General features: G+C 47.7%; 2 protein-coding genes and 1 non-coding gene across 4 annotated transcripts; all 3 read right to left on the bottom strand.

The window, feature by feature from the left end:
* Positions 1–78,594: 78,594 nt before the first annotated feature.
* LRRK1 (leucine rich repeat kinase 1) lies at positions 78,595–211,806 on the bottom strand. Of its 2 annotated transcripts, XM_043554805.1 has the most exons (34): positions 211,638–211,806; positions 206,097–206,312; positions 164,926–165,089; positions 156,689–156,860; positions 153,539–153,718; positions 152,967–153,115; positions 131,821–132,047; positions 130,492–130,619; positions 130,199–130,362; positions 129,239–129,376; positions 126,523–126,635; positions 124,910–124,986; positions 119,978–120,107; positions 119,198–119,310; positions 118,550–118,764; positions 116,341–116,505; positions 115,448–115,620; positions 114,292–114,412; positions 113,604–113,763; positions 112,935–113,211; positions 109,558–109,729; positions 106,631–106,794; positions 105,496–105,635; positions 103,467–103,716; positions 100,004–100,170; positions 97,495–97,692; positions 95,373–95,650; positions 93,553–93,747; positions 92,438–92,589; positions 86,879–86,996; positions 85,710–85,826; positions 82,268–83,115; positions 81,786–81,887; positions 78,595–79,984 (listed from the first exon to the last, which is right to left on the bottom strand). In XM_043554805.1, exons 2-34 carry the CDS (start codon positions 206,191–206,193, stop codon positions 79,807–79,809), a joined length of 6,042 nt encoding a protein of 2,013 aa, XP_043410740.1. In that variant the 5' UTR covers positions 206,194–206,312; positions 211,638–211,806; the 3' UTR covers positions 78,595–79,806. The 2 variants fall into 2 exon arrangements, with proteins under 2 accessions (XP_043410740.1, XP_043410741.1); XM_043554806.1 differs by lacking the exons at positions 206,097–206,312; positions 211,638–211,806 and adding an exon at positions 171,699–172,178.
* Positions 164,106–164,269, bottom strand: LOC122469860. Its single transcript, XR_006293740.1, has one exon. It is a non-coding gene; the product is annotated as a U1 spliceosomal RNA (small nuclear RNA).
* Positions 211,807–215,148: 3,342 nt separating the features above from the next.
* ALDH1A3 (aldehyde dehydrogenase 1 family member A3) lies at positions 215,149–254,438 on the bottom strand. Its single transcript, XM_043554804.1, has 13 exons — positions 254,198–254,438; positions 249,026–249,130; positions 246,919–247,059; positions 242,400–242,529; positions 241,576–241,637; positions 239,215–239,343; positions 237,559–237,672; positions 235,265–235,367; positions 232,435–232,619; positions 226,164–226,328; positions 224,800–224,957; positions 223,418–223,492; positions 215,149–217,049 (listed from the first exon to the last, which is right to left on the bottom strand). Exons 1-13 carry the CDS (start codon positions 254,294–254,296, stop codon positions 216,977–216,979), a joined length of 1,539 nt encoding a protein of 512 aa, XP_043410739.1. The 5' UTR covers positions 254,297–254,438; the 3' UTR covers positions 215,149–216,976.
* Between the last annotated feature and the right edge of the window lie 33,920 nt (positions 254,439–288,358).

Below are 288,358 nucleotides of genomic sequence, written 5' to 3'. Positions count from 1 at the left end.
CCCTATTTCTGGCACCACGTGTTGGCCTTTGCTGCCTCCACATAGTCCCAAATTAAGAGGAGAATGTCCACAAACTGCAAGATTGGGGAGAAAATATGGCATGTACAGACTGGCATAGGTTTGGCACTAAAATGCTGCAGATAGGGGCACCTGGGTGGCTCAGTCGGTTAAGTGTCTGACTCTTGATTTCAGCTCAGGTCATGATCTCATGGTTCATGAGTTCGAGCCCTGCATCCAGCTCTGTGCCGATAGTGTGGAGCCTACTTGGGATTCTGTCTCTCACTCTCTCTCTGCCCTCCCGTACTTGTCCTCTCTCGTCTCTATCAAAAATAAAAAAGTAAACATTTTTTTAATGTTTATTTTTGAGAGAGAGGCAGAGAGCGGGAGGGGAAGGGGTGGAGAGAGAGGGGGAGACACAGAATCCGAAGCAGGCTCCAGGCTCCCAGCCGTCAGCACAGAGCCCGTCGCGGGGCTGGAACCCACAAAGCGTGAGATCATGACCTGAGCTGAAAGTGGCCACCGAGGCGCCCCGTAAGTTAAAAGACAACATATTTTAAAAATGCTACAGATCATCTTAAAAGGAATCGTTTGAGAGAACGTGGAGTTGCCAACTTTGACAACAGATGCTGTGCAAACTGAGCCTGTCTGCAGACGGTGACGCCATAAACACACTTGGGACGAGAACCTGCTGCGATGGGGCTCTGAACGGTGAACGGTGAGCGGCTCCCAGCCCTGCTGATGTGGGAGTGCTGCCAGGCGGGTGTGAAAACCAGCTCGCTTCGGCTGCAGCTATTTCCCATGTCCTCTCAGCAAAGAGTGTCTCTGTGGGAGATTCGCTGCTTGAATATGGCTCCAGCAGAATTCACCAAACCACGCATCCTGAAATAGCAAGGCCTGGAGGGTGGGGACAGATAGGGGACAGTGAGTCCACCCTGCTGTTCCCTGTGGCCCATTTGATGCACCAATCTGTGGTTCTAGAAACCCCAGGGAGTTTGGGGGGAAGGGCAGGGAATAAACATACAAAGAATTGGGTTAATAGTGAGGTGTTTGGTTTGGCATGCTGGTGGGAGAAGCCGCCCAGAAGCAGGCAGTTTGGGTCAGTGGTGGGCTGGAATGGGCTGGTGCTGGCTAGCGCAGGCTAGTACCAGTGAGTACTGGCTGGTACTGGCTCACGACAGTCAACTGTGGGCAGCACCCCCAGCCCCCATTCGGTGACCTCACACCAAGTAGCCTGCAATTGGCCGGGGTGGGAGTGTGGTGAATGAATGCTTCAGGTCAGGATTTCTCTTCTTTCCTTGTGTGTTTGTGGAGTTGGCTTTAGCACAGCACTGGTTTGCACCGGTTGGGATCAGGCGCACAGGCGATGGCCCAGGCCCTGTGTGACTGTGCCAGCCACTGGGGGACCTGGGACAGGTTACCTGCGCCAGAGCTCCGCTTCCTCCTCTGAAATGGCCAGCTATTGATGAAAGAATTCACAGAACCTGGTTCAGCTCCTGTCGCTTGGTTTCTGTCAACGCGTCACCTCCACACTGTGTCCCCACCTAGAACTTGCAGTTGCTCAAAACTCCTTCCAGACCCGTATCCGGTGACTCGTCAAGTCCCTCAATCCTCCTGGATATAAAGGCACCAGGGTGGCCCCTCCTCCCACCCCATCATCTCCCCACAAAGCGGCCCCACATTGGGCAGGTCCTGCCCATTTCCTGCTCCAGTCCAGTTGCTTCTTGGCCACTGGACTCTTCTTTAAAAACACAAAACTTAATCCATATTCTCCCGCTTAGACACGACCCTGGTTCAAGTCCAGACATAAGCCCTGACTGGCCCAAGGCTCTGCTTGGCTGGCCTCCAGAGGGCCTCATCTGAGCCCAGCAACCCCTGCCCCCATTACCACACCTCCCTGCCCAAGAGGAGACAGGAAATCCCTCTTGAAACTGCAAGCTTTGGCCCAGATGGCATCCTGTGCTTGGAATGCTGGCCTCCTCTGTCTGGAGCAGATTTGCAGATTCGGTGGCAGTGTTACCCTCTCATCACTCAGGCCCGTCTGGGTATCTTAGATGGGATTTCATCATGCTGCCTCACCCCATCCTAGGCCCCCTTTCCACTCACCCTTGCAGGTCCTAGCTCCTAGCTGGGGCTTCTTGTCTCCAACTGCTGGGAGCCCAGCTGCCACACCAGACTGGCCCAGACTAAGGCTCATTCACCTTTGTGACTTACCAGGGGCCAGTGTTAGTTTCCCTTCTATTCTAGGCTCTTGGCTGGGTTATTTGCCAAGGGGAAATAACTAAGATGAAATATTTCTATACGGACAGCCTGGGACATCCAGTTTTTTGGTGAAAACAATCAAATAGCTTTCAGTACGAACTGTAGGAACAAGAACCTTACTTACTTCAGAGATGTGGAATGCTCTCCCTCTTGAGTCATGAAACTAACATTTATGGAACAGTTACTAAGTGCCAGGCATTTTATATGTTACTTCATTTACTGTTCCCTTAATCCCTGTGAGATCAGTATTCTGACCTCAATTTATAGGGGAGGAATGGAAGCTCAGAGAGTTTTGGTGACATGCTCAAGGTCACAGAGCTAGTAAATGGCAGATCCAAAATTCACACCAGATCAGGCTTCCACGCCCCCACCAAATCCATGTCTTGGGGGTGGAAAAGGCAGTGTATCTACTTGTCAGGGAAATTTAAGGTCCTCTATTTAGAGCACTCACAGAGTACCAGGATGTGAGAACCCACTGAATGGGATGTTTTCAGAACCATAAAAAAAGACAATGCATAAATACTTTATCTTTTAATTTTTGTCTACCTTTTTAAATGCTGAATTTCTTTGAGATTCCCAAAGCATGCAATTCAATATAGGTAGAGTAAAAAATTTTATTTTCAATATACACAGTATTCAGAAGAATTAAAGTTCCTGTAATGGTGGAGTACCTTGTATCAGACTCATTTTTCCATTGATAGTGATGATAAACTATGGACAAAGCAGCACATGCATACACACAGAAAAAAATATTTGAAGGTTTGAAGGCCCTGGAGAGTGACAAAAATCAGGCAGCTACCAGAGGAGATATGACCCTCGAAGATGGGAACTGCATATTGTTATTATTACACATATTATTTATTTTGCTCTTTCCTGGAGAGCACTCTCCTGGCCACAGAGCACGGGCGGATAGGGACTCAGAAAGTTCTACTATTTATTAAAGATGGAGTTTAGAGTTGACAGAGAAGCTGAAGGTGGAAGTAGGAAATCCCAGGAAGCAGGGAGACATGAAGGAGGCAAACCCCAAATCTTCACATCAACTCTGTTCCTGGAATCAGTTACTCCTGAGCTGTGCTTGCAATGGGGAGACTCCAAGGAACACAGTGGAAAGTAATAAGCAGGAAAAGCTAATCAAAAATTTCAGCTGCTTCCCATTGCAGTGGAGTCAGAGTTGGGAGTTAGAATCCCACTAAGTTGAAGGACAATTCCATTAAAACCCCAAAGGGGCTGCATATTAGGAGCAAAGACTTTGTCTCAGATTTATCCTAAGACCAATAGCAAAATCAAAACAGACTGCCCCTAATAAGTATTAAAAACGAGGCTCCACAAAATCAAGATGATCAGCTAGGAATTTAACAGGTATTCACAAAAATCAACACTCTTCAGAGGAAGATAACAGAATCCAGAGTTTGTACAACCTCACTGATGAGGTCTAAGATTTCCCTCTCAGTCATAGGTTTATTATTGCCTTTGGCCGAATTTCAGTCATGGCTCCCTATTCCCATCCTGGACCCCCTTTGAGGTTAAGTTCTAATACTTACATGGGGGCTTCTTGTCAAGATCTGCTGCTTGGCTGGCTGCCACACCAGACTGATAACTTTTGATTAGTAGACATGTGTGAAAAAACAGAGAAATGTGACCTGCAGTCAAGAGAAAATCCAGGCCATAGAAACAGACCTGACATAAGCCAGGTATTCAAATGACCATACAAGTGTTTAAATTTTTTTTAATGTTTATTTTTGAGAGAGAGACAGTGTGAGTCAGGGAGGGGCAGAGAGAGGGACACACAGAATCTGAAGCAGGCTCCAGGTTCTGAGCTGTCAGCACAGAGCCCGATGCAAGACTGAAACTCATGAACTGTGAGATCATGACCTGAGCAAAAGTTGAACATATAACTGACTGAGCCACCCAGGTGCCCCAAATGATCAGACAAGTCTTTAATGCAGAAAGTATAAAATATTCAAGGAGTGACTATATGGAGAATCTTAACTGAGACATAGAAAATAGAAAAAAGAATTTCATAGATATTCTGAAAAATATAATATCTGAAATGAAGGATTCACTGAATGGACTTAATCACACAATGGAAATTGAAAAAAAGTTTGTTTGTTTTTTTAAGACTAAAGAAATTAGCAGGGTGCCCGGGTGGTTCAGTCAGTTAAGCATCTGACTCTTGATTTCGGCTCAGGTGATGATCTCATGGTTTGTGAGTTTCAGCCCCACATCAGGCTCTGTGCTGACAGTGCAGAGCCTGCTTGGGATTTTCTGCCTTCCTCTCTCTGTCTCTCCTCTGCTTGCATGCTCTCTCTCTCTCAAAATAAATTCACAAAAGGATTTTTAAAAATATTAAAGAAATTAGCAAACCACTACAAAACTGATCAAGAAAAAAATAGGACAAAACACAATTTACTAAAATCAGAAATGAAACAGAGGATATCACTACAGATCCTGCAGTGATAATTACTTACTAGAGTGATTAATTACTGTATTAAATGAGTAATATTAACTTTATGTTAATGAATTCAATAACAAAAATGAAATGGAAGCATTTAAAAACAAAACTTACCAAAATTGACACAAGATGAAATAGATAATCTGAATAGCCTTTCATATAATAAAAAATTTAATTTGTAATTAAAAACCTGGCCAGAGAAAAGCAATAACAGGCCAGATGGCTTCAGGGGTGAATTATATCAATATTTTATGAATAAATGATAAGCAATCCCACAGAAATTGTTAGGAAGTGGAAGAGGAGGGAACATGTCCCCATCTCATATTTCAGACCAGCATAACCCAATACCAAAACCTGACAAAGATACTGGAGGCCTTGTAGAGTGGAGTGTCTGCTGAGGTGTCCTAGACTCTGGCTATGGGTTGCCCTATCATGTCCTCCATTGCAAGGCCTCTCTTCATGGGACATCCTTCCTCACTTCCAGAAGTGCCACTAGCCATATTCAGGAAACATTTGTTACCTTCTGCATTTCTTCTGCTTCACTGTCCCAACACTGCCAGGCACAAGGATAAATCAATCTGGGGTCTTGCTAATATCCCCAGTCCTCCTGAGGATGGGAGCATCAGTTCTCACTGATCTTAGATTCCCAAGAAACTAAGGATTCAAGAGAGATGGTCCAGAGACAGGAAGCCCACCCCAACCTGTGCTCTGCCCCTTGCTTCTCCTCCTCCTCACCTAAGGGATTTTTATGTCCTCTCAGGGGCATCTCATCTCTGACTTATCTGTATCCTTTTGAAATTCAAAAGTCAAGGGGCACCTGGGTGGCTCAGTCAGTTAAGCGTCCGACTTCGTCTCAGGTCATAATTTCACAGTTCGTGAGTTCAAGCCCCACATCGGGCTCCATGCTGATAGCTTGGAGCCTAGAACCTGCTTCAGATTCTGTGTCTCCCTCTCTCTCTGTTCCTCCCCTGCTTTCACTCTTTCTCTCTCCCTCTCAAAAATAAACACTAAAAAAATTTTTTTTGAAATTCAGAAGTCAAGAACCTTGACTATTTATCATCTACGTTCTGCTGCAACAACAATCCCTTGAGGAAATGGGTGTCTCATAGGCCAGCTGTTTGAGTGAGGGAACAACATGGGGCAACAGGAAATGGTGGTGTAGAGGAAACACTTGTCTTCACAACATGATTCTGCCCACACTTTTCTGTAATAATGACTGTGTAAATAAAGCCTGGGCAGAGGGAGAGAGAGAGAGAGAGAGATCAATGGAACAGACTAAACAGCTCAAAAGCAGGTCTGTGCATATGCAGACATGAAATGTTACAGGGTGGCCTGCGGATTTGTGGGAGAGGATTGACTTCTCAATAAATGGTGCTGACACTCAAAGTTGAGTAGAATATGACCCCAACCTTATGCCGTGCGCAGAAAACTCACAGGTGGCTTAAACACTTGAATGTAAAAAAACAAGACCATCATCCTTTTAGAAATTAACATGGGAGAATATCTTTTTGATCTGGGGGTTAGGGAAGGTTTCCTAAACAAGATCCCCAAAATGTACTAACCAAAAAGGCAAAGACTAATAAATTTGTGCACATCAAAAGGCATCATAAAAGGAACAAAAAGACAAGCCAACACATATAACTGACAAAATACTTACATTTGGAATACGTAAAGCACTCCTACAAGCCAATAAGAACAAGACAGATGACCCACAGCAAATGCGCAAAAGTTCTCAACAAGAATTCCACAATGAAGGAAATTTAAATGTCCATTAAACATGAAAAGACATTCAATTTTATTAGTACTCAGGAGCATGTGAACTAAAACCATACTGAGAAACTCTCACACACCAGTAGAGGAGTAAGACATTTTCAAGTCTAAAGAATGATCCCTAGTGTTGGTGAACACAGGGAGGAATGAGGGCCCATCTCTTGTTGACAGGAATGTATATTGGGATAGACACATTGGAAACAAGTTTGGCATTATCTAATCAAGTTGATGACACATCTATTGTCTTAGGAACAATTCTCATAAGTAGAAATGGATGTATGCTAGGATTCATATGCAAGAATGTTCATAATAGCATTGCTCATGATAGCCAAATATTGGAAACAACTCAATGGTTCTCAACAGTAAAAGTGGATGAATAAATGGAGTAAGCACATACTGATAAAAAGAATACCATATATAGCGATGAAAATTAATAATCTATTGTTAAACGTGACACTAGATGAACCTACAAATGAATGAAAAAAGTCAGCAGGAAGACATTATGTTTCTATGCACATCAAATTAAAAAAAAAACAGCCAAATTAAACAACACTTAATTGTCTAAAGATGAATCCAGAGATGGTAAAACTACTAAGAAAAAAAAGGAGAGAATTATCATAAAGACAGTATAGTGGTTGAATCTGTCAAGAAAAGGCTTTCTGGGGTGCAGTAAATATTGTTACTTTACCTGAGCCTTCCTATTATAATTACAACTTAAACTGTACATATGCTAATGACCTCCTTTATATCTATTATCCATTTCACAAAATAAATGAATTAAGAGAAAAAATGAACTATGGCACTGTATGCTGTATTTACTAAAGATCATCTTACTGAAGACAATTCTACAACATGGGACACCGTTCAAGTATTGATAAGAATAGGAAGCAAGTCACAAAACCATATACACAGCATGAGTGCAGCTTAGAAGGGGATGTATATATTCACAGAGAAAAGATCTAATAGGAAAACCTCAAAAATGTTAAGTGATTCTTTTTTTTTTGTATACTCTAAAGTGATAACCCAAATTTGCACAATGAATAAATGTTAACTTTCTTGTTTTAATAGGAAACCAATACATATTATGTAAATTCTCTGCAGAAAGGTCTGAAATAAAACTTACCAAGTTATTTCTATCAATCAGGATCTAGTGTAGGAAATGGAAACCCCTCAAAGTATTTCCAGAAAAAGTATTGAATAGAGGGGCTTGGGTGCCTGCTGTACTGGAAGACTAGAGAAGCCAGACACTATGCCTGGACTGATCTGTAAGAGGGTACACCACTGTGGCTTTGATTCAAAAGTCATCACTGTCCAGGCCACCACTGCCACAGACACATCTCACACCCAGGAAGAGATTTAGCAATTGGTCGTGGTGGGTCACAGCTACACATAGCTGCCAGCAGCAGGAGCAGCCACAGCTGGCCTCTACCTCAGTCCCACCTTGTAGATTACACGAATGTCTCTCATCAGTGAACCTAATATGTATGCAGAGCCCAGGTGGATGAGTCTAGTGAATGGAGGTTAGAGCATTGTGCACCCTGCACGTCCATGGGGATTATCCTCAAGGGGGTTAGAGAGGATGTGGCTGAGGGGGACATCCTTCCTTGAGCTATTATGTATGTATGTATGTATATATGTATGTATGTATTTTTAAAGTTTATTTATTTATTTTGAGAGAGAAAATGAGAGCAAGGGAGGAGCAGAATGAGAGGGGGAGAGAGAGAGAGAGAGAGAGAGAGGAAAAGAAAGAGAGAATGAATCTCAAGCAGTCTCCACGCCCAGCATGGAGCCTAACAAAAGGCTTGATCCCACGACCCTGGGATCATGGCCTGAGCTGAAATCCAGAGTTGGACACTCAACCGACTGAGCCACCCAGGTGCCCTTTATGCCCTTTTGGATTTAATGCTAGGGCTACCATAAAAAATAATGCCATAGACTGTGCAGCTCAAACAATAGAAATGTGCTTTCTCCCTGTGCTGGAGGCCAGAAGTCCAAAATCAAGGCATTGGTAGCACCGATTATTTCTGAGAGCTGTAGGAACACTGTTCCAGGCCTTTTTTGTTAGATTATAGATGGCTATGTCTTCACATGGTCTTCTCTCTATCCATATATCTGTATCCAAATGTTCTCTCTCTTTTTTTTAGGTTTATTTATTTAGAGAAAAAGAGAGAGAGAGAGAGAGAGAGAGAGAGCATACGTGCACACATGAGCAGGGTAGGGGCAGAGAGAGAGAATTCCAGGCACTGTCTGTGTGGAGCCCGACCCAGGGCTCAAACCCATGAACCGCGAGATCATGACCTGAACTGAAGTCAGTCACTTAACTCATGAGCCACCCAGGTGCCCCCCAATTTTCTCTTTTATAAGGACATCAGTCACATTGGATCAGGGGCCACTTCACTGCAGCATGACCTCATCTTAACTAATTACACCTACAGTGACCCTGTTTCCAAACAAGGTCACTTTCTGAGAAACTGGGGGTTAGGGCATATGAATCTGAGAGGGGGACACAATTCAACCCATAACAATACATTCAAGCTTCTTCTTTTTTTTTTTTTAATGTTTATTTATTTTTGAGACAGAGAGAGACAGAGCATGAATGGGGGAGGGTCAGAGAGAGAGGGAGACACAGAATCGGAAGCAGGCTCCAGGCTCTGAGCTGTCAGCATAGACAGCTTAACCGACTGTCGCTTAACTGACTGAGCCACCCAGGCGCCCCAATACGTTCAAGCTTTACAAAAAGCATGTATAATGGAGGGAAAAAGGAAACCCAAGATTCTCTGCAGATTAACCATGGAGTCTTTGACAATGTGATGTGCTGGGAAGGGCCCTGTGGAGGCTGGGACCCTGGGGCAATTTTCAAGGCCAAAGGTCAGCACCAAGGACACAGATGTCAGCCTTCCGAGAATATTCTTCCAGGTGATCGCTTTGTTGGCAGCAGGGTCCAAGAACTAACATAAAACTCCATCTGCCTTCTGCACCACCTGGGGGGTTTATTTTGTGTGGGACGACGCCCTGTCTGAACCCCCCCAGCTGCCATCTGGCTGGACGCACCTTGGAGGGGGAGGAGGGAGCCAGTCCCTGGGGCTTGGGGCCCCCACACCTCTTTATTATTCTGGGTCTGGCTCTGGGCCTAGGAAAGCTTTGGGAGAACAGGCAGAGGCCCTGGAAGAAGGCCCTGTCTTGATCTGATCTGGCAGAGACCCGGCCTCAGAGCGGGGACACATGCCTGCCTTCCTCCCTGAGCTGCTGCAGTGTCTCTGCACAGAAACGGTCTTGCTTCTCCAGTGGCCATGGGAGTAGCTCCCGAGACACCAGAGAGGCCTGGGCTCCCCTCCCCACTGCTGGGACCGTCCGCTTGAATGATAAGCGGTCATCTGTGGCCAGAGGGTCAGAGCAGAGCCCTGTGGCTCCCAGCGAGAGTTTCACGTTTCCCTTCCAGAGGCTGTTGGCCGGGACTGCACGGATGCCTTTGTCCCCGTGGGTCGCTCCGAAGCTTGGATTCCATCCCTGGCCAGGCCCCAGAGATGCCGGCTGGTTTTCTCCGGCGGAAGAAGCTGTTCTTTTTGTGTCTGCAGATGGTCCTGTGACAAGTGCCTCGGTCCGGGTCTTTCTGGAAGAGCATGCCAAGATGAGCTGACGTTCCCCTTCCTTTGAGAGGGTGCTGCCGGCTGGGGTGGAAATGGCCTTGGGGTTAGCAGGGTTCTGTTCAGTACTTCTCTGGGGATCAGTCACCCTGCCCCTCCATGCTTTGCTTCTGTCTCTTCCTCTCCCTTCCACCTCTTAGCCACATGGACAGGACGACTCTGCAGCCATCCTGCACACCACTCCAAAGCCTTCCTCTGGCCTCCTGCACAGCCCTGCTCCAAAACCTTTTATGGCTCCCTATTGCCTAAAGTGGCTTTTCTCAGACTGAGTGCCTCAGACCTGCAGACTTGTTTGTAGGTCATAAAAGATCATCCCCTTCCAGCTCCCATCCCAGACCCAGCAATCAGACCTCCAGTGGTGGAGCCCAAGGACTTTAACTTACTTCTTAGGTGACCTTTTGTTCACTCGTATATATACATTTTTTAAATATTGTAGTAAAATACACAAAATATGAAATTCACCATTTTATCCATTTTTACATATACACTTCAGGGGAATTAAGTACTAGCATGGACTGAATGTTTGTCCATATGTTGAAGACCCAATCTCTGTTGTGATGGTATTTGGAGGTGGGGCCCTTGGGAAGTGCTTAGGTTTAGATGAGATCAGGAGGGTGGGGGTCCTATGATATTAGTGTCCTTCTAAGAAGAGAAAGAGAGATCTCTCTCTGTGAGCATCCACTGGAAGAAAGGCCATGTGAATGTGGCCTCCAGAACTGAGAAAGTAAGTGACGTTTAAGCGACCCGGTCTGCTGTTCTAGAATAGCAGCCTGAGCTGCCTGGGACAAGTACGTTCACACTGTTGTGTAACCATCATTACCAGCTACCCCTGGAGCTTTTCTTCTCCCCCATCTGAAACCCTGTGTCTATTAACACTAGCTCCCCATTCCTCCCTCTGCCCCTTCTACTTTCTATCTTTATGAATTTGATGAATATAAGCAGAACCATATAGTATTTGTCCTCTGTGACTGGTTGATTTCACTTATCGTAATGTCTGCCATTTTGTAGCATGCGCCCAAATTATCTTTCTTTTTTTTATTTTAATTTTTTTTCTTTTTAAAGCTGAATAACATTCCATTGTTTGCAGAGACTACATTTTTGTTCATCCAGGCATCAGTCGATGACACTTGGGTTGCCTACGTGTTTTGGCTCTTCTGAATAATGTGGCCATAAACACGGGTGTATAAACGGCTCTTCCAGACCCTGTCTTCAATTCTTTTGTGTTCATATCTGGAAGTAGAATTGCTGGATCATACGGTAATTCTATTTTTTTTTTAAGTTTTTAAAATTTTACTTATTTTGAGAGAGATAGAGAGAGAGAGGCAGAGAGGAGAGAGAGAGGGAGGGAGAGAACCCCAAGCAGGCTCCAAGCTGTCAGCACACAGCTGGAAGCAGGACTTGATCTCATGAAACTTGAGATCATGACCTGAGCTGATATCAAAAGCTGATGCTTAACCAATCGAGTCACCCAGGAGCCCCGGCAATCTTCTTTTTAATGCTTCTGAGGAACCGTCATACTACAGTGGCTGCACCATTTTCCTTTCCCACCAAAGGCACACAAGTGTTCCAATTTCCCCACATCCTCACTGACACTTGTTATTTTCTGTTTTGTTCATTCATTTATTTTGTTGGTTTTTGGGGTTTTGTTTTGTTTTTTGGTAGTAGCCATCCTAGTGGATATGAGGTGATATCTCATGGTAGTTTTGATTTACATTTCCCTGACACTCAGGGATGCTGAGAATCTTTCCATGGACTTATTGTTCATTTGTATATCTTATTTGGAGAAATATCTGTTCAAGTCCTTAGCCCATTTTTTTAAATTGGATTTGGTTGTTGTTGTTGAGTTGTATCTATATGTGATTTTGATGGGAGGCAAGGTGAGAGATCATTGGGTGAGAAAACGAGCCCTTTTTAGGGCATCCAGGGCCCTCTGCCCTGCTTTCCATCTCATTTCCTGCCATTCCCAGCAAGAATGCTTTCTTTGCTCTAGCTGGGCGTTTCCATCTTCTGGCCTTCATTATACCATTCCAACAACATGGACTTTTGCAGCAGACTTTTTCTTGCCTGCACAAGAAACACCTTCTTGCATCTCCTCTTGAGATAGTTCTGCTGGGACTGTGGGTCATGGTGTCCCTCCCCCTCCTGGCTGCATCAATGGCACATGACCCAGTCTTGCCTGATCCTAGTGCTCCCAGCACCTTGGTTTAAGGGCTGGCCTACAGGGTGGCCATTCAATCCATGCCAGTCAGGCCACAATGTGGCTATTAGAGAAGTGTCTCTTTCTGCTTGGCATACCAAACTGGGATGATATGAGCCTGGGAAGCTTGTGGATTCTCTGCAGGCAGAAAGAAAAGGAGGACACACAGTATAAGAGGAGTCAAGACAAGGAGAGTGAAGGGAGAATGTGAGTAAGAGAGAATGATGTTGAGTCCCTGGAGCCAGCCGTACCTGAAACCAGCCCTCCCTGGATAGTTTGAGTACACAAGCCAGTCGATTCCCAGCCTAAGCTGGCCCGGGTGCAGTTTCTGCCACTGGCAACAAAAAGTTCTGATGACTGCAGAGCCCCCTTCCCAGTTCTTTCATCTGTTACACGTCTGGCCACCTCCGTGCACCCCCATCCAGCTTAGATCCACCCTCTTTTCTGTCGGGTGAAGGGCTGCACCCTCTAGGGATCTCCAGCAGTCCAGAGGTAAGGAGATGGCTTTCTAGGTGTTCTCATTTTCAACTCTCTGCCTGCCCAGTCCCTCGAGAACTTCTGTGTCAGACACTTGCTGTCTGTACCTTGGGTAACAGGGTAAGTGCAAGGAAAATCCTTGTGGCGGCTGGTGTGAACTTGGGAGAGAGACATCCAGCATCTCCACATTCCCCACCCACACCTTGGGGGCAGCCTCAGGCAGAGGCCCAGCCCCAGCGGAGGAATGAGGACGAGGAATGAGGAACGTCCTCCTCCACAGGGACTTACTGAGGGAGGGTGTGAAAAGGTGAGTAAGTGCGGAAAACATGAGCTGGTGTCTCCTTCTTGTGGGTTTCAAGTGTGTGGCTTTTCTTCTTGCAGCTGTGCTCTCCCTAGAGGGTTTCCCACCTCCAGCCCAGGAAGGGGAAGCCACCCCCGGGTGTCGGAAGGGGCCGGGCCACTCCCATGGGGGCACTGGTCTTTATGGTTCAGTCCCTTGGAGGGGGGCTGCTGCATCCTCGGAACAGGATGGAGGGTGGAGCCTCTGGCCAGAGGTTTTGGGGGCCGGCCTGGCCACCCTGAGCGAGAGGAAGGAGATGGGTGTTGGAGTCCTGCTCAGTGGTGAGCCCAGCACCCTGAACAACCCACCCCCAGACAGCATTTCCTCTGGGCGGTAGGAGTGCGGGGAGACCTCCTCCCCACACTTAGGTAGTTTGGGGCTTGTACCGTGCAAATGTGTTCCGGTATGACTTGCTCAAAGACCATTTTTTTTTAAGTGTAAAACTTTATTTAGAAAACAGATGTTTCTTGCACGCAGGTGTCATGGAGCAAGTTGTTAGGTGCAGCATGTTCATATGTCAGTGGATCACGTGGTACCTTTCACGTTTCTTTCTTTCTTTTTTTGCCAGTGCTGTGTTGACCACTGGCTGTGTACTTGGGCCATTAATTTAGGGATGTTCCTGTCCCAATTTCCCCAGTCGTTTTGTTGAGTCCTGCTTCAACTGCTCTCAATTGCCCGCGGCATCGAGAGCCTGGCCTGGGAGAAATGCTCAAAGGGCGTGAAGTTGGCAATAATAATAATAGCTAATAACATCTATGGGGGGCTTTGTATGAGTCAGGGACTAGTTTAAGTTCTTTACAAGTATCATTTCATCAAGAGTTGATACTGAGAGAGATCCTAATTTTGTAATCTACATAGATGTGCATGGGCTGTTACTGACCCCTCCCACCCCCGCTAAGGAGCCAGGGCTCGCCGTTCCTTCTGGAAAGCACGCTGAGAATCTGGTGGGTTTATTCCCAATGTCATTCATGCCAATTACACTTGTTACATTAAGGAAGCAATCTAAATATGATGCAAACTAATGAGCTACAGGGTAATAAGACTGAATTGTTGTCTTTATGATATGTAGATGAGATGCTTTGGAAACACTTGATAAAGGTGAGTCACCTTATAAAAATCTCTGTCAAGCTAGATGTGGGCAACACAGCTATGAAAGATCAGGAAAGCCCAGTCGCAGTGACCCTGCCCACGAGCCGCTCGCTTCACACGGGTTTGCAAGTTCTGGCTCCGCTTTGAGGCAAACCAAGTGGAAAATCATAGATGCATATTATAGACACAAGTGATGCAAAAAAAAAATAAAAGCGGACGTGGAATTCTATCAAGTGGCTCCTTGTTGCGGGCTTGAACCTGAATCAAAGTGTAATTACTAAGTGTGCTTTCAGTTAGAAGCTTCAACTTGTAAGAGTGGTTTTATGATTCCCCACTTTAACTGTCTTTTTAAATTAGCCCACCTACTGTTTGGGGGAGGGTTTGGCCACAGGTATGTATGGGTGTGGAAGAGGGGTCCTGTGCCTACCACTGTCTTTCGGAGGAAGGTTCCTGAGACATTCCCTGGTTTGGTTCCTATCCCCTTGTCGGGGCAGGATTTTTCCTTCACACCATCCCCACCCCTCCTGGTATCCAGGTCACCTGCAGGCCCAGGTCACAGGAGAGTCCCTGTGATGACTCCAGCTAACCTTGACCCCTCCCTTCTCCCTGGTCTCCAGGACACGCCCCTCATCTGGCCCTATAAGCACATATCCAGATCTTTCTGTTTCTTACTCTGGCACCTTCTCTGAGACTTCATCATGAGCTGGGAGAGGGAAATGGCCCTCGGGACACCAGTAAATCAGAGGGGAGAAAAGTCCACAGAAAACAGCGTTTGGACAAATGGATGAACAAAATATGGTCCCTCCATATAGTGGACTAGTACTCTGCCTTAACAAGGAAAGAAATCCTAACACCTGCTACAGCATGAAAGAGCCCTGAGGACATTGTGCTGAGTGACATACGCCAGTCACAAAAGCACAAATCCTGCATGACCCCACTCAAATGTGGTACCCAGAGTAGGCACATTCACAGAGACAGAGGGTGGAATGCTGGTGCCAGGCCTGGACTGTAAGAACGAAGGAACTGGGAGTCGGTGTCTAATGGTGCAGAGTTTCAGTCTGGGAAGATGAAAAATGTCATGGAGACGGACAGTGGTAATGGCTGCACGACAGTGTGAATGTCTTTCATTCCGCTGAACCATGCACTCAAAAATGGGTAAAATGGTAAATTTTGTGTTGTGCATAGTTTCACACACACACACACACACACACAAACACACATACACAGGAACCATGCCCTGCTCTTCAGTGCTTCACCTCAGCGGGAAGCACCGAGGTTGTTTCTGGTGGATGGGATTGTTTTCTTTCTTTCTTTCTTTCTTTCTTTCTTTCTTTCTTTCTTTCTTTCCTTCTTTTCTTTTCTTTCTTTCTTTCTTTCTTTCTTTCTTTCCTTCTTTTCTTTTCTTTCTTCTTTCTTTCTTTCCTTCTTTCTTTCTTTCTTTCTTTCTTTCCTTCTTTCTCTCTTTCTTTCTTTCTTTCTTTCTTTCCTTCTTTCTTTCTTTTTCTTTCTTTCTTTCTTTCCTTTCTTTTCTTTTTTCTTTTCTCTCTTTCTTTCTGTGTTTCTTTCCTTCTTTCTTTCTTTTCTTTTTCTTTTCTCTTGTTTCTTTCTGTCTTTCTTCCCTTCTTTTCTTTTTTCTTTTCTCTTTCTTTCTTTCTTTCTGTCTTTCCTTTCTTTCTTTTTCCTTTTCTTTTCTTTCTTTCTTTTATTTCTTTCCTTTTCTTTTTTCTTTTCTCTTCTTTCTTTCTTTCCTTTCTTTTTCCTTTTCTCTTCTTTTCTTTCTTTCTTTCTTTCTTTCTTTCTTTCTTTCTTTCTTTTCTTTCTCTCTCTCTCTCTCGCACAGGAGGGGCAGGGAGAAAGGGAGAGAGGATCCCAAGCAGGCTCTGTGCTATTAATGCCGAGCCCAATGCTGGGCTCAAACCCATGAACTGCAAGATCGTGACTTGAGCTGAAATCAAGAGTCAGAAGCTCAACCGACTGAGCCACCCAGGCGCCCCTGGTGGATGGGATTCTGGACATCTTAATATTTTCCTTTGAGCCATAATATATTTCCCTAACTCCCTGCAAAGAGCACTTATTACTTTAATAATTGAGGGGAGGGCGAAGGGCACTTTAAGAATTTAAAAGGCAATGAGAAGTAAGGGAGTGAATTGTCTGGATCTCATCCCCAGCCCCCACTGCCCAGGGCCTGAGTCTTGTGCCTGCGGGCAAGGTGGCTGGATATGCCCTGAGGGTGGACTAGAGTGTCAGGTGGGCCAGGAAACCAGGGTGAAGGGCAGTTGTTCAGTTATCAGCCCTGACAACAGCCCTTGATTTAACCATTAGATAAGTAGGTGCTACAAATTTTAGGGCACCAACACTGGTCCGGTCACCAAGGAGGGCTTTATAGGCATTATTTTTAAAATTCTCACAGAAATCCTGTGGTGAAGGATCTTTATTTAAAAAAAATTTTTTTAATGTTTATTCGTTTTTGACAGAGCACAAGTGGGAAAGGGGCAGAGAGAGAGGGAGACATAGAATCCAAAGCAGGCTCCAGGCTCTGAGCTGTCAGCACAGAGCCCAGTGTGGGGCTCAAACCTGTGAACCATGAGATCATGACCTGAGCTGAAGTCGGATGCTTAACTGACTGAGCCACCCAGGCACCCCAGCATCTTTATTTTAAATAATTTTCCTTGTAAAATATATGCTACAGATACAGAAGCAGGTATAATATATTTGTACATTTATTTTTGAGTTTTTAATAGGAAATTAATTGCATTCATCAGGGTGACTACTATAACAAATAGGCCCCCATATGTCTAATGGCTAAAACACAAAGACCTTTGATTTCTACTCACCAAAGCAGGCCAAAGCAGGCCAGGGCAGTGGAGGCAGGCAGAGGAGGGGTGGGGGGCTGTTGTCCACACTGTCACTCAGGGATCCAGGCTGCCAGGGGCTCTGCTATTTCCAGCTCAGGGTGTATGAGGCTGCCCTTGGCATGGACAGGCAGCCGCTTGGAAAGGAACTCACAGGGCAGAGTTTTACAGCCAGTCCTGAGAGTCATGACGTAACTTCCACTTATGTTTTACTGGCTGGAACTCACTCTCATGGCCAAACCTAACTGCACGAGAGACTGAGAAACACAGTCCAGCTGTGCACTCAGGACAAAAGAGAAATGGGTTTGGATTTGGAATAGGGTGACCCTTGTAATTTATCATTCAAACTAAGGCCCTACCACCGACAGGGAAGAGTGTGATTAAATTATGCCAGGAGAGCAAGCCCAAACCAGAATGGGGACAGACAATCATTCTGCTTTGGGGGAGCAAGAGCAGGCGAAGAATATGTTTTCATATTTTTCTTATTTTCTACAAAAGGGGAAGGCACGGCACGTAGCCTCTTCTATACTTTGGCTTAATTTCTCCGACTTTGCAGTGTATCCCGGAGATCTTTCACGCGGAGATCGTGCATTGGGTGGTTGCTTGCAAGCTTTGGTACGGTGACGCTTGGTGAACCTCAGTCCCTACCGAGGGACAGGGCTTGTTTTGATCTTTTGCTATTACAAACCATGGCACAACAAGTCATGCTGTACAAACATCACTTTAGATACATCTTAAATAGGAGTAAAATGAGCACAGGCTGTTAGCACCCTTGTATGTGTGCATCTCAGATTAATGCACTGGATGGTTTTCTCTAGTTTTGTACCTTATAGAAACAAGAATAGATTAAATATATTCTTTTTAAATTCTGTGACTCTCCCCCCGTTTTTGCACAAAATGGCTTTGTTTGTTTATTTGTTTTTTGTTTTTGAGAGAGGAAGAGAGAGAGAGAGAGAGCTCACATGTACAAGAGCAGGAGAGGGACAGAGGGAGAGAGAGGGAGAGAGAATCTTAAGCAGAGCTCGATCCCATGACCTTGAGACCATGACCCGAGCCGAAATCAAGAGTCAGATGCTCAACTGACTGAACTACCCAGGCACCCCTCAAAATATTTTTGAGATTTATGCATGTAATGAATGTTGGATTCCATTAAGTGAATGTACTGCTATTAAAAAATAATTTAGTCTACATTTGAGGATGGTTTGCATCATTGCTGGTGTTCTGAGCTTTGGACGATGGGGAGTGAATTCCCTGGCCTTGAGTGCACTGTGCATGTTTTCTGTAGGGCTTACACTATCATAGGGTGGGAATGTATAGCCTCATTAGATGCTGCTAGACCGTCCTCCAGGCTGGATGTGCTGAATCGCACTGACATTTAACAGACCTCCACCACTCCACATTCCTATCTTAGCTTTCTTTTGCATTTAGAGTTAAGCAAATTTTCCTTTCTTTGTGATTTGAGTCTCTGCATTTGCAGATGCCTCTGTGACCTTTGCCCATTTTTTCCACCAGACCGATATCATCTCCCTGTTGGATTGGAGGAGCTCTTTCTATACGTAGTGAATACTAACTCTTTGTTGGTTATAATCGCTGCAGATACTGTCAGTTTGTGACTTGTGTTTACCCTCTTCATGATGTCTTCTGATAACAGAAGTTCCTAATGCAGTGTGGTCAAATACATCTTTCCCTTAGGGTTGGTGTTCTGTTGTTTCTTTGAGAAGCCTTCCTAGTCTGGGTCTCAGTCCCCAGTTCACATGGGAGCAGACAGTGGTTCAGATGTTTGGGTAATGTGTTCAAGGCCAAGATTTGGTGCCCAGGTTCTGATCTAGCCTGCTCCTCTTGAGGAGTTTCTAGCACAAACCTGGCCACCCCACGTCGAGAGTGAGGCTGGGAGAGACCTGCCCCTTCCCAAACCTGCCAGGGGCATGTTGGAATCTCCTGCTACACAGGAACCCTCTGGCCCACTCTGCTGACCACCCCAGGCCGGTCTCCCCACCTTCACACACCATCATCGGCTCTTCCTTTGGGCCTGGAATTTTATTTTTCTGTGTAACACGCTTCCCCATGGTGGGACCAGCCTGTATTCTTTGGGATACAATGCAGGATACAGTCCGGGATGCATCTAGGTGACCGCCACATGGTGCCTTCCTGGGCAGCCGCTCTGGGGCTGGAGTCTCCGAAAATGTGGTTTTATCAGGGGAAATGGGGTTTAGCATGGTTCTGGCTTTAATGACAACAGCAGTGGACATGATGATGCTTTTTGTTGTTTGGATTGCACACGGGCTGAGAGGTAGAGCAAGGATTTCGACACAAAGAAGAAAGCTGGGAAACAGTTTGAGGGCATTTCTCCCTCTCTCTACCGGCCTGGAGGAACCATCATGGGGGCTCTGGTCTCTGCCTGTTGAAGACAGACAGAAAACCCAATGGCCTCCTTTACAGGCAGGAAGAGAGAGTGAAAGAAAAAAAAAAAAGAGGGAAGCAAGGAAGGAGGGAGGGAGGGTCCCCTGCAATCTCCAAATCCCAACACACAACCTCCTTCCAGGTCATGGGCAGACCTGTTTCATGTCAGTTACCGCACAGACCATTTTGTGTTGCTCTGTTTGTCCTTGTGAAACAGACATCATTTTCCACAGCCATACAGGAAGTCATTGAGTTGATAGTCACACACTAATAACAGCCATCTTTCTGGTGTTTGGACAGACATGAGGCCATTTCCAGAGTCATCTTAGATGATTTAGTCAAAACCTGCAGCGGGTGGCTTTAACTGTTACTCTTTTTTTCTTCTTTTTAATTATTACCTTAAGCTACATTCTCAGAAAATGAGGTTTCTGGGTAAAAGGGGATGGATTGTTTTTATGGCCTTTTAAAGATAGTGGCAAATTTCTTTTCAAAGATGCTGTGCTAATTTGCAAAACCCAAAATAAGTTTCATACAGTTTTCTAAAGCTAGAGCGAGGCAGGAAGAGCTCACGAGAATGTCTCTCCAGTACCTCCCGGAGGGGCTGTGGCCTTAGTGCTGTTGGAAGATTCTAATCAGTGGTGCTATTTTTGTGTGACCAGGCTGTAGCAGACGGCAAGGCTTTGTGGCTATCTGGACTGATAAGATTATTGGAGGGCTGTTTCTGGGCAGCCAAAGTGCCTGCTCTGCAGGGCTCCAGTCTGGGGGCCCAGTAAGCGGTGATGGGGCCCTGTCTCCCAGATCTTCCATTTTAGGTGAGAGGTGAAGCAACCAAGAGGATTGCCAAGTAGGGTCAGGGAGCCTCGCTTACTCAGCACTCTTGTTTGGTCTCAGAGGTGCAGGCCTGGGTGGTTATGGCCAGGCCCAAGGGTACGCTGAGAGGGTCTCAGCCCTCAGGCCGGTGGCCCAGCCAGGGTGGCCGGGTCCTGGGGGTTAGAGATGAGCCGGACCCTTAGGGAAACAAAAGGAAGGTCCAGGCAGACCATCAGTGTGTGGTACCAGCCAGAACATTTCCCTTTGGTGGCTGGGCCTTCCCAGGACAGACAGGGAACCACAGCTCAGGGATGAAGGACAGGTGTCTCCACCCTGGCTGGGCCACAGACCCACACGCATCCTCCATCAGAGGCGGCTGATCTTTTTGCAGGTGCCTGGCGTGAACCCAAGCCCACTCTATGGCCACCCCAGAGGCAGGCCAAAACCTCAGCAGAGGCCTGCCCAGGACAGGATTATGGCATCAGTTCACTTCCCCTTGGGGAGCAGTGTGGGAGGCCATGTGGGGTTGGGAACCCTAAGAGGTCTGAACACTCAGAGCAAATGTCACACAAAACTAAACCGCTTCCTGGGTGAGGGTGGGAGGGCGTGCAGCACCTGGGGTGTCGGGGCCCAGCTCACTGCCCTCCACCTTTGCCCTGCCAAAGTGGGCTTTTGGGGCTCCTAGCACCCGCGGAGTTCAAGACACCCTCCCCTGTTACTGCCTCTGCCACACGGTTTCACAAGCTTCTCCGCCCACTCTGGCATTATCAGCCACAATAAAAATAATAAGATAGCAATCACTGATACGTCCCCCGCCTGCCAGAGCCACAGCACTAAGTGCCCTATGTCGCCTAGCTGGATGCTAGATGCTGCTCTCATTATTCCCATTCTACAGACGAGGAAACTGAAGCCAGAGAGGTTAAGAAAGTTGCCCCAGGTCACTCAGCCGGGGGGTAGCAGAACTGGGAACCAAACCGAGGCTGCCTGTCTCCCGAGCCTGGGAGTTACCTCACCTTCGGTACTGTAAGGCAACAAATGCCCACACATGTTCTCTAAAGAAATTTGTAGGTGCCCGTGACTGGGTCTAGTGGGCACAGCCCTGACCCAGGACGGCATCCCAGCACGGCTGCTACCAGCCAGGTGGCTGTGCCTAATTACTGTGTTTCTGTTAACCTGTTACTTGAGGTGAAATTCGGTATAATCCCCACGTCACAGGACGCTGGGAGGATTAAATGAGATCACATCCGTGACCATGAACAGCCCTATAGCCCCCGGCCCTGGTGGACGTCTACGAAGCGTGGGCTCCGGGCTCCAGTCCTCTTCTTTCTCGTATGTCCTCTGAGGGTCCTCTCACTGTCCTAGGTGCAAGGGAGCATCCACAAAACAGTGACAATTCTGTGCATCTTGCCACACGAGGCTGTTGGAAGAGGCAAATGCACTCAGCATCGTAAGACTCCATGCACGAGGCTGGTGCCCTCTGGAATTCTCTACGAAGCTGGGAACTGTGGGGTTCGGATAATGTTTTTCTGACAGTTCCCTGCCCGTGTGGAGATCTGTGGTTCAGCTGCCTGATGTCCTGCTCTTGGTTTTATAGTTTCATCAGATGGCCCCCGGGGACTAGCCAGCCTGCAAGCCCAGGGCACAGGATTACGTTCGGTAATCATTTTCTTCTTCCAAATTCACCTCTTGAATTCCAAAAAGGGCCATTGGGGAATTTTACTCATCTTCCTGACCTCCCCATTCTACAGCAAAGTCAGCTTGCCTGGCCAAGGCGAGAGTGAAATATTTATTAATACCATAAAAATTTAATGCTAATTCAGATTTCAGTTTGAGTTTTCGATCCCACTTAAAAAGATTGGAGGGTTGCAAGTGTGTATAGCTTGCTGTGCCGTGAATATCACTGATGACATCATTCCTGTTTCAGATAATTGATGGTATTAGAAGATGCTTGGCCAGGTCACTTACTTGCCTGGGCTGCACTCTCTTTCCCTCTGTGTGTCCTTCTTCCTTCTATGTCCCCACAGTGCCGTGTGCTCCTCTCTGAGCTTTGGTTCCTTGACAGCGGTGTCGTATCTGACTTTATTGGCCAGTTTGCTCTTCCACTCACCACCATTTCATGTCTCTCCTCTCTCTCCTAACCTCCCACATCTCTCTGGCTCCCTCGCACTGGCTGATGGCCTTCCTTCACACCACATCGTCGCAAGATGGCTGCTGCATCATCAGGCATCACATCTCCTTTCTACGCAGGAAGAGGAGGAAGGGGGGAGAGTCAAAGGAACACAGGCAGTCTTTCTTCTAGCAAGGCTTCAACTTTTTATCTAAACAGGGTTCTTCTCCCCAGAAACTTTCACCTACATTTTGTTGGCCAGACCTGTGTCAGTGGCCACCTCCCAGAAGATGAGTGTTTTTAAAGTTTATTTATTTATTTATTTATTTATTTTGAGAGAGAGAAAGTGAGGGAGCAGGGGAGGGGCAGAGAGAGAGGGAGAATTCCAAGCAGGCTCTGCACTGTCAGTGCAGGGCCTGATGTGGGGCTCAAACTCATGAACTGCAAGATCATGACCTGAGCTGAGATCAAGAATCGGATGCTTAACCCTCTGAGCCACCCAGGCGCCCAGGGCACACTTACAATCCCTTCCAAACCAGGACTCTGTTAGTGAGAAAGAAGGGGCGGCTGGGGGGCGGGGGTGGGTGGGGGGATGGATGCTGGATAGGCAGTAGCAGTGGCCGCCTCACAGCCTACCCCCTTGCTAGCTGACACCTGTCACTCCCTTCCCTCACACACAGAAAACATGTCTGTCTCCCAGGGCAGACAGCCAAGGTCTCAGCCTGCTCCACCCAGGACAGGCTTCTCCATAACGTTCCCGTGGTCCTGCGACCTTTCAACTATGAGATAAGTTATCTGCTCCAACGTTCTCCAATTAGCATTGGTGAGAAATGGCAGAATGCAGAAGCAGCTTGCCTTCAGGAAAGGGGAGCACAGGCAGCAGTAAAATCCTCCTCTGCAAGGACGCCCGGCTCTTCGGGCGGCCACAAGTTGCCTGCTCTGCTCCTGAGAGACTCTGCCCGTAGCCCCTGTGGACTCGGTTCTGCCCTTCAGAGGGGTCCTCCTTGTCCGTTATTCTCCATGGCCACACCAGAGGCATGCCATCTCTGGGGGCCACGTGGCTTCCTGTTGGTGTGAGTTTGGGGACCTGGGGGTAGCTTCAGGGATTGGCCTTGGGTTATTTGGGGCAATACATTTCTCTCAAAAACTTGGTTGGCTTCTGGTCTTTTGGTGGCAGGGGGAGGAGGGGTCAGTTCCATTTGAGAGTAACTCCAGCCAAAGAGCTGTCTGGCCAAGCCTTACATGTGACATCTCCAATTATGTGCCCACTGACCCCTGCGGTGCCTTCACCCTAACTGAATGGTTACTGTTCTGAGGCAATTCAAAACAGTGACCTCGGTGGGAGACTGTCCCTTTATATGCTCTTTTCCAGGGGCCTCTGTTAGTTGGAATTCTTAAGAGAAAGTTCTGGAAAAAGACTTTGTGTCTTAATTTCCTCTCCCACTATGGCTGTCACTTAAAAAAAATTTTTTAATGCTTATTCATTTTTGAGAGAGAGAGGAAGAGAGACAGAAAGAGAGAGTGGGAACAGGGGAGAGGCAGAGAGAGAGGGAGAAACAGAATCCAAAACAGGCTCCAGGCTCCAGGTTCTGAGCTGTCAGCACAGAGCCTGACACGGGGCTTCAACCCACGAACCATGAAACCATGACCTGAGCCAAAGTCAGACACTCAACCAACTGAGCCACCCAGATGCCCCCATGGCTGTCATTTGCAGGCAAGAACTTGCTGTAGTCTGGGATAAAGAAACTGTGTGTGTGTGTGTGTGTGTGTGTGTGTGTATGTGCGCACATGTGCAAGACTGCAAGACTCTAAACTCTGGAACATTCCATCCATTCAGATGGCAGGCCACTGGCAATGGGTGCCTCTCTCAATGCTGTCACGTTCCTTTCTGTCACTGCTTCACATCCATTACTGGTCTCAATCCTTCCTCTCTTGTAAGACATTGCCCAAAGTAGCCAACAGCAACCCCATTCTGGGTTTTCCCTCACATTTCCCCAATTCTACAGACCCAGTTTGCATATAGTCTGTGTCCCACCATGCAGTAGGCAACCGGTTGGCCAAATGTCTTGCAGAGGTTGCCAGCTTTCCATCTTGCAGCGCTGGGGTTCTCAATGCCTGCCCCTTCCTCCCCCCGCAGCCCATCCCTGCAGCCCTCCACTGCCAGCTACCAGAGTTTGGCTTAGTTAGAAGTGCACTTGGCTGTAAGAAAACATGAAAACTGGGGAGAGATTTATTGGTCTCATGCAACAGGAAGTCTGGGGCAGTCCAGGGCTGGCCCAGCATCTGAGAGTGACAGGCACTCAGTCTCTTTCTTGCTTTCTGTTCTGCCCTTTCTGTTCTTTCTAGCCTTTGAAATCAGGCATAATTCTTAGTTTGGGCAACAGAAGCCAAGTTAAGAACATTGAACAAAACATGAGTTTATTAAGAGGAGTTTTGAGGAAGGCTGGAGGAGCAGGCTGGAAACCAAACCCCAAGGATCAGCAACCCTCCTCCCCCCCAGCCCCCAACGCCATGGAGTAGCTAGAGAGGAAACCACTACTGCTGCTCCACGGACCACCAGATGCTACAGTGGGTCCACTACCTGGAACTTGACCTTACTGAAGTTGCCATTGGTGACACCACCAGTGCCCTTTGGTGCTTGGAGCTCAACCACGGCTGCCCAGTGGAGCTTCCTTCTGGACTGATGCCATATGCGCTTGAATCTGATTGGTGGAGCCAGGTCACATGCCTGTGCCTGGCTGCAAAGGAAGCTGGAGAGAGAGAAATTTCATGAGGTTGCATCTGCTTGGTTTGAGCCCTGGGTGCAAAGGAGACCAGGAGGAGAATTTTCTCCAGTCTGCCTCAGGGGCACGGGACTCTCACAAACATAGCCTGAGTGTTCTCAAAGTATAGGGCAGCCAGAACACATGACGGGTGTCACCCCATGCACCATTTCCTGTTCGTCACCTCTCGGTCACTATTCTCTCCACCCCCGTTCACCTCCTGTCCCACAGCTACAATGGAGCTGCTCTGGCCCGGCACCAGTGGCCCCCTGTGACCATCCCCAGGCAGGTCTCTGTGCCCGTCTAACTTCTCAGCAGAAGGGGACATGTTGACCTCCTCCTTAGAACACTTGTCTCCCGCCTTCCTCAGCACCCTATCTCCCAGGTTCCCCTTACTCCTGTGGCCACTCCTCTGGCTCCTCAGCTGCCTCCTCCCTTTCCTCCCCCTCCTCCTCCTGGCTTCTATGTCTGAGGGGTCCTGCACCACCTAGATGATTCCACCCGTGAGCCATGGCCTTACATTTCCATCTCTAGGCCAGACCTCTCCCTTAAGACCCTAACACTCCCTGTGTGTACTTGTTCCACAGACACCCCTAACTTCCTCTGTCCACCGCACAGCTCCCGATTTCCCTCTTTGATTTCTCAGTCGGCGTACCCTGTCCAGTCACTGACACTGCCATGTTAAAGCCAGCAGCGTAAGGGGTTCTCCTTTCCTTCCAATCTCAGATCCACCCCCAGCAGCAAGTTGCATTGGGCTCTATATTCAAAACTATCCCAGTTCTCCCTACTTCACTGCTATCCAGGTAAGCCTCGGTTTTCCCCCTGGAGTGCTCTGAAGGCCTCTCCGCTCCACTTGTGTCTCTTCCAGCCCATTCTCCACACGGCAGCAGAAGACTGGCAGTGGGAAGATGTGGGTCCTCTGCCTCAAACCTCCCAACAGCTTCCCATCTAACTAAGGAGGAAACCTACACTCTTTATAGCTTGTGTGGCCCCGATCATCTGTTCCTGTGTCTCTTTTTGCCTGCGCCAGCCGCCTTAGTCTCTCTCAGGGAGTTGAGCGTGGCAACTTCTTCCCTGCCTCAGGACATTTGCAAATGCTAGTCTCAGTCTGCAATGTTTTTTCCTTGCATTCTTCCATGACTGGCTCATTCTCCATTCTTCCTATCTCAGTTTAAATGTCCTGCTGTCAAAGAGGACTCTGATCGCCTAGTGTTATAATTGTCTCAGTCTGTTTATCTTCTTGACAATACTTGAGCATTTATGGATTCACAGTCATTTTATTTATTCAACCGCCTCCTTATCTGCTCCTCAACTTGAATTGCAGGCCCATGAGGGTGAGACCAACCCTGTCTCACTCACTGACTAGCAGAATACTGGGAAGAGTAGGCTCTCCACAGATTCAAATTGCTTGAATATTATCTGTCTGTCCCTCAAACATAGGCCGGCACCTGGTGCTCCAGAAATCTTTATCGACTCCTCTGGCTCGAACGCTTGGGCAAATGTTGCCTGTAAGATATGTTCTTGTGGGGGAGAAGTGGTTTGGCAAACCCTGTGGCCCACTCAGCTCTCAAACTGCATTTACAACGAATGGATTTGATCTTGAACCTTTTAATAACCAGCAGTGAAATGCAGCCAACCAGCTCGCCCTCAGGTGTGCGCAGGCCCAGTCTTCCGCCCACCAAGAATCCAGGCTCTGTGGCTGTTCACACGCTTGTAAAAGGCGGCTCCCCGGAGGCCTCGGACCTCCTGGTTGTTTGGCACGTTGACATGTGTGATGAAAATTCTCCAAAGACTCAGGTGAAGTGTGTGGGGGAGCAGATCTCCCAGGCAGGTCAAAGGTGTTTTGATTTATGATGTGTTGCCCTTTCCTGTTGAGTACAGGCTGGAGACCATGTACAGCGTGGTTTTGTTCAGGCTTTGCGAAGTTACAGGAGCAATCCCGCGTGCCTCAAATCTCCAGTTTATAGCATTAGAATTATGTGAGAGTGGAAAGGGAGCCCTTTGCGCATGGTAACCATGTGTAGCATTTGCTAGGCGCCAGCTGTATACCAGTCCCCAGATAGGCCTTTATTCACACCATCTGCAATCCTCTTGCGATTCTGAAAGGTCTCTACATTCTACAGAAGGAGGCTCTGAAGCTCTGAGCAGCCCCTCCCCTCACCCCCCGTCCCCCCGCCAGCTTGAGAGTGGAAGAACTGGGACTGTGGTCAGGTCCACCTTTTCCAACCGCCCTGAAGGGAAGCTGAAGCCGAAAAGGCAGCCTAGGCCAGGCTCCTCTTGCAGGTGAGGTCACCCCTTGGGGGTTCTTGGGTTTGTTCCCCTTGTGGGGGCGGAGACTTGGCAGCCTGGGAATGGGACCACAGGCGGGCAGGTGGGGGCTGACCTGGGTCCCACCTTGGCTGAGTGGCCTGACCACACCAGGTCCTGGGAGGTCACACACTCTCCCACAACACCCTTAGGGTGTCTGGGCCAGTCCCAGCATGTGGATTGACAGCCTCGCTTGAGAAGCGCCCTCTTGCAGAGGAGGAGGGACCTGGGCGGGCTCCTTAGCACTCATCAGTCTTTATCATTTGCTGTGTCTCCATGGGGCATTCATTCCACACTATCAGAGCTCTTATGACACCACCCAGACACTTGCTGTTGTTCATTTGTTTTTGTACCCACAATACTTGGAAGGTAAGAATATGGAACAGGTGGATAAATGGATGGATGAATGGAGTGATGGATGGCTAGGTGGGTAGATGTATGGGTAGATAGGTGGTTGGATGGGTGCAGGGGCGGGTGGATGGATAAATGGTTGAATGAGTGGGTGGGTGGATGGGTTAGTAGATGGTTACATGGGTGGATGGATGGGTGGGTAGATGGAAGGGTGGTGGCTGTATGTTTCAGTGAATGGATGGGTGGGTGGGTGGGTAGATGAGGAAGTTGAGATCAGGGAGGGGATTTGCTTCCACTTGCCCAGCCAGCCATCACAGAGGTACTCCAATCCTCAATTGTTTTCCTCCTGTCCCTGTTGGTCTCTCCTCCCTTTGGGCCCCAGCATCAGGCCGACTGTCCATTCCATTGGTGGGTGTGACAGGGCCAGGGTGTGGTTCTGGTCACCAGAAGTGGGGATTGTGGTGAGAGAAGAAGCAGGTGTACTGAATGGGGCCCACAGCTGTAGTTCCCCAGGTGGAAACTTGAGGATTCTGGACCCTCACCCTCTGGGGCAGAACTGCCAATAGAACTTTCTTCAATAATGGACTGCTCTATGTCCGTGCTGTCCAATATGGTAGCCACTAGCCCATGTGGCTATTAAACACTTAAAATGTCGAAATGTTAGTGTGATAGAGGAGCTGATGTTTTAAATTTATTTAATTTTCTTGTTTATTTTTTATTGAGATATAATTACACATAACATTATATTAATATACATGCAATTAACATCCATCACCGCACATACTTACATTGTTTTCTCATGATGAAAAGTTTTAATATTGGCTGTCATAGAAACTTCCAAATATGCAATATAGAATTATTAATTATAGCCACCATGCTGTACATTACATCCTCAGGACTTTTTTTTTTTAATAACTGGAAGCGTGTATCTTTTGACCACCTTCTCCCCTTTCACCCACCCCATCCCCTACCCCTGGCAACCACTAATCTATTCTCTGTATCTATGAGTTTGGTTTTGTTTTGATTTCACATGTGAGATCATATGGCATTTGTCTTTCTCTGTCTGACTCATTTCACTTAGAAGAATGCTCTCAAGGTCTATCCATGTTGTCAAAAATGGCAAGATTTCCTTCTTTTTTATGGTTGAGTAATATTCTTGTGTGTGTGTGTGTGTGTGTGTGTGCACGTGTGCCACATTTTCTTTATCCATTCATCTCTTGATGGACACTTACATTGCTTCCATGTCTTGGCTATTGTAAATAATGCTCAAATAAACATGGGGGTGCAGATACATTTTCGAGTGAGTGTTTTCCCTTCCTTTGGATAAATACCCAGAAGTGGAATCGCGGGAATCATATGGTAGTTGTATTTAATTTTCAAGGAACCTCCACACTGCTTTCCACAGTGGCTACACCAATTCACATTCCCACCAAGAGTGCACAAGGATTTTTCTCCACATCCTTGTCAGCACTGGTTATCTCTTGTCATCCTCATACCTGAGAGCTGATGTCTCATTGTGGTCTTGTTTGCATTTTCGTGATGATTAGTGATGTTGGGCACCAAAATCTATTTAAGTTTAATTTAAATTTATATTTCAACAGCCACAGATGAGTAGTGGCAGTGAACCATTTGAGGAGGCACAGCTCTGGTGGGCTGGGTCAGCTCTAATTTGTAAGACAGCCTCATTCAAGGAAGAGTCCCAGGACAGGGACGCCCCTGACTCCTGAGCCTGAGAACCCAGAATGAAGCAGGGGGAGAGATGTCACTGTAGCATAGACATGAGCAGGCACAGCCTTGGGGGACTCAGGAGTCCTTCCCTGTTTTGCAGAGGCTGGAGCCTATCAGGGCCGGCTGAGCCTGAAGGTCACCTCCCCCACATCCCTTCACCCCCTCCAGAACTCCTGGCTGAGCTGGCTCGTGGCCTCCTGAGCTAAGACCACGTGTGTTAGCCTCCGTGGCACTTGGGTGGGTGTCTTTGTTCTGGTGGAAAGGATGAGAGCAGAAGTGCTGTCAGGCAGCGAATGTGGAACATCCTGAAGACAGGTCTGCGGGGTGGCCTTTGCTGCGCGCAACTGTGCTGAGGTCCATCTCTTGTCATGAGGATCAGCAAACACCCCCACCCCCAGGGATGATGGAGGGGAAAGCCAGAGGTGGCCTGGGCCCCATATTTAAGCACAACTAGCTCACCTGCTGTGGTGGGAAATCCTGGCGGGATGAGGCTTACCAGGCCCGACTCTCTTCTGTCGTCTCCTGACTCCACAGGGGTTCCGTCCATTCACCTCCAGCCCGTGCACCATCGTGACCTGGGCTGAGGGGCTCAGCGCAGCCGCTGCTCCTGCTGCCTGCCACCCCCTCCTCCTGGACAGATTTCTTCCAAGTGGCTTTGCATGCATCCTTTCTTTTGTATGGTCTAACGCCTGTCCTCTGGCCAAAACCCGAAACCAAAACTTTCTCTCTCAAGCTGGGCTCTTGCAACGTGAAGCTTTGGCTCCTACTGTCTTTCCTCTTCCCCGAGTCTCAGCAGCCGGTAGTGGACATCAAAAGTCTACCCGTGTGTGTTCTGTGGTCCCCCTTCTGAGGACCACCATTCTGAAATAACCCCCTTCTGAACGGGCTAATTGATGGAGTAAACATAGTGTACAGAACACCCCTGAACAGAAAACAAAGCCCTTTGATTAATATGTCAAGGTAGTATCCTGTCACAAACAGAAATAGCTCCCTGTGGATTGAAAACAACCCTTTCCCTCTTTCTGTTAATGACGAAGAACCTTTTGGCCTAAAAGGTATTTGGATCCCCTGGGGAACAGTTGGGAAGGGCAGAGTGGAGGGGTGGGGTGAGCCCATCTCAAAGGTTGTAGCCCCTCTAAGGTCTTCTGGGGCCTACTCCTCAAAGCAGATGCAGCCCGAGTGAGGCCCCCCAACACCTCCCCACCACACACACACACATACACACACAGACACGGACAACGCCCACACACCCGCTCCGCCTACCACTTCTCTTGGCTTGATGTTTTCACTTCCTGCCTCTCAGTTCTGTCAAAGAATAACATTTCCATTTGTTGGTACTTTGTTAGGCCCTGGAGACTAAGGCGTTGTGGTGGAAAAGGAAATAAATGAGATTTCTTCACTGACCATCATGAGTTTAATGCATTGTAACCATAAAGGGCGTCTGTGCCCAGCAGAAGCTGGGTGTTCTACATCTAGCCCCAGGAGCCCCAGGGGGGTCTTGGAGGTTATGAGGGGTGATGCATTTTTTTCCTAGAGCAGTGGGTGGGCAGGGGTTTGAGGCTGCCAGATTGTGACACATGTCTATGCAGTGGTGCCCCAGATCTAGATGGTCCCCAAGGTGTGTGTAAGTCCCCAGGCCCCTCCCTAATGTAGGGTGGCCCCTCTTGCCAACCTTGGGGCCCAGGCATCTCAGGGTCATCTGTCCCATCGGTGACGTCTGCTCTTAGGAACACTTGAACCCTTAAAGTGAACTCCTCAAGGAGGTTGTACTTGAACAAGGATCTACTCCACATTTAGCAATGAATGGTGGAATTTGAGGCGTCAGCTAGTGGGTGGGCAGCTCTGTTTCTGTGACTGGCCTTTTCCAGTGCTCTTGAAATTACTCATCATCTGGGTTTAAGGCCCTGATTGCAGGGTTAAGACCAAGGATATGAAAAGGACTCTCACAAGGCCTCCCTTGGGAGAACCATGAGCTGCAGGTTGTATGCCTGGAACTGACCAACTCAGCAACGCCTCCCCACCCCAGAGAATCTGTGGAGAGTCAAGGGGCTGGAAGCTTAGTCCCCACTCTTTCCCAGCTGCCTGTGGGAACTGGGGGCCCCCAGACTCTCTCTGCCATCAGATCTTTCCTCTGTAAAGGGAAGTGGGCCACCTCTGTAGCAGTGAGCACACCGAGAGCCAAATCTTAGGTTCTAAATCCTGCTCCCATGCTGGGGACCCGCGGCTCTTTGGGAGACCAGCTGGTCCTAGATCTGGGGCAGGAACAGCACGAGGCAGGTCTGGGACATCTTGTGCCAGAAAGTAAGCAAGTGCTCAAAGATTTCTGGGGCAATTGGAGCACTGAAAAGCATAATGACCATAAGTAAGTGGAAAAAACCATACATACAAATCATGGGCCCACTGTGATTATCAAGGAAAGAAAAGAAAGAAAGAAAGAAAGAAAGAAAAGAAGGAAGGAAAAAAGGAAGGAAGGGAGGAGAGAAGGAAGGAGAGAAGGAAGGAAGGAAGGGAAAGGAAGGAAGGAAGGAGGGAAGGAAGGAAGGACAGAAGGAAGGAAGGAAAGAAGGAAGGAAGGAGGGAAGGGAAGGGAAGGGAGGAAGGGAGGAAGGAAGGAAAGAAGGAAGGAAGGAAGGGAAGGGAAGAAGGAAGGAAGGGAAGGGAAGAAGGAAGGAAGGAAGGAAGGGAAGGAGAAAGCAAAGCCCATTTCCCACCATTGGAGGTGAGCATGACACATTTTTAGAAGAAGCACTTGTTGCCCCGGGGGGTAAGGGAAGCTCTTCTTCACAGAAGAATGTCGGATAATGTAGAAAGGAGAGAATCAGAAAGTCACGGATCTGCAGCCCTCAGTGTGTAACTGATTCAGGCCAAGACCATCGGTGGAGGCTAAAACCATTTAGTGAGATGTTCCTGGGGATTGGGGTATCCACGGGACATGGAAGTATCACCCTGTGGATAACTTGACAATCACAAAAGCAAAAAAAAAAAAAAGCCCTTTGTGAAAGAGATCTAGCCGTCTCTGAGCTGACAAAGGGCTGCCCTGGGCAAGGGTCCCCGCCCCAGCTTCCCAGACCCCTCTGTTAGTCCTCTGGAATGGAGGGCAGTGAGTCTGGTCACATGTGTGGCTCCAGGTACAAGGACAATCCATGGTGTTGGGGACTGGGTTCCTCAGAGATGCCTTCCTCTGAGCAGAGAGGCTTCCTTTGAGGGTGGCAGGCAGGGCCCTGGGGGTCTGACTCTGCTCTCCTGATGGGTGGTCTTGGAGCAGGCTCCAGACTTCTTGGCCTCCTAACCTGGAAAAACATCGCTGCCGACTCTGGACAGAGTTTCTCGGTCTTTCTTTGCCTCGAGTGAGGTCTGAGATAACCCTGCAGTGAACTGGCCCTGTGAAATTTGGCGCTTCCCACAGAGGATGTCCTGGTGACCAGGAGGAGCAGGGTCGTCCCTAAGTCCTGGTGTTAAGTGACAAAAGCAGGTTGGATCAACACATATGCTAAGAGCCAATCACATGCATACACACACACACTCCTCACTTGGGGTGCTGAGCATGTGTACTAAGTATAGAAGAACAGGACCCAGCCCACTCTGTTACTGATGGTGGGGAGGGATCAAGGGTTTGGTGTGTGTGTGTGTGTGTGTGTGTGTGCACACACATGCATGTGCCTGGCTTGGTGTCTTGTATGTTATCCGTGGAATCAGAAAACTAAAAAGGGAGGCCCCGAGATCTGGCATGTGTGTGGAGCAGGGAATCATAAGAAGGCGCTGTATGTGCCTGTATGTTCGATGTCTGTCCAGATCAGTCTCCATCACATCCCTGCTCAGGAAGCCATGCAGCCACCTCAGTGACACCGCCTTCTCTTCCACCTTCACTAGCGCAAATGTGGCGACTTGTGGCGTCACGTTCCCTCTTGGCTTACACAGCACATCATACCTTGACTCCCCACCTCTTCTCAGAGGCAGGCTGGCTTGTTAGGCCCACTCCACAGAGGAGAAAAGTGAGGCTCAGAGTCTTGGGGACTTGTTCAAGGTCCCACAGCTGGGAGCGGCTTCTCCCGAACCCACGTTCTTTCCACACCCCACGCCAGGCCCCAGGCGGCCCCTCCGCTCAGCTCCTGCACGGCTGCCCAGCCCCCTGCTCCCATCCTCTGCTTAGCGGCTCAGCCCTGCCCTCTCTGTGTCCTCTCTCCCAAGTGCCATCCACACTGCCTGGTGCCAGCTAAGACTGCTGCTCCCTGTGGACCAAGTGCCCAGGCCTTGGTCTCTGCCCTGCATTCACTGCCCACAGGCACTACCCAGGAGATGTTAGATCTAGGAGTTCAGAGGCATGACAGTGACTTCTTTCTGGAAGATGCATCTGGTGCATCTGGGACGAGGTGTTCCTCTCAGAGGCACAGAGGCATGAGGTGTGTGTGTGTGTGTGTGTGTGTGTGTGAGATGGAAGACTGCTTGAGGCCGCTGGAAGAGGGCAGGTGACACCGAATGACACCAACAGAGGCCCTCGGACTCCTGCTGCAGGAGTGGCAATAGTACCCTGTGGGCAATGCATGGGAGCTGAGCTTGGCTTTGCAGAGATGGACAGGTCTGGGGGGCCCATGGCGCCTGCAAGACCTCCTCCTAGCCTTGGTCCCTAACTTGGGGGCCTGGATTTCAGGCTCAGCAAAATACTGAATTACTAGATTATGGTAAGGATGAACGCTGACACTTAGCACTTGTGATTTGCATGGCACTGACTAAATGCTTTCCCTGTATGTAATTCATCTTTGTAGGTACTATTTTTTACTTTTTCAGGGAACTGGGCATTACTACCCCTCTGGGTCCCCTGGGGGTGTTGCCCACAAGAAGGACAGGGCACAGCAGGGCAAGGCAGGGCAGGGCCATGTCCTGGCTGTAGCCCAAGGCAATGCCTCCCCTTGGCCGGCCTGTGGCTGGCTCTCACTTCGGTGCAGCCTGCGAAGTGAGTCTGGCGGTGGAGAGACAGCATGACCCTGAGCTGAGAGCCCAATGCTGAATAAACGGGCCCTTCCCCGACCTGTGTTCCTGATGAGAGTTTGCTAATTTCCCCAAATGCTAGGGAGCCCTTTTGACAGTTTTCTAAGCCTTTTAAAAAAGTGGGGTGCGGGAGCTGGGGGAGAAGATCTGAACAGATACTTCATCAAAGAAGATGCACAACTGGCCAATCAGCACATGACAAGATGGACCGTCATCAGTTGTTAGGGGAAATGCAAAATAAATTCATGATAAGATGCCACTGTACACCCGTTCGAACAGCGGAAATGAGAGGCACTGAGAACACTGAGTACTGGCGAGGATGCGGAGCTACTGGAACCCCCTTACGCCGCTGCTGGGAACACAAAGCAGAAAAAACACTCTAGCAAACAGTATGGTTGCTTCCTACAGAAGGAAACATATACCTACCATATGACCAGTAATCCCACCCCTAGGTTCACCCACGCGTTGAAAACGTACGTCCTCACAAAAACGTGTGCGTGATGGTTCCCAGCGGCACATTTCACCGTAGCTAAGAGGTTAAACAGCCCAATGTCCCTCAAGCGGTGCATGGAGAGACAAAGCATAGTGTAGCCACCACACAGGGGAATACTACCCAGCAGTAAGAGAAGGAAGTTCCAAAGCAGGCACTGATGTGCAGGAAGCTCAAAAACATTGTGAGAAAACGAGGCCCGCTTGTTTTATGGTTCCAGTTATATGACAGTCTGGCAAAGGTAAAACTCTAGGGATGGAAAAGAGATCAGCGGTCGCCGGGTTTGGAGAGGCGGAAGGATACTTACCACAAAGTCACAGGAAACGTTTTGAGGCGGTGATGTTGCTTCCCTAGATTGTGGTGGTGGTTACATGACCATGCGCTTGTCCCGAAGCATCAAGTTGTACACCGACAAAGGCTGAATTTTACTATATATAAAGGACACGTCAATAAATTTGATTTAAAAATAGTTCTGCCTGGGAGGCGCCTGGGGGCTCAGTCGGTTAAGCATTGGACATGATCTCATGGTTTGTGAGTTCGAGCCCTGCATCCAGCTCTCTGCTATCAGCACAGCCCACTTCAGATCCTCTGCCCATTCGGCGCCCCCCCCCCGCCCCCCCGCCTCTCCCCTGCTCGTTGAACATTAAAACATTAAGCATTAAAAAAAACTAGTTCAACCTGAAGGGCCAAACCTCACCATATGATCAGCTGTCAGGCCATGCCGGTGAGCGACCATCTCCCGTATAGACACCCGGGATGGAGGAGGCCACAGGGCAGAGCTGGGAAGGAGAGAATCATACTCACAAAGGAGTCGGGGTTCTATCTCCCAGGCTCTGGGGAAATGGCTTTGTCGTCTGCTTCCTTTACGGGAACACTGGGCAGGCCCATCTCTGGGGAGGGATTCTGTCAGGACTTTTCCAGGCTAGATTCTAGAAACATCCAGCCTGGGAAAGGCCCGTTTCAGCCCGGCCCTGCTGGCTACTCGCTGCTCCCCCGCTGGCTCTGGGCAGGGGACAGGAGCTCCCTGGGGGTAGGCCAGGCCTGCGTGGGCAGCCCCCGCCCTGCCACTCCTCCTTCCCCAGCCCCGGGGCTGCCTGGCAGCCTGCAGTTTCCTGCCAGGCGCTGCCCCCTCCCACCTCAGGCCCAGTGTCAGGGAATTAGAAACATGTGACTGAAGGGCTTGACAGGGGAGATGTCAAGAGGTGCCGGCAGCTGTGGCCCCTGCCAGACCCAGACCCTGGGACACTGGGGCCCTGTCAAGCGGGAGCATGAAGCTGTGGTAGAGGAGGGTCAGAGGAGAAAGGTCAGTGAGCACAGGGACTTTGAAAAGAGCAAGTGGAGAATACTGCATAAGTCAGGGAAGAGCTGCTAGTCGTGCAGGGCCCCTGTGGTGCTGGTGGCCATCGGGCCGGGCCAGCGTGGCTGCTGTCTTGTGGGGCTGACCAGAGCCTTTTTCTAGCACATTGTGACCAGGTTTGGGCTGCTGGACTGTGGAGAGTCACCCCCTAGTCAGCCCCAGGTGCGGGGGTGCATAGACCCTGTGCCACTTGGACCCATGGCCCTTAGCTTTAGTGTCTTTATCCTTGACCTCAGGGCTGCTGTGAGGACCGGCAAGGCAAGGTGGTGTGACCTGTCACTTCACTCCTGTCTCAGCGGTGGGGGTGGGGGTGGGGGCGGTGCTCAGGTGAGAGGGGTTTGGGGGCCTGGGTTCCATTCTCCTTCCAGGGGACTTGGCCTAGCCTCTCCGGCCTTTCTTTGATGGACAAAGGCAGTCACAACACCCATCCTCCATGAGCGGCTCTTGTGAAATGCCATGGTCCGATGGGGGGGAAGGGTCGGAGCTGGCGAGCCTCCTGGAACAGGCCAGGGGAGAACAATGCACCTGCTCCCTCTCTGCCTGCTCCCGGCACTCACTTCCCTTCACTCTCCAGGCAGCTACAGGAGGTCAGGGCCAAGGGGAGCTTCTGCCTGGGTGTGGAGGAGAGACGGCAAGGGGAGGAGGAGAGGCTCCTTGTGGGGAAGGATGGAAGGAAGGGGAGAGGGGCCATGGTGGGCGCTGCAGCCGAGCCAGGCCCCCCTAACCTGGCCCAGCAAGGCCAGCTGAGGACATCTACATGCGTGCTTCAGCGAGACCTGCCCGCTCCCGATTGCTAAGCCATCTGTTCCTTCGAGCAAGCCTTTGAGTTTGTATGATGTTTTAGTCACTGGGATGCCATGAAGCAGCTGTGGTGGCCTCTCCTGGCCAGAGCCGAAGCCAAGGAAATAGCAGTGGCCAGCATTTATGAGCTGTGCAGCCCCATGCCATCATCCACACCATGGGCCGTGTCCCCTGCAGTCCCCACAGCACTGTTTAGAATGGACCAGGCTTGTCCCTCAGGCCAAGGTGAGACGCAGGCAAGGGTAGTGACGCCGGGCCAGGACGTAAGCCAAGCAGGGACTCCAGCGCCCACACTTGCCACTGCTCTTACTGACCGCTAGCACCACTGGCCTGCTTGTCCTCCCCGCGGAGATCAGAAGTGGACTTCCTGTGGATGCCTGGGGTGGGGGTTTTATAGAAGTGTCTGGTTTGGGGTCCATTCTGGGCCTGAACCCCTGCCTCGCTTAGGATGAGAGCCCCCCTCACACCTAGGTTTGTGCGGTCGTGCATAGGTTATGGCCGCCCCCGAGCTGGGTGGTCGCCCGTGAAGACACTGAAGCCACGGGGATGAATGACTCTCTCAAGATCAGAACAGGCCCAGGCCCCCGTGTGCCCCGAAGTCCAGCATTGATTCCTGCAGAAAAGCAGGCATGTAAGGTGGTGCTGACTCTTCCAGCCCAAGCTCTGCTCTTCCCTGGCCAAACACCACATTCCCATGGCCGATGTATTATATTTCTGCAACCATTAAAACAAATATTTTTGAACTGGCAATAGTTGTTCGTTGGTACAAAATTCAAAATGTATCAAAAGGCATATGGTAAAAATCTCCTTTCCCATCCCTGCTTCCCTCTACTCTCCCCTGGAGGCAAACCTTTTGCTTGGACTCATTTTCTTGGGTATCTTTCTAGAGACTGTTCTACTTAGCTAAGTAAATACATTTATAGATTCCTTTGACCGCTTTCAACTGAGTGACAGTATACTATATACATAATGATTTGGAAAAAAAATCCATTTTTTCATTTAACATATTATGGAGGGTCTTCCTTATGCTTATAGAATTGCCTCTTCCATTTTCATGGTTGCATAGTATTTCAGTGCAGGAGTCAGTATTGCTGTTCGTGCAACTCTGGGGAGGTGTCTTTCGCGTGGTATTCAATGTGGCCCTGGACAGATGCACTATAACTTATTTGACCAGTTCCCTGTTAATTGAAATTTTCTTGGGTATTCATCTGCTTGGGCTGCCATAACAAAATACCACAGACTGGGAGGCTTCACTCATTTATTTCCTCACAGTTTTGGCACCTGGGAGTCCAAGAACAAGGTGCTGTCATGGTGGGTTCCTGGTGAGTGTTCTCTTCCTGGCTTGCAGGCAGCCACCTCCTTACGGTGTCCTCATATGGCAGAGAGAGTGAGTGAGCTCTGAGTCCCTTCGTCTCCTAATAAGGACACTAATCCTACTGGATGAGGACCTCACCCTAAGATCTCATGTAACTCTGCCTCTTTAAAGGTCCCATCTCTAAATACAGTCACACTTGGGGTTAAGGCTTTAATATATGAATTTGGGGGGAATGCAGTTCAGTCCATATAGCTTATTTCTGTATTTGGCTATTATTATTATTATTTACATGTTTATTTGTTTTTCAGAGAGACCGAGAGAGAGAGAGAGAGCATGTACATGTGTGCATGTGCATGTGCAGGGAAGGGGCAGAGAGAGTGAGAGAGACAGAAGATCTGAAGCAGGCTCCGTGCTATCAGTCCAGAGTCCCATGTGACGCTTGAGCTCACAAACCATGAGATCATGACCTGAGCCAAAGTCGGACACTTAACCACCTGAGCAACTCAGGTGCTCCCATATTTGCCTGTTATTAAATAAAAACCAAAAACAATGATTAGGCAGCCAGAAGGTCATGTTGGCTAAGGAGACAAAGCAGGGCCTGGTTGTTTGGCCCTCTGGTCTTACCTCTTCTCGACAAACTTGCCAGCTCCTAGGGGCTGACAGGCCCCCCCATCTGGCTCCTCTGGGCCACGAAACTGGGTAACTTTGTCTAATTAATAGCCACAGATGTACGGTGTCTTGGATTTGTTTCTTTTCTTGTTTTTTCTTTTTTTTATTGTTGTTTCTTGTTATTTCTGAAGAACAGTTGGCCTCTCTAAAAATTGTCTCTAGGATTATTGTGCCTGGAATTTCATTGGCTGCAGCTGATACGGAAGTAACATGTCAATGATCATGGCAACTGAAGCCGTAATCTTGACCCTAATAGCTGCCTCTTTTCCTAATGAGCTGCTTATGCAAGCCTTCTTTCTCTGCTGTGGACACACATCAGCAATTTCCAAACCCTGTTTTGAACCAACACATTATTTTGTCACATTGCCAGTTCCCTTGCTGGGGGGTTAATACATTTCGACATATGGTCAGGAGCAATTTGTGCTAAGAAATGTAGCTTCAGCACAATTACTAACAACCCCATGACATAATCAGTTGTAGGTCATTTCGCACACATGTGCGTTTCCTTCAAGATGCAGTCCTGAAGTGCGGGGGATGGGTGGTGGCTTGGCAGCGGGCATCCTTACCACCTTCTTCTTTCTTCAAAGGTTGGTAAGTGAACAGCTGCATTTCCTGCTTCCCTTGCAGCTAGAGTTCTAGTTGTGAATCGGGCTCTGCCCAGTGGTGTGTTCAACCAGCTCTCAAAAAAAAAAAAAAAAATTAAAAAGTACACTCTGGCCGTGTACACTCCGACCGTGGTCGGTTTCAGTCAAGCTATTCATATGATGTCACTGACTGTGAAGCTGGATTGCTGTGTGCCATCGACCCTTGCTGGGTGAGCCGGCTCCAGCACATGCCCAGCTCTGCCAATTAGTTGCATGGGACTATACGTAGTTCAAGGCCAAGAGCATCCCCCCTGCTGCTTTTGGCTGTTCCTGCTGGCAAGCAGGGTTGTGGTGGTTGTTTCTGCTCCAGTGGAATCCAGGGTCCATTGAGTCCATCTGTGGGGTCAAGAGGCAGCAGGGGTGACCTCCTCATCCCCACCTGGCTGCTGGGGCTGAGGCAGCAGCACCCGGCCGCCTGGTCCCCAGGCATTGTTCTGGGCATCTCTCCAATCGTCCTGGCCCACGCCTGCTCCTCCAGCCCTTTCAATAAAATTGTAAGCCCATAATTTCCTGTCTAAACCCCCTTTTGCTTAAAATTGTTTGAGTGGTTTCTATTTCCTGTAAGTAAACCCTGGATGATATAAAGTTGAATCTGAAATCATTTTTTTCCTCCTTAAAACAGATAGACATTTTTCTAATCTGTTCCCTAGTCTGTCTGTGCAGAAGCATGTTAATGAGTCATGAGGTCTGGGAAGACAATAATAAAGACATCGGCACTTGATGAGCTCGGTAAATCTGGCAACTCTGGAGGGAAGATCTGAGTGCACTGAGAAGGAAAGGCCCCCCTTCCAGAGCATTCTCTTTTCTCTCACAGCCTCTTCTCCTGGGCCCTGCTCAGCCTGCCTGCATTCACGGGCAGAGGCTAAGCTGTTGGATGCTAGCTCCAGTTGGGGAAGAAGCTAGATTTTCTTGGCCCCACATAACCAGACACATGAGAATGTGTCATGCAATTGTTACTCTAAATGCACTTTGAAGCTGAGTTGTCTTTGGGGTCTCTCTCTTTATCCTCAGGCAGAACTCATGTCTGGGGAGCAAAATACTCCTGAGGTGATATGGAGGAGGAGGGAATGTGTTATACGGATGATTCTGGCAGCCTAGTAGAGGCATTCTTTTGGCTACTTACGAAGTATTCCCTTTGTTAAAGGCAAATATCTCTTGAGAAAAGAGGCTGTTATCAGCTCTGGGCACCTTAGTGTGAAGGAATTCCCAGGTTCTATCCAGGCTTATAACAGTCACTGAGCTGAGGACAGTTTCCTAGGAACATGACCCACCTGGGGTGAGTCTGACAGCAGAAATGTGGTGAGTAGACCAATCAGTGGCAGCAGTGAGAGAGGCCAGTCTGGGTGGGGTCCCACAGGTGGGAAGCTAGGCCCTGAACCAAAATGGCAGACCTGGCTTCAGGCTCTGATCCCTCCTCCTAGCTCCTGCACAAACCACTCACTCTCTGGGCCTCATTTGTAAAACGGGGACTATAATAGCTAACCTCTTAAGTTTCTCCAGAAGGTTGGCTAAAATAAGAACTATAAGGCATTGGGGAACAGAAAGTGTAGGTGGTGAAGCAAGGGCAGAGTGATGGAGCCTTCGGCTTGGGTTTAGGCAATAAAGAGGGGGCCATCTGTAGAAAACTGGACAATAATGACACTGACACCAAGTCAGACTGCTATCTTTTTTAAAAAGTTTTTTTTTTTAATGTTTATTTTCGAGAGAGAAAAAGAGAGAGAGAGACAGAGCATGAGTGGGAGAGGGGTAGAGAGAGTGGAGACACAGAATCTGAAGCAGGCTCCAGGCTCTGAGCCATCAGCACAGAGCCCAATATGGGGCTCGAACTCACTGTGAGATCACGACTTGAGCCAAAGTCAGACGCCCAACCGACTCAGCCACCCGGCGCCCCAATTTTTTTTTAATTAAAAAAATGTTTATTTAATTTTGGGGAAGAGAGAGACAGGGTGTGAGCTGGGGAGGGGCAAAGGGGGGGTACACAGAATCCGATGCAGGCCTTTAAATTTATGGATATACCATAGTTTCTTCATCCATTCATTAGTTGATGGACATCTGAGTTGTTCGTACTTTTTGACTATTATGAGTAATGCTGCTGTGATGATTCATGTAAGATTTTGGGGAGACATATGCTTTCATTTCTCTTGGGTATATGCCCAAAAGTGGAACTGCTGGCTCATATAGTAACTCTACGTTTACATTTTAAAGGACCCACCACACTGTTTTCCAAGGTGGCTTCGTGATTTTGCATTCCCATTAGCAGTGTTTAAGTGTCCTAATTTCTCTACATTCTTGTAAATACTTATTATCTGCCTTTTTAAAATTAGAGTAATCCTAATGTATTTGGAGTAGAATCTCATTGTGGTTTTGATTTGCATTTCCCTAATAACTAATCATGTTAAATATCTTTTTGTACGTGTTTTTTTACAAACACTCATTGTAAATCTTCTTTGGAGAACTGTCTATTCAAATCCTTTGCCATTTTAAAGCCAAATTATTTGTCTTATTCTCAGTTTTTAGAATTCTTTACATATTCCAGAAATAAATCCCTTATCAGATGTATGATTCATAAATATTTTCTCCCATTCTCTGGGTTGTCTTTTCACTTTTTTGATGGTGTGCTTTAAGACACAAAAGTGTTTAGTTTTGATGATGTCCAATTGATTTATTTTTTTCCTTTTTTGCTTATGGTATCATATCTAAGAAACTATTGCCTGATACGAGATCAAGATTTATGTCTATGTTTGCTTCCAAGAGTATTTCAGCCTTAGCTCTCACTTTTGGACATTTAAAAAAAATTTTTTTAATGTTTATTTATTTTTGAGACAGAGAGAGACAGAGCATGAACAGGGGAGGGTCAGAGAGAGAGGGAGACACAGAATCTGAAACAGGCTCCAGGCTCCAAGCTGTCGGCACAGAGCCCGATGCGGGGCTCGAACCCACGGACCGCGAGATCATGACCTGGGCCGAAGTCGGACGCTCAACCGACTGAGCCACCCAGGTGCCCCTTGGACATTTTTTAAAAATCTATTTTGAGTTAATTTTTTTATATGGTATGAGTTGGGGGGTCCAATTTCACTTCTTTGCTGGTGCATATCCAATTGTCCCCAAATCATTTTTTGAAAAAGCTTTTCTTTCACGCATTGTCTTGGCACCCTTAGTGAAAATCTATAGACCATAGATGTAGCTATTTGAAGTTTTATTTATGTTTGTCCCCTCCATCTTATTTTGAAAGATGTAAATTGATTTGGAGTGCTGGGTGGCTCAGTTGGTTGGGCTTCTGACTTCAGCTCAGCTCATGATCTCGTGGTTTAAGGGTTCGAGCCCTGCATTGGACTCTGTGCTGACAGCTTGGAGCCTGAAGCCTGCTTGGATTCTGTGTCTCCCTCTCTCTCTCTCTCTCTGTCCCTCCCCCTCTCGCGCTTTCTCTCTCTCAAAATAAATAAATAAACATTTAAAAAAATTTAAAAAAGAAAAATATAAGTTGACTTGACCTTGACTCTTCTGTGTTGTTTTGGTGAGATATTCTTTCCAAACAGGTCAACAGGTGGCCCCACTCACAACCCTGGTAGTTGGTTGGGCAGTCAGCTTGCTGCCCGGGTTCTCCTGCAGGTGCCTCTCCAGCAGGCTGGCTCAGGCCTCCTCCCAGGGAGTTCCAAAGGAATGAGAACGGAAGCTGCAAGTGTCTTGAGTTTTTGCTTGGAGTCACACGGCATCATCTGTGCCACACTCTGCAGCTCAAAGCAAATTTACAAGTCGGCACATCTTAGAAGGGTGTGGACACAGACTGTGCCTTTTGATGGAAGAAGCTGCAAAGAATCTCCAAAGTATCTGTGACCATTTTGAATTCACAACAATCTCTAAACACACCAGTTTGTATCTTCTAAGGACAAGGAAATTCTGGATTATACATAGATTACACGAGGCTGTTCAGGGGGTGTCCCCCTTTTCAGGGGAGGGGCCATTTGATAGAAACCTGAATGAAGGGAATGCAGCATGAGGAAGAGTATTTAAGCCAGGAGGAAGAGCATGTGCAAGGGTCCTGGGGCAAGAAACCATGTGGTGTGTTCAAGGAACAGCATAGAGATCAGTGTGACAGGAAAGAAGTGATGCTGTTGTGAACATCAAATGGGAAAAAATATGTAAGCAAGTTATATTATGGGATGAGAAAGGTGGGCTATTTCCTATCACTGAGATTCTCCCAAGATATTTCCAGAGGGTGAGAGAAGACAAAAGAAGATACCCTTGGTAATAACATCCAGCTAGATCAGGGCCAGGGACGAGCATCAGGCATGCCACATTCCCCTTAGTGTCCAATGCCTGCTACCCAAAGTGGGCACTGCGTTGGGAACCTGGGCCAGTCCTCCCAGGTAGGCTGAGTACCTGCTTTGGATCCCCTTTCTTCCTGGTTTCTCAGCCCCAGCTAGGGGCCCTCTCATGTGCCACAGCCAGGTGGCTGCCCAGGCTACCCTGGCTTTCAGGGTCCCTGATTCCAGTGACTTCTAAGGGGCAAAAGGATTCAAAGGTCTTAGCATTTTGGGGTACAAGTCTTTCCCTGGGACTGCTGTAGGTCCTGGGGCCTGTGATGGGGTCCATGGGAAGACTGTCATGCTCTCAGTGAGGGCACTTACAGAGCCACACCAGCCTTCTAGGTGACCTCAGGTTGGAGGCAAGTCCTGGCCACACTTGTGCTCTTGGAGCATTTCAATATATTAAAAAAAGAAAGAAAGAAAGAGAAAAGAAAAGAAAAAAGAAAAGAGGGAAAGAAAGGGAGGGGAAGGAAGGGAAGAAGGAAGGAAGGAAGGAAGGAAGGAAGGAAGGAAGGAGGGAAGGAGGGAGGGAGGGAAAGAAGGAAGGAGGGAGGGAGGGAGGGAGGGAAAGAAGGAAGGAGGGAGGGAGGGAAGGAAGGAAGGATGGAGGGAGGGAAAGAAGGAAAGAAGGGAGGATGGAGGGAGGGAAGGAATGAGGGAGAGAAGGAAGGAAAAAAGGAAGGAGGGAAGAAAGAAACAGGAGAGGGAGGAAGGAAGAAGAAATAGATTCAGAAAAAAACAAGCCGGCAAGCATGGGGTGTGCTCAGCATATGAACAAACCTGACAGTGTTTAAATCCACAAGATACAGCTGAACAAACTAGCACGGTGCGCTATTCACAACACAGTCACGGGCTTCCCAAAAACCTTACTTCATAGCGCAGCCCAAGGCTCTTGTACCAGGTGAGCTGTAGCTTCTGTCCATGCCCTGTGTGACTCCAGGTCCAGCTTCATTTGGGGAGAGGTGGCCCGGGATGCCCTCCAGGGCAGGGTCAGCGAGTGGGAGCCGGGCCTCGGCAGCGGGGAGCTCTGTTCCGGCACGGGCTGGGGCATCGGTCCAGCAGGGCGGCAGCTCAGGGGGGGCCTGGGGGTCCAGCAGGGACCTGAACGCCTTACTCCGCTCTCCGGCTGCCCTTACCCTGTCTGAGCATTAGAAGGTCTCTCTCCCTCTCCGTCTGTCTCTTGTCTCTTTCTATCTCTGTCTTCTCTCTTCTTTGTGTGTCTTTCTTTTCTCTGTCTCTGTTTCTGTCTCGCTCGTTCCAGAGGCCTTCCTGCCTTCATGGCCTGGCCTCCTCACAATAAACCTGCATTCGGACATCTCAGGGTTGGAAAACAGCAGAAGGTTGCCGGCAGGGTGGGGACTTTCTTCTCTCTGGCCTGGCTTTCTCCCAGCTGGAGGGCCCGGCCAGCCCTGCCCCGGGACCCCCTGCCGTGTGTGGTGTCTGGCCTGGGCCGGGGCCAGGGTGCTGGTGTCTGATGTCTCAGTGGGGCCCCCACGGGCCAAGGATTCGGGGGAGGCGAGGGCATTCTTGCAGGGCCGCCCACACTCTCGTGTGGAGAGAATGCTCTGGAGAGGCGTTTCCTTTCTTGGTCTCCTTCTGACCTTCTTTCCGGATCAGTCAGTGTTTTCCCCAGAGGTTGGGACGTGGGGATGCGCGTGGACATCACAGGGTTTGTCCTCTTTCTAGGCCGGTCCTGGCCTTTCCAGTGCTGGAGGCACGAGGGTGTCATTGTCCCAGCAGGCTGAGGGGGAGCCGGCTTGCCTCTGAGGCCCAACGCGGCCTGGCCCAGCCACACAAATGTGGTGTTTAAATATTTATTTTTAGTGGCCACTGGTTAAATAGAGCCTTCACTTTGATGGGGGCAACCCTGAAAAGTAAAAATAAATCAGATCTTTGCCTTGTCAGTACATCGCACTGGTCCCTGCTGGGTGGACCCTGAGCCCAGTCCTCAAATGTCCAGGGCAGTCATCAAGGCTAGTTGAGGGTCCCTCACGGAGCCAAGCTGGTGATGACCACAGCCCCTCACTGGGAAGACCTCAGCCCTTCTGTCCCCAGCCTTCTGGCCTGGGCCCAGCTCCCCTGCGTCATGCTGGGTCCTTCAGAGGCTGGTAGGCTGTTGACCGGGACCAGGGGCTTTGGGTCTCACGAGGGCACCGGCTTGACCTCTCTGACCTCAGCTCAGGTCAGGAGGTCCTGCCTGCTCGGAGAGGCACACAAGAGTCTGTTGGCTTAAATGCTCTGGAAATTCATCTGTGTGACCTGATAGCACCAGCTCTCAGGGTTACACCTGCTGGAGCCCTTCTGCTTTAAGGTCAGGGGCGATAGCTTTTCTTGTGCTAGCACCGGAGGGCATAGGGGAGGCCGGGTTCACCCTTTGGTTTGGATTCGAGAGCGTCAGGTGACGGAGTCCTTGCCTCATAGCCCGAAGGGAAGCTGGCCCCTCGTGGGTCTTGGGGGCCACTGCTCCAGAGGCCCCCGCCAAACCCTGTCCTATCCTGCTCATCAGGGACCTGGCATCCTCACTGGGGAAGGGCTTTTCTTGGCTCAAGGTGTCTCTCCAGGGTGAAGCACGTCTGCCTTGGGAAGAGTGATGCCAGAGGACAGAGACCACTTAATCTTTACTAGTGCTCTGGTTTTCAGATGTGAAAACTGCCTCAGAGACTCCAAGTTCCTTTTCCCAGGTCAGAGCTCATAAAAGAATGTGCGTTCAAACCCAAAGTTGTCTCTGGGTTTTTGACCCTCTTCCAGGCTACTCCCTCACGAAGTCCCTTATTGATTATTGACACCTCAGACGGGATTGATTATTTTATCACAGTGTTTTTCTTAAGTTTATTTATTTGAGAGAGAGAGAGAGAGAGTATGCAAGCAGAGGAGGCACAGAGAGAGAGGCAGACAGAATCCCAAACAGGCTCTGCACCGTCAGCACAGGGACTGAATTAGGGCTTGAACTCACAAACCGTGAGATCATGACCTGAGCCGAAACTAAGAGTTGGACACTTAACCAACTGAGCCACCCAGGCGTCCCTTGATCACAGTGTTTCTTAAACCCAAATAATGCAGGACCCTCCCCACTCCCCTTTTAGAAGAAAAAATTATCTTGGATGCCTAGTACTGATCTAGATGATTTTCATTATAACGTTCCTTAAGTACATGAAAACGTGAGAGCGGGCATGACCCTCTTCTGTTTGTAGCTGTTATGGACCCATCCCCCCAAGATCATTCAAAAGTTATAAACAAAACGAAAAGAAGAGATTCCAGAGAACGGCATCCACCTGATGAGGTGGGTGACGCCATGTTGCAGAAGTGAGTCCCCACTTGCTGTGACAGGGTGACCACTTCAGAGCTTGCCGGGCCTGTGGCATCTCCACCCGGTGCCGGCACTTGAGTTGTGGAGCCTGTTTGGTACACATCACACGGTGGTGTCACTTGGTCCTTTCCATGTTCATGACACGAGCTTGCTCACCTACCTACTCCACAGGACAGAACACTGTGGGGGTGAGGTTAGGGCCTGCGCCCTGGCCACTGAGCAAAGCCCCAAAGACATGTGGGGTTGGCCAGGGAAGTGCTGGGGTGGGACTGGAACAGGGACCTGAGTGGCCAGTGTGGACTGGGAAGTGTGGACTGGGAAGTCCTGGGCTTGGAGCAGAGGAGATGTGGGGAAATCTTACAGCCAGAGTGAAAATCTCAAGGCCTCCAACCTGCAGGCACATGTGAATGGATGAAATCAGAATGACATTCCTGTCCTTGTCCCAGGAAAGTTCTAGAGCTCTCCTAAGCAGGTCCTCCGGGGGCTGCTGCCTGCTCTGGGCCCCTAGGGGTGGCCAAATTGGGCCACTGACTGCTACCGGTCCTGGAGGTCCTGTTGGGCCCTCACTGCCCCTGAGCAGCCCCTGTGCACCTCTGACAATGAAGGGGCACAAACTCAGATTACATCCTCAGTGAGGACCTTGCTGGGCTGAGGGGGGATTTGAGACAGCTCCACGCTGCCCCATGCTGAGTGTTAGAGAAGGGGGGTGGGGGAGGGGAACCAAATCAGAGAGGACTTCCCTGAGGAGGTGACAAATGCCTTGAACTTGAGGGAAAAGATGGGGTTTGGCTAGAGAGAGAAGAGGCCATGGAGGCACCGGCCAAGCAGCTGACAGAGTACAGAGTGTGTGAAGAAACCGCAGGCAGGGAGCTGGAGGCCAGTGTCCCCGGAGCCGGGGAGGGCAGGAGGACAGCGGCAGCCCCGGGCCGGCTCCTGCAGGAGCCCTGGGGCCGGCCCTCTGCCTCTGTCTCTGCCCGCGGTATCGGTGTCGTCGGCTGGAAGAGACTGAAGGCAAGCTTGGGAGGACATGCACGGTTGAGAACGGGGGCGGGAGGGGGGGAGGCAGGGGGTTGGGAAGGGAGGGATATGGCCATTTTCTTTCCCCTCCTAATGGTAAAGAAACAAGTTTCCTCTTGCACAAGCTGGACTTCCTGCAGCTGTGGGAAAAAGTACTAATGCCATGCCCTGCGATGCCTGGCCTGGCAGGGTAGGGCCACAGCAGGCTGGCATGCTCGCAGCCAGCCCTGCTGCCCTTGATGGCAGGGCGGCTGTCCCTCTGGCCCGGAGGCCCACACGTCCAGGCCGGAGAAGCTTGGCTCCACTTGCTCGTCTCCGAAGAAGTGGTTTTGATTTTACGTTCACCAGGGAGGAACAAAAAATGATCGGGGTCGCCGTTTCGCATATTACTTATGCGATGTTCTCCCATCTCCCTGCCCCAAAGCCACTCACAAAGGGGTCTTTGTTCAAAGTCAGCTCCTCCAACGGGAAACGGATTGGCGATCACAAGGAGGAGACTGAGTTTTCCTGGCTGTCCGACCAGAAATATGGGACGCATCAGGGTTCCGGCAGGAGCCAGGGTGAGTGTGGTTTGCAGGCCGCAGAAGCCAGTGTGAATGGATTTCCAGTGTGAGCCGAAGGCGGGCTGTGGGGGGGCAGCCCACATCTGCCTCTCTCCCTGCGGCCTCAGCACACACCCTGCCGCCACTGTCTTGCTTCCCCACCCATAGTGTGGGGTCCTCATCCCCTGGAATGAAAGTAAATCAGAGAGTTTCCTTGGTTTCTCGGGGGCTTTTCGGAGGGGGGGAGTCTCATACAGGGCGGGCGGGGCTCGGGCAACCACACCCACGTCTACGCTCTGAAGTTTTGACTGAATGAACGTCCAGGTCGGACTTTAAGGAGGAAGGTTTTTCAAAGAAAGTTTGTAAAGGGCCGACCTGGCTGACCTTGAAGGCCTAGGAGGTGCTGGGCCCAGGAGGTTGTGGGTGTAGGAGACTCAGAGCCCCAGGGATCTTGTGCAACCTCGAGCAAGGTGGCCAGCCTTTCTGGGCCTCATCTGTCCCTCTGGGAAGTGGAGTCACAGCTGCCTGATGGGAGCTGAGAGCAGGGCTGGGGACTGCAGGCTCAGAGGTGCAGAGGCTTAAGACCACCCCGACGTGGACACCTACTGCGTGGTCGAGCCAGCCTTTCCCAGGGTGGAGAGTGTGCCTGTGGCCCCTGTACCATGTCTAGCGTAGGCCCCTTCCCAAAGCATGCCCCTCATGGACAGCAGGGGATCAGCCCTGTGGGCCCTGGGCTGAGAATCCGGCTTCAACCCAAAGGGGACACTCCAGCTCCAACCAGCCTGCAGTGGGGGGCTCGTTCCCAGTATCCCTGAGGAAACTGAGTAGGTGCACTTCCATGATCTCAGTGAAGCTAGGCCTCCTCTCACAGTGGTGGTCCCAAGGGGGGAGGTCAGCCCACAGGGCCCTCCATTGTCAGGCATCAGGACACAGCAGGCCCTCAGGGGCCCGCGGGGAGGATGCCTGGCTTCTTTGGCCATGAACCTGGCCCAGGACCCACGCGTGGCTGGGATTCTTCAAGGCAGCAGCCGTGGCCTAGGCTACCCCCCACCCCCACCCCAGGACCCACTCCCTGGTGCCTGGCCTCTTCTTCCTCCCCTGGTGAGCCTCCCCTCCCTGCCATCCCCTGCTGGCCTATCAGACTGGGGTCTCACAACTGCCCAGCTTTCGTTCCAGCAACAATAGCCTAGATATTTGGAGGTTTGGTGGAGGAAGTGGTGTGTCCTGGCTGCCTGGCCTGGCCTTAGGGCTCTTCTCCATCCCGGGGTGGGGGCTGATGGAGTGAAAGTGAGGCCCACCTGCCCTCCCCTTTGGCGGGGACCAGTGCTTCCTTGGGGAGGTCACCGGTATGTTTCTGTGCTCCAGGGCCTTGCTGGGACCGATCAGGGAACTGAGGGTAGGAGTAGGAGGGGCTCCAGGGAAACCAGACCTCCCCCCAGCTTCCCCAGAGGAGAGGAGGCTCCTGAGTGACCTTCACGGAAACTAGAAGGAGACGGAGCGTCCCTCTGAGGTCCTCCTTACCGGGCTCCAGGGTTCCAGATCTTTCCAGAGCACTCATCTCAGGGCATTTCCGAGCAGAAGCCAGACCCATGTGGAGGTTGATACAGAGGCCCCTCCCCAGGCAGGGGGGCTTTTCAGAAATGGCACTTCCTGTGGCTCCCAAACTGCCTCCCTAGGTGGCCTCACTGTCACCACTGCTGGCAGCCGTTGAGCTCACTGATAAACACTGGATCTGGCAGTTGAGACATCGGGGCCCATGTGAAATTCTGTGCAGGCTGGAGGCACTCCACTAAAACCACATCCCGGGGGTGGCCTCTCCACTCACACCGTTTATGCAGGAAAGCAACTGTTTTACAGTAACGGCTTCCGCATCCATGGAAAGGCCACCAGCGGAGTTGTAGGTGTATTCTCTGCAATCGTGGCCTTCTGTTCACCTTAGACACAACTCACCGTGGGAGGCCACATGCTCAGGCAGGCTCGCCCTGGGAGGTGCCGTCTTCTACCAGAGGATGGATCCTGATTCTCCCCATTTTACAGCCAGGGAAACTAAGGTTCACAGAGCCAGGAGGGGTTAGGATTGGGGCTTGGGTTCTGCTGGGGTCTGTTTGCTCCAATCTTGGGGTGCTCACAGGACACACTGCCTCGTAGGGGGCAGGTTCTACACCAGCCTTTATCTGGGTCTCCTCATTCAATATTCATACCACACCTGGACTGTGGGTATTGACCCATTTTACAGATAAGAAACTGAGGCTCAGAGAGCTTAAGTAACTTGTGTTAAGTGAGCTAGGATGGAAACTCAGCCCTATTTGACCCCAAAGGTCTCACCCACCCCACCCTTTGCTGCTCTCCTGTGCTGCTTCCCCTAAAGCTTTCCCTAACTATCCCCACGGGAGCTTACAAAAGAGCTATGTCTGTACTCCAGCCCCAGAGATTCTAATCTACTGGCTGGGGTGTGGCCTGGATGTCAGGGCCTTCTGCACACAGGCAGCCACGACCTGCCCAGGAAAGCAGGGCTGGCCCTGGGCTTAGGTCCCTAACCTGCACACCCTGAAAGATGTTGAGTCTGGCTTGCCTAAGTCTTGGCCTCCTTGGGTACTCCCCCTTGGATCTGGGGTGATTGCTCTGAGTGAAATCTCGACTTTTTTGGTAAACACACTGAGTTTATTCGACCTCCTCTGGCCTCATGACCACCCAGCCTGACCCTGCACGCCTCACTCCAGGAACCTCTGGGTCCCATTGGCCCTATCCTCTTCCTGCCACGTATTGTGAACTGCACGGACTTTCTCATTTTTTTGTGTGCTCATTAATGTCAGCCTCCTGTTGGAATGGATCCCTGCGGCAGGCAGGACCTTGGCTGTCGCACCCATCACAGGGTCCCTGGGTCATGCAAAGTGCCTGCCCCATGAAAGGTGCATGATCTGAGTGCGTGGACAAATAAATCATTGAGAAGAGGGGGACCCATTCATCAGGGTTCAGATGTCCTGTCTGGCTTGAGGCTGAAATACCAAGACCCCTGGTGACTAAGCCAGTCCTGAGGAACTCTTGGCCTAGTGGGCTGAGCAGGAAAACACCAGAGGACAAACCCCCTGCGGGAGGGTAGTGTCTGCTGCTTTCGCCCCAGGGGCCCCCTCTCCCTCTCTGATGACCTTGGAAGGGCCAGGTCCTCTGAGAGCCTGGCGTCTTGTCCAGGACAAAGAGGGGCTGGCAGACCCCAGACTAAGCACCAGGTCAGCCTGCACTGGGCCCCAGGGATCTGGGATGTCTTGCTCACCCTCATACCCTAAACTGCCCCTAGGAGGGTTCCCTGAGAGTTCGGTAAGGCACTGATGTGCACATCCCTTGGTGAAGTTAAAACAGCTCAACCTGAATATCGAATACTTTGATCTTTAAATTGTGCCTCTGCAGCTGTGTGGAAGGGTGTCCCAGATGTCCTGTCCTAGATCTCAGCATCATGGTGGGGCTGCACACACCTCCATCCGGAGCGGGCAGCCCAGGCCCCCAGGCAGGGAGCTGCGTACCAGCAATCGGTAACCAGGGCTCCCTTGACCGTGGTCTTGGTCAGGGGGGCTCTCGAGGGCCTGAAATAATGCCCCTTCCCCCCATCACTCTTCCCGGCAGGTACAGGGCTGGCTGGGGAAGAGGCTCAGTTTCCGGCCCTCCACTCTTGATGAGCCCTGAACCCCTGCATTGGAGGTGCTGTGAGCTCTTCCAAAGCCCAGTGCCCACGTCTCCACCAGGGAAGTCAGTCACTGCAGGTGGGACCTGGCTTCAGCGGCTTCACAGGGAAAGGACTTTTCTCCAAGTAACTGAGATGCTCTTATTTCTGCTGTTGGCATGTTTTCGTTCTAATCTTATGGGTGTGTTTCATTCCGTGTGATTTCTAGGGCATTTGGATGGCACGTGGGGACACCCGGGTGGAGTTTTTGCTATCAGGATGATCTCAGGAAAGTTAGGGTGTCTGGTGATCTCCTGATAAGCATAAATGCCATGAGTGACAGAAAGGGAGGGGGTACCCCAAGGATGGCTGAGATAGGTTTGGGGAGGTCATGGTGGGAGGGATAGGGATTGAGCTGGGATGGAAGGTATGTAGCTTCTGGAAGGGAACAGACTGCACTCTAGGCAGGTGCAAAGGGCTACTAAAAGTGGAGAAGCGAGAGGCAGATGGAGTGTCCCGGGAGAACCCCGGGAATTCTAGTTTGCAGGTAAAGGAGAAAAGCGTCCATGCCCTGTGGTTAGGAACCAGCGAATGACCTGGATGAGACCCAAATGTTAGAATAGATCAGTTCTTGTGAAGGAGTCATATCCTTCAGCATCCTGTGGGGTGAGTTGGACCCAGGCCTGGCCAGCCTCTGCAGCACCCATGGGAGCTGCTGGGAGCCTCAGAGCAGCTGCTGCTGAGCCTGGAGCCTCTCCCACAGTTCTGGGCATTCCCAAGCTGTTCCCACCAGCCCTGGCGATGGTTCAGAGATCTCAGCCGGGACCAAAGACAACCAGCCACCAAGTACATGTCCTTGGGACTACAGCACTTGGCCAGCCTGGACCATAGGATGTGGTCCCTGCACCTGGCTGAGGGGGAGCCGGCTCCTTAAACTTGCCTCCCACCAGGCGGTGCTGAAAACTCCTTTATGGATTGTGCATGGGCAATTTCAAGTGAGGGCTTCATATATACACATATATATGAAGAAGGGTCATCCTTTCAGAGCAAACAAATGACATCCTTATTGGACAAAATTTTTTTTCAGGTTTGTAAATTTGTTATAAATAGTACAAAATCATTTTTACAAATGTATTACTTATTTACCAAAAATATATATAAATAAAATTTAAGTATGGTTTGTTATTCAGTCAGCAAAGCCACATGAAGAATGGCATTGTATAAACAAAGATTGGAAATACTGCAAAGAACACATCTGTGAATGAGGATATTTGAAAGTTTGAACTGGAAACTTTACCCCCAGCCCTCACAGTCTGGACAGGCTGAAGTTCCCCTTTCTTCAGATTAGCCTGGGGGGCACAGGGCCGCCAATGGATGCCATAATACACCACAGGATGGGCTTGGCGAGGGCTAGGCTTCCAGGGTAGGGGTGGGGTGCAGACCCCTTTCCTCTGTATCTACACCCTTCCTTCTGAGACTCTGCACCAGGCCACGCACCCTCGGCTGCCCTGGCGGGATTCATTGCTTAGCAGGGACCATGTCTCAGGAAGTCACCCAAGGTGGGCCGGGGGTGGGGTGGGGGACACTACATTCCTCCCCTGGGGGCCTGGGCTTCCCTGGGCCTGCCCCTAATATCTTCAGGCCCTGAAGCAAGGGCACAAGGGGACACGCAAATACGATATGCAAAAATATTTTCTAAGTTATAACTTGTTATATTTTTAGTAAAATATTTTCTCCCCTCCTACCTTGGTAGATCTATTTTTTTGTAATGACATGAAAGGCCTGCTTCAAATAAGGGATTTTAGTGCTTTATAAATACTGCATGAGAAAGTGATAGAGAAGAGAGGTCTGGAACCCAGTCCCGGGCTGCTCCCCACCCCAGGCTCTGTCTGTGAGGGGCCATGTGACCAGACATTCGAGCTTTATCCAACTTCCTCGTGTGCAGCCTAAGCACGCACCGCCAATGGTGTGGCCTCCCTACAGAGGATGGGTCTGTCAAGAGGCCCATGCAGGTTTGTGATGGTAGGGGGGTGGTTGTGGGCTCTGGGGCAGGGGCTTTGAGTGGGCCTATCCCCTGCACCCACACACCACTGGCCCAGCTGGAAGAGGGCTTGAGCAGGCCTCACGAACAGTGCCTTCCAAGGTAAGTCCTACTGTTCCCACACTGCCTTTGGTCCCCGCTGCAATTGCTAACTGCTTGCTGGCTGGATACATAAACACCCCCGATGCCTCTTCTGAATTGGTCCCGTGTCGTGGAACGCACAGAGACAGGACACCCCCGTCCCTCCAGGGGTAGCTTGTGCCTCCTCGCAGTTCTGCTCTGAGAGAAGTAAAGAAGATGCTTTCAGCTTCTAGCTGGGGAAGTCAGTGCTGGTGCAGGGTATACAGATCCTATACCTGTGGGGGCAGGAGGAAAGACAGCTGCGGCGGTAGGGTGGGCTGGCAGGAGGGGTGAAGGAAGCTGGGAAGCGAAGGGGAATCAGACCCAGCAGAGGTCTTGAGTTTGGGGCCCGGGTATGGGGCTTCCATCCCAGCAGCCACCTGGGGCCCCCAGTTGTGTCTGTTCCTTGCTCCCATCTGATTAGATCTAAGGGGATTCTTCAGTGTTCCAAGCCTCCCAGAATGATGGAGGTGGGCAGGTCTGGGAAGGAGGAGAGAGGGGATGGGTTCATCCCCCAGGTTCCAGAATCTCCTTCCTTTTTAAGACTGAGTAATACTCCATTGGATGGAAAAGCCACATTTTGTTTATCTTTTCATCCATCAGTGGACACTTGAGTTATTCCCACTTCTTGGCTATTGTGAATAATACTGCTGTGAACATCTATGTACTGCTTTTTTTTTCTTTAATTATGTCATGAATATTTTCTTTGCTGATGTCTGGCTACAGCGGGCGTCAGGAAACAGAAGAGATTCTTTGAGAAGGCCAAGGAGGGTTTCCATTGTCTTGCCTCCAAGGTGTCTCCTCGTGTGATGCTGCCTCAGCAGGGACACAACATTTCCAAAGAAGCACAGAGTCAGAAAAGGCAATGTGATGAGCTCATGGCTCCAGAGTATGGCTTTGGCATGAGTCTGATGTGGGTCGAGGGAAGGGGAGTTCTGACTGTTGAGATGTTAGACTGAGTGTCTGCAAATGGATGATACAGTGTCACTTAGCTAATATTGGCATTAAGCAAATGAACCAGTTGGCAATTGACATTAAACAATGAGACCGGTTTTGAAAAAATAGCCATTTGTGAAAGTGTAGTCAGCCAAACAGAGCATGATCAACTTCCCAAAGACATTTTGGTCCATGTGGAAGGGATGAATGAATAAGAGAGATGTGACCCTGAGAACATGGCAGGCGGGGGGCATAAGATCAGCCACCTTTGAGCAAGCACCCGCTGAGTGCCAGGAAGCATGCAGATTGCTTCTTAGACACAAAGTAACAAAGAGGAGAAAAGTTGGCCCCAGCAGTGGGTTGAAGGGTGACTCCCCAAAACACATGTCCATGTCCAAGTCCGTAGAAACCTGTGAATGTTGCCTTATTTGGAAAAAGGGTCGTTGCAGGTGTAATTAAATTAAGGATCTTAAAATGGTATCATTCTGGATTACCTGGATGGGTCCTAATCCACAGACAAGTGTCCTTATGAGAGACAGAGGAGGAGATACTGGCACATAAAGAAGAAGCTTGTGTGACCATTAGGACGACTGAGTCACCAGATCATCCCTAGAGCCTGTGGAGGTAAGCATGGCCCTGTGACCCCTTGACTTGGGACTTCCGTCTCCAAAACGGTTAAAGGAGAAAGATCTGTTGTTTTAAGCCACCAAATTTGCAGTAATTATCGTGGCAGCCCCAGGATATCAATATAGCCCCTTGAAAATTAAGTCATTAAAATCTGCCAATGAAGGGTGAGTGATTAAACTGGGATTGTCTGTTGGTTTGCTATCACCCAGCACCTGGCCTGGGTGAGGGGGGACAGAAGGATGAAGGGTTAGTAAGAGGGGGAAGTTTGCAGAACAGAGTGGGAGGAACCTGCACGAGGTGGGTTGCAGAATCCTGAGGTTCTGCGGGAGACTGCCCATTTATTTGATTCCAATTTCATTTATCAGATTTCTAACTACATGTGACCCTTGAACAAAGTGGGTTTGAACTGTGTGGGTGGGTCCACTTATGTGTGGATTTTGTGTAGGACAGTCCTGTAAATGTATTTTCTCTTCCTTATGATTTTCTTTCTTTTTTTTAAGTCTATTTATTTTTAAGAGAGATAGAGAGAGAGAGAGAGAGAGAGAGAGAAAATCCTAAGCAGGCTCGATGAGGGGCTCCATCTCATGAACCATGAGATCATGACCGGAGCTGAAATCAAAAGTCAGATGCTCAACCAACTGAGCCACCCAGGCGCCCCACCCCTTATATTATTTTCTTAATGTTTTTTTCCTCCAGCTTACTTTATTGTAAGAATACAGTATATAATACATATAATATGTGTTGATCTATTGTTTATGTTATTGGTAAGACTTCCAGTCAGCAATAGGCTATTTGTGATTTAATTTGGGGGGATTCAAAAGTTATATGTGGATTTTTGACTGTGGGGCAAAAGAGTTGGTGCTCCTAATTCAACTATATTCAAATGTAATCGGTGGGGATGGGGAATATCAGTCTGGAGTCCAGCTCCTCTGTGTCCCAATGGGGAGAATGTCCCAGCCTTTATGGTTTGAAGAGGATGGCCGACATTGCCAGTTGATCGCAACATCTCTGTCCGGCTCACATACCATTCCCGACATGGTACCTCAGCAACACTTCCGGTGAAGCAGAAGAGGAGAAAGTCCTGGCTGTCGTGAAGTTTACAGTCTAAGAAGGGACCAACGTGGTGAGGGGCCCCCAGGAAAACACACACAATTACACTAGTGGTAGGAGAGGGAGGTGGGACTAGGGTATCTTGTCCTGGGGATGCTGAGGAGTGACAGTTGAGTTCTGGGAGGTAGGTAGTAGCTAGGGGAGGAAAGGCATGTGTAGGGGGTGCCTGAGTGGCTCAGTCGGTTAAGCATCTGACCCTTGACTTAGGTTCAGGTCATGATCTCATGGTTCGTGAGTTCGAAACCCATATCAGGCTCTGTGCTGATGGTGCAGATCCTGCTTAGAATTGTCTCTCACACTCTGTCTCTGCCCCTCCCTTATTTGTGTGTGCACACACACACGCACACACACACGCACACACACACACACACACACACACACTGTCTCTCTCTCTCTCTCTCAAAATAAATAAATAAACTTAAAAAAAAAAAAAAAGAAAGAAAAGAAAGGCCAGTGTAGCTATAGCAGAGATGGGCTCTGACTCTGGAGAGCTGGAAGGACCAGACCACATGGCCTTGCAGGCCTTGTTGAGAACCGCTGAGTTTGCAGAGAAAGAGAAAAGCAGCCCCTGGTGTCCAGGAGCTGGCCTGGCCCCTAGAGCTGGGCCCTGGTTTTGGTGGGACCCTCTCAGCCCAGGCCTGGTGTCCCATAGGCACCATGGAGCACCACCACCAGGCAAGATGACCCCGAGGCTGTGATGAAGTGTCACAGAACAAGGCCACTTCATAACCGTGTCTAAGCACGGACACAAGCAAGGTCGGTGTGCAAACTGCAAAACAGCAAATGTCGTCTCTTGATTAAAATCAGCGACCACTGCTTCTTCACCTTGCTCTGGACTGCCCTCCCTGCAGACTGTCTGGACACACAATCCCTGACCTGCACCTGCTTCCCAACAACACCCAATCTATAGAGCAAAGTCCTGCTTCCTTGGACCAGCCCCAAAGTCACCATGCAAGCCAAGCCCTCTGCCCTTTCTGACACCCTCCACCTAGAGGGCCCTTGGTCGCCCTTGGTGTCTGGCCTCTCCCTGCTTCAGGGAGGTACTCACCTGTTTCTGGAGGTGTTCCCAGGAAGCCTGGAGTTGGGGAAAGGGTGATGTCCTCTCTTCCTCCCCCTCCTTATCTTGCTCAGGTTCTGATGCCCTCAGAGGGAAGGAGTGGGGGAGGGCAATCAAGAAGCTATTACTTGGCTGGTACTGTCATTGTCGTTTCACATGTGTTCCCCCTAGACCAGCTGGCTTCTTTTTTAATGTTTATTTTTGAGAGAGACAGAGATAGAGTATGAGCAGGGATGGGGCAGAGAGAGAGAGGGAGACAGGGTCCAAGCTCCGAGCTGTCAGCACAGAGTCTGATGCGGGGCTTGAACTCACAAACTGTGAGATCATGACCTGAGCTGAAGTTGGGCGCTTAACCGACTGAGCCACTCAGGTGCCCCACTAGCTGGCTTTTTAAAAAGAGCTGTCCTTCCTGAGCACTGTCTGAGGTCTCCAGGGAACCCTACCCTTACACTCTCTGGGATAGGCTCTGCTGAGTGCCTTTGGCCTCAGTGAATGCATTTCCGTAAGGCCCAGCATGCCCAGCCTCTCTCTTGCTGGGCCCCTCGGCAGTTATTCATCACATATGGTCCATGGTGCTTAACCTTTGGACAGACGTTGGGGGTACAGTCTTGCCTCACCCTCACTCTACCATCAGAGCAGTGTGCCAGCCCAGTGCATGTCTCCTATCGTCCAGGGGGGTGTCTGTCCATTGTGTGCCCTATGCTGCAGGGGACAATATGAAGGTTACAAGAGGTCTTCTCTGTGCCCTGCTTGTGAGATTTGAGGGGAAGGGGGAACACCCTCAATTCTTCTTCCCCTCTGGAGGGTAGAGAGGGGACTCCCAGGATAGCAATGGCTCTTTCTAAAACTTGGCTTCTCACCCCCTTGGTGCTTCTCATATCCTTGGTGCTTCTGACCCTCAGTGTGGGTGAGGAGTCTAGATGCCTTTATGGTTTCCTCCGGAATGTGAAATCGATGGTCTTGATGTTTCCTAGGAAACTTGTATAATATTCAGATGGACCCACTGTTCCCATTTTCTGCCCCCACCCCTGCGAGGTACCCTGCCCGGGAATGAATGAGTGGCCGTCTTGTATATCCTCATCCTGGGGTAGCTGCTGATGCTGGCGGTTCTCCCAAAGACCAGGTTGTTTGCATCTGTCCCATATCCCTTGGACCCGAGGCCTGTGGCCATCAGCACGGAGTGGAGCTCCAGAGCCAGTATTGGTGGTGGGACCCGGCCGACAGAGGAACCGAGGTACCAGACCACTTCCCCTCATGACAAGAGGCTGTGACAGCCACCAATACACCCGGAGCCTGTGTCAGCCCCTGTGCGAGTTGAGTGGACCCCGGCTGTCCTCCTGAAAAGTGTGACCATTTAGTTTGAGGGGACTGTGGCGTCCTGACCCCCAGTAGTGGCTCTGAAGGCTTCCAGCTGCTCGGCCGTCCTCTCCGCTCCACAGGGGAAGCCATGCCAAGGCCCAGCTGCGGCCAGTCTGCAGTTCCCAATGCCATCCACTTAGAAAGGGTCTTGGCACAGCCAGGGGCCGGCGTGATGGGGAGAAAGAGCCCAGGTTTCTTTTTAGGAATTCCCAGCCAAATTAGGCTTGTTGAAACACTTCACGGAGCTCCAAGAGAAAGACCCTTTGCTTCCAGCTCTGAATGTAGGATTTTCGTTCTCATGTGGATTCTCTTCCAGTGGAATTTGGAGAGAGGCCTGGACTTGGAGGCTGCCCCTCGCTGTGTGATCGCAGGCAAGTCCCCCGACCTCTGTGAGCTTCGGTTTTCTTGCTTGCACAATAGGCCACAGGAAGCTCATGGATGGTGAGCGGTTTCTAGACGCCAGGCACCATATCAGGGCCCCTCTCACCTCATGAGTAACACGGTTGCTTCATAGGTGGTGACTGCACCAGGGGCCTCCGGCCGGCCCCATGGGTGACTTACTCTTTTTCTTCTGAAGCAAGGTCCCCAGCCTCTTAGCTGCAGAGATTGTGCCTTCTGAGGCTGGCACTCAGCCCTGTGACTGCCACACGGAAGGTTCCTGACTAGATGTTGCAAGGACGAACGGGTGCTCCCCAGGAGGGAGCTTTCACACATAACGTTAGGTTTTCAAGAACTCATGAATCAATGAGAGAAAATATGTAGCATTTTACTGAACACCTTCTCGGCCCGATGATTTACATTTTCTTATCCGAGCTTTACAGGAGTCCTGTGAGGGGGTGTTTCCCGTTTTCTGGGTGAAGAAATTGAGAAAGCTCAGGCTTGGTCAAGATTAGTCAGTACATAAGAGGGAGGGGCAGGATTTGGACGGAGTCTGACCCCTCAGACTGTGCCCTGTGCATTCCACGAGACTGCCAACAGATAGACATCTGGCAGATCACGGTTGTCACAGTAGAATCATGGTCTAGCAGGGAAATAATGAACTCCAGACCCAAGTAACTGAAGGAGGTGCCAGCGGAAAGTCTATGCCCCCCGCAGGCTGTGGGGTAAAGGACTGGGATCGGGGCCTTCCCAAGGAGTGCCTGGAGACTTCTCCACGCTGATTGTCTTGGCCCCAACCTGAGGCCAGCCCAGGCAGCAGTGAGGGGAGGCTGGGCCTTGGTCTGCCACCCCTTAACCCCTTGACCCTCTAGATGCTGCATTGCAAAAACCACATTACTCTGTTTTGACTTCCTCTTGGGTTCCCAGAAGGTTTATTTACAGACGTGAGATTGCCTCACAACTTACGGGTTTTTTTTGTTGTTTTTTTTGTTTTAGTTTTTACTATGGTAAAATACACATAACACAAAACTTACCTTTTTAACCATTTAAGTTAAAAAAGTGTACAATTCTGTGGCATAGAGGTGGAATCATACAGTATTTGTCCTTTCCTGATTGGCGTATCTCACTCAGCATGAGGTCCTATAGGTTCACCCATATTCCAGCAAGTGTCGGAATTTTTCTTCTTTAAGGCCGAATAATATTCCACTGTATGTTTATTGAAAAATGTTTTTAATGTTTTTTTATTTTTTTTTTGAGAGAGAGAGAATGCAAGTGGGGGAGGGGCAGAGACAGAGGGAGACACACAGAATCCGGAGCAGGCTCCAGGCTCTGGGCCTGAGCTGCAAGATCATGACCTGAGCTGAAATTGGATGCTTAATCAACTGAGCCACCCAGGCGCCCCTCCACTGCATGTGTATATCATATTTTGTGTATCTATTCATCTGTTGATGGACACTTGGGCTGGTCCCACCTTTTAACTATTGTGAATAATGCTGCAATAAACAGGGTTGCACAAATACCTGTTTGAGTTCCTGCTTTTGGCTCTTTGGGCCTAAACCTAGAAGTGGAATTTCTGGATCTCACAGTAATTCTATGTTTAATTTTTTGAGGAAACGCTATAGCATTTCCATAGCGGCTGTGAAATTTTACATTCCCCCCAACAGTGCATGGGGTTCCCTTTCCTCCACATTCTTGCCAACACTTGCTATTTTAAGTTTGTTTGTGTACTTTATTTATTCTTAAAACTTTATTTTGAGAGCAAGAGCGGGGTAGGGGCAGAGAGAGAGAGAGAGAGAGAGAGGGAGAGAGAGAGAATCCCAAGCAGGCTCTGCACTGTCAGTGCAGAGCCCTACGTAGGGCTCAAACTCACGAACTGTGAGATCATGACCTGAGCCAAGATCAAGAGTCAGACGCTTAAAGGACTGAACCACCCACGTGCCCCTGTTTGTGTGCTTTTGCAAGAGCTACCCTGATGGTGTGGTTTGTGCCTCTTAACTTTTTAGAACCCTCATATCCAATTAAAAAATTCTAGGGATGCCTGGGTAGCCTGGTTGGTTAAGTGTCCAACTTTGGCTCAGATCATGATCTCGTGCCTTGTGAGTTTGAGCCTCACATCGGGCTCTCAGCTGTCAGCACAGAGCCCGCTTCACAGACTGTCTCCCCCTCTCTCTGCCCCTCCCTAGCTGGTTGTCTCTCTGTCTCTGTTTCTCAAAAATAAACATTAAATAAATAAATAAATAAATATTCTATTTCTCCTATTTTACCTGACTCATCATTATTATTTTTTTTAGTACACATGCAGTGTCTTAACATATTCTTTAGGAAACAAATATGCAGAAATGGGTCCAAGGGCACGTGGATTTGAATGTTTGGTGGCTATTGTCAAATTGCTCTGCACGGCGGCTGCTCTTACCTACTTTTCTGCTAGCAGCATCCGAAGGGTAAGCTTTCCTCACAACCTCACCAACATTTGATATTATGAATCTTTTAAAAACTTGACAATCAGCTGGGCACAAAGAGGTGCCCAAGTGGCTAGAGTTCCAAGATCTCCTCATTCGGTCTCTTGGATCCCTGCAGTCCATCCTTGGCAAGGGCAGGATGCAGCAAGGTCGAGTTGCACCAGCTCCCCTCCCCTCTGCCTGGTTGCCCGGTCTCCTGGTCTCACTCAGTCCTGCATGTGGGTCCCCAGGAGCTGTCCCCAGATCCTCCTTCAGACTGGATCTCAGTGGAAAGACAAACCCAGTGGTGTATGGAGAAGGCAGGGTGAGGAGGGCAGGGCAGCCCCGAGAGAGGGTATGGGGAGCCTGGGGCCATGGCCAGGAGTTAAGAGGTTTGTCTCAGCAAAAACGCTCAGTATGTAATGAGTGGAAGGAACCTCCAGCCGGGCTATGCTGACTTGATTTCTTTTGAAACCAGAGAGGCTGGAATTCTGCCATAATTATCTCTCTTACTCACCAAGAAGTCTGGAGTCCTGTCCCACGCAGCTGGATTAGTGCCATTTTTTGGTCTGATGTGACAATTAGTTGAATGTATGTGACAACATGAGCTCATGACAAATGACCCCTCCACCTTGAGATGTTTAAGTTTTCCGAGAAGGGAAATTGCGGCAACTGAATCAGATCATGGACAAGGAACTCAATTTTTTACTTTAATTCAGGCATCAACGTTGCTGACTGAGCAGAGGGGACAGATACCCGCAGGAAGCATTGGTCCTGGGCGGGAGCTGCGCACGGGTGTCTGGGAATCTGCAAGGGTTTCCGTTGGAATGTGTCCACTCTCTGCCTGGATCTGCCCCTTCGGGCCGTCTGCAAGCCGTGCTGTGTCCTGGAGCAGAATTTTAAAAAGCTGATTTGGTTCAGGCTTTTAAAAAATCAAAACAAAACAAACACCCAACTGGGGTGAACCACAACTTTTTCCCAGGGAGCGAGCAAGCCCCTCGGCCAGGTTGCCCCTGGTGACGACACATTTTGGGTTAGCTGCTCCGCTGGGTCTTTGTTTCCCTCATGCACAACAACCGGGCTGGGAGAAGGTCAGGTCGTTTTCTGGCCGCATGTTCTGGGAAGCCAAACCCATACCTTGGGGCCCCTCTCCTGTCCCGGAGCCCCCTGGTGGGTATCACAGCAGGGAGAATAAAGGCCTCTGTGGTGCTGGTTTCACAAGGCCACTTGCCTGGGAGCAGATACCTGATGGCTAATGAAGGTGGCTGTTGACCACCATGGGGCCCTGACTGCTGTGGACAAACCTGGGTCCCCGAAGCACTCGTCCAGGCTTCCCAGCCCTCTGCCCAGCCCCATCTCTGCAGCCACAGGGACCTGACACCCTTTTTCTGCTCCTGAAAATCCCCACTCATCTGTCTACTCCCAAGCAGTGAGAGTGGCTGATGGAGAGGAGGGCGGAGCTCAGGCCAACAACAAGGGGCGAAGGCCCATTCCCTCTCTCAGTTGACCATCCATAGTGGTAGGGGTTTGCTTGCCTCTCGTGAGGACTTTGTTGCTGCGGTAACCCATGACTTGAGCCTCCGTCCATCCATCAGGCTCAGAAACACTGAGCACAGCCTGGCAAATGGAGCCCTGGAGCTCACGGTGTGAACGGCCAGTTCTTGGCCACCAGTGCCTTCCACAAAGCAGGCAGGCCAGCTTTGCCCAGCAGGACCCACTGACTCTGGTTCCCTGGGTCGGGGGCCACAGGGTCTTATGGTTAAACTGCCCCCTAGGAGACAGCTCCCAGCCCAGAGCCCAGGTCATTAGTGGCTTGAGACGAGGAGGGGCAGCTGTCCAAGGGACCTGTGGCCTCTTAGGTCCCTGCAGCATTTGAGAAAGGGAAAAGGGCAGGAAGGTGGATTGGCACAGCTTTTCAGAACCCCACTCGGTCCAGTTTCTGTCAGAAATAATCAGCCATACCCAAACTTCGTAGTGTACAACTATCTTCCAATGCTTATGGTTCTGTGGGTCTGGAATTTGGACAGGGCATAGGAGGCTGGCTCGCCTCTGCCCTGTGGTGTCTGAGGCCTCTGGCAACAGCAGAAGCGTGACCAAATGGCTGCAATCATCTGAAGGCTCCTTCCCTCATGTTTCCTTCACATGGTGCTGGCTGCTGGCTGGGACTGCAGCTGGGGCTATAGGTAAGGGCACCTCCATGGGGCACCTCCATGTGGCTTGAGCTTCCTCACAGCATGGCAGCCTCACCATAGTCACACTTATTTATTACCTGGGGGCTCAGGACTCCAGGGGTGAGTGTCCAGATTCATTGCCTTTTCTGACTGAGCTTTCAAAGTCACACGGCATCATTTCCATGGTATTCCTTTGGTTATAAACAAGTTGCAAGCCCTCCAGATTCAAGGGAGGGGGTCCAGAAACCCCTCCTCCCCCTTTGATGGGAGGAACATCAAGGCCAGTTGTAGTAAAGCACACGGGGTGGGGGATGCTGTTGTGGCCATCTTTGGAAAACATGGCAGAATGCACCACTCATCGGGGTTCCTCAGCCTGCACAGCTGGCCTTGACCAGGCCTCTCTCATGTTTTCTTTCACTCTTGACCAGTGGTGGGGCAGGTCCTCAACAGGCCCATTAGTGAGCTGGGCCACACAGTGTGGGAGAGGTCCCGCACCTCTGCCTTCTGACTGCCTGGGCTCACCTGCCTCCCTCTGTATCTGTGGCTGTCCGTGTGGTTTTGGGTCTTGTGTTTCTTGGCTCTTAACCTGCAAGTCTGGAATGAGGGGAGCCAGGCAGAGCCTCACCCTGGAGCCAAGCGGCCTGGGGCCCCACAAGCCCCCACAGTGGTCCAGGGGTTCCTCCGTGGATGGCTGCCCCTCGGTGGCTATGGTTCAGGGGTCTTGGGACAGAACCCTTGAGGTGCCCTTTCCTTTTATGTAAAGGTTGGTTTTTTGTGGATGACAGTGGCTGTGGGGCTGAGACAGAGTGAACTCCAGTGGTGCCCCTTGCTGCCTTTGGTGGCTCAGGAGCGGAGGACCCTGAAAGGATTAGTGGGTGAATTAGCTGGGAGAAATGAGGGACCTTTGTAGTTCCAGAAGCTGCTTTTTCCAGAGACTCTCACAGGAATAATTTTCTCTGGAAAATTATTATTATCAGAGAAAAATTTTAAAAATTTATTAAATTTAAAAAATTAAAAAATTATTATCAGAGAAAATAATTTATCTGGATTTTCCAGACCTCCCTCCACTCTTTTGCCTGCTCCCACTGACCTGAGCGACCTCCCACTGCTGCTGACCCTCAGACCTGAGCGATCCCAGAGTGGACGCAGGGCCCCACTCAGCCTGCATCTGGCTGTGCGGCAACACGCACACACACACACAGACCCACACACTGCACATACGTGCACACATGTGCGTATCCACCGCATATTACGTCACACACTGAGCACATGCCTGCATACCTCATGCCACACACTACACACACCCACACCACATGTATACCACACACAGCACCACACATGCACACACACTCGCCCATGTACACGCCATACTCACACACGTACACACACCACACATTCATGTGCACAGATACCACGCGTGCCTCACACACACACCCACCACACCATACACACCGCGCGTGCATGCACACACAACATAACCGCACACATGTACACCATACACTCCCACACGTGGGGACTCACACTACACATCTCATACGCACCCACCCCCTCCATATGCACGTGCACACGTACACATAAGCACACATACACGCAGAGAAGAGACTCTTCGCAAGCCTGTGGCATATGCAGGAAAGCCAAGTCACATTCTTAAAACGTTCTAATACGCAGAGAATGCAAGATGTCGATTAGAAAGTTCCAAGAAGTGGAGAAAATGGGCCACGCCTCTCCTCCAGCCGGGGCTCCTTTGGGCCTCTGCCCGCCCCAGCAGCTTGCTTGAGTGTCTGTATTTACCGACGTCCACACACAGCCGCAGGGTTCCTACTTCCTCAGATGGGCTCATACTTGGGAATACTTGGTAAAGTAAACTCATCAAGCCCACAAACCCTCCTCAGAGGGCCAGGAGCCCAGAGGCATCCATTTCTCAGCAGGCGCTGTCGAGGCGGGGAGCGCAGGGGCTGGGCCTCCTGGACCAGGGCGCCCCCTGGCCGCGGGTGACGGAACTGCTGGCAGTGAGTCTGGTGAACTTGGCAGGGGGAGGTTGTAGCTGTGAGGAATGGGGGTGCAGAGGCCACATCAACTCCCTTCCTCCCCTGGGCTCCAGGGAGGGAGAAGAGCTCTCATGTTTTGGAAAACATCGTATCCTCTGGCTGAGTACCCAGCAGCTGGCCACCACGGTCTGCCCAGTTCTTTCTCTGCTGTGGAAGAGGGTGGGACCCAGCCCCTGGCCTTACCCCAGGTGTTACTGGTACCATCTGGGGGCTACCGACAACTGGGGCAGACTGGCTTTCAGAAAGGGGTCACATCCAGAAGTGTCACACATGCTGGGGTGTGGAGGACGCCTCTGCACCCCAACCTCTACATTGCCCTGGACCAGGGTCCACCTGCCCACCTGTCTCCCTTTAACTCATAGGTCCTCTGGGCCTGGTCCCTGACTTCCATGCTATCCCTGCTGGGGACCGGGAGGGGACAATGACAGTAATGTTCAGGCATGGTTTTGTGCACAGCCCTGGTCTCTGTGACAGGGATAGCTGTGTGCAGGGGCAGAAGAGGAGCATACCCATGTGGCTTTGGGTCTTGTGTTTTTTGGCTCTTAGCCTGCAACTCTGGAATGAGTTAACCTGCAACTCTTAAGTTGCATCTAGGTCAGCTCTCCTCCCTGGTTTGAGCAGACGTGGACAGTAGGAGATGGCTCTCCCACCAGGGGCTGACACAGCCCAGAGCCCTGATTGTGCCAGCATGCTCCCACGTGTGTGTGTGTGCATGCACGCGCGCATGTGTATGGGTGACGTGTGTCTTCAGCTCTGGTCTGTGGATGTCACCCAAGAAGTGTCAACAGGAAAGGGTCAGAGGCCTCCTGCAGGCACCTGACACAGGCACTGGGAATCAGGGTGGGGACCCCTGGCCCTCCAGAGGTGTTGTGCCTTCAGGGGTTTGACTCTCATGTCGTCCTCTCCACAGTCAAAGGTCGACCTGTGAACATATCCTCACAACCAATTGTTCCAGGCCTGTGTGGGCCCTCAAAACCTGGCCACTGTCCCAGACACACACACACACACACACACACGCTGCTGGGCACACTGCTGGGTCAGAGGCTTTCACTTTCACTTTCACTCACTCTATTGTGTGCCTGGAGCTGTCATGAAGTCACCCTTGTATTCTGTGACTGAAGAAACGGGAGTCACAAAGCTGAGAAACCCTCCTGGGCCTTTCAGGGCAATCGGCAGAGGCAGGATTTGAACCTGGGTCTCTCCGTGTCTCCAAACCCCTCCCTGGTCACCACACTGGGGAATGGGCACTCCCTTAGTCCTCGAGGAAAGTTTGGGGTGAAAGCTCTGGGGCATTTGGCCTTTGGGGGTTTAGAGAGGCCGACGACAGGACCAGGCAGAGACCTCCAGCCACCCCTTCCCTCTGCTCAGGGTCTTGGGCTTTTCTGTTCTGAGGACACACCTGGTCTCCTCACGCGGGGGCTGAGTGGTTTACTGCACACTAACCATGGGTTCTTTGTTACTTTGTTACCCAGGAGGCGGGTGGGACAGAGGAGAGGAGGTCCCAGGAGAGAGGGGGCTGCTGTGGGGCTGCCAGGAGGTGGTAGGTGGAGACAAGGCCTAGTTTCCGGACGCCCACCCCAGCCGCTGCTTTACCACATTGCACCGTTCATTGTGACCCTGCTCGCTCAATGCCCACCGCTGGACACAGCAGCGAATGAAAGGGAAACCGTGAGTGGGTGGCTTCAAGGACAGGAGTTTGGGGGATGGGAGGCCCAGGGGCTGGAAGGGGTCCAGAGATCACCAGTGGCCCTGGGTCCCCACCCAGCAGGCTTCTGTGAAGGATGTCTCCCTCACTGACGAGTCAGGGTGAGCTCCAGCCCGTTCTCTTTCCCACTGAAGGCCACGGCCACCTAGTGTACTTTAGATCCAGTTTAGACCATTTTGATAAATAAAATCCAGGTAAAATGTGATTCAGTTTCCCTTGTCAAGCTGCACTTGGTTGGAGGCCTCAGTGACCTGGCCCAGCTATTTGAGAGGTGGAGGGGGCTTCTAGTTCCCGTGTGTGGAGTATGTCCTCTGCCGCAGCTTCTACCCCACCCATCCCTCCTCCCCACTCCCTCATCCCCACCACTGCTCCGAGAGCAGGGTTGACACAGGCTGGCCTTGGCCGGACTTGAAGACAGGCATCCTTTCCTGGCTGGTGGTAAAGATGTCACTTGCCCTGCGGCGCTCACAGTATGTCTGGGGGGCCACCTGAGGAGGAAGTGAAGAAGGTGGCTCCCAGACCCTGTGCAGTGGAGGCCAGGCCACCAGCCAGAGCTGTTTAGAAGCTTCCTGCGGGACTGGTGTGTACCTGGAGGGGAGGAGAGGGCAGGACGCAGCTGTCCAGGGCCCACGGAGAGCCGCCTCCTGCAGGTTCAAAACGTGCCCTGCCCTCCACACCTGTGTTATTTTCTTTCCAACTTTACTGAAGTATTATTGGCAAATAAAAATTGTGTATATTTAAGGTGTACAACGTGACGTTTTGATACACGTGTACATTGTGAAACAAATACCATAATCAAGCTAATTGACATGCCCATCACCTCAGAGTTACCACTTTTTTTGTGTGGTGAAAGCACTTAAGATTTACTCTTGTAGCAAACTGCAAGCATAGAATATACAGTAAAACCTTGGATTGCAAGTAACTTGTTCTGTGAGTGTTCTGCAAGATGAGGAAACATTTCTAATCAATTTTAACTTCATAAGCAAGCGATGTCTTGCAATACGATTAGTATGTGATGCTGAATGTCACATGATCACAACTGAGCCAATGGTTCTATTCTCGCTCTCTCTCTCTGCTGGATTTTGGGTAATCATTTCCCATGTCCGGATGCTTGATCTCAGGCTGCGGTGATTGGCAGAAATCAGTGATCCTTCAAAACGTTGCAAGGTGCCCACAATTGGCACTAGTGTATTTTTTGTCACTTCAAAGCCTCTATGGACAGTCCTTTGCTTTTCCAGACAAGAGTAAGCTTAGGAATGCTTTGCTTCATTCTAGGTCATTGGATACGTTCCTTGTTAAAGTTGCATGAACAGAAAAACATTCCATTGAGCCAATAGATAGCAGTGATAATTCTGTTATTGATGGTAAAAATCGTTCTATATAACAACCCTCCTCTTATCTCCCTCACACCAGCCTGGAAGGTTTTTTAAAGGTGAGTGCAAGTTAATTTGTTTATTTCTTTATATTTTATATTTTCTTTATTATTTTGTATTTTATTCCAGTATTGCAATCATTTTTATATGAATATTTTTGGGTTGTAGAATGACACATCTGAGTTTCCATTATTTCTTATGGGAAAATTCACTTTGATATACAAGTGCTTTGGATTACAAGCATGTTTCCGGAACGCATTATGCTTGCAAACCAAGGTTTTACTGTATTGCTATTAACTACAGTTACAATGTTGTACACTAGGCCTCCAGAACTTATTACTGAAAGTTTGTACCATGTGACCAACATCTCCCCTTTTCCCGTGTGCCCCAACTCCTGGTAATTACCATTCCACTCTGTTACTGACTTTGACTTTTCCAGATTCCACATGCGATACCATGCGGTATTTGTCTTTCAGCTTCTGGCTTATGTCACCCTTGCCTAATGTCCTCCAGGTTCATCCACAGTGTTGCAAATGCCAGGATTTCCTTCTTCTTAAAGACTAATATTCCGTTGTATATATGCATACACACCATGTTTTGTTTATCCATTCATCTGCTGATAGACACTTAGGTTGTTTCCATCTAGGCTACTGTGAATAATGCCACAATCAACATGCAATAGCACGCATGGGGAGATCTCCATACTGTTTTCCATTATAGCTGTAACAATTGAAATGTCCAGAAGCGTACAAGGTTCCCTCTTCTCACATTCTCACCAATATTTTTTATTTTTTGACTTTTTTATAATGACCAGCCTAACGGATGTGAGGTGATATCTCATTATTATTTTGATTTGTATTTCCTCATGATTAATAACATTGAGCATCTTTTCATATACCTGTTGGTCATTTGTATGTCTTCTTTACAAAAATATCTGTTCAGGTTTTTTGCCCATTTTTAAATCAAGTCGTTTGGTTTGTTTTTGTTATTATCATTATTATTATTATTGTTGTTATTATTTTGCTATTGAGCTTTACAATTTCCTTAGATATATTTTGGATATTAACATGTTGTTGGATATATGGACTGCAAATATTTTCTTCCATTCCGTAGATTGCCTTTTCACTTTGTTATTGCTTCTTTTCCTGTGAAGAAATTTTTACTTTGATGTAGTCTCACTTGTTTGTGTTTGCTTTTGTTGCCTGTGCCTTTGATGTCAAATCCAAGAAATCATTGCCAAGACCAATGTCAAGGAGATTTTTCCTTATGTTTTCTTCTAGAAGTTTTATTGTTTCAGGTCTAACATTGAAGTCTAAATCCATTTTGACTTGATTTTTGTGTAGGGTGTAAGACAAGGGTCTAATTTCATTCTTTGTGTGTGGATATTCAATTTTCCCAACATCAATTATTGAAGAGAGATGATGCTTTCCCCATTCTGTTTTATACTTGGTGCCTTTTTTGAAGACCAGTTGGCCATATATGGATGGGTTTATTTCTGGGCTTTTGATTGTATCCCATTGGTCCATCTGTCTGTTTTCATGCCAGTACCATACTGTTTCAATTATTATAGTTTTGTAATATAGTTTGATATCAGGAGGTCTGATATCAGGAAGATGGCTCTAGCTTTGTTCTTCTTGCTCAAGATTGCTTTGGCTATTTGGGATTTTTTTGTGGTTCCATACAAATTTAGGATTGTTTTTTCTATTTCTTTGAAAAATTCCATTTGAATTTTGATAAGGATTACATTGATTACATAGATCACTTCATATAGTATTTACAATATTAATTTTTCTATCTGTGAACACAGTGTATCTTTCCATTTATTCATATCTTCAATTTCTTTCACCTATGTTTATAGTTTTCAGTGTACAGAAGATATTTCCCCTCTTTGCTTAAATTTACTCCTAGGTATTTTATTTTTTTAAATGCTATTGTAAATAATATTGTTTTCTTAATTCCTTTTTTTGGAGAGTTCATTTTTAGTGTATAGGAACACAACTGATATTTGCATGCTGATTTTGTATCCTAAAATTTTACTGAATTTGATGTTAGCTGTGGGCTTGTCATATATGATCTTTATTATGTTGTGGTACATTCTTTACATATCTAATTTGTTGAGAATATATTTTTTTAATCATGAAACAATATTCAATTTTGTCAAATGCATCTATTGAGATGATCATGTGAATTTGTCCTTCATATGTCCATTGGACATATGCAATATGCAATATGTCCATTGCATATGTTGATACATCCTTACATCCCAGGGATAAATCCCATTCAGTGTGGTGTATGGTCACTTTAATGTGTTTTTAAATTTGGTTGTTGTATTTTGTTGGGGATTTTTGCATCTATGTTTATCAGAGATAGTGATCTGTAATTTTGTTTTCTTGTAGTGTCCTTGTCTGACTTTGGTATAGGGTCATGCTGGCTTCATAAAATGAGTTTGGAAGTGCTCTCTTCTGAATGTTTTGGAAGAATTTGATAAGGATTGATATTAATTCTTCTTTACATGTTTGGTAGAATTCACTAGTGAGGCCATCTTGTCATGGTCTTTTCTTTGTTGGGATATTTTTGATTACTGATTGAATCTCTACCCGTATTTATCTGTTTAGATTTTCTATTTCTTCATGATTCAATCTTGGTAGATTGTATGTTTCTAGGAAATTATCCATTTCTTCCATCATTTTCCATTTCCATCCACTTATTCTATTTGTTGGGGTACAATTGTTGATAGTAGGCTCTCATGGCCCTTTGTATTTCTGTGGTATCAGTTGTAATCTGTATCCCCTTTGTTTCTAAGTTTATGTGTTTGAGTATTTTGTTTCTTAGTCTAGCTAATCACTTGCAAATTTTGTTTGTTTTTTCAAAAAGCGAGCTCACTTTCACTGATGTTTTCTACTGTTTTTCTAGTCTCTGTTTCATTTATTTCTGTTCTGATCTTTGTTATTTCCTTCCTTATGCTAACTTTATTTTTTAGTTTATTCTCTTTCTAGTTCCTTGAGGTATAAAGTTACATTGTTTACTTAAAATCTTTTCTTTCCTTCTTACTGCAGGCATTATCTTTGTAAACTTCCCCCTTAGATTTGCTTTTGCTGCCTCCCATAAGTTTTGGTATGTAGTGTTTCCATTTTTGTTTGTTTCAAGATAGTCTTTGATTTCTCTTTCAATTTTTTTTTATCCAATGGTTGTTTAAGTGTGTGTTGCTTAATTTCCACATATTTGTGATTTCTCCAGTTTTTTTTTCCTCTTATTAATGTTAGTTTCTTACCATTGTGGTCAGAAGAGATGCTGATATGATTTCAATCTTTTTAAATTTGTTATGACTTGTTTTGTGACCTAACATATGATCTATCTTGGAGAATGTTGAGAAGAATGTGAATTCTGTTGCTGTTGGATGAAATGTTCTGCATATGTCTGTTAGGTCCATTTAGTCTCAACTGTAGTTCAAGTTCAATGTTTCCTTAATGTCTTCTGTCTGGGTGATCTATCCATTGTTGAAAATGGGATAATGAAATCCCCTACTATTATTGTATAGTTATCCATTTCTCCTTTCAAAATGTTAATATTTACTATATATATTTACTATATATATTTTGTGCTCTGATATTGCATGCATATATTTTTACAATTATTATATTCTCTTAATGACTTGACCCCTTACATAATGACTTTTTTTTTGCTATAGTTTTCACTTAAAGTCTATTTTGTGTGATATAAGTTTACCTGTCTGTACTCTCATTGGGTTTCCAGTTGCATGGAATACCATTTTCTATCCCTTCACTTTCAGCCTATGTGTGTCCTTAAAGTTGAAGGAAGTCTCTTGTAGATAGCTATAATTGGGTCTTGTTTTTTATCCATTCAGCCATTCATTGTCCTTTGGTTGGAGAAATTAATCTACTTATTAAAGTAATTATTGAAAAGGACTTACTTTTGCCATTTCCTTAATTGTTTTCTGCCTATTTTGTAGTTTCTTTGTTCTTGTCTTCTTGACTTCTGTTGTTATTTGATGATTTACTATATAGTAGTGTACTTTCATTCCTTTTTCTATTGTGTATCTACATTTTTGCTTTGTGGTTACCATGAGGCTTACATAAAACATCTTATAATAATCTGTTTCAAGCTGATAAGAACTTAACTTGGATAAAACTGCCTTCAGTGGGCCATGATGCAGACTGTGGCTTCTGGTGGGGGTCTCTGTTCTGCAGTCCTCCGGGTGGGAAAGGGAGGTCCCAGAGCTGCACAGTCAGTGGGATGGTGCCAGGCCATCCCTGGCCTCCCCAAATGCAGCTAAGTTCCACTCCTTGAAGGTTCATTTGCAGAATCACACAGATATGCACAGATCTCCTGTGCTGATGTTTCTTTTCATCACTCAGACCTCTTCTGCATCCTCTGTAGATAGAGGGAGGTGGGGAGTTTGTCCTGGAGAGGGGTGGGTGTGACTTTGGGGGGAAAGGTGGGAATAGGATGCCATCTTCTTCTGGATCTTTCTGGCACCTAAGTCAGAGAGATGGGAATATTCCAGAATTTTAAGCCCCCAAACCTGAAGTATTTTCTGTCTCCCTCTGCTTGCAGTTAACTCAGATCTGTGAGCATTTTGTAGGTGCAAGGCTGGGGATTGGGCTGTGGGCATCCTACAGGCTCATTTGTTACTGCCTGTACACTGTCTGATATCTGATTAATGAGGCCTGTGGATCTATCAAATACAAAACAATCAACCAATCTCTAAATGTTATACTCCTTATATTCCTAATGTGTAACACCTGAGTTTTGACCTATTTCTCCAATTAAATACTGATTTAAAGTTTTATTGAATCCCACTATAAACATTCAACTAAAAATCAGAGTCTGAAATAGTAGATGACCTTCAGTGCTTTAAATACCATAAAATGCTACATCTGTTACCCAACTGAGTACTTTAAAACTGACCCAAATTCTACTGCCTTAGGTTCACATCTTCCTTGTTTCACATGAGCCTCCTTCTTACTTATAGCCATAGTTCCTCCAAGTGTTTGTGAGCCTTCCTAGGCTGTAATGACAGGGGAGAGGATGGTCATGACTGGGGGGCAGGGAGGGCGTCCTGGCCCTGGGGTTGGACTGGGCTGGGCCTGGGCTGGGGGCTATCACATACCCTCTCTCTCCTGATCCTGATGGGGTGAGAATTGTCATTGCCATCTCACAAAGAAGAAACCAGGGTCACAGGGGTGGGGTAGCTTGCCCTGAGTGGAAGGTTTAAACTTGCAGGACATCAGAGCTGGTTTTTGGGTGAGCAGGCTGTAACCCTGGACCTCTTTGTAATTGTGTTAAGAACTAGACCGTGTCCAGCCCTCATGGTGCAGAAGGAAGCTCTCAGGGCAGGTCTGGCCACAGAACGTTCCAATCCATCATTGCTCAGGTGCATCTGCCTGAACTGGAACAGAAACTTGAGAGCTTCACTTGCTTACCTTCAGGGATCTGGTTGTGCTAGTGGGAAAGGTACCTGAACATCCAGGAATATGGCACCGGGCTGCTGGTAGAGGAGAACTGGGAAATATTTAAACAAGGAAGTGCTTTCCTGGTCTGTGAGGTAATGAGGAGACTAGAGGTCAGCTTCCAGGGCTGGCATGGAGGGCTGCCTCCCCATCACTGTCCCAAGGCCTTCCCAGAGGGCCCTGCTGTCATGCTCTGAGGACCAGGGAGGCAGAGGCAGGGCCGAAGGGGCTCCCACTGAGTCAGACCTTTGGGGGTGCTTCCCTGAAGCTCTACTCAGCCATTTCCACCCCATCCCTGGCTGAGCTCAGTCCCCGGCCCACCCCCACCCCCCACGTAAGGGAGGCTGGGAACTGATGTGCCAACAAAAGAAGGGTCTGTTACCAAGCAGTTTCTACCAGTGGTTCTTCAAGGGCTATTTCAATGAATGGCCCACCCCTCCCCTATTTCCTTCAGGACTGCCCCATTCTGCCCAGGATGGGAAAAACCATTAGGCACTTAGGGAGGCAGAGGGTTTGAGGCCCCAGGCCCCGACACTCCAGGAGATGTGGCTCCTTCCTGGACAGCAGCCTGCTGGCATCTGGAGGGGTTTCACACTGCTGTTTTTCTATAACCTTGGTGGGGGTTCTGTGTCATCGTGCTTGCTCTGGGGTTCAGCAGATGCTTCCTGCAAGAGGAACAGCAGGGAAAGCAGGACCCACTCCCCATTGCTCGAGGTGCTGTGCAGGGGCATGGGGTCTTGTGCATTCCCAGGTAGGGTCACTACAGAGACTCCAAGTAATCAGTGGCAGTGACTAGCCGGTGATCGTCAGCAAGGCTGCTGCCTTCTCGGGGTGCCTGGGTGGCTCAGTCAGTTAAGCGTCCGACTTCGGCTCAGGTCATGATCTTGCGTTCGTGGGTTTGCGCCCCATGTCAGGCTCTGAGCTGTCAGCACAGATTCTGTGTCTCCCTCTCTCTCTGCCTCTTCCCCACTTGTGCTCTGTCTCTCAAAAATAAATAAATGTTAAAAAAACAAAAAAAGGCTGCTGCCTTCCCTAGTGCAGGGTGGTGGGTGGGAGGAAGCGGGGCGCTATCTGCTGTGGGAGGGGTCTTGACCCTGCAGCTGGGCTGTCCATGTTCACAATACCAGGGCAAGGGCGGACCAGAGTCAGAGCGCACTGGCTTCTGTCAACTGTCCCCAGCCCCTCCCACCTGTCCTCCCACTGTGGACATCCACCTCTGCCTGGGACTCTCTGCCTACGTCCCAAAGGTGGCTGGGGTGGGCTCTGCTTGAGTCATGCCATGAGGTCAGACGGATGTGACAGATTGGCCCTGCCCCCTGGGACCTGATACCCTCCGTGGGGGTCAAGTGCCCTCATGGAGGAAAGCGGGCAGAGGGGGACTTCCCTTTACCTGCGGACAGCAAGGCTGAGGTGTGTCCTTCCTGGGGTCCAGGAGAGAAGTCCCTCCCAGCCTGGCTTACCATCATGAAGAGACTTCTATACAATTCCAACAGTGCAGTGAGGAAAGAATAAAGGGAAAGCTAAGGACCTACCACTCTGTGCCCCCTCAATTCTCCTCCCCAGAGGTAACCAAGGTCTACCAGACTCTTGGGCATCCTGTGGGATAGTTTCCCCATGTGTGCCCGTGTAGCTAGACAACATTTTCTGCTCAAATAGTAACTCTATACACAATGCACTGTGAATTGCTTTTTAGAAACACAATGCATTTATTATACCCTGGAGAACATGTTGGGCCAGCATGGTTAGCACCGCCTCCTTCTCTAACCGGCTGCAGAGTATGGCATTGTGGGAGGTTCAGGCGGTCACCCATTTGGGGCCATTATAGGCGATGCTGCAATGACACCCTTGTTCTGTATCTTTGGGCACTTGCATGGAAATTTTAGGATCAAATGCTTAAAAAGGACTGCTGGGGCAGGGGAAGGACGGGACCCGGTTTCAAAGGGTATGCGCACTTGAAATTTTGATGGATATGGCCAAAATGCCCCCTTAGGGGTGGCCCCCCTGTAAATATGCCCCCTTTAGGCCATTTTCCACTCAGCAATGTGATTTTTAAAGATAGGTCGTCTAACATCCCTGCTTAAAACCGCCAGTGGTGTTGATGGAGATCCATGGCCTAGAAAGTCAGGCCTAGCGGGCCCACCCTTAGCTCCCCCTTCTTCCAAATGCTCCACCAGCTCTTCATCTTTCTTCCAGCACAGCAGCTCATTCTGGCCACAGGGCCTTTGCATGCGTGGATCTTCTGACCTGGTGCCCTCAGGTCTCCACAGGGATGCCAACATGAGGGTAGTAAATGACATTTTGTTGCTGTCCTCCTATTTCCTGACTGTTGGGTGATGTCGGGTGCTATTTATATCTTCTACCTTTTTTCCTTTTTGTGTTTTCTCTTTCCTATTGCTAGGTATGAACTCTTTGTTTATAAGACAAAATAGCTATTTGTCTCTCATTTGCCACTAATATATTTTCCCAGTTGACTGTCTTTTGACTTTGTGGTAGTTTTTCCCATTTAAGGTTTCTACTTTTTATGTAGTGAACTTCATTACGCATTTCCTGCACGGTGTCTAACTTTTGTAAAGAGGTGCCCTGAGCTGGTTCTGTAAGGCTGTTGGCTGATCACCTGGCCTCTCCTCACAGCAGCCTGGGCCTCGGGCTGGGAGGAGGCCAGATTAGAAAGGCAGGTTAGGACTGAATCGTGGGGGCCCTGAGTGTCGGCCTCTAGCAGTCTGGCTGTAGGTTATAGGGCACAGGATTCGGGCAGGGGAAGGACAGGACCCTGTTTGCACTTGGGGGGCAACTGGGCAGCTGTGGCGTGCTGGAATGAGAAGGAAAGGAGAGGAAAGCAGTGACCACCAAGGCCCAGTTCAGGGACAGGGAGGGACAATGCTGATGATGTGGGCAGGAGGCGTAGCCAAACAGCCCCTGTAGGACTCAGTGCCCAGGCCAGCAAAATGAAGTGGGGAGACTAAGCGTGGCTGTTTCTGCCCACGGAATCTGCTGTGGGACTCCTTGCACGGGGGCAGCCGTGGGCAAGGGGTGGTTTTCCTTTCCACCCCTGCAGGGAGCAGGCCTGGGTGGGACAGATCCGTGCTGCTATGACACGCGCTATAAGACAGAGAGAGGCTGTGACATCGTTCTCAAGAGGGTCTGTTTATTTTCAGATAAAAGGAACCACATTTGCCTGCATACCCCAGAAAATCTTAAGCTTGGTTTTCATAACTTAATTTTAGAAAAAGATTAACAACTTGAACTGGAGTATGACCTCACGGTCATCCTGCCATCCCGGGTGAAGCAGCCTCAAACGGTTACTCTGGGTAACCACGCGGTACATGTGCGTGTGCGTGTGTGTGCATCATTTGTAAAAATTCTTGCCGTCACACCCATACACCCCCCCATTAACAATTTCACTTTTTCTACTCTGCTGTACACGTGTGTAGTAAATGTTTAGCAAATACATCATTTGGTAGAAGCCCCATACAATGTGACTTCACAACTGAGGCCCAACCACTGAGCTATTACTTAATTTGTTAAAGTGATAAGCAAGATTATTATGTGCAAACAAACAGGGTTTGCGTTCCAGCTGCGTCCAAGTGTATTTTACAAAGCTATAAACACACGGCCCTTTCTCAAGTCCTGCTGATTGAGTTTCCCTTGCCTTTTGTCGGCAGAAGAAGAATGTAAAGGCTGAGGCGGTGCTCTGGGCGCTGGACTAGCTCTGGGCTTTCTGGCTGTGTCACTTGAAGGAACTCATTCATTCCCCCAAGGGTTTCTCACACAGAGACTTTCCTGAGCGGGAGATACCTGATCTCCGCTTGCCCAAGCGGGGCCCCAGGCCCCGGGGACCCAGAGGCTTGTGAAATGTCCTGAGAGCCTGGAGGCCACTGGGGGGAAGGGGCAAGGGTCATCGCCCTCCTCCCACCCTGCCCCGAACTGCTCCCCCAACTGAGAGCCTCTAGTGTAATTCTGTCCCAGCCGTGGGGAGGAAAACGGGCAGGCCTGCTCTGTAAAGGCCCAGCCCACACCCCTGCTTTGTGTGACCCAGCACAGAGCAGGATCCCCCTCCCCTGCTCTTTGGAAGTGGATGCAGGAGGCAGGGAGAGTTTCTCCCACCCATCTTCTCTCCGCAGTGGGAGAATGGAGGTAGGCAGCTAACTCCGCCCTGGAGAACCGGAGAACCCCAAAACCACCGCCAGGGTGGTAACTTCTCAGCATTTCTAGCAGCAAGTTGTTCACGGGAGAACCCAGTCCGTCTTCTGGGTCCTCGGGAGGCTGCGGGCTGCAGGCAGAGGGGTCAGGGTGTGGGCCCGGGGCGGCCACTCTGCACAACTGTCATTCCATAGGAATTACCTTCTCTTCCGCATGCAAGCCTCCAGCCGGCCCAGCTCTTCGTAGGAGTGGTAGAAAACATCAAACTCCCTGGTGCCCCAGCCCCTCCAGACAGCCAGGCACCATTCCATGTTTTCGTTCTCAAAGCCACACACAACTGTGTCCTTTGCCACCACGGCCGCATCCACAAGCGCCCTACAGAGAGAGGGGGGTCTGAGAAAACCTGCAGGGGTCCCCACCTAGTCGGGGCCAGGACCCCCAGCCTGCACCTTCTTGGGAGCCTGGCTAAGCGGGTGCATCTGTCCATCCCGGCCTAGCAGCTGCGATGTTCTCTGATGCCCTGCTTCCCTGGGTGGTCCAGCCTGCGGGCAGAGACTTCCTACCATCTGAAGAAGAGCCTAGCATGGCAGTGCACATTGATGGGGACTGTCTGTAAGGGACTCTGGAAGGCCACAGATGCAACGAGAGCAGGTAGCCTCTATAACTGGACCCAGACTCCCAAGTGTTGGAAAACACCAACTTTGACTCCTGCTTGTGAATGGCCCATGATGGATTTGAAGCACTGACTCCCTTCCCTTGCCGTCTGCTCAGGCATGGCTCTTCTCCTGTGCAAAGTGCCCAGCTTAGGGAAACGGGGCGGTATATCGGGCAGAAGACATGTGCCAACATGTCCTAACTACATACACTAGTTTTTTGAGGCTGTGGATTGTTTTGCTGATCTGTGCGCGCACCGGTTTTCCTTCTGGGCCTCTGCCGGGCCGTGCAGCCCACGTCTGAGCCCTCACTGCCTTGCCCTGTGGCCAGCACGCAAACTGGCATGCACAGGGCCTCTGGCCTCCTAGGGGCCTTGCACACTGCAGGCACTCACTAGCTATTTGCCGACAGGATCAATGTCTCAGATGCATTGCAGAAAGCTGGGGGGCAGGGTTCAGGCTATGGCCCCCCTGTCAGCTGGCTGCCTGGGCTGCTTTCTCCCTACAGTGAACACGCCTGGCTCCTAGTAAACCTGTCTTTGGGGGCTGAATAAGAAAAACGACACTAGGGAAAAATTCAGGAACACAAATCATGGGCAGTCTGAGGTTAGCAGGCCTGGGCTCTACAGACCCGCCTGCTCCCCCAGAAGCCCCGCTTGCCATCTGGTAACTACTGTGGCCCACAAACTCAGCCGGGACTCAGCGAAAACACCCAGATCTTGTTTCTGGAATCACTGGCACAGCAGGGGTCAATGGATCTGGTGACTCTCTGAGAACGCTCAGTGTGTTCAGGCAAGGGAGGGGACCTGCCATAGATGTTTCCCCTCCCATTGTCGTCCCATTCTGGGGAAAATGGGTCAAATGGTGTTTGTCCATAAGTGAGATTTATAGCATGGGGCTCAGTAGACAAAGTGAGGTATGGACACTGCTGGCTGCAGGGGACTCTGAGGATACCAGCTGCTGCCAGCCTCCCATGCCCACAGCCATGCTGTCCTGCCCCAGAATGACCCTCACAGTGGGGTATGACCTGCCTCCTGGTCGGACGCCACCCAACAGGTATGGAGCTATGGATGAGCCTGGGCTTGGGCATGGTGGAGGGTGGTGGGTGCTAGGTCTGTGGCTCCAGTAGGTGCTATATGGGCAGGTGGAGCACCCAGGAAGGGCCCTCCCACTTGGCAGGGAGGACAGTGAATCACCTGGCTCCCTGTTTCCATTTCAGCTGAACTCTGGCCCTGGAGACACACCCTAGTCAGGAGACCTGGTCCACAGGTGCACGGGGTATGCCAGAAACAGACAGCCATGACCACTGGCTGATGCCTGGTTCAGCTGGCATTTGCTGAGCTCCTAGGTGCTGCCTAGAGGACCCCATTTTGTTCCTTCTCTGCCTTATGGCCACACCGGTAGATGTGGCATTTATTTGCGGAGGCCAGAAGGGCAAGAGGCTGTTGTGCGGGGATGTGGTGGAGGGGCCTAGATTCCCCACATCACACCTCGGGTCCTAAAGGAGGTGCCCTCAGTCTTACCCACGCGGAGTCAGCTCGCGGGCTTTTAAGACAGCGATGACACGGCCCCGCTGGCCTCCGGCGTCCTTCTCCAGGCCGATGACGATAACATCGCCGCCGCGCCTGCGAAACCAAAACCGAGAAGGGGAAGCGTTTTGTCCAGGGCTGTGCTCTCCAGGGGAAACGGAGCCGGCGTGCAGAGAAGCACGGCCACAAACGCGCAGTCTCAGCGAATGGATCGAGTTACCGGGAGGGCACTGAAGCCGGCCCCAGAAGGCCTTTCCCAGCGGGAAACCCAATCGCAGCTGACCACGGCTCTGCCTTGTGCTGCCGGCAGCTTCCCTGCGGGCAGGTGAGCGTCAGTGCAGCCCTTCTCAGGTTTGCTAAAGAGATCCCTCCAGGCCCCAGCACAGAGGGGGTGGCCCCTGATGGCCCCTGATGCCACAGCATCTGAAAGCTCCCTCAGGCAGCACAGGAATGTGCCCCACTCCTGGGAAACGTACCTGGGGACCCAGATGACGTCTTTCACGGCTAGGATCCTCACGGCCTGCAGGTGCTGGCTGAAAGCCTCCCCGTCCACGGGGGTCAGGTCGTGCTCAGACCTGTCGGAGCCCGCGGTGGGCTCGTGCAGCCTGTCGGAGTCCTCGTAGTTGGCGGCGAAAGGCACGCTGGCAGAGCTTGCCGGGGAGCAGGGCAGGCTTGAGGATGACCGGGGGGCCCGGTGGGGGGAGGATGAGGAGGAGGACGTGGAGCAGTAGTCAGTCAGCGAGTCCTGGTGGGTCAGGATCTGCGTGCCCAGCTCCTCGCTGTACATGATGCTCACGTCCGCGATGGAGTCCCCCTTGGGCTCTTTGGGGCTGGCTGTGTGGCCGCCGCAGGGCTCTGGACCCAACGGGCACACAGGAAACATGTCTCTGAGCGGGCTGGGGTCCCCACAGAAGTACCGGGCGCACAGCTGGTAGGTAGCTGCGTGGTACATCACCAAGGAGTTGGCCCTGTCGTCCAGGCACCAGACGACCTCCTCCCCCCTGCACTCGGAGCTGCCCACGACCGAGGTGACCACCGAAGGGGCCGAGTAGGGCTCCAGCCTCCTGCTGATCTCCAGGGCCACACAGTCGATGACCAGCAGGCCGGGCCCATTGCTGTACCAGACCTCGGAGCCGCTGTTGACCACCTCCATGGCCTTCACGGGGTAGGGGTTCTGCCGTGTGTCTTCATCTGGGATGCTAAACTTGGACCTGTTGGCTGTGTGTGAGCACAGGTAGGAGCAGCTGTCGTCCGGGGCACCCCGCACCACGGGAAACACTGCCACAAGCCCGTCGGCCAGGCCTGCCAACACCAGGTAGGAATTCTGCAAGGAAAAGACAGCACCGCTCATTGGTTGCACGCATTCCAGGGGAGGAAACAGCACGGGCGCAAGACTCATCTCGGCATACACCCTGTGCACCCCAGAGGAGCAAGGCTCCTAAAGAGGCAGGGGCTGCCAGTGGGACCTTCTGGACGTGATCCCAAGGGAGGTAACCCAGGCCCAGCTGAGCCAGCCTGCCCGTCTGGCAGTGAGCAGGAGTGGAATGTGTCTGGGGAGAACGAGGCCCATGGCGCCCAGGGGAGGAGTGCATGTGGCCTGAACCACGTGGCCCGCCTTGGCTCAGGCTGGGTTCTTGCAGTGTGAGCAGAAGGAGTCTGCCTTCTCCTTCAGGCCACAGGAGCGTATTTCAAAAGCAGGATGTGGCTCCCCCCCTGCCGGTGAACTCTGCTGGTTAACGACGGGACAGTAGCTGTGGGCAGAGTGTGGGGCTGCTTGCCATCTCCTGCCCGCCAGCCCCACTGGGCAGGCTCTGCGTGCCCACCCCCCACCCTCTTGCCCTGGGTGCTGGCCTGCCCCAGGAAGGGCCACGTCTCATCTGCTTCTCTGGCTCCACCCGATCTTCTGCACCCGTAGACAATACGAGCCTGCCGACCTTATTTATTCTTGAAGAAATTGCTTCCAACTCAACCCTCTTGTGGAGGCGCTTCTTGGACACGGCCTACACTCCCCAATTAGCACACCTACCCTGAAATGCCTAGCTGGCAGTGCTAGGGTCCGTGGGTTGCTCTCCGCCCCCGCAGTGAAGCATGTGATCTTCTACGGCACCAGAGATCACTGGGCAAAGTTGCAAGGACAGCGCTAAATGCTGGGACCCACCCCAGGCATCCCAGGAGCATCCCTGTGGAGCCGGGGACAGAGGGTGGCTTTGACGCCTGGATGCCCAACTTGGGCTGGGGTGGCACAGGAGAGGTTCAGGGCACAGAGCCGAAGCCACAACAGAGTGGGGATCCAGGCCTGTATCAGCAAGGGTGAGTGGCAGAAAGCCCCCTTTCTGGGACCTGAGCACCCTGGGAACCTGGGAGGCGGGGCTGTCCAAGGTAACAAGGGAACCAGGTCGAGCTCAACAGTGAGGTCAACAAGCCCTAGGAACATTTATCAAAATCCATCTTCAGAATTTTAGGGAAGAAAACAGCCAAAGCAAACAAGAGCAATGTCTCTATCCGATCCCGGCCCTGGGCCCCAGTTGGGGCGGCGAGCCCCACGGCCCTGCTGGGTGTGAACGTGCGCGTGCAAGAATGCAGGGGCCGCCGTCGCGGCCACAGGGCGGCCTGGCCTCGGAGGGGCAGGCCCCTGACAGGGAGGCTCCGCACAGAGCCGGCTTTATTCCCTCTGGTGGCGCGGGCGGTGGTGCCCTGGCTCGGGGGCTCTGGCCAGCAGTGGCCTTAAATAGCGCTTTGTGTCATGTTCTCCTGTGCTCTGGGGCGGACCGGGTCCCGCACTGCCCAGCCTCACCCGTGGGGCCACAGTCGTAAATGACTCGAGGGTGGATTTCAGACTTTTTTTTTTTTTTTTAAAGAAATAAACTGTAGTAGGATGAAGAACGGATATATTTCACCACTGCCAGGAAGTAATAATAATGCTCACATTTACCCAAGTGCTTGCGCCCAGAGCTTGGGGCACGTTATGCCCAGGGAACCCTCTCTGACTGCTTCTTATCCTCGATTTGCAGATGGGAAAACTGAAATTGGATGGTGACAGCCAGCATGTTTTAAACAAACACCACCAATAAAGACACCGATAATGATTCCTTGAGCGTCTACCATGAGCAGAGAGGACGACCAGAGTGGCCTGAGAGCACCACTGGGGCCCTGGGGCCGGGGCAGGCCAGCTGCTCAGAGCAGGGTCGGGGGTTTTTGATCTTGAGAACTGAACAGGAGGTAGTCCTGCAGGGGTATGTGGGGTGGGACTGTTGCTAACAGGCAGGGTCTCCTCAGAGTGCAGTGCTGGATGCGGTGGGGAGCAGGGGGCTGGCAGGGGGAGGCTCGCCGGCCCTGCAGAAGGGCAGGGTCCCACTGGAGGAGCAGGAGAGCCCGACCCCCGGGCTGTGGAGATTACCACGTGGGCTTCCATTTCAGAGAGGTGGGGGCTAGAAGGTCAAGGACATGGACAAAGAGGGACCCAGGTCTCAGGCTGACAGTGGGCACCACAAGTGGGGGGAACCGACTGTTCCCCAGGGGTGGGGGCAGGGGGACCGGCGCCTGTTGAGTGGCTCTGGGGTGGTGCTGGCCCTGACAGGTGGGGAAGTAACACCCCACGCCACTATCAGAAGGGGAAGGGCACACGTCTAAGTGCTCTTTTACTCTGGGACCATGGCATTTGCAGGCGTAATGCAAGCTTCCACTCAGCCCTCTGCTTTGCTTTGCTGGTTACATAGGTTCTTGAAAAGGCACTAATCATGGTCTGTCTTTCTAAGGCTGACTGTGACCTGCCCTGGGTTTGCTGGTCCAAGAGGGCCCGGCTTTGCTCCCACTCCTCATACTGTTCCCCCCAAGCTGGGTGGGCAGAGGGAGTCCCACACCAATGGAAGAGGAAGTGAGAATCAGACACCCGGGCAACCACCTTTCCCCTTACCTCACCTTTTTAATAACAGGCACTGCCAATAAGCAGGTGACGACAGCCGGGGTGTCCAAAGCCCGTTGGGGTGTGTTTAAGGGGCACATGCCCTTGAGGCTATAGATGTAGATCTTTTGGTCCTGCAGAGGCAGAGGAGCCAACGTGAGACTCAGGCTGGAACATGGCGGCCATTTCCTACCAGGTGCGTTCTGCCTTGGGAATCCCTTTGTGCTTTAAAAAGTAACACGTATTGAGGCTATCTGGTTGTCTGTTTTCATATTCCCATTCTTGGCAGAAATGTTGAAAACTACAGAAGAGTTTAAAGAAGAAATGTAAAATCGCCCATAACCCATTATTTGGAGAAAATTGCCATGGGGACGTGGGGCCCAAACTCCATTTCCTCTGGGTATCTGTGTGTTTGTGTCCGCATTCCCGGCAAATGTGGGACCACACGACTGTGCTGGTTTCCCTCACTGATCTCGGGACAATACCCAGCAGGTGGGAGGAGGCCCTGCCCTGCCTGGCCGGTGAGGGAAGTGTGTCCGAGTGCCTCTGTGCTGCCCATCGCTCAGGGATGCCGTAGCCTGGCTAACCTGCCGTCAGAAGCTCAGGATGTTTCCAGGTTTTCATGACTAGGTGTTTCTTTGGGGTGAACATTCAACAGTACAGACACGTCTGCCTGCTCTTCTCTGCATACCTGGGACGGCTGCACCCGTCCCCCACTGCCCCGCCCGGCCCCACACCACCAGGAGCTTCACAGCATTTGTTTGGGGCATCCCTCTCTGCATTTCTCAGAAGACAGCTTCTAGGGCTTTCTGCTGACTTCTTTGATGGGAAGGCAAAAAGCCTTCAGAGCTGAGTGGATTTGCTGTGTAGATCCGGCTGTGTTATAAGAAACCTGGTCACTTCACTAACCTAATGGGGTTCTCCTGCTGCGATCCTGCCCCTGATACTTATCTCGGCTGAGTCTCAGTCACCAGGCAGGGACAAGGCAGGCTGTTGGCCTTGGTGAGACGCTTCTGCTTCCCAGGGCTGCTGCCACTGTGCCGGGGGCCTCACACGTGCAGGTGGGGTTCATGTGATATTCAGACTTACCTGGGCATCCTGTATTTTTATTTGCTAAATCTGGCTTCACACGGACTGCACCCTGTGCTGCCCACCTCGATGGCCCACCCTGCATGGTGGCAGTTACCTCAGTGGCCGTCCACAGAGAGTTCTGGACCTTGAGCTGGCAGCTTAGTGTCATTCCCGCACAGCTCATCCGCTGCACCTCCATGAGGCCCTTCTCCGTGTTCACCACCGTGTAGTTCCTGCAATGGGCAACCACAGTGTGGTCAGCTCATGGTGGCCAGGGGCCACCTCCCTTATGTCGGCTCTTGGCCTGAAGCAGCCTTGGAGGAGGACATCGGCTACAGGCCTTGAACCCAGAGTTGAATTTTGCCATGTTCTGAGAGACTCCAGAACTGTTCATGGCATTGGGTGCAAGGGGGTTCTGGCCCCACTGGTAGTGCTCGAACATCCGGGCAACGAAAGGGCCTTCCCTTTGGGAAGAGAGACACTCTTCTGTGACATTGGAGGGTTCAACGAGCTGCCCCCAATGTGAAGAAGGGGCACAGGGGGCTGTACCTCCACCGAAGCCATTCACTGCCCTCCCACTGGCCTTATCTGCTGCACCCGAGCAGCAGGGGAACTTCTCAATATCACAGTAGACAAAGTCAAGACTAAAGATAGATGGGTGAATTTCATAGTAGGCTGGGGGGCCTCAAAACACCCCTTCCAACCTAGGTGCTCTGAGAACTAATAAGCTGTCATTTATGAGGGCAGCTGTGTGCTCACCAGGTCTGGCCACCCGCTAGCATTTCTGTCTCCCCACTGTCCTCAGTGGCATCCCAGTGTGCTCACTGTCTGAGGCAGAGACTGAAGTTCTTTACCCAGGTCACACACATCTTTTGTCCACACTTCCCTTGGTCTTTATGTGTCTGTCTGTTGACTGACTTCCTTCCCCTCTTTCTCTTTTTTCTCCGGCAGGTTATGTGCTGAGGATTCCGGGGGTGGGGGTGTCCTATGAGGTCCTCACATCCTGGGGTGCCATCTGTCTCAGCCCCCTGCCCCCAATCTCGAGTCTCGGTCAGATTCTATTTGATTTTTTCAGGTACAAACATTTGCTCATTGGGGTTGTGGATTTCTATTGGGAATGTCTGGTTCTCCTTTTGTGATCATTAATGATCATTGTCTACATGCATTATTTCAATAGAGATCACAAAAGGCGGACATTCTGTTTCTGGCATTTCTTCCTCATTTATTAGCTTCATTTATTCTCAAAAGAGAAACTTCCTCCTTTTATCTCTTTTGTTACCCTGGGGTACACATAGGAAAGACAGGATACAACCTTGACTCCTCTGTATGTGCCGAGTTTCAAAATAATGTGTTGGTTCTCTAGGAGCCTCCAATGGTGATCAATGAGGGGTTTTTGTTTATTGGCTTGTTTTTCCTAAACAGCATTAGAAACTCATGAATGTAAACAATTTGATGTACCTCAGTCCACTGCAGTTCCTCTTACTAATGGCTGGCCGGCTGCCCTATCTTTGGCCAGTGGGAACCTCTTTGGGTTGGCTCCTAAATCCCTTTAATCTACCCTCATAAGTGTCTGATGGCATCCTTGATTCTACTGTGTCAGATGTTTCTGGCTGTCTTCCTGTCCCAGACCTGGAGTCAGCCACTTCTCAGATAAGCTTTGCTTCCTCATGGTATTTAGAGACCATCATGTGGGTCCCAGAGCTCATCATTGGTAACTGGTCATCATCTCTAGGCCTTTTCAATGGGCAGGATGAGGAAACATGAGTTCATTTTTCTTAAAGATACAATATATCATGAGCCTAAAAATTTAAATTCAGAACTGCAGCTTTTTTATTTAACCTCTCTTTCATATTTTGCATGCCAAAGAGCCCAATGTGCAACGCGTGACACCATTGTAATTACCCACTTTGCCCTGCAATTACAAGCAAAGCCTTAAAATAGCAATAACAACACTGCTACCAATGATGTAAAAACTGAAAACATATATCTTTACATATATAAATAGAAATTAATAAACACACACACACATATATGTATTTTTTTAGGCCATGTTTCCTTAGACTGTGTCTTAGGTCAGAGCACTCAGTCCCAGTGCCATAAAACCTGATGTGAAGCTCACCTAGGCTGACCTAAGGAAAATGGCAAATTTCTTTCCCTTTATCTCATTGTGTCTCAAGCTTCACTTTGTCTAAGCCTTATCATATTTTAGCACCTATAAATGTCTGCCACAAGGCTTACTAGAAGACTCCTCATGCCATGAAATGCTCTCGTGGCTCTGAAGATGTCACACTACATAGGTGAGAGAGACCACACATTGGCCAGGACTGACGGGTCTCATATTAGATGGTGATTTGGGGGAGTCTGAAAAGTCTTTGATGCTCTTTCCAATACCCTATCATTTTGGTCCGGTGACCTCCTCCTTGTTTCTCAATGATCTTATCCCCACTTTACCCCAGCCAGCCTCTCCCAAAGTTGCATATCAGATCTTTCCTTTCCTAATATTTTCATCTCTCCACCCACTCAATGTCAAGCATCTGTTTTCTGACCACTACCTCCTGGTTTCCCAGATCACTCCACCTACTACCATAACTCATTACGTGTGTGTGTGTGTGTGTGTGTGTGTGTGTGTGGTGGAGGGTGGGTTTACACTCTGCCAAGACTTAGGATTTTCCTGGTATATTCCATTGTTCCTCATCCGTTTTATGGCCTCCCTTAGGTTCTATGATCCATCTCTGTCATGTGCCATTTGAAAATACCCACCCCCCCATGCCCTTCTCTCCCTCCTGGCAAAAACCCAACTCGGCTTAAAACCAACGGTTGCCTATCTTGCAATGTGGGTCAGCAAAGCATGCTGGGGGAACGCACAATCTCCAACCTCCAGTGGGCCTCAGTGCCATCCTGCAATCACCCTGGTCTCATGTGTCACTGCTCACATCACACGTCATCATTTTCTCCTCGAATATTCAAAACCTCTCCCCATGCTTTTGACCCTCCTGCCACTTCACTGAGAAAAAGATGCAACTAGAAGGGAAGGCCCACAAACTCTCATTTAAGGGCACCAGTTGTGCTTGGCTCTGGGTCCCCTGCTCCTCTCTCTACTCAGCAACTGCACTCTGGTGACTGTCCTCTCCCTCCCACCCCCAGCATCATTGACTTCTTCGACTATCAAGCTGCAAATAGCATCCATGTTAAAACAAAGTCCCCTCAGGACAGGAGAACTACTCCAACTAATAAATGACCCCAGGAGTGTTTCAGGATACAAAATAATGATATAGGAATCTGTTGTGTTTTTATACACTATTAGCACACTAGCAGAAGGAGAAATTCAGAAAACGTTCCCATTTACAACTGCGCCAAAAAGAATAAAACACCTAGGAATAAATTTAATCAAGGAAGTGAAAAACCTGTACTCTGAACACTTAAGACATTGAGAAAAGAAATTGAAAATGACACAAATAAATGAACAGCGTGTTTGTGGACTGGAAGAATTAATGTTGTTAAAAGGCCTATGCTGCCCAAAGTGGTCTACAGAGTCAATGCAATCCCTATCAAAATAGGAACAGCATTTTTCACAGAACTAGAACAAATAATCTCAAAATTTGTATGGAGCCACAAAAGACCCCAAATAGCCAAAGCAAGCTTGAGGCAAAAGATTAAAGCTGGAGGCGTCACAATCCCTCATTTCAAACTATACTACAAAGCTGTGGTAATCCAAACAGTGTGGCACTGGGACAAAAATAGACACATAGATCAGTTGGACAGAACAGAAAACCTGGAAATGAGCTCACAACTATATGGTCAATGAATCTTTGAATTTGTTTTGACATTTATTTATTTTTGAGAGACAGAGAGAGAATACGAGTTGGGGAGGGGCAGAGAGAGAGGGAGATCCAGAATCTGAAGCAGGCTCCAGGCTCTGAGCTGTCAGCACAGAGCCTGACACAGGGCTTGAACTCCTGAACTGTGAGATCATGACCTGAGCTGAAGTTGGATGCTTAATTGACTGAGCAACCCAGGCACCCCAATGAATCTTTGAAAAAGTAGGAAAGAGTGTCCAATGGGAATAAGACAGTCTCTTTGACAAACAGTGTTGGGAAAACTTCACAGCAACATGAAAGAGAATGAAACTAGACCACCTTCTTACACCATACACAAAATAAACTCAAAATGGATTAAAGACCTAAATGTGAGACATAAAACTTATAAAAGAACACATATGCAGTAAACTCTTGGACATCAGGCTTAGCAATATTTTTTTGAATCTGTCTCCTCAGGTAGAGGCAACTAAAGCAAAATAAACAATGGGACTGCATCAAACTAAAAAGCTTTTGCACAGCGAAGGAAGCCATCAGCAAAATGAAAAGGCAGCCTACTGAATGGCAGATGATATTTGCAAATGAAGTATCTGATAAGGGGTCAGTATCCAAAATATATAAAGAACTCATACAACCCGACACCAAGAAAACAAGCAATCTGACTAATAAATGAGCAGAGGACCTAAATAGGCATTTTTTCAAAGAAGACATCCAGATGGCTAACAGACACATGAAAAGATGTTCAACGTCACTCATCATCAGGGAAATATGACACAAACCCACAATGAGATATTGCCTCACTCCTGTCAGAAGGGCGAGTATCAGAAAGACAAGAAACAAGTGTTGGTGAGGATGTGGAGAAAAGGAAACCCTCGTGCACCATTGATGGGAATATAAATTGGTGCAGCCACTCTGGAAAACAGAATGGGGATGCCTGGGAGACTCAGTCCATTAACCAGCTTCCAACTTTGCCTCAGGTCATGATCTCACAGTTCTTGAGTTGGAGCTCCATGTTGGGCTCTCTGCTGTCAGCACAGAGCCTGCTTCGGATCCTCTGTCCCCCCACCCTTGCTCCTCCCCCACTCATACTTTCTCTCCCTCTCTCAAAAATAAAAATATTAAAAAAAAGGAAAACAGTATGGAGGTTCCTAAAATAGCATATGATGCAGTAATTCCATTTCTGGGTATTTACCTAAAGGAAACAAAAACACTGATTTGAAAAGATACATGCACCCCTGTGTTTACTGCAGCATTATTTACAATAGCCAAGATATGGAAACAACCCAAATGTCTATCCATAGATAAATGGATAAAGGCACTTTATACACACACACACACACACACACACACACACCACACAGAATATTACTCAGCCATAAAAAGGAACGAAATCTTGGCATTTGCAACAGCTTGGATGGACCTAGATGTATTCTGCTAAGTGAAATAAGTCAGAGAAAGACAAACACCATATGATTTCAATTATATGTGGAATCTAAAAAACAAAAGAAAAAATAAAGCAGAAACAGACTCATAAACACAGAGAACAAACTGGTGGTTGCCAAAGGGGAGTTGGGGTGAGAGAATGGATGAAACAGGTGATGGGGATTAAGAAGGAAAAAACCAACAAAAAGCAAAGCCCTGTGTTGACCCCACCCCTGGCAGACACCGCCTTCTCTTTGCTCCTCTTAAGCACAAATGCATACATGCCTGTCATTTGCATGGACTCAGTTTTCTCTCTGGAGCAAACTCCATCAGGCTCCCAACCCACCGTCCGTAAACATCTCTCACCATGGTGAGCCCTGACTGCTCCCCAAGTGCATGGTCACCCCAGCAGGGCAAAGTAAGCCTCAGGACATTACCTGGACTCCTCTTTCCCATCCCAGAACACCACCATGTACTCCTGGCCCTGGGATGAGAAGAAGGCCGTCTGCTTCCCACAGGGTAGCTGGTACATGAACGTTGCAAAGGTTGGGTCCTTCATCTGGCTCACCACCGACAGGGCCAGTGGGCGCTGAGGGAGAGAAGCCACCAGAGCCATGAGCAAGGGTCACTTAAACCAGATTGATACCTATATTGCCCATGAAACCAATGGTCTTGAACAAGGGAGGAAGGTCTACAAACTGCTCAAAACAAGAGGCTGAAACAACGTCAGATGCCAGAGTGTCTGGGTCATCACTGTCAATGGCAACTTGAACTTTGGTCCTCTGGTTGGCTTAAACTCTAAGATTTCAACCTCCGTGCCTATAGACATACAATCTTGTAAAGGATTTTTCTCAGAAGCTTCTTTTACTCCCAATACATTGAATTAGTACCATCTAGTTTGATGAATGCATTTTAACCTTGAAACCACTGGCCTCTTTCCCAAACAGCTAAGTTTTAAAATGATAATATGACGGGGCGCCTGAGTGGTTCAATTGCTTAAGCATCCAACTTCAGCTCAGGTCATGATCTTGCAGCTTGTGGGTTTGAGCCTCTCATTGGGTTCTCTCCTGTCAGCATGAAGCTCACTTCAGATCCTCTGTCCCTCTCTTTCTCTATGCCTCCCCTGCTTGCACTCTCTCTCTCTCAAAAATAGACATTTTAAAAAAGTGATAATATGACTCCTGCTCTCACAAGCAAACTTGCTCCCCATTTCTTTAAAAAGAGATACGTACATTCTCTCTGCTCTTGCATGGGGACTGTACTGCTATAAAGGGGCTGGTATGTTTAGCTTCCATGATGGTGTGACATAAAAGTGGGGAGGAAAAAAAGCTCATTTTTCCTGAGAGTGACACACACACAAAGAGATGAGCTGGATGTATTAGGACAGTAAACATCTCTTTCTAGAAGGGATGAGCAGAGGAGGGTTGCCTCATTTGTTCTAGACCTTTAGTGAAGGATGGGCAGTTAGTTGTACACGTGCATTCTGGAGACGCAGACCCTCTACCACTGTGGCAGGAGGTGTCTGGTCCCCCAGGCCCTGGGCCCCCGGTACCTTCTCGGGCTTTGTGTCCCAGCACTCCATCATGAGTGCCTGCAGGCGATGGAACTGCACCTCCTCGGGCTGTCCCAGAACAGGACGGATGCCCTTGGACAGCTTCTTGGCGATCTGAAGCTGGTGGTGGCCCAGTGCTGGCCGCTGCCCCGACAGCAACTCGTAGAGCACCATTCCATAGGAGAACATGTCTACCTGGGCAAAGAGGCAAGCCAAGTCAGGTCCCCTGCCTGGGCCCAGCACCTTTCAGAAGCTGGCCCTGAGATGGAGGGAGCAGGAGGACACAATTAGACAAGGGATCCTGTCCAAAGGGATACAATCATCAATCATCCACCAATGAATGTATCCATCACTTCCTACCTGTCGAAACATCTGGCCAACCATCTGACCATGCATCATTCTGTCCCTTTTGCCACCCATCTTTCAGTCCGTCCTTCCTTCCTTCCTTCCTTCCTTCCTTCCTTCCTTCCTTCTTTCCATCTATCCATCATCCATCCATCCATTCCCCCACCCACCCACACATCCATCCAATAAACACACACTGAGAACTTGCTAACTGCCAGCCACTGGTTAAGGGCTGCAAGGATGTCATGTTCCTTTATGCTTGAGAATCAAGACAAGGCAGGAGAACACGGACCCTCAGCTTAATGTGCTTGGCACTAGAAGAGCAGTATCTGCAAATCATAAAGGGGGGGATGTTTCCTAAATCATAACATGTTGACTCCTCTAATTTTAATGTTATCAAAAGGCCCAGTAAGGAGAAGTTAGTATAGGCTTCCATGAGGGCCAAGAAATAACGTTTTAGTGGGAGAATGGCTGAGATAGACCTGAGAATTTTCAACGTGAAGGTCCCTGTTATAATCTTAGTTTCAAGGTGCCTTGCCTGTGTCACCTGCTACTTAAGAAGCTCTTATTTTTATCACCCTGATTTGCCTTTTCTATTTCGGTTAATAACCACAGGTGATGAGTTAACCTACACATGCTAAGGTCATTCTTCTTCCTGTTTTATTTGAAGGTGGTACAAACGTCCAGTTATAAGATAACATGGGAATGTAATGTCCAGCATTGCCATTTAGGCCGTTCCTGAAGCAATTAGCCAATGACTCATCTGTAAATCACCAAATAATGAAAAATTATAGACCAGGGGAGTTTCAGTGCCGGGCGATTAGTGAAGCAGGGATGGCACCAGCTGTAACATGGTTTTTAGTTGCCTGTGTGCCTGCATCTATTTCAGGGAAGAAGGCAAACATTTAGCCATCATGTTGGCCGAGGCGGGCCAGGCAGCTGCTCGGGAGTCCAGTCCTGTCTTGCTAGAATTCACTCTCTTCTGGCTTTGGAGGATGCTGTCTTGGCCATCTCTGCCATTCAGTTCGGACAATGCCTTGTGGACAGCACCTATGGGCCGGGAGCCTTTGCCATCCTTACTCTGTCTGCCCCTCACGAGTCCCCATGAGGCTGGTCCACTGTCTCCAGTTTACCCATCTAAATGGTAGAGTTGGGACCCAAATCCAGACCTATTTCTGTCTTGGGCTCACTGTCCACTGTGTACCACCTTCATTATGTCTCTGAATCAAGGTTAGAGAATTCAGAGGCTATAGAACCATTCCTGAAGCTAAGGAGAGGTCAACTTTGACATTGCTAGGTGGACACAGGCCCCTGTGCATTTCTGGCTCAAGCCATACCCTCCTGGTTGAGCACAGGAGAGGGACAGACGTGTGCCGGGGGAAACACAGAGCTCAGAGTATGCAGGTTCCTGGCCTCACCAGGGCCTGGGCTTGGCTGTGGGGCTGGGCTGGGTAGAAGTGGGCTGGGGTGGGTACCTTCTCATCGTACACAATGCGAGGACGGATCTCTGGGGCCTGGTAGCCGGGCGTGCCCTCCACGCCGAGGGCACCCTCATGAAATGACTGCCGTGAGATCCCATAGTCCGACAGCTTGATGTTGATGTGCTCCTTGACGTCCAGAGACCAGACCAGAATGTTGTCCGACTTCAGGTCACAGAAGATGATGTTTTTCTTGTGCAGGTAGGCCAGGCCAGAGGCAATCTGGTAGGCTATTTTTTGGGTGAGCATGTGTCCCAGGGGCATAAAGGAAGAATCTTTGCAAAGAAAAAAAAAAAAGCAAACCATCATTACAACTGTCTTTTCTAACCTTTTCTCTTCCCAGATACTTTATATTCTACAGATACTTCTCATCATTATCCGTGCTGGATATAGGAGGAGACAGAGAATGACTTTCTGAAGTGCAATAGTATTTAGGATAGACATTGCTGGATTCCCAGTATCTCATGCCTGGAATTGTTGGTGTTTTCACTAAAACAGCAAGGATTCAAAATTCCTAGAGTTCACTGTAGGCCAAGTTTACTATATTGTCAAGAGGTGGGTTGCAGGAGTAAGAGCTTCATTTTAAAAAAGCTCTCAGGGGACCTGGAACTGATCTCGCAGTTCGTGAGTTCAAGCCCCGCATTGGGGCTCTGTGCTGAGCGCTCAGAGCCTGGAGCCTGCTTCGGATTCTGTCTCCTTCTCTCTCTGCTCGTCCCCTGCTCGTGCTCTGTCTCTGTCTCAAAAATAAATAAACATTAAAAAATAAAAGTAAAAAAGCTCTCGGGGCACCTGGGTGGCTCAGCTGGTTGAGAGTCTGACTTCAGCTCAGGAGATGATCTCACAGTTTGTGAGTTTGAGCCCCACATCCGGCTCGCTGCTGTCAGCACAGAGCCCACTATGGATCCTCTGTCTCCCTCTCTCTGCCCCTCCCCCACTTGCACTCTCTCAAAAATAAACATTATGGGGCACCTGGGTGGCTCAGTCGGTTAAGCGTCCGGTTTTGGCTCAGGTCATGATCTCACAGTTCGTGAGTTCTAGCCCTGTGTCCGGCTCTGTGCTGACAGCTCAGAGCCTGGAGCCTGCTTCGGATTCTGTGTCTCCTCCTCTCTGCCCCTCCCCTGCTCATGCTCTGTCTCTATCTCTCAAGAATAATAAATAAACTTAAAAAAAATTTTAAAAATAAAAAAATAAACATTAGAAAATAAATAAAATAATTTAAAAAGTTCCATCGAGGGAGAAACGATTTGAGTTTAATTACATTTCTTCTTCCTGAATCGAGAGACAACTACCTCTCTCCTTCTGTCAGCTCTTTGGAATTTAGTTACCAATTTCCCAAGGAAAATTATTTTAAAATTTCCTTAAAAACTTGGGGTGCCTGGGTGGCTGAGTCGGTTGAGCATCCGACTTTGGCTCAGGTCATGATCTCGTGGTTTCTGAGTTTGAGCCCCGCGTTGGGCTCTGTGCTGATAGCTCAGAGCCTGGAGCCTGTTTCGGATTCTGTGTCCCCCTCTCTCTCCATCCCACCCCTGCTTGTGCTCTGTCTCTCTCTTTCAAAAATTAATAAACATTAAAAAATTAAAAAACAACAACAAAAAAAAAACCTAAGATAAACCTAACCCCAGGGTCTCAGGGTTTTAATGATGATGGACACGTGGCTGGTGGGCTTCTGGGGGCCAGGCTGCAGCCTGGGCCCTCCCTGGCCTGCCTCACTTGAGGCCCTCAACTACCCCCCTCAGTGGGGCTATTATTATCCCCCTTTTATAGGCCAGCAAACTAAGCACTAATTCACTGGATTATGGCTGAGAACCAGGTCTGGGAACGTGCATGGTTGCATCTGACTCCAAACCCTAAACTTCTCTAGCCTTGCCAACAGCACCATACAGGGCATAGACCTGGGGAAGGGCAGGTATTTGCCTGAGGGGAGTTGGCCACGTGAGCTGTGGGGCCAGTGTGCTCTGCCCCAGGCAGCCAGGCCCAGCAGGAGGAGGGAACCTCCAGGGTACAGCTTCCTTGGGGCCCGTGCTGCCCAGCAAGGGCTCTCTGGTCCCTGAGGGGCTATATCTGGCCAGGAGGGGCCCCAGGCAATCCCTTTCCGGACTGTTCTGGGTGTGGCTAGTACCTCTGGCATTCTCTGACAGCACAGTGTTGAGGCTACCCAGTGGGGCGAGCTCCAGGGCGAAGCAGAGCGGGTGGATGCTGATGCCGATGAGGGACACAATGCAGGGGTGCTGCAGGGCGTGTAGCATGCTGGCCTCTTGCCGGAACTCCGAGAAGTTCTTCATGGCGTCCGTGGCCCGCAGGTGCCTCAGCATGGTGTCTGCGGGGTAGGGCACAGCCATCAGCGCAGCCCAGGGGGGTGAGGGACACAGAGCACCTGCTGCCTTGCTGGGAGCCCCTCTAGGGCCACTCAGGTTGGAGGGCCAGCCACATTCAGAGCTGCCTCATGGGGTTGAGAGGCTGGAGGGCAAGATATATATTCTAAGGCACTTAACACATCAGGGATTGCAACACTGTCACCCAGAATTTGGCCCCACACGCTGGCATTCCTGAGGCATTCCAGGCCTCAAACTTCTCCTCCTCAGGTGCTAAACCCAGCCCAACACAGTGGGCAGTTCCTGCCCCCTCGATGGAGAACCGCGCATGTCCCTGCCCTTGTCACACAGGTGCCACTCTCGTAGCCCTCACCACACCCCACTGCTGGCTACTTGAGGGTCATAGCTGTGGCTTATTCCAGTTCTGCATCCCTGAGTGCCACCCAGAGCCTGGTTCAACCAGCATGACCAGAAGGGGGCTGAGCACTGGGTGGTCACTGCTCACCTGGCTCCCTGCCAGCAGCCAGGACTGCCAAGGGCAGAAAGAACCAGCACTCTCTCCTCAGTCAGAGAGAAAACTGGGGCCATCACAGGCCTGTGATACGTCATCTCAGGCCAGAGGAGCAAGGTCTGTGGGCAGTGGTGGGCGATCTCCAGTCTGCGCTGTAACCCGTCGAACCCGTGGCTGCTAAAGTCCCCCCCACGACCCCACCCGCTGAGGGGTCTCTCCTGTCAAGTGGAGGGTCAGGGTGCTGCCCACTGGTCTGTGGCTGGCTCTGAGGTCATCGAACAGGGTCCACCAGGCCTTTCTTGTCCTCTTGTATCCCTCTCTGTTCCTCCCCTATGTTCAGAATTGAAAATCAGGGATGTTTGGATATGGAGGTTTAAACAGCATGAAAAAACCCTTGGCAGTTAAAATGCATCAGTTGTGTCAGATTTGTGTGCAGGCTGGCCAAATTTATTTTTCAAGCACAAAGGTTCTGTTTTTTACATGAGGTCTTTAACCCATTATGAATTTATTTTTGACTACGGTGTGAAGTCTGACCCAAGTCTCTGCCTCAGTTAGGGAACTGTCAGCCTTTCCCCTCTGACTCACGATGTGACCTCTGCTAAGTGCCAGCTTCCCACGCACACGAAAGGCTGTGTCTGCTCCCTTGGCGGGCCTGGCCGAGCCCTGGAGAACACTGCCTTCGTGTCCGTAGGGTTCTAAGTCATGACATCTGCTGGGCAGGCCGCTTTCCTTTGTCTCCTACTGTAGGATTGTCTCAGCTGTCAGCTGTCCTTGGGATTTTGTCATTTCATACGCATATTTTAGAATCAGTGAGATTCCCCCCCCCCCCCCCCAGCCCACACGTGTGTGCGCACACACACGCACACACACACACCCCTTGCTAGGATTTAAATGGGAACTAAATTGAATGGTATATACTAATTATCTCTCAATACTTTGTGGTTTCATCGCTGCCACGGGGACATTTTCTAGCAATGGGTCATTGCCGTGCGTGGGAACGCTGCTGAATTCTGAGGTTGAGCTCACGTCTGGCAACTTTGTGGAACTCTTCCTGGCTCTCATTTCTGCCAGTGGATTTACTTAGATTTTCTGTGCAGGAAGTCATTCTCTCCCCATAGCAACAACTTGTCTCTTCCTTTCTGATCTGATTGTTCTAGGATTCTGCTTTTTCTACCAAGAGTGTAAATTACCTTAGTGGTCATAAAGATGAACGTGCTAAGCCAGGGGCAGTGAAAATGTGAAACTCAGCTGGCTGGAAGCGAGGCGGCTGCCCAGCACCCGCGCTGGCTGGGTGTTAAGAGGTGATGGGTTGCTCTAGGTAGAGAGCATCTCTGAGCTGATGTGCCAAGGCAAGACGGTATCCCCTCCTTCGTGTGGGTGGGGTAGAAGCCACCCCATGCTGGCTGCCCCATCCATTCAGCCAGAGTATCACTTCCCTTCCTTAAGTGCAGATGGCTGAGAGGGGCCCTGCAAGGTAAGGGGTCCACCTGAGGTCTAAGTGTGTGCCCACCATATGCCAGGCCTGTGCTGGCCGTGGAGCAAGCAGATGGAAATTTTAAGGATGGCCCAGGCTCTTGGGGGCTCGCATCTAGACAAGGAAGCAATCTTCCAAAACAACTTCTGGGTCTTGCTCAGCCTGACCTTTCAGCCTGTCCCACATCCTGCCAGGAATAAAGCAGGTTGGCCACCCAGGGGCCTCTGTTGGCTTCACTGACCCTCCTCCCTAGGTCTCCCTAAGGTGGCAGGGAGTTTGGACCATGGGAGCACATGTCTGAAAAGAAAGGACATGGGCCCTCCCTGTTCACCTGCTGGGGCGTTGGCAAAGTTCTTGAATTTCTTGATCTGGAATCGCTTCACTGCCACGGGCTGGCCTTGGTACCGGGCCCGGTAGATGATGGTGCCGCTCCCACCTTGACCCAGGACACTGCTCTCATCCTCGCTGTGCTCCAACTTGCTGTTCTCCAGGAAGAGCCTGCCGGCAACACAGCATGTGGGGCAGATCAGACCTCCCTAACCGTTCCCTTACCCACCCCTCCAGAGGGTCCCGCTGGGGTTGGGGGGGGGAGGTCCCAGGATGGGTGGGTGTGAGGACACCCATGGTCATCTCTTCCTACTGCAGGGAGTCATGGTTCAAAGCCGCTGGTGGGGTCAGACAGATCTGGGATAAACCTTGGCCGTGGGCAGGTCATACAGCCTCCTCAAACCTTTTCTGTAAAGTGGGCTCATAATAGAAACTGCCTCCTGTGTGTGGATGGTGGCTGGCACTGGGGGACACCTTGGAAAGTGGCCTACATAGAAAAACAATTCTTCTGGATGTTTTCCTCCAAAAGGTTCTGTGTTTTGAGAACTGGTATCCATCAAACTGCATTTATCTACTGCTAGGTTAGTTGTTTCCCTATTTCTTTTTCTTTTTCTTTTTCTTTTTCTTTCTTTATTTTTTTTCAACGTTTATTTATTTTTGGGACAGAGAGAGACAGAGCATGAATGGGGGAGGGGCAGAGAGAGAGGGAGACACAGAATCGGAAACAGGCTCCAGGCTCTGAGCCATCAGCCCAGAGCCTGACGCGGGGCTTGAACTCACGGACTGCGAGATCGTGACCTGGCTGAAGTCGGACGCTTAACCGACTGCGCCACCCAGGTGCCCCTCCCTATTTCTTTTTATCAAGCAATTGAGATGGGGTGGGGGGGAGAGAGAGAGAGAGAGAGAGAGAGAGAGAGAGAGAATTCCAAGCAGGCTTTGTGCTGTCAGTGCAGAGCCCGACACGGGGCTTGAACTCATGAACTGTGAGATCATGACTGAAATCAAGTCAGATGCTCAACAGACTGAGCCACCCAGATGCCCCAGGCAGCCACAGAGGGCTTCTCACTGTCATGAGCAGTGTCTGCACAATGGATGACTAGGATTTCACCCAAGGGCAGGCAGTTTAGACCTCACTGGTCTGTGTGTTCTAATCCGGGTAAAGGGAAGATTTCTGTGGGGCTTTGGAAAGACTGCACGTCATTCCTGGAAGGGAGGGAGATGGAGAGGGATGATGGGAGGCAGGGAAGGAGGGGGAGATGCCTTCCCATTTCAGGGCCTCCCCCTGCTCTGCTGAGGTCTGTCTGGGTTCCTGGTCAGCTGCCTACGCCAGGTGCACCCACTGAAGCCCTTCTGGCCCCACAGGCCAACCCTGCCAGGCTGTTGTTTCCCACGCCTTCCAGGAACAGATTCTGCAGCTGCTCAGACTTTGCACGGCTCAACCGCACGCACTGCACTCCAGGCGGGTGCAGCTGCACCCACGGTGGACCTCAGTAGTGCAGCAGAAGACGAGCTGGGCTGCTCTCCAAGTGCCCACCCCAAAACCACCTGCTTGGGCAGTGTGGGCACATGCGAGCCTCCCAGGATGGGCATGAGAAGCAGCAGGACCATCGGGGATCCCTCAGGGCATCCAGTTAGGACTCCTGTGAACTCGGGGCCACAGGATGGGGCTCCCTGGATGCCAAGTAGTCACTCTCCCAACCCCCACCTGCCCAAACTCCCAGCATGGGGAGTGCGATGCTTCAGGGCCGCAGTTGGGGCCACTGCCCAAGTTTCCAGAGAGCCTCTGCCAGGTTGGGAATCCTGTTCACATTGTTGGGCTTTTCAAGTCCCAGCCAAGTACCGTCATTTAAGAACCAAGCCATAGCTTGTAATTAGATCCACACCAATGGGGACATCCAAACTGGCTTTCCAGATTTCATACAGTAGATGCCACAGCCTGGATGCAGTTGGGGCATAAAACCTGACAAGGTTCAGCAAATACATGAAAATCCTAACATTTGGGGCTGCCTAACTGGGCACCCCCCCAAGAAATCTGATTCACACATATACAAAACTCTGCATGTGGTCTCTGAGAAGTGATAACCCTCACATTAGAATTCTAGGAATAAAGGGCTCATTTGGCAGAAGAATAGCATTTTATTGTTCTTTCTACCAGTGAGGTAACTGGGGATATTGAAAAGGGCTGTGGGGAGGGGGACATCAACCAATGCAGGAAGCAATTTCTTAATCTGATAGACTCAACCAGAAGCAGGCTTTGGAACCCCAATTCTGCAGTATCTCCGAGTGCTCTGTGTCTATTCTTTGGGAGAGGGGGCAATCTGGAAAAATGAAAATAACCCCATAAAGTTTACTTTTCTTTAAAGAAGCCAGATCTAGCAATCCTTTGAATAAGACAACAATAGGACTCCATAACTCCAAAATAGTTGGTAATGGCCAATGTCAAACTGTCTCCAGGGAGACGAAGTCATACCTTTTGGTTTCCATGACTACAGAAGATTCCTTCTTTTACCAAGCACTTGGATTTTGTGACTGTTTCCTGTTGGATGGGACCTCAAAACATTCTCTATTTCTCCAGCATTCTTTGCCCAGCCATTATCTTGGGTTATAGAGTAGACTCAGCTTTAAAAACAGATTTAGAGGGGCCGCCTGGGTAGCTCAGTCAGTTAAGTGTCTGACTTCAGCTCGGTCATGATCTCACGGTTTGTGAGTTCAAGCCCCGCATTGGGCTCTGTGCTGACAGTGTGGAGTCTGCTTGGGATTCTCTCTCTCTCCCTCTCTCTCTGCTCTTCCCTGACTTGTGCTCTCTTCCCAAAATAAATAAATAAACTTAAAAAAGAAAAAGAACAGATTGGGGCACCTAGGTGGCTCAGTAGGTTAAGTGTCCAACACTGGCCTAGGTCATGATCTCACTGTTCCTGAGTTTGAGTCCCACATTGGGCTCTGTGCTGACAGCTCAGAGGCTGGATCCTGCTTCTGATTCTCTGTGTCTCCCTCTCTCTCTGCCCCTCCCCCACTTGTGCTCTGTCTCTCAAAAATAGATAAACATTAAAAAAAATTAACAACAAAAAAAGTAGAACAGAGTCAGGGATCCAAATGCTCTCGTTTGCCAGGAAAGGCAAATGCGGCTGTAGGTCTGGAGTGCCCCCTTCCTGAACGCTGGCAAGGAGAATTTGCCTCTTATTCCTTGAGCCGGCAGGAAAAGGAGGAATCAGAGGGAATAGAAAACTTAGTGCAAAGGAGCTCAGGCGATGTGATGGAAACACAGTGTGGGGACCCAGAATGGTGTGCCCCTCCAGGTGATCGGCTCAGCTGAGCCTGTTGTGGCCTCAAAAATGGCAAGCTGACAGCCTGGTTCCCTTCGGGCAGCCTAGGACAGGGACCTAAAGGTCACAGGAGATTGTGTGGGAAGCATGGCTAGGGCAGCCCCAAGGTGGGGGCCAGCCATGCAGTGTGGTGCTGTGGCCTACCTGGCCGGGAAGTCAGTCATGAACAGCTCAGGAACCAGCTCCTGGAGAGGCACGGGGAGGTCAGGGTGTCTGGGGCAGGAGATGAAGTCCTGCTCAATGGCTGTCAGCACGCAGTCTTCCATGTCGAAGTACTGTACGCCCTCTGATTTCTCACTCGGGTCGGTGTGCTGGGCCCAGGAGGTCTCGCAGACTGGGCAGGGGACGTACTGCTCCATGAGTGGGGTCCCATCGCTTTCTGTGGCTGTCAGGGCTAAATGGGGACAGAGGAGGACACAGTTCACATGAAGGTGGCTGCAGGTAGCACCCTCCAACTTTGGGCTGGGTGGGCTTTTCACGGGAGGGGGTCTGTGTGCCCCTGCCTGGACCCAAGGGAGTGGCTGAACCATGACTTGGGTTCTTTTTTGGACAGCGAGATCCTTCACCAGGAAAGACGCGCACAGGGAAAGGTCAGGGATGCACTGGACAGACAGTGGGTGGTCTAGACCCTGAGCCGGCTGGCTGAGGCAGGGTTGAGAGGTTGGGGATCCCTCCTGCACAGCCGGGCCCTGACAGGATGCTGCGGGCTGGGTCGGAGCTATGTCACGCTCCAACAACCGAACCACAACCAATAAGGAGCTATTCTTAAAATTAGAAACATAAGGCTTGCAATTACTCCGATCCTTCCTAGGAGAGCAATGCAGGGGGGAGAAATGAGTACAAATTAAAATAGAACCTAGTCATTTTACCTGCGTTCCCCTGGGCAGGAGACACACAGCTTTGCTGCCCGCCTCTGAAAGGAGGTGCAAAGAAACAGGCTCCATGGCCCCCCTGTAGAGGAACCCTCAGGGTGAGCTGATGGCCTGTCTTGTGCAGGGTAGGAGGGGGACTCTTAGAAGCTTCTGGGCACATTTGCTATCTGCAGCCCTGTGTATAATATATCCTGCTAGCTGGCGGGTGGTGCTCTCTCCTGGGCAGCCCTGTCTCAGGCGCTTGGCCCAGCCCCTCCTGTCTCAGGTGATTATCTAATGCACCCCCTGCCCTGCCCCCCTCACATCTGCAGAAGCACCTGCTGTAGGGCTCTCTGGTTGGCGGGGAGTCATAAAAGCCCAGGGAGGCTCCCTTGGATGGCCAAGCACACCCAAACTACCTTCTCTTAGGCTCCTTTCTAAGATTTTTGCCTTGTAGGTCAGCTTTTCCATCAACCCTGGAAGGATCCCAGGCCCTGGTGTCCAAAGCATACATCCTGCCATGTCCTCCAATGACCCCCTGCCCAGGAATGGCTTCAAGTGAGAAGCGAGCTTGGGAGGTTAGAAGGCTGGCCAAGCAGGTCTTGGTGTCCAAACCCAGCACTGCCCTCTCAGCTGCCAGCCTTCAGGGGTTGAGGGCTCATGGGGAAGAGGCTGCCTGCTTGGCCCCAGACAGCCTCCTCTCTGCAGGACACCCTGCGGGTTTGTCTCCACTCTGGTAGCAAAACAAACAGAGGGCCTCAAAAGCTTCACTTCAAAAAGTGTTTTCTTTGGGTGGATTGTCAATGGAGAAACTGATCAAAGGGCCATGTGGGTGGTTGATCACCTCTGGGATTTGAGGATGGGGGCAGGCAGGAAAGAAAAATGGGGGTCCTTGACAGGTGTGGCTCTCTTGCCTCCCCACCCCCGTGTAAGGGTTAAATCTGCATCCATGCGGTGCCCCCAGATTTCAGCACTAGCCTCACTGTGCAGAAAAGACCCACGTGAAGTTCACACGCAAGGTCTTCCTGGACCACGCATGGTACCCAGGGTAGTCTTCCTTCCCACACACTGTGGGAAGCCAGGGGGCCAAGTCCTGCACACACCCTGTGGGGCCCAGGCCCACATCTTCCCCATAGCACCCACCCCCATGTCACAGCCATACTCCCCTGGGATCAGGATTCTGCCAAAGGGCCATTAGGACCTCTCTGGTTGCCTTGGGCTGAATCCCAGTGAGACTTCTGCTCCCTAAATAATGTGCCCCACCCTGATTCATAAAGAAATATTAACATGAGCAAAGACTTGGTTCCAGAACATTCTCTTACCAGGAAACCACTGATCGATCAAGGAATTGACATGGTCTGTGATAAAAGCCATTGCAGAGAAGTCCCTCATTTCTGACTGGCAAATGATTTTTATTCCTCCACTTTTTTTCTTTTTCCAGTTCACGTCCGAGGATTCCACACTGCAACCCAGAAAGAGTCCACTGTGATCTGCCCGTGGAGGGCCCTGGGATGATCTCCTTGCCTCCAGGGCAAGACCTAAACCCCAGGGACCCTACCATCCCACCCCAGTACCCTGTGCCCAGGCAGGACTGTCAAGGGGACCCCCTCGTGTGCTGACCCTGCCTTGTGCCCCCACGACTTCCCAATGCCATGAGGTGGACGTAATGAGGACTTGACAGTAGGGGATGCTCAAGCTAGAATCAGATCTCCAGGCGTGGCCTTGGGGAAGGTTCTCCCCTTCTCTGAACCACAAGATTCTCATCTGCCAGGTGGCAGCTGTGAGCTTTAAGTGAGAACATCTATCTATATGAAAACCCTAGGCAAAGAGAGGGGCTCAAGTCAGGCCCTCAAAAGAAGATACATTACTCTTCTCTGCTCATGCAACTGAAGAATATTTTGAAAAACTCACTGTAAATATAAAATAATTGTGTGTGTTTATTAAAACTGATTAAAAGTCATTTATTAAACCTCTTCAGTTGACTTTATGTCTTTCTGTCTCTCAAAAAGGTAGACAGGAAAAGGGAGCTAAATGAGGTAACGCGTTATGTTGCACGTAGGATCCGGGCTGGGGAACCAGCGGGGTCACCTGGGCCATCGTCACTTAGGACAAGGGGATAGGGCTAGATGGTTGCAAGGCTCTTGCAGGTGTCACCTAAGTGACCACGGGGGTGGGGGGTGCTGGAGCTCAGTGCCCGCCCACTTCCCTCAAGTCCTGGGCTGTGGTCACCATACCCTCTCTCACGGGTAGAGGAAGGAGGTGAGGAGACAGGGAGCCTCTGGATATTTTCAGGGGAGAGTCTCGTATTTCTAGCAATTTCTAGCAAACTGCCATGATGAGCTGCTCTCGGGAACAGAACTCTGGACACCAGTGGACAGTCTCCCAGAAGAGGCCGCCACGGGGCTATTTCCACGGCACCACGTTGACCCAGTCACGTGGGTTCTCAAGTATTCCTACCTGAGGTAGCCCCCATCAAAAGTGACCAGGAGCCCTTCCTGCCAATAGATGGTCTGATTTCTTTTCACTCTGAACGTACTGCAGCGATTTCTCTGGTTTCCTGTAAAACTATAAATGGTGACTTTCCTGTGTCTGCTTTTAGTATTCTTCTTGTTTTCAAAAAGCTGAAAGACAGAGAAAAGATGCTGCTTAAGTATTCCGGCCTCTTCGCTGGCCCTGAACAGAGCTCTGGAGAGACCGGTGTGGCCCCATCGTGATAAATGACCCCCGTCTTTCCCACCCCCTCCTCCCGCACCACGCATCCCGCTGCCAAATTAAACACTGCATTATCTGAACGGGTCTCCAGGATACTCTAGGAGCACATTTTCCCCAAAGGATTGATAATAATAGGCTTCTTCTGTTTAAATCTTTTCCCTCCCTGACTTTACGAGCAACAATTTATGTTAGAAAATGTAGAAAATACAGACAAATGTGCAAAAGAACACAAAACAACACTATTTTGGTATATTTTGGTGTATATTAATCCAGGATTTTTTTTCTGTTTACATGTATGTTTAGAAAATAGCTGAGGCCATATTTTCTAAATTTGTACTTCTAATTTTCTAAATTTGTATGCTTTTAAAAACCTCACTTTCCCTATGCCATTAATAACTCATATAAAATTCATTTTCCTAAAGCTCAATATTTTACTAAGTGTAGTAACTTCCCAGGGCACCTGGGTGGCTCAGTTGGTTAAGCAGCCAACTCTTGATTTCCACTCAGGTCATAATCTCATGGTTTGTTCGTGAGTTCGAGCCCCAAGTCTGCACTTACCAGCGCAGAGCCTGCTTGGGATTCTCTGTCTGACTCATGCTGTCCCTCCTCTGCTCACACTGTCTCTGCCTCTCTCAAAATAAATAAATAAACTTAAAAAAAGAAAGCCTTATTTAATAATGCAGACTGTGAGCCAGTAGAATGTGAAAAGTCACAAAACTTTCTCTGATTTCCTTAGTTCACAGTGTTAGCAGTGGGATTATTGCATCAGAGGGTTGGAATACTCTTAGCCCTGGATGTGTACTGAGCAATCGCTTTCGAAACGATTAGAACATATACACTCTGACCACAGGGTATGAACCGTGTCATGATTCTGGGGGCTACTATGGCTTTACTCTTTCCTGATTTGAGAGGTGAAAAGTGGCCAGCATTTCATCCTCGCTTGAATTTGTACGCCTTGATTGCTCCTGAGACTGAAATCCCTCTCATCTGAATTTCAATGGGACTTTCCCCCTCATTTTGAGTGAGGGATGCTGCCTGGAAGGGCGCCTGCCCCCCCACCGCCAACACTGAGCCCACTTGGGAGCTCAGGCCTCACACGATGACGAGGACGAGGACGCTGTGTTGTGACCTCCCACTTAGAACGTGGCAGGACAATGAGTTCAAAGGGAGGGCAGCGTGACCGAATCGGGACTGTAGATGAGCCAGCTCTTGCACCCACTCTCCCCACCAGTGAGCCCTCCAGGCCTTGCAAACAAGCCCCCCCCCCAAACTCCCCATAACATGGGCCACAGCAGTTATGATTTTCAGGCTCTTGTATTTATTTTTTAACATTTCAGTAAAATGGGGAGATCAAAGAATATCTTTAATTAGTCAAGGAGTTGCTAATTCTATAAGAGCCTTTTAATTACAATGGGGTGAAAAATAAATCCATACTGAATTTAATGCCAATTATTCAATAGTCCAAGTTTATGCCGGGGTGCTCAAATTGTAGAGTGGGTCAGAATCCCCTGGAAGGCTTGTGAAAAACAGAGTGCTGGCCTCCATCCTGGGGGTTTTGATGTAGTGGGTCCAGGGTGGGCCCAAGAATTTGCATTTCTAACAAGCTCCCAGGTAAGGCTGCCTCTGCTGGTCCAGGAACCCCACTTTGAGAAACACCACTCCATACAAATGCTACTTTCATGTTACTGTTTTGCATGAAATTCACGTTGACGGACAGCCAGGAAGCCTTTCAACCACCCCAGGTGAACCCACAGAAAGTAACTTCTTGGGTTAGGTCTTTGTTGCTTCCAGACCAAGTTAAAGCTCTACACTCCTGGTTCTCAAGCTTGACTGGATGGTGAAATAACCTGCCAAGCTTTAAAAACTACCAATGCCTGGGTGCTGCCCTGAGAGATTCTAAGTTAAGCCGTCTGGGCTTTGTCCATGTCTGTTAGAAGCTCCCCAGGTTCACGTTGGCTTCTAGCGCACAGCCTGAGTGGGCAAAAACATGGTTCTAAAGCCATGGTTCTCCAAGTGTGGTCCCCAAACCACCCAGTGGCATCACTGGGGACAAGGGTTAGGTATGCAAAATGATGGGTCCCAGTCCATACCCACCTGATTGAAACCTCTGAGGGGGACCAGCCATCTATGTCCTAACAAGCTAGGGGATTTTGTTTTCTTTTTTTGAGAGGGAGAGAGTGAGAGAGTGCGTACACATGCTCACACAAGCAGGGGAGGAACAGAGAGAAAGGGGGAGAGAGAATCCTGGGCAGTCTCCAAGCCCATCGTGGAGCTGACATGTGGTCCATGAAATCATGACCTGAACTGAATTCAAGAGTCAAATGCTTAACCGACTCAGCCACCCAGGTGACCCCTCCAGGGGATTTTGATATGGATTGATTTACAACCACTGCTCCTAAAATGAGTATTCTGGAGCCAGTGAGGTGCTGATTTGGTATTTGCAGAATGGTTCAAATGGGTCTGCCAGCCTACAGAAGAGAAGGCAGCCGTGCCGCACTGGCCTCCTGGCCCCAAGTCAGTAGCTTTGCTGCAGGGAAAGGGGTTTTGATCAAGCCCCTCCCGTGAAGGGCCACCTCCTTCCCTCGAGGTCTCAGCTACGGCTGCTGCGCACGCATTCCCCACACACACACCCCCCTCACCCCCCGCCAACCCCATGCAGAAACGGCAGCTACCTGGAGGTCCATCTCCGCCAGGCTGATCAGCATCCGTGCTATAAACCTTTGCCAGAAGCCAACAGGAACGAAGCTCATCTTAAACACTCTCTGAATGGTATTGGCCTTGGGGTGTCGCATGCCGTGAGTGTCCAGGCCGGGTTTGGACGGAAGGAGGTGTGGCAGAAGATAGCTGAAACACAACAAAGGGGACAGGTGAACAGCGTGGCCCGAGCTGGCCGGGGCACACTGCCCAAGTCCCTTCCCCCCTGGGGCCTTTGGGATTTTACTTTTAGAAAGAGACAGTAGTTTCTGTGTTGAGAATAAATGCTCCAAGAGAAAATGAAGATGGGCACAGCAAGCACACATATCAAGGAAGGTCTCTAAGACGGCGACTAGAATATCCCAAGGGAAGACATGAAAACATCTGTAGTCATAAACCCGTCAGACATAGCAAGTCACGGTTCGCTCTCTGTAAAAGTGGGTTGTGATCGGGGAAATCACTTAAAATGAACTTTGGATGGTGGAGGAAAAACAAATACAGCTGCACGGTTCCAAGGACAATGCAGATATTGGGGTCAGAGTAACATTTTTGGCCTTCGAAGCTATTTATTGTTCTTGGACAGTTGAGACAACACAATCGCCTTCAAAGTCAGGACGAGGCTGTTTTTGCACAGAGGGATGGTTTATGAGAGCACTCTTGCTCATCGTAAAAGTGCTGAGTCACCGAGTCAGTGAGCTGTTCATGACTGTGGTCAGTGGGAAACAGCTGAAGCCTGGGGAGGTCCCACTGAGAGCGTGCCTGAAAACCAGCATGTTCTGTGTGTGTGTGGAGCTGTGGAGGCAGGCACAGGGCGGCCCCTGGGTGTGCCCTTTTCTCAACAAAGGCCTTGCCTTCAGCTCCCCTGATGCTTTTAAAATACATCAGTTTAGGTCCAATAAAATGTCTTTAGAACTTTCTGGAAGAGACCCTATAAAATACTGTAAAAGAATACTTAATCCTGGCTCTGTGTTTTTGGCATGCAGTGTAACCATATTGAGATTCCACCTCCCTGACGTGGGACGAGAAAGGACACTTATCCCACAGAGTTGGTGGAGGATGGACAGGGGCTGTGCAGGTGAGGCCCAAAGGGGGCAGGCAATGAAGTGTTAGGTTCTTTTTAGCCACTTCAGATCTTAAGTAAAAGGACCTTCTCAATCACCTTTCCCTCCACCCCTGGCCTTGGCCACCAGGACACCCTGATTTATTCCTTCATGTTCTGAAAAGTCCTTGTTATCTAGCTGTTCTGTCTCTTCCTCAAGTGGGAGGCCCTTGTCAGTGCCTTGCATGATTTATTCCACATCTTCCGCCCACATCACACTCAGCTGGCCACGTCTTTGTAGGTGTGAGAGTGAGTGCAGAGAGCTTGCTCTAGACGCAGGAGCCCCGCAGGCAACACGGCACACACAGAGCAGGGGCTCAATATTTCCAAAGGCAGGGATGACTCAGAAGCCAGCATGGCAAACGAAGAGATCCCGACTGGCAACGGAAGCTCTTCTCAAGGTGTGTGGAGCAAGACCACGGACACCTGCTGACCTACTTGAGAGCAATTACTAGCTGGGAAGCCTGAACCAGGGGATAACCACAGTGTCAGCAAGATGGGGGCTATGTTCATGTGCCTGTTGAACATAAAGCCATGAAACCCTGGGCAGGGCACCGGGTCTGTACCCGGGAGCTTGTTCACTCATGCTACACCACCATGACTGCCTTGGTGGGACAGGAGCTCTCAGAGATGGTCAGTAGCATCGTTGACCAGATAAAGGCTTATGTGCAAGGAGATGGAACTCAGCCTAGGGCACAGGGGAACCATCACACCTGTGCTAAAATGGAAAATGCTCGCATATTCGTTACTTTTTATGGAACCAGATGCCACTGGCTCTGAGTACTTAACACAAAGGAAGAGTGACAGTAAGTTGTACTGATGTCTTTGGAGCCTTCAAGTGCAAGAGACTCCTTGAATACTTTACGTGTATTATCTAATTTTATTATTATTATTATTATTTAAATGTCTATTTATTTTGAGAGAGAGGGTGAGAGAGAGAAAGTGGGGGAGGGGCGAGAGAGAAAGGGAGACAGAGAATCCCAAGCAGGTTCTGTGCTGTCAGCATAGAGCCGAACTCAGGGCTTGATCTCATGAACCATGAGATCATGACCAGAGCTGAAATCGAGTCAAATGCTTAACCGAATGAGCCACCCAAGTACCCCAACGTGCATTGTTGTATTTAATCCTCACAACAACTATAATACTCGTTGGTAATCGCATTATTCCCATTTTACAGATGAGGCAAGAAGGGCAGTTGGGGTTCATACTCAGGCATTCTGGCTCTGTGGTCTGACCCGCTGTGCTATAAGCCTCTTTGGACACTTGGCCGTGACCTGGATGATTTTATGGTCCACCTGGACACACATGTGTGGACAACTGCCTTGCCTTTCCTGAGTGTAGGAATTCCCACCTTTCTCTGTCCTGTCGGTAAAATAACCAGAAAAGTGTCAGATTTTGGCAATGCTGTCAACTCAGAGGCTGCCTCACGTTGCATGGACCAAAGTCCAGGACACCCCCTGGGCCACAGTATGAGGTATCTTGCGGACTCTCAGTTCCTCTCTGGAGTTTCTCTTTTTAGGACTCACTCATGGCCCCCAGGGGGCTGGAGCGACAAGAAGGACTGAGGCCCTCTCCTGTAGTTATAAGGTTGAGTGGAAATCTGAGTCGTGCCTCAGGCACCGCGACTGAGGTCTGGCTCCTGAGAGGCCCCAGTCTATGCAGGCAGAGTCTCTGGGCTGGCCACACAGGGTCCGGTCCAGGCCAGCTTCGCGGGAGCCTCCGGTGGTCATCTCCCCAGAGCTCTGGGGTCAGGGGTGAGTGGTGACAAGGTCTATAGTAGGTGGATTTGGTCTGTGTGGTCTGGTCTGTGGATCTGGAGTCCTGGCTACTGCCTCCTGGGTGGCACTGGATTAGGTGTATCATCACTAGCTCGGACCCATGAGTACCCGCCCCCCAGCCCCTGCCCTCTCTGCCTTTTGAAGCCAGGCTGTGTAATTAGCGTGGTCACCCTCGTCACTTAACCCATATGTATTCACCAAATACCCAAGCAGTCAACCCTCTAAAACATGAACTCCCTCCCCAGCCCCCAGAATATTTTTAATGCCATTCTTGCACAGTTTCCTGCACTTTTTCAATAAATGCATTTTCTTTGAATCCCCTGAAAAGGGATGCCCATGGCACAGGAAGGAGCAGCCAGCCCAGGCAGGCGGGTCCTCACCATGGCCCATCCCTGGACATCTCGTTCCAGCCACCAGTGCCCCCAGTCCCAAGTCCTTCCTCCAGGGAGCAGTGCGGGCAGCCCGGCTGAGGGCTCACCTGTCGTTGGCCACGGGCAGGGCGATCTCGAACTTGGCCAGGAACTGGAAGTACTGCTCCTCTGTCTGCTGTGTGAAGCCGGTCCCCACCAGCAGCATCCTGAGGTCTTCGGCCCGGATCACCCCGTTCTTGGCCACGGAGCGGGAGCCCTTGATGTTGAAGATCCTCTGCAGACATTCGGACAGCCAAATGGGGTCGAGGAAGTAGAGGTTCCTCAGGCCATGGCTGGTGTCCGGGAAGTGCAGCAGGGTGCCGGTCTCTATGAGGAAGCTGATGGCTGCCCAGGGAAGCGGGCGGGAGGAAGCGGCGTCAGACAAGGGGCAAAGGACTCTGGGGTGGCCTCATCCCGAGGGGCCCAGGCCACACGTTCTTCCTAGGAAAGCAACCAAGGCTCCCAACACGCATGGCCCTTTAGCCGGGTCGGCCGCCCTGTCTCGTAAGTCTTGCCCACGTGCTGATCCAACATGGCCAGCTGGGGAGCCCCCGGCCGTTGATCTCCGCCTCTCATGGGTTCCAGTTTGGCACACTTGCCTGCTCCTGACAATTTTTTTTGTGGCCCCCGAATCACAAACACCTGAAGTGCTTTGCCAGCCATTCGCAGACACGCCTGTGCCGATGGGAGTCCACCTGGGCCACTGCGCCCCTCCCCCCCCCCCGCCCCCCACTCACCGGACTGCAGGTCCTCATAGTCTTTGATGTCGTTGTCTGGTGTCTGCTCCACCAGCTGCTCCAGCTGCCTGTCCGTCAGGTACTGCACGTCGTCGCTCAGGCTTCGGCGCTGCTGCTCGGCCAGCACTGCCTCCTGGAGGCTCAGGTAGCTCCTGGGGATCTGGGAGGGGGGGGTGCGGACAGGTGGGTGGCTGGATCCCCAGGTCCCCAGCCCTGCCTGCCAGCCCCTGAGGCTCAGCAGGTGAACTTCTTTTTTTTAATGTTTATTTATTTGCAAAGAGAGAGAGAGAGAGCACAAGCAGGGGAGGGGCAGAGAGAGAGAGAGAGAGAGAGAGAGAGAGAGAGAGAGAGAGGGAATCCCAAGCAGGCTCCACACTGCCAGCGCAGAGCCCACCGCGGGGCTTGAACTCACGAACCGTGAGATCACGGCCTGAGCCGACATCAAGAGTCAGATGCTTAACCGACTGAGCCACCCAGGTGTCCCCCGGGTAGGTGAACCTCTCCCCTCACTGCCCCATCCCCTTGCCTCCCTCCCCCCCGCCTCCCAAAAATGGTTCTTGCCTTGGGACCACCGCGCCTGAGGACCCAGCATACTTGTTTGACAGCAGGGAGGAAGGGCAGTTTGGGTTCCCAACAGAATGGGAGGGAGCAGCCCCTCTGGTTCCGGTCGGAAGCGTCGGGTACCCACCAGCCTCCCCGCGAGTCTCTGGCAGCCTATGGTGCTGCCCACATCCTTCATGTTGCACGTGACGTGGAAGATCAGCTGCCGTAGCCCTTCCTGGCCTTCCAGACTCTTGCAGGAGAGCTCGCTGTGAGTGTAACACAGAAGGTGATCACTCATCACGCGTCTTCCCTCTGACAAGCCCTGTAGTGTCTCTGTTTCCACAGGTTTTGTCCCTAATGCTGGCAAGTCAAGGGAACTCGTGAGAGGTGGGCACGGACAAATGTATCCAGATCTCACTGGGAGCAACGCGGTATGTGTTCTGAGTGCGCCCGTTTTACAGAGGAGGAAGGTGAGGCACACGGGTGCAAGGTGACCTCCAAGCTGGAAAGGAGCAGACTTGGGGTGGACCCAGGTGTCTGGCTCAGAGCCAGTGCTCCTGTTGCCACAGGACTCAGGGGTGTTCTCAAGGACACACGAAGAATTCCGGAAATTCTGCATCAGGATCTGCCAGATCCCGCATTCTGAGTGGGGCAGAAGTGGCCCCAGGCTGTCACCTGCACCCAGGTCTGCAGCACTGCACCCACAGTGAGGGAAGCTGAGAGCCACCGGCACAGCTGTAGTAACACACACTTGATTCCTCTGAGAGAATGCTTACTTCACTCGCTGGGCTTGTTTTATCATCTGTGAAGTGGGCACAACAGTCCCTGTACCTCACGGGGCTGTCGTGAGTCTAAGCTCAGAAGGTAAGAGAAGTGACAAGCCTAGGGCACCAGTTCCATTGGCACGGGCCCAGACCGCTCAGCCCCAATGCAAGGACCAAGACTGCCCGTGGGGTCTGTCCTTGGTCAGGGATCAGCAAATGTGATGCGTGGTGCACGAGCTCAAATCTCCTGGTCCCGTGGGGGCCATGCACACTCAGCACTGGCCCCGGGGGAGGAGGGGACCAGGAAAGAAGCGTGGAGAGGGTGTGCCCAGGCTCTGCCCTGCCACTCCTCTAGTGGCTCCTTGCCCTCCCCAGGGCCGAGTCTGCTCTGGGGGCTGAGCCCGGAAGGGGCCCCCGAGGAGCCCAGCCCCCGGCTCGGGGAGCCCTCTGCAGGCGGATCCCAGTGTCCCTGGGAAAGATGGACACCAGAGGGAGCAGCAGCCTCAGGCACAAGGTAGGAGCAAGCAGGACACTCACTGTAAGTGTTTGAAGGTGATGTCCGGGAAGCCCGTGGCCCTGGACCCGGAGGGCGAGCGGCACAACGCCAGCACGTAGGCGCGCAGGGTTGCGATTCTCTCCACTCGGAATTTGGTTTCGATTAAGTCCAGGTGTGTTCCAACCACCAGCACCACAGCGTTGGGGGCCTTGGCCTGCCAGAGAGAACCCCGTGGCTGAGCATCGGGGCACTGGGAAACAGCTCCCAGGTGCCCCGCACTCCTCTCTGCAAAACTTGTTTGGCCCTGAGGGGTTCCATGAGGCACCCCGGAGGGTCTGGATTTCTGATCCCTGCAGCCAGCACGTCAGCTCCCTGGGGCAGTGGCCTGAATCCAGGCTCTCATCACCTTTGCTCGTGAGAGGGGAGTTCTGTTTTCCTCTTGGGTCCAAGGGTGGGGGGCTCTTAAATTTAAGGTAGAAGAAAATTACAAGAGCACCACCAACAATCTGGCTGAGGAGGGTTTTTCGCTTTTCTTTTTCTTTTTAGAGAGTGAGAGAGAGAGAGCATGAGCAGGGGAGGTGCAGAGAGAGAGACAAGAGAGAATCCCAAGCAGGCTCCACGCTCAGCAGAGAGCCTGATGCAGGGCTCAATCTCACGACCATGAGATCGTGACCTGAGCTGAAATCAAGAGTCGGGTGCTTAGCCGACTGAACCACCCAGGTACCCCTGGCTCAGGATGGTTGTGAAGTGTTTCACTGTGACCTAGGATCCTGGGTCCTCAGAAAACCAGCCCAAACGCAAAGTGTTTCTCCCTGACCATTTCTTTTCTGTTCTCTTTTTTTTTCCTCAGTGAAGGGGGATGCTTCAGAGAAGTGGCGGACCCCTGTGACACTCTGAGGACTGGCAACCGCAGGGCTGGCTGGCATCTCCTCACCTCGATGTTGAGCAGCCAGAACTGGAGGTTGGCCACGGCCTCCTCCCCCAGCGCCAGGTTCCAGACCACCACATACAGGGCCTTGTCTGTGAAGAAGCACTGATTGACAGTGGCCATGCTGGCGGGGCCACCGATGTCCCAGACGGTGAATTCCACGGACTCAACCTGCTTGAGCAACAAGGGCAGCGACAGGAGGCATTTAGGAACCAAGGCTGTACAGTTATTGGGATAACTGATCACTTCAGATGCTGGGATTGGGGCCTAAAAACGGCCCAGCAGTGGAAGGGCTTTGCCCGTCCTGCTGTTTGTCTCAGGAAGCAAGTGACCCAAGGGAGGGAAAGGGGCCCAGCAGTGCGGAGGTGGACTTCTGGAAGCATCTATCTACCCCTGACAGAGCCCGGGGGTAGGAGGGAGGGCAGGCCTTCCTGGATGGCTGGCTCCCGTTCGTGTCCACCTGTATCTGAACACTGGGGGCTCTGTCCTGCCTCTGTCTCTGCTGCAGACAGTTAGGAGACATCCTGCTGGAGGGAACCCCGGTGCTGACGTCAGCGCCCACGCCAAGGCTTAACCTCCATCTGTGCAAGGGCGAGGCCAAGGAGACGGACCTCCGGCCTCCGGACTTGAGTAGGCCAGAGGGCGGCGCCCACCAAGGATGATGGGAAACTTCCCCGACGTGGGAATCAAACAAAAGATTAGCTGTAGTGCTGCCGGGAAAGGCTGTGTAAACGGTGGTTTCTCTATCGTTCTATGAGCTAAGAGTCTGGCCCCACCAGCTAAGATTGCAGTTTTCTGTAGCAAAGAATCATTTCCAAGCTGCTGCATTTTGGCCTCCAAGACAAGGCGTGCTGACCTGCTTTTGCAAAGAAATGAAAACGGGCAGCTGTTTTAAACTGGCAGAAGGCCCAGACACACAGGGCGTTACGGGGCTCGGCGTCTGAAACATCAGGTGGTTGTCCTTCCACTAAAGGAGGGGAAATGATAATAACGGCAGAAAGGAAGTAGGGGCCAAAGGACAGGAAAAATGGAAACTGCAATTCACCCCCCAGACGTCAGACAATCATTTGCTAAAGAATAGCTGGGAGAAAGTGATATTGAGTAGTTTTGCTTAAAAAACCAGGAGAGAATCCAGAGATCCTGGGGGCTTTAGAGAACCTTTGGACACGGGGTAGTTAGATTCACTCCTGGGGCCTTTTGGGGGGTTGTGGTGGGGCTGGTATTATTTGACTGTTATGGCATTAAAAGGCGGGGCTCTGCCCTTTAGAGGACTGGTTTCTGAGTCTGCTAAAATGTACAGCCTAAATGCCTAACGACCCGAACCGGAATTTCCGACTTGGAAAGTGATTTTGTATAAAAGATCCTGCAACAAAACATTGTTGTCTCTAGTTGGCACTGTGCTGGGGGCTGGGGCTGGGGGAGGGGGCGGGTAAATCCTGCAGCCTCTGGCCCCAATGCCCCTCGGTTTTCCCCGAACAGCCTCCCTGCACCTGGGTCCCTGTGTGGTTCTGTGTGCCTAAAAATACTGCGACAGGTAAGGGAGGCATTCCAGGGGTGTGTTCTCCCCTGAGCTGTTGCTCCCAGCGTTCTATATTCTGGGATATTCTACCCCTGCATTCCTCTACAGGCTCTCTTCTCTGATTCCAGTGCGAGGCAAGTTTCATTTTCCTTTGTCTCACGCTGAACGCAAAACAAGATGATTAACAGGTTCACCACATAGGGGCTTGAAAACTAGACTTTTAGGAACTTGGGGTGGAAGCAGGTGTTAGGCAGGACAGTGCATTCATTCCAGGGGGTGGGTTCTCAGCCTCCCCGCGAGGGGCAGGTGCTGCTGGGTCTCACTGTCTATGGTAGCAGTTTGCTCTCAGCTCTGGGGGGCAGCTACCCCAGACCATTTGAACTGTAATCCTTAGAGCCAGGAAGGGCAGAGCCTGGCCACTGCTGCCTTCAAAAGCTCATCAAAGAAATCTAACGGACGGCCAAACCACTGGCCCGAAGCCTCAACTTAACCGTAACAGAACTATGAAGTCATATTAAGAAATTATTCACTGGCCCTTGGCAGGAACTTTGAAACAGCACACAGCGGCCCCTGTAAATATCCTTGGCCCCAGACACCAGGCTGTGAAAATCCCGGGCTCTCTGGAGAGGAGACAGAAGGTGCCAGGGAAAACTCCCTCCCACCCATGGGGGACTCTGCACACCGAACATCCTTGACCTTGGCTCTCGAGCCAGCTGGCCTCTGGAGCTCCCACTTGGTGGTCCTGATGGTGGCCTCGCTGTGCACCACCTGGGGGGCCCTCCCCGTCTGTAAGATCTCCAGGAGGGTGGACTTGCCCTGGCGCGGAGGACCCACGATGATCATTTTCATCAGCTTGCACTTCTCTGCTTTCCGCAGCTGAGCGCGCAGGTAAGACAACATCGCTTTGGGGCCTATGCAAAATCACAGAGCGGGGAAAGTAGACACGGTGGACGTATAGACGAGAACATGCTCACGGCCCTTGGGAAACAACATCCTGTCTTGAAGGAACACATTGCACATGTTCTAATGGGGCAAGTTGAGAGCAGTATTGGGTTTGATGGGGAAAAGGTATGATACTAATCATCCCAAAAGTGGAGTCCAAAAGTCAAGGGCGTCCAGACAAAATCCTTCCTGCCCACAGAACCAAAGATACTTTTATCATGTGGTCAATCGCAATACCACGGTGCCCAGCAACTATCACTTTCTGGGTAATTTTACAGCACCTTCCCAACCATGGGAGTCCGCAGTTGGGCTCCATGGGACACCCAGCAGCTTCCACCCCAAGGTCCTTAACAAGTGGACTTGAGTCATCTTTCCCAGGGGGCGGTGCTGAGGAAGCCCTACCTTCCTTTCTGATCTCCGTGGGCACGTTGCTGATGTTCAGGTCTTCAATGTCCAACTGCCAAAGGTTGCCCAGCTGCCCCAGCTCAGGAGGGAGCTCTCGGAGGCCAGGATTGCTGAGGGCGCACACACACACACACACACACACACACACACCGTGGGAGAACACACACATGTGCACACACACACAGCAGCCTGTCAGCCTCTGGGGCCTGCACCCCAAGCCTGACATCATGGGCCCCTGCTTTCTTGCCTCCCATTTATATAGTAATTCTAAAGCCTTTCTCCCTGGGAAGCCAGCAGTACAAATGGGAGCCCTGTCTTCTGCAAAGCCCTGTGGCTTAGAACTGGATTTCCACCCCCAACGTCCGCCTCTCTTCTATGTATTACGATGATCCATAACGATTACTAGTATCTCTTCTCAAAAAGGCAACATAACCTGAACTTTTTTTTTCATATTTTCATTGTTTTGCACACTGTCTGAACCCCCCAGCAGTGCCTGGCAGTAGGTATCCAGTAAATGGAAGGATGAAGGAGCACTTCCTTTCATTACAACTGAGTCAAGTAGCAAACGATGCATCATGGCGTCATTGCCCAGCCTTCCCCCCACCCTCACCCCCCACCCCGACTCTTTGACTAAGCCCGGTTCTCAAAGTCCGCCTGCTGCTTCCTGGTACATAGATGGCTTCTCTTTCCCCGTGTCTGTGTCCTCAGATGGGTTACAGGACACTCTGCCTCCCCGGGCCAGAAGGGCCAGTGCGGCTGCTCTGGCTGGGTACTCACTTTCCCAAGTAGAGTTCTGATAAGCTCTTCAGTAAGCAAACCGAGGGAGGGACTGCATCCAGATGATTGTCGTTCAGACAAAGGACTTCCAAAGACTCACTTAGGAAGGCCGGAAATTCCAGCACACCGGCTGCAAAGAAATGGCAAAGCAGACTAGATATTTGCAGATAATTCTGGACCGTCACAGCCTGGAGGCCAGGTGGCCATACAAAATGGTGCATCCTCTGGAGGGTATTTTGGGCAAGGCAATCTGAATGAGGTGCCCATCTGACTGACCCAGGGATTCTAATTCGAGGGAATGGTCCTACAGATGCCCTTGCCTGTGTGGCAAAGATGCAAAGACAGGACACTCGATGGCACACTGTTTGTAACAGCAAAGACAAAAGATGGCTTACATGTCTGCCCCAAAGGGGGGTAGCTAATGAATAATAGGATAGTATTCAACTATTACAAAGCATGGGGCAGGTCTACACGTGCGGGTATGAAGTGATACTCACGAGCTATTGGTGAACTGAAAAGCAAGGAGGTGGCATCAGGCATCTAGAAGGCTTAACTTGTGACCCACCAAAACATGTGCAGGCATGTGAGCAAACACACACTCATGCATTTACATGAATGTGTTACATGTATGTGCGGTATATGCACATGGATATGCTATCTGATGCTGTTTATGTGCACAATACACAGGCACACAGGTATATAAGTGTGCTATATGATATTATAGGCGTATGCACACACACCACCCATGTGCATGCATTTTACGTGCTGCTATAGGCATGTGGATACACACAGGCACGTAATGCACGTACGTGTTCTACAAGTATGTTAGACACAAACATATCCGTTACCAGAGACACAGCAAATTCCGTGGTTGTCTCTGGGGAAGAGGATGACTAGGAGGCTGGATATTCATTCCATACCTTCAGCACTGTTCAAAAATTCTGTTTACTGCGGACATGAATTACCTCTCCAGTTAAGAAAGAGCCAGGCAACCAGAAAATAATACGATGGGCTCAGTTTTTAGGCTTCCTAAGATGGCATTCTCTGAAAAAGTGGCCAGCTCTCTAGTACTTCAGTGATTTCATTAATTGGGCTAATTAGGAGATTCCCATTAAAATCATGTCACATGTGCTCTTTCCAGGGGCACCGGAGGGTGGGGGTGGAGAAAGACCGTGGCAGGGAGCTTGTGCTTGCACTCTGATGGGGATGAGAGGCTTAGGTTTCTAGCAGAATCTCTGAAGTGCCTTATCCTCCCTGGTCAGGCACAGAGGGGGGCAGGACTGCAGGCCCCCAAGGGTCCCTTTCAGCTCCAGCTCTGAGAACTCAAGATAAAAGACTGGCCCAAAGCCCTCTTCTCCGGCCCTCTGCCAGCCAAGCGAGATAGAGAAGCTGGGATTCTTTTGTTGGGCCGAGCGACTTTCCACTGTCCTTGATCACAACTTCCTCCCTGTCCTCTGGCTCTCCTCCACACATGTAGCCGAGGTATCAATGCTAATGGTGGTAACCTGGCATCAGAGAATGTTCCGGGAGAGACGATAACAGAATACTGGAAGCAGCGCCCGGAAAACTGACCCAGCTAGCAGCCACAGGGAGGGGACTCAGTGAAGGGGCTCCTTTAGAAATAAAGGTGTAACACGCTTTCTAAAGAAAATGGATTTGGACATAGGAAGATGCTCAAAAGGACTTTCTTTTTGTCCCCCCAGTGAAAAAGAATGATCAACTTCAACCTGCCGCAACACACGCACGATAAGAAAGGCTCCCTTTCTACCCAGAGAACGTTCTCAACACCTGGCCTCTGTGCGTCCCGATTTTCCAGTTTGACCTCGGTGTTTATGAAGCCTCTCTAAGTAACGGACGGAGGGAACAAGCAATTACCACTGCAAACAGAGACAGCACCTGTCATAGAGTTCTCGGCCCGGTGCAGAAACTATGGAAACGGGGCTGCGCGAGCACAGCTCGAGGTATTTATGAACTGTAATTATTTATTCATAAGTAATTTATGACTCTGCTGGTCTGAATTTTACCATAAAAACGGCTGTCCAAATTATTTTTGGACAAGGCCGCCACACAAACATGACTACTTGAATGTACATAAATCTCCTCGGAATTCTACTCTCCTTCTGCAAATAAGTGATCTTTTATAGATAATTCCTCACCCAAGGATCAACAGCCCCGAGAGAATCGCCCCACCGAGGGAGAATTTGCAATCCCAGGTGTGGGCCTCAACTCACGAGGCGAAAGTTAGGAACTCCAGCGGACTTTGTCGTGTGCTGATGCCCCGGCCCACCTCTGCCAGGGAAACTGCCAAGCCGTGTGGCCCCCCTCACCTCGCTCCCCAGACAGGCTCCTGAGGGGCCACCGGCAAGGTCATTTTCCAGAACGGTGCACGCTCCAGTTACGCTGCTCATGCGTGCCTTTGGCCTTGCGCTCTGGTAGCCTCATGAGGGAGTGTCTGGTCCCGCTCAGCGTTGGGCCCACCTCCTGCGAGGCCTACATTTCTAAACCGGAGACACCTTTCTAATCCACTCATGAAGTACGAGGCTCAACCCGCAGCAATGGAAACATGACTGAGATCCACCTCCACTACACTTCTCGTGTGTTATCATCCCGTTTGGGCATCGACAAGAAGAAAGGGTGTGTTTCTCTTTCCTTCCAAGTGAAATCCTTATGTCTGGACTCAATTTCCAAAGTCTCAAGGCCCTTCATTTTAAGAAGGACCGGTTATGAGGGGCGCCTGAGTGGCTCAGTCGGTTGAGCGTCTGACTTCCACTCAGGTCATGATCTCATGGTTTGTGAGTTCAAGCCCCGAATCAGGCTCTGTGCTGACCGCTTGGAGCCTGGAGCCTGCTTCAGATTCTGTGTCTCTCTCTCTCTCCCCCCTTGCAAGCCCCTCCCCCTGCTTGCACTCTGTCTTTCAAAAATGAATGAAACGTTAAAAAAATTTTTTTTAAAAAGGACCGCTCATGAAATTCCTAATCGTGAGTCCCCAGTAGTTGGTTCGAGGCCTCATCATTTGTTACAGGGGCCATTTGGACTTCCTTTTCTGCAAACTGTTTATATCCACTGCCCTCCCCTGTTTTTTTTTTTTTTTTTTTTTTGTCCTATTGGTTTGTCTTTACAAGAAAAAACAATTTGTAAGCAGTCTTTGTATATTAGGACTTAAGCCAGTTTATGTTGCAACAATTTGTGTTGCAAACATTTCTTGTCTGTTTGCATTTTGACTTGGTTTATGATGTCTTTTACCAAACAAAGCTTTCATATTTCTACGAAGCCCAAGATTTTGGTCCTTTTCTAAAGACTTCTGGGTTTCCCGCCTAGTTTTTAAAGGTCTTCTCCACTCCCAGACTATACATATATTCTCTTAAATGCTTCTTGTTTTCTTTTTCTTTTATCTGTAAATCTGAAATCCACATGGAAATTTTCATAGTTGATATAAGGAAGGGACTCCAGCCTTGTGATTTTTCCCCTTCCAACTGGACAGGCAGTTACACCACAGTATTTATTAAAACAATAATACATTTTTTCCCTACCAAATTGAAATTCCACCTTTGTCATATACTGAATTCCTATATTTACTTAGGTCTGTTCCACTGCTGACATATTACTTTTTCAATCATATGTAAATACACACACTCATACGTGACTGCTATATATGCATATATCCATATATATACTGAACATATCAGTTCATCAAAAGGCGTAACAGGTGAACAGACCATTTGGGTCATGTCTGCAATATGTCTTGGCCTCTGGCATTTCTCGTCCCCATCTTACACCATCTGTACTGAAAGAGCACTTGCCAACATAAATCGAGCCAAAGAAGAACATTATGTTACATTTCAAATGACCTAAATATTGGTTCCGGTTCTACGGGACAGCATCCTGAGGGATATTTCTGTGACCCCTGCTGGGTTTAGAAGTCTTAGTTTTCAGGTTAAAAAGAAAAGGGCCGGCTGAATAGCTCCAGGGACAGGTTCACACCTTCCCCCATACCTCACAGAAGACAAAATGAAACCAGAAAAATTTGTTTTCCTGGAATAGTGTCTGCTGAACTGGCGTGGTTTTAAGACCAGTATAAATACTCTAAGAAAAGTTCTGTTCCTGATGAGTTTGGGGGAAGACCCTAAGCCCCCCACAGAGTCTCAGGCTGGCCAGGATAGCATGCGGGGGATGGGGGTGGGGTGACTGTGTGCCCACGTGGACTTCCTGTGGATGCTACGGTGTGGCAGTAAGGACTTCACAGTGCTGCCCTTCCCAACCACACCAAGCAGCCGTGTGACCTGGGCATATCAGCCAGGTGCTACAGACTGAACTGTCTTCCTCCCTTCATATGTTGAAGCCCTAACACCCAGAGTGATGATACTTGGAGTTGGAGCCTTTGGGAGGTAATTAGGTTTAGATGAGGTCATGAAGGTAGGGTCCCACGATGGGATTAGTACCCTCACAAGAAGAGACACCGGCGGGCTCGGTCTGTCGGTTGGTCTTTGCGAGAACACAGCAAGAAGGCTCTCACAAGGAGCCGACTATGCTGACACCCTGATCTCAGACTGCCAGCGTCCAGAACCGTAAGAACATAAATTTCCATTGTCTAAGCCGCCCAGTCTGTGATGCTTTGTTATGGAAGCTTGAGCTGAATGCAAGACGGTGGAAGCCTTAGTTTCCTCACCTGCAAAATGGGAACCCCAATCCATACCTCATGCTGTGGGCTTTCAAGAAAGGCTCTAACACGTGCACCATATCTAGGGTGGTGCTCGCTCATGGCAGACCCACCCACACAGCAGCTACCAGTCTCATCGGACCGCAAGCAGGAGAGGGGACTTCAGGATACTTGCAGGCCAAACGGGGAGAGAAAAGCCCCATGCAAGGGCGACCCCCGGTGGTGGAGCAGGGAACACCCACCCAGCTGTCTCCTGCCCGCACCGCCTTACACACCTGTCTCCGTCCCAGAACGCTGGCGCCCTCTGGTGGTGAAAAAGGAAATACGCTTTGTTTTAAGTCCGTCTTCATTTCTGCCGGGGCCAAAAACAAAAAAAGGTCAGATTTTGAGGAAAGCACGGCAAAGACATTACTATTTTGCTGTGATTATACAACGCCAAGCCATGCAGAGATAAGGGAGAAAAGTCGATCAGCAGGATGTTTGGGCTCCCCTGCAGCTGCTATGTAAGCACCCATAGCCCCTGACCACTAATTGCACTAGTGATGTTCACAAGTCTTTGGGGGAAAAAAACCTCTAAAGGAGGTGATCAAACACTGGCATGATCAATGATGATTTCCTTTCTTGAGCTTCTCCATTTGAGGCAGATGTGAGCGTTTCTGTGCCTGGCAGGAAGGCCTTTTCCAGTGGCTGTTCCATATTACACATTCTCACAGGAGTGGGGGGCTCTCTTTGGGGGGGTAAATTCTGCTAAGAAGTGGACTTCAGCAAATGAAATTGGGAGTCTGGTCTCCAGGGCCCCAAGGACCAGCTGTGCTCATCCTCAGATTTTCCTGTTTTATTAGAAGGCTTTGGGAGTGATTTTTATTCGTTGGATGCTCATTTTGGCTAGTGATTGGCCAAAATTTTGGAACGGAATGACAGGTTAGGTTGACATGAGAAGGGTCTCCTGGAGCCTTTAAAACTTAGAGATGGCAGGACACTGTTTTGGGTGAGTTGTGCCCCTTTCTTCCAAATTCTGTTTTGAAGTCCTAACCCCCAGGACCTCAGAATGTGACTGTATTTGGAGGCGGGGTCTTTAAAGAGGTGCACAAGGGGCGCCTGGGTGGAGCAGTCGGTTAAGCGTCCGACTTCAGCCAGGTCACGATCTCGCGGTCCGTGAGTTTGAGCCCCGCGTCAGGCTCTGGGCTGACGGCTCAGAGCCTGGAGCCTGCTTCAAATTCTGTGTCTCCTCCTCTGTCTACCCTTCCCGTGCTCATGCTCTGTCTCACTCTGTCTCTCAATAATAAATAAAACATTAAAAAAAAATTTTTGGGGGCGCCTGGGTGGCGCAGTCGGTTAAGCGTCCGACTTCAGCCAGGTCACGATCTCGCGGTCCGTGAGTTCGAGCCCCGCGTCAGGCTCTGGGCTGATGGCTCAGAGCCTGGAGCCTGTTTCCGATTCTGTGTCTCCCTCTCTCTCTGCCCCTCCCCCATTCATGCTCTGTCTCTCTCTGTCCCAAAAATAAATAAACGTTGGAAAAAAAAATTAAAGAGGTGCACAAGTTACAATGAGGTCATACAAATGGACTCTGATCCAATCTGACTGGTGTCCTTTTAAGAAAGTGGAGATTAGGACACAGGGAGACCATGCGAGACACAGGGAAAAGGTAGTTATATTCAGGCCAAGGGGAGAGGCCACAGGAGAAAGCAACCTTGCTGGCACCCTAATCTCAGACTCCCAGCCTCCAGAGCCATGAGGAAATAAAAGTCTGTTGTTTGAGCCCCCCAGCCTGAGGTACTTTGTTATGGCGGCCCTAACACACCAAGGAAGGCACCAAGCCAAGGGTCGGCTTGACTGTGGTTACACGCACATTTTTGAGCTCGCCAGGGTAAGGAGACCCCATGCTTACTTGCCAAATTGGTTTCTGGAGAGATCCAGGGTTTTAAGTTGTCTACAGGTCCACTTATCTTGAGGTGGCAGCACCATGAGCTGGTTGCCCTGTAACCTCAGGAACATGAGGGCCTGGGAAGGAGAGAGACAGAGAGAGAGAGAGAGAGAGAGAGAGAGAGAGAGAGAGTCAAAGGTACCATCAAACACCAAAGGGAGCAGAAACTGAAGAGAAAGGTCATGTGCCTGACAAAATGCACAAATGATTGTAACGGATTCACTTTAGCAAAGATTCCAATAGTGTGGGGCTTCATAGTCTCTTAGAACTCGGAATTATATTGGGGCACCTGGGTGGCTCAGTCAGTTCAGCGTTCGACTCTTTTTTAATTTTTTAACTTTATTTATTTATTTTGAGAGAGAGAGAGTGAGGGAGGGGCAGAGAGACAGGAAAACAGAGAGAGAGAATCCCAAGAAGGCTCAGGGCTGCCCGCACAGGCTCGATGCCAGGCTCAAACTCACGAACAGTGAGATCATGATCCGCGCTGAAGTCAAGAGTCAGATACTTAGGCGCCCTGAGTGTCTGACTCTTGATTTTGGCACAGATCATGATCTCACGGTTGTGGGATGGAGCCCCCCCCCCCAAAAAAAAACCTCATGAAATTGTATCAAATACAGCAAACGGGACAGTTTATACACTATCCTTCCCTCCAGATCAATGGGAGGCAGTTCATTTCAGGCTGAAAGGAGTCCAAGTGCTTCTCAGCGCTGGGCCTTCTTAAGAGTAACAGTTACTCACGGACCCGTCCTGGGAACAGCAGCCGATGCTGAGGGTCCTGGAGGCCGAGGCATCACACCCCAGGGGAGGGGGCTGCTGCACAGTGCTGGGCCCCCCTGCTTCCCTTGACCTCCTCAGGTGATGCCCCTGGCAGGGGCAGGGTGGCAGGGACACAGAGGGTCATCTGCCCCAGCTGGGTGCCCTCTGCTGGCCAGGTGCCTGGCACCACCCGTGTGCCTGCGGTGCCCCCTGGTGACTACCCGGCCCTCGGCCCTCTGTGCACCCACCAGTCACAGAGGGGCACCAACTCTACCCTTGGACTTGTAACGTGTTTTACTTGGGAGTACAGGGGGCAGATTGTGACCTTTTTTTTTTTTTAGGTTTTTATGTTTTAAAGTTTTTTTAATGTTTACTTTTGAGAGAGATAGAGAGAGAGAGAGAGAGAGAGAGAGAGAGAGAGAGAGAGAGAGAGAAAGTACAAGCAGGGGAGGGGCAGAGAGAGAGGGAGTCACAGAATCCAAAGCAGGCTCCAGACTCTGGGCTGTCAGCACAGAGCCTGATGCGGGGCTTGGACTCATGAACTGCCAGACCATGACCTGAGCCAAAGTCAGACACTTAACTGACTGAGCCACCCAGGCGCCCCATATTGTGACCTTTCTTGATGCCACCACTGGGGACACCGACTATCCTGTCCTCTACGGTGGTGGCTCAGCAGTGTGAACAGGCTGCCTGCTTTGAACTCCTTACTCCACGCACTTGTCTCTTCCCTTGTCAAAGGGGGTCCACGCCACCTCCGCCATCACAACCAGCTTGTCACCGAAAGTTGTGCAGGGCCTCCCAGTACCCCCACTGGGAGGGGAAGACCGCAAGCAAACATGAATTCCTCCGGGGCCGAGCAGTAAGGTCCCAGACAGAGTTCTTTCCCTCCTGATTTGTGGCTTCTGGCTCCACTCGGAACCAGAAAACCGAGTCGGCAAGCTGCTGGTGGGAAGAAATGGCCCCAGAGCTGGGGGCTGATACAGGCGATCTCCCCAAGGGCAGAGCTGGGGCAGGGGACTGAGCGTATGGCCCGGGGCCCCCCTGAGGGTAGCAGTGACTTCTGTCCCCTTTGAAACATGCACACCTTGGGGCTTGAGACTCGATGCCCATCCTCCCTGAGAACACACAGATGCAAGGTGCCCTCCTGGCCCTTTTGGGGTCCCTGAACATGGGGGGAAGTGAAGCTTTTCCCTGCAGGAGAACCTGTGGGGGCCCAGGTAGCCGGTGCGGCAGGACTGGGGGCCGAGGCCTGTGCCCTCTGCCCAGGGCTGCCCTGATGCCTTCCAGCAACACTCATCAGCCCCAATCTGGGGCGGCACCCAGAGCCAAGGGATGAATATGATCTGTGCTCTAGGCCTTTAGGGGCTCCCATTCAAGTGGGGGGAACAGGTCTGCATATACCCCAAGATAAGAAAGCAGCCTGTGTTGGTGGGTTGGGTGGGGCGGGGGGACTCGGGACTGTGGCAAAAGGCACTTTCCTGAATTCACATCCAAAGAAGCTTCTAACCCTCAGGAATTCCAGCTGGGGAGGGAGACAGGGGTGGGGGGTGGGGGGGCAATAAGGCCCCACCTACAGTGCTCCCTCCGCTCTGCACATGGGCCTCAGTGGGCCCCGTGGGGGCTGGGGCGGGAAGGACACAGCCAGAGCAGGTCAGACAGAGGGCTGCTGGGCTGTGCTTACAAGTTTCAACCCTGCAGAGTCCTGGTGGATAAAACCCCACGCTCCCCCTTCCCCTTCACATAGCTGTTTTCATTTGGCTCACTTCCTCCCAATCTTTGCTCATAAACATGCGCATTTTTGACAGCTCAACATTTTTTGTTTTTGGTCTCAGAAGCTCAGGAGAAGCATGTGGATTGCACTGCAATGTGGAGCGATTTCCTCACAAAGGCTGAAAATGAGAAATAGAGGGCCTGTTCGACTCACATCGAGCTGGAAAAGCCCCAGGGGGACTTCTTTGAGAGCGTTTTCTGAGAAATCCACATCCCTGAGGTGGTTTTTCCAAAAGACAGCCATTTTGTCTGGTAGAGATTCCAGGGCATTTTTGGATGCTCTACAACATTTCTAAGAGTTCGACAAGAAAGAGAATGAGACATTAGTTAGCTTGTCAAGTGCCGGGGGGCCTAGGAGAAAGACCGTTTCCAAACCTGATATTAAAAATCAGAATGCTACAATAAGCTTCTGTCATAAGTGCAACGGAGTCAAGACGCTACAAACTGTTATTGTCCCGTTTTCCTGTCCTTTTGCCCCAAGAAAGGGACGGGAATGGTTTCCTGAGGGAGACAAAGGTGGCTCATAGTCCTTTCCCTTCATTCCAGAACATCTGGCCCATTGTCCTTGGAAATAATGGCATCATTCAGGACCATGCTCCAGAGAGGAACCGTTTCCCACACACATATGTTTCCACCAGAATGTTAATGCTAGTGACAGAGAATTTCTTGGTTCAAAACCAATGGCAATAAAACATAAATATTCTTTATGGTATTCCATCTGTTTTAACAAGCAAACTTCCCAAGAAGCAAAACCACCATTTAATTGGCAGTGCTGTGGAGGCAGATGATTTCTGCTTCTTTATTCTGATTTCACAGCTATCTGAAAGGAACTGTGCCCCCATTCTGGGGCAGAAGTCTTCCTACACCGGACATGTGAGCTGTGACTGTGGAAAGTTCTATGGGCGTCATGGTGTGAACCTCAAGCCCGGAGCCAGGTGCTGGCTCTCACGTGAGTTACCTGCCTGAGACACTCAGGGGCTGGATGCTCTTGAGGGACACTTCGGAGGGTAAGAGGGGGACAGCAGTGCTACTACCCAGTGTGGCCACCCAGGGGGCGCAAGTGAGCGCACTGAGAGAGCCCTGGGTAATGACCAGCTTCTGGCACAATACTAACCAAAGGGCAGGCCCAGGCATCTGGAAACATCTTCAGGTTATTTCTGGAGACATTCAGATAACTGAGTGACTTGAAAGAATGAAGGAAAAGGGCAGGGAGTTCCGTCAATTTATTGTTAGAGATGTCGAGTTCCTGCAGCTTCCGCAAACCGATCCAGTTAGTGGCTAGGGGAAAATAAATAAATAAATAAATAAATAAATAAATGCATCAGTAAAAAAACAAACAAACAAAAAAGGTCCTATCAAGAAGTACACCACAACAAAGTAAGTCAGGTTACTGATGATCCAACCTACCACTTTCTTCTTCAAACAACTTTTCCAAGTAGTTTTTTGAAGCTGTCAATTTTTGAAGTTTTAAGAGGTGCAAGAATCCTGGTGGGAGATGGGGCAATTTATTGCTGGAAATGTCAATTTCCAGGAGCCTGTGGTTGGGGAAGAAGGAAGGCAAGGCATCAGAACAAAGAGGCAAAGCATCAAGTTTCCGTGTCTCTGCACACGTATTTCTCTTTTCCCCTCGCACCAAGCTAAAGAGTGTGGGTTTTAAATGCAGAGTAGGATTGGTATTGATTGCATTAACTGTGTAGACAAAGAAAATCAACTGTCTCTTTCGTGTGCCCTGGTCTCACTGACTCATAGGGTTGCAAACCTTCCTCAATATATGATAGCAAAAGAAGCTGGTGTCCTGAAAGTTCCTGGAAGCCACAGGGCGGTGCTTTCAGGCATCTGGAACCTGGTTAGGGACCCCCGCTCAGATGGCACTTGACCTTTAAATGTTTGTGTGCAGTTGGGGCACCTGGGTGGCTCAGTTGGTTAAGCGTCTGACTTCAGCTCAGGTCATGATCTCATGGCTTGTGAGTTCGAGCCCCGCGTTGGGTTCTGTGCTGATGGCTCAGAGCCTGGAGCCTGCTTCGGATTCTGTCTCCCTATCTCTCTGCTCCTCCCCTGTTCACACTCTGTCTCTCCCTCTCTCTCAAAAATAAATAAACATTAAAAAAATTAAATGTTTGTGTGCAGCCTTCTTCCTCGTGGGTTATGTCTGACCCTATGCTCTTTGCATAGGTTTGCATAGCTCTAAGGCTCAAGTCCTTCGGAAGATGGGGCTTTGCAGGTAGGTATCACCAGTACATCCATGTACTGCAGGGGGAAGGTGCAGGCCTGTTCCCACGTTCTCCCTCCCCCCCGCAAAAGGAGACCAGGAGTTGCTCACACTATCCACCTGCTGTTAATTCTTTCTGTGACGCCTTTCTCACTTAACTTTCCCTGGGAGGTGGAATAAAAGCTTTGCACCAGCCAGGAGTATTTCAGCATCCTCTGATTCCTGTGTGCGAGACCAAGACTGGATGTCTCAGGCAGGCAGGTCTGCGTGGCCACCAGTGGGAATATAAATGTGGGCCGGACAAACCGCCCCTCTAGACTTCTCTGCGTTCACCCCAAAAAGCGGGGAGGCCTTATTCCTCAGAGCTTGTATAAGGGCAGGCAGAACTTCTCTCCCATTCCTGAGAGTTTGTTTTCAAAACCACAAAGGACACTTAGGGAGTACGTGTAGGAGGAGGGCAGTGGTGGCGGCTGGGTCCAGAGGTCCCCATCCCCACTCTGGGGGGCCTGCGTGGGCCGAGTGCCCACCTGGAACAGATGATTTCATCCGATGACTGCACGCCAGGCAGCTCTCCCAGGTGGTTGTTGGAGAGGTTCAGCTTCCGGAGGTTGATGAGTCCCCAGGGGATGACGGAGGGGAGGGAAGACAGGCAATTGGCAGAAAGGTCCAGCTCTGTGATCTGGCAGGAGATGTCTATGAGCCAGTCTAGATCTACCCAGGGCAACTTGAGATGGGACCATTTCACACGCAGCGCCTGGATTTGGAGAAAGGAGAAAAGCACCCACGGATGGTGAGCCCACGGCCAACATAGGCTTGGGATAAAACAATGGTTTATTCATGTGTGAGTCTGTCTGTTCATCTCAGCTGGAGTCCCTGGACGTCAGGATCTTGGCTGACTTGTAGCTGGCATTGGGGACGTACCTGTTCCCATCTACACCTGTGTCTCACAGGTAATCTCTGCAAGACTCCACCTCACTCTCTGGCCTCTAGAGGGAGCAAGCGTTACCTCTCACAGGGCAGGAATCAGCAGGAATGGCACCTGCTGTGTACAGGGGGGAGGCCACCCACACTTAGAGGAATCTCCCCAGACTGGAGCAGAAGGCTGAAGGTCTTCTGACCTCCCTCCAGGGGCCTCTTCCCTGTGATTAGAGATGCTGCTGCCGGCAACATGGCGGGCCCCATGTTGGGTGCTTTGTGGATGGGCTTGCTGAGAGAGAAAGAGAGACAGAGAGAGAGAGCAAGAGACTGAATACACAATGGCCAGGCCATATGTAAAAAATGGAACTTTGACACACAAGCAGCAACCTGCCCAGAAAACTAACCCCCTTATCTGTAGTAACCAGCCCAGGAAGCCAGCCTGTTCTAAGCCAGACTCATAGGAAGCCAAACCTCCATGGCTAACATCAATCCAGGAAGCTACACAATAGCTTCTGGAACAGTTGAACTCAAATTGCCAGGGCTTGACTCATAATGGACAGCGTCACTAGTCTTTGGCCCTATGTCCAACTTAAACCAACCAGAGAAAGCCAAAATGCTCCCCCAACCAAACATGTAGAACACCCCCCCCCCCCGCCCCGCTTCTATTTAGCTGCCTCCAGCTTTCCCGTTGAGAGCCTCCAGTTGGGAAACACCCAAGGCTTTTCCCTTTTCCCCACTATAAAGCTTTCTCACTCTTCTGCCAAAACACAAGCGAACGTAGTTGACTCCCTTCCTACAGCAAGCTCTGAATAAATCGCCTTTGCTTTCCTCATCGGGTTAGTTTTTGTTTATTTCCACAAGGCAGAGTCAGAAAGGCCAGAAGCTTGCTGGTGTGTGGTGGTAAAAAGAGATCTGGTAAAAAGAGATCTGGTTAAGTACGCATGAACAGGGCTTTTCTCTTTCTTCTGGATTATCAAAGAATTTGGGGCTCAGTTAGGTTTCGGGGGGGCGGGAGGAGGAAATCAGCTTCTGGGCTTGTTTCTCCAAAGCAGCTGGAAAGGCGTATGAGAAAATTAGAGGAACAAAAACCAGGGCTTGGCAGATGGGAAAATGTATTCACCAAGCCCATGGCGGGAAAGACCAGTAATAACTTGGGGTAAAGTTTGCTTTCAAAATTGGCAGCTGCAGACTGCTTCTGTGGCCACTAGATGGTGATAGTGTGTTGTCTTTATCTCCTTAGCTGAGCTGCCAGGATTGGAAAGGGTCGGTCTATCACGCCCTCTCAAAGCTCTGGTCTTTGAACCAGGGGATGAAGGACTGTGTCTCTGTCTTATCTCTCTCTCCATTCACGTGGATGAAGAGGGACAGGTGATGGCATACTGGATTTTAGGACAAAAGAATGGAGTTTTAACTGCAGCTGATTTTTTAAAAAAGACAAGTCATTCTATTGCTGTTTCTATTGTCATTACTGGTCCCCCCACAATTTTTTATTTTGAAAAAGTTCAGAACTGCCGAAAAGCTGAACTTGGACACAGTGAGCACCCCTAAAATGCCCTGCCCCTAGGTACCACTGTTACTCTGTTGCCACATTTTGCTTTCTCTCCTTTCTCTCCACAGACACTTTTCATTTTTTGCGGAATCATTTCCAAGTAAATTAGCGCCATCAGGACACTTAACCCCTAAATACTTCAGCATGTATCTCTGAAGAACAAGAATATTTTCCTAGGTGATCTCCATTATTTATCATTTTCAAGGAATGAAATCGATACGATATTATCAAATCCACAGTCCACATTCAAACAGTCCCAGCCGTCCCAGACATGTCTTTTATAACTATTTTATGTCCTGATCCAGGATCCCATCAAGAATCACACACTGAATTTATTGGTCATGTCCCTTTACTCTTCTTTAAGCTAGAAGAATCCTCATGGCTTTTTATGTCTTTTCCAACATTGGCATTGCAATTTTTCAAGTCATTCCAGTTGTCTCATGGAATACCCCATAATCTGAATCTACTCAATTGTTTCCCAATGTTGAGATTCAAGTGAAGCATTTTTGGCAAAAATCTCAGACAATGATGAGTCCTACCAATTGGACCTCATGCGAGGGCAACTGATGTCAGGTTATTCCCCTGTTGGTGATGCCGGGCCTGACCTCTTGTTGAAGGTTGTGTCCGTCAGATCCCTCCTTTATAAAGGTACGTTTTGCTCTTTGTGACTAATGAGCAAGCTGTGGGGTGATACTCTGAGACTAGTGAGTATCTTGTGTTCCTACATCATTTCATCCACTGATTTCAGCATCCACTGTTGACCCTGGCCTGACTCAGTTAGTACACTGATGGTTGCAAAACAGTGATTTTTCTAAAATGATCATTCCTTCTACACTTGTTACTTGGCATTCTTCTGTGCAGAAGGGTGTCTCCCTCTCCTTTTAAGTATCACTAGGACTCATGGATTCTTTTTTTACTCAAAGTATTGCCATTACTGTTATCATTATTTCTTTTGCTGCTCAGATCATCCCCAGTTTGGCCAGTGGGAGTCCCATCAAGGGGGCTCCTGTGTTCCTCTGACATGTCCCTACATGTTTTGGGCACTTCCTTACTTCCTGGCAAGATAAGGTGCTCCAGTCTCTTCTGGTGCTTTCCAAGCCCCAGCCCTGGAATCAGCCCCGATTCCCTTTAGCAGAAAATGGTATATAGAAACCAAGATCTGGTGTTAGGTGTACCCGCTGCTACTGGGGTGTCACTGCTTCTCAGCCCACTGATCCAACACAGCTCTGTGTTACACAGGAGTCCCTCCTGATGCCTTCATTTCAAACCCAGCCACATGCGCTTCTCCCTAATCTTTCCATAATTCCTAACTGTATCCTAACCCTTCATCTGGCTATTATTGGCTTTCATCTGTTAAATAAGCAATTTGGACCTGATGATGTCTAAGTCACTTCTGGACCCAGGATTCTGTCTGGCTCGTATGCTTCGAAGGACAGTGTTCTCCTACCGGGAGCCTTGGGATAAGGAAGACAGCCAACCCAGGAGCAGGCTGGCAGGAAGGTCACTGTGTCAGGTTTTGCAATGTCAAGTCAAAGAAGGCCCTCCAAGGGCCTGGCTGCCTCCTCTTCCTGGGTTCTTGGAGACACACACAGGTCCCAGGCCCAGACAGCTGCACACAAAGCCAAGAGGGCCCAGATTGCAGTCTGATTCTCCACTCACCCTGTGTGGCCATTCTGGTCAATCAATATCAAGCGGATTGGACTTGAATGGAAACGGCAGCCAAATGTAAGCTGACGAGGAGGCTGATTTGGGTTGATTTTTAACAATAAATCTTAGGTGTCTATTGAAAGTCTCATACATAAAACTATAAGACCATCAAAAGTAAATGAAAATGAGAAATGCATCAGAGTATTACTCTGACATGAACCACTTATGCTACAAATGCATTAGACATCCTTGGCAGATGAGCTTAGGTGTTCTTTCCCCACAATGGCAATCTCCCTCCGGCATCTCCTGCACGTTCTGGGAGTCCAGAGCTGCAGCTTGTAAGTGCATGAAGGGCAGGGACTTGACCTCAGAAGACTCTGAGCCCTGTGTCTGAGCCCCTCCAGGTGGGGGTCTTGGGCAAGTCGTGGTGGATGTGAATATCATCTTGGGCTCGGTCTGGCTCAACTCCCTTTATATGAACTTGCCTGCTGATTTTGTACTGTGCTAACTCAAACCAAGGGTCATCTCCTATGCCCTAGCGGGTGTGGCCTGTCCAGAGCCTGGTCCGCGTGCACCTCCCTGCAGAGCCTTGACTGACAGTCTCTGAAGGTCAGCAGCATGCCTAGCATGTACCAGACACTAAATAAATGTTTGTGCACTGACAAGAATCAAACCACCGAGAACCGCAGTCCAATCCATATTCACACCTCTAACCAGATCGATCATCCTAAGATGTCAAGGTCTGCTCAGAACCTTTCAGGCTCCCCACACCCCCCGCCTGAATGCAGCAGGACATCCAAGCTCCTTCCCTGGGCAGCCCCACACTGCTAGTCTCCCCAGCCTCTTTCCAGCTTTACACCTCCCTGTCTCCTACCTGCCCTCTGCTTGCCCTTTGCGCTTCTCTTGGCAGAGGGTTTGTGGAGTTAATAATTTGTTGTAGGTAGAAGAAGTTGGGGGATGGGCATGCTCCCAAGAGCAGAGGATTCAAGGCCAAGGATAAAGCGCCAATTAAAGCACAGCAACAGCCTGTTCATGAATGAACCACATGGCTCAGAAAGTGGACCCAACACTGAAATTCCTAGGTAGGCTGTGGGGGCCAAGGGAGTGTGGCCTCGCTGTCAGTAACTGACTGTCCCATCTGCCAAAGGGCTGCTGGGGCTGCTGATAGTCCCCCCGGAACGTGCGTTGTTTGGTAACACTTGGACACTGTGGCAAACACATTGTGGGCGCTGACTTTTTTTGTAAAAGTTTCTTCCTGAAAACTGGCCTCCTGTTGATGGTGGGTGTCATGAGGTCACTCAAGGACCAAGTTTCTGCAGGCCTGGCTGGCCGGCCTCTGCCTTCACACTCTGCTCTGCCACTACGATGAAGGGGGCAAGAAACCTCCTCCTGGCTCTGCACCCCACTCCGGTTTCTCTCCCTTGGAATTCACAGTCCTCTTAGCTCCTGTCTACATCCTACTTGTGCAAGCTTCAGTGCAAGGACTGCCTTCCTCATCCCCAACCAGGGTCTGCATCGCCTCCAGTTACGTGACAGGGACACCACCTTGCTTCACTTGCGTTTGTACATTTAGCCACGTTTGCTTGAGTACTGTGACGTGTAAGCCATTCTGTGAGCACTGGGGCAGATGAGAGAAATGGCTTACCAAATGGAACCAAGGCGCAGGGAGATTATGGTTTAAAGGACAGAAGTGTATGTGTGTGTGTGTGTGTGTGTGTGTGTGTGTGTGTGTGTGTTAAATATGCATCTGGTCGCCCTAACTCATGGGTTTCTTTTTTCTTTTTTTTAATGTTTATTCACTTTTGAGAGACAGAGACAGAGCATGAGCAGGGGAAAGGCAGAGAGAGAGGGGGGTGGACACAGAATCCGAAGCAGTCTCCAGGCTCTGAGCTATCAGCACAGAGCCTGATGAGGGGCTCGAACTCATGAACCATGAGATCATGACCTGAGCTGAAGTCGGATGCTCAACCAACTGAGCCACCCAGGTGCCCCTAACTCATGGGTTTCTTGATCTTCATGGACTATGAGCAGGTGATGCTGACCACACAGCCACGAAAGAACACTTGTAGGGAAACCACACGTGCTTCTTTTTGGGGGCACTGTTCTAGCAGAAGAAAATCATCAGTAACAAGTGAGTGGCTGTGTGCCATTGAATTCCCCAGACATGAGGAAGAGGGGGAAGCAGATGCTGCCAGTTCCTAATATTTAGCTCTTTCTGGGTCTTACACCCGCCAGAGCTTCTGCAGGGTTGAAATCTGTTAAAGTCAAGCTCCCAGAGAAGTCAGAAAAAGCAGAAGTCTGAAAACAGGAAAACACACTCAGAATATAAACATCCTTGTGAAAAGATTTCTGGGCTTGGGAGCTGCAAATAAATGTGTGAGACTTCTACCTGGTCTTGGGTTGGTGTGAAAACTTTCATTTACAAAAATTATTTGGGCGCACAAACACTGTAGGGTGCCCAAGCGTTTACAGAACAGTGAAAGGAGTCTAACCCACGCAGAGTTAAGAAGATAATAGTACACGTCACATGGAAACGGAGCCGGGTAAGCCCCGAAGCCTTCATTACTTACTTGTGTTTAGTCCGGGAAGGATCACAATAAACAAGGTTCTGGGGGACAGAAGCCAGCAATTGCATAATGAAATCCATGCACGCAGAATCGCAAAATCAAAGACAGCTGGATGCGGAGATCCCCCCCACCCCAATTCACCAGCACTGTGGTTAAGGCACCCCCACTCCAGAGCAAACAGACGGATACGTGTTCCCATTTGTCCTCAATCACGAGCCCTTTAAGTTTCGGGCCAAAGAGAAGGAAGTACTACTCTTCCAGGAGGCACAGTGTGATGGCTTAGAAACATATTTCCTGGGACAGTGGTAGTGATTAGAATCGAATCAAGAAGGAATAGGTGTATGTAAGGGCATGGCTCAATACGGATAGTGATGTTTGGGGTGCTTCTGTGTGTATGAAAAACCTCCTTGTCCCGTAGTGGAGGCTGCGGTCCAATTACCCGCCTTTACACAATCCTTCTTAAAGCCACCGGACATAAAATGTCACGGTGAGAGAGCCAGTGGACCACAATGATATCACTTATGGTTGCTTTTATGTCAGTGCAACCTTTATTGGTGGAAGAAAAATAATTGGTAAGTGGAGGGCTGTGGTCTACAAAGCTTTCAGCCTGGTTTTTAACGTTGACAGTTGCAGGTTGGTGGGGTGGGGGTGGGGGGTTGCGCCGAGGGCCTCTGCCATTGGTTAGGTGGAGAGCAGCCTCACCAGAGTAGAGGTTCGATGTTACATGGTTACTTGTCTCTGCGGGGCCCACAGAGCAGAATTCGTACCTCTTCTCCCTGTCTTGCCAATTCATCGTTTCTCTCAGTTGGTCAGCATTTGACCTGTGGCCTATGGTTAACTGTGTAAGAATCTTCCCTCCTAGAGACTATAAATTCCTTGAGGTAACCGACTGGAGCTCCATGACACTAGGGAATGACACAAAAAGGCAGCTTCTTGAATTAGTCTATTCAATCAAGATGTACATGTTAAAAGGGGATGGGGGAGGGGCATGTGGGTGGCTCTGATGGTTAAGCATCTGAGTCTTGATTTCAGCTCAGGTCATGATCTCATAGTTTGTGAGTTCAAGCTCCACGTTGGACTCTGCACTGACAGTGTGAAGCGTGCTTGGGATTCTCTCCCTCCATTTCTCTCTGCCCCTCCCCTGCTCACACATGTTTCCCCCCGCCGCCCCAAAATAAATAAATAAACTTAAAAAGAAATAAAAGGGGATGCAGGATAAATAGAATCTTCTAAAATGTATTTGTGAATCCTTGGTCAACATAAAACTCAAGCCCTTCTTTCTATGATTAAGCGAAAATTCCTGGGATGATGGCAGAGGGGTCTTCTCCTTGTTGAACCAGCCAGAAAGACAGGAACAACTTTCTGATAGGGAAAGGAGCAGTCAGGGCAACCAGACCGCTGCGGAGGCCACAAAACCAATGGGTCTAATCTAAACAGAACTGACTTGCTAAAAAGCCTGAGGAATAAACCCAAAGAAACCCTAAAAGTGAAGATGCCTGCAAATGTTTTCTGGGATGCCGGACTGTGAGAGGAGGTCATGGATGACAAGGGTTTGGCTGGACAGAGGACCAGCATGTTGGGGACGGCAGCCCTGTCCCAGAGTCCTCGTGCGCGTGAGGGCTATGACACATAAGAACCGCCTGTGCCTGCCTCGTCATCCCCGGGGGGAACGCTCCATGTGAGACCTTCCAAACCCCTGCCGCTCAAGTTCCTGCCAGAGTGTAGGGCTCTCGAGAAGAGAGGGAACATTCAGCATGTAAAGGTGAGCAGGACACTGGATGTCTGCCCATGCACACAAAGTGGGCACGAGTGGTGGACCCAGGTCAAGGGCAACAGAGCGGAGGCCACAAGGATGGTGTTATGAGCTGAACTGTGTTCCCCATAAAAGATACGTTGAAGCCCCAATCCCCAGTACCTCCAAATGCGAGCTTCATTGGAAACAGGGTCTTTACAGAGATAATTAAGTTAGAATGAGGTTATTAAGGCGGGTCCTCATCCAAAATGACTGACTGGTGTCCTTCTGAAAAGGGGAGACTGAGTCACAAAGGCAGATACATGCAGAGAGAGGACGGTGCAAAGACGTGCAGGGGAAAATGGCACGTGGCTGGGGTGATGGGTTTACAAGCCAAGGAAAGTCGCAGACTGCCAGCTACCACCAGAAGTTAGGAAGAGGCAAGGAAGGACCCTCCCCTGGAGCCGAGAGGGAACAGAGTCCTGCTGCTGACATCTTGATGTCAGACTTCTGACCTTCAGAACTTGAGACAACACATTTCTCAACAACCAGTGTCTGGTACTTTGTTACGGTAGCAGTGATATAGAAGATAACAAGTGAAACGAAGACTACAGAAGTCAAGACCTGAGATCTTGGAACATTCTATCAACAGAGGCCCACACATTAAAAAAGGAAAACAAAGAAACAGAGATTCTTGAAGTCCAAGAGGATGCCTATTGAGATAAGTAGATTAGAAATATGATAAAAAGGTAAGGGAAAGGACAGCAAGATCGGTCATGAAATTAGCAAAAAGCCTGGGAGGGCTCCACAGTGTAAAGGAGCGTTTCAAAATGGACCTGAGAATAACTACAGGGAGTAAAGGAAGGGACAGATAAAGAGAAAGGGGAGGTCAGCCTTCTTTCCAGACTCAGGAGGAAGATTAAGTTAATGAGGCGGTTAATGAAATGACTGAGGAAAAACAATGTAATCTGTTCTGAAAAAGCATGTCTGCTCAAAATGCTGCAATATCAGAATTAGTATAGTGGTTCGCTGCCAATACCATTCAAGACAAACAAACACAAGGAAATATTACCATAGAAACCAGATCAATGGGAAACAGAAGTACCAAAATAACTTACAAGCAAACCAATGATGGCATGTTCAACAGTCAACACGGAACTGTCTGCTGCCTCCAAGGCCACAATCAAGGTCAGACTGTAGGGAAACCGTCTGGAAGTCGAGCTAGGATCACAGGATGACACATTCTTGGTGACTCTCTGCGATGCACGTACCGACTTTCCTGCCCACTCTTTCGGCTGACTCTCACAGTAACCTTGTAAGGTCAGGCACCATTTGCCCATAAAGAAGTTCAGGGAGACAATCTGCTCAAAGGTAACAGAACCAGGATGGCGATGCAGGTGCCCAGTGCTCTGTCTGGTCCCATCCTACCATACCGCCATGTTCCCATGGCCGTGGAAAAGCTGACACCGTTTCAAAGGCATGACGAGAAATAACCAAGGCTCCCTGATAGTAATAAAGATACCCGAACAACCCCCACCCCCAAATACAGCCATGCTAAGTCTTTGTGCTCCAACCCAGGGCAAAAGGGAAAAGAAAAACTAATGAAAATTGAAGAAAAGTACCAGCAGACTAGGACAGATCCACTAAGCAAAAAATGAAGCGAGAAATTCTAGAGGTACACACCACCATAAAAATGGGAGACACCAATGGTAGGAGGCAGGAGAATGAGTTTTGTGTTCAAATAGATAGGAAGGTGCACATTTACTGATTAAATTCTGAGTGTGAAGGAAAGGTAAATAGGAAAATGGAAAAGGAAAAAAGGGAGCAGGGAGAGGCAAACATCTCTTGAGACAGAAGACAATATCTTATCTCAAGGCCACGGCAAAGTACAGGTAGAACCAAGGATGGAGGCAGGATTAGAAAGAAGGTGGCCAATTCTTTGAACATGAAAACACGCCCTTTTAAGTAATGCGTGTGTGGCAGAGAGAAACCAAGTCACAACAGAATCTGTTTTTAGAACAACAAAAACATTACAAGTAATGAAAAAGAAAACGCACAACTCTGATCAGAATTGCAAAACGAAAAAGTGAAACGTTGTAAACCAGCCCCGCCCAAGTTAGAAAGCTAAAAGAAAACAGGAAAATTAGACCAATTAGACTAAGCGTAGAAAAACAGGAAAATTAGAACAAATAGATTAAGCACAGAAAAACCAGAATGAAGTGAAGACAAGGAAGATAATAAAGCCAAGATAAATAAAGCCAATTCAAGGGCCTTTGAAATAATAATAATAATAATAATAATAATAATAATAATAATAATAAAGTCAATAACAAAAGACTAAATTAAAAAAAGTTTAAATGTACTTTTAATAATGTGAGAATGAAAATGATAATCTGACAACCGTGTAAAAATAATGTTTAAGTTATGGAAGGTGTTGTCCTTGGCCACAGGTAACAAACCAAATAAAGATGTTGAAATTCCAGATTCACTTTCAAAGATAGAAATTCTCAAAGTGACATAAACAGAGAAAAAACAAAATCATGTACATAAGACAAACAAATAAGGAAAATAACTAGTGGCTCACTGCCCAAAGTTTCCTAATTCAATATGTGTCTTTTTAAGTATTTTATCCCAAAGTTTTAACTTTTATTTTTTTATTAATTTTAAAAAATTCCAATGTAGCTAACATACAGTGTTATATCAGTTCAGGTGTACAATACAGTGATTCGGCAATTCTGTCCATTACTCAGAGCCCATCAGGACAAGTGCACCCCTCAACCCCCAACACCTACTTCACCCATCCACCCAGTCACCTCCCCTCTGGTAACCCTCAGTTTGTTCTCCATAGTTAAGAGTATCTGAACGCCAAAAAGTGTTTAATAAGATTTATCACTTTTTCTTCACTAAAATTTTTTAAAATAAAGAGAAGGGTTTTTTTTTTCTTTAAACATTCACTGTGTTTTTTTTTCCCCCTGTAGTATTTCAGTCATTCCTTTTAAAAATGGGAAGCTTACAAGAAATATTCCATCACTAGTTCCAAGTTAATTTTGCCAACATCTATTTGAGAAGGGGTGGGGGGAGGGCACAAGAAATAAAATGTCTGCAGTTAACTAAATTATTTAGCTTATTACTGAGCAAACCTTTGCTTCTTCAACTTAAAAAAAATTTTTTTTTTAACATTTATTTATTTTTGAGAGACAGAAGGAGACAGAGCACAAGTAGGGGAGGGGGCAGAGAGGGAGGGAGACACAGAATCCAAAGCAGGCTCCAGGCTCCGAGATGTCAGCACAGAGCCCGATGCGGGGCTCAAACTCAGGAGCCATGAGATCGTGACCTGAGCTGAAGTTGGAGGCTTAACTGACTGAGTCACCCAGGCGTCCCTTCCTCAACTTTTAAACAAAGACAAAAATTTCTACCTTACAGGACTGTATAGGGGAATAAAGCAGAATGTCTGCCAAAGTTGTCAGCTATGAAGTCTTATGTAAATGGGAGGTTACTGCATCTATAAAATTTCATCCATCCATCCATCCATCCGTCCATCCATCCATCCATTCACGCATGCAACCATCTGTTCATCTTTCCCAGGCCCTACACTGGGGGTCAAACACAAAGCAAATTGGCTAACTCCCCTGCTTTTGAGAAGCTTCCAGTCAGATGGGAGAGCTGACATTATACAATAATGTCATCCAGACAATCTCAAACCTTATTAAGTGCTGTGAATACAATGGACAGGAAGCTCTGAGAGAGATAAGGGGATCTGACCAGGCCTGTGGATCAAGGAAGCCTTCCTGAGGATGTTGTGTGGGGGTTACGATTTGAAGGGTGTCCTAGGGTCAAGGAACCGTGTGTGCTAAGTGCTGGGGAGACAGGCATGCTTCTTCCTGGCTATGTGGTATCCACCCTGCACGAATGGTACATTTCGCCTGCTGCTGGACGTTTTTTTTCCCTTCCCCTAATTTCTTCTTATTATAAATAGCAGGGTGTTGACCACGTTTGTGGGAATAGCTTTTTTTCCTTTTAAATTATGTCCTAGAGGTATCTCTCAGAAAGGAAATGCCAAATTCAGAACAGTTCACTGGGAGAAAGAGTTTTATGGCTTTTGTCACATGATGCCATTAACTTTGCACACATACGGAACAGATTTACAGTGCCAGCAGTAAGGCCTTGGTGTGCCTATTTCTCTATGACCCCGCCAAGTGTCTTACTCAGCATTTATATTTATTTTGCTAGTTTAACCGGTTTCTGTCAGTTCTTTTAAGTTGCTTTAATTCAACTTTCTATAATTATCATTGAATTTATGTATGTATCCATGCCATGATTTGCTGCCTGTGTTTTCTTATATGTAAATTAATCCTTAATTTCTCTCTCAACAGAATTTCTTACTCAACAGAATTTTTGAGCAATGTGGTGGCAAGGGCCATGGTTCTGGCTTGGTTACCCCTGAGTCCTGAGCACATAGCAGGTGATCTATAAACACTGGCTGAATTAAATTCAGTTATTGCCTGCCATGTACATTCTACCAATGATCTATTTTGAATTTAAGTTTTGGTCAGGTTTTTTTTTTTTTTCAAAAATCTTCTATTGCTCTCTTTTTTATATTTCTTTTCAAAATTTATTTTCCTATAAGTGTTTGGCTTTAATATATAAATCACTCATCTGATTTCTGGCGATGTACCTTTATATTTGTAAAAAACTTGGTAATGTAATCATCTCTCTTTCACAACTGGGATAAATGCCCTTTTAAAAATATATTCTGATGGGTTTCCAGTGTTTAACTCACCTGTCTGAAGTGTATTTGTATCGCTACAGATGTAATTGTCTATATACTGATACCCACCATAGCAACCACATCTGATACTGTTTCTTTGCACTCTTTCCTTACTGTGTTTTCCAGTTTGTCATTTAAGCTCAAATCATAGTTTTAATATTTCTGCATCTCTGTTTTATTCATCAGTTTCTTCATTTTAACTAAATACAAGTGGTTTCTTTCACTGCTGTTTCATATCATGGTTTAAGATCTGGGAGGAACTCTGTCACGAAAGCCTCCTTGAAAGGTTATCCTGTGTCCTTGCTCACTTCCTCTACTGTATAACCTCACTACCCTATTTCAAGTTCTAAGAAGAACTAACAGCATGGATTGTATACCCAGAAAGCATCCGGAGAAGGAAGGCATGAGGGCAGGGAAAGATTCAGTATTTGGAAACTGGAGAAAACAGACACGTGTAGAATCATCAGCTAAATTCCTCACGAAAGCACAAGAAAGGTCGAATTGATGGACAGAGGCCACAATAGTCCTGAGTCTGAGTTTGCGACTTTTCGAGGGTCTGGTGAAAGGCTTTCTCTTCCTCTCACACAAGCGAGTGGTGAGAAGGCCAGGCCCCGGGTGGTGAGTCTGCTCCCAGAGCCGCCTCCTACCCGCTGGGGTGCTGCTGCTCCAGAGACTGAATTCTGGGGACACCAGTTCCTACACCTGTTACACTGCCAGCTGTAAGGAGGGTGTGAGGGTCTAAGAAGGTGGGAATGTGCATACGTCGAAATACTCTGGAAAGCATTAAACTCTTTTTTTTTAATGCTTATTTTTGAGAGAGAGAGAGAGAGTGAGTTGGGGAGGAGCAGAGAGAGAGGGAGACACAGAATCTGAAGCAGGCTCCAGGCTCCGAGCTGTCTGCACAGAGCCCGATGAGGGGCTCAAACCCACGAACTGTGAGATCATGATCCAAGCTGAAGTCGGAAGTTTAACCAACTGAGCCACCCAGATGCTCCATGCAAGAAGCCTTTTCTGAGGGACACTGAGTCCTCTGGGGAACACCCTTGTCTTGGGTTAGGCCTACTGCTTGATGCAAGGAGTTTTTATTCAAGAGCTTTATGCTCTCCAGGGGCATCTGGGTGGCTCAGTCAGTTAAGCATCCGACTTTGGTTCAGGTCATGATCTACCGGTTCATGAGTTTGAGCCCCACGTTGGGCTCTGTGCTGACAGCTCAGAGCTTGGAGCCTGCTTCAGATTCTGTGTCTCCCTCTGTCTCTGCCCCTCCTCCACTTACACTGTCTCGCTCTCTCTCTCAAAAATAAATAAACATTAAAAAAAAGAAGAAGTGGGGCGCCTGGGTGGCTAAGTCTCGGCGACTTCAGCTCAGGTCATGATCTCGTGGTCCGTGAGTTCGAGCCCCACGTCGGGCTCTGGGCTGATGGCTCGGAACCTGGAGCCTTCTTCAGATTCTGTGTCTCCCTCTCTCTCTGCCCCTCCCCCGTTCATGCTCTGTCTCTCTCTGTCTCAAAAATAAATAAAAAAACGTTAAAAAAAATGTTTAAAAAAAAAAAGAAGAAGAAGAAAGAAAAGGCTGCTTTCCCATGGGATTTCAGGTGCTCTCGCCCAACCTGTCAGTCAATCCGTCAGCCACTCATGAAGGCCCCAGCAACAGCCAAGAGGCCATATTTGCTGCTTCCTATCCTTTCTGAGCATCCTGCAAACACAAATCCTTGGACACCACCCCCACCCCCACCCCTCCCGCCCCAGATCACATGGATGGAGAAGAGCTGCTTCAGCTCGGAAAATGTGCAGCCAGAACATTTGTTCCTGGGCACAGACACAGGCATCTGAATGGTGGGCCACCAGGAATTTTTAAGGCACATAAGCCAGAGCTGATCCAAAAAGTGATCATGACGACGAAGATGATGATGATGGTAATGATAACCAATGTTCCTCTCTAGGCGAGCTGCCCAATTTAAAACCATTAGAGACTTTTAGAAGGAAATTAATAATTTCTCCATTGGGTTGCCTAAGATTAATTCCAGTTCTTGTCTACTTGCAATACTCAGAGCAGCCCCAGAAAGCCCTATCGCCAGGCCTGCTAACTGCTTGAATGGAGACAAATATCATGGCTATTCCAGGATCTGCTCAGGCCTTTCCTGGCATTTCTGAGTTTTCCTGTTCCTTTCTGGGCATGCCAAATGTTGCTATTTCTCATGGCAACAAAGCAAACATTGACAGGACCTCTGCCATGAACACAGGCCGTCTCGTTAAACTTTCAGGCAAGGGTTTGGCAGCTTTCAAGAGGGGGGCCAGCAAACCAGAGCCAGGAAACAGCTCCGGCCAGGTCCGACTTGGCTTTGTGTTTGCTCTTCTAAAAGTATGTCCAGACCACGTGGTGTGGGCTCTGGGACCTTCCTCGCCAAACACCAACACGACCTAAGCAACCTGCTGTTGCCAGTGGAAAATCAATGTGGACTTTTCTGCACTTCCCCATTTGTGGGCAGAGGCAGGTTCTGGCAGTCTGACCCGAAGGCACGCAGGAAGGCTCTGAACCTTCACTGGCTCTGGCTTCCACAGAGGCAGCGATTATACACAAAATACCCACGAGCTGGTGGAGGAGGCAGAGCATAAACGCACAGAAAACAAGAGGACTACTTCTGCAAGGTCACTGCCGCAAACACCAGCAAAGGCAAGGTAGTTTTCAGGCCGTGCATCCATGGCAGCAAAGCACCCTTGTAACGATGGCTCTTGCCTAATATTCTGAGCCCAAAATGCCAGTTCAGACCCACTGCTCACCTGGAAAGGTAGCAGCACTTACCTCTGGCTCCTGAGTCATCTTCCTGATTGCTGGGTCCCTCTGGACTGTGCCTGCCTCCCTTTCCTCTGCCAGAAGCACGGAAGGAATGTGCTATCATAGGTTAGAGATCACAGGCAGCCCGACACACCCACTGCCAGACACAAAGGCACTTGCCTTTGAAATTCACGTGAATAATCAAAATACCACCTGTTTTGGGGAAGCCCAAAAAATCCTTATGACTCAGTCTGCACTGTAAAGTTCATTTTCTCTTCTGGGCCACGGAGAAGAAAAGTAACATTGTCTTTTCTTTGTCTACTCCTTCTAACACGCAATAATGACTTTTATGCTCTATGACTATCTTGGCAAATGTAGCAGGATTTACCCTGTAGAGAAGATGGCATATATAGATGCCACCCATTTCTGCTTTTAACCTTTAGCCAAGAAAATCAAAGTCACTGGCTCTCAAGCTTGGGGGCACACTGGAATCACCTGGGGAATGTTTTACACTAAACTGATGCAGGTCCCACCCACGACTCAGATTCAATCAGTGTAGGGTATGACAGGAGCACTGGGATTCTTAGAAGTTCCCAGGGAGTCCATGTACAGAGAAATATGATAACCGCTGATGAACTTGGGAGGTACAGTTCAGGAATCAAGAAATGGGAAAAGCCCTGAGTTCAGAAGACTCAGGTTCTGGTCTGAGTATTACTGCTTAGTATTTGCTGTCCTTGGACAAGTAACAGAATGTCTCTAAACCATAATATTTTCATCTGGAAAACAGATTCTATCCCTGCAGTTCATACCAAGGTGTTGTAGGGATCAAATAGGGTAAGAAGGTGTTGGGAAAAACACCAAGGACAATATAAAGGTAGAGGCTGGATGATCACTATTTCCTTTACAACATGAGGTTAATCTTTAACATTTATTGTACATTGACTATTGATAAGAATATTGGTATTCTTTATGTTATTTATTTATTTTAAAAAATTTTATTTTTACGTAATCTCTACACCCAGTGTGGGGCTGGAGCTCACAACCCCAAGATCAAAAGTTGCATGTTCTAATGACTGAGCCAGCCAGGCACCCCTGGTATTCTTTAAAAACTACAAAACCAGCAAATAAGGGACCGGTTAAAAGGAAATAGTGATGAATAGAATATAAAAAGATGGGAGTAATAAGTTAGTATGACAGGTACCACATAAATGTGAATTGAGTGGATTCCTGAAAGATACGCTCTCAGATGGGATTAAAAACTAAATGCTGTTTATAAAATACACCTAAGACAATCAAAAAACTGAAGATAAATGTCTGGGAAAACTTGTAAAAGGTTGATTCAAAAAAAAAAAAATAACGTCCTGGGGCCATGTGAAGAGCGGACAATCCCAATTTTAATGATAGAAGCATGAACAGGATTAAAGCAGTTATTTGACATAATGAAATAAGTCAAAATGGGTCCTAAAGCCATAAACCAGGCATATGAAGCAAAAACTTATAGAACCATGTGACAAGGTAGAAAAAAAATCAGAAGCAGGAAATACATATGTACACATAATACATAAACATGTATTTTATAAATGTTTATGTGTACGTCCATGTGTATATTTCAGATTCTGATAAAGAAAGCCAGCACAAATTGATAGCACACGAAAGACTGAATAATGCAAATGACAAGCTAAAATTAGGGGGAAAAAAGACTGAAGTATTTAACTTAGTAAATCTAAAAAAGAACTCCAATAATAATAACTATTTTCTATTAGGTACTTATCATGTGCCAGGCATTGTTTTTAGAATGTTACAAATATTACCACATTTAACTGTCAAGCATCCCTCTGAGACAGATACTTTATCTCTCTTTATCTTTCTTATCTTTAAGATAAGGAAACAAAACAGAGAAGTAAAGTTACCATATGAAGGTCCTAGAGCAGTGAAGTCTGGAGCCTGGATCAACCCAGGAAATCTCATACCGCAATATCCAAAATACTCAAAGACAAACACTCAGTATTCAAAGAGGGAGATATGATGATTTTAGTATAGGTAAAGATAAAATTAATGAATAAGAAACAAACCATTAAATAAATACATACATACATACATACATACATACATACATACATAAGTAAATCTAGCAAGTCCTTTGACAAATCCACTAGAACATATAAATCACTGGCTGGTCTGATTAAGTTTAAAAGAGAAAAAGTAAAACTGTCCAACATCATAAATGAAAAGGGAAATTTATCATCATCATTTGTTACATCAACAAATTAAAGTAGAAAGGTTTCATGAATGTATCAATAGCTGCCAAAAATTCCAAAAAGGAATTTGACAAAATCCCACAATCTTCCCTTATAATAAAAACTCTTAAGCAGAAAAAAAGATATGGAAACTACCCAAATATAATAACAGTCTATATACCAAAAATCTACAGCAAATGCCTATAGATTGCTGAGGACAAGACCTTTAAAATCAGGAACAAGAGAGATGCATCTCTATCATGATGATTCAACTTTTGACATTTCTAGTGATACCACAGGACATGAAATAAAATAAATTATATAAATATTAGAGAAGGAGAGACAAACCTATTTGGAATTTGCAGATAACTTAACCACATGCCTAAAAGTTTCAAGAACTCTTCTAAAAACTATTAGAATTAATAAGAGAAGTTGGCAAAGGGACTGGATTAAACATAAATAAACAAAAAGCTTTCCTCCATATCAGTAACATCAGGGTGAAAACAGACATGGAAAAGAATTGTATTTTATTCAAATAGTGGGAAAAGCAATAAAGAAGACAGGTCCAGGTTCTTTATGAATAAAACTATAAAATCTTTTTAAAGTATGAAAAATAAAAATATAAAATAAAATTCAAAATCTCATTAAAGAACATAAAAGCTACACAGAGTCATTGCTGGAAATGCACAAAATGGAAGAACAAATGTGTAATAACAGTCAATATATTTTCAAAGAAAAAAACCCAAATAACAAGTAGAAAATATGCATTAATAGGCTGTAAGATTAAAAAAAAATGTCTATTATCAAAAAAGTATGGCATTTACCTAGAAATAGATTAACAGGCCAGTGGACCACTACAGAGAATCCCAAAATCCATACAGATAGATCCTGGGGAAAATAGCCATGGTGACATCTCAATTCAGAAGGAAAAGGAAGTTCTATTTAAAAGATTGTGCTGGAATAACTGAACATCCATCTAGCAAAGGTGAAAGCTAGATTCCCTCCCTCACACCACACATACAAATACATATCACAAAAATTAAAGCTTAAAATATAAAAAATAAAAGAATAAAAATATTACAAGATACCCCAGGAGGAGAATATTTATATAAAATTGAGGCGGGAATGACTTTCTTATATAACCCAGATGCCATAAGAAAAAGACATACCTGATTACATATTCTTGGATCTTTGTTATCACAAAAGATAACAGACAAAAAAGAAAAATAAGAAATTGGAGAAAATATTGGCAATATGTATGATTAAAAAACGTTTAAAATCTGATATACAAAAGGTCCTCCAAGATGAGAAGAGATGACCAACCCTTTAGGAAAATAATCAACAAATAGTAACAAGCAACTAATGTGAATGAGGGGAAAGGCAAATAGTTCATAAAGATATGACAAGATGTTTGATATTGTTAATAACAATAGCGTGGCCAGTAAAACAAGTAGCTCTCAGGGGCGCCTGGGTGGCTCAGTCAGTAAAGCATCTGACTTCGGCTCAGGTCATGGTCTCATGGTCCGTGATTTCGAGCCCCACGACAGGCTCTGTGCTGACAGCTCAGAGCCTGGAGCCTGCTTCACAGTCTGTGTCCCTTCTCTCTCTGCCCCTCCCCTGTTCATGCTCTGTCTCTCTCTCTCTCAAAAGTAAATAAACATTAAAAAAATTAACACACACAAACAAACAAACAAACAAAAAAACAAGGAGCTCACATTTTCATCCAACAGACTGATGAAAATTAAAAGGCTTCTGGATATCTAGAGCCAAGGGAACAGAGATTGCCCATATAATGTTGGTGAAAGAGTGAAATCCCATAGGTTTTTGAGAAAGTGATCCACTTTTAGGATTTAGATCTACAGAAGCAAATATCCTAGAAAACCAGGCTGTATTACAAAGGGCAAAACCGAGAAATAACCCAAATGTCCACCAACAGGAAAAGGGCAGAGGCAACTAAGCTACATTCACTCGATACATTTATTTATTTGTTTGTTTGATTATTTATTTATGTATGCTTATTTATGTATTTATTTTGAGAGAGAGAGAGACAGAGCGAGTGGGGGAGGGGCAGAGAGAGAGAGAGAGAGAGAGAGAGAGAGAGAGAGAGAATCCCAAGCAGGCTCTGCACTGTCAGCACACAGCCTGATGTGGTACCTGATCTCACAAATTGTGAGATCATGACCTGCGCCAATATCAAGAGTCAGATGCTTAACTGACCTTAACTGACCTTAACTGCCACCTAGGCATCTCAGGCATGTATTTAAAAGAATGGCTTTTAGCCACATTGACTGATCTAGAGTGCTAGATTTAAAAAGCCAAATTGGGGGCACCTGGGTGGCTCAGTCAGTTAAGCATCTAACCCTTGATTTCAGCTCAGGTCATGTCTTATGGTTCGTGGGATTGAGCCCCCCGTTGGGCTCTGCACTGTCAGCACACAGCCTGATGTGGTACCTGATCTCACAAATTGTGAGATCATGACCTGCGCCAATATCAAGAGTCAGATGCTTAACTGACCTTAACTGACCTTAACTGCCACCTAGGCATCTCAGGCATGTATTTAAAAGAATGGCTTTTAGCCACATTGACTGATCTAGAGTGCTAGATTTAAAAAGCCAAATTGGGGGCACCTGGGTGGCTCAGTCAGTTAAGCATCCAACCCTTGATTTCAGCTCAGGTCATGTCTTATGGTTCGTGGGATTGAGCCCCCCGTTGGGCTCTGCACTGTCAGTGTGGAGCCCGCTTGGGATTCTCTCTGCCCCTCCCCTGCTTGTTCTCTCTCTCTCTCTCTCTCTCTCTCTCTCTCAAAATAAATAAATAAACATTAAAAAAAATAAAAAGCCAAATTGATGATAATGGAAGTAACGCAACATGATTTTTTGTTATTACAATGGAAAACTAACTAAAACCACATTCTGCATGTTTTTCCAGTTTAATTCAGATATAATTGACATATAATATTGGGTAAGTTGAAGGTGTACAACTTGATTTAATACACTTATATGTTGCAAAATGATTACCACCATAGTGTTAGCTGACCCCTGTATCATGTCACCTAATCATCATTTCTTTTCTGGGGTGGAACATTTAGGATTTACTCTTTCAGCAACTTTCAAGTATATAATACAATATTATTAACTATAATCACAAAGCTGTATATTAGATCTGCAGAACTTCTTTGTCTTATAAGTGAAGTTTATACAGTATGACCAACATCTCCGCATTTTCTGCACCCTCCAGCTCCCGGCAAAGCATCTACTCTGAGTTTCTATGAGTTTGGCTTTTTCTGATTCCTCACATAAATAAGATCATACAGTATTTGCCTTTCTGTGTCTGACTCATTTCATTTAGCACAATGTCCTCAAAGTCTATCCATCTAGTTGAAAATGGCAGGATGTCCCTCTTTCTTGTGACTGAAAAGTATCCGATCATATATATGTACCACTCCTTCTTTATCCATTCATCCATAGGCAGGGACAACTCACCATTTTTCCCGGACAGTTGCTGGACAAGGTGCTAGCCTCAATGAAGTACTTCCTGAGGAGATGTTTGCTGGGGTCAGGACTGTCCAATAAGATGTAGGAACAGAAGAAGGCCCCATGCCGAAGCAGGAATATGGCGATGTCTTCATTTCCTAAAGGACAGAAAATGGGAAGCTAAGGTCATTCAGATGTAGAGTGGCACAGCTGTCCAAAATGGCGGACGCTAATATATGAAATGGGAATGCAAAGGGTAGTTGTGCTGGTAGAGCTCCTCTACTACTTCCCTTGAGGCGTCAAATTCCTGTTAGTGAGAGACTTTTTGTGGGACCCTGACCTGTGGTGTGCCTCCTACTACAGTCCCATTTGCCACAGTTGGTCCCTGTCACTGAAATCCCCTTGCAGGGGTGAGTGGGGCAAATGAGGGAAGGTGCAGACATCTTGAAAAAGAGGCAAATAATGGAATTTTCAAATGTCTCCATACAGGCTCTTTAAGAGCTATAAGTGAGGGTGAAGCCATCATCCCACATCTGGAAACTTTGAGGCTTCCCATGGGCAGGATTGGCTGGGGGACCCACCTGACTTGATGGCCGCGTAGAGGGGCAAGCGCACAATGACGGGAAACTCGTTCTTCCTGACTGCGTAGCTTTCCGGGTCGGCCCCGTGTGTCAGGACCAGGAGCTTCACCACCCCCAGATGCCCTCGTTGGCAAGCCAAGGCCAGCATCCAGTTCAGCAGCCTCTGGGGGCTGCAGGGGCCTGGGAGGAGATGACAGGACAAAGGGAAAGCGTCACTGAAGGGTTCTGGTTTTTCCCACTCCCATGTCCCCTTGGACCATTGATAGAGCTGGCCTGTCTCTAGCTGAAAGTGCCTTCTGTCAGGTTGATGCTGCTTTCTGGAACAGTCCCTCTGAATTGCATGGGACACTTTCCCACATCATTATAAACCCACTTGCTCATCACATAATGCCAAAGGAGAAAAAGCAGCATTTGAAACAGCATATATAGTGTAATTATAACTGAATTAAAAAAAATGTATGTGTGAAGTAAGACTAAAAGTTACCATCCCAGTGTTGCAGCTTTGACTCTGGGTAGTGGGATTATGACCATTATTCCCCTCATCCTTCTCCCCATCCCCATCCCCACCAACAGCATTACATACAGGGACATGAACTTTGGAGACAGGCAGCTTAGGGTTAAAATATTTCAGCGGTGTAATCTTAAAACAAATTTCTTCGCCTCTCCCTGATTCAGTTTACGCATTGCTAAAATGTGAATAATAACACTCACCCTCCCAAGTTTAACGTGAGGGTTGCATGACATAATGTATGTCAAGTGCCTGGCTCAAAACATTCTAACTCATTATATGTCATCATGTTTTCAGAGTACTAACACTTTACTGCATTTCAAAAATATCTGTAAGACACATATACTACTTTCATAAATGAAAAGAAAAAAAGCTATGATGAAAGAAATAGATCTAACTATCCAGCCTAGAATTTTGAGAATTACTCCCTGCAAGAACCACCTACTTAATTCCAGAATGAAGTAACATTTAGCCCACTGAATGAACAGAGACAGTGTGGGCTAAAGTGTTACAATATCTTCAAGTTCACAGGAATGCAATGCCTTTTAGATGTAGCTGCCATGGAAAAATGATCTCATCTTCCACATTGACACTTGCCAAGTGCACTATAACACTGTCTCATTTCCAGAGGCTGAAAGTCCTTAGGAACCAAAGTGGTCCCAAGCATGGAGATGGGGACCCTCCCCTCCATGGTAAGAAATTGACCAGGACATAGGGGTGAGGAGGGGGTGGAAGAAATGAAGATTCAGCACAAAGGGCATCTGGTGCAGTGCCTGGGCTACAGCAGATGGTAAATAAATGTCCTATCTTCTCCCTCTGGTAACTAGAATTAACAACTCAAAGGAGGTGGTACTTGAACACATATTAACAAGTGATCCCTAACTCATTTACCGCCAGGATATCTAGAGACGAGAAATCCAGTCATCATGCTGCTAACTGCTGTTGAGGATGGATGTACACCAGTCTTAGGAAGCTGTATCAGGCTATATTTCAAAGCTATGATTTTCTTTTTTTTTTTTTTTCTTTTTTTTTTTTATAGGAAATTCTAGGCCAAGTGTGGCCCAGAACAGAAGCCCTCTTTTTCTTTTCTTTTTTTTTTTTTAATTTTTTTCCCAACGTTTATTTATTTTTGGGACAGAGAGAGACAGAGCATGAACGGGGGAGGGGCAGAGAGAGAGGGAGACACAGAATCGGAAACAGGCTCCAGGCTCCGAGCCATCAGCCCAGAGCCTGACGCAGGGCTCGAACTCACGGACCGCGAGATCGTGACCTGGCTGAAGTCGGACGCTTAACCGACTGCGCCACCCAGGCGCCCCAAAGCTATGATTTTCGAATGAGGAACTCAAAGCTCAGAGAGGTCTGGGAACTTGCCAAATGTCCCACAGTAAATGGCAAAGTCAAGGATTAAGCCATGCAAAACTAAAAGGTTTAAACACGTGAAACCAAAGGGTTCTTTCTGAACCATATGAAACCCCTACATGTATTTTCTGAAGTCCCAATCCAGTGATACTCAGAGAGAGCCCCATTTTGGTCTCCACCTGGCCTCTTCCTCCCTTGCGCTATCTCTGCTCAGCTACAGAGACCAGAAATAACATAATGATGTACCCACCCCCTGCGAGCCTCGAATCTCCTCTTCTCAAACCCTCCCTTGTTCTCTAGTTGTGTCTTGTGTGTCTTCTGGTCTTACATTACTCCTAACAATGGCTGCCCTCCCCTCCAGTTTGGGAATTCACAGGGACACACACACACTGTTCTGCCCATCTCTGCACTTCCTGCAGGTTCCAGAACAATGCTCTAGACTCCTTCAGTCCTCAGCAACTCTGTCCCTAGTTGAGTTGAAGATAGGATGCCCCAAGAGCAGCTGAAAATAATGCTCAGGTCCAGCCATGCTCAGGCCCCTTCTCTGCAAAAGTAGGCAACCTCAGCCCTTCCTTCTCTTGTCTGCCGACTAAACTCCTACTCACCCTGCAAAACCCAGCTCAGATGTCATCTCCTTATGAAGATCCTTCCCTGTGCCCAGACAAGACATTCCCTTTGTGTCTGTGTATTTACACAGACCACTGTGTAAATACTTCAACCTCAGCACAGTTACACTGCACGGAGTTACTCCGTTCTGTTTTGATTTCCTTGGCTTGACCAGGAGCTCTGAAAGAGCTGGGACCACCTTTTGAAAGTCTCCATGTCTCTCAAGTTCCTCAGTTGTAACAAATGTATGACACTGATACAAAGTAAAAATAGCAGGGGAACTTTTTGCAGGGGGGTATATGGGAATTCCCTGTCCTTTCAAATCAGTATTTCTGAAAATCTAAAACTGCTTTAAAGAATATAACCTTTTAATTTTTTTTTTAAAAAGGGACATAGATCCACATTCCTTATCAAATATGGCATGAGAACATTTACCTCCTGAGCTAAAGGGAGTGAGATGTGGGATGTGGTGTTGCCATTGGCAGGCAGTTTTGACTTTGGTTGTCAGTTTGATGCCCCAGATTTCTGGAGCTCCTGCTTTGGTAAAAGTGTGAAGAAACCAGCATTTGGAGGGGAAGCCCTCCCCCGCCTCCCCCCCCCACCCCCGCATGCCGATCTGATTCCTAAGAAGAGGGTGTCCTGAGAGGTAGCCAAGAAACTCACACCCTGGCATTTACCTGGCAAAGATTCAAGCAATTCCTGCACGACGTCAGTGTGCCCAAAATGCGCTGCCACCACAGCTGGGTTGTCATCGGTGGGCTCCGTGGGCAGCTCCACCCGTCTCTCGGTGAGAAGGTATCGGACGGTCTCCAGATCCCCATAGGCTGCTGAGATGCTCAGGAGCCGGCCCTGGTCAAAATAGAGCAGGAACAATAGGACTTTGGGGAGCTGGGTGCTGTTAGGAAGTACCAAGAGAATCAACTCGAAATGCCTCGCCAAGTCCGAGGGCAAGACTGGGCTGTGCTGTCTGGGATGGCACTATGGGTCGCATGTGGGTGTTGGGGACTTGCAAAGAGGGCTCACGCAAAGTGAGAGGAGCCGGGAGCATAAAATCACACGCAATTTTCAAAGACTCAGTCCAAAACTGTCGACGACCTCGTCAATAATTTTTATATTGATCACGTGTTGAAATGATCTTTAATACATTCGGATTAAATAAAATATATGGTTGATATTTCATCTGTTTCTGTTTCCTTTTTGAATGTGACTGCTAGACAACTGGATATAAATGTGGCTCCCATTCTGTTTCTTTGGGACAGCATAAGCTGCCATAACCTTCACGAGGATGGGGACCGTGTGAGTATCCCCATCTGAGGCAGAATACTAACACATGGACAAGGACGTGGAGGTTCAGAGGGGTTTTGTAGCTTTCCTGTGATCACACAGCTAGGAAATGGCTTTCAAAGACTATAAAAATGGCCTTGGCTTTTCGTGGGCTCACCAGGGCTGCCAAAAGAATGCTGGATTGGCATGTGCAGCGTGTGACTGCATTACTGAAACGTGAAGTCCTCCTGGAACTTGACTATTCCCCATGGACTTGGGCATCAGCGGTGTTCAAGGAGGTGCACGCAGAACCCACATTGGAAGTGAGGCAGTCTGTGCCATCACTGACATTTACTGAGGACATACTACTGTGTGTAAGAAGCTGGGATGAGCACTGAGGGTGCCAGAACCAATCCGTGGCATGAAAGAGCACATTTTGCTTGCTGAACAGGTTAGGAAACCTGTGCTTTCAGAGTCACTGTAGGGTGAGATGGACAGGGATGGGTCAACAGAATCCCAGGGATGGGGACAGATATTTTAAGCTCTTATCATGCACTGAACGTCCTATTTACATGGTCACACTTCATCCTGATAACAGTCTTGTGAGGACTGTATTTGTTGTTGATCTTAAAAAAAGAAAAGAGCCTGGGGTGGCTGGGTGGCTCAGTCAGTTAAGTGTCTGACTCTGGATTTCGGCTCAGGTATTGATCTTGCGGTTTGTGGGATTGAGCCCCGCGTCAGGCTCTGTTCTCACAGCTTGGGATGCTCTCTCTTCCTGCTCTTCCTCCCCCTCACCTCTCAAAAATAAATAAATAGACTTAAAATTAAAAAGTAAAGAGCCATTTATTTTACCTGAAAAATGGGTTTATTTGGGAATAGCAGAGGAATTGCAATTCAGGACAAGCCAACTACAGTGAACCATAGCCAAGTCTGGAGAACAGAAGAGAGGGGCTTACTTTTACAAGGGAAAAAGGAAGAAGCTGGGAGGGTGTTTCACTGAGTTCCCATTGGCTGGGCTGTTGCTGGGCAAGGAGAAATTCTTCCTTCCTCCAGCTGCGGTGTGGTAAGTAAGCCTCCTTGGAGAATGCAGGGTTTGCTTCTGAAGGTGAGTGATAGTACGTGAGAACTCCCCTTCAGGGCTTCCAGACTCCAGTTTAAGTGAGGTTTCTTTTATTTATTTTCACACTGTATTTCCATCTTGTGGGTGAGGAAATGAAGGCTTGCCCACAGAGAGGGAATTTACAGTCTGCAGAACTATCCAGGATTTGAACTGGGGTCTGTCTAGCCCCAAACCTATGTTCTCCCCATTCTATCCAAGACTTCCCAGGAACTGTGGGACCTGGAGGGAGGCCTGGGCTCTGAAGGAGAGTGAATGAGCTGGTGACGTGACATACTCATTCAATATGACCGAAAAAGCAAAACCCACTGGCCTGCCAATCTGCCCGGGGTGGGGCCCGGGAGGCCTGCCATTCCAGGAAAGCACTTGCATTAGGGAGAAAAACCACAGGGATTGATTAAATGATTCACTGCACACAACCAACAGCTGTCTAGACGCTAGTGGGTTGGAGGCTTAAAAGCCCCATCCTCATGAAGTGGTAATTTCCTAGGAGTCAGCCTGAAGCCAAGAGGAACCAGAAGGCAGGAAAGGTCAGGGCTGGCACTCTGGCTAGAGACAGCCCAGAGGCTCTATAGCGTGTATTCATTTTAATTCAAATAGCACAGAAAAGTATAAAATAAAAAAGGAGGCCTCCCTCCATACCTCTACTTCCCAATGCCCTTTTGCAAAGGAAAGTGCTTTTACACAGCCTTCCAGAACATGTTCATCCATATCAACACATGGGTAATCCCACATGAAACCAAACTCTTTTTTTACTTTAGTCATTGTAACTTAAAAAAAAAATTTTAATGTTTATTTATTTTTGAGACAAAAAGAGAGAGCACGAGCAGGGAAGGGGCAGACAGAGGGAGGCATACAATCCAAAGCAGGCTCCAGGCTCTGAGCTGTCAGCACAGAGCCTGACATGGGGCTTGAACTTATGAACCTTGAGATCGTGACCTGAGCTGAAGTCGAATCCTTAACCGACTGAGCCACCCAGGCACCTGCAGTCATTATAACTTTTATTGGCATATAACACACCTACAGAAAAGGACACAAATTGTGTGTTCAGTTTCATGAACTGTTACAAGTGAGCACATTCATGTAATGGACATCCAGACCACGGAACCTAAGATTATCTGTGCTCCAAAGTCCCCCTTCTAGTCACTGTCCTACCTGGAATAACCACTATCCTGACTTTCAACACCACAGATTCATTCTTGGCCAGTTTTTAAATGTTATAAAAGTGGAATTAGACTTCACTTATTTTTTTTTTCTGTTTGCTTTGAAGTAGACACTCATTGGAAGTTGCAAAGACAGTCTTGAGGAGCATCCATGTTTCCTTAACTTAGTTTCCCCCGATGGTGACACCTTACACAACTGTACTTCAAGATCAAACCCACTAATTTGATGTTAGTACAATGTGGGTATATCATTCTGCACTTGTGCAAACACCACTGTGATCAAGATACAGAACTACTCCGGGGTGCCTGAGTAGCTCAGCCGGTTAAGCATCCGACTTAGGCTTGGGTTATGATCTCGTGGTTTGTGGGCTCGAGCCCTGCATCGAGATCTGTGCTGACAGCTTGGAGCCCAGAGCCTGCTTCAGATTCTGTGTCTCCCTCTCTCTTTGCCCCTCCCCCCCCACTCTCTCTCAAAAATAAATACTTAAAACTTAAAAAAAAAAAAGATACAGAACTACTCCATTGTGAGACCAGTCTCTCCAGCCTCCCCTCCCCCGCTTTACTGTCACACTCACCTTACTGTCCTCCACCATCACTAACCCCAGCAGCCACAAATGTCTCTTCCATCTCTATAATTTTGCCATTTTGAGAATGTTTATATACGAATGGAATCATACAGAATGTGACCTTGTGAGATTGTTTTATTTTTTAATATCCTGCTCAGCATAATGCCCTTGAGATCCACCTGAATGGCTGCATATTTCAAAGAGTTTCTTTGTGTTACTTAGTATCATATTTATATTTTAATATATTTATACTATATATTACATTTTATATGTGTCTAGTATACTTTTATATTATATTCCATTGTATGTATAACCACTCATCTGCTAAGAGTTTTATGTAGTATCTAGTTCCTATTACAAGTACAACTGCTAAGAACAAATCATGCAGATTTCTGCGTGCACATAAGTTTTCATTTCCCTAGGTTAAACGCTCAGGAGTGCACTTGCTGGGTCATAATGTAAGTGTGTTTTTGTTTTTAAAGAAACTGCCAGACTATTTTCCAGAATGGAAATATTCTCACCATAATGAATGAGAGATATTTTCTCTACATCCTCATCAGAATTTGGCATTCTATTTTTTTTTAATTTTAGACATTCTAATCAATATGTAGTTATATTCCATTGTGTCTTAATTTGCATTTCCCTAATGGCTAATGATGTTGAACATCTTCTCATGGATTTATTGGCCATTTGTATATACTCTTCAACAAAATGTTTCTTCATCTATTTCCTACATTACTTAACTGGATTGTTTGCCTTTTATGTTGAATGTTGGGAGATTTTTTATGTATGAATCAGAGATGAGTCCTGTCAGATATGTGATTTGCAAGTATTTTCTCCAAGCCTGTAGCTTATCTTTTCTCTCTCTTAACAGGGTCTTTCTCAAAGCAAAAGTTGTTAATTTGTCAATTTTTTCTTTTATGGATAATTTCTTTTTTGGATTTTCTATGTAGACTGTCATGTCATCTGCAAAAAGAGATTGTTTTATTTTTCTTTCAGATGTGTATGCCTTTTATTTCATTTTCTTGTCTTACTGCATTGGCCAGAACTCCCAGTAATATATTGAATATAATTTTATATAATTATTCTCAAATAAAACTTCCAGTATTACATTGAGAATAGATATCCTTGTCTTATTCCCAATTTAGGGGTAAATCAGTCTTTCACCATCAGGTATGAAGTTTGTTGTAGGTTTCTGTAGATATTCATCAGGCTGAGGAAGCTCCCCTCCATTCTTAATTTTCTAAGAGTTTTTATCATGAGGGTATTAAATTTAGTCAAATGTTTTTTCTGCATCAAGTGATATGATAATGTGATTTTTTTCTTCTTCACTTTAAGCCTTAATCCATTCAAACTGATATAACAAAATACCACAGACTGAGTGGCAGAAAAATAACAAAAATTTATTTCTTACAGTTTTGGAGGCTGAATGTTTGAGATTATGGTGCCAATGTGGTCAGATGAGGGCCTTCCTCCCAGTGGCTGATCTCTTCTGTCTTACATGGCAGAATAGGGCTAGGGAGGTCTGTGGGATCTATTTAATAAGAGCACTAACCCCATTCATAAGAGCTCCAGCGTTATGACCTAATCACCTTCCAGGAGCCTCAACTCCAAACACCATCACTTTATTCAACATAGGCATTTTGGGGGGACACATTCAGTCTGTAGCAGTCTATTAATATGGAGGATTATATTGGCTGATTATTGAGTACTGTACTGAATCAGTCTTGTATCTCTAGAATAAATCCCACTTGATCATGGTGTTTAACTCTTTTCATATATTGTTGAAATCTATTTGTAATATGTTAAGAATTTTTGCATCTATATTCATGATGGCTCAATCTGTACTTTTCTGTTTTGTACTGTCTTTGTCTGGTTTGGGTATCAGGTATATTGGACTCACAGAAGTGTTGAAAAGTATTCGTAGAGTTGGTGTTAATTCTTTTTTAAACATTTGGTAGAATTCTCCCATGGAGGTATCTGGGTCTATAGATTTTTTTTTTTTAATTTTTTAAAATGTTTGTTTCTGAGAGACAGAGAGAGCATGAGCAGAGGAGGGGCAGAGAGAGAGACACACACAGAATCTGAAGCAGGGTCCAGGCTCTGAGCTGTCATGTCAGCACAGAGCTCAATGTGGGGCTTGAACCCGTGAACCATGAGATCATGACCTGAGCCGAAGTCTGTTGCTTACCTGACTGAGCCACCCAGGCCCCCTTATAGATTTCTTTTTAGGAGGTTTTAACTTGTGAATTGAATTTCCTTAATAGTTAAAGGGCTATTAAAATCATGTACGTATTTTATAGTGGTGAGTTATAGTTTGTACTTTTCCAGGATTGGTCCATTTCATCTAAGTTGTCAAATTTATGTGTATAAAGTTGTTCCTTTACAATCCTTTTGATATTTGTAGGGTATGTAGTGCCATTCCTTGTTTCCTTCCTGATATTAGATATTTTTCTCTTGTCTTATGTTAGTTTTCCTAGAGGTTTGTCAATTTTGTTGATCTTTTCAAAAAATTACCTTTTTTTCACTGACTTTTTCTATTGTTTTTCTGTTTAAATTTCATCATTTTTCTACTCTTAATTTTAGTATTTCCTTTCTCCCACTTGATTTGGATTTATTTTGCTCTTCTTATAGCTCCTTTAGGTGGAAGGTTTGGATCATTAATTTGAGACTTCTCCTCTTTGTTAATGTAAGTAGTTAGTGCTATAAATTTCCCTCTCTGCACTGCCTTAGCTGCATCCCACAAATTTTGACATGTTGTATTTTCATTTTTGTTCAGTTAAAAGTATTTTTTAAATTGCCCTTGAGACCTTGTCTTTGATCCATGGGTAATTTAAAAGTCTGTGGTTAGTTTCCAGGTGCTTGGAGATTTTCCTATTATCTTTTTGCTATTAATTTCCAGTTTGATTCCACTGAAGTTAGAGAACATATTCTGTCTGATTTTAATTCTTTTAAATGTGATGAGGTTTATCTTATGGCCTAGGATGTGCAGTCTATCTAGAGATATGCTCTGTGGACACTTGAAAAGAATGTGCATTCTGCTCGTTGTGTGGAATGTTTTATAAATGTCAGTTTGATTCTGTGGGCTGATGGTGTGAAGTTCTGTATCCTTACTGATTTTCTGCCTAGTTGTTCTATCATTTGTTAAGAGAGGGTGTCAAACTATAAGTCTCCAGTTATTATTGTGGATTTATCTCGTTTTCCTTTCAGTTATGCCAGTTTTTGTTTCACATATTTTACAGCTCTGTTGTTTGGTGCATGCACATTTAGGATTGCTATGTCTTCTTGATGGACTGACTCCTTCAACGTTATGAAATATTCCTTCCTGTCCATGGCAACTTCCTTTAGTCTGAAGTCTATTTTATCTGATACTTAGCCACTCCTTTCTTTTGATTAATATTTGCATGGTATATCTTTTTCTATCCATTTACTTTCAACCCACATATATCCTCTTTGGAGTGAGTTTCCCATAGGCAGAATATAGCTGCTTATGGTTATTTATTTATTTTTAATTATTATTATTATTTTTTAACGTTTATTTATTTTTGAGACAGAGACAGAGCATGAACGGGGGAGGGTCAGAGAAAGGGAGACACAGAATCCGAAACAGGCTCCAGGCTCTGAGCTGTCAGCACAGAGCCCGACACGGGGCTTGAACTCACTGACCGCGAGATCATGACCTGAGCCGAAGTTGGCCACTTAACCGACTGAGCCACCCAGGCACCCCTTTTGTTTATTTATTTATTTTTTTGATCTACTCTGCAGTCTCTTAAAGTTTATGTTTTTGGAAAATTTATGTTAATATAGTTACTTACATATTAAAGCTAAGGTCTGCCATGCATTGTTTTGTTTTGTTTACTCTTTCATTTTTCTGATTATTTTCCTGCCTTCCTGTGAGCTTCTTAAACATTTTTCAAATCCCATTTTGATTGGTCAATAGTGTTTTTGAGTATACCTCTTTGTATGGTTTTGTTTTGTTTCTTTTCAGGGGAAAGTGCGAACACAGTCCCCCACTACCACAAATTATGTAGTCCAGTTTCCCACATTTAGGGAAATCGCAGGGCTTAGCACATCCGGAGTGCAATGGATGAGCCTCACCCTGGGAAAACCATCTTCGTGATCATGGTATCTCCCTTGCCAGGTAAGTGTACCTCTTTGTATAGTTTTTAAAGTGGTTGCTCTGGGTGTTACACACAGCTTAACTAAGTCTACCGGTTTCAACATTTCACCAGTTAAAGTGGAGTGTAAACACCTTTCTTGCTTTAAAGCACACACGAATTTATAATCATATGGAAAATGCTTGATATAATATTAGGTGAGAAAAAGCAGCATGCAAAACTATATACACAAAATGACTTTATCTCTGTTAGAAACAACAATGTACGCACAGATCAGCAAATGGAGAGAAAAAATAATGTAACTGTTAAGTGGGACTGTTTGGCTGCATTAGGAATATGGTTACTTTCTTATTCTTTTCCTCTCTGCTTTTACATTTTTCTAAATTTTCTTGTTAGCTTGCACTATTTTCATAATGGAAAAGAAATGTAGAGGAATACAGTACATTAAACCTTCAGACTGGCCTTTTATTGTTCACATTTCAGTTACTGGGAAGGTGAAAGGGTGCGCATAGATAGTGGCAGGCTGAGAACTGGCTTGACAAGACTGGCAGCCATTAAGTTTACATGTGAAATGAGGTAAAAAAAAATCCCCACTATGATTAGAGGATAACAAGGAAATAATCTGAATGATAACCTTCATCCAAGCCAGATCCCCAGTCTGGTTGAAGGAGCCGGCGTTGACCCTACCTTCTCCAGCTGGGATGTGCTGTCATCACAAGCCTCCCGGAGCAAGTGCCGGGCCCTGCTGGGGTCTCCTTGCTTGTATGCAGCGTGAATGCCCTCTGTTCCCGGGCACTGCGCTGTGGGGTCACTGCCTGGTGTGGACGGTTTGCTGCCCATGTCCCCAGCACCTGAGTGGACGGAAGCACACACACAATGTCACCATCACTTGCCCGTGCCGCTCATGGGAATCACAGAGAGGACAGCAGGATGAGCTCTCCATGAAATAAATCTGGGGCTTTAGGAAGAGAAAAGGGTTGCCCTGAAATAATGCCAGTGTCACCAAGGACAGCAGACCCCGGGATCTGCAGCCCTGTGGGAGGGACTTTCTGTCTGGGGCTGGTGCTGAGTCAGGCTGTCTGTGCAGCAACACTGTCCTGCCATGGAGTGGATCCAGGGCACCTATGGCAGCTGCCTGGCTGGGAACTGCCAGGCTGATCTCACTGACAGCGACAGAAAAGTAGGGGTTTGATGGGAGAGCTGAAAGTCCAGCCAAATTGTTCCCCTTCTGTTTCCCTCACAGGGGTATAGTATCTAGTGGTGGAAGAAAGACAGGTCTAATATTCAGGATTTGGAAATTTATACTCACTCTGCCTAGAAAACCCCACTAAGGGCGTGGGATTTAGAATCAGCAGCCCTCATCCATACTTGCCCCTGCACAAATATGCCACATTCTGATCTTGGCGATCCTCTGAAACTCTAGGCCTTGGGACACCATTGGACCACTAGTGTGACTGGCCCAGGGTGTCCCTAAGATAATCTCTTGACTCTGCCAGTCTGGTTATCTGAAATGTGGCTCATCCATCAGGCAATATCTTGCTGTCCTCTAATTGTGACACTGGCTGTGCTACTTGGGAAAAATGGCGAGCTTTGCAGCAGGCATGTTGCAGCAATGATGGGGCATTCACTGAGCAGTCATGATTGGCTGAGCACCATACTGGGTGCTGAAGATGTATAAGTAAAGTAAGTCAGCTCCTACCCTCATTGAGCTCTCCCTTTAGAACAGGGGTTTTGTGGACCTCAAAGGTTGATGAACAGCCTTCCGAGGTTGCCTGAACATCCTAAATTGGACACAAAACTCTGTGTGTGTGTGTGTGTGTCTGTGTGCGTGTGCACACACACATGCACATGTGTGTGTGTGTACATTCTTCTGAGGAGAAAATTCAAGGCTTCTACCAGATTTCCAAATGTGCAAGTGAATCAGAGTTAAAAGTTTTACCTCTATAAATATTACTGAAAATACCACAATGAATGAGGAGTTATGTTCTGAATGTGTTGAATGAAATAGGGAGAGAATCCTACCATGCTTGGCCAAGTTCACATAGTCAGTAAAAGGCAAACCTGAATTGAAGTTTGGACCCCTAGCTCTCAGGCTAGGGTGAACCTCCTCCATGTCTCTGCTACCTCTTTGAAGGAATGAATAAAAGAAGCTTCTTCTCACGTGAAAATAATGCGGGGCAAGGTTGGCTTCCAAACTCTCATATCACAGAAGTGAATCACATTATACCAGCTGACATTTGGATAACTAAAAAATATATATATTTATAATAACATACATTTATGCACTTAGAAACAAATTTAACCAAAGATGGGAAGACCTCTATAAATGAAAAGACATTCCATGTTCATGGATTAGAAAAATCAATATTATTAGCAGGTCAATTCTTCTCAATTTTATCTACAGATTGAATAAAATCCCAGGGGCGCCTGGGTGGCTCAGTCGGTTAAGCGTCCAACTTCAGCTCAGGTCACGATCTCACGGTCTGTGAGTTCGAGCCCCGCGTCAGGCTCTGGGCTGATGGCCCAGAGCCTGGAGCCTGGTTCTGATTCTGTGTCTCCCTCTCTCTCTGCTCCTCCCCCGTTCATGCTCTGTCTCTCTCTGTCTCAAAAATAAATAAACGTTAAAAAAAAATTAAAAAAAAATCCCAGCCATAATTTTTGTAGGTTTTGGGGGGTATAAATTAACAATCTGGCCTTCAAATCTGTATGGAAATTCAAAGGATTTTAAATATCCAAAGTAATCTTGAAAAAGAAGAGACCTGGAAGATAGATACCATGTGATGTCAAGACTCACTATAAAGCTACAGTAATCAAGGCATTGTGGTACCAGTATAGACAAATAAACCCATGGAACAGCATAGAGAATTGAGAAATGTACCCATACTTGTACATTCAATTGATTTTTGCAAGAGTGCCAAAGCAATACAACGAGAAAAGCAGTCTTTTCAACAAATGGTGCGGGAACAACTGGACACCCACAATGAATAAAAAGAAACTTGGACTCCTACTTCTCACCCCCGCCCCCCTCCCTCAACACATTAATTTGAGACAGACCATGGACCTAACATAAAGGTTAAAATTATGGAACTTCTAGAAAAACAGACATAAGAGAATATATTTATGTCTTGAGAGTAAGTAAAGATTTCTTAGATGGGACACAGAAGGCAATAACCATGATAGGAAAAATTACTAAATTAGACTTCACCAAATTTTAGAACTTCTGCTCATCAGAAGATTGAGCTACCGTTTAAAAGTGAAAAGGCAACTTGTATACTGGAAGAAAATATTTACCAGACGTAAATCAAGAAAAAAATAGAATGGTATCCAGAATACAAAAATGATTCCAAAACTCAGTAATAAAGGACAGCCCAATTAAAAATGGGCAAAGATTGGAACAGCAGAGGATATTAAAAATATTCAAAAAGCTCAATATCACTAATTATCGGACAGATGCTAATTAAAACCAGAAGCAGACACAGCTATACTCCCACCAGAATCACCAAAATTTAAGAAGACTTACAATATTTAGTGAGATTATGGAGCAACCAGAACACTCATGCTTCATTGGCTGGAGTGTAAAATGGCACAAAACAAGTCTGGTGGTTTCTTATAAAACTAAACATACAGCTACCCTATGATCCAGCAATTCTGTTTTCAGATATTTAGCCAAGAGAAATATGTCTAAAAAGCTTATCCAAGAATGTTCATAGCAGCTTCATTCATACTGTTTCCAAACTGTAAATAGCACGTGTCCATCAACAGAAGGACGGATAAACAACTACGGTGGTTTAGTAACTACTCAGCAATAAAAAGGAATGAACTACTGATCCATGAAATAAGTGACAGGCAGTCTCAAAACATAATGCTGAGTGAAAGACTGATCACAAAATGATTCCGTTTATATGCTGTTGTAATCGATGGGTGAAAAAAAATCAGAATGGTGGTTCCTGGGGGGCAGGGGCAAGCATGAAGTTTACCAGGGTGGGGGCATGAGAAAATTGCTGTTTGTTACTTGTCAAAGCTTATCAAACAGTCTAATGAAGACTTGTGCATTTTGCTCTATATGGATTTTACCCACAAGCACTATCAACAATATTGGACTGTAGTTAATAACACAAGTGCTGAAGATTTTGAGGGTGATGTGTACAGATGCTTGCAACTTTCTTTGAAATGTACTGAAAATATTGGATTGATGGATGGACACAGGGATACAAATACGGATAGAATGTGAGAGAGCAACTTTAGAAAATGTTAATGGTAGAATTTAGGTAGTGGGTAATGGATGTACATGGTTCAATTCTTTCAATTTCACATTTACGTTTTTTTGTTTGCTTGTTTGTTTTTGTAACAAAATGTACAGAAGTGAATCAAAATATCATACCCTAAATGCAGGGCCCACCATATGGCACACTGTGTAAGCGCCACCATCAGGGCAGAAAAATCCTGCTCTGTAGAAAGGCAAAGACACGGGCTTACAGTAAAGGCGCTTGACACTGTTTGGGGTCTTTACAGCTGATTCTAAGCCATGACTTCCACTACTTCAAAGGGACCATTCTGAAAAATCCATGGAAGGGATAAGCATCACACACCATCTGCATCATTCCCAAAACACCAATGCAAGATTGCTGTGTCTGAGTGGAGATTACTGGGGATCTTTGGTTGTGTATTTTTGTAAAGAGGAATCACAAAACGGCTCAGGGTATAGTGGTTGCACTTGTGAGTAAGACAGCTTTGCTCCCCAACACAAGCTAACTGTCCCATTAATTATTTACCATCAGAGACCCTGGGACATCAGAGAGCTGACTGGGAGGAGAAAAGCATGGGCAGGTTGTAAGAAGGAGGTAAAATCAACAGCAGCAGCATCCATCAGGAGGGGCACTTAATTATGTCATTGCCCATCTTTCAAAATTAAACAAATATTTCCCTTATCTCTGTAGATTACAAGCATGAGTGTGTGTGTGTGTGTGTGTGTGTGTGTGTGTGGTGTGTGTGTGTGTGTGTGTGGTATGTGTGTGTACACAAGCAAGTATAAAGTAACCTCTTCTGTTCACGTTAGGAACATAAATAAAAACAATTCACCTTTGAGTCTCAATTGAGTGACACTGAGAAGGCAGAACCTAGGGTATAGGGTGCATGTCAAATTACAAGGGTGATTTTACTTTAACTTGATTTTTAAATAATGCAGCATATGTGCAGTAAATGATGCAATCGGAACCAAGAGTCTACTCAATTCTATTTATATAATTTTTAACGTTGTGGTGTTTTCAGTTCTGCATCTGATTTTCTTAGGTTGCATGGACAATGCACGTCCACTGTCACTGATGCTGAGGGCTGGGGCGGGGGGGTCTGGCACATTCAAATTGTTGGAAGGACATTACAGGAAAACATCCACTAATGTGCATGCATTTGATTTAATCTGCCAACTTCTCTTAATTTCCTGAAATTATAAAAATAATGGTTAGCATATATTTAAATTGAAAGAAAAAAGACCACAATGCTAATAATTAGTATTAAGGATGGGCTGGGGTGGAATTAATAATGGAATTAGAAAAGATTTTTGTTCTTTATTTCCCCATAATGGAAATAGATGACTATTTTGTTTTAAACCTTAAAGAAATTACACCAGTAATAAAAGAGCACATTCTCACTGAAAAAAAAATAACACAGAACTTCATGATGTAATAAAGCAGAAGCCTTCCTCCCCACCATCAGACACCTTTTCTTGAGGTAAATATTTACTTTCATATTACTTTTCCCCCCAAATACTACAGCTCTGTATTTGACAACTGGTGACTTCTGACTTAAACTTAAAGCGGAGGACTGTATTTACACCACTCAAGATTATTCAGGGATTTGTGCCTGTTAATCAGCCATTGTCCATAATTCTATTCTTCTCTGCAGTAAAATGTGACAGCTCTAAGTATTTTGTTCATACAGATGTAAAATTCGTATTAAAAATATAAACACCCAAAATGTATCCTATTTCAATAAAATACCAAATAAGTCACTAAAACCACTAGGAAAAGAATTGTAGAACATTAGAATGATTCAGTTTCAAAAAAAAAATCCCTTTTTGTTCTCTATTGCAATGTCATTATTTTCCTATACAGCAATGAAAATCCCCTATATATATACATATACATATATATATATATATATGAATATATACATACTCACACTACAAACAGGCATCTCACTTGCTTTTAATGCAAAATTAACATGATAAATATGCTTAATGAAGTCAGTAAACAAATAAAGGAGGAGAAGGGAAAATCAAGAGCACAATTTTGGTTTTTGGTTTGATTTTAGGAATCAATTAATTAGAAGTAGGAGCTAGTGAGGAGAGGCTACAAATAGAGTGGATGGCTAGGGTTATGGATTTGGCCCATGTAGAACCATTCAAGAACACAGGAAACATCTACAGTAAGCTGTGAAATGATAGTGGACATATTCCTGGTTGGTGACAAACAATAATATCAGCATAGCCTGGTATTTAAATATGCTGGACATGATGCTAATTAAAGTTCAGAATGTGAAGAAGCATTTGGTTAAAACAGTATTTTAGCCTGTGGCATGAGAATATTATTTTGTCCTCGAGAATCACTTTCAATGTAGTACTCTATTTATAAAAGAAATATTTTCAGCAACACTGTGTGCTCTACGTATTCAGCCATTGCTAGGAGAAATGGTTTCAGTTGCCAATAATTCAGGCTCTAAATATCATTTCTGTAATTCAGGTTTTGGAAACGCAGAGTATTCTGACTGCAGGAAAATGAATGGAAATTTTTCTTCTCTTCTATTTTGGGGACATAGTAAAATAGAATTCCATGAATATGATTGAGTGATGTCAACTGTAAAAGCCATATCACTTACATGAACAGTTCCTCATGAACCTCCTCCCTTAAAGAGAGTCCTCCTTTGTTTGTTGGTTCTGAGTCCGTTAAGGAGAGTCCTAAGGAGAGTCTTACCTTTTCTTCTAGAACAACATTTGTTAAGTCATCCCTCCGCACCCAAATATCAGAATAAAATTCTCTCTCTACTGTTTTTCTTCTACAAATCTAGGACAATGGAGAAGTAATACGAAAGTGACTTTAATTCTTTAAGTTCTAAATGTTGGCCTCTCATATATATATATATATATATTTAATTATGTATAATTATATCAATAATATATATTATATACAATTATATATATTATCGTTATATATATATATTATTTTTAATTCTCTCTTCCCCACCAAAGAAAACATGTATGATGGAAAGAGAATGCTGTCTGTCCATTCAAAATCTGTTGCATCCTCTGTATATCCTGGAAAAGACCCTAACATTTTACTTGTACATCTATGGATTTTTTTTATTCCATTCATCTCTATCAACAGAGTAGCAAAAAGTAAAGACATATCTCTCAACCCACAGTTCACAGCAAAGCACACAAAAGTAAACTTCAGGATGCTACTGACCTGGTCATGATCGCTTAAGGACCTTGTCCTGCATCCTTCCCCGAGTCCCTGGGTGGCCAGAGCACTGAGGGCAGGGGCTGTCCCTCTCTGGAGGGGATACCCTCCTGGCTCTGCAGGGGCTCACCTGCTGTAGCCCTGGGTTCACCAACCTTCAGCTGGAAGGATGCTTCTTTCTCTTCAGCTATCACTCTAGGATTTTAGCCTCAGTAGCAGTTTTCGTCTCTGGGTCGTATTACGGTGAAATCCAACCCTTTATTTATTCAGGGAAGATGCAGAGGTTGGGGGATGTGGAGGGTGATGTGACCCCCAGGGTGACCCTCGGTGATAATTCCTCACCAGCTCCAGATGGCTGCCGCTCAGCCCCATCACGCTGGGCCACTTGGATCGACCAGCATCAGAAAAGAAAGCCCAGGCAGCGGTGGCATCCTGGCTCATGGCTCACACAGAACAGCGCTCCGCAATGGACGCTGAGTGTTCTCGTGCTTCAGAGCCTCACAGCACAGACGCACAGCTTCTCTGAGGATATTCTCACCAAATGGATTTTTGCTAATAAGGGGGGGATGAGCAGTTATATAAACAAACAGCTCACACAAGAGACAATCACAAGAAAAAGTGCTATTTTCTTTAGAAATAAAAAATACAATTCATCTTAAGATGCCATGTTATGCCCACCGACATGGCGAAAAGTGTAACGAATTCTAACGTGCATTGGCTGGCCAGTGTGGTGACATTTGTCACTGTGGGAGGCCTGGAAAATTGTATGACTGTTTCAGAAAGCAATAGCAATACTATATATATAGTATATGTAGCTATATATAGAATAGGGTGTTGATGCATTATGCCATATATATATATATATATATATATACACATATATATATATCACATATATAACATTCTGGCATACATTATGTCATATATATATAGCAATATATATATTGCATATATATAGCCATACATACATATATATAGCAATATTATATGTGTGTATATGTACATATATATGTATACATATATACGTTATATATATAGCAATATTATATAACAACACCCTATTCTCCTAGGAGTTTATCTGAGGAAATAACATGGCATGCACAAAAAGATACACTCTTAAGCTATGACACTACCTTGCAGAACTACCTACAACAGCAGAGGGAAGAACCTGCTAACCAGGTAAATGGCCAATATCAGGTTTTAGGGAATGGCTTATAGAAAGGCAATGTCTAGGTGCCCTGCACTGACTGCTGCTTGATTTTTGTTATTTAATCAAATGCTCACCTCAGTGCTGTGGGTAGGTGTCATGGCTGCCATTTTACAGATGAAGGGGGCCAGAATACAGACATTGTTCACAGTGATAGAGTTGGCAGGTAGCTGCAAGAGTGGAAGCAGGTCTTTCTGACCCCAGAGTTCATAGAATTCCTGCCACCCTGCTTTCCCATTTAATGCCTGTTGTGGACTGCATGTTTGTATACCCTCAACATCCATGCTTTCACCCTGATCCCCAGGGTGATGGTTTAGGAGGCAGGGTCTTCGGGAGGTGACTGTGTCATGAAGATGGAGCCCCCACAATGGGATTTAGTGGCACAAGTCACAGGAGAGTTTTTTCACAGCTCTCTGCCTAGTGAGGATCCAATAACAAGATGGCTGTCTGCAAACCAGGAAGTGGGCCCTTTCCACAAACAGAATCTGCTGGTGCCTTGACTTTGGACTTCCAGCCTCCAGAAATGTGAGAAATGAATGTCTGTTGTCTAAGTCACCCAGCGTGTGGCAATTTGTTACAGCAGCCTGAGATGACTTTTAAAATAGTGACTCAGGGTAGTTCAAAATGAGCAACTACTATGAGCCATTAAAATATAATAATGAAGACTAATAATAAAAAATATATACATAATATTAAGCTAAAAGTGTAGGACATGGGGCACAGGTTGAGGCATCATTGGTTGACATCACTTGAAAATATGCAGAGTAACAGAATTTAGATTATATGGGATTAAAATGCTTGGAGAAAAAAGGTTTCTAATGTGTACAGTCTATTATTTTTGTTTATAAAAATTCAGTCTGTATATATGACAGTAGCAGATGCCTTCAGCAGGTGCAGTGGATGGAGATTTTTAAAATTTTGTGTTTTCCAATATTGTTTTTTCTTACCAAGCTTGGATTGACTTCGAACTTCAGAAAAAGAAATTTAAAAAGTATATTCAGCCCAAGGTTGACTATTTTCAACCTGGCTTCACAAACCAGTTCTTTGATGGCATTATCTAAACTGAAACAACTCTTTGTCTTGGATATACCAATTATTTTGGTTCTGGGTAGAGCAAGAAAGTATCTTGGGACAATAGTCTGTAAGCATGTCACAGATTTCTAAAAGACAAAATAAAATGGTCTAACAATAATAATAATATTTAGTATGCCAGTAATTGGTGCTATTTATTAAGTTCCGCCTGATGTTGTAAGAAATGTCCTCCATACTTCCACCTTCCTGCCAAACCCATGAAGGCAGGGGTTCTATTCACTGTCCTTCATGAGCTGACCAGTGTTCTGAGGGGTCAGAGAGCACAGCTGGGACTTGGACCCTTCAACACCTGCCACCAAAGTCTAACCCCTAACCCTCCCCACCTCCCCCCCCTCCCCCCCCTCCCCCCGCCCAGGCTGTGTGCTCCCAACCAAACATGGGATACTTATTTGGAACATAATGTGCTTGGCAAACACATGGAAACTAAAAGGTGAGATGATCCTGTCTCATTAGATGGAAAAACCAGAGAGCAAACGATGGAAGTCAAATTCTCCATGAATTTTCTGCAGCAGCAGAAGAGAAAACCCAGAAATACCGAGCTACAAAGATGAATTCTTTCCTATACTTAGTTCCTCTTCCAAATATTCATTTATTTATTGCTCATTCATTCTAGAAATGTTTAACACCCAGCATATGCTGAGCTAGACCCTGGGACACAGCCTAATGAGACAGAGGGAAGAGCCAGTGTGTGAGGCTGTCTTCTTCCCAGATTTTAAACATCTACAACAGAAAGCATGCTCGAGAGACAAACACTGCCCTGGTAAAGAAAGAGGAACCATCCTTCTGGGGAAGTAAAAATCACAGAAGGAAGACAGTTCCTTTGTTTAATACTCCCATAATATAAAATGGCACAATCTGAAGACAGAAAAATAAAGTGGTCACACTGTGGGGAGGCAATCGTGGGCATACACAGTGAGGGCCAGGCCATCCTTTGTCACAGCAACCCAGCTTCTAGGGAACTGACTCTGAGGGAATAATTCTACACATTTAAAAACATTGTGCAAAGGAAAAAAAAAAGCAGTATGCATGAAGATGCTGATTGCGGTATTGTTTCGTAGAGCAAAGAATGGAGGTTATGCCAAGCACCTAATGCATTATAAATGCTTATCATGTTGAACACACAGAGGGACAATGCAACACCACATAGGAAAACTGACAAAAAGGAAAGACTCCAAGAGAATAACGTTGGCTTTCCTTATGTGGTGGCATTTGAGGCGATCCCTTCCCTTTGCTCAGTTTTCCAGTTACTTATGTTACTGCTATAATGGAAAAGTAGTGTTTTAAATATACTTTTCAGGGATGAGCACTGGTGTTATATGTAAATGATGAATCACTAAATTCTACTCCTGAAATCATTATTACACTATATGTTAACTAACTTGGATTTAAATAAAAAAATAAATAAATAAATAAAAATACACTTTCCAGGTTAGCACTGTAAAACTTCTGGCTGACTCCAACTTCCTCTTGGCAAAGATGGGCACAGGGGAAGGAAGAAAATATCTCAGTCTAAAAGGAAACTAAGGATGAGGCACCCAGATTCTTTCCAGTGGTGTCTTTTCCCCAAGAACCGTGAACTATGCTAAAACGTGGTGACGGAAATGCCACTCAACTCAGATGAGACGACTTGGGTTCAAGTCCTACCTTCGCTGCTTAATGGCTGCAAGGTTTTGACAAGTAATTATGTCTGAATCTTGTCATCTCTTTTAAAAACAACAACAAAATGGCACAGAAAAAAAAAAAAAACTACTGTGGGGCAGCTGGGTGGTTCAGTTGGTTAAGTGTCCGATTTGAGCTCAGGTCATGATCTCGTGGTTTGTGAGTTCAAGCCTCACGTGGGGCTCTGCACTGACCATGTGGAGCCTGCTTGGGGTTCTCTCTCCTCTCTCTGCTCCTTTCCCACTTGCACTCTCTCTCAAAATAAATAAATGAACTTAAAAAGTAAAAAATAACAACAACAAAAACAAAAACTACTGCAAAATTCGTGACAAAAAAAAAATTGGACCGGTACACAAACAGAGGGTTATTTCCAGAGGGTGTGCTCCCCCCCCTACACTGCACCCTCATTTCCTCCACGGACCCCAGGCTCCCTCAACCTTTACTCTGGTATCTCTGCAACTTGGAAGGAGCTCCTGCCCCTTCCCCATTTATCAAAATTCTCCTTCTGCTTCTAGGCTCAGCACAGATGCTACTCCCCCAGGGAGGACTTGGGCAGGGGGGGGTCTCCATGGGCCCCCTTCTCCTTCCTCTAACTGACCAGGACCATCCTCTTGTGAGGGGTCTGTCACCTCCTTTCTGCCCAGAAGTGCCACAGGCTGGGCCCCACTTCCTCAGGGTCGTGGTGCCTAGCACTGAGCCATGTGCACCATAGATGCTCAGTAAGAGCTTCTTGGAGTCGATTTGTCCACCCTCCAGAGCTCTCTCTGTGTCAGCAGGGGCTTCACCTGTAATCTGGCTCATCTGTAGTATCATTCAGCATGGGCACTAGGGCACAGAATTCTCCTGGTGAAAGAGGAGGAGGACACCTTCAGGTCCTTCTGGATTTACTTTCCATGAACGACTTCCACCTGGCCGTGCTCGCCTCCACCCCACCTGCTCCAGTGAGGCTGCTTCAGTGTTCCGGCGGTAGGGTTCACGTCAGGTCAAAATGTAGACTGTTTCAAGATAATACTCTGGGGCTTTCCAGCTCATGAAAGTAGCCCAGGACTTAGTCCTACACAGCGGGAGAAGGAGGCCCCAAAACACGGAGAGCCACGGAGAAGAGTGGAAGAGTGGAATGGTCAGGTCACCCAGCTGGGCATCCACATCTACATTACATCCTTGTGCGTCCTGGAGGTGATGGCGGCAAAGGGTGGTTGTAACGTCACATGAATGGAAGTATGGAAGCATGGGAATTGCTTAGAACACTACCTAACCCTCAGTGGGCTCTAGATAAATGCTAGCTCTTAAGTATGGCTCTTTGACATGAAGTTAAATGTGGCCTGTGTCTAAAAATTATGAGGTCTGGGGTTCCATCTTATTTCTCTGGCATCTAAGATAAATCATGTGAGTTTAAATGGACAAGTTGGTTGTTTTCTGTACCTTGTTTACTGAGCTCTGGGGCAGATGTGAGTGGGGGCCAGACAGTGGAAGTCATTTCCTCCAGCACGCTTGCTGAACTTTTGGGGGAGCAGGGGTACAGAGGCGCCCCAAATGCCTGGGAATCAACTCCAGACAGGGTAGTATGTGTCAGTGGACACAGCCAGGCCCCTGCACGCTGCCTAGCACACAGCTGAAGCTCAATAAATATGCTAACGGCCAAAATAGGGAGCCCCGATTGTTTACGCAGACAGTGCCCTTATCTAAAAATACTGCTGAATGAGATCAGCCAAGTTCAAGTAAGTGGCTTTAGAGTTCATTTTGGTTAATAACTCTTCTTTAAACCTTGTCTTATCCCATTAGGGCTGCTCTAACAAAACAGCACAGACTGGATGGCTTATCGACAACAGAATCTTATTTCTTGCAGTTCTGGAGGCTAGAGGTCTGAGACCGGGTGCTAGTGTGGTTGATGAGAACCCTCTTCTGGGTGACTGGCCTCTCATTACATGCTCACATGGCAGAAGGGGCCAGGGAGCTCTGTGGGGTCTCTTCTGTGAGAACACTAATCCTATTCACCCTTATGACCCAATTGCCGCCCAAAAGCCCCACCTCCTAATACCATCACCTTGGGGGTTAGGTTTCAACATATAAATTTTAGTGGGACACAAACATTCAGACCATGGCAGTGATTTTGCTTAAAAGCATGAAAAATGACCCAAAATACTCCCATGTAAGAGGTAACCTTACATGGTTATAGTCAATATAGTCAATATAGTTTTTAATCATGAAGGCAGTGTTCGGAGTTAACCGCTTGGTTAATCACTGTAAAATCCTTGATAGGAAATGATTATTGTGATTTTAAAAAAAAAGGGGGGGCTATTTATTTTTGAGAGAGACAAAAACAGAGCGCCAAGTGGGTAGGAGCAGAAAGAGAGGGAGACACAGAATCCGAAGCAGGCTCCAGGCTCTGAGCTGTCAGCACAGAGCCCAATGCGGGGCTCGAACTCACAAGCCATGAGATCATGACCTGAGCTGAAGTTGGATGCTCAACCAACTGAGCCAGCTGGGCACCCAGGCACATTTGGATTTTTCTACTCTTTGGCTATTGTGAATAATGCTGGTATGATTATTTGTGTACAAGTTCTTCCAATTCTCTTGGGTATATATGTAGGAGTGGAATTGCTGGGCCAGATGGTAACTCTATGTTTAAAATTTTGAGAAACTGCCAAGCCATGTTCCAAAGCGGCTGTACCATTCTACATTCCCACCTGAAACATAGGTTCTAATTCTCCCCATCCTGACCATCACTTAGTGAGAATTGTCCATTTTTTTAATGTTACCTATTTTAGTGGGTATGAAGTGGCGTCCCATTATGGTTTGGATCAGCATTTCCCAGATGGTTGGTGATGTTGAGCATCTTTTCATGTGCTTATTGACCATTTTTACATCTTTGGTATATGTCTATTCAGATCCTTTGCTCATTTGTTGTCATTGTTGACTCATAAGCAGCCTTTACGTAATCTGGATACAAGCCCTTTACAGGATATACGATTTGAAAATATTTCAACCCATTCAGGGAGTTGTCTTTTCACTTTCTTGACTGATGTCTGTCAAGTATAAAAACTTCTAATTTTTATTAGGTCCAATTTATTTTTTTTCCTTTTGTCACTTGTGATTTTGGTGTCTTATTTAAGAAACCATTGTGTAATCCAAGGTTATGAGATTTAATCCCTTGTTTTCTTTTAAGAGTTTGATAATTTTAGCTCTTACATTTAGGTCTATGATCCATTTTGAATTTTTTTTTTATATTGTGTAGGTAGGGATCCAATTTTTTTTTTTTTTTTTGCATATGGATATCCAGTTGTCTCAGAACTCTTTGTTGAAAAGATGATTGTTTTCCCTCCCACGGTGCCTGGGTGGCTCAATTGGTTAAATGTCTGGCTTCAGCTCAAGTCATGATCTCTCAGTTTGTGAGTTCGAGCCCCACGTCGGGCTTTGTGCTGACAGCTCAGAGCTTGTAGCCTGCTTTGGATTCTGTGTCTCCCTCCCTCTCTGCCCCTCCCCCTTTTTGTGCTCTGTCTCTCTCAAAAATAAGCATAAAAATTTTTTTTTTAAGTTGTATTAGTGCCTTTATCAAAACTCATCTGACCATAAATGTACGGGTTTATTTCTGGACTCGTAATTCTATTCCACTGATCTATATGTCTACCCTTACACCAATACCACACAGTCTCGATTACTCTAACTTTGTAGTACATTTTGAAATCAGGCAGTGTTGAATTCTCCAACTTTGTCCTTCTTTTTCACAACTGTTATGGCTATTCTGAATCTCTTGCATTTCCACGTGAATTTTAGGATTGGCTTGTCAATTTCTGTGAATATTTCAGCTGGAATTCTGATAGTAACTGCACATGTAGATCAATTTTGGGAGTATTGCTATGTTAACATTACTAAGTCTTCCAACCCATGAACACAGGATGGTGAAACTTCTTTCAACTGTGTTTTGTAGTTTTCAGTGTATAAATTTTGCACGTCTTTTGTTACATTTATTCTCAATTGTTTTATTCTTTTTGATGCTATTGTAAATGTGTTTTTTTTTTAATTTCATTGTCAGACTTTTCATTGAAAGTATATGTAACTAAAATTGATTTTTACATTTTGATCCTGTATCTTGATAACTTGCTGAGCTGATTAGTTCTAATTTTTTGTAGATTCCTTAGGATGTTCTATATAAAATATTATGTCATCTGCAAATAGAGGTAGTTTCACTATTTCCTTTACAATCTGGATACCTTCTATTTCTTTTCCTTGTTTCATTATCCTGGCTGGCCACTCCAGTATAATGTTGAATAGAAGCTGTGATAGTGGACATCATAGTTTTGTTCTTGATGCGAGAGAGAAAGCATTTAGTCTTTTATAATTACATATGATATTAGTTGTGGACTTTTAACAGATGTCCTTTTTCAGGTTGAGGAAGTGCCCTTTCATTCCCAGTTCACTAAATTTTTTATCATCAAAGGGTGTTGGATATTTCCAAATGCTTTTTCTGTGTCTGTTGAGATAATCATGTTTTTTTTTTTTTTCTCCTGTTACTATGATGTATTATATTGATTGATGTTAAACCAGGCTTACAATCCTTGGACAAACTCCAGTTGGTGATGTTATATAATCCTTTTTATATATTACTGGATTTGGTTTGCTGATATTTAGTTGAGGATTTTTGCATCTGCATTCATAAGAGATATTGGTCTGTAGTCTTCTTTTCCTGTGTTGTCTTTGGTTTTGGTTTTGGGGTAACACTGGGCTCTTAGATCGAACTGGGGAGTGTTCACTCCTCTCCCATTTTTTGGAAGAGTTTGTGAGGTTGATATTAATTCTTTAAATGTTTAAATGATTTAAATGGTTTAAAAAGCCATCTGGGTCTGGCTTTTCTTTGTGGGGAGTTTTAGGATTACTAATTCAGTGTCTCTACTTATAATTCTGTTTAGATTTTCTATCCCTTCTTGAGCCAATTTAGGCAGCTTGTGTCTTTCTAGGAATTTGTCCACTTCATTTAGCTGATTGAATTTGTTGGTGTACGATTGTTCATAGTATTTTCTAATTCTTTTTATTTCTGTACAGTTGGTAGTGATGTACTCTTTACATCCCCAATATTAGTAATTTTAGCCCTTTCTCTTATTTTTCTTGGCCATTCGAAGTGAAAATATGCCAATACTGTTGATTTTTTTTTTAATCCAACTTTTGGTTTTACTGATTTTCTCTATTGTTTTTCTAGTCTCTATTCCATTTAATTCTGCTCTAATCTTTGTTCTTTCTGCTTGTTTTGGGTTTAGTCTGTTCTTCCTCCTCTAAGTCTCTTAAGATGGAAGGTTAGTTTATCAATTTCGGATCTTTACTCTTTTTAAATACAGATGATCATAGCTAGAAATTTTCTTCTCAGTACTGCCTAAGGTGCATCTCCTAAGTTTTAGTATGTTGTGTTTTTGGTTTTTTTTTTTACCTCAAATATGTTATAATTCTTCTTGTGATTTTTTTAAAAATATTTTTTAACATTTATTTATCTTTGAGAGAGAGAGAGACAGAGACAGAGCGTGACAGGGGGAGGGGCAGAGAGAGAGGGAGACACAGAATCCGAAGCAGGCTCCAGGCTCTGAGCTGTCAGCACAGAGCCTGATGTGGGGCTCGAACTCACAAACCGAGAGATCATGACCTCAGCCAAAGTCGGACGCTCAACCTATTGAGCCACCCAGGTGCCCTTCTTGTGATTTCTTCTTTAAACTGATTACTTAAAGAGCATGCTGTTTCATTTCCACAAATTTGTGAATTTCCCAAATTTTCTTCCGTTATTGAGTTCTAATTTAATCCCATTGTGATCAGAGAACATAGGTTGTATGATTTCAGTCCTTTTAAACTTCTTGAGGCTTGTTTTACAGCCAAACATAAAATTTAAACATGTAAGGAAACCCCCTTCCCACAAAAATCTGTGTGTCCCAAAACACACAAGCAGGGTAAGAAGACAAATGGCAAATAAGAAAAAAAAAAACCCTGCAACTTATATCACAGAGACAGGGTCAATATGATGAAACAAGCATGTTCTTGCATTGTTGGAGGGAATGCAAAATAGTGCAGCACTTATGGAAGGGAATTTAACAATACCTGGCAAAATTATATCCGCATTTTCCCTCTTAGCCAACACTCTAGCTTTTAGAAATCTACACCAAAGATTCAATGTCAAAAATGCAAAATGATATCTACACAAGACTATTTATTGCAGCATTACTGCAGAGGAAGCAATGCAGTGTCATAGAGAAATGACTAAATAAACTCTGGGACATGCACAGAAGAGAGTCCTGTGCAGTGGTAAGAAGGAAAGTGAAGTTCTATCCACTCTGGAGTCATCACCTATTGTTCTGTGATTCTCAGGGAATGCTCTTTCCGGGGGTGAGCAGACAACAGTGCAGTCCCCATAACGCGGTTTGCTGGGTCTGCTCACCCCATCCTGGAGCTAGGAAGACGGAGGCTCAGCAGATGGTGAATGAAGACCCTGAATGGTGCCTCCAAGTGGCACCATGCAGTGGGGGAGCTGTGACACTCAGGCTTGGTTTGCTCAGACGATAAAGGGACCTTTGTTCTTGGAAGGAGAGGCCTGTTCTCTTCCTCCCTGCGACTGTGCCCACGGGTCACTGTGCTGAGGACTCTCTTGATGTCTTTCCATAATCTCCGTGCATCCATAAGTACTGATGGTGGGGACAGAACCTCCAAGAGGTGTCCCCACTTTTCCTCCCCACCTCCCAGGCGGAGTCTGAGTGCACCTTCCTTGCAGACACATCCAAACACTAAGGCAAGCTGACTTTGGGGGAAATACTTGGGGATTTCTTGACAGAATGAGCTTAGAGATTAAGCACAGAGACTGTATTCTGTGAATTTCTGAGGAAGATCTGGGCAGAGGCGTTCGGGGATTTGGCTGTGTGCTTTAAATGGAATTCCCCACAGATGCCTTGTCAAGAAACTTTAGTAAAGATTTAAGGTGCTTTTTCATTTTAAGATTGTAGGCTGGAGCTTCCTTGGAATACATCATTGTATTGTGATGACAGAGGCTGCGAAGTGGCTCAGATTTCCCTGGATCTCACATAAATATTCATTTCTCTTCCTTCTCTTCTTCCTCTTCCTCCTCTTCTCCTCCTCCTTCTCTTTCTTCATTTTTTTTTAAACAATTAGATTATAATAGGGTTATGTTCTCCAACTTGCTTTTCTGACTTAAAAGTTCTTCTGTATGTGCACATGGAGATCCAGACATTTTATTTCACGGTGGTTCTTTGTCCTCATTGATGGACTTTTAGGGCACTCCTAGTGTCTTTGTAATCCCTTTTCATGCTGTGCTGAACATCCTGTGTGTGTGTTTCTGCTCACCTGTGAACTATATCTTCAGGTTAATTCAGAGCAACGGATAGATTGAGCTTTAGTTTTTATCAAGATTGTCAATTTGCTCTTCCAAAAGTTGGACCACTTGAATGCTTACTTAGTTATCAACCTAACATCAGTTAAAAATATGAAGAACGGAGGGGCACCTAGGTGGCTCAGTTGGTTAAGCATCTGACTTCAGCTCAGGCCGTGATCTCACGGTTCATGAGTTCGAGCCCCACATCGGGCTCTGTGCTGACAGTGTGGAGCCTGGAGCCTGCTTCGGGTTCTGTGTCTCCCTCCCTCTCTCTCCCTCTCTCTCTCTATCCCTTCATCACTCACACTCTACCTCTCTCTCTCAAAAAATAAACAAACATTAAAAAAATTTTTTAATATGAAGAATGGAGCAAAAATTATATCCTTGCTATATTAAATAACATCAAACTTTCTGATTTTTCTGGATCTGAAAAGCAAAATAACATCTCATCATTGGCGTTGGTTTGCATTTTTTCCCATATGAATGACATTCAGGATATTTTCATACACCAACCCACCATTTCTATCTTTTTCAGCAAACGAAAACTCTCTGCTTCTATTTCTTGGTTCATCTGGAAACTGGAATGTTCTTTTTCCCAATGATCTGCAAGTGCTCTTTATAGTATATGTTGAAAACAGTTTTTACCTGTTTGTTTTTTGTCATTTGAGGAGGCTTTTCCGCAAAATAGTTTCAACTCTTATGTAACCATGTTTATTAGCCTCCTTTATGTTAACTAGGTTTGATGTTTTAGGGAGAAAACGGCCTTCTTCGCTCCAAAATTATTTTTAAGTTATCATATTCCTAGACTTTTAATGGTGTTAATTCTTATGTTTAAATATTTGATTTATCTGAAATTGATTTTGGTCCAGAAGTGAGAAAGCGATGTTATTTCTATCTTATTACCCAATTTACTTTCTTTTCTAGACTGATGTGAAACCTCAAATGGTAAAGCAAAATCAATGTGCGTTTTGGTCTATTTTCGAGTTGCTACTCCGTTCCATCACTGTCTGTCTCTCTATAGTCTCCAACCCCTTTCACTACTATGATATAATACATTCAAACACACAGTGGAAGGAATCTCCCCTCCTTCTCTCAGTCAACCTCCCCTCCATTTTAATTTTTGTGGCGCCTCTCACATTTATTTTTCTGGGTAAAACATATTCAATTTTGTTTGTGTTTAGGGTACCTGGGTGGATCAGCCGGTTGAGCGTCCAACTTCGGCTCCCGTCATGGTCTCACGGTTCGTGGGTTTGAGCCCTGCGTCGGGCTCCGTGCTGACAGCTCAGAGCCTGGAGCCTGCTTCAGATTCTGTGTCTCCCTCTCTCTCTGCCCCTCCCCTGCTCACGCTCTGTCTCTCTGTCTCTCTCTCTCTCTCAAAAATATACATTAAAAAAACCCATTATTTATTTATTTATTTATTTATTTATTTTTTCAACATTTATTTATTTTTGGGACAGAGGGAGACAGAGCATGAACGGGGGAGGGGCAGAGAGAGAGGGAGACACAGAATCGGAAACAGGCTCCAGGCTCCGAGCCATCAGCCCAGAGCCTGATGCGGGGCTCGAACTCCCGGACCGCGAGATCGTGACCTGGCTGAAGTCGGACGCTTAACCGACTGCGCCACCCAGGCGCCCCAAAACCCGTTTTTTAAAAATAAATTTTGTTCATGTTCCCCCCTCCCCCAATATCCTAATTGCTACTGCTCTGAATTACAGAACCAGCTTGTGAAGAATTGGCATATTTACAGTGTTGTCTTCCTTTATAAGAGGAGGGGGTGTCATTTTATTTACTCAAATATGCTTTCTGTCCAAGGCTTGAAGTTTTCCTCAGACGAGCCCTGTATATTTATCATTATTTCCCTGAATATTTTATATTTAATTAATGTTAGTTTAATAATTAAATTAAGAACAAAAGTAAAACATAGCTCCTTGAACATTCAACATTTTCATTTCAGTGTTTTGGTCCGTTTTTTCTTTTCAATTTATTTATTTTTGAGAGACAGAGAGAGAGAGAGAAAGAGAGAGAGCTCAAGTGTGGGAGGGACAGAGAGAGAGAGGGAGAGAGAGGGAGACACAGAATCCGAACCGGGCTCCACGCTCTGAGCTGTCAGCACAGAGTCCAATGTGGGACTCGAACCCACGAACCATGAGATCATGACTTGAGCCAAAGTCAGACGCTTAAGTGACTGAGCCACCCAGGCACCCCTCAGTTTTTTGGTTCTTAAAGTGGATCTCTAGAGGGCATCTATTTATGTGTTAACACTGGATACCATCTAACACAAAGAGCTCCTAGAAACTGAGAAGCAAAAGGTGTGAAGAGGGGGTTCAATGAAAGCAAATATAACCAGGTTTTCCACATGCTAACGAAGGCCGAGCCTCCCTTATTGTAAGAGAAATGCATGTAACACTATACCAAGACACCATTTTTCACAGGTCAGACTGGGAAAAACCAAAAGTGTGCGAACCAATACTGTTGCCAGGTCTATAGGAAGCAGGCAAGCACATGAGCTGTGGGGCAGGGGGTAACAGGAACAGCTCCTGTGAGGGTGACTGACAGTCCCTGGCAGATTTTTGGAAACATCTACCCCTTGATCCATCACTTTGGGGATTTATTACATGGGTGTGCTTCTGTACATGCAAAGACATTCCAGCATTATTCATTACAGCAAAATAGGAGGAACGGCCCAAATGCCTTTTATTATTTTTAACATTTTTTAAATGTTTATTTAATTTTTGAGACAGAGAGAGACAAAGAGAGAGACAGAGTATGAGCAGGGCAGGGGCAGAGAGAGAGGGAGACACAGAATCTGAAGCAGGCTCCAGGCTCTGAGCTGTCAGCACGGAGCCCGACGCGGGGCTCAAACCCACGAACCGTGAGACCATGACGGGAGCCGAAGTTGGACGCTCAACCAGCTGAGCCACTCAGGCGCCCCCCAAATGCCTTTTGGAAGGAAGCTATTTAAATAAGTGAGGGACATCTGTGCAATAGAATACTAGGCGGTTGTCAAAAAGAACAATGATGATTGTGATAGTTTTTATGTACAAATGTGCAAAGGCAACAGGCAAGGTACAGATCAGTGGGTGTGATCAGCTATGTTCCGTGTGAAAGGAGGAGAAATAGGAATCGGTTTTGCTTGTATACACATAAGGCGATTCTGGAATGATGTAAGAATCTAAGAATTGCAGACCGATACTTAGGGTTCTGGAACCGTGTGATCCGCCTTGAAACAAGCAACGTTTTCTGAATCTTGGCAAAGGGGGAAGAAATGAGGTCATTTGCTCTTCTTTTTCCTCTGCATGTCTTCAGGCAGAGACACACAACCTCAAGTTCACACAACTGAAATTGATTCCAGCTGATTCGCCTCAATACTGGGACTGCCATCTGCCTTCCAAATCCCAAAGCAGGCGTACACCAAAGAGGCAAAACCCAGGATCGGGGCTCCTCGGTGGCTCGCAGAGTTGTGAGTTGGTGTACTTAACGGGTAGGGGTTGGAGGGGAGCCCAATGCGGGATTACAACGTGGCCTCTGAAGAGTTAAAAGCAAAAGCCACAGACACATCCGTGCAGGAGATAATGCTTAACAAAATCGAATGCCGGCAGCCTCTCCCCTTTGCCCTAAGACAGAAACGCTGAGATCTTCAGTCTGAGCAAGGGCTGACTTTCCCGGGAGCCGGGCTCCTCTGTGGCTGGGTTTTTAGTGTGTGGCTCAGTCTGCACCCTGCTGCTCTGTGGTTGTCACCTTCACAGCCTCTTTTCCTGTATGGAAATGTCCAAGCGCGTAGCTCAAGCTTCTTCATTCAGCGCAGTACAACCTTGGCTGGACGACAATATGGCTCTTTGTTTTTATGAGCGATGTCCTGATTATTAAAGCAAGGAGCTCCATGACTCTGTGTAACCGCAAACATCCCAAGAATGCCTGGGCTCTGCCACCATGGCCCCTGGGCCACCGAAACCCGCCTCCCGCCTCCGTTCTCGATGCTTCTGTGACACGTGTTCAAGGCATTCCCTATGGACAGCTTGCGGCTAAACATTCAAGATACTCAAGAATATTAGAATTCTGAGATTTACTAGGAGTGTTCTTCCATGAGACATACACATTTTGTTAATTGGGCCAAAAAAAAAATGCATTGCGAACATGAGACAAGGAAAGATTTTGACGTTAATGAAAAGGTCTTGGATGTAAAACTTTAATTAAACAACCTTTGATTCAATTCCATTTTAAGTAAAACGATTCTATTTTGATGATTAGATTTGAACTCATCACTTTAGTAGTTCTACACATATTCGAAAATGAGGACCGGCCACATTTTAAATCCTGTCCCTTCAAATAAAATCAAAGACTACCCCCTCTTCCATTTTTAAGAACTCCCATATTTTTCATCAATGTTATTATCATTTTCACTCGCAAAAATACAGTCCAGGTGAGGCTAGATAACTTGCCCAACAGGGAAGGAGAAAGAAAACACTAATTGAGGGGCTACGGATCATACAGGCAGTGGATCACATTTGGTGTGGTGCTAAGTGCTCTGCAAACACACTCATGATGCCTCTGTTACCGATGAGGACTAGCGTGTGGAGGGACCAGGATTCGAATCCAGCTCCTTCTGATTGCAAAGCCCACCTTCATGACACGGTCACTCACTTTTTCCTATAAATCACACATATCAGAGATATCAAGAAGATATCTAAGAGATATTAATAACTTATCAAGAAGACTCTAGAAGAGGGAATTAAGACAGCAGACTGAAGCCTGATATAGTCATCAACTCCTGCCCCAATTCCTTGGAGATTTTATAAAAAAAAAAAAAAATATTACCACCAAACCATATTAGCATCAGAAAACAAAAAGGAGACCTAAGAGGACAGGAGGTCATGTTGTACAAGTTGGAGGTGGTTTGGAGAGTGCTCCCAGGCTGCCAAGGGTGCACAAAGGAAGTAGGAGGGCCACGAAGGTCACCAGCAGGGGACTGCAGGGAGGGAGAAAGCACAGGTAGAGGGAGCCCCAGCCAGCCTGTGCCAGGCAGTGGAGGGGTCCAGGGTTCTGCCTCTTAAAATTTATTTGTTTTATTTTGGAAGAGAGAGGAAGAGCAGGGGAGGAGCAGAGAGAGAGAGAGGGAGAGAGAGAGGGGTAAACAGAATCCTAATCTGCACTTTCAGTGTAGAGCCCAACATGGGGCTTGGATTCATGAACTGCAAGATCATGAGATCACGACCTGAGCCAAGATCAAGAGTTGGACGCTTAACTGACTAAGCCACCCAGGCACCCCTCCTTCTTTTCCTTTTTAAAGCTACCTCTTATGTGCCAGATGGGAAGTGTGGAACTCCAGGTGGCAGGTGGCACCCAGGAGGCACATGGAGCTCCCCCACCTCCAGAAGACATGCCCCACGTCCACACCCAGGGAAGCCCACTGCAGCCTCCCGCCCTTCTCTCCCAGGGCTGGGGTGTCTGATGCTGCATTCACAGACAGCTCCGGGGAGTCCCAGCCACAAAGACCAGCATCCAACGATGCACCCACAAACATGTGAGGAAGATGAACACCATAAGGAGAAGCACCTAGTTTCACCAACCGAGCCAACAAGTAGAAAACATATGAGCAGGAAGAGACCTCCCCACCTCCCACCTCCCACCCCCACACGCAGAAAGTAAAGCTGAATTAACTTCCCTGCTTACAGCCGAGGACCCAGGGCCACTGGAGCACACTGACCACCCAGACAGGAGAAGCTGGGGCATATCTCATTGCAGCCCTCCTCAGGCCTCAGTGTCCCCAAGGGGAAGGGCGCAGCTGACAGTGGCAATGCCTGTACAAGGCAGGGTCTTGCCAGATCTGAAAGCCTGCATTGTTTGCTGCACCCTTACATCACTGCTTGGGGTTGGGCACGGGGAGCTATACAAATAATCCAGTTAAGGGCAAACTTTGGACTCTCCCGGTCCCTGATAAAACAACCACCATCCTCATCCAGGAAGAAAGGACGAGTCCACGCCTGAGCATCTCAAAGCCAAATCTTGGGCTCTGGCTTTCCCACATTTCAGGGATCCATCCCTACCCAGAACCTGCATTTATAAAACAAGAGCAAGACCTCAGAATGAACATGACTGGCATCTTGGAGAGACATAGATGTGGCATCTATAGAAGGATGTGGCATCTATAAACAAGACTTGACTAAAAAGCTGAGAAATTAACACTAGAAGAGTTGCACTGTAAAACACATGAAACAGAGGGCAGGAAAAGAATGGACGGGGCTGGAGGACACATGGATCATCTGCAAGACCAACCAGAAGGTGCAGCACCCAGACACAAAGGGTACAGGCAAAAAAATTAAGAGACACGGAAGATGATGCTCAAAGCTTTCCAAAACGTGTCTGGTAATTATTCCAGAACTACACACTCAAATATATGAGAAGAATGCTCCCACTGAAAAAAGATGAGTTCTCAGAAGTGAGAGGATACTACTCCACAAGTTGGAAAAGGGAAAAGGAATTTAGGAAAAAAAGAAATAGAAAATAGAAAGCAGAGAAGTAAAAAAGAACAGGACCCAGAGAGCTGATTCTTTTCAAAAGACTCATGAAACAATCTTATTAGAAGATTGATCAACAAAAAATAAGAGAGGCTGGGGGGGGGGTGAGGAGGGGGGAGGGGGAGGGAGGGAGAGGAAATAGTGTCTGCAATGAGAAAGGGGACAAAACTATACAGTAGAGAATTAAATCACGAGATCACCAGAGGAAGCGGGTTCTTTAAGGAAATGGCAGATGGCAGGAATCAGGCAACAAATTCCAAGCCTGGAATATCTTTTCACATCAGAAAGCAAGACGGTGCTCAACGACTCTTGGGGTCATGGGAAAAGACAGAAGAACCAACCCAAAAGAGGTTCTACTGGCCAAAGATGAATAATTTTAGCATCAAAAATCAAGTAAGTTAAAATTCATGATCTAATAACAATACTAAGAGAACGATCCCTCACTGGTAACCTTTGAAAGATACTACTAGGGAACTGACTCATTTTCAGGAAAAGGGATAAATAAATTAAGGCAAAGAATCACACATTTATTTTGACTTTCCCATCACAGAGGTGATGGGAGAAAATCCTTTTAGAGATGGATTTCAGCCAACAGGTGAAGAAGGAATGATAGACTCGAAATATCACCACTTTGCAATCTCGAAAGAAGTAACTGATCTAAGCAGTGATCCATGACTAATTAAACCATTAGGTGAAGAGCCGAAAAACCATTAGGACCTCTGTAATGGATTATCAGAGCAACAACACCCAAAATCACTGAAAAATCTAAACACTGAGGAGAGACAATTAGATATCATTTGACTCCCGCAATGATGCAATAGAAAGTGTAAACCAACTACTTCGCATTCTTGCCAAAACATCTTACTGAATCTAAGCAAGCCTTTGGATCTATGGAAACATAGAGACAGGAATTTGTGAAGCCACACCCACCAGATGTAATCACCAAGATCTAGACTGTGGGAAACTGCAAATGTGGTTTTATCAACAATTAAATTGCAAGGAAAAAGTAAGTGAGGGAGAAAGGCAGAAATTAAGAACCAAATCACCCAACAGAATGCAGGGACATTGATTCAAAAAACCGGATTCAGACAAAACAGTGATACAAACACATTATGAGACAATCAAGGGACACTGATATCTGATGTTATTAATGAAACATGTTTTCATTTTTTAAAAATGTATGTAAAATATACTGTGACTCTTTTTTTTTTTTGTCTTCTTAACATAGGAAGCCTCAAATTGGGTTCCAAAACAATCTAGAGAGATAGGGAATGGGATATAGAGAGATGGAGGTTTGGCTATGCGTGACAGTTCTGGAAGTTGGAGCTATAGATACAAAGATACTTTTGTAAGGTGTCCAAAATTGTTCATAATATAGAAAATGAAAAATAACTAAGATGAAAACATAACATTTCAAAATTCTGCCGAAGCTAAAGATTTATGAAAAGAAAAACAGCTGTTTTAAATCGAGGCCAAAAAAAACTGTGGTTTCTGAGGGGGAAGAAAATCAAGAGGGGGTGCTTTTTTTCCCCTGAGTTTTTTGAAAGAGAAAGGAACTGAAAGACTGAGGGCCAGGGTGGGAGAGAATACTTTTCATTATATTCCCTTTTGTACTTTTTTTTTTTTTGAGGGAGAAAGCACATGCATGAGTGGGGGAGCTGGGCAGAGGGAGAGAGAGACAGAGAGAGAGAGAGAGAGAGAGAGAGAGAGAGAGAGAGAGAGAATCTTACGCAGACTCCACACTCAGTATAGAGTCTGACCCAGGGCTCAATCCCATGACCTGGGATCATGACCTGAGCCAAAATCAAGAGTCAGACACTCAACCAACTGAGCCATCTAGGCATCCCCCATTTTTGCACTTTTGAACTTTATATCAAATATATGATTTATCTGTGACAAATGAGTAAAATCATTTAAAAATATTTTTGAATCTCAAAGCTACTATGAACTTTATGCTAACATGCTTGAAAATCTAGAGTAAACGGACGGCTATCTAGAAAAACGTATTGCCAAATTTACCTGAAGATGAAATGGAAATTTTAAATAAACCTGTAAACTTTGTTTAGTTTTTTAGATGTTGACTTATTTATTTTTGAGAGAGAGAGAGACGTGCCTGCATGTGAATGGGGGAGGGGCAGAGAGGGAAGGAGAGAGAGAATCCCACGCAGGTTCCACAGTCAGCATGGAGTGCGATGCGGGGCTCAATCCCATGACCACGAGATACAACTTCGAGATCACGACCTGAGCTGATATCAATAGTCAGAGGCTTCCTGACTGAGCCACCCAGCGCCCCAACATGTAACCTTTAAAGAAATGGAATCAATGGTAAAACATCTGCCCATAAAAAAGTACCAGGCAGTGATAGTTTTATAGGCAAAAGGTTTTACCCCGCTTCTTGGAAAACACAGCCCTTACGCTGTACAAACTTAATGTGGGTTGAAAGAGCAAGTTAGCAAAAGACTGGCACAGTATGAAAATACTTACTTAAAAAATTTAAATACAGAAACCATTCTGCGAGGAGCAGCATTGCCAAACACGACTCTGGTTAGCAGGCCCTCCCTGCAGCCATTCCACAAACACAGACAACAAGCCAGTTGAGGGGTGCCCCCTTCTCTCAGCTAAACGGTTGGCGCCCATGCTCAGTTTCCTGTGGGTTCAGGGGCTGAGGCATTGTGACGTGCCATAGTTCCGTCCCATGGCTCGAAGCTGCACAGCCAGCATCACACCTAGCACACCACTGACAGGCTAGCCTTCTGAGAAGGCAGGTCCATGCTAGACCCTCTGCTGGACTGGAACCCACCTCTTTGAAGGCCTGGCATGCCTCCCTAGGAGAGGATGAGAGCCTGGGGACCACATGCAGTCTACCTTGCAAAGCTAGGCTTTGTGATTTCCTTTCCCTCAGTGAAGCCTCTTCCTTAACCCAGGCAGATGATGTTGTGGAATTTATGGTGACCCAGGTGGCAGCCCAGAGGGGACTCATCTGGCAGGACAGAAATAACACTACATACTTATGGATATATCTATATCTATCTATATCAATATCTATATATACCTATATAGCAATGTTATAAAATATGGCAAAGGGTTTGAATTATTTTCAAAATAATGGCTACCTTTGGGGGCTGATGGGAGGGCAGAAATCAGGGAGAGGCCCAAAGTGGGGGGCTCTAACTACACCTGTCATGTTATACATCTGATGCCTCTTTCTTTTCCTCCTCACTTGCAATCCATTATCAAGTTCTGTGGTGTGTTAAAGATGGCCACAAACTTTTTGCTTTTCCTCCCTTTAAGCCGTGGAATCTCTCCCATCCTCCGGAACCCAGACTGGCCTTTTCACCTGTTTGAACCCACAGGGGGCAGCAGAAGTGATGAAGAGACAGCACCGGGCCTAACCTTCCGGGAGGCCTGAGAGCTTGTGCTTCTCAACGCCCTCAATCCACCTGCCATGCTGGAAGGAAGCTCAGGCCAAGCAGCTGGATGATGACAAAGCACGTGGAGGGGGAGAAGTCATGCGGAGGAGCACTGAGGCGTCAGTCATGGGAAGGCTGCCAGAAGAGCCACCCAGCTGTGCCCTGCGGGTTCCCGGCCCACAGAATCCTGGGAAGCCATAAATTGCTGTTGTTTTAAGCCAGTGAATTATGAGTGGCTTCCTGTGTAACAGTAAATACTTAAACAGATCGTGATAGCTTTCGCTTGGGAACAGATTCCAGGTCCAGCCTCTTCTTCCTGCTCCTGCTCCTGCCCCACCCACCTGGGTCATGCCCCGCACCCCCCCCCCCATCCCCTAGTTCCCAAATCCAACCGCGCTGCCCCTAGGCAGCTCTAATTACTCTCTGAATAAAATCTGAGCCCCTGTCCTGGCCTGCCAGGAAGGCCCACCTCTCCAGTCCCACCTGACATTTCTAGCACTCTGCTCCAGGCACACAGGCCATCTTGTGGCTGCTCCAATTTGCCCAGCTCAGCCCCTCTTCACAGATTGTGCACTGGCGGGTATCCTTGCTAGGAGGGCCCTTTCCCCAGCCCCTTATGGGACTGACTTCCTCCCTCCATTCACCTGATTCTGAGTAGGTGCCACATCTCTCTAGATGTCTTCCCTGACATCTGATCTAAAGATGTGTCCTCTGCCCATCACCCCCCATCCCCTGCACACTGGTTAATTTTCATTCCTGACAGTGGTGCATACAGTCTATTTATCCCCCCACCCCACCCCAGGAAAAAGAAGTATTAGGAGGACATTTTCCCACCTTCCCAGTGCTCAGTTTGTAGAGGGTTCTGATACAGTGTGGAGTGAATGAAGGAGTGAATGAAGGAGCATGGGAAGGAGAGCTGGGCACCTCATGCTATATTATTTTCAGTATATTTCAAAATCTCTCTTCTTCCCAGTCTTCCAGTGACCCCTTCCTTCCTGGTCAACCAAAGCAGACCTGAAATTCAAAGTCACCTCTTCAGAGATGTCTTACCAAATAACAATTAAAAATAGCCACACAGTTTCTTGAGTACCTCCTGTTGCTGTAATGCTATCTTCATCAAGGATCACTCTCTGATTTTTCCTGTTCTTTGTTGTCTGTTTTTCCTGCTAGAATTACAAGCTCCAGGAGTGCAGAGGCCACACCCCTGCTATGTCCTAAGAATCTAGAACAGTGTCCACCACAGAAAGATGCTTGATACCTATTCACAAAATAATGCTGAATTAGTACAACAAACAGGAAGTCAGGCTTTAGAAGACACACAGATAACAAAGGACATTAAAAAGAGCTCCCCAAGGGGCTCCTGGGTGGCTCAGTCAGTTAAGCATCCGACTTTGGCTCAGGTCATGATCTCACAGTTCAAATTATTGGTTTACCTAGAATTCATTTAAAAAAATTTATTTGAATAAATTTGATAGAAGAGATCAATTTAAAAATTAGCTGAGAAAGTAATACGATGGACATTGAAATAAAATAAAATAAATGCCAGTTACAATCCTCAGGAGAATTCAAGAAGACACCTCAGACATAAGGAACAGAATGCTATGAAAGAAACCGCCAAGAATAGGAAAGAGGTTTTCGGAAATCACAAATGGATGCCAAAATGAAGCTTTCAGTACAGGAGATGGAAGATGAAGTCAAGAACATCTCTAAAATTTTCTGGGGCATCTGGGTGGCTCAGCTGGTTGAGTGTCTGACTTTGGCTCAGGTCATGATCTCACAGTCCATGAGTTCGAGCCCCACATTGGGCTCTGTGCTGACAGCTCAGAGCCTGGAGCCTGCTTTGGATTTTGTGTCTCCCTCTCTCTTTGCCCTTCCCCTGCTCACACTCTCTCTCTCTCTTAAAAATAAATAAACATTAAAAAAATTTTAAAAACATGTCTACAGTTTTCAGAAGAAGAAGAAAAATCAGAAAATGTGAGAGAAAAGATAAGCAACATCTATTGTAACTAAAAGGAGTTCCAGAAGAACAAACAAAACCAAACCTCAAAGACAAAAAGCAGAGGAGGAAGATATTATCAAAGAGAATACAAGGAATTTTCCAGGCCTAAACAGTTGGCCTACGCAGTGCCAAGCAGCATGAATGAAAAAAAGACCCTCACCCACATCTTGTGGTGATGAGATTTCGGAAGACCAAGCATTCGGAAGATTCTAAAAGCTGCCACAGAGGAGGGGGGAAGAAAACAAAAGTCATCCACAAAGCAAGGAGAATCAAACTGCATTAGAGGACGATAGAGCGGGCTCTTCCAAGTTCTGAAGGCAGACAATTTCCAGCTGGGACCCAGGGAGGGCAAAGTGAACCTGCTTCCAGGAATGCCCAGTCTCTTGTGTGCACCTGCATAAGCCTGTGCTAGGAGTCTTCTGGATGATGTGCTTCATATAAACAAGGGGCCAAAGACTTCTGAGTAGGAGTCAGAAATGGGGGGTGGAAGTAAAAAGAAGAGAACAGGTGCTCACCCCTTGGACCCCACGGGGCAAGGATGACACTGAGTCCCTGGGCCAAATCGCAGCAATGGGAACATATCACTGAACACCACAAATGCAACCCAAAGGTGCGTCAACACTGATAGAATCAGTATGGGTGAAGCAGCTGGGAGACGTGGCACAGAAGTGAAGGAAATCATTTATCACGGCAGGCAGGCCACGGACACTGGCTCAGCCGATGGAGCAGATGTGCAGGCATATATTCCCTATGTAGAGAAATGGTAATGACCTAAGGAACTGGAATTAGAAACAGGAAATAGACGCCCTTCTGGGAGTTGACACTGGCGCTTTGCCTTAATGTCTGGTCTGTGTCACTCGCTTCTTTACACAGGGGTGTGTATTACTTCGATAATTTTTAATGTGCTTATTCTTTGATCTTGCAATTCTGCTGGGTCACAGGCAGTAATAACTCTTACGATAACAAGCAAAATGTAGAAATAATCTAAGGACACTTTAATGGAAGACTGATTACATAGATTTTATTCTAGTCATGCTATGCATGAGCACATGAAAAAGACTCCAAGACAACTCAAGGAAAAAACGTTGCACAACACATGTAAAATTGAATATCATGCATGTAAAACCAGAAACACATACAAAAGAATGGCGTGTGTGTGTGTGTGTGTGTGCGCGTGCGCGCACGTGCATGTGCACAAGTGTGGGGGAGGCTGGGAAGGAAACACACTCAGTTAACAGTGATCACTTGGAAAAGACGGAAAAGGAACCAAAAAGTACAGTGGCTTTATCTGTATTGTATGAATGTTCTATGAGAAATGTGTGTAATTATACACAAAAACCTTTTTCTTAACTTTGGGGTGCTTCCTGCCCACTGTGGGGCAAGGGCTCTCTGCTTGCTTTTTGCTTTTGAACCCAGAGGTGCTGGTGATGTCTGCAGGAAGACATGGGCAACTGCCCACCGGAGCCTTTCAATCTTGACCGCCAGGCTGAGGTGGAATTGCCTGAGGGCCCTGTCCTGGCCTTCCTCCGTAGGAAGCCACCTGAGGTCACCTGCCAGTGTTTAAGTGCTCATCTCAAGTCCAAAATAAGCTACTAAAAGGAACTTTCCAGTGTCAATTCTTGTCCTTTTGTTTTCAAATTCCAATCTCAAATTTACATCATCACATTGGTTCTTGTTTTTTTTTTAATTTATTCATTTTGTGAGAGAGAGAGAGTGAGCAGGGAAGAGGCAGAGAAAGAGGGAAAGAGAGAGAATCCCAAGTGCAGAACTTGACATGGGGCTCAAACTCACACACTGTGAGATCAAGACCTGAGGTGAAATCAAGAGTCAGACACTTAACTGACTGAGCCACCCTGGCACCCTATCACATGGTTCTGTATCCAAAATAATGCACTACAATTTTTCAATACTTTTAAATATCTCTAAAAAAAATAAAAATAAAAAAAATAAATATCTCTAAGTCTCTGATAAATTCAAGATGGCAAAATTAAGTTATTTTTGTTCTTGGTTCTCTTGAAACCACCAGGTGGATGATTTTCAATCAACACCTAGGGACATGTCCTGGCCACTGGATGTTGGATGGAGGTAGGTGGGATAAAGACTGCTAAGCACAACCCCAGTAAGAATGAGCAAAATTAAGTATAATCTTAAGAAGTTATTTACAGTTGAAAATATAATTTCTAACAAGTGTATGATTTCTTTTTTTACATAAATTCTTTTTTTAAGTATTATTTATTTTGAGAGAGAACAGAGAAAGCGAGTAGGGGAGGGGCAAAGAGAAGGAGGGAGACAGAGAATCCCCAGCAGGCTCCGTGCTGTCAGCCCGGAGCCCGACGTGGGGCTTGAACTCACAAACCATGAGATCATGACCTGAGCTGAAATCAAGAGTCAGATGCTTAACTGACTGAGCCACCCAGGCGTCCTTGCTAATGTATGATTTCTTCTATAACATCAGGGTTATGGGCTCAGGATGCTTGAGATGCGTGTTACTTTTTTTTTTTTCTTCTCTCTTCATGATGAATGCCAATATACAACAAGATGTTTAAGTGGAATCTGGACAAACTAAACACAAGGGAGGCCAGGATGGTAAAGGACTTCCAAAGAATATTGGAAGCCCCCTATTTTCATTCATCAGGGTTCCTGAAAATGTGTGTGAAATCCATACACTAAAGTTTGGACTTATATCTTATTGCAGACAGAGGGTCTATTCCCAGAGAATTAAAGAATTTCATAAAAATCCCTAATTATGGCTGCTTCAAGTTCTGACTCATGTGGACCAGGAAACCAGACAGGTGGAAGAAAATCCTTGTTCCTCTGTACTGGGACCTGGCAATGTCTACACAGATACTTTCCTGCTCACAGGCCACTGATGGCTCCATAGGGGCCCAGGTACAGGGCTGGGAAAAAAAAAAACCCTCTCTTGGCCAGTGAATGCATGCCAGGTGGGTCTTGGCTGGTCCCCAGTGAGCACAAAGGCTTTCAGGTGGGACCGCCCTGCCCATCTCTCATAAAGGGAACCGAGTAAAGACCAATGTTGGGTAGGGGAAGATGGGCAGTGGGTAGGGGCCGAGGCCCTGGGTGACCTTCAGGCTCTTGCCACCTAGAGTGGGTGCTCCCAAGAGCCGCCATGACAAGATGCAGGGAGTGGGTGGGAGGCAGTTCTTTCCTTGGGCCCAGGTGGCCAAGGCCTAATGTTGGTGCACAGACCAAGGAGCAAAATCCCAGTGATAACCAAGTGGAAGGCTTCTTGCTCTTGAAGGCTGCAGGATGGTTTACTCAGCCTAAAAAAGGAATCTGCAGGGAGTGAGGACAAGATATCTGCTTTTCATTATTTCAAGAAAGGGGTTAAGGGACTCTTATCAGCCAAGGTGGGTGGAGCTGGATGCAAGGAAGGCAGGACTGGTCCCATCGCATAAACTTCCGAACAGAGTTGCCCATAGAACGGCTGGCATTATTTGAGCAGTAGTCAGTTTCCCATTGCTAGAGGTAAGCAAGTGTATTCTGGACAAATAATCAGAAGATGTAAGCCACAGACGGAGGTTAATGTTAAAACCCCCATCAAATCCAGAGCTTTCTGCAGTGGGGCAGGGCTTTGTGGGCATGAAGCACAGCTGTGTCAACTACTACCCGCGTGGACGGATGCCCACAGCCGTTTCTCCCACCCCCAGGGCCACGGCTTGGCCTCCCTTCCCTTCACCTCACTGAGTAAGGGATTCCTTACTGGATGCTGGCTGTGGTCCCACTGAGGCCAGGCTGAGGTTGGGACATCCCCCTAGACCTCGGTCTCCTTCCAAGCAAAGCCCTGTCTGCCCTCCTGGCTCCCATGGTATGCACACAGCCTGGCAGACGCCAGCAGGACACCGCCTCCAGGCACACGGACTGGCAGTTCCACTCCGGAAGGCACACGTCAATGTGGACCTGTCCCCTGTAGGATCTCTTCCAGCGGCCCGCCAAGAAAGCACACTACCACTGGAGTGGCACTTCCTATTTCAGCCTGTTTCCTTGTTCTATTTCTGGAAGGCAAGAAGAGAGCCCCTACTCGAGCAAACCCCTTGGCTCTTAGGAAGCTATTTTTAATACAGATTTGAAAAAGGCAAAAGGAAAAGAGAAGGACGCTAAAAGCGGCTATGTAAAAACCTGGGATTTGAAGAGCTTCCGGAATGTTCCTTCTCCTCCTTTGGTCCATGCTGGTTCAGTGGAGGACAGTGCTCTGAGAGGCAGGCAGCTGAAGTCAGGACTGCTCACAGAGCTGTGGGGTATGTGAGCCACCGCCAGTGACGTCTGCCCAAGCCCCCCTCACCCTCCACGATCAGAAGAGGCTCACCAAGAGTTCTTGGCTTGAATTATCTAGAAGTTTGTTCACCTCTCAACTTTCCAGGGAGCCTCACCTCAGCTGGCAGAACAGGTTTTTCCACTCTGACTGGTGTCAGACGCTGAAGAATGCATAATGATGTGTTTGTTCACATAGATGGCCCCACAGCCCCAGCCCAGTATCTCACTGACCCTCGATCTATCCATACACACTCTACACTCCTCCACACTTTCTAAATGTTCCTCTTGAACCTCAGGCAAGCTGACTGCTGACAGCGCTAATAAGGTTGCAACAAGCCTTCCTGGGACACAGCTGTGCTGAGCAAACACAGGACAGGCACAGGCAGAACCCCCTGGGACCACTGGGCAACTGGTGAAGTACTTGCACCTTCCTGGGCTTTGGAAGGGCTAGCCATTCTAAACAGGCACAAGGTGAGGTATACAACCCATACAGGTAAGGACATGAAAAACACACCTCGTACACATCTGTAAACACATACAAAATGCCTCAGCACCCCAAACCCGAAAGTAAAACGTGAGTTCTTTCCTGATTTTTGTTAATGTTTGGATCTTTTTCTAAACTATGTTTGGAGGCATCATAATAACTTTATCATTTCCAAAGTATGTTATTCTCCAACCATTTTTTTTTTAAGTTTATTTTGGAGAGAGAGAGAGAGAGAGAGAGGGAGAGAGCGTACGAGCAGGGGAGGGGCAGAGAGAGAGGGAGAGAGAGAGGGAGAGAGGGAGAGAGGGGGGAAAGAGAGAGAGAGACAGAAAGAGAGAGAGAGAAAGAGAGAGAGAGAGAGAGAGAGAGAGAGAGAGAGAGAGAGAGAATCCCAAGCAGGCTCTGTACCATCAGCACGGAACCTGATGCCGGGCTCAAACTCACGAGCCGTGAAATCATGACCTGAGCTGAAATCAAGAATCGGATGCTTAAGTGATTGAGCTACCCAGGCACCGCTCTTCCAAGCATTTTTAAAAGAGAGAGCTTCTGGAGTGAAAGCAAGCTGCTCCTACATTGACTATAATCAGAGTCTCATTGGTTTGCTTCCTGGCAATTTTCCTTAGGTGGATTGGAGTGGGGGTGGGGAAGCAGGGCTCCCTGTGATCCCAGAAGGTCTGGGAGAAGGTGGGCAGGACAGAGCCAGCCCATTTGCTGGGGGAACAACCCAGATGGCGGGTACAGCTTCAGGCTCATGGAGTCAAATATTCCATTTGTTCCAGAAAGAAATTAGGAGGAAAGAGGCCAGCTGACATGGATTTGACCTTGAAAGTGAGCGCTGAGGTTTGCCAGTTAGATCCTAATTGCACACATTGGTATTTAAAAAGTCAACACTTTTAAAAATAAATTGCAGTGTTATTCTTCTGCTTGCAAACATAATACAACAAACAAACAAACAAACAAACAAACAAGAAGCAAACAGAAAAAGGAACACAAGTTCAGTGCAGAAAACATAAACCCTGCAGGTGAGCACAGAGCAGTGGCTGTAATCTCCATGTGACTGTGCTACCCTTTGAGTGTACCTGCCCTCAGGCTGTGGTCTTGGTGTGTGTATTTGCACTTTGTGAAAATAAAATCCAACACGCGATATTTTTAAACTGGGCCTGCAGAGCTCTGGGGTCAAGGTGAAGACCCACAGGTGGGATTCACCAAGCCCACCCCTCACTACTGCCCATCAAAGCAACTTCACTGTTAGCTGTTACATAGGCTCCAGGTAGGAGTTCAGGGGAGGAAGGCACTCTGCTGGCTGCTTAAATAAATAAATAAATAAATAAGAATATATACATAAGGTACATTTGATTTTCCAAAGGACTGAAGCCCGCCAACTCCCATCGTGGCAGATGGAACGGCGGTCACCAATTTTTCATGTCTGTCTGCATCCACAGCCTGGCCACGGCCTCCTCACGGATGGAGCTCTTGATTTGGGCTCTCCCCTGTGACTTGCTTTGGCCAAGGGCAACGGCGTGCCATTCTGAGCCAAGGCCTTAAGAGACCTGGCATGCTTCTGCTTTCTCCACTTGCATCTCTGCCATTAGTAGGGGAAGAGCGTCCCCTGGTCTCAGAAGAACAGGAGTCACGTGAAGCAGAGCTTCAGACAGCTCCGTGCAATAGAGCCCCCCCAGCCACCTGCTGGCGTGGAGGCCAGAAATAAACTGTCATTGGTACATCCCACTGAGATCCTGTGTCTGCCTGAATCAGGGTTCGGAGAAGTTGAGCCACTCAGTGGAGGTCACCCAGCACTAAGAATTGAATGCAGTCCCGATTAACCCCACAGGCAGGCCCTTAAGCCCCCCACCCTTCCCCCAACCCCGACCTTACATTGTGTGAATCCCATTGTGTGTCTGCCCACTGCTTCCCTCTCAGTGAAAAGAAAAGGAACACAGTCATGGGGCGCGTGGGTGGCTTAAGTTGGTTGGTTAAGCGTCCAACTCTTGATCTTGGCTCAGGTCATAATCTCACAGTCTGTGAGATCGAGCCCCGCGTCAGGCTCTGCGCTGACAGTATGGAGCCTGCTTAAGATTCTGTCTCTCCCTCTCTCTGCCTCTCGCCTGCTTGTGTGCGCACACACTCTCTCTCTATCTCAAAATAAATAAATATATAAACTTAAAAAAAGAAAACACCGTCAGAAGCAACCTGTGGGGTTCAAACAAGACAGTCACAGAAGTCCTCGTCACTCTAGCGAATATGCAATTAGCAGGGCCTCTGGTAATAGATTTAACATCAGAGCCACAGGTAATAGATTTAACATTCCCAGTGCCTGTGGGATCCTATGGAGGTCCCCATGGTGATGCTGTTCTGTGGAGGGGACAGGCAAGGAGTGGGGGGGTGTCCTCCTCTGCCCTCATTCTTCCACAGCTCTCACAGGGGTTCAATGGTGGCTATAGGAGGCCAGAAGGTGCCTGACGTCTGGCCACCAAGTAAGCAGCCCATTGCCAGCAGGAAGGGAGTGCTGAAAGTCGTCCCTGAGGGTCCCAAGGCGGGACTCCCACCCTCAGCTCCTCTGCAACCACCTGTGGTACCTTTCTACCTTGGGAGTGCGGGCATAAATTTGCACTTCTTCATGGAGTCCTTAGGAGAATTCAATTACTATTATAATTCCTTAACAGAGAAAATAATTGCCGTAATGCTGAGCCATAGGACAGAATTGCCCATGCACTTCAGGCCACTTTCCTCTTATCTTCTTCAACTCTGTGGTTTATGTGTTTTGTCCTCACGTAAACACCTCACTTAGCATCAGGGATTCACAAGACATCACCTCCCCTGGGGAACCCCTCCCTCCAACCCCCAGCACCTAGAGCAGTCCCCAGTGGGGGCTGCATGACTCCCATAAGCTCCTGTACCCTTGTGTGTGTCCTCTGGTTCATTCAGAGCAGGGTGGTGGCGAATCCTGAGATTCCACTGGGGAAAGAGGCCCCTGGAGCAGAAAAGACTTTTCTGAGCCTGCTTCTTCTAAGCTAGTGGGGAACCCTTCTATGGGAGAAGGGTAAAGTCCAGACAGACCTCAAAGGGAAGAAAAAATGGGGGCTGGGTAGTTTCAGTGCTTGGTCTCTCAGTGCACATGAACATTTTCTGGTTATCTGTCTTAACTCAGGCCTGGAGGCAGGGCTGGATCCATGTCTGTTCAGAGTCCACTGGCCCAGGTCCCCAGGATCCGTAAGAATCAGTGGGGATCTGTGGACACCTCAGAAAGTATCATCTCAGCCTTGCACTTGGCGGGTAGACCAGAACATCAGCATGACCTGGGAGCCTATTAGAAACACAGGCTCTGGGGGCCCCCAGACCTACCCAGTGGGCATCCGCAGCTCACCAAGATCGCCTGGGGACTCAACTATATACTACAATTTGGGAAGTGCTGCTCTACGCACCCAACCCATTTAGACCCATTGATTCTCAGTCCCAGCTGCATATTAGAATCATGAAGAGGGGGTGGAACACTTTTTTTAAATGCTTATGCCTAGGGGCTTCCTGGCCAATGGTAGTTTAGACATCCCAGTGTTTCTGAGGGCGAGGGTAGAGAGCCACTCATTTAGGTCATCAACTCTTGACCAGGAAGGGGACTGGGCAGATCCCCTCTAGGGTTTTTTCAGATGCCACAGTCACCCACCCAGTAAACCCCAATGTCCCTTGCAAAGAGGAGAGATAGGTAGAATAATGGAGCTGGAAAGTAGAGGTGCTACCCAAACAGCGGGTATCATGTTCTGTCACAGGTCACCTTTCTAACAAGCAGCCAAAAAGAGAGAAAAAAAAAAGACATATGTCGTTAAGAGAGAAATAACTTTTCAAAGGATGCAAGTCGAACATTCTGGGAACATTTAGTGCTGGGCAATGTCAAGAAACAAATTCTTTTCCCATTTCATAATCTGATTTATGCACAAAGAAATCTTCCAGGAACATCACCCTAGTTAGCTTTTGGGCATTTTCAATGAAGAAAAACACTCCAGTAACTGGACAATATCTGCTGAGCCAGGTGCACTGTTGGATCGCTAACTTGATGAAGGGTACAAACACCCTGGCCCTCTCAAACCCAACATATAGGCCCTCTCATATCCTACACGATGGCCTAGATTTTAAGGGCGAGAAATTCTAGAGTTAAGACACGGCTCAAACAGCAGTTCTGCCGCTTATAAATTGTTGATCTTCACCATGTATCTACACATCTCTTTACTCTCAAGTTCCTCAGCTATAAAATGGGGGTAAATATCCATTTTATAGGTGATTGTGAGAATTCAACAACCTAAAACACTGAATCTAGTGCCTGGTATGTACTAGGGACTTAACAAATATTTATTGTTAACAACAGTATCTCTGCCTATCATATAAAGGGTTAGCATCCAAAATCTATAAAGAACTTATCAAACTCAACATTCAAAAACCAAATAATCCAGTGAAGAAATGGGCAAAAGACATGAATAGACACTTTTCCAAAGACATCCAGATGGCTAACAGACACATGAAAAAATGCTCAACATCACCCATCTTCAGGGAAATACAAATCAAAACCACAATGAGATAGCACCTCACACCTGTCACAATGGCTAAAATTAACAACTCAGGCAACAACAGATGTTGGCGAAGATGTGGAGAAAAAGGAACTCTTTTGCATTGCTGGTGGGATTGCAAACTGGTGCAGCCACTCTGGAAAACAGTATGGAGGTCCCCCAAGAAATTAAAAGTAGAATTACCCTATGACTCAGCAATTGCACTACTAGGTATTTATCCAAGGGATACAGGAATGCTGATTCTAAGGGGCACATGCACCCCATTGTTCATAGCAGCACTATTGACAATAGCCTAAGTATGGAAAGAGCCCAAATGTCCATCAATGGATGAGTGGATAAAGAAGATGTGGTATATACATACAATGGAATATGACTCAGCAATAAAAAAGAATGAAATCTTGCCATTTGCAACAACGTGGATGGAACTAGAGTGTCTTATGCTAAGCGAAATAAGTCAGTCAGAGAAAGACAAATATCATATGACTTCACTCATATGTGGAATTTAAGATACAAAACAGATGAACAAAAGGGAAGGAAAGCAAAAATAATATAAAAACAGAAGGGGCACCAACCATAAGAGATTCTTAAATACACAGAACAAACTGAGAGTTGCTGGTGGGGTACTGGGTGGGGGATGGGCTAAATGGGTGATGGGCATTAAGGAGGACACTTGCTGGGATGAGCACTGGGTGTTATATGTAAGTGTTCAGGGTTCTACTCCTGAAACCATTATTATACTATATATTCACTAACTTGGATTTAAATTTAAAAAAATACTGATTAGGAAATGAAAATAAAATAAAATAAAATAAAAAGAATAAAAAAAAAACCTCAGCAGTGTCACTGCCATCCTCTTAACTTGTGTTAATAGTGTTAAAAGTGGTAAAACACATAGGGACGCCTGGGTGGCTCAGTCAGTTGAGTGTCCAACTCTTGATTTCAGCTCAGGTCAGGATCTCACGGTTCGTGGGATAGAGCCCTGTGTCGGGCTCTGTGCTGACAGTGTGATGCCAGCTTGGGACTCTCTGTCTCCCTCTCTCTCTGCCCTTTCACCACTCACATTCTCTTTCTCTCTCTAAAAATAAATAAATAAATAAATAAATAAATAAATAAAACATTAAAAATTTTTAAAAAGTGGTGTAACTAACTCTAGTGGAAATCAGGCCATACGTACAAAGAGGCTTAAAAGTGTTCAAACCTAATAATCTCCCTACAAATCTACTTTAAGGAAATAGTCTTAAAACTAAGTGTAAAAACAGGAGGGGATGTTTTGGTAAGATTCAGCAACTAGAAGCAACCTATATATCCCCACACACCCCAGAGGAGAGTGAGGACTAGGTCAATCATTTTACACAGTGTTCCCACATAAGATGTTTCACCAGATCATACGAGCTAGGTGACTGGTGAACTTAGGAGGAAAAAAGTAGGATAGTAAACTATACACTATAAAATTAAAACAAAATCCCTGAAGCCCAGAAGGAAGCAGACTAGAAGAGAACATCTCAAGACAGTAGCAGTGCTTGTGTTTAGGGCAGTGGCACTCTGGGCAATATTTTTTTTTTCCTACTTCTCTCTTTTTTAATAAATATGCATCATTTTTATCATGAAACCAAATCCCCATCAAAAAACCTTTAACCAACATGAAGTAATGCCCTGATTCTTAGGATCCTTGACTCCATAATAAATTTTGGCCCACAGCCCCCTAATGTTTAGAATTTAAGTGAGAATCCCACGATAAGTTTTATAATGAGACTTTCACTTTAACCCACGGGTTGAACACCCCTGGTTCTAGACTCCCCACAGGACAGGAACTGCAGGTTGTGCCCAGCATGTGAGACTGGCCCTGCTCTTACCATTATGGGTCTCCATGGCACGTTCTGGACACACAGCTGAGCCCTCTGGACCCACACACCAGTACATGCTGGGCGGTCGCCGAGACATGCCAGCCATCAACCCTCGGTGGCTATTCTCCAAGTCAGTTTTGGCCAGGGTCACCGCCGCCACCGCTGCCCGGAGGGTGGACTGAGGCACAGACACGCCGTCATGGCTGAGCAGAAAGCAGTCTTGTTCTGGTGGTGAAAAACATTATAAAATCAGAAAGCTTTTCTTAATTGTCAAGTTCCTTCTTGTACCCCTGCACACATTTACTATTTATTTTATTTTTTTAATGTTTTTTTTTTAAATGTTTATTTCTGAGAGAGAGACAGAGACAGAGCATGAGCGGGGGAGGGGCAGAGAGAGGAGGAGACCCAGAATCCAAAGCAGGCTCCAGGCTCTGAGAAGTCAGCACAGAGCCTGATGCGGGGCTCGAACTCACGAACCATGAAATCATGACCTGAGCCAAAGTCAGACCCTTAACCAACTGAGCCACCCAGGCGCCCCAATACATTTACTATTTATACATCGCACAGGTATTTCTCTTCTTGCAACATTCCTGACATTCCATCTGTCTAGCCATGCCCAGTCAGGTGGGGGAAGTGAAAGGATGAGCTGCCCCCACCCCAACTTGCACCCCGCTGATCATGTCTACTTAAAAACAGTCCTAAGAAACCCCAACAATGACAGACACCTACTGGTAAGGGCTCAGCCATTGTTTAGTCAACACATAACCCTTGTCAATTGCACAGCGACGTCGATATGACTACACGAGGCTTCTGCTTTCAGGGGCTCACACTCCAGCTGGGGTGGGGCAGACGCACTTTAAACTGGTCACAATATAAGGTTTCCCCTCTGCCCAGGACCAGCTCTTCCAGAAGCCCAGAGGCAAGCATGTAATCCCAAAGAGGCAACCAGGCAACAGTCCTGAAGTGAGGGTTCCAGAAGGCATTGGTACTGGTTATGAAGACAAGTCAGTGTGCACCCTGGGGGATAACAGAAAGGAGCCCCACATTTTGCCTGCCTGGATACATCTGGCAATGTCTGTAGGCATTTTTGGTCATCACAACTCAGGGTCTGGGTGCTACAGACAACTAGTGGGTAGAGGTCAGGGATATTACTGAACTTCCTATAATGCACAGGGCACCACCCACAACAGAGACTTATCTGGCCCCAAACCAGGACAACTGTGGTAAATGCTGAAGCAGAGTGCGGTTCTCTCATGCTGGGCTCCCACTGAACTTGGGGGGAGGGTGGTGCCCCCAACACAGGTGACATCCATTGCCTTGAGGGAAAGACCCAGGTCCAGCTCAGGCCTGGCATGGGATACATTGCACAGTGGGGAGGGGATTAGTATATGAAATGTGTGTGTTTCTATTAGTGTCGGTGTAGAGTCTATACTATCATGGACAAGTCCTCTGGGGCAAGACTTGCCAAGCTCCCCCTTCTGCTGCCTTTAGGAGTACAGCCCCCCTGGACCAGGTGCCCGATTTCCAGGCTCTAGATGAGGCAGCCCCAGTGCTCTTCCAGCCTTATTTGGTAGCTTGCTCAGTGCCCATACTGTTCAGGGTACCTTCTAGAACCTGCTCAGAACCTTCTAGAACCATTACATAAGTAATTAGCAACTATTCTCTGAGACAGATACCTCTGAAATGGAGACTGATAAAGTGTAGTAAAAAAAAAAAAATCAAGGTCATATAAATCATACCCAAGACAATATGGAAAGGAAAAAAGCACAGGTTGGATGTCAAAGGCTTGGACTGTCTCTGTCACAGATCAGCAGTGTGACCTCAAGCTAAAACTTATGTGTATCTCAGTTTTCCCATCTGTTAAAAATAGACATGTAGCCTCTCACCCAGGGAACCTCTTGGGGTGGCTATGTGATTTCAAGTAAGGTAAATTTTCTGGAATCACTTTCTACAACAGGGCCAGAGTTGTGGTTCTTACCTACAATACCAGCGGGAGGCCTGGGAGACCAGCAGGGTCTCCCTGCTGCTCTCTGATTAACAAGCTCAGAACATCAAGGCTGGAGGGCAGAGCACTGGGGCCGTCTCATCTTAGAGTCTGGAAATCGGGCATCTGGCCCAGGTGGGTTGTACTCCTACAGGCAGGGGAAGGAAGAGCTTGGAAAGCCTGCCCCAGAGGACTCGTCAATGATGCACCCCCACCTTTCTGAACTAAAGGGTGAAAGGTCTGAGGAAGCCATACATAGGAAAGCCTGTGTCTGAAGTTTGGGAGCCTAAAAATTCCAAGGAGAAATGATCAATCTGGACAACATTTAGGAGACCATCAAAGCACTGTAGATTGCAAAACCTGATTAGGAAAATCAAATTGAGACAGGAAAATCAACTTGAAGACGAAAATAATCTCCATCTTAAATTAAAGGCTCCAGGGGTGCCTGGGTGGCTCACTTGGTTAAGCGTACGACTTTGGCTCAGGTCATGGTTCGTGAGTTTGAGCCCTGCATCAGGCTCTGTGCTGACAGCTCAGACCCTGGAGCCTGCTTCAGATTCTGTCTCCGTCCCTCTCTGCCCCTCCCCCCACTCATGCTTTGTCTCTCTCTCTCCCTCTCAAAAAATAAACATTAAAAAAACTAAATAAATAAAAAGGCTCCAAATCCTACAGTAACATTCAGAAACCAAGAGGCACAGTTCCTATCTGCTTCAAACACCTCTTAAAATCAGCTACCACATATACCTAACAACACCTCAAAATCCAAATGCTAGTAGATGTTCCTTCTGAAAACAGAAGTGTCTTACCATAGAATGCTTTTAAGTGATAAAAAAAAAGATCGTTAAAATATTTTAGGCCAACCCTTGCCCAGCACATTTTGTTCCCCTTTTCATTTTCAGTTTCCTTTTGAAAAATCACTTTACCAATGAAGGATTTTTACCACTGGAGTTTTTCAATTGCAATTTGTATGTTGGCTTAGACTCTAAGGTAGAAGTTTTAAAATGAGGTAACTCAGTTTTTGCTCAATTTTTGCCCTCAAACGGATCTTTGCTTCTTCCTGCTCCTTTTGGGTTTAGATCAATGCAACAAATCATGGTTGTAAGTTACAGGTCTATCTTGCCATCATGGTGTATATACATTCTTAAGAGAGTTTCGAGAGGATTTTTTTAAATAATTATTTTAATAATCTTTAAAACCTCACCAATTTTCATTTGCCAGTTCTTTATACCTGCATTAACGAATAAACCTGAATACTTAATGAAAAAAGAAAAAAAGGAACTTGACCTTCGTTGTACAGATGTTTTCATTGGGCCCTTTCCATGGAGTGAACTGCCATGTAATTCATGAAACTTACAGCTGGTCCGGAAGGGACAGTTACAAAGTTTCAGACACAGGATAAATAGAGAGAAACATAGGAGGACCTGCACCTCCTCACCTGTCTTTTCAGGAGGCTTGGAAAGGATTGCCAGTACCGGGAAGATGCTTGCAAATAAAGCATGTGAGTAATTCTCATATTATCCAGTAATTTCTTTGAATGAGAAGCCTGGTAGGGATGGTTGGCCCATGGTCCTTGACATCCTTTTGGCACTGCTAGTCTCCCTGACTAGTTACTGGCTTGCTACAAAATGTGTTTAATGGATTTGTGAGCATCAAAATATCATGGAGCTGCAGACCAGAGAAATGTGTGGTCTCCATCTCAGATGAGCACCCAAGGGGTTTGGGAACAGAAGCCCTTCAGGAGTCTGAAACCACAAAGGATTAAGGCTGTCCATTCACCATTCCATCACTATACCATGTGTCCTGGGCATCTCTTAGTTCTGGGAGTGAAGACCCAGCAGTGAGCAATACTGGTCTGTGTCCCTGGAGCTCCAGAAGAGACTGCCAGGTAATTAAAGGAGAAATGAAATACATGAAGAAGGAACACAACACCAGGGGAGGCTCCAGAAGGACAGCGAGAGAGGGTTGTTGAGAAAGAGGCTGAGCTTAACATGCTGGCCATGTGAAGACTCCAGGGCCAGCACTGCAGAGGCCACATGCTGGAGAGTGAGCTGGGCCAGGGTGGCTGGTGGGGGGCCGGGGTGGCTTGGGCAATGGCCAGGTGGTTGATGATGGCAGAAGCCGGATCAACTGAGGGGAAGGAGGTATCCTAGATTTCACGCCAATCACAAGGAGAGAAGCCATGGCAGGGTTCTAAGCAGAGGACTGATTCACATTAAATCACATTCTGGGAGTAAATCACATTCTGATTCACTTATTAAAAAAAAAAAGAAAATCACTCTGGCTGTCAAATAAAGAATTGGAGAGGGGAGGATTGCAATCATACCGGAGAGAGATGCTGATACCTTCGGGCTAGGGTCGAGACTGTGGGAAGGAAGGGTTGAGCCCAGACACCTAGGTAAACCCAACAGAACTTGCTAACACTGAATTCAAGGGATGGAGGTACAGGCTGGGGGCGAATTCCCTGCAACTGAGCAACTGAGTTGAGGAGGGAGCTATTCCCTGAGATGTGGAAGCTTGGGGGAGGGAAAGTCTGGCTGACCCCAAAACCTCCTTTAGGGACAAATCAGGTGTGAGGTTTGTATGTTTTTAACTTAATTCCTTTATTCTTCAGGGACATAAGCAAAGGTAATTAAAGTCAAATCACAAAAGGCATTTTAATGTTAATGTTTTCCAAAATCGTGCTAGTCCACTTGTCCCTTTAATGTCTGGGTACTTTGTTACAATCGCTGGATGACCTCCAAACTCTAAAAGGAGCATATTCTTTCAGAGCCTTGCTGAACACTTCACTACAGGCGCCTGTTTCTCTGCCTCTCTGACCCCTGCGGATGTGTTTGGGGAGAAAATTTCCTGGCCTCCAACTGTGCAGGGCCAGGTGGAGCCGGCCAGAGGTCCCCAAACTCTCCCTCACCATCTTCCTCTGGCCTCAGCCTTCCTAGGCTCCGCTTCTTGGCCCGTCCCGGTCCTCACTCCGTCTCCGAACCCCTGCCAGGAAAGGTGGCCCTCAGAGACCGCCACAGAGATGGCGGGTTTTATCCGGACCTGGGCAGAGCCGCGGGTCCCGTAGACTCTTCTGGGGGTGCAGGCGCGCTGGGCCGCCCCCTTCAGCAGAACCTACCCCCCCCGTCCCCCCAACTCCACGATCGGCCAGAACCTGGGCACACGCATTCACACTCGCCCGCACACAGGAGCGCTCACACTCCGCCCGTGCCGGGCTGAAGGAAGAGGTTCTCTCCAAAGGCGGAGGAAACCTGTAGACGCCCTGGTGTAGCCTCCGACTTTTGTTTCTTGCCCCGGCTCCCCCGGCCCCGTCCGGCGCGGGGTATCGGGGTTGCACCCCCGCCGCTCCGGGACCGCGCACCCTCCCCCACCCCGCGGGCCAGGGAGGCCGTGGGGCTGCCAGACGGAGATCGCCCGCGCCCGCACCCTCGGGGGCCCCCGGGCAGAGGCCACCTGGGCGGAGCACGAGGCCGCCCGGAGCGCGGGCCTGGGCTGCGGAGTCGGGCTCCCCGCGACCCGCCGCGGGAGGCAGCGAGGCCCCCCCACGGGGTGCGGACCCGGGCACTTACCTGCGGCGGCGGCGGCGGCGGCGGCGGTGGCGGCGGCGGCAGCGGCGGGGCACGGCCCCGGGCGCCTGGGACAAGGGGCTGGGCCCGCGGGCCGGGAGGGGCGGACTCCAGCGGGCCGGGGCCTGGCCGTCCCCCTGCCCTCCGCCCCCCTGCGCCTCCGGCCGCGCGCGCCGGGGCCGGGCAGGGCCCAGACGCACTTCCTCAATCCTGCGGCCCGCGGGCGGGCGGGTGAGCGGGCGGCGCGAAGAGCGCGCGCGGTGAAGGTCGGCCGCTGCTGCTTCTGCCCACGAGGGGCGCCAGGGGTCCCTACGGTGGCCTGCCTCAGTTTCCCTAGCCGAAAGCCGGAGGTGCCAAGATTCGCCGCTCCTACCCTGGAGGCCGCAAGGCCCGCGAGCCCTTCTTGTAGCGCGAGGTCTCCTCCAGGTTTGGGTCCCCTGCTCTCTCGTCTCGGGGCACGCGCAGAGACAAGATTGGTGGGTTCTCAGCTCAACCCAGCTTTCCCTCTGCTCTGCTCAGGGAGCTAAATATGCCAATTAACCTCTGACTTGCAGCTGTTAGGCGTAGACTCGCAGTAAATATTTAAAATGCCGGGAGTATTCACTTATGTACAACTATAGGGCGGTATGGAAATACATATTTTTAAAGCTTTCGTATTTCGCAAACTGTACCCCTTCCATCACATGAATGTACCAATTTAATTATGGATGTATGTATGAGGATGTCACTATTTGGTGAATCATTTTTAATTGGGTGGGGCGTTTTGGCGGGGGAGATAAAACATGGAATGTTGGCAATTTCTTAGGTTTCAACCTAATGTAAGTATGTTCATCACACCCCTGCGGCCATTATACGAACGCAGATCGCAAAGACACACGTCCATGCTGCGGGCGGGCATCAGATTTGGCTCCACGTGCCCACCCCAGCAAGAGAAGCCTGCTTGGAATAAAGTAAATGGTTTGCAGCCCAGCCGGACCCGCACCCTAGACTCATGTAATGTTATGACTGGAACATTCCCAGGATTTAGCGTAAGACAGACAAATCGCCACCACCCTCACTGCCATTTCACAAACGCCAGGCAGCCGCAGGGTCCCCCGCACGACCCCCGCACGAACTCGAGGACGCTCTCAGTAGTGGCCCCTTGGCAAGGGCACAATCGGGCAGCTTTGCTCTGCTCCCAGGAGGCCGCGCCCCCAGCTCTCCTGCCACGGAACGCCCTTGCAAAAGGGTGGGTGCAGTTTTGCAATCCTGTCCTCAATACTTCGGTCCCAATTCCAGCACTCAAAAGGCAGCAGTGTGATTGCTACCGAAAAGTCCCTAATAATTTGCAGGGCGTGGCGTCGCCTTCCTGAGTGAGCGCGGCAATCGCGGTGCGGCGACTCCGAGGAGCACGGCCCCGCCATCTAGCGGCGCCAGGAGGAAGAGCACGCCCAGTACCCGGGGCTCCTGTGGCCAGTGTGGCAGGGGGCAACTGAACTTCCCTTTTACATGAGTTTGGGAATAGGCTAGGGAATGTCTACAAAGTAGGGAACAGCCGAGTGCACTTCTTTGAGCTGATTGCATCCCAGCATTTAACTCTATTCGTTAGGCATGCATTTGTCATGGGTTTGCATGGGAAGGTTATTACAGGTCAGTTAGGATTTATTCTTGCTGCTTCTTGACCCGCGCTGACTGCTCGTCCTCTAGCTTTTGCTTTGTCTACCCGGGTTCTCAGCATCTCATGTTGGAATGACACTTCCTAAGGTGGAGTCAGGTGGATACTACCTCCCCGACCTAACATTTCTGCCTCCTTAGGGCCTAGTGACTGACTGCTGCCCCCCTCCCCACTCCCACTGTTTTCTGTGGCTGACTGCTACCCCACCACCCCACCCACACTGTCTTCTAGTCATTTCTTCAGCTGGGAACTCACTTTCCTCAGACATTACTTCCTGGACACCTAAAAAAAAAATCCCTTAGGGCATCTGAGTGGCTCAGTCAGTTAAGCAGCCAACTTCAGCTAAGATCATGTTCTCACAGTTCGTGAGTTCCAGCCCCACATCAAGCTCTGTGCTGACAGCTCAGAGCCTGGAGCCTGCTTCGAATTCTGTGTCTCCCTCTCTCTCTGCCTCTCTCCACTTGCATTCTGTCTCTCTCTCTCTCTCTCTAAAATAAATTAAGTTAAAAAAATCCCTTATTATCCACCTTCAAGCTCAAGTCAGATATATACTAGGGGAAAGGACATTAAAAATTCTCATCCAGGGGCATCTGGGTAGCTCGGTCCATTAAGCGTGGGACTTCAGCTCAGGTCATGATCTCACAGTTTGGGAGTTCGAGCCCCACATGAGGCTCTGTGCTGACAGCTCCTAGCCTGGGGCCTGCTTCAGATTGTGTCTCCCTCTCTCTCTGCCCCTCCCCCACTCACACTCTGTCTTTCAAAAATAAATAAACATCAAAAAATTATTTATCCACTATCAGGAAAATCTAGGAGATTCCAAAGGGTCTGCTTTTAGAGAATGTGCCCACCTCTGGTGGCCCCCTCCCACCACAAACACACAAGTGCAGGCATGTACATCCACACACATGACGGCCAGTCTGTGCTCCCAGAATGGTTCCCGTCAGAGAGCAAACCAAATGAAAGAAAAGGCCATTTTTCTAGAATTTTCTGCTGACATTTAGCTTGAGAAATGGAAAGTCTCTAAAGAAATTCATACATACATTAAGTGTATACATTAAGAGAGATCTCGGGGCGCCTGGGTGGCTCAGTTGGTTGAGCGTGCGACTTCGGCTCAAGTCATGATCTCACGGTCTGTGAGTTCGAGCCCCGTGTCAGGCTCTGTGCTGACAGCTCAGAGCCTGGAGCCTGCTTCAGATTCTGTATCTCCCTCTCTCTCTGACCCTCCCCCGTTCATGCTCTGTCTCTCTCTGTCTCAAAAATAAATACACATTAAAAAAAATTTTTTTTAAAAAGAGAAATCTGATCCAAGCCTCCCTTAAGTTTTCTCTTAAAAGGTGGCACCCTGCCACCTCATGGCCAAAGTGAACAAAGGATGCTCTTGGCCCAACCTGTGTCAGCTCACGACTTGGTGATTGAAGCTTCTTGGTTCAAAGCCTTAGAAACTTAAGGTGGGTGAGACCCAAACACTCAGATCCTCGCGACGAAAATGCAAACCTGTGCACACAGAAGTGGGATGCAGTATTTTCCCTAAATTCTATTTCCCGTGCTGTCCTTCCCACACTTTTCCACAATCACACCCTCACCAAAACAGACTCGGGCAGCTTAGGTGACAGCTTCAACTTCACCAACTAAGACGCACAGCCTCTGAGGCCAAGCTTGCTGCCTGCCTCCACCCACAAACCCACGCAAGCGGGTTTCCCACACAGGCTAAATGCGTGGCCTGATGGATTCAGCAAATGGAATTTTCATCTTCAACTACTGATACTGCTTTACTCCAAGCCATTTTGTACTGAAGGTCTGAGAAAGAGAAAGGCCACCCATAGAATTAAAATGAGTTTGGTCCTTAAAGGAAAAAACACGTTTGTCAAATATCCAATTTTATTTTATCATCGTTGCGTTGTTGAACACAATCTGCAGTTAGGGTCGGAATTCCCAGGCCAATAGATTTTTTAAAACCATACCACAGGAGTAAACCTTAAAAGAAGTGAAATCTAATACTATATAGATTTCCATTTCTAAGTACAGTATATTACAGAAGGTTAAATATACCACCTCTGTTTACTTACAACTATAAAAAGATACATTAACTATACCAATTATAAATAATGTAGCATTTCATATTAAAGGCATTATTATACAACAGAAGATTAAGAACCCTCTAATGTATTACTATCAAGGTTAGTGTCTAAAGTTGCTTGAGATAAAATCCTGAAAATTCAGTGTCTGAAGTCAAATCCTGACTTAGCAAGTTGCTGACAGTTTAAGTGATGTGTTAACTGATGCAGAGAAGGTGAATAGCGTATTGCCTATTTCTGACAAGAATGATAAACCCATTTCACATAGGACTTTCTTCATCCGTACACTGCTTTTGATGTCGATTTTCATTGTATTATTGCCCTCCCCCCAATTTAATTCTCAAACATAATTTAATTCCCAAACATAAGCACCATTAGAAAAGTACTAGTTAGTAACGGTAAAAGTATCCAAATAACGCAGTTACGTTTGGTTTTCATTTTTAAAAGCTATCTGGGAACGCTTTAAAACTTGGAATTGCACAGCATTTGCACACACAGGAAAAGAAAATTTCGCAACATGTTAGTGCAGTACTCAGGCCACTGTAGTAGGAGACCCAGTTCTTCCACAGAGTCTGGGTGTTATTTGTTAATTAATCATTAATTAATATCAAAATAGGACTTTAAAAAAGCCAGGCTGTATTTAAACAACGGCCAATGGCCTTTCCAGTTGTGTATGTTTTGCTAGTCTAAAACAGATAACCAAACTGGAGAAAAAGAAAACTACATAGGCTGATCATAAACCATTAATGCAAGGTAGAAATTGATATTCCGTAAAAGCGGAGTGTGGCTCTGATTTGTCAAACACGAGAGTTAATTATCCTAGCATTGGCTATGCTCTTGTAGTGTCAGAGCACTGGGTCCTTAGCAGCAATGGTGACACCAGCGATGTTCTCTGCCTAAGAAAGTGCCTTGGTTAAGGTCGACCGTGACATAGTTTTAGATAAGCATTTTGGGCGCTGATTCGATCATATTCCAAAAGGAACACTGGTTTTTGAGCTGAGTCCCATGGTCAATGTCGAGATGCAGTCCTTGAAGACGCACGCCCATTCACACCCAAGACCTTCAGTACCCTTCCATAGTACTGGACTCCCCAGAACTCCCCACTTTGGCTCCTCACAGTCCTGCTTTTGTTTTTGTTTTTAACTTAACGCTGTTTCTTTCCCACTGAATGCTGGGAGGGGCTTGTTCTGTGGGCAGGTGACCCTGAGGAAGCCACAGGTGCAGGGCTCTGTTTGCAGAACAACCCGGGAGTTTTTCCAAGTTCTTACTGGAGTCAGAGCCGGCAAAACATTTGTAAGTGACCGCTGGATACTTGAAATGCCACTTCCCGTTGGCCACACCCTGAGCCTCTTTACTGTCCCTGGGGACCTGGTTGAAAGGGAAACACAGAAACGGCCAATAGCTCCACCCCCAGGCAGGACTACAATTTCACACACAACATAATGGTCAATAACACAGGAGTGTGAGAGGAAAAGAAAAATCATTCAAATCCAGTAGATGTAAAGTCTCCACAACAAAGTGACCCAGGAAGGCGGGCAATGCACGTTTTCTTCGGCAAGTCTGATCTGCCACATTCGGCTGTCCAACGTTTGAGGCAGGAGCCCGTCGTTCCCTCAGGGGCTCTTGTCATCGAGTTTGATGGTGACCGTTTTCACTTCTGTGTATTCAGCCAGCGCATATTCACCACTGCGATTACAGAAAAGAGGAGAATATAAAATGGGCATGTCACTTAGCCGTTCTGTGGGAACCTGTGTTCAAACGCTTGGTTGGTCACTACTCTGGGGGGCAGTTCGGAGTCTACGCAAAAGGTCAGAACGTGATGACTTTATAGAGGAGAAGCCAGGACTGTAACATCATTACTATGTTTAAGTAACGGGATCTATAAGTTAAGTTTAAATATAACGTTTCTCGGGGGGGTTTCTGGGTGGCTCAGTCAGTTAAGCGTCTGACTCTTGATTTTGGCTCAGGTCACGAGCCCACAGTTTGTGAGTTCAAGCCCCGCATGAGGCTGTGTGCCGACAGTGCGGAGTCTGCTTGGGATTCTCTCCCTTCCTCTCTCTCAAAATAAATAAATAAATAAATAAATAAATAAATAAACGTAAATAAATAAAAGAGATAAATAAGTATCACGTTTTTTGGTGTGTGATGCTTTGGAAATATTTTCAGAAGGAATAAGTGCTTGTCTTTAAAGAACAAAAAGGGATGGAAATAAAAAGGTGGATTCCCTGAGTGGGGAGTACAGAGCGAGAAGAGGGCCTGCATGGGTGAACAAGGAGGGGAGCTGGAGATGTGGCCTGAGGATGTGCAAGGGGCAGAGACATGGAGGGCCTGGAGTTGACCTCAGAGTCTGCAGCTGGGGACCAGCTGTAGGAAGAATAAGGCCAGCCCAGAGCGGTGAGGGCAGCAGACATTAGCACAGCCTGGACACAAGGGGGACCACAGCCTTTGAGTTAGCCTCTCTGCTATCTGTCCCTTCTGTAAGTCTTGCAGAGTCCAGCTGACCCTTCTCGGGCGTCATGGGCCATCCTCCGGGCGGTCCCTCTTCCCAGAACTGAGATGCAACTTTGGACAGATTTAACTGCCTCTCCAACACTTGCTCTGCTGTTAAGCACATAAAAATGTGTACTTGTTGAGGAAAAGAGGTAGACGCAGAGGTGGCCCCTGGAGGCTCTGTTGCTAGGAAGACTTGAGACATTGTCCCATTTCACCCCTTAGATCAGGGGTTCTCAAAGGGTGGTCCCCAGCCCAGCAGCCTCAGCAACACCTCAGAATTTGCTCAAAATTCAGATTCTCAGGCCCCCTACCCTGCCCCTGATATGATGCCCCCCCTTCAAGGTGACCACATCTCAACCCGCTGCACCTGTGTGGCAAAGGAGAATTAAGGTTGCAGATGGAATTAAATTTGCAAATTAAAATAGGGAGGTTATTCTGGATTACCTGCATGGGCCCAATGTAATCACTAGGATCCTTCAAAATGTAAGGAGAAGGAAGCCAGAAGGAAATGAGACTATGGAAGCAGGTTCAGAGAGGTGCAACATTGTTGGCTTTGAATACAGAGGAAGGGGCTGCCAGTCAAGGAATGTGGGAAGCCTCCAGAAGCCAGGAAAGGCAAGAAAACATATTCTTTCCCTGGAGTCCCCAGAAAGGGAGGTAGCCCTGCAGACTGTCAGATTTGGAGCCTCCAGAACTGTATCAAATCATAAATTTATGCTGTTTAAACCACGAATTTTGTGGCAATTGATTGTAGCAGTAACAAAAAAAACTAATACACCCTACTAAAGTGGGATCCAGAAATCTGTGTGTTTTTTTAACGTTTTTAAAGTTTGTTTACTTATTTATTTTGAGAGAGAGAGAGCATGCACACGAGTGGGGGAGGGGCAGAGAGAGAGAATCCCAAGCAAGCTCCATGTTCAGTGCAGAGCCCAACTCCGGGCTTGATCTCACAAAGCCATGAGATCATGACTTGAGGCGGAATCAACAGTCAGACACTTAACCGACTGAGCCACCCAGGTGCCCCCAGAAATCTGTCTTTTAACAAGCCAGGGGATTCTGATACAGCTCAAGCTGGAGAACCACTGGTTTAGACCAATGTAGCTTAAGCAAGTTCTTTGTCTTCCCTGAGCCTCCATTTCATTATCTTTAAAATGGGCATATCATCACCTCCTTGCAGTTATAATGATTGGAGATAATTTAGTATAGAGCACCTCCTATGTGCTAGGCAAAAAATGAATGCCAGAAAGTAACATCACTATTTTGAATTAATATGTCTCTGAGAGTTTTTGGTAGTTCCCTAAAACAAATAGTTCAAGAACCCATGAGAATGAGTGAATTATTTTGTAATCTTTTCTAAACGTAACACAAAATATAAAAGCCCTATGCAGAATGCTGAATTGAACTTTTATAGAGCAGGAAATCCATCTACCCACCCCCACAAACAAATGACAAACTAGAAAAAAATTACGTTCACAATTCTATGTGAGAAACAGTGCTGTTTTCCTTCACATACAAAGAGCTCTTAAAACCCAATTAAAAAAAAACCCACACACAACCAAATGGAAAAATCAACAAAGGGCATGAACAGTCAGTTCACAGAAACACAAACACAGATTACTTAGTGTTAAAAATGCGCTCGATACCCTCACAATTAAAGACAGCCAAACGAAAAGAGGGGAAAGCTCATGTTCCGTGTGGCAGATTACCCAATTTTAGGAATTTATTCTGAAAACAATCTCCCACGAGTGCCTAAAGATTTCTGCACAAGAAAGAACACCAGCATGGTTTGTAATAGCAAAAGCCCTTGGAAACAGCACAAGAGTCCATCATGGGAGACGCTTAATGCAAAGGACGGAAGGGTATCCAAAGCCCATTCTCAAAAGCAAAAAGTAGCTTTCTCTCCCATTTCATTTGAAAACAGTAAAGAACGCACACATGCACACCCACTGCATGCAAAGAAAATGCATAGGGCCTTTGTATTTTGTGCTACATTTAGAAAAGATTACAAAATATTTCTAACAGTGAGCATATTGTGTTGCACTGTTTAAAATCTAAAGTGGGTTGGGGTGCCTGGCTGGTTCAGTCGGTTGAGCGTCCAACTTTGGCTCAGGTCATTATCTCACAGCTCATGAGTTCGAGCCCCATGTCGGCCTCTGTGCTGACAGTTCAGGGCCTGGAGCCTGCTTCGGATTCTGTGTCTCCCTCTGTCTCTGCCCCTCTCTCGCTGGTGCTCTGTCTCTGTCTCTCTCAAAAATAAATAAACATTCAAAAAAAATTTTTTTTAAATCCAAAGTGGTTAAGGATTTATCAACTTAGTAAACAGAAGTACACCAAATGATGAAAGCACGCTGCATTAGCTCATGAACTATTAACTCCAGTATTCAACCATTCCTATAGGATGAAGTACATGAATCGCCTCGTTCTTCCTATTGCTGCAATCACTGCCAGAGTTCAAGTTCATGCTGCTCTTATTCAACCCACTATGGCGTCTCCTAATGGGTTTCCTGCCCAGTCATGACTGTCTTGGCATGCAAAGCCATCCACGAGCCCAGCCATTCTCCTAGTAGACCTCATCATAACGTTGCATGGGGCAGAGACTGGATCATATGCTCACTGCTATGTGCTCAGAACCCAGCACGTGCCTGGTGCACTAAAGGTGCTCATTAAACACCTGCTGAGTGAACCAAGGAACACATGAACAGAATGAATGACTGAACAGTGATGACCGCTAACAAATGGGATTGAAGATCCGTGGCGGGAAGCCTAGGCTTCCCACATGCCTCTACCGTGTGGATTTCTGTTGTTGTTGCTTTCTGTTGTTGTTACTGCACAACAACCAAGAAAACTGCCCAGGAGGAAGAGGACTTGTAGGCTTCAGCCCAAGACCTGCACAGGAACAGCCCCCAGAGGGGCCTGTGGGTGGGCGGCAGATAGCCAGCCCAGTCCAGGCGGCCGGAGGTGGGGAAAACCACGGAATCCACCGTGCAGTGCTCCAGCACAGAGAAAAGGAGAACTAGATGCAACATGAAGACATTAATCAGGAACGACTGAAAATGGAAATTGGTTTGCAAGTCAGTTTCCAGGCTCCCTGGGAATTATGTTAAAGTACTTTATCTAAAGCCTTGGGAAAGTATATGCCAAGGGTCAAAAAAACACATCGAGAAAAGTCCCGACTGTGGCAGGATGAAACATGGGCTGTGCTCCGTGCCAGGCGGGGGTGCTGAGGACCCGGAGGCACAGTCAGAGCAGGGGGAAGGGGGACAGAAGTGACACAGGTGAGGAAAGTAATGAGCAATAGTCGGCATGAGTGAGTGCACACTAGAAGTCAGGTGGGCCCCACACACCCTTGCCACGGCTTCCATATCCAAGGCCGTCTGGTTGGGGGCCCAAGTTCTTGTTGCAGCAGGAAGCTGTGTCTGGCCTCTGGGAGGAGGACTGTGTGGGGTTCTGGGGCCCTCAGCTGTCACTGGTCGAAGGCAGCTGATTAGAGGACACCAATGTCCTGGCTGACTTCATTCCAGGTGGCTCACAGGGGTGACATCCCTGTTGAGGAAGGCCTTGTGGTGTGGTGGGTCCAAGAGTTCAACTCCACCCCTGTCAGTTATGGGCAGTGTGACCTGGGAAAGGCAGGGACCCTCCCTAGCATCCTTGGGTTTCCTCATCCAAAAATTAGGGTAGTAGTACTAGCCATCTACAGTGGACAATGTTTGTGCCCACCTATAATTCATACACTGAAGCCCTAACTCCCAAGGTGAAGGCATTTGGGAGGTGGTTATCCCCACGAATAGGATAAGCGTCTTTATGAAGGAGACTCCAGACAGCTCCCCTACCCCTCCACCATGTGAGGACACAGTGAGAAGACAGCCATCTATGGACTAGGAAGGTAACCCTCGCCAGACCCCAAATCTGCTGGCACCTTGATCTTAGACTTCCAGCCTCCAGAACTCTCAGGCATTGAGAGATCAATGCCTATTGTTCAAGCCCGCCTGTCTGTGGTGTTGTTATAGCCACCAGAGCACAATGAGACACCATCTCATAGATGGTGTGAGCGTGGAATCAATGAACACACGCGAAAGTGCTCTTACAGAGCCTGGCCGACTCTGTTCTCAGCAAATGCCAGTTGTCACCCATACTATGGCTGTTGGGGGGCCCTGACGGGGACGCAGGTGACCCCGGCCCAGGCCTCATGTCTCTCTCGGGCAGGAGGGTGTGAAAAGAAAATGAAGCAGAGACTCACAGAACACAACACAAACAAGCCACTCAGGGGATGAAACATGATTTCTGCAAAGGGTTTTCACCGCCAAGAATTTACTGAAGTTCCCTGAAGGGAAAACCAGCCATAGGAATTAGGATGACACCAATGGATACACTCTACTCAGATGTTCAGATGGTTCTGGCATATTTGCCATGACTCAGAAATGCATTATAGAGAAAGACCAACACAGGGGAAGGGACCCCAATGCTGTGAAGACTGGTCAAAAGCATTTGTTCAGGGAGGGAAGCCAGCCCCGCTGTTTCATAATAACATCTTTATTAAGAATCTGGAAGGGGAGTTGCCCAAAAGCCCCAATAGGGCCCGAGCCGAGGAGAAGCATTTGAGTGCTCCCACTGGAAGATGCCCAAACGAGGACGAGGTAATGCATTTGTATATAAATAATACAAACTGTTTAACTAAGAGGAAGAGCTTGGAGCCCTTTGAGATGTTCCAGGAGCAGCCCTGCATGTTGTCACAGATGGTCCCCCTGGGAAGAGTGATCCTACAAGCTGTTTGTCCACAAAGACTAATAAAACCCCAAGCACCACCACGAAGGATGTGGGAGAGAAGGCATCGTCCAGCTGGAAACTGCAGTGTGTCCACTCCCGGAACGCTCTGTCCAGCCCTGTGTCTGGACCTTTTATCTCAGGCCAGACACAAGAAGGCCTGTCCGTTAGTCTACGCATGGAGTTCATCTTCCCAGCGGGCAAGATGGAAAGGAGCTCTGGAGGAATATGAGTGGGTTTGATGGAACCACAGAGGACGGGGCAGTATGTCTCCCAAAGCAGCACCCAGAAGGAGCCAGAGTAGCCCAGAGTCTGTCCCCAGAGCCTCTGCTGGTGGGGTGGACAGCACCAGAGCCCGACCTGGGAGAGAGCCCATCTTCCCTGCTGAGGGCTGGAGTTTGTGGGAGTCTGGCAAAGAGTGCACTTTTCCAGTTCTGCCCCTGTCCTCACTCAAGGAGCCTATGCCAAGTCTCTATGGAACATCTCCACGTGTGGTGGGTGCTGGGGAGGACACAGGAGCTGAGGCCAGAGGTTGGTCCTGGGGCCAGAAGGAGGGAAGCATGAGAATGAGGGCAGGGAAGGGCAGGAGTGGGAAGGCGGGAAGGAGATGGTGGATGGAAGGGATCCATCGCAGCCCCAGAGGGAAAGGGCCACCAGCCTTCCTGACACAGCTGACCCAGCCTGCCACCCAGGAGCACAGGGCAAGGTCACCGGACTGGAGTACATGTCCCCACCACCCTGCGAATGTAGTATATTTTTTATCCACCTGCTGGTGGGCATGCAGTAACAGAAATACTTACAGTTCTCTGCCATTTCCTGACATTTTAAAGCCACCAAATGGAGCCTGTGCGTAGATGGCATTATAGCAATTGATCCTGGAGGAAGAACAGAAGACGCTCATGATTACCTGAAGAAGACCCACCTGGGGTGCATGCATCTCGGCTGTCAGGCACTTGAAGCAGACTGTTGCCTCAAGAGTGACTTTTGTCTAAGTTTTAATAATGGGAACAGGTTGTTCAACTTCTGTCTTCTCATTCTTCCCACCAGAAGCTAAAATTCGAACATTTTTTTTAATGTTTACTCATTTTTGAGAGAGAGAGAGAGAGTGAGCATGAGTGAGGGAAGGGCAGAGAGAGAGGGAGACACGGAATCGAAAGCAGGTTCCAGGCTCTGAGCTGTCAGCACAGAGCCCGACGCAGGGCTTAAACCCACGAGCCATAAGATCATGACCTGAGCCGAAGTCGGACACCCAACCGACTGAGCCACCCAGGTGCCCCTAAAATTCAAATATTCTCAAGGATAAAGCTCTTCACTGGGATAGGAAGGGAATGTCAAGGGGGAGAAGAAAGGAGAGTGAAATTATGGCATAAGGGAGTAAGATTCAGCTTTGAAATGAGCCAGCCCTGACCTCAAAGTTCTCCTGCTTGGTCATAGGATTCTGGTCTTGTTACCCAGCCTCTCTGAGCCCCCATTCATGTTTATCAGCATTATCTTCTTTACAATGAGGATGGGGCGCCTGGGTGGCTCAGTTGGTTAAGCGTCCGACTTTGGCTCAGGTCATGATCTCACAGTTCGTGGGCTCGAGCCCCGCACCAGGCTCTGTGCTGACAGCTCGGAGCCTGGAGCCTGCTTCTGCTTCTGTGTCTCCCTCTCTCTCTCTGCCCCTCCCCACTCACACTCTGTCTCTCTCTGTCTCTCAAAAATAAACATTAAAAAACATTAAAAAATAAAATGAGGATAATGTCATCTGCAGGATTGCTGGTAAAGCAGGGACTTTCACCCACACTTTGAACAGGACCATGCGCTGCTTTTAGAACCAGAATACAAAATTAAAGCAAGAGGGAGTGAAGTCCAAGGGACAGCACGACACGGTGGTCAAAAACATGGACACCAGAGCTACACAGACACCAGAGTTGCCCAGCGGGCTGTGGGCTCTGCTGTGCCACGTACTAGCTGTGTGACCCTAGGCAAATCACCCAGTCTCTCTGTGTCTCGATTTTCTCATCTGTAACATGGAGACGATGACGGTCCCTGTCTCAGAGGCAGTCATGAGTATCGAGCAAAGCATTAAGGAGGTGCTTCGCACATAACATACAACTAGCATCTCTCTGTCGACAGAAGAGTAATGAAGTTAGCAAGTCAGCAACTCAGGAGAGCCGAAACACGCACACCCTCTACTCACCAGACTGTTCCAGACTCCAACGCAGAAGCCAGCTTCAGGGCCTTGTCGAGGTTTTTTGTGAACACGGCTGCTGTGAGTCCATATTCAAGGCTATTTGCCCTTTTTATCACTTCTTCGATATTTTTGAACTTCAGTATTGGCTGCACTGGTCCAAAAATCTAGGATTAATTGCAAGAATGGCCATGAGAGTCATGTTCGAATGAAGCACACATACTCTGAGCAAACACTGCCTTCGTTTTATGCCTTCTCCATGTACCTAGGGTGCTTACATGCAGGAGAAATGACGACCAGAGGAAAAAGAATGTCCAGAGATCTTTTTATTTACGTGATGGTTGACATCTGAAGGGAAGGATTACAATGAAAAATTAAAATATCAACTGAAAGTATATTTCAGGCTTATGATCTCTTATTGTCATCAGGGCTTCTGAGAAGCCCCAGCCCTTGAGCTTTGGCATAGACCCTGCATACTGACATACACAGAAGACAAAACTTTCCAAGTTTTTCTTGGAGAAAGTTATTGCCAAGGGTGTTTGCAAGGCAAACACACATAGAACTGTGTGCCCCGACCTCTTGGTGGTACATTTTCCATCAATGAAGATGCCATAAAATGTTTCCCTAATAACTCCCAGGGGAGGGGATGAGACAACGTTCCTTGTTATGCAAAATAAAAATAAAAATCCCATAAAAATCTCTAGGAGAAAGTCTGTAAAATACCCCCACAGGAAGGCAGTAATTCACTTTCTCACACGTCCCAAAAGACCACATCCCAGGATCGAACCACCCAGGACCCTAGGTGGGAACCAGTTTCCATCTAGATTAATGGTAAGATTGAAATACAAAGTTAGAATCACACTTTTATGGAGGTCATAAGGAAGTCATATGGAGGTCCACCATTTGCAAAGATGCTCATGGTGGAAAACTTCATAGAGAATTCCAGCCGTGAGGTGTTCTTTGCATCAACACACTTGTCATTTCAGTTCAGTCTAGGGGGAATGAAGGCAGCTTTGGACTGTGAACCTATAGGCAGCAAGAGCCTTCCAGCATGTGCTAACCCAAGGATGTGTCAGAAGACAGAAGAGGGACGGTTGATCCCCAGAGATGTGTGAAAATGGGGGGTTTAGAACAAACTCTGCACCTGCTATACAGTGCTTGGGGTTCCCAAAGGCAGGTAGGCAAGATGGCTTCTCTCAGGACCCCAAAGGAGAGGAAGAAGGCCACAGGAGAAAAGAAAACATTCCCTGCACAAAGACTTCTGGGATGCCCAAGCCCTAGAGAAGACTTCTGTTTGAAAGGCCCAGCCCTCTCCCCCTTCGAGTCCCATAAGAGTCCCCATGGAATGAAGCTTTTCCTGCAGTGCCCAGTACCTCCTCTTTGGCAATCCTCATGGTGTCAGTAACTTCTGAGAAGACCGTGGGTTTAATGAAGAGCCCCCTGTCTTCCATAGCCGAACCCCCACATTCCAGTTTGGCTCCCTCTTTCTTCCCACTCTCGATCAGATCGAGGATTTTGTCAAACTGCTTTTGGTCAATCTGCAAAACACAATGAGAAGTACAGCCTGGATTCCTTCTGGGCAGTGGCTGCCATCTTATGAGTCCAATGGCCTTTCACATGATCAGCTGTCCTACCCCTAAATGTTCTTGCCAAGTCATAAGTCATGGAGCAGATGTGCCTTGTATACAAATACTCCTCTGATGCACACATCTAGGCTCTTCGGAGCAGGGGAGAGAGGGGGAGATAGGCTCTTCTCATCCTCTCTAGGTGTAGGGTTTATTCATATGACTGACCTCTTCCATGCTGTTAAGCAAATCCATGAATGAAACAAGATCTGAAGTGGTCACGTTCTTTGCTCTCCCAACTCTTCGCATCCTGGGAAGGCTGCCAGATTTAGCAAATAAAACTACAGGATGCCCAATTAAATTCGAATTTTTGAAAAGCAATAAATGACGTTTTCAGCATAAGTATATACCAAACCAATGTTTGGTAAATGTCATTTATTGGTTATTTGAATGTCAAATCTAGTTGAGTGCCATGTATGTTATCTGGCACCCCTGCGCCCTTTGCACAGGGCACCATGGATCAGCGTAACAGTTACTGGAATTTTCCATCCATAATGTGGAGAAGTAGGAAGGGAGCTAACCACTGTACCCAGAACCCCCAGAAATACAGCAGAGTAAGCCTGAAGGTGAGATGGATGGGCTGCTTGTTTGTAAGGAGCCAGGTCATCAGAAAGGCTCCACCTTCTGCCACCTTGCGTAGGAATCTCCTGGGCTAGCGTGCACCCTGCATCACTAGCCTAACACTCTGCTCTTGGACATGGCACCCAAATAGCTGTCAAAGGCACCCTTTTTGCGAGACTGTGCTCAAGGGAAGAAGTGCTATCCTCATCCCCAGTAGGCCTTCTTCCCTAATCCATGGATGCCCTGTTCATGGCCATGACCCAGCTGCTAAGTCCCTTCCTCTTTGGCTGAGAGAGACAGAGTTTTGACTGTGATTGGTTTGCGGTAACTGAGATTTTTAGACAGAAAAACTGGTTTTCTTAAAACAACTTTAAATTTAAAAAGAGAAATAAGCAAACCCAATGGTGTATTTGGATGACTGTTCCTGAGGAGCAGGCCGGCTTTTTCAGAACCAGTGGGCACAAATCATGCACATCCCTAGACCAGTCATCTCCTGAAGTGCAGATCCAGTGTTAAAATTCCAAGTTTTGGATCCTTGTACCAGGATAAATTCCAAACAGATCAAAAATTAAACCATGAAAAATGAACGCAAGGAAGTTCTCAAATTCCCTCATGTGGGAGAATGCTTCTGTAAATATTGGGTGTTGATGGTCTTTCTATGATGTGAAACCCAAAAGCCAAAAAGAAAAGATGATAAATTTGAGTATATTATATAAAAAATGCAAAAACATCATAAGCAAAATCAAAGGGCAAAAAACAAACTGGAAAAAAAAACCTGACAAATCATTTCATAGAACTGGAGCTAATTTCTCTAGCATTTAAAGAGTTCCTGGTGGGGGCGCCTGGGTGGTGCAGTCAGTTAAGCGTCCGACTTCAGCCAGGTCACGATCTCGCGGTCCGTGAGTTCGAGCCCCGCGTCAGGCTCTGGGCTGATGGCTCAGAGCCTGGAGCCTGTTTCCGATTCTGTGTCTCCCTCTCTCTCTGCCCCTCCCCCGTTCATGCTCTGTCTCTCTCTGTCCCAAAAAAAATAAAATAAAACGTTGAAAAAAAAATTAAAAGAAAAAAAAAAATAAAGAGTTCCTGGTGCCTGGGTGGCTCAGTCGGTTGAACTTCCAACTTCGGCTCAGGTCGTGATGTCACGGTCTGTGAGTCCAAGCCCCGCATCCGGCTCTGCACTGACAGCTCGGAGCCTGGAGCCTGCTTCCGATTCTGTGTCTCCCTCTCTCTCTGCCCCTCCCCCATTCATGCTCTCTGTCTCTCTCTGTCTCAAAAATAAATAAACATTAAAAAAAATTAAAGAGTTCTTAGAGGGGTATCTGGGGGGCTCAGTCTGTTAAGCATCCGACTCTTGATTTCGGCTCAGGTCATGATCTCAGGGCTTGTGAGATCTAGTCTCACTTATGGCTCTGAGCTGACAGTGCAGAGTCTGCTTGTGGTTCTCTGTCTCCCTCTCTCTCTCTGTCCCTTCCCTGCTCTCTATCTAAAAATAAATAAATATTTAAAAATAAAAAATGAGTCCTTGGAAATGATAAGAAAAATTACCAGAAATATAAGGAAAAAATATGCAAAGCACCTGCAGAGTTTACGGAAAAGGGACTGCAAATAGCTTTTAAACATGATAAGATGTTCTGCCTTACTCCTTATAAGAGATACATGCGTATTAAAACTAAGTGAGATACGGTTCTTAACTCTCGGATGGGCAAAATCCATATCCTATTAGCAAGGCTGGAGAAACAGACAAGCTCACACAAGGTTGGTATAACATAAGTTGGTTCATCCTCTTCGAAGGTAATTTGGCAATGCTTGCAGAAATTACAAATGTGCTCCCACTCGGTAATCCCACTTGGGGACTCTGTCCCACTGATGTCCTTGTATGTTTACAAAATGACATACAACATCGTGTGTAACTGCACATACTGACATGTTCATCAGAACACGTCATTTGAGGGGTGCCCTGATGGCTCAGTTGGTTAAGCGTCTGACTCTTGTTTGGGCTCAGGTCATGATCTCACAGTTTGTGGGATCGAGCCCTGCGTCAGGATTTGCACTGACAGCGCAGATCAGGATTCTGCTTCAGATTCTCTTTCTCCCTCACTCTCTGCCCCTCCCCCACTAGCACACGCATGCATGCACATGCTCTGTCCCCCTCTCTCTCAAAAATAAATAAACTTTAATTAGAAAAAGAACATAGTGGGGCGCCTGGGTGGCGCAGTCGGTTAAGTGTCTGACATCAGCCAGGTCACGATCTCGCGGTTCGTGAGTTCAAGCCCCACGTCAGGCTCTGGGCTGATGGCTCAGAGCCTGGAGCCTGTTTCCGATTCTGTGTCTCCCTCTCTCTCTGCCCCTCCCCCGTTCATGCTCTGTCTCTCTCTGTCCCAAAAATAAATAAACGTTGAAAAAAAAAATTAAAAAAAAAAAAAAAAAGAAAAAGAACATGGTAAGGGCGCCTGGGTGGCTCAGTCTGTGAAGCATCTGACTTCGGCTCAGGTCATGTTCTCTCGGTTCATGAGTTCGAGTCGAGCCCTACATCAGGCTCTGTGCTGACAGCTCAGAGCCTGGAGGCTGCTTCAGATTCTGTGTGCGTGTGTGTGTCTCTCTCTGCCATTCCCACATTCATGTTCTGTCTCCATCTCAAAAATAAATACAATATTAAAAAAAAAAAGAACATGTGATTTGAATCCTGGTGAATTCATAAAGCAGGATTCTATGTACCTGTGAAAAAGAATGAGGCAGGTTCTCATGGCCTGGTATGGAAAGGTCTTCAAATTTCTTATTAGAACACAAAAACCAAGGTGCAAGCAGTATAGATGTCATAGTTATCTTGTGGGTGAAAACGGGAAATCAGAACACATATTCCTGTTTGCTTATATATACATAAAGAAATTCTGGAGGGCTATGTGAGAAACTAAGACTGTGGGGTACCCACGGAGGGAAGGTTAAGAACCAGGTCTGTGCAAGAGGAAGAAGGATGGAAGAAAGACTTTTCTCTATTGACATTTAGATGTGCCCTAGGTTTTAACTCCTGTGTCTGCATTCCCTCCTAGAGAATGAATTTAAACAACTGTAATGGATCCAGGAATATCTCAAGGTTCTCTCAATTTGTCTCTGGATGAACCTGGTCTTGGGTTAAAAGTTCCAGGACTGCTCTTTCCTCCTCCCCAGAGGCCAAGAGGGCTTGTAGGGCTTTATCAAACTATGGGTCCTGAGTGGCTGTGACCATTCTCTGCCTGTAAGACCAGACTTCTCACCTGTCTGTCCTATAGGCAGTGCTGGGGTCCCCGTGGAAAGCCTGCATATCCAGACTCAACTTTTCCTGATGAGTCCATGTGAACACATTGTCTAAATCTAATAGTCCTCCAAGAAATGGCAGCTGGTGACTTCCAGTGCTGGAAGAAGACCTGCCAGAAGTGAATGGCCCGGTGGGGCACAACACCAGAGACGGAGTCAGACGGACCCCGAAGGACAGGTGGAAAGTTGCACTGGGCTCCGCTGGAGAGGGCACCGGATCCTGCCCCCACCAGGTGGCCTGTGCAGTGTTTATGTGCCTCGTTGCCAAATAAACCTAAGAGATTTTGGAGCATTCGGCAAAGCAACTGCCTGCAGTGGACACCGATCTAGGTCAGCTAGCTGTTTTACAGGCATGAGACAGACAGGACTGACTATTTGGACAGCTGTAAATCCTCTCTGAGTAAAAATCTTATTACCATAGATGAAAAAGCACTTTGGGAGAAAAAAATCCAACAGTGTCCTAAAATAATATGCTGAGGTTAGGCGGCTTAAGTGAGCTTTCAAAAGGACTTTTAGCAGCAGCATCAAAAGCACCGACGAAATCAACACCCATTCTGCTTGGATCTGCTCTCTTGGAAGAGGTTTCTGTATCTGGCTTCAAAAGTCAAGCCTGGAGCCTTGGAAAGAGACTTATGAATAATGATGGGGTGAAAGGGTTTCCTTACTATGGGATCAGCTCACATATTTCCCACGGAGTCTGGATTAGCTTTACAATGACGGTGGGTTTGATAATGACTTGTGGCCATGTTTGCATTCAGACCTGAAATCCAACCAAGGCCACTGGACAACTTTGTGTCACTGGCCGCTGGGTTTGGAGCTGAGGTCTGGCAGGGTGGGGAGTTTTGGCCACAAGCTGAGATGCTTCTCTCCACCAGGGTCACATGGCATTGGAGCCACAGAGCATGTGGGCTGGGAAAAGGCAAGGATGGGCACTGTGGCCAGAAATGCACCTTTTCCACGTGGTCCTCCCCCTTCCCCAGCCAGATAGTCCCCACGGGATGGTCAAGCAAGACCTGACCGACGTGACCTGAAGTCATGCACAGACATTCATTGCTACCTAGATCAGGGAGGCTGTCATTTAATGCTCAGCTCCCCTCCTTAAAAAATAAAGACTTATTAGGTGCCTTGAAATATTCATAATATTCATCCATTACTCCCATTTTCCAGACGAGGAAACTGAGGTTTGGAAGGAGCTTGGGACTTTCTCAAAGTCATAGAGCCAAACTTGCACTCAGATCCATGGCTTCCCATGTAAACACCTGGTGCCACTGCAGTGGGTAAGCAGCAAGTTCCCAGGATATAGACATAAGTAGGTGAGTCTTGACACGTGATTTGAAACTTCGTGGCTGGGGCAGGACTTTGGCTACGAGAAAAGTGGGTTGCTGTCGAGCTCTATTTCAGTAATGCATGGGATGGTCAGGCTGCCCTCTTTTAAATATTTATCCATCTGCGAGCACTGCATAATTAGCAAGAAAGTGATACAGGATGTGCCCTTTTAAAGAGGTTATTAAACCTCGTGGTTATGATCATTTTCATCCTGCCGTTAGTTTCGAAAACCAGGCCTCCAGTGACATGTTCCGCCCGCCCAGAGAGGCATCCCGGTTCCCAGAGCCCTCTCCACTGGGGCTCTTTGGTTTCTGACGGTCACCTTGTCCTATAGCACATGTGAGCTCCAGGGCCCGGAGGCTGAGACTGCTCTGGGTACTTTGCCTCTGCTTGCACTTTGCTGCCTTTCGCCCAGGGTTATAACCCCTCTTTTGTAGGGAAACCAGCCAAGTCAGACAGCCTCTGCCTGGGTCTCTCCTCTGGGGATCCTGGTGGCTCAAAAATTGGAGGGTCCTCTTGGCTGGAGGGTGCAAGCATAAGGCCTTCTGATCTGGGAACGCCTCCCTCCTGCCAAGGCCCTGAGCTTGGCATTATTTGCTGCAAAGAGCAACACACAGGGGTGTGTGTCCGCTCCCACTTTAGAAGCCCACAGAGACCTGATGGGACTGCCCTGTCCCTCGATGGCGCCTCAACAAAAGCCTCAGGAGGCAAGCAGCCTCCCTTCTGCTTCAGGAGAGACCGTGGAATCAAAAAGCACCAGAGCTTTAAGGGGCTGTGGTCAAAGGGGCTGCCTGGTCCAGCCTCCAGACGCGCAACGCAGGGTTCCCACACATCGGTAGGTTACCTGGGGCCCCTGTTCTGTTCTGACGTCGAAGGGGTCTCCGACGGGACGTTTCTTGGCGTATTCCACGCTCCGCCTGACGAACTCGGCGTACACCTGCTCCTCCACGAACACCCTCGAGGCGGCCGTGCAGCACTGACCTTGGTTGAAGAACACTCCCTGATGGGCGCACTCCACCGCCAAGTCCACTGGAGGGAGGGGAGCGGCGGGGGCAAGAGGAAGCGATTAAGTCGTTAGGGCCGGACTGGTGACAGCTGCAGCTCTAATTGCCGGCGCAAGAAAACAGGCCCCGGAATGGCTGCGTTTCAGAAATTAATTTTATTCTCGGCATTTCCCAACAGAGAGGATGGGAAAAGGGATTTTCTGGTGCAGTGGGAGTGGGGGGTTAAGTGAGTTCTGGGACTGCTGGACTTCTTTACTATGCTAATGAACTCAGAGAGTTGTAGTAATCCTCCCCTCCACCCACCTCAGTTCACCTGCTCCTGGATCCCTCCCCTCCCCCTCTCGGGAGGACCCCCGTTCTATAGATTAACCTTCGGTAAGTCTGGATGTAGGCCAATTGGTGAGAGCTTAAAAAAAATTTTTTTTTTTAATGTTTATTCATTTTTGAGAGCAAGAGAGAGAGCACGAGCAGGGGAGGGGAGGACAGAGAGAGAAACACAGAATCCGAAGCAGGCTCCAGGCTCTGAGCTGTCAGCACAGAGCGGTGGTGGGGCTGGAACCCAGGAATCCTGAGATCCTGACCTGAGCCAAAGTTGCTGCTTAACAGACTGAGCCACGGAGGCGCCCCCAATTGGTGACAGCCCACATTTTCCACCTTGTGCTTCCTTCACTTTTCAAGTCCTATTAAGCAAGCTTCTTTTGCTTATGAAGCCTTACTAAGCAGCATGAACTCCATGTAGAACTTATATGGGTTAAAAAAGAAAGCAGGGATCCTGCCTCATGGGGGCTGAATCTGAACTGGAGAGCAGGCACCGAGTTAAAACTAGAAGGGTGCTTAGTAAGTAAAACCTTTGGGGATGTGCTTCATGAAAAAGAAGTGCTCAGTGGGTTTCCCTTTAGGGCTCACAGGATGGCCTCTTGTGCCTGCTCCACTGTTAGCTGGTTTTTCCACATCCCCCACCCCTCCAATGCACACACTGCTGCTTAAGACATGCAGCTTTGCCATGAGCAGGTGATCCACAGACACCCAGCACTGCTCTGAGGCAGCTCTGAGGACTGCTGGCCTCCACTTTGAGAACGCAGCCATTGCTCTCCAGCAGGACAGTCTGTAGAAGTCTCTGGATCAGCAGACAGCACCGTAAGGTTCTGGCTTTCCCTGACCCTCTGTGCCAACTGCCCCTCCCGCATCCTGATAGGAGCCAGGGGTAATGGCTGCAAGTGGTGGGGAATGGGGGCATGTCACCATTGACACTATGTCTGGATGCCAGCGACGTCTGAATTTACTTTTGTGGACTGGTGCTGCCTGGATGAGAAGCAGGAAATGGCTACATAGGGTGTTTATGACCCTTGTAAAACCAAGCCTCAAACATGGAAGGGTTTTGTGTTTTAGCTGCAGTTTTGTTGTTGTTGTTGTTGTTTGTTTGTTTGTTTCACCGAGGGGGTAAGAAGATGAGCTGAGGTGCAGACGGGGCACCCAGATATGGTGGCACAAGAATGCAAAACAGGGGTCCTGGCTCTTCAGGATTGGAGTTTGGGAGCCCAAATGTGGCAATACCCAGAACTGTTTCATGTGGCTCCAGAAACCATCAGCAACACTAATGATGCTCCCGCAAGGGCTACCAATCCAGGTGAAAAACGAGCCCTGTCTTCATGCCCAGCTTCCCTCTCCTTCCTTGAAGCTTGTTTCCTCCCTCAGGCCACTCTCCCATTGAAAGCCAGCTTCAAGGAGAGGAAGTCATATCAGTCATTTACACCTTAGCAAGAAATTGGGCCAGGGTCATTTTTCTCAGGGATATTTGTAGTTCCAACCTTATCTGAGCGTGGAATGGAAGGCTTTGTTTTCCGTGAGAGGAATTTCTGGCACCAGTGGGCAGGTGGGAGAGGCTACTCTTTAGGGCGCTTCAGGGTACTTGGGAAGTGACACCTTTGGGCGGCTGACCCTATCAGCAGGTGAATGAATGCCTGATGTGGCCCTTTCTTCCTCCTTCTGGACACAGCAGCCAAGAATAGCATCTATTTTCATATTGTGCATCCATGAAGCTCTAGCAAGACACAAACTGCCCTCAAGCAGCTGGGCAGGGTTGCTTTCTCGAGGTGGAGGGAGAGAGAGAGCACTCAGACCGGGGAAGTAATTCTAAGGGTCAGCTGCCACTGTCCTCTCATCTGTCAGGCCTGAGACAAAGAAGGAAGAAACATCTCAAGTCTTCGGAGAGCCTCGAAGCACTGTAGGAGATACTGACTGTGAGGGTAGAGTGATTAATGCCTGTGAGTGGGGAGCATCTGCCCTGCTCCTCCTTGTCTTGGCCCCCTCCCTGCACACAGGACTCTGGAGAAGAATCTGGACTTGCTCCCCATGGCCCCAGCTCTGCAGGGACAGGCGACGTAAACTTAATCTTCAAAGGCAGAAACAGGCAGCCTCTCCGCCACCACATGGGACATATTTTCCTCCAATGCAGCTTTCTATCAGCAATAAAGCTGGTGTTTTGATCTCCATCTGCCTACTTATGGCAGGACAGCCCAAGGTGGAAAAACAGCCTGTGCGTGCGTGTGTGTGTGTGTGTGTGTGTGTCTGTCTGTCTGTCTCAATTGGTCCTGAATTTGGGCAAGGAAACAGGGAGAGGTTTATGGATCCCGTAAAGCCCCAGCAATGCCCACAAGGGGAGAGACTCACGGTCGGCATCAGCACACACGATACAGGGGTTTTTGCCCCCAAGCTCCAGCGTCACCCTCTTCAGATTGCTCCGGGAGGCGGCTTCTTTAACCAACTTTCCAACCTTCAGGATAAAAAACAGACCAGATGAAACCTCAGATGGGGCCAGGGATGGCCTGAACATTCCAGCCTAGGAGGCAGTGAGCACAGCATGCCCAGGGCTCCCCTGCCTCTCTGCCCAGGTGCCCCGGGCCATGATAGTGTCTTCCCACTCCCTGCATCTCATGCATCAGATCTTGACATCACTGGAATCCTTGGTCCAAACTGTTCCACTTACAGGGGTGGAGTGGGAGCCTTTGGAAGGCCCAGCGGTTCACCCACAGCCACACAGCTGGCTAGGGGCACAGCCAGCTACCCGCTTGTCCCGGTGCCTGTCTGTCCTGGCAGCAGGCTGGTCCTGCTAGTCTGGCAAGGGGCCTGAGGGGACCAGCCCCCACCAGTAGGGGAGGTGGTTCCATGTGGCTCTGTGGTATAATCTCAGGGAACCTCCAAATGTTGGGGTAATAGGGAAGCCGACCTTCAGGATGAGAAAGGGCCAATTCTCTGAAAACAGACTCGACTGAGGCTTCCCCAGGGGGGAGGGAGAGAATGGGCGCGCTGTGCAGTAACAGAGGGACCACCTACCAACCTCCTTCATGTCCCTGATGGGTCTCTCTTATCAATCCACGTACTGCTAGAAGCCAGGCTGGGCCCGTCACACAGCTGGTGCCGCACACTCAGAGCTGGGAAGACTCTCAGAGACCAATGTGCACACAGAGGCTTGGAACCAGGCAGCTAAGCTAGCAAGAGGCAGGGCTGGGCTCTTCTAGGGCTGAGGCCGTTTCCCCAAAACTTGAGTGTGAGTGTGTTTTAAAAATTGTCCAGCTCATGGTTGCTGGACTGGAATGATGCTTGGAATAGTTCCAGAGTGACAGTGATTGTCCCCCGAGAGCAACCACAGCAAGACCAGTCTGCCATGGGCTGGCGATTCCTTGTGGGGTTGAGGGGTGCTCTCACAGGTGGACGGAACAGGGGCACTTAGGGTAGGAAAACGTGCTGAGCGCCCCCCGGCTGTTACGACGCCATGCGGGGCCCCAATTCGGTTCTGACTAGGCTTCTCTAGCAGGTTCACCCCAGCCGGCAGAGGAGGGTGGTTATGGTACTGCCCTCTCAGGCTCCGAGCTGGACGAATCTTAGGGGGAGGAAGGAGACACTCACTGCACGGACAGCGTTTATTCTGTTTATTCTGTGTTCAGTGTTCTTTCTCAAGGATGAAATATTAAAAAATAATTCCACACGCATATGTGTGTCAGTTAAAAGGGGGGGAAGTTCTCATCACCCCTCACCCTGTGGCCCAGGACCTGCCCAGAGGTGGCCACAATTGAGAATTTCTTGGGTACCCTTATGAACGATTTCTATTTCTCCACACCCATGCTTTTACCAGTGCGATCGTCCCGAAGATACTTTCCCACGTTTTTGTGCTTCAATCACAGAAGCGGGACAGTTTTCCTTATTGTAGGGTCTGCAACACGGCATACAGAATGGGTACCGTATACCTGACAGTATACAGGGAATATTTCTGTAAGTAGTTGCTTTGAAATGGCATTTCTGGAGCACAAATTTGACGCTTTCAAATTTGTGGTCAGTGCTGCAACATTGCCCTGCATCTTGGTACTGGGGTAGGTGAGTGCCCATTTCCTGGTAACGTCAATGATATTGGATTCCAATTTTTACCAATCTGATGGACAAAAAAAGAATCTGAATTTCATTGGATTTTGCATGTCAGACAAAACCAGGAACTTAGGTCAAGCTTATTGGACATTCGGTGTTTCTCTTTTCTGAATTACCCATTGTCTTATCATTCAGTGTGCTTTCTGCCCACCCCTGGATTTTTAGGGATATTATGGATTTTAAGCCTCGGAGAGCTGCATGAATTATAACTGGTTTTCTCCCAGCTTGCTATTTATCCTTTCCCTTCAATTGTGATGTTGTTTGTCCTCTGGATGTTTTACATTTTTATTTTATCTTATCTACCAATCTTTTCTTCTAAGGCTTCTGAGTTCTATTAGACATTTATTTAGTTTGGAAACTGGACCAGTGACTTTATTTATTTACTTATTATTATGTTATTATTTTTACTGATTGTTCTGTACTAAATAACACGGTCATATTTAGAAGGATAATAAACCATAGTTCAGCTCCTCAAAGGAAAAGTTCCCAGGTCTCAGATCATGCAGTGACTGCTACTTTTGCCCACAGCCAGTGAGGAAGGTTACCTCTGTAGACCCCGTGAAGGCTAGCTTGCTGATCTGAGGGTGAGAAGACATGGCTGCTCCCACCGTGGGCCCAAATCCTGGCACGATGTTGACCACTCCTGGAGGGAATCCGACCTGGATGGAAATTGAGGTGGCATTCAGAGGAGGACAACGGACCAGCTTCTACCACAGACCATGCTTGGGCCAACAGGCCAACCGCTGTAGGATGTCCATGAGCCCAGCGGCACCCTCACTGGGAAGCCAGGGCCTGGGTCATATGTCCACCCCAGGGCCCAGCCCCACACGGCCAGTGTGTGGGCTGGGCCAGGGTGAGGTGCACACCCTTCCTTCCAGGCAGCACTTAATAACCCAAAAGGGCCTCTGACCAAAACGGCGGTGAGCCTCCACAGCCGAGCACCATTCTGTGCGTGTGCATGAGTGTGTCTGTGTGTATCTGTCTATGTGTGTGTTGGGAGAAGAGAGATACCTTGCTCACAAGCCCCAAGGCTCAGAGGCATCCTCTATGACCTTCAGCTTCATTTTTTAAACCCGCCTCATCAATGTTCCAAATGGCAACAGTGTAATCACTCCCTCAAAGCTCTCAGGCCACACCCCGAACTGGCAGGTCCTCAAGGTGGGGACTGCCATCTCTTCCACATTCATGCCTCCTGCTTTGCACATCTGAGGCCTCTTTATTAACCAAGAATACCGCAAGTGAATGAGGTCGGTGGGGGGTGGGGGGGAGGATGCTATTTAACAAATGTTTAATTAACTTAATATTTAATGCTCTTAAAACACATTATTTTAAAAGGGAAGAATTTAGGACATGGTGCTTGAGTCTTAGTTGTCCTAGGGGCTGTGTTTTACCAGTTCTGTCAGTCTCATGAATATTATGTAATCATGTCCAACATCACCAGTCAAAGGAAAGTGGGAAACTGGTCAGTTCCTGGCCGCTGCTGCAGCCTTACTTCTAAGCGGTAAAGGTCACGCTTCCTGGTCGTATTCGCCCAGCTGAGAAGTGACATGAATGGATCTTTTCTCCCATCCTTCTTCCCTTCCTGTTTCTTTTTTAACCTCTTTGCAGCATACAAGCTGGGCACAGAAGGACTGAAGCATGTTGCCAGGTGTGTCTGGAAGGAGGTGTTTCTTTGGGCGGCTTATTTCCTGGAACGGTGGCTGTCCCGGGGGAGAGGACAGTCGTCGGAGAGCAAGAGCACTGGTGAGTGGGCCCGGCTCGGGGCAGCCGCTTCCGTGGGAGCCCGCAAGACCGTCCCTCCGGGAGAAAACCAGACCATTTCATACGCCACAAATGCAAGGACCAAAGAACCCCCAAATATTTGGCTCCCTCTCAAGTGCCCCTCCTACAAATTCTCTAGACACAACATTTGCTCCTCAACCATAGGTTTGAACCCATAATAAGAGTTAAGTATTCTCATTAGGATCAGTGGGAGGAATAGAGTTTCTTCTAGCTCAGTGACCGCAAGCAGGAGAAAGAATGTACAGTTGCCAAGTGAGACACAGAAGCCCTTCCCTCCCACTCAGCTGTGAGCAGGCTGGCACTGTCACCCGCAGCCCAGCTCGACGGGGCAGCATTATCTGGTGCCGGTGGCCTGGTGCCTGGGAGTGGGAATGTTATCAACAACGCACACTATTGTCTTTCTCTTCTGGATGCCTTACCTCCTTGATCAGAGAGCCCAGATAAAGGGCCGTGAGGGGGGTCTGCTCCGCCGGCTTCACAACTACGGTGTTCCCACAGCAGAGAGCCGGGGCCAGCTTCCACACCAGCATCAGCAGAGGGAAGTTCCACTACAACAGAACACAGAGGAACTCGTGGGAGGGCCTAGATCCACCCTGCTCCCCTGTCCTGGAGGCCCCGCGATGCCTCCCCGAAGGGTATTTGCTTCGCAGGGTCTAGATTTGGGGCATAAGAGGTAACACAGGATGGCAATGATCAGAATTTCATTCCTGGGGCACCTGGGTGGCTCAGTCGGTAAAGCGCCTGACTCTTGAGTTCGGCTCAGGTCAAGATCTCACAGTTCTTGAGATGAGCCCCACACTGGGCTCTGTGATGACAGTGCAGAACCTGCTTGGGATTCCCTTTCTCCTTCTCTCTCTGCCCCTCCCCAGTTCATTCTCTCTCTCTCTCTCTCTCTCTCTCTCTCTCTCTCTCTCAAAGATAAATGAATAAACATTAAAATGAAAAAGAAACTCATTCCTGCCCGGTGCTTCCTAAACTGCATTCTGGGAGATGTTAATAGGTAGTCTTTGCAAAGAGGACTCTGCTGTATGTTTATATTTCTGCTATATGTATATATTTCTTCCCCAGCTCTGTCTGGAATTCCTACCATAGACAACAAACATAAGATCTCAGTTCCCAAGGGTCGATACGCTTGGCTAAATGATGGTATTGTTTTGGGTTCACCCCCTAATGGTTGGGGTCCCCTCTTTCCTGGATCCCCACTTCTTAGCATGCAAATACCATCCTCTTTCCCATCTGACAAGCAAAGCCACACCTTCCCTTGGCCTGTACTGCTTCCAGCAGCTCCCTTCCCTCTCCTCGAAGCTTCTTGGCAGAGCTGTGCCCACATGCCCAGGTCCCCTCCTGTAAGCCCCAGCAGTGGGGCTTCCACTGCACCCAAATCTCCCGACAGCACTGTTGGTGAGCAAATCTAACAGCTGTGTTTCTGTCTTGTTTAATTTCAAGGAAGGAGGTGACCCCATTGATCACAGGAATGATCAATGTCTGGGAATGTATTCCATTCCTGGGATGCCCTTGACCCTTGCTGCTCAGACTTCTCAGTGGGACCCCCTGATAGTCTTTGGGATTTGGCCCCAGGTCCTCTCCTGTCACTCTACAACCCCTCATTGGACGACCCCCCTCCCACCTTGATTGGTGGGAACACCTTTGTCCTGACCATTGCCCGTGGGTAGCTCCAACCCTCACCTCTCTCTTGAGCTCTAGACCCAAATACGCAAATGCCTGATGGGACCCACTGGCCCCTCTGCCTCACCTGCCCAGACTTACCTTCATCTTTCACTTCACTCCACCCAAACCTACTTCTCCCCCCGTCTTCCTCAAATCAACCAGCAACACGATCCACCCAATTCCAGCCAGGACTCACCCCCAACCTCTGATCAGCCACTGAACTCCACCAACTCTATGTCCTTAGGAGCTTTCAAATCCATGCTTCTTCTAGGTCCTCAAATATTTCCTGTCTTATCATTTTCTTGGCGGGGATACCCCCCTCAGCCTTTTAAGTGACCTGCAAGTTTCTCAGGGACAAGGGCTGGACCCTTTTCCTTCAGGTCTTCAGTACCTGGTACCCTGGTGCCATGCCTGGCACACAGTGGACTCTCAACCATTTGCTGAATGCACATATCTCCTTCGTCCCTGGGAGCACATTTCCAATCCTCTCCGTACACTGTCACTTGTCTGCCCAGCCTCCCGCCCTGGTGTTGCAGTGGCCCGGGGCTTCCTCCAACAGATGGGCAGCATTACCACATTCCCTGGCTCCTGCCAGGCTCCCCACTGCACGGTGAATACAGTCCCAGGCCCTTGGCAGCCACAGCCCACTGGGTCTACACCACCTGATGTGTACACTTCCTCTTCCTCACTTTGTCCCCATCTAAGTGTGGCCTCACCAGCTGTCCTTGCCCTCCAAGTAGCCCAGACAACCCTACACCTTCACTCAGGCTATTCCTGCTGCTTAGAAAACCCACTTTCCTATTGAACCACTCTTTCTCATCCTTCAAGGCTGGCTTATGAAACCACTGCTCTAGGCTAAGCCTGCTATTCCTGAGCCCTCTGCTTGGAATCCATGGTGCCTTCTCTTGTGCTCCTGGGGTCAGCCCCTTGAGAACAGGAGCGGGATCTAATCTATCCTGATAACTCTAAAGCACTGAACTCCATGCCACAGAGCAAATGCTCAGTTAATGCTGATGTGATCAAATCAAAACACATCAGAAACAGGTTCCAAAGGTTACAGGGGAGTGGGGCGGGATCTACATGGATCTATCCAGAAAAGTCATCATACTTACCGGAGTGATGGCTCCACACACACCTATAGGTTCATGCCTGGTGAAACATACAACGTTGTCATCTGGAAGAGGTTACATGGATGAGAACACACTGGGATTAATCTAGGTTAAGGATTTTACGTAGCAAAACAACAAGAAACCCAGAAGCCCACAATGGGATCAGCTCCAAGTCTTGTCTAGTCTATAAAGAAGTGATTTTGAACTCAATTTTAAAAGCAAACTTCCTGGGGCGGTGCCTAGGTGGGGTTCAGTCAGTTAAGCATCCAACTTTGGCTCAGGTCATGATCTCACAGTTCATGAGTTCAAGCCCCAAATCAGGCTCTGTGCTTATAGCACAGAGCCTGCTTTGGATCCACTGCTCCACCGCCCCTCCCCCACTCATGCTCTCTTTCTCTAAAATATAAGTAAACATTTTTTTTTTTTAAGTAAAATTCCTTGGGGTGCCTGGGTGGCTCAGCCGGTTAAGCTCCGACTTTGGCCCAGGTCATGATCTCACGGTTCGTGAGTTTGAGCCCCGAGTCGGGCTCTGTGCTGACAGCTCAGAGCCTGGAGCCTGCTTCCAATTCTGTGTCTCCTTCCCACTAGCTCGCACGAGCGTGTGGTCTCTCTCTCTCTCTCTCTCAAAAATAAATGAACATTAAAAAAAGAATTAAAAAAGAAAAAACTCCTTAAGAGAAGAAATCAGCACAGCACTATTTCCTTTGGGGACAGGGAAGGCGCCTTGAAGGGGAAACCAGGGGTGCTATGAAGAGGCTACCTAGAGTGATGAGAAGACAGGGCCCCCAGAAGGCCCAGATGAGGCTAGGAGTCTTGTGCTGGCTCACCTGTGGGGATGGTCCGTCCCTGTATTTTGTCAGCCCACCCTGCAAAGTATCTGAGGGTTTTCACACAGCCCTCTAGGTCGATGAAAAAGGCATGAAGGAATGGCTTCCCTGTGTCCATTGTTTCCAGGGTCTGCAACATGAAGACAGCATCTATTTTAGACATAGTTTCCCTTTTGGCTGTCGGGCTGTTAAAGACAGGGGACAGGGGAGAAGAGCACAGCCCTAGAACACTGTGTGTGCAATGTTCTGCGTGTCCCTTCAGAAAGCAAGACACACATTTCCCATAAGACCTATCTCAGACGGTCGAGGATTTCTTTCCCTTCAAAACACCTCGATCTGGGGGGGCTGGCCAGAGCATGGGCAGGTGTCCCCGTGAAGGACAGTGGATAGAAGTCTGATCTGGAGCCTCACTGGGAAGGAGGACACAGTAGCATTTGGTCTTCTGTCTGGAGCACAGTTGTCTCGCTCTGTGACCTGGCCACACGTTGTGCATTTCCCGGGAAGCTCCTGGAAGGTTAGGCTTTGGGGAGGCTGGACAAAGGCTGGCTTCCTCTGACAAAAGGGGGGATGCGGTTCTTCTTTCTTGGCTAGGCTGACCCCAGTGGCTGTGGAAAGAGTGACAGAGCCCCAAAGGGTAGTGCCACCAGCCAAAGGCGCAGTCCTCCCCAACTGGGCTGCCCAAGCCGGATGCGCCGTCGGTCGGAAGGGAGCAGGCTCGCCCTTGGCAGTGAGGGAGGTGATTACCCAGGGCGAGTGCGCAGCCACTCAATGGTCCAGATTCTTTTCTATTTCCAGCCGGGGTTTAAGAGAACCTCTTTGTCCCTTGGACAAGCGGCCCCAGTTGAGTCCAGCGCTGAGACCGCCTGTCATCCATTCATCCATCTCTGCAGGAAGTGGCCACCCTGACACATAGCCTGGGGCTGGATTCTCATTTTAGCGTCGATGCAGTGAGAGGGTGACTTACTAGGGAAGAAAGGCCCCCTCCACGTGCACCTGTGTGTGCCTTATCTCTGAGCTTGACACCTGTGTTCCCACGTTGAGGTGCCGACACCACGGCTAATGGAGCCAGGTGACACCCAAGGTCACCTGGTGGGTCAGTGGCACTGAATTCAGGGCATCAAACTTCTAGCCGGCATAGTGACCACTCCTGAGGTCATTTGCATCTGGGAAGATTGGAGAATGGCCACACAGGGTGCTCGGGGCAGCTCTGTCAGAACTGGGGTTCCAAGCATTTCTAAACAGGAGCAACCGCTTCCCTTGCTGAGCTGCGAGCCCCTGAATCCCTCTCTGCCTCAGTTTCCTCATCTGTAAAATGAGAATAATCATAATAATAATAACAATAATACTAATAACTACTACTAATAGTAGTACTTGTCTCATGGGGCTAGTGGGGGGGCTAGAGCAGGGCCCACCCACAGGAAGTGCCATGTTAACTGTTGCCGGTGACAGCTGTATGATCATGATCATCTTCCTTTCAGGAGGCTTCGTTTTGCGCAATTCTTACTTGGGGACACTGAAGAGAGAGGACTGTGAGTTGCTGAAGATGACAGGGCTGGTCTGGGTTTGGGGTGTGTCCCACCCCCAGCGGATGCTGTTCAGGGACCAAGTGAGGCCAACGTAAGATCCAGTGTGCCGTCCCTTATGCTCCTATCAATTCCATGTTGAAACTTTTATCTTCCCACAGGAGACCCAAGCATTGCAAATAACGTCCCAAAGTCCAGGACGGGCCTACTCCTGACGGCATCTGCATATCTGTCGATGGAATGAGGGAATCATTCTTGGCCTTTTTCTGGGATGGGACAAGGAGGAGAAAGGCAGAAGACTATGGCGTACCATGGTAGGGAAGTCCTGCCTCCAGTCCTGGCTTACCTCCTCTGGCTGGATAACCTTGCACAGGCTACCTAACCTCTCTGGGCCTCAGTATCTTCATCTCTGAAACGGGATAATGAATGTGCAGGCCAAGTGCCCAACACAGGCCTGGTACATGGTGAGGATTCAGCAAGCATCGGCTAGCTGTCACTATTAACTTGGGCCACTTTGCTTCCCAGAGGGATGACATGAATTTGCCAGGTTGGTTTTATGGAATCTGTCCAAGCAAAACCAGGGTCATAATAGGTTTAGACAGGAAATTCTTTTGAAACGTTAAAAAAAAGAAAAAGAAAAAGAAAAAGAATCGCAGATGAGTGTAAGGGGTTGAACCTGGGATATCAAGTGTTAGCTACTGATTGGGACTTGTAAACAGTTATTGTGGCTGGACCAGGAGTGAACCGCAGCCGCTCTTGCGTTTACTTCCTCTAACATTTTAAGAGAAAAATATGCCTTCAGAAAAACGAATGCATCGTAACCTTCAGATACTAAAGAATGAGGCAAAGTGCGAAGGAACCTGTCCCTTCACTCAAGTCAGTATTCCAAGGCTTAAAATGAGGAGGCCCAGAAATGGGGCTTGGGTTGAAAAGAGAGTCAACAGGGAGGGCCCCGATTTGGGGCGCTTCCAGAGAGAGCACCCACAGAGCCAGAGTCTGGGCCCCAGGTGCCTCAGGAAGGGGGAGAAAGCTGGGGCTGCCGGATCGCCCACATCTGTTTCTAAACATTGAACACAGAAGTAAATACGTAGCTCTGTCAAAACCACTGAGCCGGCAAGAGAACATGATGGAAAGAAGCACTACGCTGCATGAAAATGCAAGAAAACGATATCAAGGTGGAGGGTGAGGGTATTTTCCTATGATGTGGTCCTGGTTTGAAAAACATATTTCCCACTAATTCTCTTGTTCCTTTCACGATGTGGCAAAGAGCCGGATCTTGTTTCTCGTGCACAGCCAGGTCCTGACAACACAGGCAACTCGCTCCGTCTATCACGACCCAGTCCTGCTGGGCCCGTGGGGCGGGCTGCCGGCGAAGGTGGTTCTATGGCCACTGCTCCTTAAGACGATACTGACAGTTGAGGACAGGGTGGGGAGGGGTGCCCAGGGCACATCCTCTCCCGCCTGCTATTAGTCCCCACGGACATTGCAGACTGATGAGCTCATGCTGGGTGAAAACAGAAATGTTTTTGAAAAAGCCAGTCTGGCAGCTTGAGAGTTGAGGCTGGCTTTCGTTGCAGGAAGAAACCAGAGGCTCCTCGGACAGAAACGCTGACCTTGAGAGGGAGCCACCCCTCACCCAGATTTGGGGCACACATGCCGGACAAGGGCCGACTGGGGAGGAAGGAAGGAAGGAAGGAAGGAGAGCTCAGGTCTCTGTGCAGACACACCCTCTGGGCATTGCACCTAAGAGCAGGACCTGAGATGCAGGGTTCTTGAGCCCTCCACCCCCAAAACACACATCCAGGGACAAAAACAATCTCAGTGTCCTGGATGACGCTGTTCTCCATGACGGTAGATATTCTATGGCTCGTTCCAGACACCCGATCAAGAAAGGAAAGAACCATTTTTCCAAATCAGAGGCTGAAAAGGAGATTTTTCTCCCCTACCAACTGGGCCTCAAGGTTTGGAGCAAGTTTTAAACAGGAGTCAAAGCCATAGGAGGGCAGCATGTGGAGGGTGCAGAGGACCTCAAGGCAGGAGATGGCCCTGAAATTTCCTCTGCTCACTCATTGCAAGACTAAAGGAAGGTCTTAGGACCCCTGTGAATAATGCATTTACAACCTATAATTGTCTTCACAGTCTGGTCTGATCGGAGCAGCCCTACCTCATGGGGTGGGCGGAATTCATGTACCCATTTTGCAGCAGCAGAACTAAGATTACTAGAAATTACTGGCCAGGAGGGTATAGAGCTGGGTGTGCAGCATTATTTATGAGGAATGCTGTTACCAATAATACCTGTCATCTAGTTAGTGATTACTGCATGCCAGGACCTCTGCTAAGGATTTTAAATGGAGCAATCTCACAACATTTAAATACAATTCTTACTGATATCTTCCACAAAGAAATATATGCTCAGAGAAGTAAAGCAACTTGTCCAAAGCCACGCAGCTAGCAAGTGGCAGAGGTGGGATCTGAATTGATTTTTAAGTCATGGGGAACAGTTTTTTTCTATGTTGAATGGCAACATTTATCTTAATAAATATTCAAAAAATATATACACCAGCACATTAAATCTGTAATGTCATGGGTATTGTCACTTAGGAGGAAGTTAAACTTAACTTTGAAAGAGATCTCATGTGAAAAAAAAGTTAATGTCATAAACATACAGGTGCAGGGCCAGGATATGGCCTAGCTCATCTGGCTGGCTGTGACTATGAGTCTGGGAACCGCCAACGCAGCTGAACTGCATTCAGGCAACTTCTTGGTCCCGAATGTGAACTTCAGGGGGCAACAGTCTGACTTCAAAACCAAACAGGTGATGGCGGAGGGCGTGGACACGTGCCTACTGCCAGAGAGCCATACCTCAAAGGGCCTAACACATCCACTTCCACACAAAACCAGTGCCCTGGGTCTCCCCCACACTCCGTGGGGGACAGGCCCCCTCTGTGAGGCCAGCCAGTCGTCCCACACCTGCCCGCCGACGCGCGCGTACTCACAGCCAAGACGGTGCGGTCCCTCTCCACAAGGTCAGCCAACTGATTCAGCAGCCGGCCACGGCCCAGCGCATCCAGGCGGCGCCATGGGGAGCCCCTCTGGAAGGCGGCTTGTGCGGCCTCCACTGCCTTGTCCACGTCCGGCTGAAAACCAGAGTGAGTGTATCATCTTTTGCTGTGACTGCATTTTGGGAGAACTCAGCTGTCCGTTCCGGAGAACAGCAGAGACCTGCCTCCATCACACAAGCAGAGGAAGGGGGTTGGTGGCAATCGGAAAATGGCAGCTACGTTTCAAATCTCTGGACCTGTTCAGGGCTTCAGTGTGACTTTCTGCTTCTTTACATCTTAGGTCTTTTTCAAGATTCCCACAATGGCCAAGCATGAACCATCCTTCTGATTATAAAAGCGTTTTAAAATAGTTTCTAAAACTACCGACCTTAATTATTTTTCTTGGTGACCCAAGTAGGAAAAGATTTTTCCACTTGCTAGCTCAGTCTGGACACACACTCCCGCAGTTATTCAATTAGGTGGGGAAATGTCTGTCTTTTTATTTTAGCTTGGCATTGTATTCAAGCTGAGGACTCTGGTCCCATAGTGAGAATGGGGCAGGAGTGCTTCTTGGGAACTGACCACATCGGAAAAGTCCACAGACGGGGAGGATCTGGAACTTTTCTCTCCCTTCAGCCTCACCTACCCCCCTGGGGGCAGAAGCATTGCACCATTTTATAGACAAGGAACTGGATTTTCTGCGCACCCATAGAATTATAATCAAAACTTCTTCGTAAAAGAAAGGAGGTGAGAATTATTTAGAGTTGTTTAAGGTCACCCATTCTTATTTCAGGAAAATGAGTTCAAGGCTCTGATTGCTGATGGGCAAAAGCTCATCCCCCAGGCCCCTCAGAGCCTCATTTCCCTAGGAAGGTGATGCCAGATGCAATCAAGAGGGGGACACCACCAAGATTCTCTGTCTCCAAAGCATGCTTGGAGGCCACCGAAAACTTGGGCAAAGGAGATATTATGACTTTGAATTCCTTGTTCCAGGCTCTGGGAGCCAGAGCCTCTCCAGGCACAGGGGACAGGACAGCCTCTGATTCCACGGGCTCAGAGCACTCACCCAGACCAAGAGAAAAGCCAGAGCCTGAGGCAGGGATCTCATTCTCCTCCTTGATTCCTGTGTAATGATGCACCTGGGAATCACCCACTGGGAATCCTGCTCTGTGCCCCCACACCCCAGCCACCCCATGTACTGACATCATATAAAGACGAGCTTCCCGAGGCTATTATCTTTGTAAATACAGCTTAGCCTGAAGCACTACACATAGAAGGGTCTGTATTTCCTGCCTGGCACAGAACTATTACTGGTGGGATCAAATTCAAGCCTATTTTACACATGTCTTTCACCCTGTCCACATTCGACATTACCCATACGCTTATAAGAACATCAGATGATTACTCTAGTGGTGGAGGAGAGGTTTCAATTTCCCTTCCCTCCTTAGGAAAGCTTTACCTTCAACATTTCTTCTAATGGCACGTATATTTAAAAGATACTTTCCGGCTTTGAAACGTATCAAGGACACATCCAGAAGACATAGATATATATGCATAATTATATAGTTTTACGGTTATATAGTTGTTTTAAATAGTTATAAAGACTATAGCTTTACATGATCATTTCAGGTTCTGGCAGAAGAGAAATCTGGCCACTGAGTCTTTTTCCCTTCAAGACTTTTTTTTTTTTTTTTTTTTTAAGTGTCTCCTGCCAGAATGCTGCATTTGGGTGAAACACACCAGCCGGAAATGCTTTCTGGAAAGATTCTTTAATGCCTCCAGGTTCAAATAATTGATAAAAACCTTTCCTTTATCCCTGTGCTGAGGAAAGCTGAGGTCATCCTTATAGATGGGGAAACATCTATCAAAGGAGAGTGACTGTTTGCAGTGGATTGTCCCTAATTGATCCCATTCTGGGCCATGTGTCTGGGAAGCAGCTAACTTAGGTCGTACCCGGAGGACAGGCCCGTTCTTTCTTACAACTGAGCCAAACTGCCTCCTTATCCTTTAATTATCGGCAATTTAATTACTTGGGGGATGGGGGGGTAGGTGGAGCACTCACCTTATCTCCTTCTTCTACTTCACATATTTTTTCTAGAGTTGAAGGATTATATGTGGCAAACTTTTTTCCACTCTTGGATTCGTGCCATTCATTGTTGATGAATATCTAACCAGGAAAGGAAGTTGTAATGCATTAGGGTTAAATCAAAATCATATCATTCCAACATGCTGAGGACCTTAGGTAATGTCTTGTCCTTTCCCCACCCCCCTGGCACCTACCCACCCGCCCACCCCTTTATAGATGAGACCTGGAGGGGAGGTGGAGTCCCACGCCCACCCCGGAGCACCCTCAGAATTAGAATCCAAGTCTCCTAACTTCTAATGCATTCTCAGAGAATTACTTTTTGTCATAATGAAACTAAAGTCATTTAGAATTTTTCTAAAATGTTGTCTCTCTCTTTTTAAAAAGCATTAATATGGATTCATGGAAGAATGGCTAGCGGGTATAGGTTAAATCCAACACCCTCATAGAGTTTGGGCGAAGACTAAATAGGTTTGGACCTATAAGTGCCAAGGAATCACCTACCCCCGAAGGGTAGGTCGGCAGTGAGCACTCCCTTCTGCCTCCTTCTCGCGGAAACCCCCAGCCAGATTGCCAAGGAATTGGCTTTCTACAAGGATCTCACCATAATCCCTAATCTTTGTTAAATGTACATTGGCACTCCTCCCCCATTCTCTTTAAAATGTCTATGTTCATGTTGGGCTTGATAAAAGCCAGTGTTGGAATACAAAGATAAATATCTGGGTTAGGAAATAGTCTGGTTATATGAAAAGATGTAGCAAATAGTCATTTATATCTAGAACCAAGGAATTAACCCACAGAAATCATTTAGCTCGGGGTCTCAATTACCTAGAACACAACCGAGAAGAAGGATGTTAAAAATAAAAAGACATCATGAGCACACGAAAAGGAATTCACAAAGTTCCCACGCTGAAATGTATGTACTATTTACTCTTACTTTACTCTAGCTGCTAACTACCTTAAAAAAGCACCACATTAAAAGAGAGGGCTTTGGGAAAGGAATGAGGAACAGAGGTGACAGCTAACATACAAAACACGTTCTGACAGCGTGGAGGCCCCCGTAACCCAGAGAGGACAGACGATCTGCTGCTGTACCAGCTTGGGACAGCCTTGTCATCACAGCCCATCATGGCGTCACAAAGACCCCAGTCACAGACGTGGGTAAGACACCTTAGAAGCATTTCCATCAATAATTTCTAGGTACAAAGCTAGCTTATCAAAGTCCATTTCTACATCTATATGCATATCTTTTGCTTCCCTTTCATTAATTTTCAAAGAATTGTGTCACTCCAAGGGCTATTTTCAATTGCTGTGAATTTTATTCATTAGGTACACTTGACTCCCCAGTGATGATAGGCAAGCAGAGCGACATCTCATCCAGCTTGTGCATGGCTTGATTACGGTCTCTGTCCTGGACTCTGCTGTAAAAATTCCAAAGCTCACTGAGAAGGAAGTGCGCTCTGTGAAGCTGCTGGGGGAAGACCATTTTGGTAACTCTCTCTGAAAGCGGGGAAGTCTCATCATGGCGGGGACAAAGCACAGAAGGCCAACTCTTGCCGGGGCAGGTGGGCAGAGGCACCTTGTCCCCCATGTGGAATCCAGGGCTGAGGGCATCCCTTGCCTGTAGGACGTGCCTGTCTGACTTCTGGAAGCTCAGCTTCTTCAACATGAGGCCAGGCCCCCAGGGAAGCACGTGGAATAAGCCAGGCTACAATTACAGGTTTATTCTTCCAGCTGAAACCAAATCCAAGCGTTCACTTTTGCCATCCAGCGAGCAATCACTCGGTAACAGCGAGAAATTAATAAGTGGGGAAGAGGGGTTCAGTTAGCGCAGGGACGAAAGCAGAGCCAGAGCGGGGCGGGGGGGGGGGCATTTGTCGGAAGATGAAATTTCGTGGGTTAGCAAATAGAGACTGTTAGTGAAAACTGCTGATTCTGGGTCCTTCCTGGTATCAATTCCAAGGGGGAGGGAAATGAGAAGACGGTAGAAGAGAATATAAATAAGGAAGATGGAGACAGATTGCAACGATCAGATGTCTGTTATACTTCATCTCCAAGCATGTGCCTCCAAAAAAAAAAAAAATTACTTGGTCGGTCATGACATTGGTCTGTAGTCCCTCCTAACCAGCAACTTAAACAACAACAACAACAACAACAACAACAACATTCAGACTCCTCAACTTTGACCATATTTTCCCATCACAATGTTGCCAATTTAGCAAGATTTTTTTTTCTTCCTGCTACACTAGTAAAGTAATCTTGGAAGTGGTTTCTAACTGTTGATTTTCTCTCCACGAAAACAAAACAAAAACACAAATAAAGAAGGGGTCAGTAAGTGTGGCTTACCAATTATGCTGCCTGTATTGTCTTGAGCCCCAAATAAGGAGAAAGTCTCCAGAAAAAAAAAAAATGTTCTCTTCCACTTGTGAATTGGTATCAAATAAACCTCACAGAGGTATGAAATTGTTACACCAAGCTGTAGGCGAACTCGAAATTTCCTGAAGAAGAAAGGCGTGTTCTCCGAACTGAGCTGGAAAACCACAGCTGCTCTGAGGAGACCTGGGTCCCGGGTGGAGAAGACGGGGGTCGTGCAAGGGAGGTGTGCTGGCGCCATTTACAGTAACTTCCATTGGACTTCGGTTAAACTCAGAGGAGTATGTTTTCAGAAAAGGAGAGTTGAGGGCAGTTTATTTTTCACAAAAGAGATCATAAAAATGGGAATTTTAGTGAACCAGAAACTCTTAAGGAGAATCTCTGTTACCGGAAGAAATTTTATAAGGGAAGAAAAGGTCCCCCTGAAGTGAAAGAGCTTGGTATCCTCTGAATCTGGGAGGGGGTGCCCAAGGGGATCCTTCCCCCACACCAGGGTCACATAGCAGAGCCCAGTGTTAAAACGGGAGAACAAATGAGGAAGTTCCGACAAGGTCGTCCTTCTGGAAACTGGCCTTACCCTAGGAAATGGCACCCCCAAGGCTGGGGCTCAGACCCGCCATTTCTTCCATTAGCAAGAAGTACCATGAGTCAGGTTTGAAAAATAACCGGCCTTTACTGGCTCACACACTGCACCCCTCCCCACCGCCTGCCCCGGGCCTCGATGGATTCTGCAATTCTGTGTCTCCTGCTTCTTTCCTAGGCCCCTTCTGCTGTCTCTCCAGCCAGAGCCTCCCTCAGCATTGCTCTCCAGGGTTGCTGTCTCTCAGCCACCACCACACAGGCTGCCTGGGCCCTGCAGGTGCTAGCAGTAGGCCTCTGTGGTGGTGGGTCTGCAAAGACAAAACAGGCAGAGGCCTTACCCTCCACAGGGAAGGAGAGTACAGTGGTCTGACATCAGGCCACAGCAGCCATCATCACCCGGGAGCCCCTAAGTCTCCAGGTTCTTTGGAGCCTCCCCCTCCCCATCTCTTCTCAGCCTTAATCACATACCCTGCTCTGTTCCACTAAGAAAAAGGGGCTGCCCAGCAAGACAACAGACTGGCCGCTCTGTGAATCTTCTAAGATCCTTCTCTATATACACTTGTAAAGGGCCGTAAAGAATCGCAGAGAAAGAAACATTCCATGTGGCTTCCTTGTTCTGATAGGACTCAAAAAGGCAGAAAGAAAAAGGACAATAACATAGGTGATTTCTGGGTTCTGCCTCCTTTAAAAAAAAGCCCAAAACTTACGAAACAAAAATAAAACCAAACGTCACCACCACCAACAGGCAAGCAAGCACCAGCAGTGTTAACGATCTACAAAGACGTAGGTACTATTCTTATGTTCCCAGAGCGTGTGGTGGAATTTTTCGCTCCAAAGCTGATACTACTTACGGAAACTACATTAAAAATAATCTCCAGCGTTTATGGTGAAGTGTCTCCACTGATTACAGAGCCCTCTGAAAACAGTTAATTTAAATGTCATGTGATCTGAGGCAGAGCCGACATTAAGTGCCAAGAGACCCAAATCTGAAGGCCACACATAGTGGCCTACAACTTTCTCTGCTTGATTAAAACTATTTGAGAGGCATAATTGCTACTTTTGAAAGTAAAATTGGTGGGGGAATTTTCTAAGTGCTGTGTCAGCTGGAGTTGGGGGCTAGGGATAAGATGCAAATTAAAAAATAAAAAGGAGGGAAGCTGGGGAAAGAGATGCCAACGGAGGCTCTCGGCCTGCGACCCTGCAGCGCTCCCCGTGTCCACGGCCTCCAAACAGCCTCTCCGTGTCCTCCCACGGGACGCGCTCCCGGCAGCCCTCCGCGGCCGGCTCTCCAGGCCTCGCCATCTTCCCTTCTGCCCTAGGCAGGTGATCTCACCGCCCTGCAGACGCCCGGCCTCTCAGCCCCGGCGCAAACCAGCAGAGACTCCACGGGGTGCGGCGGGGCCTTGCCACCAGCGCGGCTTCCCAGGCCCAGTTCGGAGACCTTCGGGAACACATTCTCCGTCTGTCAGCACCAGTGCTTCTGGGCTCCAAGGCAGTTTCACCAGGGCTCACCTTCCTACTTCCCCTCGCTCTGCTGGTAAGCCAGGTAGGCGAGGCTCGGAAGGTACGACGTCTCTCCAGTTGGCTCCCGATGACATGGTTTTGGAGTCTCCAAGTGGCGGGTTCCCAGTGCAGCGCGAGCTCCGTGACCAACTCTCGGTGTTCTCAGGCACCCTCTGACCCTCCCAAAGCGTGGCCCGTTCGTTCCCGGAAACCTTGTCGCAGGGTCTGCGGGAGACGGGCGGGCCCGAGGGGCCGCGGCCCGCACCTCCACTCGCCTTCAAATCGGGCCCTGCAAGGGCACGTCGGGGCCGCGCCGGTGGCAGCCTGGAGCCGCACGGGCGCTGCGCAGCCTCCCTCGCCAGGCTCGGTGGCTTAAAGCGCTGAGCCCCGCCGCCCGAGGGCCCGTCTGGGACGGCAGATCGCGGAGTCGCCTTCGGGATGCGCGGTGGACGCGCTCGCTCCCGGGAGGTCCTGCGCCGGACGCCGCTTGGAGAGGGCCCGACCCAAGCGGAGAGGCTCCGGTCGCGGGAACGCTGGGCGAACTCGACTGAAGGCGCGCTGCCCGCAGCGCCCAGCACCCTCGGAGCGGAGCGGCGGGGCTCCCGGCCTGCTGGCTCCGCATCCCCGCCACCCGGGCCGGACAGCCCAGCTCAGAGCCAGGCGACCGTCGGGTGGGATGGGCGCCCACCTTACCTTGGTAAACTTGACCTCCAGGCTGCGGACGGGGCGCGGCAGGGCAGGCGGCTTCCTGTCCGGCTGCCCGTTCTCCACGGTCCCGTTGGTGGTGGCCATGGCTCTTCTGCGCTCCCTGGCCCGAGGCGCCCGAGTCTGCGGCGCTGGCTCCTGCCTGGATGGTGCGCGGCTTGCTCGCGGGGTGACAGCTCCGCGCCGCTTTATGGAGCGACCCACGCCTCCCGCCCAAGGGGGCCGTCTAATTGGCTGCAGGACCGGAGGAAGGGAGGGCGGGCGGGAGGGGAGGGGGCCGGCCCGCCTCACCCCACCCCGCCCGCCGCCCCTGCGGGAGCCCGGCCACCCCCCGCCCGGCCACCGCGCCGCGCGCGCTCCCCCGCCCCGGAGGCTGCCCTTGGAGGAGCTCCCCCGAAGAGCCACCGGGCCCCGGAAGTGCCAGAGCTCCCGCAGCGGGCCAGAGTAGGGAGCGGGGGCGCCAGGGCCACAGCGCCCGGCCCTTTCCCCGAGTCGGGCGAGCTCTCCCCGCCGCACCTGCCGCCCCCTGCCCGCCGCCGCTCCGCGCACTCGGCTGACTTCGGTCGGCGCGCCGCGCTCCGGGAATGCGCGTCCCCCCCGCCTCGGGGCCTGAGCCGCGTCCGGGATCGGGGCGCCCCACGGGGCGGCCCCGCTTCGCTGCCCACGTGCCTGGGCCTGGAGTCCGGTCGCCAGGTCCCCGCTCTCAGGACAGACGCCCGCCGCGCCCCACTCGGCCCCTTGCTGGGACAGCCTCCTGGGCCCTGCTGGCCCAGATGGCCAGGACTTTCCCCGCGGCCCTGGGGCTTCACAGGCCGAGGGCCAGAAGGCAAGAAAATCGTTTAGCCCTTCCTCTGGCGAGCTGGGCCTCTGTCCTTAACAGGCGCGGACCGCCCTGCAGCAGGGGCCCTGGACTTTTCGGATGCATAAATTATACCTCAATTTAAAAGAATGAAGTAACAAGAGAGAAATCACATCAGATCTTTGCAGCTTTGTGTTTTAAGAGTTGGGCGGTTGTCTGGTAGGTTGCTCCTGATTTCCCAGGGAAGCCGAGGCATATTCGTCTCCCCTTGGTTTGCCCGTTGGGAAAAGCTCCACCAACCCCAGGGACTTGCCCCGGGCCCCATCTGAGACATGGAAGTGGCTTCTCATGCTTGTCATACCTCGGGTTTCTGGAACAATGATGTGGGGCATGAACTCAGCAACAAAAGCAGTGGTTTAATCTCCAGTTAGGCTCAGCCCCTCAGTCCATTTCCTTCTGTGAGTAATCTCAACAGGGAGACCGGAAATGGCGGCACTCCTTGGTGTCTTGATGTCCTGATGCTCTGTTGGTTTGGCGGGTCTCAGCATCCCTCTCCCTTTCCTCACTGCAGTGTTACTGTGTGTCCTTCTGAATAGTGGAGTAAACAAACTTTTAAGCTTTTACAAACTGATCATCAGAACACCTGCCCTCTGGGGGTGAAAGGGTCCGATGCTGTTATGGGTTAGAACACACAGGTGATGCAGGGGAAAGGGATAATGGGTCCCCTCTGTGGGTTAGGGCCAACCCACATCAGTGAGTCTGTCTTCAATGCCAGGCTCATGAACACTGAGGCGTCGGGGAGCAATGCTCCTCCCAGTCCCTGGGCTCCCTGCCCTGCCTGACTGGCCCCATGGCCCCCATTCAGCTCTTGGACAACTGTGGGTGGATGTCTCATGTCAGGGCCCCTGGCTGGATGCTGAGCCCAGGAAGGCCTGCAGGGTCCTGGCAGCACATTCTCCCTGCACTGGGACCCAGGCCCCAGTTTAGAGAGTTTCTCAAACTTGCAGCCTTTGTCGTGCTTGGTGCAAGGCTGGTGGGTGCACCAAGCACGACAAAGGCTGCAAGTTTGAGAAACTCTCTAAACAGAACTCTCATTCCAGGAGTTTCTGTGGGACTCTGGGTGGTTGAACTTAAATCACTTGTGCCAGGCTTTAAAAAAAAAGTCTGAAGATTTGTAGAAGCAACTGTGTTTATTAAATAACCACTGGTGGGCACCTGGGTGGCTCAGTTGGTTAAGCGTCTGACTTCAGCTCCAGGCATGATCTCGTGATCTGTGAGTTCAAGCCCTGCGTCGGGCTCTGTGCTGACAACTCAGAACCTGGAGCCCACTTGGGATTCTGTGTCTCCCTCTCTCTGCCCCTCCTTCATTCGTGCACTCTCCCTCTCTCTCACTCTGTCTCTCTCAGAAATAAATAAACATTAATTTTTTTTTTTTAAATAACTGCTGGCTGTCTGGGTGGAGGCAAACAGGGTGGGGCTTAGAACTCTGCTCCCTCAGAGAGTGGAGCCTGTTTGCTCTGAGCTAGACAGCTGCCATCTTGCTCATCATGAAGTCAGACACAGAGGCCACCTCAACTCACACCCAAAGACGCCCCTGTGACCTGCAGCATCTGGCCTTGGGGGCCAGTTGCAGTGACGTTGACCACCTCACCTGCAGCTCCTCCTGTAGACAGCCACCCACATGATCCTGGGAGGCTGGGATCAGAGCAGAGCACCCAGACACAGCAGGCAGCTCCCCAGGAACAGATCAGGAGAATGGGCCTGCTTCCAGACTTGTCTAGACCAGCAGGCTACCACTGCTCCCCTGTCTTGCCACCCAGTGGGAGGGATGAAGGCAAGATGCTCTTCTCCCCATTTTACAGGTGAGTAAACAGAGGCATGCAGATACTTGCCCCAGACATCGGCAGCCGTGGAGAAACCAAGGCCAGACTGTGTGGGGGTGGGTGGTGCAGACTGTGGAGGAGGGATTTCTCTTACCTTCTTCTGTATGTTCTTTCACCGAAGTGAGCACCTATGGCCTGTAGCCCCTTGTCTCTGGAGCGGCATAGACCACAGGGAAGCTAGGGGTACAGAATGGGAGCAGTGACCCTCTAGGATATGCCTATTAGGGGTCAGCCCCTGAGGTCCTGGCCTCCGAGGTGGTGACCGCAGTTGCTGAGGGAGGAGGAAGGACCATTTTCTCCCACAGTCCGCCACTGGGTGTCTGGGTGCCAGAGAGATTGCCTGAATGCCAAGGTACCAGAGGTCCAGCCCCTTCTGACCCCATCCCCGATCGAGATTCCAGCTGTGTGTTCTTGGCTTGGACATTTCATCACACGGAGCTTCAGTTTTTCTTTTTTTTTTCTTTTTAAATGTTTACTTATTTTTGAGAGACACAGAGTGTGAGTGGGCAAGGCAGAGAGACAAAGAGAGAGAGAGAGACAGAGAGACTCTGAAGCAGGCTTCAGGCTCTGAGCTGTCAGCACAGAGCCCGACACGGGGCTCAAACTCACAGACCGTGAGATCATGACCTGAGCTGAAGTCGGACGCTTCACTGACTGAGCCATCCAGGTGCCCCTTCAGTTTTGGGGTTTTTTTTCCTACAAAATAATCTCCTTCCCACTTTAGAATGTCTGGGGAAGCCCAAAGCAAGAACACAGTGCGAAGGAATGCTTTACGAACTGTAAAGTGCTATATCCATGCCTCTTCTTCATTTTCCTGTTCTCCTTGGAGACTAATTCCTCTGAGTTGGCTGTTCTTCTGGGAAGTTAGCAAGGTCTCCTAGCTTCTCTGACTTGTGTGGAAACTTCTCTGGATCAACAGTCACTCTACCAATTTCATGGTAAAAAATATCATTTTTATTTTGTATTCAGCTTTGTGGTGCTATTGCGCTGCTTTCTGGCGTGTCAAATTATGAGCCCAAGACGTTTCATGCTGAAGCTTCTTGGCTTCTTTGCTACCATTTTGCACCCCTAGCTTCCCTGTGTTGCTGCCGAGACATTCAATAAAAGTAATGATGAAGACAAAAACTAAGATAAAAATCAAAGTTAGATTACCGCTCCACTCCTCCCCCGGCATTGAAAGCTCAACCGAATTCCATTTTTAAATTCATAAAACACCGTGGGAGATACTGAGGTCTGCAGTAAATGTAATTAACAATGATGACAGCAGTAATGGATCCCACATTTTGTTATACTTTATTTCAAGTCTGCTACCTAAGCCTCCATGGGGGTGCCCAGAGACTTTGGAGGGTTCTCAGCATCCCCACAGTTGGTGGCTGGCTGCAGAGCTGTCACCCGAAGGCCACTCACCTCACCCAGCTTCTGGAAGTCAAGGCCAGGCTCTGGGACCCATGGGCGTTCAGAACACTTTCATGGAAAGCCAGGCTTCTCAGGCGAAGGTGGTTCTCTGCAGTTGGGAAGCAGTGAGGCTCTTTGGTGCCTCAGGACAGGTGACCTAACCTCAGTTTTCTTGACTATAAAATGGGTTGATAGATGCCCTTGAAATGAGGGAAGATTACCTTTACTGCCAGCATCTCCCCACTGGTGTCCACGAAGTGGATTCCACCATTCATGCGAATTATTCAATATTGCCTAAACTTGACTTGAGTAGGGAACTACTTGGTTTTCACAGTCACTATAACTCAAGATCTGTCAAGCCCGTTCTATGCTTCCCCATCATTCTGTCCTCAGGGAACAACCAAATTGCATTGTTTTCCTGTGAGTTTTCATCCGTGGTCACACCAGAGACAGGAGCATCCAGTCCTGAGGAAGATGAGCCAGCTGACACCCAACCATGTCAAAGCAAAAAGGGCCACAAAACCTCTTTTTCCAGCTGCTTCTTTTCCAGGTCTTTTGTGGACCTGAGGGAAAATCTTCACACACAAGATTGGTCTGAGGTAAATCAGTTTTAGGCCACGCAGAAGCAGAGAATCAACTATATCAAAGCAAAGAAGATACACAAAATATTTGTGGGTCAGGCCTTGGTGAGGCCTCACACATGCTTAGCCTGACAGTTTACGCTTCTGGAACTTTCCCCCTGGTCCACCTTCTTCTACCAGTAACACCTTCTTCTATTAGTGCCCAGACTAGTCCACAGAAGCATTAAGAGTTGTCATCAGTCCAGGAAAGAGTATGGCAGATAAAGTAGGGACAGCTGGTTGACCGCCCAATTCTTTGCTTCTTTCCTGCCAGTAAAATGTCATATTATTGAGGGCAGCAGTGTGCTTTGATGAGAATAGCGTGCCTCTCTCGCAGACAGGAGTGGTTAATGAGATATAAGCCAAAGTCTTTGGTTTTGGCTTCTGAATAAGCTCTTTATATGGGGCTGAGTCATCTAAGAGGCCCTTCTTCCTTCCTGCTGCCTGGAACATAGATACAAGGGCTGGGTCTCCAGCAGCTGTCTTATGACCATAAAGCAATTCTGAGAATGGAAGTTATATGATAAGGAAGTTGGAGCAGATGCACCGGAAGAGCCCTTGTCCCTGATGATCCTAGAACCAGGCTTTCTGCCCTGGATTTCCTCCCCTGGATTTCCTTCATGTGAGCCCAGGGTGAAATCCTATCTCATTTCAGCCTGCGATTTGGGCTTTCTGTAATATGTGGTTGAACCTAATCCTAAGTGATACCACTGGCTGCTTAAATCATGCTATATCACCATGACTGGAAAAACAACTCTAAACTCTTCTGAACTCTGGTGGAGTAATTATGTTTTCTTTATCTCTATATACAATGAGCAGCACATCTGAAATCTTTCACCATCTCTACCTTCTTTGGCTTTAAGCAAATGTTCTGAATGTCTGTGCTCAGATTTATAGGAAAATAAAAAGCAAAGATAAACCTAACCATGGGATGGAATAAATGAAGCTAGCTCATTCATTCATCCACAGCTTTGATGACCTCAATTGGATGGTGATGTCCTTCCCAGGGAAGAGAATCTTTTTGGTACAAAGGCTCTCATGGGGCTGGGCAGGTAGCTCACCATCTTGTGGTGCCCAGGGGTATTAGCTGTTGGGGCCTCACCCTCCAGCCTACTGAGGAAGGTACCAATGCTCAGATTGCTGATATGACCGCACCATTCCCTGGGCGACCCAGATCTGGAAGCTGCTTGGCCAGGCCAGCACTCAGGCCAGACTTCTTGTTTTAAAGTACACAAAATGTCACTACATATAATCATTGCATCTCCCTTGGAACACTCCCCACTTCTCAATATTGCCGCTGGACTTTCTCAGTGACGTGAAGAATTGTTTTCAAAATTTGCAACCCTCTTTGAAATTCAGAGATTCTGAGTTTTGAACCAAATTTGAATTATTTTGGGAGGGGGGTGAGCTCAATTTATTCTGGCAAAATGCACTTCCTGGTTAGAAGGAAAGGTATTTAAGGGGCTTATAAAAGGGTTCTGGAAGATTCTTGGACAAAAAGTGGCTTTCACTAAACAATTGTGCTCAGTTAAGCCTAAGTGAATCAGAAACATACATATTAAATTTCCCTTGAAATCCACATGGGTATAAAAATGTTGGGAAAGGGGGCTTAGCAAGATGCAGTTTGCCAAACCCAAAATGTTTGAAAACTAATTTGAGTGTGTTAGTTTGGCGAATCACTCTTGGACTCATCTATCCTAGCCCCACAGTGACAAGACTTTCCTCTTGCCTTTCAGCCGAGACTCCCTGTAAAGGAGCATCAATTATAGAAGAATCTTCCTTTGGATCTTTGCCATTATTTGAATCCTGGGATAAAGATGGGGATGGAGAGTAGAAAAGTTGTTAAAATCAATGTTCTCACAAAATAGCCTGGGGATCCTGTTGCCTTTGCGTCTTTGTGGTGACACAAAGAAAATGAAAATTACTCAAGCAGTGCTCTGGAAGGTCCCCTGTAATCAGAAAGTCTCTATAAAGCATATTCATGTCTTATCATATGTTTAGGCATAACAGACGGGAAGCCTATTTAGGTATATTGTCGTGTGGGTTTTTTTTTATATGGTTTTATGGTGATCCTAAAACAGCCACCCTACTCCCAGGGGAATAGACTAATTAGTGAACTGTAGCATTTTCAAATTTCTAATGCTTTTCATTATTGAGCATAATGCAAGAATTGAGTTTATATTATATTATATTATATTATATTATATTATATTATATTATACTACATTATATTATAATCATTAAACATAGTTTATCAATTAAAAGACAATGGACTGGATAAGGTGTATTTTCCACCAGTGATGGTAAATAAGCGTAAATATTGGGAACAAAAATAAGAATTACAAATTTCACATGGCTTAACTGTACATCTTATAAGTTCCATGGACACTTCAATTATTGTGCATTTCAGCCCATCTCTTATCCCAGGAAGTACCAGCGTTTGCACCTGCTAGCCAATGTCTGGTGGCTCCACTGCACTCCTCCGGGTGGCCACTAGATGTCATGGGACCAAGTTCAGTAGGAAGTGGCCACTAAAGTTTTTCCCACTGTGAGAAACAGGAATTTCCCAACTTACAAATAAATGGTGTTGCAAAAGTTTATTGATAGTGCCCCAAACTCCAACTGTATCATAGACACAATGCTAGAACTGGAGATTAGTGCCCAGACTAGCCCACAGAATCCCACTCACTTCTTTATGAGCCTGAAAAGGGGTCCTAACTTTGAGATCAGACACATGTGGGTGTGACTCAGACCTGGCACTTGAGCTAAGCGCTTCGCACCTCTTCCTCCACTTCCTTTTCTGAAAATGAGAGTAAAAATTCCTTCCCAGCAAGGTCACGGGAATGAACAAGAGAGCAGGTGTGATGTGCCAAGCACACTTGCAGTAAAACAGACAGGAAGACACCACTGCTGCCCAAATCATAATTGACCTGACAGCATCATGCCAGAGCCCTGTCCTCATTGCCCTCCCGGGCATCACTCCCTTCTGGGTGCCATCCTTTCCTGCCCCTCACACAGGCAAGATGGCCAAGGACCCTCTAGTGGAAATTTGCCGAGAGACTGCAGGAAGTAGACTTTTTTTAATGCCAGAGAATAAATATGTATAAGCCTAGGAGGTCAGCCTTACAGGCAGACAGACTGGATAGGATTCCCATTAAGGCATTTATTGGCCTCATTATTGAAACTTCCTGGGCTTCACTTTCCACATCTGTCAGAAGGGGACGGTGGGACCTCCCTCACAGCCTGAGAAATGTAAATGAGATCACAGATGTGACAGGACCTAGTCTCTGCCTGGTGTATGGTGAATGTTCCATGTATGCCACCTGAGATGCTCATGCGAGTGAGACAGACCCCAGTCCCTTCCTTCAGCCCTGGCCAAGAAATTCCCAGCTGGGTAGGCAGCTTCTCAGCCCTTCTAGAACCTTCTTCCTGGTTTTCTCTCTGATGGATGTGATAAGTGGCTTTCAGTGGCCCCAGATGCCAGTGGACAGAAACCCTTCTCTGGCTGACTCCTGGCCTACTCCCCCTGAAACACATCCCCTCCACATATACTTATGCTTCATCCTGACATTGCAGACACTTCCTGGGCTCCTAGAAATCTTTTTGGTTTGGGGGCTCCTGAAAGTCCCACTTTGCCCTAACTTGTTTCTCTCTCCCCCATTTCATCAGATGTATGTTAGGGCTGATTCTTCCCAATTTTCTAGTGCGTACTGGTCACAGGGTTTTCTTCCAGGCTGACTCTCAGGCATTAGTAGGGCACTTGCAGCACTGCAGAGAAGGACCTCAACTCATCATCAGTGTGGTGATTGATTAGTAATGTCTGTTGTGGGCACAGGGGGAAGCCCTAGAAACCAGTCTTCTCACACTGTACCAAGCACAGGAATCAACTGGGATTTTGTGAGTGTGCAGACCCAATTCATGGGTCTGAGGTCAGGATTCTGCACTACATACCAGCTACTAACAAGTGTGTAAGAAGCGTCCTCTCTAGATTGGCAGCATCAGCATCTCCTGGGAGCTTTTTAGAAATGCAGACTCTCTGGCCCTGCTCTAGACCTACAGAGATGGAATCTACATTTTAACCAGAGCCCCAGGAATTCTGTATGCGCATTGTGGCTTGAGGAGGGCCACCAGGCTCTGGTCTCCGGTTGGCCAATACCTGGCAACTTATGAAAGGCACCCCCAACCCCACCTGCACCCCTCCCCACCCCTAACCTGAAGCCCACTTTGTCAGGATGGCTGAAATGAGTCTGTTGTATCTCGTGAATCTCTGTTTCTTTTCAGAGTGGAGATCCACCTTAAGCTCATATTTCACCATGAGCATAAGGAAGGTCCAGTATGCACTCCTAGCCAAGAGCAAACTCCCCCCACTCTTCAGAGGCTTGTTATAGTGTCTCCCAAAGGAATGGCTTTGCAGAATTATAATCAATACAACTTTACAATATCAAAGACCAGAAACACCAGGGCAATACTATGAAGAAGAGGTTGTAACTTCATTACATGGAAAAAGTGTTCTTTATGCTGATGTTGAATCCTGGGGCTTCAGGAAGTCAGCTTTAGCAGAATGGGATACAGACTTGGAGAAGGTAGGGAAGATCACCCCTACCTTGACCTTTGATGAAGTGGTGACATCAAAGGTGTTAAATGTGGACAGTGGACAGTCATTGGAGAAAATGAGCAGCCAGGGCAGGGAGATGGCACCAAGCCACAGGTTTCTTTGTAGGAATGTCAACTCTAGCCATTGTATATACTCCAGCTCATGGGGTAGCTACATTATAATATACATATGATTTTGTATATGCAAAAGATAATTTTACATCTATTTGTGTAGTCATTGATTCGATGTTGGTTTTCTTTTCTTTTTTTAATTTTTTAAATGTTTATTTAATTTTGAAAGAGAGAGAGAGAGACAGAGCACAGGCAGAGAGAGAGGGAGACACAGAATCGGAAGCAGGCTCCAGGCTCTGAGCTGTCAGCACAGAGCCTTCAGTACACAGCCTGATGTGGGGCTTGAACCCACAAACCCTGAGATCGTGACCTGAGCTGAAGTAGGGTGCTTAACCAACTGAGCCACCCAGGCGCCCCTTGATGGTGGTCTCCTTTAAGAGACTGAACTCTGAGGGCAGGAACACTGTCTAGTTTCTCCCCTCTTTGCCTAGCCAAGTGGCCATCACAGTGGATATAAAAAAAAAAAATCACTAAATGTTGAGTCAATGCATTGTTTTCATCTTATGTTATGGACTTAGGCCAAGGTTCTGGTATCCAGCATCCTGGCTTCAGCAGTTGTTGGCGGTGTGACCTGGGCAGGCCTCTAATCTTTGGCTTCCTACTCTGTAAAATAGGACAGTTTAGCAGCACACAGCTATGTGGATGGCTGGTGTCAAGGTGCCCAGCTGTTCTGGAAATGGGCCTGTCCAGGTGAGGGGAGCTGGTCAGGCTGGGTGGGTGCTCACTCTTCATCTTCTTAAAGAGGGGTTCTCCAATGCCACAGTGCATACATTGGCCAAGGTCAGGGTCATTTTACCTCCAATAGGATGGAATGGAAGGCTAATTAAAGGAAGAAATTTTTTTTCTGAGAAACTTGAACAAAGGCTGGAAGAGAAAGAAATATTTTCTAGAGTGGAATTGACTATAGTATGAGAAGCATGCAAAAAAAGAAGGCATGGGGCACCTGGGTGGCTCAGTCGGTTAAGCGTCTGATTTTGGCTCAGGTCATGATCTCTCGGCTCATGAGTTTGAACCCCATGTTGGGCTCTGTACTGACAGCTCAGAGCCTGAAGCCTGCTTCCAATTCTGTGTCTCCTTCTCTCTCTGCCCCTCCCCTGCTCATGCTCTGTCTCTCTCAAAAATAAATGAACATTAAAAAAAATTATTAAAAAAAAAGAAAGAAAAGAAGGCATATAGCATAGTGGTACTATGTTACTCTCCTTTTTGGCTCCTAACCCCTCCCACTCAGAATCAACTCCTTTTACCACGCAAGGCTTCTCCTGATCTGTCTTTCGTCCATGCACACCAGGTGCCGGCTGTATAGCGTGTCTTTCTGTTCTGAAAAAAACATTCATCTAATTTCTACCTCAGGGCCTTTGCAATTGCAAATTGCTTCTGCCTGGAATGCTCTTTGGGGACCTCTTCTGTCATGAGAGTCTCAGCTCAAACGCTGCCTCGTCAGAAAGGCTTCCCTGCCTAGCCCACACAACATTCTTCCCTCACAGCATTCTGTTCTACTGCCAAGTTGGCTTTCTGTCTGGACTCCTGCTTCTAGAATCCAAATGTAAAACTGCAGAGACCCCCCACCCCGCAACACACACACACACACACACACACACACACACACACACTAGCCACCAGGGGGCATCATTGACCCAGGGCAGCTTGGTACTAGATAATGGAAAGTGGCCCCAAATACTCAAAATGCAAACGGTCATTTAATGTTCAGTACATTCATCAACTGTGAGTTGGATAGCTTATTTGTAAGTCTGCAGTGAATGCATCATGGTCAATTCGCTTTCTAGAACAAATTAAAGGTCCTGAGTTGGAATAAACAAACAAGTTTTGTTTGTTTTCCCACCCATTCCTGGGATGTTAATAGATGAAATGACATTCTCTTGGTTAGCCTATGTTGTAGACCTGGTGGAGACCACAGAGATCTCTGAAACCTATTTCTTTATCTCACAGGGAAATTCACACTGGACACAGAGGGCCAACATTGTCCAGAGTCATGGTGTTAGTTCTGACTGAGCCAGGACTAGAACACCCGGCCACCTGGTTCCCAGCCACGTGGTGACTTCTCTACCAGGCGGAAATCCATGATCCCTTGCATATGCCAAAGCACCCTCTTGGTTTTTATCTTGTGAGAAGTAAAAAGGTCAATCCTGAGTGAAGTGACTTTCTGGGAAGCCAAAGGATTTTATACTCTGTTAAAGCATTTTATGAGCTGGGCATGATGACTACGGAAAAATGGGACATGGTCTTTGCTTTCAAGGAGTTTCTAATTTAGCTAGGAAAGTATGTCCAGGTAGAATAATGTATCATATGCCCTCCTGGAGAGATAGAGGTAAGAGATGGTACTCTTGGGTACAGGGCAGATTTTTAAGAAGAGAAATATTCAAGGCCATACACTTGGACCTTTGTGTTGTCAACTCACTTTGACAAAATAATAGCTGGCAGCATTGACTCAGCTGCGTTAATGGTGCCAGAGTCCCAGCTTCACCTCTGGTGTTAGGATCACCCTGGGGCCGTGGGCCTGGCAAGTCTTGGCCCAACGTATGGCCTCAACACCCTGTCATCCTTCAGACCTGCCATTTCTGCCTGGCTCCCAGCATCTCCCATGCAAAGCATTTCTAGGGCATGCTTTAAATATGAACAACCCCTCAGGGTATCCCCAAATGGCTGTAAACTCTGAAAGTGCCAAAAATAGCCTGATTTGGGCTGTCACTAGGTGGTGCCTACATGTCTGGATGTGAAATAAAGGCCACCAATTTATAGCTGAGCCGTTTTTCAAAGAAGAGGTAGTACCCCCCCAATCTCTCTCCCTCCATTGTCGGGCTGCTTGGTGTGGCCATCTCGGGCTTGCTGCATTTGGGATGCTGGTTCTCAAGGGGGAGAACATTTTTTAGTTATTGCTATTTCTTAAAGCATAGCACACAGCTATGAGCTATCACATATAGATAACTACTTGGGCTCTGCCCCACATATAAGGACTAGTAGACAAACATACTTTTCTCCCCCAGTTGTGCTGCATTTGCTGTCTATTACATACATTAAATATAAAGAAGCTAGAGTATAGGTGGTCTGGCATTCTGTTGTCTGTAACAGCTCTTTCTTACCTACAGTCCTCTCTCATCTTTCAAATGATCTAGCAACTTCCTTTGTGCTAACCTTTGTGATCGAAGAAACTTAGTTTTGGTAACTTTCCCAACCCACAAAACCAATCCCATTTTAAGGTGGAAAAGTGCAGTGTAACAATGGCATTACTGTTTTTTTGTTGGTGACATGAAAATGTGCAAGCCTGACCCTAACACCAGTCACTGTTGAAAGGTACTGCCTTGTACAAAATAACAAACCAAATCCCAAACTGTCTGTTTATGGTCATCACGGTTCACTTCATTAAGCCATAACTCTGATTACATTCTTTCTTCTGCCCTACCCTGAAGGCTGAGCTCTGAGGCCAGGGGGCCTGGCCTGCTCTTCCGTGGTAACTGTTCGTCCAAAAACACATTTGGGCAAAATAGATGCAGGGTGCACAAAGGAAACTCTCAAGCTCTGTGGGGACCTTCCTTCAGGGGCTTCTTCCGGGCCCTGGAGTCATGTTTCCGTCTCCCACCTCCTGAGCACCCACCCAGGGAGGCCCCTGGTTCCTGTTGCACCTGCAGAGATTCAATGGGGGAAATTCCTGGCTGAGGAGGGAGAGGGTGAGGTAGGCAAGGTGCATGTGGGGATATGTTTTAATCTGCAACAATGATGCAGAGGGAGAAATCTTAAAAGAATGGGATGAAGTGGGACAGAGGGAGCCAATATTTGGAGCACACGGCAGGTGGTCAAAAATAGACATTTTTTTTTTTGTTATAAATGAATAAATGTAAGTAGGTGGTTTTCCCTCTTCTGAGTCCAAATTAGTCTAAACGCGGACTTCTCATGGGCTCTGGCTCTCAATATCCTGGAATCTGGATTAACTCCATGGAAAAGGGCTCCAAGTGTGCCCACCCAAAGGCGGAGTCATATGTCAGGGGCCTCTCATTCAACAAACATGTATAGGGCTGCCATTATGCCAGACTCCAAGGCAGGCACTGAAGCTCCAAAGGTGAAAAGAACAGATACACTGTTGACCTCATAGCTCTTACAGACTGGGGAGAAGACAAACTCAGAAGGAGGAGCTGGAAGTGTAAATAGCCATCAGGAGACGTGCAGAAAGAGGAGGACTTAGGCTTAGTTCAGCTAGTGACAGAAACTGGAAACCATGGTGACTTAAAGAAGACTGAAGTTTGTTTTCACATAAAGGAAATACAGAGATGGGAAGTCAAGGGCTGATAAGACAGCTCCACACTCAAGCATCAGAAAACCTGACATCTCTTTCTTTCTTCTCAGCCATCTTAGCTTGTAAATTCCATCCTCAAGTTTGTCCCAAGATGGCTGCTGGAGGTCCCAACCATCATGGCCACATTTCAAGGAGACAGGGAAAGAAGAAAAACTGCTTCCTGGCTTAATTATCCTCCTTTTGAAGAACTTTCTCTGAAGCCCTCCCAATGTCTTCTGCTTACATCTCCTTGGCCACAGGTATCTATAAACCTGGGAAATGCAGTTTTGTTTGTTCCAGCTGGCCCCACTGCTGCTCCCAACAACATAGGGGTCTGTTGGTCAAGAGGAAAGGGGAATAGGTGTTGGTAGACAACTAGCAGTTTCTGCTACAGAGACCACAACTAATCCCAGAAGACCATTCTGGAGAAGTGTCATCTTCAAGTAGAAAGAAAACATGAGTCAATTAGGTGGAAAACATTGCAGATGGAGAGAACCAACTTCTGCATAAAGCCTGGGGTTAAGAAATTTCATGGAGACTTCAAGGAACTCATAGGAGTCCAGTGTGGAACTTTTGACCCTAAATCTAATTCCCTCATGTGCTTAACAGTGTGCTTTAGCTTAGGCCCAATGGGAACAAGAGCCTTCTTATCCACCCTAAGAAAAATCTGGGGTTGGCATTCACATTAGGGCGTAAGCAGGTCTCCACTCTCTACAGAGGAACAGACTTGGAGGATGGAGGGAGGTGAAGAGCTAAGGTGCTGGAAAGGACTCTGTGAGGGGAGATGTACCCTTTCCTCTGGCTTCTGGGCTGAGGGCAAGGAGCACACGTGACCCTCCTAAGCAATGGCTGGGGAGGTTACAGCTGTGAGACTCTGGTGGCATCCTAGAGGACCCAGCATGCGGCTACCTGTTTGCTGATTTCACATCATGAATGTGTGAAACAATATTTTCCCATTACAGCCTCCCTAGCTCTTGGACCCTATGGCAAAGACTACTCTAAATGCCTTTTGTTGTGATCTCACACATCATTTCAGCATGTGAAGGGGGCCTGGAGGGAACTCAGATGATCTGTAGGCTAGACAAATGTCAAACATGTTGATTTTTTTTCTTTCCTTTCTTTTTAAAAACAAATTATTATTATTATTATTATTTTATTTTATTTTATTTTATTTTATAATTTTATTTTTACCTTTCAACAATTGGGCCTGCCAAGCCCACTCCAAGGAAAGAACCTACATTTTGAGTTAGCCCCATTTTCTGGAACTGGTGGGAATGTCTTCATTTTTCAGGTTTCCACCTGTGGTCACCTCACAAAGCTCCTCGGTCCTTCCATGTCTCGTCTCCTCTGCATCCCAATTCCTGCTGGCTTGATTTCTCATCCCATCTGCTGTGGGCCAAGTGTCCAATAATTTTCCACGAATGCCTCTGTACCAAAAGGTTACACAGCTGCAACATACCCAACACATACACTCGCCGCCACCTGCCCCCCACCAACCCTGGCCAGAGAGCCATTGGAAACTTGTGTTTATCAGGAAGAATTCTGGCTTTGCAAACCAGTGATCACACAGCCCCACTCCATGGGCCAACACGGTCCCAAATACTCCCCTTCTCCCATGAGCTTCCTACCCCTCACACAATTGCTGTTTGGAAAGGTGCAGCTCAGGAAGGGAAGTAAAGGTGGTGGCATCATAATCTGGGAAGAAAAGGACATTTCCATACATTCCTCCGAGGTTCAGCCTGTTGTACATATTGGGCAAAATGTTTACTGTTGCTCTTTTGATAAGTGAGCTATAACTCTTTAAATGTGTCCAAGTCATCACTTTTAGGAGCTGATTCTCATCTCTTAGAAGGCATTACATTGCTTTAATATGCAACAGTCTAACATAACATTAAATCATTTTTTAAAGTTTCATCTAGTTGAGCCTGAGCCAAGGTATTCTTGGGTTGGGTTTGCACATCCACCCTTTTTTTATATAGTTAAAAAGAAACACACGACAAAATACCTATCGAGTGATTTCACTCTTGCCAGCATCCAAGAGTGATCTGCTTAAGTAGGCCCTTTTGGTTTCCAGGGGCCCCACAGTATGGCTTCACCCTCAGGATCAGCAAGAATTCTTGGAGTGCCCACCACACACACCAGACTGCAAAATGAGATGTGGGAGGACGCGGTGGGCTAGCCACAGGTTAGAAAAGGCACAGTTTTCTAGGGATGCCAAAGACTCGGTTGGAGAAACAGGCTAACCCAGGGCTGGGAGTGAAGTGATTGCACTCCTTTCATAAGCAATGCTTTAGCAAAGCCTTCCTGTCACCTATGCTCCCTCTCTGCAAAATCCGCTTGGCCACTGAGGCCTGAGTGAGGGCAGCCTTCCCAGGAAGGAGTCTTTCCTCCCACATCAAACCTTTCTCTTTGTTCCTCATTCAGGCCACCTTTTAAACAGCCCTTAGAAAATTCTGCTTTGGGTTAGGTTTAATTGTTCACGTATCGATCTCCTGGCTGGTAAGAGAAGAGCCATGTCTTGATCACCCTAGCAGCTTGTTGGCCTTCCAGAGTTCTCGGTGACCTGGGGAATGCAGCAAAACCTCCCAAACGCACAGGCGGAGAGATGGGGAGTCACAGCTTCCATTGCAACGTCCGACCTCCTATCTGGCACTCAGCACAGACCAAGCACCCACACCCCGTCCAGGTTCCCCCCGTTTTGCACTTCGGCCTGACCCCAGTGCTGCCCTGGGCCCTCCTTGGCCCACACTGGGGATCCCTCCAGCCCACCCTTTTCCCGCCTGGGTTCTTCGGAACATGTAGCGAGAGGAGGAGAGAGAAACGTGGTATATCCGGTAGGTGTGAGGGGAACTTCCGCCCAGTCTTGGCCTCTTCCGGGAGAAGGCTGGCGCCTTTGGGAACCGGCTGTAATTAGGAAGGAGGGGTGGGTGAGCAGAAAGGCCCGGAGGCTCGTTTTCAGGGGCCCAGCAACATTTTGAGGACCTCCTAGATAATCCCTGCTCTGCCCTCACATAGGTCCCGGCCCCATGGGAGCCTCTTCCTGGGCCTGGCACGGGCCTGGCCTCTGCCCAGATGCGGGGCTGCGTCTAGAGACCCTGAGACGCCATGAGCAAACAGGGTCCTGTTTCGCAAGCCCGGCCTCTTCCCAGAGCCTGGAAGACAGTCTCCCTGGGTCTGGCTTCTCCTCCCCAGCCGGCTTGGCCGGTCTGGAAACAATGACTGCGGAGAAAAACTGCTTCTCACGGGGGTTTTCAGAAAACCGCGGCTGGGCCTCAGCAAACAGCTTTTGCAAAGGGCTGTGGCTCCCAACTATATGCTTCAACGCTGGGAGGGTGCAGAGGAAGTGACAGAGACAATAGACAGTATTGTGTCTTCTCCCAGGAAGCTCTGCTCTGCGTTGCTTTCAGGGAAATTGACTCTGGGGCAGTTCGGTCTGTTCCAAAGCAACAGCTTTATGTGATTATGTTAGTCCCAGGCTAGGACGAACCCGCCCTTCCTACCTCATTAACAACAACGCCAGCAGGGACCAGCCATGCCATGGGGGGCTCTGTGCCCTAATTCGTGGGGCAAGGGCTGAGCGTAGGAAGTCGTAACAACAATGCATCTTGGAGCAGAAGCTGTCTGTGGAGGGAGTGCAGCTTTGATGTGGGGCCCTGTCCTGATTAGGCCTGACGGCTGGGGCCCCAACAGTGCTCTGGAAGGTGGCATAAGCCGGGATGGCATTTGGGATGTGGGTTTTTGCACCTGGGTCTGATGAAGTTTGATGAGGTTTAACACATGCAAACAGCGGCTTTTGTTCTGCAGGACAATGGCCTCCCCAGCCTGGACCCAGTCTGAGACCCCCATGGCACCCGTTTCCTCCCCGTCGCCTCTTGTCACTCTCCTCGTTGAAGTTTAATTAGGACAAGGAGCTTTCACAGGCTCATTTCTCACTCCAGCAACTTTCTAACACTTCCTAATGAGGAGGCCACAGCCTGAGGACAGGGGGAAGGAGAGGAGGCTGTGAGGAAGGAGAAGACGGTTGGGGGGGTGGCTGGGAGGGGCGAGAAGGGGGTGTGTGGAGAAGAGCAGAACAGGCACAGAGGAAGCTCAAAACCACACCGGATCCTTGGGGAACTGGGGATTGATCTGGGAAGAAAAGAAAATAAAACAAATCCTAACTGGCCTTTGTTTTCTGGGTGGCCAGACAGTAACTTCCCCCAAATTCTCTATGGTTCTGGAAAAGAAAGCAAAGGATCAATCAGTGTTGACTTTGTGACTTTCAGAACTGGATCACATTGGCTGTTAACACCTTAAACTCCTCTAACTTACACACAAGCTTTTCCCATCCTCTGGGGACTAAACTACAGGAGCCACAGTGACGGTGCCTGACCTCTGAACATACTCCTGAACGAGGCTTCCACAGGAGAGAGCGCTGTTCCCTGTGCAGATGGTAGGGATCCCACATTAGCAGTGCAATCCTGCTGCCCTCGATGGAGACGCTGGCAGGAAGAAATGGAGGTAGAGGGATGGAGACCCCTTTGTGTCCTTGCTTATGCTCATATAGTTCTGGTCCTGCTGCTGTAACAAACACCCAAAATGTAAGTGCTTACAATCTACAAAGGTTTTTTTTTTCTTCTTCTGTTACATGTCCGTGGTGGGTTGGCTCAGAGCTCTGCACCACATCATCCCCACTCTGGGCCCTGGGCTGATGGGGCATTGTCCCATTATCAGAAAAATTTACCAATGGTTTGGTAGAGGGAGAAAGAGACCATGACTGTGCACTGGCTGTTGAGGTGCCTTGTTATGTTTCTAGGAGGTAGACCAGAAGTAGTGGTTAGTAGTACCAGTAACTTTCTAATTTAGTTATGTATTGCTGTGTAACAAGTTACTCCAAAACTTTGTGACTTCAATTAACAAGTATTTATTTTCTTACTCAGGAATCTGGTAGCAGCATAGCTGGGTGATTCGGGATCAGGGTCTCTCTTGAGACTGCAGTCAAGATGTTGGCTGGGGCTATGGTTATCTGAAGGCTTGACTGGGGCTGTAGGGAGATGGAACATTCACATGGCTTTTGGCAGGAGGCCTCAGTTCCTTACCACGTGGGTCATTCCCTGGGCTGCCCAAGAGTACTCATGACATGGAGTCTGGTTTTCCTCAAAGCTGGTGATTTGAGAGAGAAAGAGAGAGGGGGAGAGAGAGAGAGAGAGAGAGAGAGAGAGAGAGAGAGAACAAGCAGCCAGCTGCAGTATCTTTTAGGACCTAGTCTTATGAGTTGTACACTATTGGGGCACCTGGATGATTCAGTTAGAGGAGCATGTGACTCTTGATCTTGGGCTCATGAGTTTGAGCCCCACATTGGGTGTAGAGATTACTTAAAATAAATAAAAATTTTTAAAAAGCTCACTTTAAAAAACAATGGAGTTGTACACCATCACTCCTGCTTTCTTCTATTCAGGAGAATGGAGACATTAAGTCCAGCCCACACTTAAGTTGAAGAGAATTAGGCTCTTTCTCTCTTTTTTTAATTTTTTTGATTTTTTTAGAGGAGAGAGCACACATGTGGGGAAGGAGCAGAGGGAAAGGAGAGAGAATCTTAAGCAAGCTCCATGCTCAGCATGGAACCTGATGTGGGGCTGGATCCTATGACCCTGGGATCATTATCTGAGCTAAATCAAGAGTTAGTTGCCCAACCCACTGAGCCACCCAGGTGCTCCTAGACTCTGTCTCTTGAAAGGAGGAGTATTCAAGAACCTGGGGTTATATCTTAATACCTTCATGCCTGCATGTGCTCCGCAGCTAACTGTCTGGAGCCTGGGACCAGTGTGCAGAGCCATGAGTTCATATGGCCCCAGTTCAGCCCTCTTTAGTTGTAGCCAGGGCTTTTCCATCCATCCCTGTTCCTCTCCAACTTGGAGGACAGTGGGAGGGGAGGAGTGCAAACATTTCAAAAGAGACTCCTGGTGAAGAAGGACAAAGAGAGAAAGAAGGGAAATACTTAAGTCCTTGAAGTTGCCCTACCAACTTCTCTGGCTTAAGCCAGTTTTGCTCTGCCACTGGTGGGTATGGCCTGTTGGAGTCAGGGGTCTTTGCCTGGGCAGATTGGGATGCCTCTTTGTGCAAAAGGTGAACTGACAATTGGGCTCCTTCACTTGCTAAGTAGATACGAAACACATAAGCTTGCCAGGGCCTGGGTTCAAGTCTATGCTGCAGAGAAATGACAAACGACTATGCACGTAACCCTTTGAGTTATGAGTGAAACTTCAGCTGAACATCCTGAGTGAAACTGAAACATCCTGGCCTGTGTGAAACTCCCAGCAGAGATTTCAACCCATCAGGGCTCCAGAGAAGTGGAAAGAGCAGAAGCTCTGAGAAGAAAGCCAGTGGGAAGTTGGCAAATGGAGCGATGGAGGCGGGGAGTGAGGTGGCAAGATTTGCTCAGCCACTGGCCTTGACCCAGGGGCTCTGGCCTCCAGTGGCTAGGAGGGCCTCCCAAGTTACCCTTTGACAACCCATACAGCTCCCATCCGCGGAGGAGTCTCAATTTGCATAGGGAGCAGCAGAAATACTAAACTTTAAAAGCGACATCCTGCTAGTTCAGAAAAGTTGTTGGTAGGAGCAATGGTCTCTTAGGAATCTCCGTATCTCCTTTGTTTCTAGAATTGCTTGGCGGGGGTGGGGGTGGGGTGGGGGGTTAGGATTCTCATCTCCCCTGGGATTCAGGCCTACGTAGAGCCCAGAGCTCCAAGCCTCCCTTTTGGGAACCTCTGAGGGTTTGCATATAAATCAAGAGGATGAGATGTGGTCCCCAGAAGGCAGACAGGACCCATAGAGGGCAGCAGGGCCACTGTGGGTTGGGGGATTACTGGCCACAAGGACTATTCCTTAAATAGTTCTGCTATTCACTCTTTGGTCAATCATTAGAAAGATTATTGGAAAAGAGAACATATGGAATTTGATCCAAATGAGAAAATGTTTGGTAACTTACTGAGTCAAGGAGTCATCTCGTGTGAATGTCCCTCTTCAGGGCTGTGACCCTGAGAAAGTCTTGCTTGTCTGGGAAGAGCCTTGGCCATGTGTGTGTGGCCAAAAGCCCTGAGGACATGAGCTTCCCAGCTGGTGCCACTGGCCATAACTGCCCGACCAGCATGGATGGGAAATGGTCCTTCCAGGGAAGCCCTAGGACCCCTAGGACCCTGACCAGAGCCCACTTAGCCAGGGCGAGCTTCCTCCCTGGGGAATAGTTTTCATTTTGTAAATTGTTTTGTCCTGCCTCTCCTGTCACTCACTCCCAGCGTATTCCCTTTTGGAAACACTCGAGACTTGACTTCCAGTGGTGAGACTGTGCCCCTGTTGCCATTCACAAGTGCTCAATGGGTGCCCGGTGGGAGGGATGGTTGATAAAACTTTGTTGGAAAGAGGTTTGGCAGAATCTGTCAGTGTGGTACATACTTGACACCCCAGGAGTTCCACTCCTACCCAAGGGAAACAAGCACTTCTGCCCAAAGACATGGAATTTTCATAACAACTTTCTAAGAACCAGGACACATGCAAATGTATAGATAGAAAGGTAGAATGAACAACCACATGAAGAAAAAAAAAACCACACTGCAATGAAAATGTGAGAGCCCAATGTATACAGAACCATGAGGCTGAATTTGATACAGAACTGAAAGAAAGAAGCCAGACAGACAGGGTATATGCTTCATAGGTCCATTTATGTGAAATCCAAGGACAGCCAAAACCATTCTGGGGGAAGAATGGGGGCTCCCTTGGGGGATAGGTATTGACAGGAATGGGTTGAGAGCCTTCGGGAGCTGGAAATCTACTAATTTTTTACCTTGGTGGTAGCCTCACAGGTACATTATAGCTGAAAAATTCATCAAGATATACTTTTTTATTGAAATATAGTTGACACACTAGGTTACTTTAGTTTTCAGGTGTAACGTAGTCATTTGACAAGTCTATGCTGTTATGCTGTGCTCACAACTGTAGCTACCACCTGTGAGCATACACCACGATACAACACCGTTAAAACACTGCTGTATTCCCCGTGCTGTGCCATCAAGACAGACATGCACTTTACTGTATGGGTGCTGTGCCTAGAAAGAAAAACAGTTAATGTGGCGAACAGGTTTCCTGTATGTTCTGGCTCTTTCTGGAGCTTTTAGAGATGTTTCTGTGACAATGAAGAATTGATCACTCCATAAAACAAAAAACCAAAAAGGAAAAAAAAAAAAAACCAGTACCAATGTCACTTTACCTCCCAGACTAGAGTCCTTCCAGGAAGAAATAATTTTGGAGGAATGACATTCTAGTTGTAGAATTTTCTCTCCCTAAGGAGGCGATCCCTGCCCCCTCCCCTCTGTGTTGAGGTTGGTGCAGCAAATAGTTTCAATTTTCAGATGTCATCTTCCAAGCAAAGAGTTCTCATTATGGTCTAATTACCTCGGCTATTGGAAACAGGAAACGAATAGCTGAGCTATTGAACTTGGGGAAAAAAGAAAAGAGAACCGCTTCCTACCAATATTTTTAAAGTTTCAAAAAGATCACTGCTTAGTCTCCTCAGGGCTATTAGGTACATTAAAAAATCTGCCTAATTATATATTTTAACAGGAAACCAAAGAAAGGGCCAGTGAAAAAGTACAGTTTCAATCTTTTGGATAAATAAAAGTAAATGCGTGGGTGTGAGCTATAAATAAATACGTCTTACGTTTCAAAATGCCTGATCACGTATTTGCTTAAGGAATTTCTGCACATCATGGTAAAAATAAGATATGTCACCTATCTTCCTCTGAAGGATATAAATATACAAATAAATAAAAAACACTCAATTTTTTTTTTTTTTTAAATTGGGTAATGAGTTCTGGTCAGTAGGGCTCCTTTTTCTTCATGAATTTTTCTGGTTTGTGTGAACAGTCTAGGGAGAAGAACTTTGTGGAAGAGACTGTAGTGACAGAAAATCCCAAGGAATGGGGGGTGCTTGTCTTTCTGGTGAGGGCTTTATATCAAAGCCACTTACCCACCCCCACACCTCTACCGCAGTGAGCATTTCTTCCATGGGGACATGACAAGTGGACCCCTCACTGATTTCTCATTGTTTCCGTAAAATATATGTTACACCTACAAGCCCAGAGAATGGGCCCTCATCAGAAGCATCTCCATGTCCTGCTGCTGCCAACCTCTGTGATATTGGATACTACATAAAAACTAACAAAGCAAGGAAGATCGACATGGAAACACCGGGAAACAAAATCTGTATATTTTATTTCAAAGGGAAAGTCTTCATGAATGTCTCTCCCTGGCCCTTTGGAGACACGATGAACATAGACATACTTTTAATCAAGTAAATTAAACTTGCTTTAAAGCAAGAAGAAGCAGCCAAATTGCATCTTGCTAGAAAGACCAGCTTCGTTGAGTAAAATCACACTGGGTCCCTTGAAACAGAACACTGGGAAGGAAAGAATTAATAGTCCCCCCACCATTTTAAGGAAACATTCTGCTAACTGTTAGAGCCCTTTATCAACAGTTTAGAAGTAAAGGAAAACATTTTTATTTTTTTAATGTTTATTTACTTTTGAGAGAGAAAGAGAGAGAGAGAGAGAGAGAGGCAGACTGCAAGCAGGGGAGGGGCAGAGAGAGAGTGAGACACAGAATCCAAAGCAGGGTCCAGGCCCCGAGCTGTCAGCATAGAACCCAACATGGGGCTCGAACCCACGAACTGTGAGGTCATGACCTGAGCCGAATTCGTATGCTTAACCGACTGAGCCACCCAGGCACCCCGAGGAATACATTTTTAAAGCATCAACCAGGTAGAGGTTCCCAATCATTTTTGTGCAAAGGATAGAGTCTTCAGAGTGGCTTTAACTGGTTTTCTGTTCCTCTCAAAACACATCTGTGTAGGGGTACCTGGGTGGCTCAGTTAAGGGTAAGTGTCTGACTTTGGCTCAGGTCATGATCTTGGGATTCATGAGTTTGAGCCCTGCGCTAGGCTCTGTGCTGACAGCTCAGAGCCTGGAGCCTGCTTCAGATTCTGTTTCCCTCTCTCTCTGCCCCTCCCTGGCTCATGCTCTGTCTGTCTCTCTTAAAAATAAATAAACATTAAAAAATTAAAAAAAACCCACATCTGTGTATTTAGCAGGAATTAATGGTTTTTTATTAAAATTTATTTAAAATTATTAAAATAGCAATAACTCAATGGTAATAATATACAGTTCCTGCCATTCTGTAAAAAAGTGTGCATTTCTCAGCTTTGTTTTCCCAAGTCCTATCTAAAGTGTTGTGAGGCATTCCTAGGGAATTGCTTAGATTTGTTTTTGCCATTCACATATAAATGGATGAATTAATGACACAAGAATTAACAAGAAACACAATTACACTTTGTTGTTATTTGGTGGTGGGTGGGGGAAGCTATGTTCACACAACTATCTTGGATACTCAGTCAAAGATGGGAATTTCAACGGATGTGGGAAATTGCCTGTTCTGTAGGCAAACAAATGTCATTAGGACATCCCTTAACTCAGTGTGACCTGAACCAGCCTCTCCAGCATCTCATGGGAGCTTGCTAGAAAAGTGCTGCGTCAGGCCTGACCCTGTCACTGACTCAGAACTCGCATGTCCCCATCCCCCAGGGCACTGCTGTGCACAGGAGGATTTGAAAGACTAGTTCTAGTCATATATGTGCTGAAGACCACACACTTTTATCTGGGCATCGAAAGTGAGGGGCCCAAAGATGGGTGAGAGCTGGTCCTTTCCAGCAAGTAGCCCATATTTTATTAAGATGTGAGCAAAGATGGGTTCAAAAAGGTGCGTTCATGGGTGGATGGTTGTCTGTCTTATGATCGCCTGGGTTCTCCACACTGAGGAGTGGTCTTGTTTTCCTCTCCGCAGGTGAGGTCACCAGGGTCTGCATCCTAACTCCTACCGCACCAGCCCTGACTCCTGCCTCCATCCTGGCCCAAGTTAGATTCCTCCTTGGGACTGCTGGATCAGCCGTGGTTGTAGAGATAAAAGAAGCAACACAAGGTTTTCTTCTGGAAAGTAAATGTTTTGAGGCAAAGGTGGAAACACAGGGTTTCATTGGTTTCCAAGGGAAGCCATGCACAGATGCGCACACTGACTGATCCCATGCCAGATGTCTGCCTGCTCTCTCAGAGACACAGCCAGCATTCTTATCTGGTAATTGCTTCAGGGGGGTCTGAATGGTCTAGGGGCAGGATAGGCTCCATGCTTCCCATCTCCGAATCCTTAGCTCTTTCTCCTCTGTCTTGTGGAACTTGCCTTGGAGTTTTGGGCTCCTTATCACTGTCGTCTTTCCTTATAGATGCAAGGCTCCCTCGGCCATGGGGCTACAGCCAACTGCAAGTTCCAATGAAACTGGGCCAGACGGAGCTGGGAGGAAGCTCTGGGCGGCTGGCCGTCCACAGGCAGGGATGTGATTGGGTCCTGGGAGCCCTCTCTCCACTGTGGGCCGGGGAGGCCCCCCTGGATAACTTGTTCCAGGTGTTCAATCTCAAAACAAAGAAGCTTTTCTCTGTTGCCTGAGAATGAAGAGTCCTCGCTAGTTGCATAAAGTTTTTCCGAGATGGTAATATTTGGTTACAGTAAGATCTGTTATTTCACAGGAAACCCAGCAGAGGTGCCCGTAATTTGATTCATGTAGTAACTGGGAAAACTCCGGGCGGGAGCTGGGGGGAGTGGAGATCCCAGCTCATTAATGCAACGTTCAGTGGGGTCAGTGTTGAGCCCTCTGAGCAGAACCTCCTACAATAGGCTGCCAGGTCCCCAGCCGCCTTCTGAGGTCAGGGTCAGGAGGGAACTTTAGCTGGCATTGCTCTAAGTATAACATCCCAAACAGTTTCCATGACCTGCATTATTCCAGCTGACTTCATCTTTCTAGTGATTGTTAATGTGTAACTCTACAGCCCGAACAAATAGCATTTGTTCCAACCTGTAAAAGTGTCGAAAGTCGACTGCTACAAATTTGTTGGGGTGCCATATAGCTGGTACCTGCAGAACATAATTTTATAAAGTACCTAAGGTGACTTGGAACAATACCCACAGATTTTTCTAAACACATTCTATTAATTCATATCTTTCCAGGAATTTTTATTTTTAGAACTACTATATCAATTAAATATAAATAAAGATTCATATCAACTAACAAGAATGAAATTGAAATAATTGTATATTCCATTTATGATATGTATGAATGGCTTAAAATCTAATTTATTGGAACATATTTTATCCAAGACCAAGAGCATTAAGAAACACTTGCATATAGTGTGAGGGTAATTTGAGGAAGGTTTTTATCCGTTCCCAGATCTGATGATGTATTTATTCAAGTACTCTTAAAGAGTTGGTTCTTGCTGTCCAGGGCCAGGAAGCAAAATGCTGGAAGAGTGGAAACCTTTCTGGAGCAGCTCTGCAAGCCCTCAGATTCACTCTTGCTCACAATTCTAAGAGGTGCCCATGGTCATTTTCTCAAGCACATAACAAGGACAACACGTGGAGAATTTTTAAATACCTGGATGACAGGTATTGTAGTAAACCAACAGTTAAAACGATTATGTGTTTGTTTCTCATTCTTTTTTTTTTAAGCTTGTTTTTTTTAAAAAATTTAAGTTTATTTATTTAACTTGAGAGAGAATGAGGGGCACAGAGAAAGAGGAAGAGAGAGAATCCCCAGCAGGCTGCGCCCTGTCAGGTGTCACGGTGAGATCATGACGTGAGCCGAAATCAAGAGCTGGATGCTTAACCAAATGAGCCACCCAGGCGCCCTTGTTTCTCATTCTTTTGAGACTGTTTGTTGGGGAGCCAGAGCTGATGTGTGACCCGCAGTTGTCGATTTGGGGAGTGGAAGAGGACAGTTATGGTTGGGGGTGGCATACACAGGTTGGGGGTAGCTTAGGAAGAGGTTGAAAACCATGAATGTAGGCACTTTGAGTTATTGGTAACTTCCAGATCCATGCTCCTGGCCTACCACCTCTATCCTAGACCTCCAGTTGGGCACACTCCATGTTGGATACAGATACATACTGCATTGGTCCAACCAGGGCACCTCAGTCACATCACAAAGTTGTCATCTGGAAATACATCAATAATGACTGCTAAGATGTGCTTTGGTCCCTTCATGTTGGACCCGGCTTCCCAGAGTTATTTATTGCACCAGGTGCTGCCTCGTTGGTATAAATAACATAGAAGTACTTGGTAAAATCATCACATTACACCCTCTCTCCATCCCTTTTCCTGGGTTTTAAAATGTTTGCCTTTTGTCCACTCTAGTCATTTGGAACTAAACCCGAGACTGCCTGGCCCACTCACTCTTCCGGTAAAGTCCCAGACCTTTTCTGTTCTTTACTTTCATTTACAACATGGGCCAAATACTCCAGTCACTTATATTTATACTGCAGGATTATCTAGCAATATTATTAACTTGTTAAAATTTTAAAACGTCTTAAAAATAATTAGTAAAATATTTAGATGCTTTACACTTTCATTTTTTTCCAACTTCAAAATTGTGAAAGCCATTAAAAAGATGAATACTTAACAGAAATATTTATAACACTGTATTTTAAATAGCTTTTAGCTATGAAACATGCTCATTTTTCTCATATTTATTATTATTATTATTATTATTATTTTATTTTAGAGAGAAAGAGAGAGAGCACGAGGGGAGTGGGAGAGAGAGAGAGAGAGAGAGAGAGAGAGAGAGAATCTTAAGCAGGTTCCACACTCAGTGTGGAGCCCAATGTGGGGCTCGATCCCACGACCCTGAGATCATGACCTGAGCTGAAATCAAGAGTCCGATGCTCAGCCAACTGAGCATCCCACTTTTCTCATTTTTAAAGTGATGAGGGGCTGAGTGATATCTCAGGTTCCTCTTCCCAACAATTTTATATTCTAAGATTTTGATTATGGGTCTCTTTTCAGTTAGCACACTCCAAAATAAGTCTAGCCAGATCTATTTTTTTTTCCAATTTAAATTATGAAAAGCTTTAAATACTGTGTACATACTACCTGGATCCCACAATTACTAACATTCACCATATCTGCCTTGTTTTTTGTGTATGTGTGTCCTTGTAAACCTCTGGAAATTGAGTTGCAGACGCTATCATGCTTTATACCTAAAGACCTCAGCATTTCCTAGAAATAAGTGATTTTTTCTGCATGACACGGCACCAAAATCACTCCTAAGAAAATGAACAATACTGAGATATCATATAACTCTAGTACCTGTGATACTGTAACATCATCTGAGAAGGCACACGATGTCTCTTTAGTTTCTTTTCATCTAAAACAGCCATCCTGCCTCTGCTTGCTCTTTCTGCCATGGCATTGGTGTGTGTGTGTGTGTGTGTGTGTGTGTGTGTGTGTTTAAGAGATTGGCTTAATGCTTTACTTAAACTGAATGTCCTATTTCCTCATGGCATTCTGTAACTTGTGCTTCTAGAATTCAATCCCAAGGCTGGCTTAGGGGCGCCTGGGTGACTCAGTCAGTTAAGCGTCTGACTTAGGTACAGGTCATGATCTCACAGTTCATGGGTTCGAGCCCCGCGTTGGGCTCTGTGCTGACAGCTCGGAACCTGGACCCTGCTTTGGATTCTGTGTCTCCCTCTCTCTCTTACTGCCCCTCCCCCCTCTCAAGAATAAATAAACATTAAAAATTTAAAAAAACAATAAATAAAGGCTGGCTTGGATGCAGATTGCATGTTACTGGCAGGAATCTCTCCTGGGTGAGGTGTGCATGTACAGGTCTCTGTAGGGTACTCACAGCTGCCTGAGAGGCAGAGCCAGAATACTGTCCACCGGAAGAGGTGGCCTCAGAAGCCCAGCTGCCTGGCTTCAAACCGTGGCAACTTGGGTGTGTACCTGCCCCCTCTGTGCCTCAGTTTCCTTATCTGAGGAGAGTACCAGAATCTTCCTGTAGTTTTGTTGAGAGGGCTTACTACACTAATACCTGGAAAGTGCTCAGGACAGTGTGGTACATGGTAAGCACGGGTTAACGTGAGGTTTGAGGAAACGTGTGTTTAGCCAGAGGAGATCAATCATCAGAGGAGGTAAGTGCCATTCTAATAACCTCTGTGCAGAGACCCCAGTACCACACGGTGGGGTTCATTGAGGGCTCTGTGTTGAACCCAGATGCTGGTTCTCTATACCCCACATAGGGGCAGTGTGGACAGCCCTGGGAACACCGAGGTCATTTTGTGAGACACACTGCTCTCACCATCCCAGACAAACTCCATACTCACGGGCAGCGTGATGCCAATTTGCCAATACTCATCCTCCCCAAGTTACATCACCGAGAAACATGCAGGTACATATGATACTGGGAACCTGTTGAATACGGTTAATTATGTTTCATTACCCCTATCCGCCTGCTGCTAGGTTTACTGTACTTTTTCTTGAATGGCAAATAAGAAGGCTTTTTATTTTAAATGACAGCCGGGGGAAGAATCAGGTTGCTAATTTCCCTGAGGGCGTAATGACTGATAGAGGCTGGAGACCAAGAGTCATTTTCCTTAAAAGATACGACTTGAAAGTCATTCTTTAAATTGCTTGGATCTGACCTAGTGAGTTCCAAGGTCCTAATTAAAAACAGAAGGCAGGAGGGTGGAGGAAGGAGAGACGGTGAGATCCAAGTGGGTAGTCGTCCGGGACATGTTGCTCTTGCAACTCAGAGACCACGTGAAGTGACTTTGGAAGTGCTCTAACACCCTGATTTGGGTCACCAGGAATCACAGGGACATGTTCGGATGTCCCTTCCAGAGGAAGTAGTGGACTCCTGCTGGGGCTTTTGCCAGAGAGGGAGGAGGGGTGGAGTCTGCTCATCTCTCTGGACTTCTTACCAAAAGCCTCAGTAGGTCTCCGTCAGTTTGTCCACCCTGTTTTGTTACTGACCTGATTTGTGACTTCAGGCAAATGAGTCTCAGATTTTTCATGGGCTAAATAAAGGATGAGGGTGAAGTGTCTCCAGCTTTCCCCTCCTCCTGAGGTCTTTGTGAGCTCTAAAATTCAGTAATTAGAATCATACCTAAATTCTGTTTTACATTTCTTCTGATGTTTCATTGTTTTCCACTGTAATCATTTCAGAAAATATATGACATCTTAAACAGCTAATGATCACGCCATTCTGTTAGTATTATCTAGAAGGTTTGCCCACTTGGATTGGCAAGGTTGTAATAAGAATGGTACTTCTGGGGGCACCTGGGTGGCTCAGTCAGTTGAGCATCCGACTTGGGCTCAGGTCACGATCTCATAGTTTTTAAGTTCAAGCCCCACATTGGGCTCTCTGCTGTAGCTCAGTCTGCTTCGGATCCTCTGTCCTCTTCTCCTTGCCCCTCCCCCGCCTGTGCTCTCTCAAAAATAAATACACATTTTAAAAAATGTTCAAAAACAGTGATACTGCTTATGGTGGTTGCTTTGGTGGCAGTGGACTGGCCCTAGAATTTTGAAAAAGTAACTTCGTGCTCCATATCAGGAGCTATAAAATATTCCATGCTGCTGACTTGGGAATTTATCCTAAGGTAACAACAACAACAAAATACTGTATATGTTAAGGTGTTCATTATAGTATATAATAGCAGAAAAGCTGAAATTAATATATAAATATAATATATAATATAATATAATATAATATAATATAATATAATATATATACATACACATATATATATCTCAATAGGCCAAATGTATGATATGATATTTAGCAATTAAAAATTATGTAAGTGCAAGAAATGGGGAAAATAATTATGATGTAACTTCTCTTTTGAAAGAGAAGACAGTGAAATTATGGGTGCAACTGTCTTTATTCATATATTATTTCCCCTTTTATGTTTTAAAACAAAACAAAATCTTTTTTTTTTTTTAAATAGCTTTGTCCCAGGTTTGGTTCATAATTCTGTTCAGCTTAAGGCATGTGTTAGGAGAGTTATTTACTTTTTAAAATCCCCAGCAACACATTGCATACAAATAAAAACAAAGGATGTCAGGACCATGTCACCGACAGCCTGTTTTTCCAACACATGGTCCAACTCAAAGAGGGCACGGGGTGCGGCCAGTATGCCAGCTTTGGGTCAGACACTGCCGAGCCACAGTCCTGGCTTGGACCTTTCTGGACCTTTCTTGGCTGGGTGGTGTGTTGAAAGTTGCAGATGCTACTTCTGTACAATGGTAACATAGCACCTGTCAGTGCAGAGCAGAGGTGTGTTTGGTGATCATGTGCCTGGTGAGTATAGGCTCTTAGTAAATGACAACCTTTACTTATTTTTTTTAACTTTTGGGGCGCCTGGGTGACTCAGTTGGTTAAGTGTCTGACTTCGGCTCACTGTTTGTGGGCTCGAGCCCTGTGTGTTGGGCTCTGTGCTGAAAGCTCACAGCCTGGAGCCTGCTTCGGATTCTGTGTCTCCCCCCGCCCCCCCCCCCCACCGTCTCTCACTCTCTCTCTCTGCCCCTCCCCTGCTTGTGTTGTTCCTCTCTCTCAAAGATAAATTAAAAAACATTAAAAAAAAGCTTCTTTCATAAATTGAAGCATTAAAAGTTGAAAAAACAATTTTTATAACATCCATCACCATATACAGTTACAAATTTTTCTCTTGTGGTAAGAACTTCTGAGAGCGACCCTCTTAGCAACTTTCAAATATGCAATACAGTATTATTAGCTAGAGTACCATGAAGTACATTCCACCCCCAAGATTCATTTGTTTTCTCACTGGAAGTTTGTAACTTTGATCACCTTCGCTCATTTTGCCCACCCCCCAGCCCTCTCCTCTGGCAACTACTCATCTGTTCTCTGCATCTATAAGTTCTGGGGGTTTTGTGTTGTTGTTTTTAAGTCCCACGTATCGGTGAGGTAATATGGTATTTGTCTTTCTCTGTCTGACTTAGTTCACTTAGGATAATGCCCTTAAATTCCATCCATGCTGGTCTCCAATGGCAGAATGCCTTCTTTTCTGTGACTGAATAATTTTCAGTGTGTGTGTGTGTGTGTGTGTGTGTATCAAAGTTTTCTTTTTGAGCAACTGAAGACATTTATTTTTTTCTCTTTATTACCTTTGAAAACAATAGTAACAGGTGCAACCGGGGATATGAAGCATGGGTGACTTATAAAGCATCATAATGATGACTGCTCATGAAGTGTGGCTGAGCACTTGATGTGCCTCTGCCCTGTCCAGTGCTCCCCCAACTTGACTCACCTGCCTGAAGGGACTCACTCTCTTCTCTTTTTAAAAATAAGTTTAGGGACACCTGGGTGGCTCAGTCGGTTAAGCGTCCAACTTCAGTTCAGGTCATGATCTCACACTCCGTGGGTTCAAGCCCTGTGTCAGGCTCTGTGCTGACAGCTCAGAGCCTGGAGCCTGCTTCAGATTCTGTGTCTCCCTCTCTGCCCCTCCCCTGCTCATACTTTCTCTCTGTCTCAAAAATAAATAAAAACATTAAATTTTTTTTTTAAAGTTTAAGATCCCAAATGTGCATATGCCTTAACCGTATCGGAACACACTGCAAAGCATTCTTAAATGTCGGTTCCCGGAGGTGAGGACAGAGAAGCTATTTCTAAGTGAGGCCACTTCATTAAAAATGGATGGCTTCTAAGTTGAAAAATATGTCATTTTGTTGTTTGTTCATTGGGTTGAGATATCTTTTTTTTAATAAAGATCTTATTAAAAAATGTTTTTAATGTTTATTTATTTTTGAGAGAGAGAGAGAGAGAGACAGAGTGTGAGCAGGGAAGGTGTAGAGAAAGAGAGAGACATGGAATCTGAAGCAGGCTCCAGGCTCTGAGCTGTCAGCACAGAGCCCAATGTGGGGCTCAAACCCATGAGCAGTGAGATCATGACCTGAGCCAAAGTTGGATGCTCAACATGGGTTGCCCCTGGGTTGCCCCTGGGTTGAGATATTTTAGGTGAATAAAAAGTTATTCTCATTGGGGTCTTGAACTGAACCTAACCATGAACCAAAAATTGAGCTGCCTTATAATTCCTGGTGCCCTGCTGTCTTTCTAAATACACAATTGGAGGGTTTTGGTGTGTCTGAGCTTCTGCTACTTGAGAAGGTTGTGAAGCACAAGGTCATGTTCAGCTGTCTGCTCACCCTTCTCACCTCTTTCCCTTGCTTCCCTTGGTGATGCTGAAGGGCCTTCCTAAGCTGCCAGGATCAGGCAACTGTGACCTGAGCCCTTCAGGAGCAAGACTAGGTCAGTAGATGGAACCCTCTTAAGTGACTCCATATCACCTTGGGACAGTAGCTCTAAATGAACTTTGGACAATGGTGAAGTATGGCTTGGGTGAGGCAAGATACCAGTACATCCTGTCCAGATTCCAAGGCCTTCAGCCCTTCACTAGATCAGATTCCAGAGACCCGACATGGGGGTAGCATTCAGGGTGTGGACCACATAGTGCACAGGTGTCAATAGAAGCCATGAAACTGACGTGTAGAAAACACATTGCCGTCACATAAACAACCAATGCTGTCTTGAGAGGAGCGGGCTCTTCAGGGGACCAATGCTTCATTCCAGCCATCCAGCTCTGTCTAACATGTGACTGGATGGCTCAGGGCTGACGCTTCATGATTTTGATTTTTCTCAAGGGTGACAAATATTTGTTCTTTGAGGGTGACGTTGATGTTTGAAAACAGGTGTAAAATCATTCAGATATGGTGAAAAAAATAATTGTGAGTTGGTAATGCCATTTTTTAATTTAAGAAAACCTTGTGATCTAGGGATGCCTGGGTGGTTCAGTTGGTGAAACGTCTGACTCTTGATTTTGGCTCAGGTCATGATCTCACAGTTCGTGAGATCAACCCTGAGTCGGGCTCTGAGCTGACAGCACAAAGCTTGCTTGGGATTCTTTCTGTCTCTCCCTCTTTCTCTGCACCGCCCCCCCACCAAATAAATAAAATTAAAAAAAAAAAGAAAAGAAAATCTTGCAATCTTAAGAAAGGAATGAAACCACTTTTTTGATGAGGTGTATTAATCAGCCCCTCCAAGAATATTCCAAAGCTTCATTGTGAGAGTGGGTGTCCAGCCTCCTGAGGAGGTGGCTTCAGAAGGCTGTGCTCCACTAAATGTGCAGGTTTGGACTCGACTTTTCGGGAATCCTTCCATTTCATTCGTCGGGCCTTACGCTTTCTAACTGTGCTCTCAGACAGACACACGTCATCTTGCTGTCTGTTCTACTTCACAGCGTTTCCCCACAGACTGATCCACATGCATTTTAGTTGCTTCCAGATTCAAGAAACATTTCTCTAAACGATAAATTCTATATATTATTAAATTTCCTGAGCCAGAGATCAGAGCCCTGGAATTATTTGAATTATATTCTGCTTCCCTTAAAAACACTGTTCCAGGGCTATGGTGGATCAGTGACATTTACAAACTCTACTTACATCCACATTACTTTGAAATCAGCAACAATTTTTTTTCACGTCTAAGTTTTTACCAGAACCTTCAGTTATTATGTCCACATT

The sequence above is a fragment of the Prionailurus bengalensis genome, chromosome B3 (assembly GCF_016509475.1).
Source record: "Prionailurus bengalensis isolate Pbe53 chromosome B3, Fcat_Pben_1.1_paternal_pri, whole genome shotgun sequence".
NCBI lineage: Eukaryota > Metazoa > Chordata > Mammalia > Carnivora > Felidae > Prionailurus > Prionailurus bengalensis.
Note: the sequence above shows the minus strand (reverse complement) of the source record. Positions and strands in the feature narration are given on the sequence as shown.

What these genes read in the sequence shown, in the direction of transcription:
- LRRK1 (XM_043554805.1), bottom strand. Translation starts at nt 206,193, where the DNA reads ATGGCTGGCATGTCTCGGCGACCGCCCAGCATGTACTGGTGTGTGGGT. An exon ending in GCGTTCTGGGACGGAGACAG is followed by an intron (nt 120,108 to 124,909) that starts GTGTGTAAGGCG and finishes ATTTCTTTGCAG; the next exon opens with CCGGTGTGCTGGAATTTCCG. An exon ending in CTGCCCGTGGCCAACGACAG is followed by an intron (nt 109,730 to 112,934) that starts GTGAGCCCTCAG and finishes GTTGTGTTTCAG; the next exon opens with CTATCTTCTGCCACACCTCC.
- ALDH1A3 (XM_043554804.1), bottom strand. Translation starts at nt 254,296, where the DNA reads ATGGCCACCACCAACGGGACCGTGGAGAACGGGCAGCCGGACAGGAAG. An exon ending in GGGACGGACCATCCCCACAG is followed by an intron (nt 241,638 to 242,399) that starts GTGAGCCAGCAC and finishes AACCTCTTCCAG; the next exon opens with ATGACAACGTTGTATGTTTC. An exon ending in CGTGTGTGCTGATGCCGACC is followed by an intron (nt 232,620 to 235,264) that starts GTGAGTCTCTCC and finishes CCCTCCCTCCAG; the next exon opens with TGGACTTGGCGGTGGAGTGC.